Genomic DNA, 288,358 nt, shown 5'->3' with positions numbered 1-288,358 from the left:
TATAAACATAGGCCTTCAGAAGGCCAGGCCTCTTTTAGTTTTAATCTAAAATATTTTCCGTCTTTATTCAGTGTCTTCATTATCTATTTTACACTCTGATCTGCTTTATTAATGGGGCCTGCTCCATTAAGATTATTTAAAATGCTTGATGCTTCCCTGGCTAATGACAGGGATAGGTGAGGTGTCATCACCTATTCCCACTCCACGGTTTCCCTGTTGTTTGTCAGAGCTCAGGTGAATTGTATATTGGCTATTTTTTGAAAATGCATTCACCTTTAACTCTTTGAAAAGAGTTAAAGGTGATTGGGATTAATTTCTTTAGGGTAATGTAATTGTGGGTTGCCAAACAGCCTTCAGGAATAAGGGACAGACTCCCAGGGAAAATGTAGCTAATTTGAAGTGATCTGGGGGCTCTCATCAAATGGCTTTGGCAAAGGTTTCTTCTGTGTTTTGAGTAGGTAAACATCAAAACTTTGCCTTATCCCATTACTAAAATACATGTAACTGCAGACATGAGCTGTGGTAATCTAGAGAAACAGAACTTCCTTTAATCAAGGAAAAGAGAAGGAAAGTGGTCACTGGGACTATCACTAAACCTGTAAAATTTTTCTGGAAAATACAGACAAACGTGTGAATCACATCTGTAATTTCATTAAAATTGCAATAAATTAGCAAACTAAGAATTATTCAGTTGTCTTTTGTCTTCAGGTGCTTTTGGCATTCTCTAAGTTTTGTTACTTGGTCTTTTATGAGAATTTCACAACTGCTAAGGATGTCATATGCTGCCTATTATCTGAGTTATAACCCTTTGTCTCTTGACTGGTTCTTCTGTTATGTTTTGTTAGTAGACCTTTAAATCATATTTGGGTTTGCAGTTTGATTTTCATCACTGATTTTAAATGTGTACTTAATTCAGTAAGTGAGGGGCTTAAAACTTTTTGGATCATATTTCAGAGTTATTTTTCTTGCAAGATGATTTGCATTGATTGATAGTTGTTTCATGTGTTGAGTGTCAATGGCAATATAATCTTTTCCTTAATTTAGTACTTCTTTTGCTGTTCAGACTGACAAATTACATACATACTCTTTTTTATAAATGGTGAATAATATATATAACATGTGGTCATGTTTTATTTGTTGATGATGTCTTGGAATTCAGTTCATAAGGCAGAAAATCAGTATTATAAAATTGGTTTAAAAATACTGAGTACATAGAAGAGGTGGAAAATGTGTAAAACCACATTGTTATTGAAATTAAGAGAATTATCAGAAAATCAGTTAATTTGCATTAAAATGATTAATTTAATTTGGATCAGGTGTGTGTATTTTGAACCACTCTGTTGCTTATCTGCACTCATTGAGCTTCATTGGGTTCACATCCTGGAGCAGCCTTGGAGAATGTGAATGCAATTGTTTTTGTATGAAATTAGAATGCTAAGGGCACCACTGTGTGCTCAGCCTACATCAGGGACTCAGGATCTTTGAAAAAGCAAACTGAACAAACTGTGCTTTGCCTCTGCAGCTGAGGGCAGGTTGTTAGATCTCTTGGACAGCATTTTTAGGTAGGACTATGTTGGTGTCTGAACGGACTGGTTTTGGTCTCCATTTCTTTTTGGAGCTGTGTCAGCCTCTTCTGCCAAGCGTGTATAGGTTGGAAGTAAGGACTTTTCCAAATCAGTTCTCCAGGCTTTAAGGAAACCTGTTCTTGAACTGGGCTGAACTAAAGAAAATACTCTTTATAATCAACAAAATAGTTTGTGATTAGAAGTTTGTTTCCCTGTTGAGTGTTTGCTTCCTTGCAAACTTCAGGAGCTATTTACTCTTTGAATTTAATACAAATTCTTTAATACAATAACAAAAGTTTATAGTAATGAAATTTTCACATTCTGAAATTTAATTTTTTGGAGATATTTTCTGAGTGTTAAGGACAGTCATCCACTGTCTGTAGCTGAGTTATAATGACTTGTGTGCTGTTTTAAAGTTTTTACCTCTACAGAAATAGTTATTCTGTCAGTCACTGATACTTCTAGTCTCCAAAATCCTTGGATGCAAATTATACCTGGCCCTCATTATTTCTGCTCTTTCTAATGTTCATCTCTCAACAGTATATTTCAGGAAGAGTAAGTATGGATGTTACTTTGCTAATATCCTTCCACTATAAATATAGAATACAGAAGATGCAAAGAAATTAGGCATCTTTTGTGTATTTTCCTTTTTTTCTTGTTTTCACTTCTCGTACCTGTTTTGTTCGCTGTTATTTCAAAGTGGCTCTTCCAGAACATGGGTAGGAGCACCTAGGCAGGTCAAGAGAGATGCTTCTTCCCTTCTACTCTTCTCTTGTGAGACCCTGCTACCAGCACTGGATGTGCTGCATCCAGCTCTCAAGCCCCCAAAATAAGAAGAACGTGGATCTGTTGGAGTGGGTCCATAGAAGGGCCATGAAAATGATCAAAATGGACTGTCTCTCCTCTAAGATCAGACTGGGAAAAGAAGGCTCTAGGGAGACCTTATAGCACCTGAAAGTGACAGGACAAGGGTGAATGGCTTTAAAGCAAAAGGGAATAGTTCGGGTTAGATGTTAGGAAGGGATTTTTCACTGTGTGACTGATGAGGCACTAGAACAAGTTATCCAGCAAAGCTGTGGATTCCTGGAAGTGTTTGAGGCCAGGTTCAATGGGACTTTGAGCAATTTGGTCTTGTGAAAGGTATCCCTCCTATGATAGTGGGTAGCATGGTCTTTTAAGGTCCTTCCATCCCAAACCAGTCCATGATTGTGTGTTTCTAAGATGTGGTCTTGGAGAAAATGAACTCTTCTGTGCTTGTACTCACATCAGCAGTGATGTAAGTACAGAAGTGTCAGGGATGGGTGGGAAGAAAAATCATGCTCTGCTGCCTCCCGGTGACCACTCAGTTGTATCAGCGTGGATGTCCCATGTACTCAGAGCTGTCTGTGTCCTCCTGGGCCAGCTGGCGCTGGGCTGTGACAAATAGAGCAAAGGAGCAGTGCATCTGTGTGCTGGGAAGAAGCATTTCTGTGGCTGTGGCCCCCTGGTCTGTCGTTAGTGCATTTTCAGAACTGGCCCTGTGGGCTTGTTGCAGTTGAGACAGCCACAACACACAGAGTCTCACCATAGAATATCAGAAGGCTTTAAGCATTCAGCCATACAGAGTAACACCATAGCACATCAGAAGGCTTCCAGCACCTGCCCATACAGAATAGCACCATATCACTTCAGAAGGCTGCACATGTCTGCCTTTCTTGGGCTTTAGCCCAACCTTTTATACCCTTCATGTCCATGCACTGCACCTGTGTGTCCCTTGGTGACTGGTCAGTGCACCTGGGCACTCCATGGCTCATTGCTGTCAATGCTGTTCACCTGCTTCTCACAGCTGTAGCCCATTGGGGATGGGGCTCTGCAGCAGCCCCACTCCCAGTCACCACAAACTGTGTGCCCACATGGGCTAGTGGGGACTGTAGGGGGGAGGATGAGTGGTTTTGGGTTTGTGACTTTGTACTTTGCATAGCAGAGTGTGAGCCCCAGCCTGGAGCTGGCCAAGCAGGCAGTGTATGAAACTTTTGTATAGTATCCATGTATCCCATGAGAGCACAGACTGTGCCCCGTGGGATGCAGATCAATCAACTCATTGTCCTTGTGCTTACCTGGCACAGGGTTGCAGTTGTCTGTATATGCAACAACTGAAAGTGGAGGAAAAAATTCCCCTGTTGCTTTTGGACTCCCTATGTCCAAGGTAAGCTCTGATACTGAAAAAGAAGACTATATTTTGTTCAAAGTGAGATCTTTGCAAAATCTGTGCTTTTGTCTACTAAGGAAAGTAGTAGATTCCTTTCAGTGTTTCTTTCTTCTAGCTGATGAGTGTACTTGAACAATGTGTTAAGCATCACAGCTCTTCTGAGTAGGGAGTACTGTCAACTCTTGGCTTATTTTCTCATTTTCTCATGTTTGACTACAGCAGCAAAATTTCACAATGTGTGCACAGTTTTATGTCCATTCTCTACAAAGTTTTTCTTTGGCATATTATACTGCAGTTTTATATTATTCCCTTCCTTTCCTACCTTGCCCCTACTGTGGTTTTCATATCTGTTGAAGTGGCCTTATGGCTATTTGCAGTTATTTACCTTTTTCACAACTCTAGTTCAGTATGGTTTATATTTTCATCCAGATTGTTGCATTACACTTTCAGGTCATTAATCTCTGCGTTCTCTGCCCAGAGAGATTGAGGAAAATCAGACCTTGATGGTCTTCTGGAATTTTCTTTAGCAGAGTCCAAGGTCATGAGGCTGAATGCATTGTTTGAATATTCATCCAGCAGGACCTTTGGATATGCAGTGACTGAACTCAGCTGAGCACTGCTGCTTGTAATGATCAGTCTTTGTTTATTTAACCCAGGCTGTACTTTAAAGAGGTTTTGGTTACAGGCATATTTGGAGTCCTTTACAGATCACCCCATCACCAATGTCCTTGTATTATCTCTGAGAATCTTTATTGTTGAGAGAGAGGCTCTATTCTTTTCACATGGTTATATAATTCATGAGTTCTTCTAGTGGTTTTTAGATCTTATTATTCAGGGATATTTTCAAAGAAGTTTCAAGGTCATCATTTCAGAAAAAAGTGAGGCTGTATTTTATAGCTGAGGGAGTAAGATGCCTGCATTACCAGCTCCAGTAGAGTTTAAGTTCAGCTAAAAACATCTGTAGTTCTTTTGGTTTCAGGAGGACCTCTCCTCCAAATGTGCTGAAAGCTCTTTTCCAGATTTTGCCATTAGACAGCTCCAGAACTTGCCACTTCACAAACTTTGCCAAACTGCAAACAAGTGATTCTGATAACATACTGGGCAGTTTCTTTGTGGCTATTTCAATCCTTGGGACAGAAAGGAAAGTGGCAAAAGTCACACGTGCTTCCACTTAAATTTCTTCTGGAATAGTTATAAAAGCTAGTTCATGAATATTCACAGGGAAGGAGAAATAGAAACACTAAAATACTGGAGTAGAGGACTGGAGGTACAGGCTTAGGATGCCTTCATCCCAGACCTAAACTCTGAAGAAATCCTGATGGGGAAGGGGGGATCATCTAGAGGGAGGGAGGGAGATTTTGGGTATTTCCAGAGAGATTTATTGTAGGACATATTGGGAACACTCATTTCACCTTTCATACATATTAAGAGGTTGTTTCTTTAAATATGATACATAAATGAAAGAAATCTGCCAGACCTGCAGTGTTCAGCACTTCAGTCCCTTCGGGACTTGGAAAAGATATGTGCTCAGAGCAGGTTTGGTGTTTGTCTGTAGGTCTGTGGGGTGCTGTGTCTTGTGGGTGCAAATCCATGACACTTTGTGATGTCAGGCAGAGAAACAGGGTTTTGTGTCCTGCTTGTGGTCACGCTGCCTATCTAGCTTCCTGAGACAGAGAAGTCCCCATCCAGCTGCTCACAGGCTGCTCCTACCTGCACAGCAGTGCTCCAGGTGAGCAGCACAGCCACTTGTGGGATCCACGTTGTGTTAAGTCTCAGTTGTCCAGGCTAGCTTCCAGTACTGTGCTCTCTTAGTGCAGCTGATTCTGCTGAAAAGGTGCTGGAATTCTCTTGGGGTGGCTGTGCCAGCAGTGCAGGGCAGGTGCTAATCTCCAGTGAAGGGGAGATGACAGGTAGTGAGGCAGGCCAAGGGCTGTAACCTTTGCAGTCAGCACAGCTAGCATGCCAGAGTGACACATGGGCAAATACCTTATCTTAATACCCAGGCACTTAATACCCACTGTGCTTTTATTTGTCATTATACATACCAAGTATGTTATCTTTAACTTATGCAGTGAAAGATTTTTCTGCTGGGGATAAAACTCATTGATTTGCAATATCCATCCATTCTGCATGGTATATAAGAATCATTTTGCAGTAGGAATAGTTGCAATATAAATGTAGGCTCCACTGCAGCCATTTAGAACATTTTGAGTGGTTATGGCAAAAAGCATCAGGAATGCAGTATTTGGACATCAATATAAGTTAAGTTAGTGCTTGCTGCTGAAGGAGCTCTGCATTAGTCAGACCTTATGCTGTGGAATCAGGCATTCTATCGCTGGCTGTGCCTAATGCTCAGTGCTATAGAAGCAGATGAAAAATTCATAATGCAAGTGTGTGTGCCTGTGTGAATACAATTACAGAAGGAATTCGTCCACAGTAACTTCAAAGAGCACTCTCCAGCAGGCAGAAAATCACAGTTTAACGCATGGAGTCTTCTGTCCCAAGACATTTGTCCGTGTTGCCTTACAGGGCACATTTTGTCTTCTCCAGCAGATGCAGTACAAATGATGCAACCCCACTTTCAAACACTCAGCCGAGACACACAGCCCTGAGAAACACTCATTATTCCTTGGCTTCACTCTTCCTTTTATTTCTTATTTATTCAAACAGATTACATTCCCATTTGGATAGGATTAGCTGTGGTTTGAAAGTATTGCTGCGGTTTGTCCTGTGAACATGAGTGTAGTATTTAGCTGAGTGAGGTCTGTTTCATGACCTGAAACCTCTTGGATAGAGCACACAAGAGTGTCAGCATTTGAATCTAACTAGATTTCCTGTTGTATAAAGGCATGAGGCACATTTGGGGACCTCTTAGGAACTTTCCCATGGGGTAGAAACAGCATTTGGGGGTTTCTTCAAAGGTTTTTATAGGAAATGTGGATTTTTTTCCCCTCCTTTGCTGTTGAGCTTCTGATTAACATTAACGACTATATTCAGAACAAGCTAAAATAGTAGTGCTCAACTTTTTTTACTGTGGTGGGGCTTACAAGAACATCCTGCAGAGTGACCTGCTGTGCATGCATGTCCGCAGTGTGCCCCCATCCCATATGGCCTAATGAAACCTGTATACAGCTGTTTTATAACAGTCAGCAAAGTGACTTTGTCCTCAAACAATTCCATTTTTAGGATTAAAAATAACCAGATAAGTGCAATAAGTGTGATTTATATTTCTGTGATTTAGTATGGCAAGTCCAAATTTTTTTAGGCTTATGCAGTTTTTCTTCTAAATTAATTTTTCAGAGTGTAAAACACGGCATTTAATTTGCTCTGAATAGCTATGTTGCTCCTATGAACGTGAAATATTTTTCTTAATTTCATTTAATAGTTTTATTTTGGATACAAGTAATTTTGTTAGTGTTGGAAACCCATGCACTGTAACATAGCTCTGATGTTGGAGAACTGAAACTCTAATTGACTGGCCTTGTTTCTCTGAAGGCAGAGTGCAGTGTAAACAAGAAAACACGAGCCATAAATGGTGAAAAGCTTACTTTTTGGATTTTAACCTCCTGAGCTAGACTACCGAAAATTGGTGCTGAGAGCTAACCTTAGTGTGAACTCATACTGTTATTTTAATAGGAAACATACAGGTTTTTATTCTCTGTAATTGAGGTATTATCAAAGCATAGTGTAACTGTTTTATGCTAAATATGTGTTTCTTAGCACAAATTAAATTGTTCGTAGAGCCTTCCTTGGCTCAAATTGAAGTAAAGTAAGAATTTGTTAATATTAACAGGGTGCACGCTAAATTAAACTCAATGGCAGTCTCTTCCTTGCTCATTCACCCCTGGGAAAGCACTTCCAGCACCCCAAGGGAAATTTGTGTCCATCTCAGGCCATCCTTCTGCTGAGGGGGACTTGCTGTACCTGCACTGCTGTTCTGAGGTGGATGACATAATCCTCAGGAGGTGCAGCACAATCCTCACATTAAGTGGCTTTAACTAAGCCACTCTGAGAATCCTTATCTTCAGGGAAGATATGATTACCTGTGAAGTGTCTGTGTCTGAGAAAAAAAGTTTCTAACCTTCTTAAGCATAGTCTCAGGAAGAATAAGAGGTTTTCTTGCCACTTTGGTTTTGTGTAGCAGCAGCCACAGATATACCACCAGATGACAGGTTATAAACCTGGATTGCAGCTGTACATTTTAAGTTATGTGAACTCAGGCACAGTCAGTTCTTTTCCTGACTATGTTTGCTTAAATGAAGTCTGAGCTTAAAAATTTAAGAGTACCCGAATGTCTACAGCCTTAAATGGGAAATAAATGTGTGTACCTGGTTACAGTGCTTTGTACTGTACCAATGCAGTATGTTTTTGATGTCCCAAATAAGTCTGTATCTCTTCGTTTTAATTCATAACCTCTGAAGAAACTTGTGGCTCATGTTACATTCAATGACTGGTGCAGAATTCAGCATCAGGAATGTGAAAACTCTGGTCTGGGGTCTTCTTTTAGCATTTCTGTGCAGATTGGCTTTTCTGCCCATAGCCAAATATCCTTTCTGCCCACAGGCATCCCTTCAGGATCTTCCTTGTGATGGAGACTGCTCTTACCAGCTGTATCCCCTCAGGTCCTGATGTTGCTGCTCTATAAATGTTAGTCACCTTGCATGGTCCTCTGTACCTGATGTAAAGCTATCTGTAGTCAGAGAGAGACTTCAGTGAACTTCGTGTCTGACCCTTTCCCAGTAGCTGAAGCTACACCAGAGAACCCCCATTCCCACTAGAAATTGGAAGTCTCAAAACTCTCCATGTTTGTAACTGATTGCAGCTCCCATGGTATAGCTTATCTCATCCTGAGTAACACTGAGAACCAGAGCTTACTGCTTCTCCAAACTGAACCTAGAAGAGGAGAATCAGTTCTTTGTTTCTGGTTTTATATATACCCCAATGAAAAGCAGTACCTACTACTGGTTCCTCATTTAAATTTTTCCTAGACTGTTCCTGTCACTTTGAGCCAGTGAATAAATTGCCCCTGTGCTGTCTTGGCTGTCGTATGTCCTCATTGTACTCCACAACTGAAATGAGTTCTCAGAGAGCAGGAAACTCTTTTCCTCCATTTTCCAAAATGTATTTGTAGTATATCCTTATTTTCTTGTTGAGGATGGCCTCTTGAACTTTTTCTAGTTACCTATATGTATACATTTCTTAAGAAAATTGAATTAGTCCAATTCCTTGTTTTATCTATGTTGCTCTGTAACAACATTCAGATACACATGATCAAGGTGATGAAACTGTTTTTACAAGAATCTAGCATTGAAAGAAGGGTGATTCTTTGATTGCTTTCTGAGATGCTAAAAGAGAGAACCTTAAGTGTTTTAGCAGTATAAAGTAAGCCAGTGTATTTTTGTATTTCAGATTGTTATGTAAAGACATTTGAAGCCTTCTGTAGTTATTAGGCTTTTTCAGGTAGATCCAGGGATATCATGCAGAGCTGCAAAAAGGATTTTATGATTCAGGCTGGTATCTGGTGATGCAGTCTTCAGGAGAACTGCTTGATGCTTTCCAACAGCACTTTACATTTTAAGGTATACTAATAATTTTCCAAATACATTCTGAAGGGCTGGTAGCATTTCAAGAATGTGCAGAGTGAGGGGGTGCAGACTCTAAGAGGCAAAGAGAGGTGAGGCTGCTGTGGCTCTGTGTCCCCAGGTGTGGTTGTGTCCCCAAGAGGCACCTGTGCACACTATATATATGTGTGTGTGTGTATAAACATAGTTGCACAGACACACAGATCAGCACAGGCAGGATGCTCAGCTGTGACACAAATAGCAGTGCCATCAATGGCCTGGTTGGTTTGTCCTCTCCAGCTGTGCAGGGTGAAAGTCAAATATAGGCACATCTTTGTACACAAATATACACTGTATGCCTGCACATACATGCTCTCAGTCCAGCCTGTAGCTGCCTCTGGATCCCTGCCAGTGTCCCCAGCTGCTGGCACCTGGGCGTGCCAGCCAGTGCAGCTGCTGGTACCCCAAAACAGGGACCGCTCTGCCCAAACTGCTGCATTCAGAGCCTTCCACAAACATGTGCAGGCAGAACAGACTTCCCACAGGGATGGCCCCCTCCTGTGATAGCTTGGGGATGATGAATATCTTTGGTAATTAATCAGCCACCCTAATGAAGGGGCTCTGTGCTTATAGCTGCTGAGGCTCAGGCTGTGTGTCTCAACTGAGATGTTCCTCCTATTTCTTTACAAACTGGTGGGATAGGCAGGAACCCTGAGGTGTGGTGGTACCTAAAGGTTATGAATTATGCTCGTTTCCTTAAGGACTCTGTTGAATATTTGTTACAGCATTGTTTGTATTCTTTTATTTTTTTTTTCCTGGAAAGCTGAGTGTGAATATGTTTTCTTTTGATATTCGAGTTCTCAGATTTTCTCCCACTGACTTCACACTGCTGAGAGAAGGGGACTGCACAGACATAGCTTTTGAGAAACTATAGCTGAAACCTTGTGCCCCTGTGGCAGACTGCAGGGAGGCTTTCAGGAAGGCTTTGAGCTATTCAGTGGGAAACAAAGAGAGCACTGGTTTGCCCTGGAAGGATGAGTCGGTACCCTGGAAAGAAGGAGGTCTTGGTGTGTGTCGTATTACTCTGAGTCAGCTTTATCACTGAGGAGATTTAATGATAAAAGCATGTTTATTCAAAATACAGAGTTACAGGAATGGAATGAAGTCATAAAAAAAGTTAAAATCACAAAAACATATTGCTAAGGGTACACAACGCAAATTCTTTTCAGCTTCAGCAATTTAGATTTGTGAGGCTCTTTTGCTCTTGCAGTGTGCTCTGCAAAGTACTTCCAATTAAATGATGAGTTATGGGGAGCTGGCTTTGGTTTCCAGAGAGAGCTGCCCTGGGTAATCCCCTCCACTGCTGGCTCAGGAGGGAACAAGCTCCTGCCCCTTTCCTGTGTAACTGGCCCTGGTCCCTGTGGTGGGTGACAGTCACTCACACCCACATCTCACCACCCTGGATTGATGAGCATTTCCTCCTAGCAGTGGTTTAAGTAGGCATTAAACTGCTTTCATTGTGTTTTTATACTCAATGCAGCATGTGACTTAAGGGTTTTATTTCATGAGCAATACCAGTAATAGATTTTTTCTTCACTATATTGGTTGTACTTGGTACTCTGCAGAGAAGCTACCCCAGATCTGTAAACTCATGGAAAGAGGAACAGAGCACCTGGGCACTGTGACCTTTTCCTGTCTAAAAGATAAGCATCTCCAAGGACCTGCCAGAGTCTGGTTCTTACCAAGTTTATTTTGTTTTGCTGCGCTGGAAGTGTCTTTGATGGGATGGAAATAATGAAGAAGGAATGACTAAAGAAGAGGAAGTAAGGTTATTAGAAATTTTGAGCTTCAGATCTGGTTTTGGAACTTAAAATAGTCAACACTTGATTGAAATTAAAGTACAAGCCCCTGGGCTGAATTTGTGACTGAAACTGAAGGAAAGGATAGAAGGCATAGGCTGACCTTCAGATATTAAATATGATTTTTTTGCATTAGGGTGAAATTAGAAAGGACTTCTGTCATAAGTGGAGTGAAATTAATTGATCCAAGGTGACCTTTTCAGTTCATTGCACTGGTTGGCTGTCCTCTAGTATGAGACAGCTGAGGACCAGAATCATGGGGATGATACCACCAGGAAGGTCTATTGATTTGTAAGATTGTCCTGAGTGGTGAGCCAGTAAACTGCATTTCAAATATCAACATTTAGCCGGAAAGACTGAACCAACCTTGAAATTAGAACAGTATTAATTATATAATGATGGGAGTGCTTGCAGATAGATATTTGAGATGCCAGCCATCTGCTGCACCAACATTAAGTGTAGTCCTCAGTTTTGATGTGCCAAGGACCTTCTACAGCCTAAATATCTGAGTCTGTGATTATAATATCGAAGGTTGCTTTAGTCATGATAGCTGCTGATGTGCACTGTCTTTCTCCATGGAAATAACATCATTCAAGCAGTTTTTTCCAGCTGCTGCCTCTCTCGGTAGGTGTCAGCTGGAGCAATGCATTGGCACTAGAAGAATCACTGTTTGAGCAAAATTGGTGTCATTGCTTCACTGCTTACTTGGTTGACTTCATCTCAACAAAATTTTCTATTAGCTTTGAGAGCTATCTTATATAATGCTCTGCTGAACTGCTGAAAGCTCTGGTATCCTTGGTGGGACAGGTCTGTTCAGTTTTGCTTTCAAAATTCAAGGAGGTTCCCTAGATCCTGTGTTGTGAGCATCTGGTAGGGCTTTATTTATTTTTTACTGTAGAGAACACTGGATTAAAATGAAAAAGCAATAACTTGACCTTATTTTTATACCAAATATTGATTTTCCCCCCCTACTGATAAATGGGCTTTGGCAGTTGGTAATCAATAGTTTCGACCTTTTGAATGTTTGTGGGATGCTGTACTAGATGCAGAGCAATTAATTGTTTCTAGTTGCTGGAGAGGAATTGAATGTTCTGCTGGGCAATGATTAGGTTTTATGGATCTTTCAACTCTGGTGAGACTCCAAAAATGTGTAAAAACTCTGTTTTGTAAATTAAGATCAGAAACTATTATTAGCTTTTGTTTGCAGTTCAAGCATGATGTCATATTTGGCACAGAGCTAAAGAAAAACTCCCAGCTCGTGGATCTGTTCTTTCTCAACTTGGTGTCTTTGGTGTTTGCTCTTGAGGCTGTCTGTCTCTCCAAAAGAGGAATGGTTTGTGTGATAGCAGCTTTCTGAGGGCTGATTTAGTGTTATCGCCCTCATGGGAAGAGGGACAGGGGGCTTTGTTTGGAGCTGGTCATGACTGCATGATTTCCAGCCAGCTTATCCTTACATAAAAGTGTCAGATTCAACTTTTTATGGTATAAAGTTCTCTAAGGACATTCCAGATAGACAGCCTTGGCCTTTGTGGGAGGGGTGCACAGGATTTGTTGACTAATTTAGGGTTAAAAAGACTTGAGGAAGCATAATATCACAAAAAACCCCCTGTGTTTGGTTTTGTAAAGCATCACAGGAGACAACATTCTTCCGAGTTCCAAGAAGTTGCAGTGTGTTAATGGCTCTCTGTAACATCTTTTCCATGCTTGCTTTTACCCCTCCACAAGGAGGGTGGAGGCTGCTGAATTTGGGAGTAACAATATTAAGTAGGAGTCATTGTAGCTGTGGAGGAATAATTGGGTCTGTAGTAAGTCTTTTTCTATCATTTGAAGTTTTCTGTAATATTTATTTGAATAAAATTTGAACTACAAAAAGCTTGAAACTCTCCTGTGTATTGTGACTATTAAATTTAATTTTTTAATTTACTTTTAATTTTTAACCTTTTAACTTTTTAAATTTTTAAATTTTTAATTCACTTTTTAATTTGCTATAATCAGGTATAAACAAAGTCTGTTCATTAGAAAGGCAAGTATACAGAAAGAGGAATACTATTTATCATTCACTTAAAAAAAGATTCTTTCAAACCAGTCGCATGATGAGTTTGTAAGGACTGTCTTACAAATTTTCTGAAATTGTTTCTAAGTTCATTGACCAAGTATGCATATGTGTTTAACAAGAACACTGTAGAGTTTGCAGTTAAAGGTAAAATACATATTTATCAGATGACTGGTTTCTGTGTTTTGTTTGCTGGCTGAAACATCCTCCTTGCTGTTGTCTACAGAAATGTTTCCTTCTTCAAAATGTCAAGTTTCTTCTCCTATAAGGTTGAAAAGTATGTGGTAGCTGGACGGGCAGAGGAGCCAAAATACAGTATATTAGAATAATGGCAGATGTACTGCCTGGTAACTTGTGAGTTAATAAGACTATAAAAATAAGCCTCACACTACTAGAAAGCAAGCAGTCCCCTCTTCCTAGTGGAATTGTCCGACATTTATAGTTACGGTGTGTCCCAAGAGGAGGCATTTTACACTGTTGTTGTATTGGGCAAAATAGAGGAAATACTAAAGAAGTAGACACTGAAGAGATAAAGAGAAGAGTAAATATTTCAGAGTTGGGATTTACATTTATAACTCCACGTTGCAGCTAGATGTCATGAATGAAACAGCTCAGCCTCGCAGGAGCGTGGATGGAAAAGGCAGCCCAATGAATTACCTTTGTTATGGCAATGGGGAGGCAGGGCATTGTCAATAAAAAATGTCTGGTGCTGTTGTCTCAGCCTCACATGGCTCCTGCAGGACCAAGCAGTGATCCCTGCAGTGCTTTGCAGCGTTCCCTGTCAGTAAGGGCTGTGTCAAGAACTGGGACCAGCCCTTGGGGCTGCAGAGGTTATGTGTGGCTTTTGTGTGGCTGCTGCCCACTGCAGGCTGGAAATTCTCCTGGCTGGATCTCACTACAGAGATTAATACAAACCTTCCCCGAACGGTATTGCCTTACAAAAAACACTTGACCGCTGAGCTTTGTGGAAGGCTTTTGTTGACATTCACTTAAGATAAACATCATTTTTCCTTGGTCGTTTTGCAAGTCATGAGCACTGACATGATTTTGGACTATTCTGTTTAAAGCCTTTTGACCATAATGTCAGTGTGTGTGTTGTGCAAGTACTGCTGTTTTGTATGGGCTTGTTTAAACTCTTAACAGGTGTCTTAAAGGCCCTAACACCTCCAGAGCATTTTTGGAAATCATTATTGTATTGTAGTGTGCCATAAGTAGTCAAAATTAAACAAATATTCATCTTCCATGTTCCTGTAAAATTTCTGCCTCAAATATTCAGCTTAGCCTTGTAAATAGTCCTGATGGGCTTGTTTTACGTTCTACATTTTTTGCATTTGGTCAACTCTTCTGAAATATAAACTGATATTAAAATATCCAGTTTTCAGGGCTCTACAGAAAGTAACTGCTCATGAAGTACTACCTCACCTTTTTGCTTCAGTAGCTTTAGCTTGAATTGTAAGAATCTCATAGTGTTCCAAAGGATGGGGTCATAACAAAGCAGCACCAAGACAGTTAACAAATGTCACCATGCACACAAATGTTTTATTAATAAATAAGCCATTTTAAAGACTACACCAGTTGTTCCTTTTAAAAAGCCCCAACAACTTTTACTATGATAACTTTTTAAAACTAAACTCAGGAGAGATGAAGAATGTTTTCTGTAGAACTGTGCTCACACTAACTGTTTTAGAAAGGCTTTCCAAATAAAACAGCTGGATTTTGTGTGTATGTAAATAGTCTTGGTTTCTAACTAATGTAATACTTCAGTCAAGGAAATTCAGTGTGAAAACTGTAATGTAAATAATTTTTATCTTCTGTCTGTCTATCTATCTATCTATCTATCTATCTATCTAGTTCTGAATGTGCTGTTAGATGCTATAGGCTAATGTTTCCTGAGACTTCGTGAGGCAGAGGAGGTGGCAACTCTCTGAGCTTGTTTAGTGCTCTGTTTCATATCCTTCCAGATCAGAAGACATTGGGATTTATTTTCTCTCCCTGCTCCAAGTATTTGCAACCTCAACAGCCAACAAAGAAAGGATAAAGAGTGACACTGCTGAAGGATATTCATGCAGGAATTCATCTGAATTCCTGCAGCAATTAATATATCTATTGGGGATTCATCACATTTCTGGGTACTAAATAAACCCAGACATTTACAGTTGATATTAGGTTGCCATTTGTCTCACAGCCCAGCATGACTGTTTTTTTGTGGCTCTTCTATCACATAGTCAATAAAGGAATCAAGAAAATGGTTCTTGGATCTCTGCTGCTTTGCTGTTTAATTGCTATTCATAATGGTTGGAAGAAGCTTTCTGTCTGTTACTGACACAGATTTAGTTCAAAATAATTGTGAAAAATCAATGGCCTACAGAGCACTTTACCAGCTTTAAAAGACAACTCCCACACCGCAGGCTGGATGTCCAGAGAAGGTATTTGTGAAGTTCTGTCTGAATTTCTAACTTATGCAATCTTCTCATGGAGCCCCAAATGTGCCAAGTTGTTACAGGGTACTTACCACAGTCCACTAAGGTTTTGAACTTTGCCAGCTTCTGAACAGAATATTATGCCAGAAGTGTTTATCTCTTTTTTTCCTCCTCTTTTCTTCCTGAGGTTCAGTAGTTTCATTTGGCGTTGAAGACACCTAAAGCTCTTTTATAGTGCTTTGAGCAAACAATCATGCAGTTCAAGTTTATAGTTATTAATTGAATTTAAAAATTCTAGAAATGTGATACTTGCAGGTTTATTTTTCTCCTTAATTGTGCTTCTTATATGTATCTGATGGTGGATTTGTATAAAGGAGCTCCAAAAATGGCAGTAGCATATCCTTACCTTATTCCTGACACATCTGTTCCCAGTAGAATCAGCTGACCTTTGTTATCAAGTTAAGTTTATGCTGCAGAACCAGCTGATTTAAAACAGGGAGTTTATTTATTGATTGTGGACTGAAATTTTTGTAGTTTGCCTTTATTTTCACAGTGTTCAGTCTTTATTCTTACTTTCTAAAAACTCTTGAATGTTTATTCTTTACTGCCATTTCAGTACATAAAACAAAGCAAAAGAGGTCCAGGTCCCTACTAGGCTGCCTCCCAGGATATTGTTCACCAGTCAGGAAGAGGAAAGTTGCATGTAGAGGATTATCCCAGTGCCAGAGATGTCCTTACTGGACTAAAAACTCTGTAACTACACCAAAAAAACTTTTGACTTTCTGTAATGCAAGGTGAATTTAACTGACCTTGAGATTTCTTTGATTAATTGAATACATGATCGAGAAAAACTATAGTGATTATTTCATGATGGATGCCAGGAAAATATTTTAATATTTATGTTAGATGAGAGCAGTTAGGTTGATGAAATACAGTCTCCATTTCCTCATCATGTTTGTGAAATCTGAGCACAAATCCAATTGTTACTGATTTGTTCCTCCACATCTTTAGGCATTGAAATTGGGGTGGCAGGAAATTCAATTGAGACACTGTTATTTTTGTTCATCATACGGAGTTTATATTTTAAAAATAAATAAAGTTATTTTTATAGAAGGGCAATAATGCGTGTGAACATGACAGAAAAATCACAGAGGAGACATCAAATCTTTAAATGTTAAATAAACTGCTCTACGAATTAGAAGAGTTATGCCAGTTCCCATCCCAAGATCTGAGACTTTTCTGCACTGAGAGTTTGGAAGACTGAAATGTGTGTTTTGCAATAGACTGGCAATAGACAACAGTATATATTTCTGCTTTAGCATTTTTATTTTTTTCAAATGTCTATGCATAAATAAAATTTCTCTGTGTGCTCTTCAGATTAATTGCTGCTGTATCCTGAATAATGTATTAGACTTTAAGGCAAGAACAGGACCTGATGATTAAGGTTGACCTCTGTTGAGGCCAACTGTTCCTTATCTATCCCAGCATCTTATAGTTGAAATAAATCAACTTGTGACATTTGTTTTAATATGTACAAAATTAAATGCAAATGAATACTTACACTAATATTTGTTAGATACACTGGCTCTAGATGTCACGTACATAACCTGTTTGAAAATTTGATTCCTTTTTTCCCCTTAGCCTTTTTGTGTTGCATAGAAGATGTATTGTGGACTGGATGACCTAACTAAATGTTTGATATAACTTACTCATAGTGAAGCTAAGAAGGGCATTATAAAAATAGCCAAAAGCCTGAAAGCCTCCTGCTCCCCAAAGTTCTGTTCTTTGGTTGGCATGGAGGCTTAACTTTAAGGCAGAATAGGTACTCCCTGTGATCTGGTAACTGTTCCTGGGATGGGAAGACGGTGTGTTAAAGACATGAGTGGTTAAGGGAAGATCATTAGGAAAGCAGGACACAGTCAGAACAAAATCTCCACAGGAGTGGAGAAAATACTGTGACCGACAGGTTTTACAGGCTGTGTTGACAGGGTAGGACTGGGAACTGTTAAAGAAACTCTCCTTGCATTGGTTGTATTGTGTAGAAGGGGAAAGGGCACTGCCTGCTTTTTGTAATAGAGTCGAGCTTTATCAGGTAAATGTACAGTCCCATTGTGGTTTCTTTTTCTGACACAACATGCAAAAGCAGAAATTTGATTTTATGGGTTAGAAATGCATAAATGCTTATATGCACAGTATGCACACCTTTGAGCACACATGTAACTTACATTTCTGATACAGCAGATTAACCAGACAGCGTTAGTAATGAAGGTCAAAATCTAATAAGGTTGTCTGCTTCATTGTAATGTATTTCATTTCAGTACAGAAACGGTGAAGCTGGACTAGACATCTAAGCCAATACACATGCAAAACTAATGAATACATTTTGTACTGATTGACACAGTTTGTCTTGCTCAAACTTCTTTGGCTCCAGCAAAAAAAGTAACTATTGACCTAGTTCTAAAAATATAGAGGATCAGGTAATATCTTAATTCTGATTTATTTGGTTCAAAATTTGAAACGCTATCACTTGCAGCTGGAAGATAAGCAGTGGTAGGGAACAGTGCCATCATGAAATGCTGCAGACTGAAAAAAACCACCTGCTTGTCCTGGGATGAGTGCCATTGCTGTCTGATGGAAACACTGGGCTGGTCTCTCATCCTCTGAAAGGGATGCAGATGTTTCTAATGGAAGAGGAATTTACCTGTACATAGGGGATGATGCAGCAAGAGGTGACACGTAGCATTTTGCATGTGACTTCTTGTATCCAAACACTGGACTTTTTTTTCTTTTTTTCCTTTTCTCTAAAGGCAAGCCCGCAATATGGTAAATATTAGAAGCAGATTGCTCATATACTGGCAGAGATTCTTGGCTGCTGTTTGTTTTGGCTGACTCCATTTTAAAATAAATACCTAACAAAATCATAGAAAGAGTATATGTGAAATATTGTACCTTTGTTTGGCATTTATGCTATAGTGAACAAAGTTGCATTAGAGTTACCATCATCATTTTTGCATGGTAGTTGGGCATTTAGTCAAAACTATGTATATTCATAAGTAACTAGGCTATGCCTGGAATATTCTGGCAATATATAACATTGGTTGTCCTTATTTCCCTTGCTTTGCTCTTTTTTATTTTCTTCCTTTTTTTGGGGCTGGACATTAGATTTGAGATCTGGGTCCAGTGTTTGAATCCAATTATTGGATTATTTCAGTTACTTATCTCAGCCTTTTCTGCACAATCCTTTGATTTTTGTAGTGAAAGTGGGCTGCAGTTAATCTTCCAGGATGGTCTTACTGAACAGGGAAATTGAGTGGATTTATTGATGTTTTCCCATTTTTCTTGATCTCCTTTTAGATCCCAACCAAAGGTGAGACCGCAAAATGAAAATCAAAATCCTGGAATCTGCAGATTAGAGATAGAGATATCAATCTCTTGCAGTCCCTGAACACTTGCTTCAGCAAGCTCCCACCAACAGCCAATTTGTTCTGTAGGATATTGCAAGCTGCTTTTTATTACCTCTGTTGACAACCAGTTCCTACTCTCCATGCATGTAAGAAGGTTTATGTGCCCTGAGCTGTCACCTTGCCTCCTCTTTGAACTTGCATCCTTGGATGAAATCTGGACCTTCTTGTAGACCTTCTTCCTTGCATATTTGTTTAATTTCATGCTGAGTTGACTGACTTCTCGCTCTGGACTTTGCCTTGGTGTGACCACATTTTGTTTTCAGTATATAAAGTTGCAGTAAACTTATTTTCTGTTTTGTTGTAATTCTTTAATTTAGTGCATTTTAGTGCATCTGTCCATGTTTTTTTTTTTTTTTTTTTCTTGTGTATATAATATAAAATAGGAAAGAAAATTCAGGATGATTTGAAGGAAAGCTTTATCAGCACTAACATCGGAATAGTTGTGTTATTTCTGGGCAAGGGCCAGCAAATGAGTGATTCAGGACATGATAAATGAAGGGAAACTATTCTAAGAAACTTCTCTATCATGTATAACACACATAAATTACTGTACATATGCAGAAGAATACTTTCAAGAATTTTAAATTCTTGTTAAAGACTAGAATGAATAAAAAATATAAATGTAAATTTATTAGAACAATCTTATTGATTGAAGAAACTGATGGTTTCTAGAGCAGTTTAGGTGTGGTGAATTCTTACCAAAGGTAGACAGACTCCAGGAGATGCTTGACTAGATGGGATTGCTGGCTGCCTCCCTTGAGGACCACATCTCCATCTCCAGTACAGTTTGTCTGTTGTGAGGCCACCACTTCCAGAGCCCATGGGCCTGAGGCAGGAGATGTTCCAACTAGGGTGACCCCAAAGTCAGGAATTTCTGTCCCCTCTCTCCCCTGTTTGCTCATTCCCAGCCTTTGTCCTCGCCCCCCTGGGGCAGCCCAGTTAGCACACTGTCACTGCATCTCCAGCAGCAGTGTGCTGTTTTGCTGAGCAGGCATAAGAGGAACCAAAGAGTGCTTGTATTTTTAGCAGAACAACATTCTAGGCCGGGGTTGATTTATAATGACTTTTATAAGGATTAGGTTTGCTCAAGAAAGAAAACAAATGCACTTGAAGCACGCAGGCAAGACCCACAAATTTTGGTGAGACATGATTTTTGTCATCTCTAGCGGGGCCTCTTCCATGTTGTGCAACTGGGATCACTGGCATACCTTGGCCCTTTGATCCAGGGACCCCTTGGAGCTGTGAGGAAACACACATGTTGCCTCTGACTTGAGGAGCCTCTTTTTCCAAGACTGGACTATTTAGCTTGGTGCAATTGGAGCTTGAGAAACTTCTCTGGTGGTGTAGAGAACTTCCTTTCAGTCGTGCAGAGATGCCAGCTGCCAGACTTACTCATGTGATGACCTTGTTTGTGAGAGTGCAATTACTCTTCCTGCTTTTCAGCACATGGTCTTGCCCAGTGCCTCCAACCATAACATTTTTATTCTGCAGAGTGGAAGAAAATAACATCTTCCTCTGAGATACTTAGTCAAAATAAGTAGTTCATTTGAAGCTCACTGATGATCAGGAATGTTGAGAGAAAATCTGGTGGAGGAATTAATTGTGGTTTTGGGGATGGGATATATTTGATCATAATTGTGATCTGATCCTTAAAAGAATGTAGAAAAAGCTGGGCGTGGTTCAGGTTTCTTGTATCTAATTTTTCACTGCTGATAGTGGGTCTAAGCAATTTGATGGGCCTTAGGAATAAGCTGATTTTGTAGACACAGTTCAATAGCTGCCAAAAAAGAAAAAAAAAGGTTAGAAGTTATAGAGAAGGAACAAAGAGCAACCAGAAACAATTTTTGAAGCAGTTGTCTGATCCATCCCTGCCTCCTGTGTTTTGGCTTGCCTGGGAGTAGCTTCAGGCCCTCAAGCTGAAGTTGTTTTAGGTGAAATTCACCCAGAAGATGGACTTTGGAAGCACACCTAATATTTTCTATGTGCAAAGGGACATTGAGTCTTATCTGTTCCAAAATAGCACCCCCAAACAGGTACATGGGGCCAGGCGCTCCTCTGTGCACAGCAGCCCCTGTGGTGGTGGAGGTGGGGTGGACAGGAGCGGCCTGTGTGTCTGAGCTCTCTGTGCCCCTGTTCTCCTCCCTGGGTGGCTCCTGGGGACCTCACACTGGGCCAGGCTGCACCTCTGGGCTGTTCTGCTTGGGTGAAGGATCTCAGAACCTGAATTCTAATGGAGACACTAATAGAAATGCTACTGAGAGTTACTGAAAAATAAAAATGGCCATATTTTTTTGGGTCATTTGAGTAATTTTTTCTTTTTGGCTCATTTGATAACTAGGGACATTACCAGGAACAATGTATGTTGTGTCCCTTTCTCCATGCAAGAGAGAGGAACATGCATCCTGTAGCTAATACAGTCCACATCCCTCATTAAGCACAAGCTTATCTCTCTCATGAGAATTAAATTTACTGCTGCTGTTAGCAAAGGCCTGGGAACGGGATCCTCTGGCTGAGCTGCACTCCAACTCTGTCCATCCTGGAAGCTTTCCCTCTGTAACCTTTTCATGTCAGAGGATATTTTTTCTTCCTGGTGATGATCCAGCTTAATTCATTCTGTCCTATGTAACTTGAATATAGTGTCCTAGTTAATTGTCACCATCTGTGTGTAAACCACAACAGTTTTTTTCTACCACGTCACAACAGTGACTGAACTCTGGCTACTTGAAATGTGCCCAGAAGCAGACACCTAACTCAGGTCCTTTGAGTTACTCTCTGTCAGTCACTACTTCTGTTTGCCAATTCAACATGTTACTTGGAATCACAGGACCAAAGAATGATTTGGGTTGAAGGTCTCTTAAAGATCCCAAGGGCATGAGACTCCTGTCATGGGTAGGGACACCTTTCACTAGACCAGGTTTCTAAAAGCCCCATCCAGCCTGGCCTTGAACACTGCCAGGATTGCAGCATCTACAACAGTGCAACCTGTTTCAGTGTCTCATCACATTCATCACAAAAAATTATTCCTCTATGTCCAGTTTCAATTTTCCCTCTTTTTTTTTTAAGTGTTACTACGTGTTGCTACATACCCATGGGAAAAGTCCCTCCCCAGTTGTCTTGCAGGTCCCTTCAGGTACTAGAGGTGCTGTGAGGTCTCCCTGAAACCTTCTCTTCTCCAGGGTGAGCAAACCCAGCTCTCTTAGCCTGTCTGCATAGGAGAGGGGCTCCAGCCTTGTGGACCCACTCCAACTCGACCATGTCAGTCTTGTGCTGGGGCCCCCAGAGCTGGGCACAGAATCCAGGTGGGATCTCACCAGAGAAAAATAGAGTGGCAGAGCAGAGTGGAGGGGAAACTTAAGCTCCTGCTCTTTGGTAACTTGTTTTATCAGTCTCAGCTTGCTGGGAGTGGAAGGAGTGTAGACAATATGTGTTTTCTGAGCCACAAGCATGCATGAAACTGCCTGGGAAGCACAACCTGGGGACAGTTAATTATAGGGACGTTTCAAGTTGCCTCAAATTTCTTGACACATACCAGCCTTTCAGTTTGAGGCAGTTCCTTGGTGCAGCGCCCAAATCATGTGCCATGAGGCTGAAGGAGGGTTTCAGCAGCAGAAGGTAGGCGGCAGTTTTAGAGGAAGGGGGATAGGTACAGATGCATAGAATATTTGAAAACCCCCAATTGCTCCAGTAATCAAAGAAGTAAACATTTTAAGACAGAGCACTCTGCAGAAATTGTGAAACTTGAGGGAAGGCTCTGGCTCCATGCTCTCAAGCAGTTTTTCTTTCTTATTCAGGTATCCTAAAGAATTGTCTCAGTGGCCCTGCCTTACATGAGCAGTGAGGTTTTTGCAGATGTCAGTCCTATTCATTCCAAGGTCATAGGCCTTGGTATCAATCTTGGCTTTTTAATATAAAATGATTAGTAACTAACATGCATATGCCCATATAGCAAGAATGGTGCTGATCAGGTGGTGAGCTGTCAGTTCTCCCTCTCTCTCCTTTTCTCTGATTTATGTGCAGGCTTTGGCTGCCATCCCTGGAACCAGCTGCTATCGAGCTGTGGAATATCTGATGCCAGAGCAGCATCTGGATGCCTGGCACAGCTCTTTGAACAGTTGTCTTGATTTCTATTGCGGTCAGTGTGCAGCTGGAATTTTTTATCCTGCCTGGGAAATTTTTCTCTTTGGCTCACCTTGAATTATTTGGAATTTATGTGTTTCCATCCCACGGGGGAAACAGGACTCTCTGCAGTTACTGCTCAGTACTTGGATGGAGGGTCCTTGCAGCTGAAATACAAGGAGAACTCCCTTCTGCCTTTGTGTTTGTATGTGGTTTTTACAGGAGAAATGCACTAAAATTTACTCTCACCCTGAAGCTATTGCACATTTACAGAGCACATGCTGGGTTTGTGATTACAAATGAGAAACTTTTGTAGAGATGGTTGCAAATTTTTTAAAATATGTTTTGTATCAGAAATTTCTAATTACACAAGCAGAAAATTTCTATATTGTGTATTTTTTTTGGATCTAGGGTTGGATTCCTACTGGCAAATACATATATGAAAGAAAAAAAACCCCTGTGAATTAGTAGTGATGGACCTCTCCCAATCCGTCATCTGGCTATTAGGAGCCAGGTTCAGGGTCTTTCTCTACCCCATTCAGTGCTGTAACAACCTGGCTGAAAATTTTGGGTGTTTTCCAGAGCAGCCTTTTTTTAGTCTGGCTGACACGTAAGCCCCATAACTCGCTGATGAGGATGTGTGCCTGAGAGACAGGGGCTTCCCTGAACCAAGGGGTGAACTGGGGAGGTGGAGGAAGATGTATCTGTCCCCACAATGTTAAAGAACTATGTTTTGTCAGGCAAAATTAGGTATCAATGCTGCAATTTCTTTATTAACGGTCTTGTTTGTGGCCTGGGCAATACCAAACCACTCATTCTTTTCTCTTGCTTCCTTACTCTTTTACTGCATGTGGGCCCAAGATATCTGGGGTGCAGGTTTCATCATCCTAGAAATTCACCTCCACTGCCCTTTGCTGTGCTGAAACAGATCCTTGCCTGGCAGCAGTTTCCTTGGTCTGCAAGCAAACACACAGCCCACAGCAGGAGAAGCCAGAGGATTGCTACCAAATTAGGAGACTGGGTTGCTGGCTAGGTCAGCAGAGATACTGTAGAAAAGTAAAAGACAGCTTTCAGATCCACAGCTGCTCTGAAGAGGCCTGAAGTAGTTTCTGGATCAACAGCTATTTTTGGGATTCCAGTGGAAGAGAGCAAATGTTATAGGGTTACCTGGGGCTTCCTTTACTTAGAGCTGGGTGGTTGTCACTTTTGGCACCTTTGGATGTCTTTGTTTTGGAGAAAAAGCTTCATTGTGTACAAAATGAGATTCCCAAATTGCACTGAGGGGCGTATTTCCTGGGAAAACACAAAGCAGGGTGTTGGCACTTGTGGTGTGGCTGCTGCTGGGCTTGCAGCTGTAGCCACAGTGTGAGCTGGGGGCCCAGCAGCCTGTACCCTGCCCAGCTCAGCTGCTCCTCTGCTGTCCTGCGTGGAACAGAGGAGAAGGAGGTTTGGCCTCCTCAAACTCTTGCATCTCTATGGAAGTAGCCAAGGGGAGATTTTTGCAGGTGATTGCTTTGAGTTCCACTCCCCTGAGTTGTTGGTGGCAGAAGAAGGGAAGGAGAGAGCTGAGTGTGGGCAGCTAGGAATAGCTGCTGGTCCCATTGAGAATGGACAGGCTGGGGACTGCTTTCATTTGTCCCCACTAGCCCATCACCTGAGGTCCCTCCCAAGCAGCAGTGGTGCCCCTGCCTCCCCATGGCTAGTCCCTCCCAGGTGATTTTGGGGTGCAGATCAAAACAAGGCAGAAGTCTTGTCAGCAGGTGTTCATTTTAGTTCTGACCTCTTCAAAATAATAGGCTTTATTTGGCTTTTGAACCAAAAAGTTGACACCTTCAGTTCATTTTGTGCTAACAGCAATTCAGCAGTGTTACTTGCAGGACTCTCTGCAGTGTTCCTTTCCTACCTGCAGTAGCTCAGTATTTCCTGCTTGGCAGATGTGTTAACTGAAATAATAAGGGAAGATGTGACTGTGGTTGCACATGGTGCTTGGCAAGGACTCTTTGTCCTGTACGTTAGCCACAGATTTATCCTTCTGCTATGCGTACCGTCAGTTTTTCATTTCCTCCCTTTATTCTGTATTCCAATTTCCCTTCTTTTTTTCTTCATTATCTTTTCCTTTGCCTGGCCTTGTTTCTCTCTGTGGTTCAGTGACTGCTGTCTTTTACCTTGGATCTCTCCTTAAACACCAGGGAGAACAGAGAGTGTTCCCACGTACCACACACAGACATTTCCAGCACACACACACACACACCATGCGCTGGGATCCCTGCCCGTGAGGACATGTGCACATGCCCAGCTACGTCTGGTTGGTTTTGCACCAGTAATTTAACCTAAGCCAACCAGTTTTTATTAAACCCACGACTGTCAAATAGGGTGTGGGCAAGAACCACAAACCATATGTTTCTTCTGTTCCACCACATGCTGCTCTGCATGTGTCTTAGGAGTAACATGGGTATGCCCCTAGGGAAGTTACAGCAAGGTGGGGTGTTTATTAGAAGACAGTCGTGGGATTGTAGTTTGGACTGATCATACTGCAGAAAAAAATCTGTATGTTCTGTGTGTTTCAACTATCAGCTATTATTACTACAGGCTTTTATTTTTTTTCTTTTAGCAGGTGAGGAGTAATTCTTGAGTATTTTGTAATATATTGCTTGTATCTTAAAGGCAGGTTATCTGAAACATGAAGCTATGTGCTAATTCCAGCTCCATTTTAGAAGATACACATTTAGTTAAAGAGGAGGCTCCAGATTCCTGGGTGTTATCCAGAGTTCAGTCCAATGACACTTTAAACAGAGTCAGAAAAAAGAATAATTTCAGTAATTTTTCTTTCTAGCAGTCTAAGAAAATATGGAAGGTTTTATTTTGTTTTCATGGACAATTTACTTTGTGCCATAATTAACTGGCTCTCCTGGTGATATATACCCAATCTAAAAATCTGCCTTAATTTATGAATTGTTTACATTGGAGAATATCCTTCTCCAAAATTGTGTTGCTATTTTTAGCTCTGTTAGTGTTGGTGTATGGAGGATGACTGACAAGAACTGAACATTAACAATGATCTTAGGCTGCTCCAGAGAATGGTAATTCCTGTCTGTAATGTTCTTTATAAATATGCTGTTTGAGGACTTAGTAACATGTTAATAGTTGTGTTAAAGAGCATTAAGCTCCACTCAGACTTACTGAAAAGAGAGATCAGTCTGAAGCAATTTTCATTGTAGGAGAAGCAGAGGTACAGGACACTGCTTTGTCTCCCACAGACCTGACTGAGCACACAAGGAGGGTGAATGGCAGGTCCTCTCCATCCCTCCCACTTGTTGGTTAAATCTTCCTTTCCTTGATTCTCCAAATTTCTAAAATTCAGGTTTCTGTTTCTTTTCTGACTAAGCAGTTCTAGTCTCATAAGATTTTTATGAAATATAGTCTGGACTGGTTATGGAAAGCACAGGCAGTATATTGAACACCTTAGTAACTTTTCTGAAGGCAAGATCATTCCTTTGTTAACCATTTATTTTCTTACAAACTGAGTGGTTGTTGGAAGGTTTTTTTTCCTCATACTGAATGCAGGGCCCATCACAAATCCATCTAACTTTTTGGTCCTAGTTCTCAGGTCAGAAATGTTGTGGCCATGTGGAGCAAAGCACTCATCCAATGTTGACTTTTTCTGCTCTTTCAATACTTAGGGGTTAACCTTATGCCAGCAAGATTTCTCTGTGTCAGATGTTGTTCTGGCCTTCTGCAGCCTGCATAACAGTATAGTGATTTGGCTTATTCAACAAAAATGTAATTGTGTGTCTGTTCCTGGCCTGGATCAAATTTCTATTGCTGTCTTATTCAGCAGGGTGAGTATAATGGAGCATGGAACCACCCATGATCAAAGGCCCTTCCTGGCTGTATTTTCATGGGCTTTGCTATGACTGGACCAGGAATGAAAGGGTCCATATTCACACCGCTCTTGGTACTTAGCATGCAGGATCAGGCAGGCAACTCTGCACTTTTAAGACTCCAGTGATAAACCTCTGTGTTTTTGCATCTGCTTGGCCTGGGAAGAGTTGACGTTTTGAGCTGTGTGAGCTGCCTGTGAGCTGCACCTCTGTGTGTGGGACAGATGTTTTCAGCTACCACAAACAGAGGCTAAGAAAAAATAGTGGTGATCTTAGTGTATCATCTCACTTTCTTGCAAGTGACAAATGGAAAAATAATATTGCTTTCATAATATTTCAGGCATAGTTCCTGACCGCTGTGTTACTACTCAATCCTGAATAGTTAGGAATTTCAAAGGGGAAATAAAATAAAATGAAAACATTAAGAATTTTTGAATTGTCTTGCTGTACCAATTTAGCTCACAGTAGAGTACTAAGCAATGTTATATTTTAAACCATAAAAGTTTTGCTTTCAGTGGTGCTGTGAAATTGAGCTGCCAGTCTACCTCAGTTTATTTTCTTATAATTGTGTCACTGCTTCTACAGAAGCAGCACAAAATATTGTTTTTCCCTACTGTGATTAAGATTCATCATCTTGGGGAGATTTCATTTTTCCTTCTATTTCCACGGTAAAGCAATGACTGATCAAAATCATATCCTTGAATACTAGCTGAAAAATTTTAAATTGACAAAAACCATCAGTCTAAAAGAGAAACCAGCTTTGCCATAACATCTGTTTCTTTCAAGGAAGCAATAGTTTCATTTGGGATGGAAAATATGTATTCATGGATATGAAAATGTTCTTTTGTGGTATTTTGGTGCATTTGCTACATTCCAACACTGCATTTTATGTTAATACAGACAGTTTAATGCTATAAAAGAGCTGCTTGTGCTAAGTGGTAGATGATTACCCTTCAGAATGCAATTCATACCCCCAAGCATTTTTCACTGTAGCACATTTCCCCAGTAATCCTGATTTTGTTACTTGAGCACCTGTATCATCCAAAATGGATGATTGCTTTAAGCATTAAATTCAGAGGGAAAAGCTCTGTAAAATGAAGTTGTTAAATAACATTTATCCAGGCTGGGAGGAGATCTGACAAATGCTTTTGAAGACCTTTGGTTGATTTATTGAATTGTTATAATCACAAAACCATCTTCTCAAGAGGAGAGGTGACAAGGAAAATAGCCAGGCACTGATTTTGGGAGGAGAAAACTCTTACTGGCTGGACCATGGTGGCAAAGGCCATGAGAGCAGCAGTGAGTAAAGCAGGGCTTGGTGAACCTGTGCTTCAGGATGCTGACTGACCTCACTGCCTTGGGCCTGAGCACGTGTGGATGCCCATGGATGAGATAAAGCATGGCCAGAGCAGGCCAGGGGAGGACACAGAGGCAGGAGGTCAGGCACAACTACTCTGTGAGCTTGGAGAGCTGGCTGGGGCCTGGCACCACAGAGGAGCTGTGCTGGAACATTGAGCTGGCACACATTAAGACTGACACTTTCATGTAAAGTGTGTAACCTTTCCAGAAAATTGTGTATTACCAGTGGGAGGATGGAGTGCATATGTTTACTTTAAAGACCTGGTTGTGCTCAATTTTTAAGGTATTGATCTTTTTTCTCCTCTTCACTGTTTCTATTTATCTATTAATATCTTCTTGGGTGGTAAAACCAGGCAAAATATCTCTCAAGAAGTGCAGTTACTGATAATGCGTCAGCTGGAGAAGTGTCTCTGCTGTTCTTGTTGGAATGATCTTAACAGAAAGACAGCAAACTCTGGACATAGGCAGATCAACAAAAAAAGGGTAATTTATTACCCTTGGCCGTGTTTGTTGTTGAAGTGAGTGGGTGTGAGAGAAATATTTTCATGATTAGCCTCAGATTCAGGGCATGGCACTGGATCAGATTGTTAGTAATAATGTCTATCTGGTCTCAAGTTACTATGCTTACAACATGGGTTGCCTACAATTAATAACTTGTTCCAGGGCATAAAACTTCATTGTTTCCAGTTCCATTTTGTTGCAAGTCCTCACTTCATTACCATCAGGTCACTTGTGGAAGAACTCCAGCAAGGAGCTGGGGCTGTGAGTCTGTGGGGTTTGTGTTCTGGGTTCATGGAGAGGGACAGCCTCTCCCTGAAGAGGACTCCTTGTGGCTGCCAGCAGGGAGGTCAGGGCTCTGATGGGGAACAAGAGGGCTGCATGGGACAAAGGAGATGCCCAATACCAGTCTGTGCTCCTCTGCTGCCAGGTCCCAGATGGGTGGCACCACAGGTGCCAGCTACCTGTTTGCAGCACCATCCCTGCTCTGTGGGGTCTCTGGCTCTCCTCTGTGGATGACCTCCTCCATATTTAAGTATCCTGTATGATGAAAGTTGGTTCAAAAGCATTAAATTGCAGGAAGTAGTGTCGTATTGTAGCTCTGTTTTCCCCTTCTATAATGTCATGCATTCACTAAGAATCCCATCCATCTTCAGGTGAAGGAGGTGTCATCTCTTGTAAACCAAGGGGGAACATCCTCTTTGTGGAAAAGAAAATCAGAGATGAGCTCTAGTAAAGTTTCTTGCTCTTCTTTTTCTCTCTTTTTTTACAGAGATTAGTGAAACAAAAATACATTTGCAAGAAAGTAACTCTGGGATTTTGTAGCATACTTCAGTAATGCTCAGAAAGATGGTGATGATATGCAGCAAACATATATCATCCACTGTTGAAAAGACTGAGGAAAAAATCTTGGTGTTTCTGGAATGATAGAAACTTAATGCCCTGACTCTGTCAGGCAAAGTTATGTGGAGAAAGCCTATTTAAGAGATTATGGGAATTCATCAGGCACAAACAGCTGTGAAGGCAGCCTTAAATTTTGAGATTGATGGGATTTTTGCAATACAGAACATTTTAATTACTTAATTTAGGTGCTGGTGCATTTCTTGTCAGCGTGCTGACTTTTGGCACTGGTGTCACAGTGTTTGAAAACACTGCATCATATATGGAAGCAGCGATTGCCCATGCATGCCCTTGCACAGTAAAATGCCCTGGGTAGACTTGAACATTTCAGTTGTTTATCACATACAACCATGGTATGACAGGCTGGCTAAATACAGTAAAACAGGAGAAGAAGAATGTGGGACCACAGCCTTCATTTTTCTGAATTGCATAACTCCTTCGTAAAACTAATCTCTTTAAGGACAGAGGATCAAATTCTCATCTCTCAGTGTAGCTGAAGTTACCCCAGCAAATCTGGAATTACTCAGGAGACGCTCAATCCCTCAAGCCCTTGATCTTTGCATTAACTCACATAGCATGAGCCACCTGCTGCGGTGGAAGCTGTTGGGCTGCAACAGGCAGAAGGACCAAGAAACCTTCAAAGTAGCAGAAACAATGGAGTTCAAAGTGAATCAACTTACCTGTCTTGTTCTGCTCTTGTTACTAATTTTTTGTCCTTTTTATCCTTTCTCCCATTTCGCTGGGTATACATTATAAATTTATATATTGCAACATATATGTGGCCCAGCAGTGAGCCTCCTTAAACATTTATGTCAGGCTAAACTGAGTAAGTATTGCTGACTGCATCTGTATTTACTAAACCACAAAGCAAAATATTCAGTAAGGAAATACTATATAATGACAGGCAGCAGTAGTAACAAAAAGAAAATCAAAACAGATAAGGGAAGCTGCAAACATCAAAGACATTCCCTCTTCCAGAGGAGTTGCTCCATCCTATCCTTGCCCTCTTTCTATACTGAGGACCAATGCTTGTCTTGGCTATCAGGAAGCAAAGGCACCTTCATGAAGTAAAACCCAGCACTTCCAATAGCAATCTGTCTTGCAGACTCTGGAGGAACTTCGGATTGTGCTTGTGGTCATCATCCCATGCACAAAACCCTTTTGGGAATAAAGCTCGTGTGGTGCAGAGCAGGAGGGAGCCCTTTGCCCTGGGGCAGGTGCTGTGAGGTGCACTCCAGTACATGGGGTGTGACACAGCAGTGAGGCTGCAGGCATGGCTTTTGCCAGGTGCCAGTTGGGAACGTGCCCATGGCCATGCTCCATCTTGGCTTGAAATGCCTTCTGGGATGCTGGATAGCCTGCCTTGGGATCAGCTTGTAAATTAGCCTCCTCCTACTCTGTCCATCCTAAGAATGACCTGTTTCATTGGACAAAGAGTTTAGGCATCATAAGCTTATTAAAGAATTCATTTTACCGGTGGTATTGAAATGCTTCAGCCTCTTTTAGCAAAGTCCTTCAAAGCCCATAGTTTTCTCTCAAAGGAAAGAAGCAAGTAGTGTTATTCTAAATTTTGCCTTAGCTAATCCCATATTTTACAAGCAGGTCACTATCTGCACTGTAATGATTTTCTTCCAGGAACATTCCTTTTGTTATGTTCAAATAAATTTTTATAATGGAGTTGTTTTTCACTTAGCTTCTAGTAATGCTGCACTAAGAACAAGAAACTCTACTAGAAAACCTACCTCCTTGTCAGTCAAATTGTATAAGTCTTATTACAGTATTCCTATAAATGACTTAGTGTCTAAAGAATATTTTAAATGGAGAAATATTTTACTATTGTAACTTATATAAACATCAAGTTTTGTCTGGTATTTTGCTTGCCCCACAAAATAAAAGCATCAGTACTGATTTTTGAGGATTTATATCTGTGTGTGCCAATGATGAAAATATATTTAAGGTTATAGAAGCAATTTTTTTCTGGATATTTTATAACATCCTACACAAATTGTGAACTAGATTTTCTGATGGCAGAATTTTTTTCTTCATCTGGTTAGTCCAGTGTTACTCTTGCTGTTCTAGAGCAATAAGAGATGCAAAGTTTTGCTGCCAATCTTGATAAAAGATCCTCTTCACTTCTGAAATATGAAAAAAAAAATATTCTTGGCTTCAAGTTTCAGAAATCTGCATTACAACTGCTTGCCTTGTACCTTACCCTTGATTCAGCGCAGAAACTTCAATGTGATTATTAATTAGATAGTAAGACATGACTAAAAGTGTCCCTGAAGCAGAGTTTATAGTAAACAACACACTTTTCCATTTCTTATCTACATAATAACAGTGCCTTGAGAGAGCAGCAGGACTTTGCAGGCAGCCCTTCAGCTTCTGTCTGGTTTGCAAGCACAGCTAGAGTGAGTTTCAGTGCTGGGTCAGCAGCCTGCTCCTTGTGGGTTACTGCTGTGGCAAAGTCATCTCAGCCACCTTTGCCTCCCCGTGGAGCTGTCCTTGCTCTTCACTCTTGGGCTGGCCTTGCTGGTCTCTGGGATGAATGCTGGCTACTGTGGGGTTTATGTAGAGCAAGTAGATCAGATGCTAAGGACAGGAACATAGAATCATAGAATAATTCGGGTTGGAAGGGACCTTGGAAGATCATCTTGTCCAAACCCTGCCATGGTCAGGGACACCAGGATGCGCTGCTGAAGTCAAGGTGGAAGCAAATGTCTGGGGACTACACTGCTAATCTGCATAAATAAATAGTAATTTTTTTACATCAGCCAGACCTGTGGTGGAGGCATTTGAAGGCCCTGGTAGTGTCACTGGGATGTCCTTTCACCCTCTGGTTTGTGGTATTCTGGAATTCCTGTTCCCCATTTACAGCTTTTCAGCCTGCCCTTTAGTTCCACTGGAGAATCCCACACATTGAAATTTGTCTACTGCTTCCCCAAACTCTGATCTAGCCACTCTCTCTACTCCTCAAAACACTGGTATATGAAGTGGGTTTTTTTCCCAAATGTCATTTTTAGCTTCTCACCCACTTACTAGTCACTGAAATAGTGGGAATCATTGTCACCACCATTTTGCTCAATTATTATTTTTCTTTCTCTTGCTAATGTCTTTGTTTGTTTGTTTATTTATTTGTTTGTTTTTAAGGAATAGTGTTTTATCAGACCTGGATGTGGTGCCAGAGATCTCTTACCTAAGGAGGAGGAAAGAAATCAGAACGCAAGGCAATCAGATTCCCATGTGAAAACCATCTCATTCTAGTACTGTCTGGGACCATATAAACCATTTATAATCTGAGGAGCTTTAAGTCCATGGTTGCTCCTTTGGTGTCCTTCCTCTACATTTCTGCAGCAATGCTTGATATTTTAATTTCCAATTTGCACTTGAATTTTACTTTTTTATGGGTAATAGTGCTTGTTTTGGAGGAAATGAAAATGTGGCGCTTATGTTTCTATTTGCAATTAACTTATAATGAGTAAATTATCTTATTATTACTTTAACATAACTTTAATTCTAGTTTAACATAGCATTTGGATAGAAAATTTGCTGTTATTTTCCAGATATTGTTTAGGTGATATTGTTCATATTTAAAACATATGAATAGCTTTTTTTGTGTCATGGAAAAATAGAAGGAAAGCACAAGTTTTAATGTGCCTGAGTCACTGTCTTGCCTATCTTATATAGAATATATGATATCATGTTAAAGGAATATCCTTTTAACTGAAAAGGAAAAAAATCAAATCTGAACCTCTATGAAGCAACTCTTTTTCTTTCAAGCTTCCTGTCTAGACTTGGAAAAAGCTCTACAGGAACTGGCTCTTCCGTTGCTGTCTCTGGCACGGTGCTGCCTTGGGCTGGGTGATAGGCAGCTCCACTCCATCCATTCTGCAGCATCTCCTGCATCCCTCTGAAGAGTCCCAAGAAAGCAGCACCATCTTTAATCAGATGTCCACAGGATCCCTGGGGAAAGAGAGAGATGGTTTCCTATCTCTGGAGATGTCACTATAGTGTTTACATGGCTGAAGAGGAAAGGCGTGGGACAGCACTTGGGCCTACCAAGGACTTTGCAATGGTATGTGGGTGTCTGATAGTCCCTAGGTGAAGATCCCCAAAGGGCCTCTCAGTATCTTTTTGATGGCTGGGTTTTTTTTATCTTATTTATGTGGGTTTTTTTGGTATTTTTGCTTAAAATATAATGGGTAAAATCCTGGCATCCTGCTGCAGTTGGTGGGAGCTTTGCCAGTGGGTTTAATGGAATTCTATAAATGTAAAAATGTTTTCTTCTGAAATGTTGCATTTCATATTTGTTTGTAAGAAGCCCTCCTGCTGGCAGAGCAGGAAGCTTGGGCTTTGTTTGGAAGCTTGGGCTTTGGGGCTGCCCATGGAGCATCAGGGCGGCCTGAGGGGCTTTGCAGCCAGCCTGCTCCTGAGCTGCTCAGCCCGGCTGGGCTGGGCTGGGCTGGCTTCTGCCCTAGCCAGGGGCCAGACCTGGCAAGAGTTGCCTCGTGCTGCTTGCTAAAGAGGGCTGGATAGAGTCTGGAGCTTGGTGAGAAGTTTCTGAGCAAACTGAGAGAAGCACTGGCTTATGAATGTAAGGGCTGGGAAAACCAAACAGGTTGGTGTAACTCCTTGTGACACTTCCAGGTTTTTTGAATCATCTCTTATCCAGTAAGTGCTGCTTAAACATTGAGAGTCAGAGAAGCATACTGGCTACACCCATAAAAAACACAGGCCCTTGCCTTGAGGAGAACTCCTCTGTTCATTTTACACGTGAATTTGCTTTGTGCATGTGCTTTAGGAAATAGCAGAAGGTACTGCTGTAATTCCCTGCATGGCAGAGACCCTTCCTGTGACCTTGTCTAACCCTGTGGACTTGTTTGAGCTCTAGGCTGGTCTTCAGCTCCAGACCTAATTAGGAAATCCTGTTCCCTTCCCAGCTCCTGATGGAGGCTGCTCTCAAGGAGGTGTGGGTGCTCCTTCAGCTCTCCCCTGGGCAGCCTGAAGTGCGCTGTTATCCCAAGGAGGGTACATTTGGCTTTGCAGGCAATGCTAGTGCTTAGGGAAGCAGATAATAAGAGTATGAAAGTATTCCAATGCCTGAATTTATCATCAAGGCCAACTGGAGAAGGTAATTCTTCCAGATGTCTTCTAAATGGAAGTTTGTTATTTTTCATAATAATGCTATTATATTGTGATCAGAGAAAATCAAGGCAAAGCTACAGTTCTTGTTAAATGGGAGTCTAAAGCAGACTTCTAATGGACAGAAACCAATTGCATGCACTCTGTAAGCCTTTGCACGTGGCTCACATCATTGCTGTTTCTTGCACAAGTCTTGCACATGCATGTTTCGTTTTTTACTACAATGTTTATTTCCCCCCAAAATTCTCTTTGGCTCTTTTAACATCAGGCTTTGCTTCTGACTGAAGGCTGTAATAGAGTCCTCATAGCCCATTCCTGTTGTGATCCTCTTTGCTTTGGGGAAGTGTTTCTGGGAACTTGGAGAGTTTTGCCTCCAGCATGCTGCAGGATACAGGGAAAGCAAAGTGTTTAATCCATCCTAAAATGGTAGAAGAGTGTTGAAAAACCATAGGTTTAGCACACAGCATGCCATTTCACACAAAGTTTCCTTTTTTTACTCATCTAAGAAGGAAGCCAGTGGGGTTGTCCCCTGGTGTTCCTGGCAGCAGGCCATATCAGGAGACAGGATTACATCCAGGAGAGAGGCAGAGGGCGATACCTGCCTCAGCCTCAGGTAAGGCCAGGAGACTCATGCAGTTAAATTTTTTAAAATATGCATGTCGGAGAGAAGGGTAATGGGAAAGAAACTGAAAGGACTTTATAGGAAAAGGGCTAAACTGTAAACTGTTCCCTTTTTGAAAGTTGAAGGATGTTGAGGTTGTGACCTGATACATGATCTCAGAGAGGACTCAGCTCCAGATGTTGTTTTTTTCCTCCTTGAATGCTTATTATGAAGAGGAAATGTAAATTTCTTCACTAAGAATTCACGTGATGATTCTGGGGCTTCCAAAGAAATTGGTCTGAGAGTCCTGTCTGGAGGAGGTGTAAGCACTGTGCAGAAGGGATAAGAGCTCTCATAGCTGCAGAAAGGCTGTACATTTTGATCCAGACTGAAGTGGGATGAAGTTTAGTAATTATTTACAGTGTTCACTTCCTGAGTGAGAGGGGTTTTGGAGCAGTGCCCTGGTTTTGCTGGATGCAGGAAGGCTTGTCTGCCCACATGGTGGACACTATGGTTTCTGCCCATCCAAGGAGCAGGGGCATGTTCCCTGGCTATTAATGGTGCAGTGGGGAACCTTGGCAGAGTGCCTGTGGCTGCACCATGCTCATGGGGTTTTGTATGGGGAATGGGGGCAGTGGCATTCACACCAGCAGACTTCTGGATGAGGAATCGGGCTGGTGCTGGGTTGCTGCACTGGAGCATGATGCCTGGGGACCCTGGGGAATTGGTGCCCCGTGCTGCCAGCACAGATTTGCTGGTGAGAGCTCTGTGATGCTGTGGGTGTTTTGCAGCAGGATTGGATGTGGTCACCACCGTGGTGGCTCCCAGAGGAACAGGCTGCATGGAGATACTGACATATGGTCTGTGCTGCCCACCTCTGGGGCTTCCTCCTTCCAGTCCATGGTACATAAAAGCCATCTGCAGCTGCTGAACGGTGCCCTGGTTAGCCTCAGCTCCAACTTCCTGCTTTTCAGACATGTAATGATGCTTTTCAAATGATGACAGTATGTTTTGCTGTTTCCTCCCTTGTGCTCCAGCTGCTCTCATTGCCTTCAATAAAGGTGTGGGTTTCAGGCCACTCAGCAGAGTTTGTAATTTCTCTTCTCCTGTGGCTTTTCTTTCATTCCAGGCATTTTATCTTATAGGACACTGAAGTAGCATTATTAATAATTGAATGTTTTCCAAGCTCTCATTTAGCACACCATCCAACTTAGACAAGCAAAGGATAAGTAAAGACAAGTAAAGGATGGTGGGGCCTCAATCAGGCCATGACGAAGGGCTGGATAAATGGACATAAGCTCAGTACAGTCAAACAGAGTCACTTTAGGAACTCATGAGAATGGAAAATGCTGCTTCTCTTCATAGATATATATTTCCAGATGATGTTTCCAAAAGAGAATATTTCTTTTTTTAAGGTGAGGACCAGGAGAATCCTGAGCTGAAATCTGCTCAATATCTGTAAAAGTACTTATCCATACATGTTGTGAACTGGTCTCTGCTTTCAGCCTTCCATTCTGTTTATATTTTGTAATTATTTGTGGTCCAGCTGTTACTGCTCTGTATATATAAGAAACTAATGAAAGTTAATGGGCTTTCTCATCAGAAACCCTTCAGAATGTGTTTTGTTATTCTTGCATGTGCCATCTGTTTTTAACAAGAAGGGCTTGGATTAATCAACTATAACAACTGGTTTAGTGGTATTATATTTTCTAAATAGATCAGTTTCATAAGTGTGATTATATTTGGCATGAAGAGCTGGTAGATCTTATTCCTGTATATGTAACTTTTTCTTTTCTTCAAAGGGAATTCATTTTCTGAAAAATGTCACTGTCACTGAAGAAATGTACAAAAGAGGTAAATTGTGTTTCATCAGGCATCCTAAAATCCTCTGACTCCCTATCCAGGCCATTCCTGAAAGAGTTTCTAGAGCAGACATCATTTAAGTCCTTTGTCACATAATGAATATACAATTTTTCAATAATTGTTTCCATAGAAATTGCACTTCCCCCCCCCCCCCCATATTTTAATATTGCTCCCCCTTAGCTTTCAAAGATGATGTTAATTTATTTGCACTCTTCCTAAACTCAGCTTGAGGCAGATGAGAGCCATGTGTGAGCTAATAATTCTAGATACAGGGCATGGGTGGGATCTGAACATTTGTTTCTCTTTTTCATTCTTCTACTGCTCTATATTGAGTGGTTTTGCTAATTTACTGTATCAAATAAAATAAACAGTCCATTAAGAAGTAGTAAATTTGTGTCAGAGTTTGGTTGAACATGGAATAAAAATGACATACACCTTCGGTGAATAATTTCAGCTGGAAAAACAAGGAGACACATTACTGAAAAATCAAAGCATTTGTCATCTTAGAAATTAATGTTTCCTTTCTTGTGTTGTGAAATAGCACTTGACACTGAATATAAATTAAATTTATTAAAAAAAAAAGTAAAAAGTAGCCTCTAGCTTCCTAGAAGAAAGAATGGGAAAGACTGAGTTGATGAACTTCTTGATTTAATTTATAGTGATATTGATTATGGGCAGTTGTTTCAGGAAGAAAACAGAAATGGCTTCTGTACAAGAAAATTGTATTTTCTGCAATTCTTCAATTTTTACATTGATTCAGAAAAATCAGTTTATGACATGAATGTAGGAATACATGTAGTGTCTCAATGCCATAAGGTGTCAGAATCATACTGGTCTTCTCATTTTAAGGATATGTGTGTAATAAACAATACATATATAAACAACAACTGCTTATGTGTATATTCATAGAATGGTTTGATTTGGAAAGGGACCTTAAAGATCATCTCCTTGCCATGGGCAGGAGCACTTCCCCCTAGGCCAGGTGGTTCAGAGCCCCATCCAGCCTGGCCTTGAGCAGTCCAGGTTAGGGGCACTTACGACCTCTGGGCACCCTGTTCCAGTGCCACTCACTCACAGTAAATAATTGCTTCCTTATAACTAGTCTATCCTCTTTCAGTTAAATCTATCCTCTTTCAGTTTAAAACCATTATCCTTTCTCCTATCACAACAGGCCCTGTAACGAAAGTCTGTATTCTTTCTTGCTCTAAGGTCTCCCTGGAATCTTCTTGACACTGAACACTCCAGCTCCCTCAGTCCTGTCGTCACAGGGTTCAGGAGAGTTGCTCCAGCCTCTCATCATGTCTGTGCTCCTCATCTAGACTTCCTCTTACAGGTCCCTGTTTTGCTGTGCTGAGGATCCCAGACCTGGGTGCAGAGCTCCAGGTGGGATCTCACACCTGGGACATTTATGTCACTCTTGCTGACAACTGAAGGGTCTCATCAGGTTGTTCTGACTTCATGAACATTGTTGAAAGTTTGAATATAATATTATAGCAGATGTTGACATAGTTTTGGAAACAAGTCTGTTTAAAATCGGGTAAATACATCTATGTTAAAAGATATTTCAATTTGACAGCATTGTGTAGCTTTATAGCATTTTATTATTATGGCTTCTTATGGTCTCATTTCAGATCTGAATTGTAGCATAAACACGTAAAGTAAGTTGTTAATGATCTGGGACTTGAGGTTCTGTTTGGATTTAGTCCAGGTGTAGTAATTTTATTGTACACATAAAATGAAAAGCACATGGTTTGAAACTTCAGTGCTTTGCATATAAATGGTTTATTGCAATCACTATGGCTTCATGAACGTGCTGTTTGCAGGGTACCCTCCATGTACTGAAATATGGAAGTCGTGAGAAAAATGTGTTTACACGTGACAGAAATAGAAAAAGAGTGTATTCATAGCTTGTGCCAGAGAAAACCCCCGAACTGTTTATATACTGGTAAAATAATTAGATCATATGATTCACATTTTGGATGGGCAAATTTGTATAGAAAACAATTATTTCTATTTTAAATGTCATTGCATTAAAAATGTACCTAGGTTAATTTTCTGCTAAGTTTAACATCTAATTTTAAAATTATAATTTCTTTTTAGGATGAGAAAATGTGACTTTAATCTTACTGTAACAAATCAGCATACCATGTATACATATATATATATTCCCATACATACATGGCCTTGAAAAATATTTAACATCCTGTTGAAGTTAATGCTTCAGGTATTATTGAGGTAGGCTAGAAAAAGTGTTATTCTGGTACATGAGGAGCTGTGGGCATCTCTTGATGCCATCCGGAGACTCAAACTGCTAGTGAGAAAAGGAATAAGCATCTCACTTTACCATTTTTATGTCACTGAGTACTTTGTTTTCCAACCCTTAGTTGTTGACTAATTGTTCTCCCTCTGAAAGTCCAGCAGCAGCAGCTGTGCAGAGTGTGGGACTGAACTGTAGGTCAGCAGCCGTGCTGCAGCACCACAGAAACTGTGCTGCTCTCAGAGATGAGAAGTTCACATCTGGGACAAGGCAACACAGCTGCTTCTCAGGTTTTTTTGCTAGTGAAGGCTCATCTTGGTTGATCTGGTGAGCCAGTGCTGTTTCCATCCCAGCCTTGGGCTGCCTGCACCTGGGGCAGTGTTGCTTTTGGTTGGAAGAAGCAAAGATTTATGGTGCTCATTTTACTCTGGGAATCCTAATACTGTGGTCCCAAGAATTAGTCTGGTTTGTCTCACTGCAGGTCCTGAGTGGTTACATGTCTTTCAGATGTGTTTAAAGGCGAATCTCCACTCCTGTGCCTTTTCTAGTTCTTGCTCATATTTCCTTGGGACCAGTGCATGCTGCCAGTTGACTGTTTTGGCCCTTTTGGTTTTGGGCATTGGCTCCCTGGTGTCCCAGCCTGGTGGTGCTTGGGGCAAGGCAGAGTTGGTGTCACCCTGCCCTGGAGTTTTCAGGTGTGCACCAAGGGCTGCCAGCCCCACTCAGCCCCCTGGTGCTGTCCAGGATGCAGACTGGGCAGTCTGCAGCACAGGCTTGCCTGCAGCTGCATTTTGACTCCAAGCTTTATAGAAGTCAAAGCAAGATCTGCTAAACCCCAAATATTTTGACAATGCTTGTTCCTTGTTGCATCAGTTTCTCATCAATAAACAGAGGATGAAGTGAGTTGAGACCACGTCTTCTGCATGTACAGGGGAGGCTGCTGAAGAAACAAAAGCAGCAGCTGTCTTTCTGCCAAGGAGCCAGCATGCTGACATAAAAGGAGAATGTCATAGTCTGCTTGGCACTCATTACATTCATATTCTAAACTCCTGCTTTTATTAATTTGCATGTTAATTTCTACTTTGCCACTGATTATGCTCTATTTTTGTGTCTACTTCACTTCACTTCTTAATATCAGTTCTTCTCTTAAACATGTTTGACACATGATTATCTCCTTTTAAAGAGAAGTCCCCATTGCTGTCCCAAAAGGAAATGTGTTGGCCATTTAGATCAAGAGGCTTCATGGGTGAATAATTGTGAAGATCAAAGATCCTCACATATCTGGTGATCTTTACAGCAAATTAAGTTTCTTGGAGAAGATGCTATTTTTGCTTAGTGTCAGGCATCAGCCTGTTAATATCATGCTCTATTTACAGAGACTGTTTTCTTTCCTTCTCTGTACAAAAGCAACTTCCTTTATGTCTCATCTGCTTCCACCATCACTGTCTGTGGGATAGAAATAAATTTCAGTGAGACTGTGAATAATAAGGAGATGAGTAAGTAAACCACCCAGAGAGAAAACAGGGACAAGAGTGCAAAGCAGCTTGTCCTTCTGCCCTGAGTGGTGGAGGAGAAGGGCTGGGGAGAGGTGACAGCAGAGGCAGCTCTATGAGATGCCAGTGCCAATGGAGCAGCCCTTTGTGCCTCTGCAGGTGCCCAGTTCAGCTGCTTATGGCACAGGGTTCAGTTCTCCCTGTGCTGTTTATGGGCTGTAACAGGCAGGAACAGCAGGTAATGTATGGGTACAGGCACAGAGGCACGGCTGGGGGATGTTAATGTGGGCAGCAGGCTCCCTGCCCCAATGTAAAACATGACCCCAGGGCTCTCCAGCCCTTGCTTAGCACCAGCAGCTCCCCTGCTGTCCTCCAAGGGCTTTCCCTCCCAGTGGGACAGCTTTAGGGCAAAACAATGAAAAGATGTCTACTCTTGCACCTTTTACAGTGAAGTATTTAAATCTCTGAAGTTGGTCTTCACATAAATTATAAAACATTCAGTTAGAGGCTGCATGAGCTGGTCCTACAAGCCATAGTGTTGTTTATAAATTGCCATTTGAGGAGGTAACATTTCCTGACCCAGACAGAATTGCCTACTGCCCAGGAAGAGTGCAGCTCAGAGAACACTTGCTCCTCTTCATGTGCCTCTCTCAGTTCTGTCTCCAAAGAAGAGCCAGCACAGGCAGGGTCATGCTCTGTGACCTCTAAATGGCAATAATTTACCCTGAAAGAAGGAGGCAAAAAGATATTTTCTAAAGGTTGTTAGAAATGTTGGAGTCAGTGCTCCCACAGGATGAGTTTTATCTAATTATAAAGGTGGCATATAGAAAGTTTTAAATAGATATCAGTGAGGGTCTTCAGGCAGTCATGAGATCTGTGAGCCTGATTTTTGGTCTCCCACAGGCACAGACTGCCTGCCAGCCTAGGAGCTGTCAGGGAGGTAAGAAGTACTTGGGAAAACAGTACTATTTCTTCTGTAAGGATATGGGTTTGACAATATCTGCTGAAATGTTTCATGCTCCAAGAACTGTCATGTTCCAAAGGGAAAGCATTTTGCCCAAGGAGTTTTCAGGAATTATGATAGCAAGGTTTTGCGGTTTGGGATTTTTTTGGTGCCTTTTTTTTTTTGTTCTTGCAAGTGGGTTAACAAAATGTAAGTGAAAAAATAGCTAGAAATAGAAAGTCCAATTGCTTTATTGTAAAATTCCTCTTTTCCCCCTTTCTCTGGCGCTGTTGCAAGACTGTAACACACAAGGGATGCAACATTTTAGTTGTTTCCCAGCTAAGTGAAGAGTTGAATTTAGGACCTGGCTTTGTTTGTGGACTGTGCCAAGCGCCGGTGATGCCCTTGTGACTGTGGCTGACAGACTAAAAGCTCCTTCTTACCACAGTGACAGGTTCACCAGAATCACCTGGGGAGATACATACACATGTCCCAGCAGCACCTGCCCCTGCAGTGACTGTGTGTGGAGACAAGCACTTTGTTTTCTGGTGTGTTTATTCAGTTGTTTTTTTCATCAGTTGAGACTGCTTTAATTTCAGCTTCAAAGTTTTAAAAATCACTATGAAGAAGCAAATTAGGAGAACACAGCTTCATTCAGGGTAAAGATCCTGAACAGTTGATTGATATAATGGAACTGTGGCATTGCTTTTGCATGCCCCTTCCTCCTTTCTTGTCTTCAGATGGTGAGAAATTTAGAGAGATGGCACCACCCAGGCCTCTATGGTATTTCAGTGTTGCTGGGATCCTGCTGCATTGGGTTATTTTTCAAACCTGTTTCAAGTCCACATTTCTGTCAGGGCGTCCCTGTACTCTCTTAATTTTTCTGGTGTTGTGCATATTGAGCAGTGACCTTCATGCTGTCATGCTTCATTTTCGTGAAACTGAGTACACCAAAGCAACAAAATGAAGCCATTTATGTTCACATTCAGGTTTCCTCAGACATGGTGTTTATGAGAGAAATAAGCACCTTTGCAACACAGGGAAAAGGAGAATAAATTTTGCCAACATTGAACAAGTGTTGTTATGTATTATCTGTATTTTTACACATCTTTTGTCTGCTGTCATAAAATTAACATATAGTGAGTGAATGGTTGAGAAAACAGATCAATCCAAAAGTATTCTATCAGTAAATCAGTCTATATTTATAGTTCCTAGGTTTGGCTAATAAACCTTTCACATTGTTTTAGTTTGTATGTTCTGTTGCATTAATTTATTGCATATTGCTTTCACGGTATCTATTGTCTATCTTGAAACCTGTATATAGCTCATTTTTTCTTCCTTTCTCTTTGTGCAAGCCTACATTTTCTGGACTCATATAAAATCAGTTTCTCCATATGCCTTGGCGTCTTATGTGAGAATTTGCTCCTTATCACTGTGCTGTAGAAATCTTTAAGACTTTAATTGATTAATAAATATTTCAAAGGTCTTTGCTCTCCTTGTTATCTGTTTGGTTTACATAGATAAAATGCCTAGAATGAAACATTTGGTAGCTGTGAGTGTAGGGGCTCATTTATAAACCCTCCAGAGAGAGAATGACTTCCCATTCATGTAGAAATATACTGGGAGCTCCTGCCAGCCCTCACTGCCATGAGCTGTCTGGTTGGGAACAGCTACCAGTAAAACTCCTGACATGCAGTGAAGTGAGCACAGCGAGGAGGAAAGGAGGCTTTGGGTTGTCAGATGGTTTTCTCAGCCACAGAGGGAATCTGTTGCTGAGCAAGTGCTGCCCTGTGAGAAGGTACCTGGAAGGGTTTTGATTTGCAGGAAAAACAACACTTTTTAGAATGGTGCTTTATAAACTAAAATTGTAGCAGGGCAGTGTCTGCTGGTAGGAGACAGGGCTTGGTGTCTGGGTGGGGAACTTGTGGCACTGCAGGTGTGGAGGGTCAGCAAATGTTTTGCTTTAGTGACTGAATCCAGCCCACTGCCCTGGGTATCTGTCTGCCTCTGGCTCACAGATACACACCAACACACCTTTTACCACCTCACTTCTAGGGAGAATGGACATTGCTGGTGCCAGCACCATTCTCCTTGGGGGTGCATAGATATGCCCACATGCTCTTTTAATAGTTGTGATTTTGTTTTTTGATTGGCTGTTCACAGCACACTGAGCTGTGGGCCCAAAAACTAAAAAAGCAGAACTTTTCTCTATTTTCCATCTCTATATATCTTAAATATAACACAATAACAGGCTGTCCTGTGAAGAAAAAAAGTAACAGAATGTGTTCTTTCCTAAGTCTCACCCTTGACTTGGTAGTCACTTGACTTGCTAATTGCTGGCAGTCACTGATGTTTCTGGTGCTCTTTCTCCCATCCTTCCCTGTGTGGGTCCATCCTGCTGGCACTGCTTGGCCAGGGGGCAAACAGGCCCTGTCCCTCCCAGGTCCCCTGTGATGGCCTGGCTGGCACACACAGTGACAGGCAGCCCAGCAGGTCAAACACACTTTTGCTGTGCTCACTCTGTGGTTTTTCCCTCTGGGCTTCTGCTTGTCAGCCAGGGATGTTGCAAAGCCTGTGGCAATGCAGCTCATCTTCTGCCAGTCTTCTCTGCTCCTGGAGAATATGCCTTGTGCTGTCCCAAATTGCTGCTGTAAGAGGACTAACAGACAGACAGACAGACAGGTAAAAGGGCATTAGCCTTGTTACCTTAGAGAACTGGACTCAAAATGGAAGAATATTTATCAAACTCCCCTTTCCAGTGTGGAGTCTTCCCTAAAAGCTGTTGATGCTTCAGGACCAAGAGCTTTGCTAAAATGAAAAGCATAGAAGTGTTTGGGGCTTCTTGTCACATTGACAGTGGTAGGAATACTAACAGATGTGTGAATGAACAGTAGGCAAGGTTGGCTCTCTGTATGATGATTATAAAATCAAACCTATAATTAGAGATATGAGAGTTTAAAAATTGATTAGATTTTGTTGAATTAAAACATTTAAAATAGTTTCTTTAGGAGGAAAGACCTAGCAGCACACATTGACTAACACAGTCCATGTTACTGCTGCACAGAGACTGAGGTTTTATGAGAAGTTTTTTACAGAATAACCCCGCCACTTTCTTTTTGGTAATCTTTAAAAAAAATAGCACACCATTGTGCTTGCAAGTATACTGTTTTGATGAAAATCTACATAGAAAGATTTTTTCTTCCTGTTCTTTTAAATTTTTGGCACAACCTCTGAAGGAAACTTAAAGTAACCACATTTGCCTTATTTAGGGAGGGAGCAAAGGTGGAAGAGAAAGCTCTGAGTCCTGAGTAGTATGTGTTGCCATGTAAACCATTTAGGATTTTCATGCTTGAAAATGAGGCATCCTGATGTTATTCTTAACATAGTGTTTTCAGCATTCCCAGTGGTGGGGACAAAAGGATATTTTTATGTCTATCTATCAAACATATGTATAATATGACCTCACTTAAGCAAAATATTTTGCTGCTTCTTTGTGCTGAAAGAAAATGAGATGATTTGGAACTGCAACCTAAAAATTGTCAAGTGCTAAAGCTCTGAATGTAATTCTGTGGTTTTGCTCACACAGCTTATTTTTAGATTAGCCTGTCTTCTCCTTGCTGGGAAAATAAATCAGAAATCATTTACAAACAGCAGATAAAGAATTGCAAAATTTCAGGCTGAATAGCCTTAGCACAGGCTGGTGGACTGATTCTCCTGAAAATATTAGATACCTTCCTGATTTTCATTGAGCAGTGGAGAGTGCTTTGCCTGCAAATGCATTCATCTTGCAATATGTTAGATTCAGGGTCAGATTCTTTCCCTTGCCTTTTTGACTATTTCTTGATTGATTTTTGTTTCCTCTTTCCAGGGCTCATACTTTCTAAATTCCATGCAGGTGCTTCTCTGAGTTTTTTTCAGGTGGAGAGGTTCATAAACCCCAGCCATTCCCACACATTCAGATATGGAGCTTTGCAGTGCAGGTGTCCCTTCAGGTGGCTGCATCAGCCTTGTGTTGGTGGTGGTGGTGTTGTTCCCACTGCTACTCCTGTGGCCTTGCTCACACATTCCCTCTCTGCCAGGACCTCTGCTGCTGGAAAAGGTCTTTCCATGGTGTGATGCCATACCCTCTCATCCACTCCCATTGCCATCTGTTTTCTTTCTCTGTTTTTTGCATGCCTTAAGCTTATACTAAGTGGGGGATGTACACATGTGATGACTGCAGTTGTCCAAAATGAAAAAAAATTGTTTGGACTTGCAGAAAATACCTTGAAAGATAAGGACAAATAAAAACTACCCAGTGGTAGTTTCAAGTTATTTTTAGGTTGTTTTGCTCCGCGAGCGAATCTCACACAACCACACTGCCCCTCATGAATAACTTTGATTTTGTGCATGAGTTGGGAGACAGGGAAGAGCTCTGCCCAGTTTTGCAGAAGTCAGGTTCAGGTAGAGGAGTGGTGTGGATGAGCATTGCCATGAGGGCAGCTCCTGGGGCAGCTCAGCAGGCAGCTGCCATTCCTCAGGGACATCTTCACTCCACATCAAGGTTTTGAGGTCCTAAGTCACATTTTGGAGGGTTTTGGTTTGGTTTTTAGATGTGTACCGAAAGATGGGAGAGACAGACATCCCAAATGCACTCTGGCTTCCTGGAAATGTCCCCAGGTCTGTGTTCCTGCCACAAGTGTGAGGCAGGAGGGACATGAGGCGCTCATCCCACCTGGGGGTGCACAAGGAGTTCCCACCAGGCAACACTGCTTTTAGCAGCTGGGAGTTTATCAGAGGTGGGACATGGCAGTTGTCTCTACTTGGTCACTTCTCTTCCTGGATCCTGTTTTCAAACTGTTAGGAGTCATTAAATGATCAGTTTAATCTCAAAATTAAGTTATAATTGTAGAATGAAGAAGCATTTCCCCTAACTTCCCCATCTTCCTGATTGTCCTCATTAAGGGATGTCATTTTCCTGTAAGCCAAGGGACATCGAGGACAGTCTCAGAGTGGACCCAGTTACTAAGCAGGCATTTGCCATGGCTGGCTTTTGCATGCTTTGGGAGTTTTACTGAATATATTTAGTAACTGCAATTGTTTCTGGTTGAGCTTTTTTGTTGGGAGTGCTTGTAAGTGTGGCTGAGCTGTTTTTAACATCCTAATGTCTCCAACTCACACTGGCAGCCATGAAAATTGATAGTGTAGGATGTGAGCCTGGGGTGTTACTGGTTTGTCAGCATGACCAGAAATGCATACATTCCTTTGGGGTCAAGTCCTCAAAACTATTTAAGTGAATCCTGGATGATAAATAACAAGCATATTTATTTCAGACTGAATGAGAAGATTAATTTCACAGGATTTGGTGGAATTTTGCCTTTCAAGTATTTTTGCTGTTTATGCAAATAACTTTTTGAAACTAAAAGATTGCTTTGAGGAAGAACACCAGATCATTTTAAAAATTTTGAAGCACATCAGTTGTTTTGGAACTGCTAATGCATTGATACAAGTGTTTCAGAGGTACAGAAATGGAGAGGCAAAAGATTGTGGTGCCATGATGGCTGTGTGACATGCACTGGAAAGTCCTGAGGGAGCACTTTCATCTTGTACCCAAATCTGGCCCCACTGGTTTGGAAGTCCAGCCTCACAGAGCCCTGGGTGAGCAGCTGCTGCCGCAGGGGGTGACAGTCACAGGGTGTCAGAGGGGTAGGTAGGTAGCCTAAACCCAGAAAGGTCAATGAACCCCACGTCAGCAGCTGAAGAACAAGGTGGTCAAGCATTAGTTCACTCCTGAAGTTGCACCCAGTGTTCCTGGTGCAGAGACCTCAGCTAAAAAAGGGTGTTTGGTTGCTTGTGATGGCACATAGCTGCTTCAAGCTTCCTGCAAGGACATCCCCTCATGGAGAGTGAGACTTCTGCCACCTGTGACTTTGATGAGCACAGGGATACCAGAATTAGAGTTAGTTTTTGCCTTTTTGAGAATCTACTCTTAGGTCTTGCCTCATGCTGCTCTATACCTTGTCAAGGGAATATCAATTAAATGACTGCAGTAAAAGATGCATCTGTTTGATGCAAAGGAGGTTTACTAAGGGAAATGTCAAATTGTGGCTCCAGGAAATGATGGCAAGAATTGCAGGAAATACTCAGTGTGTTGAAAAAGACAGCAGCATCAGCCTCTCCCTAGAATCACAGCACAGCCTGACCCTCTTTCCCTCCCTCACTACCCAGGAATGACATAAAACCAGAGGGAGCAAACACTAGTGTGGCCAATCAGTGCTGCAGAAATATCAACATGGAGGAATGGTATGGTAGATTGCATCTACATCTGCCCACTTCATTTATTTCAAATTTTTCCTGTTCCTCCTATACTTCCTTTGCTGTATTAAAGCTTTGGAGAAGGTAATTTTGAATGTTACTGGAGAAAAGATTTTAATCTGACACAGGTCGGGACAGAATAAATTAAATTTCTGTTTGAAACTGGCTGTTAGCACTGTTTCATGTTAGCTTTGTTTTATCCCTTGCAACTTACTATTGGAAAATACAGCATAGGATTCCCTTCTTAAAAAATTCAAGTAATGTGTTGGCTTTTTGTTAATGATTATATGCAAATCTTTAGCACTGCAGTTCATTTACTGTTCTACTCCGCACATTTGATTTCTTAACAGAAAGTTATCACTGAACTGTGCATGACTGAGACTTGGGCACAACTGACACTTGAAATTGTAGTAACAATTGATCCCTGTAGTAGCCATGACAGGCTGGTCAGTGCCAGGCACAAGGTGCTGGATATGGGAAACTCCATTACAGCTAGGTATCCATAAAACTTAACCTGGATTTTAATCATTAACAGCAGCATCAGCTTCCAGTTAATGGACTCAGAGGCTCGCTCACAGCAGAGCTGCAGTGGGTACTGCCTTCCAGATGAGGCAGGAGCAGCAGCAGTTCTAATTCCTGCAAGACCCCTGTCCTTCAGGGTGTCACTGGAGTTCACTTTTTTGTCTCCATCTTACTGAGTGGCTCCATAATGACGCTTCTGTGTAAACTTTAACCATAAGGTACTTCTCCACCAGTTGCTGTTTGCTAAAGGGTGTAGGTTTAGACCTGCCACAGGTAGATTTCTGTTTTTAAAATGCCCTTTACAGCTTGCTAGAGAAAAATGTGTCTTCATTTTCTCAGAATCCTAATTTATTTCTTAGGTGACCCTGGCACTGAGATGGGCATTTGGGGTTCACAACTGTTTGGAACCAGTTGAGGTGACCTTGGCTGTCCCACCTGCTGTGAGTCCAGCAGAGGGCTCACATCACTCTGCTTGGTCCCCCAGAAGTCTTGTTTACCCTAAAGTGCATTTGAAGTGGCACTAGATGGCTGTGCTTAGGCTCCAGGCTGCCTCCCAAAATATATGCACACACCTATATGAGCTGGGTGTTTTAGTGCCTCTGATTCTTCTGAGATCACCCTGTTACTAGGGAGGAAGATTAAAACAAGATAGGATTATTTTAGAAAATTTTGTTTCTTCTGATTACAGAAGCATGCTAACTAATTCTTCTGATTACAGAAGCATGCTAAGAATTCAGTTCTGGGTAATATTTGACTGTAAAGCTCATCAGCTGTTGCTGTGATGCTCAGCTGGTGTAGGTCTAGGACTGCCTCATCCCATCTCAGCTTTGTGAAACTATCATGTCTCTGTTCTTTCAGTACAGATGGAGATCCCAGCTGCTCTCCAGAGACTCTGTACTCTCATCTTGATCAAGATGAAAGCTGCTCTCTCCTGCTTCTTGTCACTCTGCTTTTCCTGCCTCTTTCCTTTGCTGCTCCCCCTGGATTCACTTCACCTGCTGTTCTGTGTTGCTTGGAGTGACATCCAAAGCCTCAAGATAAGGACAGCTTTGAGGGTTTTGGTCTGAAGTGAAGATGGCAGAAAAGAGAACACTTACATAAAGCTGCCTCTTTTGTAAGGCAATTCTCTGCCTTTTGAGAGTGTCTGATGAAGATTGTACTGTTTTGTGTCATTCTAAAGCTGTACATTAAGCAGCAAGACACCACTGTAAGCTGCATGCAGCCAGGGAATTGTACCCTACCATAGAGAGCTAAACCTTGGCATTTGTCACCTGTAGATTAGCAGAACTCTTGAGCCATTTGGTCCAGATCTTCACTGCTGCTGCTCCACAGATGGTTGGTCCAGTGGGCTCTGTATATGTCTGCCTATGGCACTGTGTGGAGAGGCTTTTTTCAGCACCCAAGAGCAAACTGAAGGGTTTTATTACTGGAAATTTTTAGGTTTGAGCACTACAAACCATATGCAGGTCTGAGGCCATGATTTCTGTGTGAAAAAATTCTTTGAAATTCTTGTATTGAGGTTTTTGATACCTGTGCATGCAAGAGAGCTTTTGGAGGTTCAGAGCGTCCCCAAAGCAAGCAGACATGTCCAGGAGTGCCCATGCAGCAGCAGCATGTCCCGTTGAGACCTGGAGCGGGGAGAGGCCTCCCAGAGCGGCACTGAGACAGAAAGCACACTGCCAGCTAATGTGCCTGCTTGGCACAGCGTGGGGGATGCAGCCTCAGCTGCCCCACAGGGGTGAGTGGTGGGCTCTGTGGGGTGGATGAGACAGCTGGACCTGTCCCCTTGGTGTGGGGAGACCCTGCTGCCCCCAGCAGCATCCTCCTGCTGGACACAGGGATTTTAGCTGCAAAGAACTTTTGTGTCTCTTGAGAGGAGCGCTTGTAGGAAGGGTGGATCAAAGACCTCAGTAGCTCCAGATGAATTGCCAGCCACCTCGTTAATCAGCTAATAAAATGCAATGAATATGTTGCACTTGGAAATCCAAGTGAGAGGCCTCACAGTCCCTTACACTGAATTTCCCATGTTGTCCTCATTTAACCTTGCTGTGCAGTGACTTCCTTTTTTTTTCTTACATTATTTATAGAGTGAATATTAGTGCAATGCTTTCTCCTTCAGCAGCTGGTAGCATCTTCAGAAACAACAATCAAGTTCAAATGAAAAACAGAGACCCATATACTTTCTGAGTATATTTTACAAACCTATTTGTAATGGCTAGAGAAGAAAACACAGTTAATAAGGAAGCAGAGAGTGGAAGCTGCATTCTTTTATCTGAATATTTGTTTTGGCAGTGATCTGGAGTTCTCTGAAACACTGGCTTAATTGTCTCTTAAGTTTGCCAACTGTAATTTTCCCTCCTATTATTAGAAATAAGGGCATTTTTTGGTTCGCTCAACAAGATTTATTTTCATAGCAAATGTATTATGTGTATCCTGTTAATGTAAAAATAAAACTTTTTGTTAATATCTTGCATGAAGTTTATTTTATGGGCCCAAGCTCTGAGATTTAACTCTAATGTGCCCTGGGTCAGATGACATGTGAGGAGCTCCTGGCTGCCAGCTGGTCCCCTCTGTGGCCTTTCACACACAGCCCCATCAGAGTGTAGGGCTTTAAGGGAAAGAAGCACAGTCAGAACCTTCTGACCCTTCTGAGTACCAGCATTTTCCTCTGGTGGAGCACAAACTGTGTCTCCTGCATGGGTAAACTCCATATCCAGTAATAAGTTCCTGGCTCAAAGAGTGCAAGTGCTTGAGCTTGAGTTCATAGCAGCCCCATGCACTTTTCAGTTGTTCATTAGACTTTTAAATGTGAAGTCTAAAAGCAAGGAAGAAAAGCACTTATTTCACTTTTTATATGGAACCAATAGCACTTTTCTTAACACATTTTGAAGTAGTTGATGAAGAACTTTTTCTGTAATGGAATATTCATATTATTCTTGATATTAAAACTATAGTCAATTAACACTAAAACAATTATTGCTTGAGAAGTGATAAAATTATGATAAAAGTATGAGTTGATTGCCTTTACATAAAGATTTTCTCTGAATAGTAACTCTGCTGCTAACATTTCATGTAGAATGTGGAATGAGAAATCTGCAGTGTCTGCCAGAGGGGACAGCTTTGCTGTACAGTTTGGCCTCAGGGGAAGCTAAAAGAGCCATTATAACTGGCAAACTTGCAAAGTATTTATGTTTGTGTACAAATATTCACAAATTAACAAAGTAACATCCATGTGTACTTTATCCACCCTGTTTTGAGGTCCTTCAAAGGAGAAGGCTTCCTCTGTCCCTCAACACCTGCTGTACTTTTGACTGCTGTGCTGCAGTTTATGCAAGGGATGTTTCTCATAAATGTTCCTTATCCATCCAAAAAGAAAACACTCAGTTTTGTAATGGAGTAGAGAATCCAGTCTTTAAAAAACATCTTTCAATTTATACTGTTTGTTTTTTCTGGCAATTCCCTCTGACCATTGTGCTTTAATAATTTCAACATGTTCCCTTTTCTGTTTCCTTCCATCTTTTCCTATACTGTTAGAAGCAAAAATTAAACCAACCTTTGTGGTTTTTTTCCTCATAGAGCGATTTGCAAGACTGAAGTGAGAGTAACTGGTTTCTTATTGTGACACCAGCATTCTCCTTAAAAATAGGATAGGAATAAAATTATAATTTAGCATGTTTTGTCAGGAGCTGGTTGGTTTAAGTTTCAAACAGCTCTTTGTAATGAGATTTCCATATTTATAGTCATCTTGCTAATTGACAATATTCTTAGGCACTCTGTAATTGTGTCTTGTAATATTGAATGCTCTTTCTTAATAGCAAAGGACAAGTTTTGTTAAACTCCAGTGAAATTTGGTAGGAAATATTAGTAATGTGGTGAGGGAAGGGAACTGAATTACAAGACTGTTATAGCTTTCAGATATTGCATTTGCAGTCTAAAAAAGCCATTAAAACTTAATGAAATTATGAGTTTGGGAGCACTGCAGTAGATGCATTGGGTGTCAGTTGCATAATCACATTACTGATGCTTCATAATATACTGTATTTTAGTAAAGAAACTGTTTTGTAGTAGTGTGTGCTCATGTTGCTTGGCCATGGAAGGAACTAAGTAATCCAATTTATCTTAGATTGCAGTGAAAGTAGGAGAATTTAAGTTGTATTGTTTGCATTTATCTAACTCTAAGCACGTGTAAGAAGAGGTAATGGCACACCAGCTGGCACACAGGAACTTGTTGACTCAGGGGAAGAAACACGTGCCCAAGCTCTTTATTTTGCCTAGGAAGAAAATTTCCACCAAAACAACATTCAAAAACTTTAACAATGTTAAATGTCTTGGTCATTTTATTTCATCTTAGAAAGGAGTAGAATACTGGAATACCTTACATTTAACCTGAAAGTGGGATTTATGGGCATTTTTTGCAGTGGATCCACATAAACCATGAAAAACATACTTTTGAGTTGAACATTATTTTTGAAAATAGTTTCTCCCAAAATGGAATGGGATTTCTCTGTGCAACTGTTTGGAAATTTGGGATGATTGGCTGATTAGGTTTGGACAACAAAATGCTTCTGGCTAAAGTGGTAATTCCTCTTCATGAGGAAGTGATAGTGAAGAATGGGTTCAAGACCAAAAGGACTCAAAGCCATATCAGTCATCTCTTAAGAAAGTAATATGATCTACAAAATAAGTTATATTCGAGGGTATATCACTCCTTATGTCTCCTTTCAGTCCTGTTCCTTTAAAAACAATAAAATAAAAGATTTACATATTTGGTGAGCCCTAGGAATTAAGGGTGGGGGTGCCAGTGTGGTTAGGGCACATGCTCAGATCCAGACCTGGCCAGCATGGTTTTCTATGTGCTTGTAGCAGCTTGTCATTTCCTACAGCTGAGCACCTTGCTGCCCCCACAGCTGCTGTCCCCCCTTCCCTATGGTGATAGAAAATAGCCCAGGGAACAGGCATTTCAGTGCAAATTTTAATACTTTCTTTCACTTGCAGTAAAATATGGGCTGCTTTCTTGTTTAACTTCAATGTAAAAACTTTGAAGTTTTTTGTTGTGGTTTTTTTTTTTTTTTTCCTAAAATCAGCCTAAATGTTCTTTTTCTCTTGCTGAATCTGTAAAATAATAAAGTACAAGCAGGTACTCAGACAGTTGCAATTCAGATTCATTTTGCCACCAAGACAGGTATCCCCAAATGGGTTCACTTCTCTGTACCTTTGACCCGAGCAGGGTTGTCTCTCACCTGAAATGTGTGGTGATCTTGCCAGCCCTGTGTGACTCCACTTGCTGCTTACTCTGCATGTGTAACTACCAAAACTGCAAAAGATGTTGCAAATCTGGTATTGCAACAGCCTTTGGAAACTTAATCATGAAAGCAAATTCCAGAGAGTTAGAGCAGTAGAGGAGGGAAATGTTGATGGCAATTCAGGCCCTTTGTTCTGTGTCCATTTAAAACCTCTCTCCACAGCACCTCCTTGTTTGCATGGTTACTCTGGCTTGTAAGAGTCTGTCAGATACACCTTGACTTTTAACTTACCTGAAAAAGAAATATAATGAATTCACTTACTGTAAGCTGGTGAACTTTATACAAGAGATAGGGAGCAAATTTTCAGTGAGGGTGTACATGATTTACTGTCCTATGAAAGGATACAGTGGGATGCCTATAACCCTGTTTAAACCAGGGCTTTCTAGCTGCCAGAAATTTGAAATGTGCTTTCTGTAGCATTTCTGTCCTTTAACTGGTTGAAAACTTGAAAATGAAAAATTTTAAGGCAAAATTTGTTTTTAGCTTTTGAGTCTTTTTGGATAGAATTAAAACATTTGTATACAGACAAATCAACAAATTTTTAGTTTTCACTTAATTACTGTATAGTTTTGGAACATTTTTTGTTTTTCAAATAGTTTCTTTGTAATAGGCAAATTTTCCAGTGAAAATACATTATCTGTTAATAGAATCACGCTCCCATAGTACCTGTAGCCTAGAAACAGGGTAGATGAACATTACAAACCTATTAGAATTCAAAACTTCTGATGAAAAATTTTTTTCAAATAATTTATTTTTGCAGAACTATGTTTTCTAAGTATGAATTCCAGAAGGATAAAATGGTTTTCATTGTTCAGTGTTGGTGTATGGCATTAAAAGAATGCATGACATTTTAAAGAGAACAACAGGTTCCTTTTAAAAATAGTATTTAATTCAGGAAGAACTCTACCCATTGAAAGATCATGAGTGGCAAAGCATGTACAAATGCTCACTTGAATTTATAGACTGTATATTTTACCCTTCTTCCTAATAAATTTGGAAATGAACTGAGAAGAGATATTTCTTGTATTTTATATGTTCTATACTCTGAGATTACACGCCACTGTAGGAAATACCGTGTTTTGTGGTTTTTTTATTTTTTTTTAAGAATATCCCACTGAAATCAGGGGATGTTTGTAGCATAAGGCAACCTATAGTAACCCAAACCCATGCTTCTCATCAGTGTTAACCAGGGCTTTGTAAATAGCAAAGAGGACTTTAAAAAGAGCTCTTGGCGGAAGCCAGCCCCCTACTTTCTTTTTAATTTCCCTATTCTGTGAGGAAGGCAAAGTCCTGCACAGTCAAATCACAGGTGGTCACAGCCTGGGAGGAAAAAAGAGAAATCTGTAAGTATCTGTCAAAAGTAAAACATTGTGGGAAAAAATTTAAGAAAATATTGTTCAGTTTAGAACCATCAACTTTTTCCTGGTCTCCGTGGTGTCTGGACTGCCTTTAGTGTGTTTTGCTAGAGAAAAAAGTGACCTTGCTGCTTACCCTGGTGTCATAGACCTAGAAGAGTGTTTTGTGTGGTGGAAGGGAAAAGGTCACCATTCCCAGCCATCCTTATGCTCTGAGATACCTCCCGTGGGGGGAAGTGTAGTGACAAGGACCCTCACTGTTACCAAGAACCTGCTGCCAAATGCTGCAGGCCATTGGGAAAAGTTCTTAAGAAAACTGAGGCATTTGTAAAGAAAAAAAATATTTTTTCTGAGATTTTACACTTAAAAAACCTGTGCTTTTTGGGTTAATGCAAGCTGTCTTTTAAAAGTTTTGGTTTGGATTGTTTGGGTTTTTTTCTTTGTGGTGTGAATGCAACTTTGAGAGACCACACCCCAGTGCCAGTAGGAAGGCCAGATTGTAGCTTTCCCTCAAACCTGGCTTCCAGTTTTCATGTGGGTTTTTTTTTCCCCTCTCTCTCTGCAGACTAGGGTGTAGCCATGACAGCAGGGACAAACCCTGGATACTTTGAGGCAGATAATTTTGGCAGGGACCACAGAGGTGCTGTGTGTTCCAGAGGTGCTGTGTTGCGCCGAGGTGCCGTGCGCTCCATCCCGAGTGCCTCCCTGCTGAGGGGTGTTCACGTCAATTCTGAGGGGAAGGCAAATTGGGGATCCTATTAATAGTAGGATCCCTACAAAAATCCTTTAGAGGGCATCAGTGGCCATATCTAGTGTGATCCTAGAAAGCCAGAAAGCAAGGCAGTGACAAGTTTAAGTGGGATGAAAAACAGGCACAGCTCAGTTTTTACTGGGAGAGACAACAGTAGTGTGCTCTTGGGGTAGGTGTCTCGCTCTCTTTTTTTCCTTGTGTTTATAACTTGCTTGACTCCTGTGAATGCCACTGTGAGAGCCCAGTGCTAAGAGCTCATGTGGTTTTAAAGAGGTGCCAGCCTTTGGGATGGCAGTAAGCTTGTGTGGCAGAGAAGGGGAGGAATTGTGGACCATGGTGGGGACGGGAGTCTTAATATATATCTTAAATCTCCCAGTATATGCTTGGGACCCAAAGGAAAAAAGCACAGGGAACACCTCTGGCAGAAGCTGTTGCAGCTGTGGTGTCCTGCCCTCAACACCAGCCCTCCAGCTGGAAAGGGCACTGACCATAAAATCCATCTCTGTGTGGTGAATGCTGGACCTCCCCATTCAGGATTTCTGTGCACAGGATGCTGTCTCTGTCACTCCTAGATGCAGACACAGCTTTTGCTGCTGGCAGCAGTGGAGATGCTGTCCCACAGTGAGTGAGCCCTGGGCACACAGGGAGATGCTGTCCCACAGTGGGTGATGCTGTCCCACAGTGAGTGAGCCCTGGGCACACAGGGAGGTGCTGTCCTACAGTGGGTGATGCTGTCCCACAGTGAGTGAGCCCTGGGCACACAGGGAGATGCTGTCCTACAGTGAGTGATGCTGTCCCACAGTGAGTGAGCCCTGGGCACACAGGGAGGTGCTGTCCTACAGTGAGTGACACTGCACACTGTGCACACTGCTCTGCTGCAGCCTCACACGCTGCCAGCCCAGCCTCGCTGCCCTGCCAGGTGCCCCTGCTGCCAGGTTGGGGCTCAGAGCACTTACATGATCTTGCTGAGTGTTTAAAGCAGTTTAAAATAAACAGGCTGGGAAAAAAAATTAACACACCAAAGACCTCAGTTAGAAAGACATTCCCACTCCTCTTTGCTTTCCTGTTTAAGTACTGATAGGTTATCTCTTGGGTGGGGGGTGGAAAAAGAAGAGCAAGGCTGAGGAGTGAACAAAGCAAATGACTCCTGAGTTCAAGACTCAGAAGAAATCTAATTTCATACTGCTCATACCATCTTCTTGTTCCATTGTCTTTCCTCCTAGAAGAACAATGTGATGGTAAAAAAAAAGGTGTTGTCAGCAGGAGATATATTTTGTTAGAGGGACATGGAGCAGAGCAAGGTGAATTACTAACAACTGTCCCTGTTGTAAACGCAGGCAAGCTGTAACAATTTGCTACAATTACACACAAGTTAAATAGCTTGTTTATGTATTATGTCACATTTCTGCACCAATTCTTGATAATACCATACTTCATCTTCTTCTGCCATATGCACTTCCCTTCATTTGTGGCTACAGCAATAACACCTGTATAGGAAAATAAAGTAATTTGAGTTTGTTCTGCAAAGTCATTTTACTTTGTTCTGCTATGTAAACATTAGTTCTGCACATTATATAGCACAAGTTACAGTGAAGGCTCAGAACTTGTTTAGCATTAAGCTTCCACCTTTTTCCTCTCCATAAGCTCTTGGTCCCCAAGGTGAGTCACTGGTTCTCATTTTGTTAAATTTGTGTTTTTTTTCTTATCTCCCATCTTTGGGTCTAATAAACACTGATGGTGAACAGGAGGATAAACTGGATTACCATATTAGAGCATACAAATTTCAGATTGACTGTTACCATCTTTCTGAAGCAGACAATAAAATATTTCTCATGTGTACTGCATTTTAATAACAAGAAGGAGGAACTTGATTTTAGCTGTCATGTATTACTGAATGCTTTGTTTCAGCCACTTGCAACCACGGGTGGCCCTTCTGTTTAATTCTACAGTAACTGCAAAATGCGATGATTAGTGTGGTGGGTTTCCTTCCCCAAAACAGAGGGAGCCAGTTTTAGAAGCATTGAGATAATGCCTTTGGGATTCTGTTTTTGTTAGAATGCTGAGCAGTCCTAGATTTACAGATCTCTTTGCAGATGGCTATTATCTCTTTCTAATGACTCTTTTGTATTAAAGAAAAATTATGGAAATCTTCCAGTACTGTTAAAGTGCTTCTAATCTTCCTTAATTTGCAGGAAGACAGTGGAAATCAGTGAAGGGTGAGAGGAAATAAATAAGGCATCCATATAAGCTATGCTGGCTAAGGAAATGCATAAAAGTTTTCGCCACCTGGATACAGAAAGGACCAGAGAACATTCATTCTTGTAATGGGAGTGTAGCACACCAATAATAGTAATTTTTTGGACCTCAAAAAGAGCATGATGTCAAAAAGGCTTGCTTGGAAGTAATAGTTGTGTAGGATCTGCCACATGAGAAGTGTGTTTTTCCATTAAAGCTCATACTGCAAACAGAACACCAATCTGTGGCTTAGGGAATGGGTATGCCTTCTCACTTGGTATTTGTTTAATGTTGCTCAGGTTTTATTTTATTTATTTTACTAAGCTGTTGAGAGAGGAAGAGATTTGTTTCCTTTGATATTAGAAGTTTTACCCTCTGCTGCTGCCATCCTGCAGAAGACAGTCTCCACTAAGGACAGGGCGACCATAGTTCCTCCCTGAATTCCTAAGACTGTTTTAGGAGTCCTGAATATTTAAGTACAGACACTTTCAATCAGCTTAAAGCCAAATATCACTTACTGGATAGGAAAAGCTTCCAGGAGAGGGGAGCTAGAAAGGAAAGGTGAGTTACTGCTGCTCAGTGAGATTGACAGCAATCCCGTTTGGCATGCAGATGGAGAACTGGATGGTGATCAGGAAAATATTTAATGGAAATGTTTGCAAGAAAACAGCATGTCATATTTTGAAGCTGAGTTAACTCTGTGCTTTGAAAATTTTTAATCAATTCTGCAGAGGATATGCTGAAAATTCCTGTCACCAACAGCCTGATTTTATGCCTTGCATCCTCATGATTTCACCCTGTAGTGGCGTGCAGTTTTCTTTCCTGTAACAGCATCATTTTTTGTTCCCAGTGGCATTTAAGATCACTCTGTCTCCAGAAGTGAATGGTGATTATGTTTATTAATTCTGAGTATAACTGCAAAGCTGCCTCAGCAGTACAAAGAGGTGCCAGTGTCTGGAGTGTGCCTGTACTGCTGGGCAGGGCAGGGCCAAGGGCAAAGCTGGGGGCTGTGCCCAAAGCCAGGTACCCATGCTGGGTTCAGCCCTCCTGCCTGCACTGCCATAAGGAAGGTGAAAGAAACACAACAGAGAGACAGGTTTGCTTGGAAAGGCTCAGAGTGCATCATGGGCTTGATGATTTCCCCAGCAGTGGCCTCTGTCAGATCTGCCCGCGAGTGTGGCACAGATGGCAGAGCTGCTGTGGGTCAGGGCTTATTAATGGATTATTTCCTTTGCCAGTCTCAGTAGTGAGGACTCCTCTATGATGCTTCAGGGGCTTCCCCAGGGATGAGAATGGGGAAAAGTTGTCTGCCTTCCAAAATTCAGTATCATAGGTGTAGGGTATTTTGTTTCTTGCATGTTGTACTTTGAGGTCCAACTCCATTTCACAGACATTTCTTAATTTAATTTCATTAGATGGCACACTCTTTAATAATTTCCCCTGTCTCTGGTCTCCCCTCCCTTTCATGTAAGAAATTCCTAAAAATCATCAAAATATTATTACTGGGTTCTTCTATGTTAATCATGGTTTGGTCAAAGACGATAATAAGTAGTCATTTGATTGAACTGAATTTCCTGCCAAAGTTAATAAGAATGATCATACTACACTTTTTATGTAAAATACACAGCTTGAAATTGGGAACTAGCAAGAACATGATGCAAAAACTCTAATTCTCCCAGGGAGAATTTTTTTAAAACACTGTATTTTTTTAAAACACTGTATTCAGAATTGGATAACAGGGTAATTCTAAGACCTTCTGTAGGGTGAGGGTGATAACAGCTTTTTTTAAAATAACATTTGCTAATATTCTGTCATAGCTACTTATAATTGTAAGAAAGTGTCTCGTGCTTGTTTTCTATTTTGAACAGTTCTCATTGCTGTCCAGAGGCCTGGGAATGTTTTACAGGATTCTGCATTGCATCTGAATAGGTACTGGCATTTTCATAACTGAATTGAACTGCCTGGTAATGAGCTGTAGCAGTGTTAAGGAAGAAGGCAGGCTACAGAGCTTGTCTCATCTCCAGCTTTTTTTGTTTACTTTTTTATTATGATTAAATGCCTCTAAAAATAAGCCATTGATTGAATCCAGTCCTTAATGTGAAAGAGATGAGATGGAATTGGGAGTAGGAAATGTCACGCCTGAATCCCTTATTCACTAAAAATCAAAGCTTTTGCTGGTGTCCGTAACTGAACCTTTTCTCCTCACTGGGGGCCTGTGTCTTTAAGATAATGCAGTGTGGATGTGTCTTCAGAGTAACCTGCTTGGAGCTTCGGAGGAAAATCGTTTGTTTCCAAGGAAGAGGGCAAAGTGTTAAGACAGCCAATACTTGAGAGTAAAGTGCCAATTTTAGCAAACCATTACTGCTGCGATGCCATGGGCTGGAGGCCACCCCTGTGCTGCTGTGTTGGATGCTCTGATTCCAGCTGCATGTGCTGGCTTCATTGTACCAACCTGTCCCTCTGAGAACAGCTCATCCCCAGGCTCAAGCTGCACCCTTCTCATCCCAAGGCCTTCTTTCTCCCCTTCTCCTTGTCCTTGGAGGGTAGAGGTTTGTCTAGTCTAATTCTGGATGTTCTCAATGTATATCTCTACATGGGCATTATCCCCCAGGGTGTCTCTGCAGTCAGTCCTGTGGGGAGAACAACACCAGCACTTCTTGTACCTGTTAAAGAATGGCATGAGTAGTATCCTGGAAGTGTTGCTCTTGCCTATAAAAAGCCTCTTGATGAGCAGCTTGGATTTGCACGGTTGAATCCTAGCCTGTCAGTCCCTGATGAGAACTTCTTAAAAATGACAATTAAAATAAAGGAATGGTTTGGTTTTGGCTTTTTCATCAGGATGCATATTCCAGTAATACTTTATGTAAATAACATGTATTTCATATTTGGTTGCTCCAAGTACTAGAGTTTCAGAAGAGAGTGGAAGTGAAGGAGGCCTAAGGCATGAAGTCTGCCAGGAAGATTCCATATTTTCTGCTCAGGAAGGGTGACCTAGAAACTGGTCTAAGAAAGCATTTGCTTTTCAGGGACTGTCTTTAGATGCCTTATAGTGAAAGAAACAATCACAATCATGCTTTCCCTTCAAGCAGGTATAATGACTCTTTTTTTATTCTTTAATCCAGAAATCCTTTGTACTTTCTGTTGTAAAACTGAGTGTGCACTTCCTAAAATGAGACCTGCACAGACGCTTGTAGGCATGACATTTCCATGAATATTACAGATGGAATTACGGATCTGTGAGGGCTTTCTTGTTTTGGTTGTCATTTGGTCAGAGCCCACATTGTGCTGTCACTTGCCACAGTGTCTGTGGTTCTGGCCAGAACATGGGTTGTGCTGCCAGTGTGCTCTTCCCGTGAAGGAATTTATTCTGTAGTCCTAGGTTTTTATAAAGGGAAATCCTATCATCCTGTATCCTCTGTTTTTCTCTGGATCTATGTGTCAGGAAGCTTCAGGACTCCTGGCAAGAGAGGAGTTAATGCACTAGAAGGGGATCACTGCAGACAGTGTAGGTTTGGGTCTTCCCCCTTTACTTCTTTGTATACAAAAAACATTTCTCCTTGAATTAAAAACTAAGCTGGACTCCTGGCTCTGGGATGATAAAACAAACTCTTCCTGGAGAGTGGCAAAAATAAATAAAGCATGTCCCTTTCTTTTTGAATATGTACAGGACAGTTGCTTTTCTTCAAGAAAATATCAACAAAGCCAGTCCACGTTCTGGCCAGGGTTAATACAAATAATCCATTTCACCTTTGGCAGGGTCAGGTTGTGCTTGGGCCTTTTGATTTCAGCCTTTTGCTTTGAGTCTTTTCTGTGCTGCTCCAGAGACACACTGGTCTTTCCCCAGGTGGTTGCTGTATTACAACATTGCTTTTGTGGATTTTTAGGGCTTCCACTCTGAGGACCAATCTTACAGGCTGGGCCCATCAGAAGCTGGTGCAAAGGCAAGGCAATAACATGTTTTGCCCTCTTCAAGAGAAAGATTAGACCCTAAGTCAATCTTGGTGTTTGGCAGTGGTGTTTCAGCTCTGTGGAAACAACATTAAATATGCACAGAACAAAGAAAGAGTCAATGCTAAGATAACACTGAATCTTTGGGGATGCTCTGGGGAGCTTTCTCTGCTTTGAATTTTCTTAAGAAATGACAGAAGAAGGGATATCACATCCTGTCCTTGAACTCTTGGGAAGCAAAAAGTTGACTGGCTTAAGAACAGCTCTCTCATGGTGGTATACTTTAGTTCAGTCAATTACGAGAAGAACTTGTGTGTCATTAAAGAGATATTGATGTTAGTGATGGCAGAATGCTGGCAAGAAAATGACCAAATGTTAAATTAATGGCAGTTGTGCTTAAGCCTCATTGGATCCATTAAAGAAGCCTCTTTTAGATTGCTAGTGAGTACTTTTACTCATTAGTATGGAAGTAGACCTCCTGTATGTATGTGTGGGTGTTTTTGTTAAACTGAAATCTGAAAGGATGTGGGAGAGACACACTTGGAAATTTTCCAGACTTAGACTCATCCTCTTCTTTTCACAGAGATTATTCATGAGACTTAAAAGCACACATTTATCATATAATCACAGCAGAAAATAATTGAAGACATGTTGCTATCACCCCTTTTCTTTACCATGTTATCTCGCAGAACTTCATCTGAAGAACCTCTGGGTTTAATTTTAACACTAGAGTTCTGATGAAAAAAGAAGTTACTGCTAAAACGGTAGTCTTTGTAGCAGCTTTCTCATTATTCCTCATGTTTGCAGGTGAGCTACTGTGACAATTCTTGAGTTTCTGAATCAGATGAAAATATTTTCTTGTACAGAATTTATTGCATTTTAAAATCGGGCAGCTTCCTCCAAAATGGGCTGCCATCAAGAAGAGAGGGTGAGGAAGCTTAAATTTGGTCATGGAAAATATAAAAGCATTTAAGTTCATTTGGGAGAATTATCCACAAAATAGCATGAACCCTCAAAGTCTTCTTTTGTGCCTTTTGCTGGATGTGAGAAGTACTCTTTCAGATCAGCAAAAGACTTTGTAAATAATTTTAACTGTGCCCCAGTGTAGCTGTAGGAGAATTACTGTCCTGAGAAGGTGTGGCCCTGTATCTTCCACTTAGTGGTGGCAGTTGGGAACATAAAAATCTGTAATTCACAAGCTTGTATTTGTTCACGCCTCAGTTTCTGGTGTTGATCAGTGAAGCATTTCACTTGCTTGGTCTGGACTGCCTAAAAGTCATTTTGGTTATTCCCAGCTTTGAAGGGCAGCTACACAGTAAAACATGAATGCAGTAAAGCATGAGTATGTGTGTAGGGATAGTAAAAATTAGATATTTTAGAAGAAAACTTACAATGATGCAGGCCAAAAGATACAGTAAGGGAGTGTTCTGTACATATCCTGCAGATAACATCTACCAGTACTGGCTTAATTTAGAAAAGTTAGCAAAGAGAAGAATCTTGCTTTGAAAGATCTGCAAAATCCATGTTTATAAAATGATAAGAAGAACTGGCCTCTGAATAGGAAATGAGCATTTTCTTGAAACAGATACTGTTTAAGATAAAATCTTCACAAAAAGATCATTTAATATTGAAGAGTCACAGTTCCCTGGGATATTCTTCCATGTTTTAAGTAGTGTTGCAGGATAGTGAAATGCTATCACAGTTCAGCAAAAAAGCCTGAGAAAAGAAAGATGATTCTTAACAAAATCCGTTGTAAACTCATCCCCTGTAGTGCCTGAATTCTTGAAAATGTATTTTACTTTCATATAAAATTATCCTGAAATGTGTATTATTGAAAAAATCTCCTGCTGCTGAGGGGCACCTGTCATCATCGATCTCTGGGTCACTCCTTTGCAAATCCATAATCCCTGGCCTCTGTTTTTTTAAATATAATTTTTCTTAGTGTTTAATGTGACTTTCTGTTTGTTTTCTGTCACACAAGCCCTTGGTTCCTAGGGAAGCTGTTGGGAGAGTCCTTTAGAGTGCATTTGATGCAATTTTCTTTTGATAGAGTTGACTTTCAAAGCTTTTCCTGTGCTGGCCTCCCTTTGGATGGAGCACAGAACCTGGTTTGTATCTGGCAGGGACTCATCCTTTGGAGAGGTCACACTCCGAGCAGCCCAGGAGAGCAAACAGATGGTCCAAGAGCACACTCTGTGAATTTGTGGACAGGGTCAGGTTCTGGCTTTGGGCTGGTGTGGGTGCTGGGAGAAGGTGATGGGAGCTTTTCCTGCTGGCTGGAGATGAAAGGGTTGATAAAGGAAAGGTCACAGAAACTGCTTCAGCTTTTGCTTGAGATTCTACTTCTTGAATTTTTACTTAGAAAATGAGGATGACATTAGCTAGAAAGGTTAGAGCAGTCAGATGTCTTGAAATAAATGTTTCTTCTTTGTATTTTCTTACAGAGGTAGGGTTTTTTTTTGGGAAAAAAAAAGACATTATGAGAGCAAAAGAACTGATTTTAATACTACTTTCTTCTTTACTTTTGGCATTAGTGGTGGGCTGCTGTCTCATTTTGACTGTTTGATCAGGGTGAGAGACAAAAACATTTGGAAGGAAAAGTGTCAGTGTATTATCTGAAAGGTAGGGCAGAAAAGCCAGTAAGTGGCTCTGCAAAGAGGACTCAGGCTTGCACAGCTTCATGGAGATGAGCCCAGGGAAACTCTTCCCTCCCTCAGTCCCTGTGCCAGAAAGTCAGCATTACCAGGCTGCTGGCACTGATCATCACAACAGGTGTGGAGGTTGGAATAAGTGGTTTTTAACTATTCCTAGATGTAAAGGGCTCTCACCAAATAACCAGTGAAGCTGTTAATACTCTTTTATGTGTGGTTTGGTGAATAGTGTTAATATTACAGAGGAACTGGAGGTGGTATTTCAAACTGAGGAGAAATGCTTGCAGAGCAGCCTACTCAGCCCAGTCAAACAAAGAACTTTTTGAGGTAGTCAGAAGAAAGTAGTGCATTTTCCATAAAGATTAGAAAAAAGAACAGAAGCCTCAATAAAGAAATGTCTAAAAGTCAGAAACAGAGACCTGTAGTAAAAAACCACGAATCCTGCTTGGTTACCATAAAAGAGATGTGCCAATAGTAAAGTTCTTTTTTAGAAAATAAGGGATTGCATTTGCTCTGCAGAGATTGCAGAGCAGAGAACCAAAATGATTAAATGAAAAATGCACTCCAGCTGTCAGTGATGTCCATTGAAAGAAAGAGAGCTACTGGAAGCAGAGGTTGCGAGTGGAAAATAGCACAACCAAGTGGACTCAAGTGAGTGAATCAGGGATTGTTTCTCTGGTTATTGCCAGCATCTTAAAGTGAATTAAATAGTAGATCTGACAAGGATTTTTAAATGACTATCGATTCTGTTAAATTGGTGACTGTCCTTAAAGAAACACACAGCCAGAAACATAGTAATCAATTTTAAGAACAGGTAGAAAAATGTGATCTAGGCAATATGAATTTGTTAACTGAATGGGATTAAAACTTGGTTTTGTTAGCTGGGTGTGAAATACAAGTTGAGTACAAAATTCTGTGTTTGTTTATGAGCTATCACGGGCACATCCTCCTGTTAGGGAATGAATTGTTTGCTTGGCAAAAGGTCTGCAGGGGAAGATGTGGTGGTCATTGTTGCCTTGCATTTAATCTGTGGTTCAGAGTGGCATGTGTTGGAAGCAAAACCATCCAGTGGGCATAAACAGGACTGCTGTATACAAAGGCTGTAGGCAAAGACATCTGCCTGCTCTACTTGGCTCTGCTGAAGCTTGACTGAAAAAGTACCATGTCCACTTTCAGGCATCCTTCATCAAGAACTATGTGGGCCATCTTGAGGTGGTTCTGATCTACCAAAAGTTTACAGAATTTTATGTATTAAAGTTTGAAAGCAGTGGGTTTTATTAATTTAAAGAAAATATGCGAGATAAACATTCCAAGTTTCTTGCATATAACCACAGGCAAACAGGCAATATAATTCTCTGCATCCACAGGAAATAAGACTCTCCAAAACAGAATGAAATGGAGACATGTTAACATCAGTATTTCTCTGATGATCAGGATAGTTCATAATTGAAATGGATTGTCTAACCTGTTCTGACCTTCTAGGTACAGTGATTTCCTGGCGTTGATAGCTAGCTGTGTCTTGGAATAGCTCAGCCGCAGCTGGTTGGGGCTGTCAGGATTTTCCAGTTGTGTTCAGTGACTTAATGTTTGTATACAGCTGAGCACAAGGGTTTACACAGTGATAAGAACAAATAGAGAAGGTCACAATGTGTTGTTTTAGAAAGAGGAAGTGTGTGTAGATCACACTTCCTAGAGTTTATTGGTGAATTCCACTGTAAAATGAGATAGATCTGCTGTATTTTTTAAATCACCCAAAAATGCATGACAGAATGTCCCATTAAGTGTCAAGTGAAGGAATCAAAGACTGCATCAAGTCCTCTGTTGACAAGCTGCTTTACAAAGAGGATATAGCAATTAATAGCAGTGCACATGCTCTGCATAGCCTACATATCCAGACACCTGAGAGATCTGTAGGATTATTTGCAAATCCCTCATATGAGGAAAAAGACTGCTCATTTTAAACCCAGCCTTTCTTGGATATGGCAAGATGTTTCTTGGGCACAGCAGTGCAGCTGCAGCTGTGTGTTAGTCAGTCAGTCTAGCTGTTGTAGCAGGACTTTATTTCTACTTGCTACATGATGTGGCGTATGGAGCTGAAAATTGCTTGTTCTGTATACTCATTAAAATAGAGAGCAACAACTTTTCAAGGATGGTGGGGAGCTTCACTTGCCTCAGCATGACCAGAAATGCAGTTCTGGCACCCACGGTATGTGCCAAAAAATACTGCCTCTATCTCCTAAGAGCTCAGCCCCACAGTGGGGCTCTAGCCCAAGACTTTGGGAGTGTGAAACAAGGAGGAAAATGCCTTCTCTGCCTTTACTATAAAGGTATGGCCAAGTTCTGCAGGTGACATTGCCTCTTTGATGTGGATGATATGGTAAAGGAGCAGGAAAATGTGTTTGTTGGCCAAACCCCAACCAATGCCCAAATGCATGAGTAGAGATTACATTACAGAAAGTACCTTCATAAGGTGCTGATCCAAAACTCATTTGAGTGGAAGAGGTTATTCTCTTGATGATAGATTTGGCTCATGTGGTTGATATTTTTATTTTCCCACTAGAGCTTTTCTTCCAAATTTGTGAAATAAACATTTTTTTTAAAATGGACTGCAAAACGTGTATGTGTGTAGGACACCTGGTATTAGATTTTCTTTCTTTCTTTCTCTCCCTATTGCCTCTTTTTTCATAATTTGGATCAACTGAGAAAATTGGGTTAGGCTAACACTGGACAAATAGTTAAAATACCAGAGCTGAGATGATGTTCAAAACAGTAAGTGGATAAACAGGATTTGGCAATAATAGAGTAATTCTGGTTACTTTTGAGTAACAGTCGCATTATAAAAATAACTTCGTCCTGGTGACGTAAATAAAACCTGTAACTTGCTTTATCGAAAGGAACAATTATTATAGAAAAACTTCATTCCACCTATTCTAGTCTCCTGTTAGAGAACAAAGACCACAATTTCCAGAAGCTGGTCTAGAGATGAATAGAAACAAAAATCATGAAGTCTCAGGAACCAACAAAATTAGATTAAATGTGGATTCTAAATGTAAGTGAAAGAAGGAAAAAGAATTCCATCCTTGTTTCTGTGGGGAGGTTTTAAATACAAACCTTTCAGGGAAAGACAAATTTGACTCTTTAATCAAGTTCTTACCCAAAAGGTACGTGCTCATAGAGAGAATACCAGAGCAAAGGAAGTAGTGGATAGAGCATATCACAAAGAGGTTTCTCTTTTTCTAAATTACATTTACATTAATTCAGCAGTGTAGAAACGCACTGCAAATTGTGTCTTGAGCTTCCCTTTGCACATGCCTGCACAATGGGCAGCCCTGTCCATTGTGCACGCAGGGGTGGGGGACAGGAATGCACAGCTCCCCTTCCCTGTGTGGGAGCCAGCTTGGGCATGCTCAGGCCTCTCAGTTTGGACTATAAATCCTTTCAAGTGGATTTTTCTGGAATAAATATAAAAGAAGAAAGATGGTGTGCAATGTAAATGGCCCTCACCCCGGGAAGGTTTTATTCTCAGTATTTAAGAGGGCACTACTGGGGATATGAAGTCTTTTGATTTTTTTTATTTCAGAGGAGTTGAGGTTGATATAGGAAGGTTGATTTGGGTTTTCATTTTGTTTTCCTAGAAGGGTCTGTCAGGACAGATTCCTCTGTGTTCCTCCTCCCAGCTGTGAAGATGCTCGAGCCTGAGATAAGGCTTGGAACAAAATAGTAAGATGAGAACAGAACTCCATAGTGAGGGAGCTGCCAAAAATGCTGGGTTCACTGTCCTGTCATTAATTGTGTGCAAGTCCTTCAAGGATGAAAGCCTGATGTGCATTAGGTGTGTGCACATCAAGACAGTCTATTTCAGAGGTCAACAGCAGTGGGGAAAAGCAGTAGAGAAAGAGGATAACCAAACAAACAGAACTCAGGGATCATGGTCTAAGACTTATAGTAAAACCAGATTAAAATTAAATCCTTAACAACATCAGAAAATCTTTTTAGGCTGTTAACCTGTAATCTAACCCTCTCTCTGTTTATATTTATTTATATGGATTTTTGAATAACAACTGGATTGATCTTCTTACTGCTGACCTCCTGCTTTTTAATTTTGCAAAAGGGAGGGGAAAAGAGAGCTTATGAAGAAGTTTTCCTATTCCTCATGTATTTCCTGCTAGTGCTGCATGGCTGTCTAAACAATGACCCCAAATATTTCCAAACCCAGCATTTGTGTGTGCACACCTTCATGCCAACTAACACCTAACTAGGATTTTAAGCTTCTTTCCTCCTTCCCTACACTTTGGTTTTCCTGGAAGGAAAACAGGCAGAATGGTCATGGCACATGGTGATGGGATTTATGGGATGCTCTGTAGAGCCCAGGTATCTTGTTCATGTGCAGCACACTATAACATCCACTCTCTTGCCTTTTTCTGACACCCTCAGCACACTTCATCAAGGTGTGCTTGTGAGCTTGTGGTGCACTTCATTGGGACTGCTTCACTGCTTGAACACTGATATTTGCTAAAGCTCAAATGCTGTTTCAGACCTAGAAGTTGGGAGTTATTTCATATCCAAATTTTCTTCTTGTATTTTTCTGTTTCACATATAATGACAATGTTTTTACTGTATTAATCCATCCCTCTGGATATATTCTTTGTAGAGATGATTCAACATTGGCAAGCACAGTGGAATGAATTAAATTAAGCTGAAATATCTTATTTTTTACAGCAATACTCATTCCAAAACTATCAGACACGACTGTTTGGCTAAGAAGGGGTAGTTTTGCACATCAGCAGACTAGCTTAGGTGGTTGTCTTAGGTGGTTTAATTCTATAAATTCAGAGCAGTAAGGTGTGAGAGACATTTACTTAATTGTGGCAACTCCATGTGGTCGTCAAGCACATCACTCGGTAGTGCTTTATTTGCATTACTCTAGGTAGTAGTGCCACCCAGTGGAGAAGAGGAATATGATCTGCTCCTGAACAAAGAAAAAAGTGCAAATAGGGATCTCTTACTAATAAGGATGCAAACCCACTAATTTTAAAAAGGAAATAAGAGTTTTGTTAATTTTCTATATTAAATAATTATCTTACTATTGCCTTACTGTGATATCTTAATTTTTTCCTGCTAATTTTGTTTTCTTCTCAAGGTAATTGGTATTTCTAAATTTTGCTGAAATGAAGTTTATAGATTATATTAAGTTCCATTATTCCAAGCCTCTGTTTTTCATTGAAGATGAATGTTACCTTATTTTGAATTTTTAAATATACTTCATAATTCCTTATAACCAATATATAAATAAAAATAATATATAAATAATAATATATAAATAACTCTATATAAAAGAGAAAATGAAACATGTAAAAAAGTAATAATTTAATTTTGCTGTCCATAATACATTTCTCCAATTGCTCTCTCTGTTGTCATTATATTGCAACGTTTCATATTGTGGTCTGTTTAGTGCAAGAGTTTCACACTGCTAGAGTTTCATACCTTCTTGATATTTCTCATAGGCATCTCCTCTATGCACTGTCACTTCCTTCTTCTCACAGCAGCCAACTAACTCCAGTTCCCTTCAGCCAACCAATCCACTCTTTTATAACACTCTTCTTATTATCAGCTACAGCTGTGGCCTGTTAACATCAGGCGTGCTCCTAATCTTTAATAATTAACCCAGCTGCAACTCTTTAGGCGGTAAGATTACTTTCTATGCCACCTTTTTTTACTTATATTCTATCCCCCTACATCTATCCATGACCTCAAATCTGGTTTTCTGGCAGAAAACTGAAAAAATGCATGAGATTTTTTTCTTGAGATTCATAAATACTGTTTTTGATATCTTATTTCAAGGAATGAATATGTTCTCAAATGACTGGTACACTCTAATTAGTGTACACTCTAATTACTTGTAGTCAAGTTTTTTCTTTTAGGTGTCACATAACATGCTATCAGTCCTGAAATTCTCAGGAAAATTAAGGGTTAAAGACATTCACAAAGGAGGCAGCTTGGCAAGGTGCAGTTGGCAGAAGTGTGAAGCTCTCTGCATGCTGCCTGAAGCTTCCCTTTCCCCAGCTGTGAGTGGCATTCCATGGTTTTCCATGGAATGCTGCTGGGGTCCTGCAGAGTCACTGGGATTGCTCGTGCTGCTTGCTGAAGGCAGCAGAGGCACCAGGGAGGGACCACAGGTGTGATGAAGGTGGCTCTCATGTTCAATAACTTTGGTTCCTCCTCCAGCACTGCCTTCACCTGAAAGGGTGGGATTTTATTGAACAGTGCCTGTCTGGTTTGCTGCTGAATCCTTGGAGATGTGAGCCCTGCTTGAACCTATCACCAAAGGGATATTGGGGACAGACAAAGGTGATACAGAGACTATCATCAGAAGGCACGAAAAGGCACTGTTTTATTAGAAACCCACTGTTCTTATAGAAACAATAGTGGGCCTAAGAGGACCTGTTAGAAATCCACAGTTCTTATAGAAACAATGGTGACCTAAGACCTGCTTGGCCTTTAGGAATCTTCTCTCACCTACTGGTCAAGAAGGGACAACTCTTTCTTGTAAGCATCTTTGACAAACAGATTGCCTGCCAGGTACAGAGATTGAGATAATAATTGTTTTAATTCTTTCTCTGAGCTTTCTCACAGCTTCCCAGAAAAATCTGGGAGATCTGTGTCTCTCTCTGTTCAGAGATATGTGATTACCACATGAACCCAAGTGGAACAGCCCACCCTGACATTGATACTGTCCCATCCCAGAGCACTGCCTGTGTCCTCTGTCTGGTCTAAGACTCTGTTAATGTCTGCTCATGAGCTGCTGCAAAACAAATTAATTTTTTGAGTAATTGATTGCTTGGCAGGTGAAAAGAGATAAAATTATTTTCACTCAGTGTTTCTTGGCAATCTGACTGTTTCTGTTGTGTTGCGAGGGAGACGCATCCATCGTGGCTCACAGCCGCTCTGTTAGTCATGTGCTGGCCTGGGTCAATGCTGCCCAGAGTTTGGAAAAATGAATCCTCTCAGGGAAAATGCAGCCCTTGCCAGCCCAGGGAATTGATGCTGAGGGGTCTCTCAACTCTGTGCATACCTGGCTTGTCTGAAGCTGTAGTAGTTGCAGGCTCATGAAATATCACCCCATAGTGCATAAACGTTTAGACAGCTCCACTGTATCAGGTTGGATTTTTCCAGTACTGTTTTTCATGTCCTGGGTTTGCTGTTTTCAGCCCCACTGCAACTCTGGGTTCCTCCTGGTGTGGGCAGTGGGGACTGCAGGGATGGGATGGGGAGTGGCTGCCCTGTCAGCAGGAGCCAGGCATAGTCATATCCAAAAGAAAGCAGGTGTGGACTTTGGAGAAACCTCTCTTGTTTTGTTACTAGTGTTTCAGTTAGCAAACCAGTTCCAGAGAAAATTCTTTTCCAGTCTTCACCTCAAAAAAATTTCAGAAATTTCAGCCATTTCTTCTTTTTTATAGCTCTTTTAGTTTTGTTGCTTGTTTGTTTCATATTGCCCATGACCTCAGAGTCGTGCCATAGCCATCAGATTTGCTTTTAAAGCACCTTCCGTAAAGGTTGTGGGTGTACGTGAGATTTTTTTGAAAGAAAAAAGCTGCAATTTGCCGTGTGATATTTCTTTATATGTATGGGAATAAGGAGACAAGTGGTGATTGGGAGTTAGAACATTACACTGCTTTACTTTAAAGGTTGTCGGTGACTGTTCTTTGTGATGGAATAATGACTAATTTTTCAAAAATTATTAATTAAAAAGAACTCTGCTTAGTGATTTTCCTTACTTCCTGGGGGCTTGTACGTGGTGTTTTGCAGTGACTCTGAATGGAACAGCAGGCCATGATTACAGCATGTACCAGTGGAGATGTGTTCATTTCAACTGACCAAAAAGCCAAGGCCTGTGCGTCAGGACGTGTGTCTTTTACAGCATGTTTGCTGCAAATGTAGGGATCAGAGTTTGAAAATGTTTTGCTTAATCATTTTTCAAGCTGTAGTTTTCAAGAAGCCTGACGATAAAGATATAAACCTCACTGGACTGAGATTAGAGGAGTATGTGTATGCAGCTTTGTAAAGTAGAAGAAAACGTCATTCATTTTTGTTTATCTACAGACGTCCACAAGTTCCTGCATCTTTAGCTGTGGCAGATACTGCGGGTGCTGCACGGGACGTCTGTGATGCAAAGAGTGTTCAGTGATTCACTGATACACAACATGAGGATGCCTCCTCTGATGACTCACTTTTTCCCTCACGCTTTCTTTTCCTGTTAAGCAGAAACAAAGCTTAACAACTTTTACCAGAATTTAAGGAAAGGTTCACACAGGCTTTAATAATTTGAGAGTTAGATGTATTTGAATACAAATTAAGTTTTCCTTGAGAATCCCTTAAGGGAAAAAAGAATCCCTTATTTCTTTAGATAAGGACAAATGAGCTAGACAAAGCACTTGAGAAATACTACAAGTATTAAGCTTGAAGCAATGCCTATTTCTGATGCCTAGCTACAGGAGAGATGGCTAGTTCTTAGGAAAAAAAGGATAAAATTATATGAAGAATGTTCTGTTCTTCCAAACCCTAGCTTTTGTTCTCATTTACAGAAATAAACAGATGTTTCTGTTTGACCACCTCAGAGTTTTCCCATAGTAACTGAAAATGAAAAAAATTCTGTTGGGAGAAAAAAGTCAAAAACTTTGGAAGCCACCACTCCTAGGGAGGAAAAAGCTGGGCACCTGCTGTGCTGTTCAATGGCATCTGTTTCAGTTAAAGTTTGTCATGGGATAGTCCCTCTTGAAGAGTTTAGACTTTTTTTGCCATTGTTTTCCAATGTCCCTTGTTTGATGTCAACGTTTGGCTAAAGCTGATAGAGTTTTTCCCAGCCTGTATTTGGTGGCAATTCTGATTCAGCTTTTCAGGAAGGAAGAACTCTTATTTCAGAGACCACACGAGGCAGTGTTGTTCTGCGTGTGTGGCTGCAAGCAGCTCTCTTGCTAGCAAGGGCACTTAAACTCCGTGGTTTTTTACCCAGTTATAGGAAAATATTTTCTTTAGCAGTTCTCAGCTTTTTCCAGGCTGTAGTTTTTCAATAATCCCAAACTTTTTTTTTTTTTTTTCCAATGGAGAGTATTTGGAATTTGTAGTTTCATAATGGCACACCAACTTTCCTGCCTGTGCACCAGCCGTGCTGGGAGCGTGTGTGGTGTGGGAAGATGAGTCAGGGGAAAGCAGGCAGGGTTTGCTTTGTGTGCTTCCTGCTTCTCTCTTTCCCTTCCTGTAGAAGCACAAGTTCAGTTGGAGCTGACCTGCAAACCTTCTACCTCCAGTTCACTGGTTCGTGTTAGAGCATCTGCTACGTTGGAAATGTTGTCCAACATCATTTATTTTGGTTTTTAAATTTTAGTATATAATCTTCTCAGAGCATACACCTTTCTGTGTCACAGAGCAGGTGTTTGCTTTAAACTTGCATAGACAGATTCTTTGGTGCTGCATTGTTGCCTCAGGCTGGCATCCTACATGAATTAAACCTAGATGCTTGGTAACTGCATTCTCTTGAGTTGCTTGACTCTTTTCTGCTGCTTGTGGCATCAAGGGTGATGTTTGCATTGAAGAAACAAGTGGTGCAGCTTTAAGTCCTGAGACACAAAGTTAGAACTGGAGCTGTTATCTGTGTTTGCATGTCCCATAGGACAGGTGGCTGCTGGATACTGCCAGGACTTGTAACTCTTCAGGTGTTAAATGAGGTCTGTATGGTAGATGCACCCAGAACAAGACTCTGGGCAATTCTTCCAATATCTACTTCTCTGTTGAAGACTGGAACCTACTTTTTGGACAAAATGCTACCATACATCAAAAGGGAAATGTGAAGAGCCCTGCAGAGACCACTTGCCAATCAATTTGAAAAGGAACATTATGATGTTCATTGGGAGTGATGCTCCAGGAGACCCCTCAGAGGACAATCCCTTTGAAAGCACTATTTTGTGAGTCTCTCCCTGCAGTGTAATTTAGCACATGTATTTCAGCTAATTTTCCTAGCTACATATGGCCTAACACTTTGTTGGTTAGAAGAAAGTACCTCTCTAATAATATGTCAGCCTCCTACTGACAGATTTTCCCAGGTGGCCTCTATGCTGGAGATTGAAATATTTCATTTGTTATTTTTTATGGTATCTTGTCCATGCATTCCTCCTTCATGAAACTTCAGAGGTCATAATTCAAAGGCTTCATACAGGGATGCTCAGAGTTCAAAATACTGATGTGCTAAGGGCGCTGTCATGTGTGGTGGTCAGATAGAAAACTCAGTCAGTTTGGAGATGTGCTTTAGCTTGGCTTGTGGGAGTTAAAGCAAAGAAAGTATTCTGTTTGACAAGAGTAGTAAATGATCAAGTAATTCTCTCAGGACTCCCTAAATAGCTCCAAATTGTTCCAGGAAACATTTGGTTCATCACAGCGGAGAGATGCAAAATCAGACATGTGGATTTAGCTTCCTGGCGAAGTCTCAGTGGAGCAAATGGTAACACAGCTTTGTATAGTGGTGTGATTAAAACCTACAGATGAACACAGATGATAGGTTGCACCTCGTTTTACAAGATCAAGTATTCCAGTGCTCTGCAAAATGGAGTAAACACTCCACACTGGAATATCCATTTCAATCAGCCAACTTGCGGATTGTTTCCACCATACTCGGTCCCAGAGGACATAAAATATTCCTTGGTATGACTTAGTTCTCTTCTTCCCAAGTTTAAAAATTTCCATTTTTTGTGGAACAAATGCTTCTGTTTTCTGAAACCAGCAAATGCATTTTAACTATATATCAAAAAAACTTAATATACCTCTGGTCAATCTGCGAATTAGAATATGCCAGCTTTTTGCATTCTTTATGCTTAACTTTTCCATTTTTCTTCCCTCTTTCCCTATGCAAAAGTATATTTCTTATCCAGCAGAGCATTTCGTAACACATTTGCCCTTGCTATTGAAGTGGCAACACTAATGTGTTTATGACCTATTTCCTTGACAAATTCCACTTTTTCTTTCAGAGGTAGCTTCTAAAACTGCCCAAAATTTTCAAAAGTCTCTCCAGTTCCTGCTCTTGTGTATTATTCAGGATATTGGGCAAGCTGCTGTGAACAGTTCCCCTTTGAGAAAGAGAAAGCTGAGGGCATGGCTATGCCATGTAACTGGTGATCTTCCAGAAGCACGCAGTTGCACAACTTCTCTTCATTCAGCCACATCTCCTCTTGTTGTTGGCCAAGCTTTCAGCAAGAGGCCCCATCAGCCAGGAGAGCTGAGTATTTGTTAGGCCTCTGGTTATGAGAAGGATTTTAACCTTCTGCCCAGCTTCTTTGCAAGATAGAACAAATACTGCCTTGTAGCAGGTCAAATGTACCTGAAAACAGCAGTGAATGATAATGAATTTATCATTATCTGGACAGAGGGACAGATCCTTTCCAGTGGAGGATCACAACATACTTTTTGCTGAGGGATGCTGAGTGGTGCTCCCAGGTTATATTTCTGCAATAGAACTGGTGTTTTTTGAAAGTGCATGACTGCATTCCTGCAGAACATGAAGAGGGACAAGTACATAGATAAAAACCAGCATGTTTTGAATGTAGCTTGTGGCACTCCTTACACTTGTATTGCTAGAACTGAGGGGGAAGCCAGTTAGTGTAAGGATAACTTCATAATTGCCCAGTGCTCATATGCTATTGTTAAACATGCAGTGACAGAGGAACGGGCTGAGATCAATCCAGCCTTTGCTCTGATACACCAGGCCTCAGAGAGACCCATTCACAGGATAGAAATTTGGGGGCTTTTGTGCTCTAGTCTTCCTAAATGATGACCTTTTAAATCCTTAGACTTTCAAGTGTTGGTGTATTTGCACAGCCTTCTCAATGCTACAGCTGCTCCAAAACTGTTTTAGTATAGAAATTGTAAAGATTTATGAGGAACACTTTGGACAATGAGTCGCTTTACTGTAGTGGAATTTGAAGAACAGGAAAATGGGTAAAAATGGAAACTACTTTTTAATTTCACAGTAAGTGCACAAATACTTGCCCCTACTATTTTCCTTCTCAGCATATTTGAGTCTTAGCAGTATTGCTGTTTCATACCTTCACCTTTATCAGTAGGTTAGGCATCATGAGCTGCAGGCCACGCTGCTTTTGATACAGCCCAGCTCACAGTTGGCTCTCTGGGCTGCAAGAGCAGGTCATGTTGAGCTTCTTGCCAACCAATATCCTCAGGTTCTTCTCCTCATGGGGGCTCTCAGTCTGCTCTCCTGTATTGGTGATTGGAATTGCCTGTACCCAGGTGCAGGACCTTGCATTTGGCCTCACTGAAGGTCATGAGGTTCACACAGGCCCACATCTCCAGCCTGTCCATCCCTCTGGATGGCATCCCTTCCCTCCCGTGGGCCCCACAGCTGAATGTCGTGGGCTAACTGGCCAGGGGTGCGCTGGATCTCCCTGTCCATGTCAACAGCAAAGACACTAAACACCTCTGGTCCCAATACCAGCCCCTGAGGGACAGCATTCATGGCACACGTTATGGTCTTTAGAAAACTATTGATTTACATGTGTATATATAATTTTATTTGAAAAAGTGTTACTCCATTGTACAAAGCATGACTAAGACTTCTTGTGCAATTTTGGGCATTCCTATTCAGGTAAAATGAGCCAGGGCTGGAGTAGATCCAAGTAAGTGCTGCTAAAATCAGGGAGGGGAAAGATCAAAAGATTTTAGATTGCTTAGCCTCACAAAAGAAGGACATTGGGAAGGCAGTAGGATTATCCTTTCTTAGTAGGGACCAAATACTAGGGATGAAAGAGAAGAGCTATTTAAGCTAATGATTTAAAGGGCTATAATGTGGCACTGAATAACCTTAGGACAGAAATGAGAAGATGGTTTCCAGCTAGTGAGACTTTAAGACTCTTCAGAATTAAAGTAATGGAAGTAAAGGCAGGTTCATGAAATATTTGTCTCCTCAGGAAGCTGTGATTTTGGCTTGAGCAAATACTGTCATCTTTGTCCATACCCAGGGCTCTTGTCTCAGAGGTCTCTTCCAGTCCCTGAAATGTAGTTTCTGTAGCTATAGGCCAAGCCTAGTTTACTTCCAGGCATACCTTTTAGAAATACTTTTTATTTGTCAGCATGAAGAGATATCCAGAAAAGCCACTAGGCACAGTCAGCACACATTCCAAATGGATTCTTTAAGCAGGTTTTAGTCTAGCCAAATCTGTGGCTTTGGCTTCAGCTGCTGAAGCTTTGTGGTTAGTGTTGCTCTGTAGCAGCATCTCCAGGTGTAAGACTCTGCTTCTTGACTATCAGTGCCAACTCTGTAGGGGACAGGGGGAGTCAAGTGTGGGATGAGTTAGGGACAGGGCTTGTGAGTCCCCAGGCAGGTGGTTACTGAAGCTCTGAACTCTGTTTGAGAATGGGGCTTTTTTGAAATGATTACAGGGTGTGCAGGCTTCAAGAGGCCTGTGGGAGGGAGGGCTTACCTAAAGAAGGGATTCAGTCTGGACTGCCATAAGGTAGGAGTAAAAAGAGGCCTGTGTCTACCTGGCATGTGTGTAAAAAGTGGTACAAAATCAATACATGTTGGTTCTGTTTTCTGTTGGATTCTCTCTCTTCTTTTGTTTTTTGGGGTTTTTTTTTATCACTAATAAAATGATCCTTTAAATATCCCTAGTTTTTTTCTCACAGCTTCCTCTTTCTGATTCTTGACTTTGATTGAAAAATATTCTATTTTTCTTGACTATTCTTGAAAAATATTGGTGTGGGAATTTAATGGTTTTGGTAGAAAGGTAAAAAAGCATTTTTGTGACTGGTGTGAACTCCTGTTTTTGAATAACTAGCTAACACGGAACAAAGAAACAAGAGAGGCAAGTGAACAACAGATCAAATGTAGCCCTAGAGAGTGTCAGAGATTGTAAGGAGGCTCTCATAAGCCAGTCTCCATGGTACACAGCATACATTTCCATGGTCTTGTTTATACAAAGAAATATTGAGTAGGCAGTTTAGCTGTTTTTCTTCCTTTCTCCAGGCAGTCTTACATTTAGAGGATTTTAATAATGCAATTACCATTGTACTGCTTAGTACACCTACAAATTATCTTGCATTCTCCCACCTCTTCCCCAGCACAGGAGGCATACCACAGAATAATGCTGGAGAATAAGCTGTTCAGAGATTTCCACCTCTCCCTGCTCCTCACAGCAGGAATAAGCCTGACTCCATTTTGAGGGAGAGGAGCCACTTAAAGGGCTGGAAAGGGAGTCAGAGGATGACAAAACTGTTTGAAGGATATTGCAGAAGAGACTGGGTGGAAGACGATTTGGAGAGAGAAAGGTGGTGGCAGGGGAGCAGTAGAAATGGAGAGGCATCTCTAGCTTGACTCCCACCGATTTATCTTGATTCCAGTAAGGACAGACTGATTTATCTTGATTCTTGTACCTGGACAGACAGAGCAGGCAAGTGATGCACTGGACTCAGCCATCTCCTGCACAGCCTTATGGCTTTACTGCCTGCTTTAGGTGAGCACAGTGCCCTGTTACAGGCCAGAGAACTGTCTGACACAGTGTGGTTCACCGCCTGGAGCCAAGGGTCAGGCTGAGAATGTGCCAGGTCTTCCCAGCAGGTCTGGGGTGCCCCTGTTCCTTCACACACTGTTATGCCCTGACACAGCAAGAGGCATTATGTACTAGTTAAAACCAAACTTGAATACAGCTTTTAAAAGCTATTACTGTTTGGGAAAGGGAAGAACTGCTCAAAGGGCTGCCAAATGTACAAATCAAGTATGTCCCATGTATTCAGCAGCAGTTGTGTGACTGGGGTCTCATGGAGCTGGTGGGACCAGAGTCAGATAGATGAGCGCCTTCTTCCCCTGATATGCCCCAAAAGGCTGTGCCAGGAATAGAGATGCCTAATCTTAAGGCCTGGAAGTGTTTGTGAGAAGGGTCATGTGAATCTAAAAGTTGGTGGCAAGTATCCTGCCCATGGGACTTGAACTTGCTGAGACATGTTTATGTAGATGGAAGTTGTTTGTCCAGATGGCACTCAAATATCTTCACTCTCCATTTCCTTGTAGCAGTAAAAGAATTGCATGTGGATCACGTTCAGGAAGTTGGCCCTCTTTATTTTTCAGAAGCCTAAATATTTATAGTTTTCTTTCTGGGAGAAAGAAAACCAGGTGAAATTGCATAAAAGTCCATCTATCAAGAGGAATTAAATGAGTTGACTCATCCTGCTGACAGAGAGGAGAGTTCTGTGGTTACAACCCAAAGCTGAGGCCAGCTCTGTGCTCCAGACCTTTGCCAAGGCAGCTGGGTCACATATGGGGTGTGAAGCTATAAGAGCGTTGAAATCCATGGTTTTTCCTGGCAGGAATGCCTGGTGTGCAGGTAGTCCCTCTGGCAAGGCTGCACACAGCTTGCTGTGTGTTTGTTCTGTGGGCTGGAGGTTTTCTGTACAGCAAAAAGTGGCCCTGCTGAAAGAAGGGTATCCCAGCCAGAGGCAGGTTTAACAGATCAGCCTTCCCATGGGACTGAAATGGTTGGGAGCCTTGGGGTAGGGAAATCTAGAGAAGTGATTTGGCAGATTCCTTGTGCATTTAACAGTAAGTTGTACTGGGGCACTTGGGGATGGGTAATAGCTTTCTCATCAGCTTGTTCTTGTACCTTTGTCCCTCTTGATAGTCCATTGTTACATGGTAGGGCTGCAGCACTCAAAAACTGAGTTTGGTGATGAAATGCTGCATTTGTTTGCTGGAGATATTAAAGAGTAGTTGTGGGTGATTTTGTTTGCCCAGCTTGAAGAATCTTGAAAAAGGCATGGATTACTGCATGCTTTTCAGAAAATGTGGTCTGTATTTAAAAACCTTCCAGTTTTTCAAAAGGGACTAGCAATTTTAGATGTCTAATTTAGGCCAGCAAGCTTAAGATAGAAAGCACTAGGAAAATGCCAACACTTTAAATGTTGGCTGCCACTGGACAGGATACAGCAGGGTTTATATGCTGTGGCAGATGCAGCAGAATTCGTTTTTTATAGTGTTAAACCATGGCTCTTTTCAGTGAGGTTATTCTGTATGTTTCCTTCTTCTTGCCTCCAACAAAAACACTGTAAAGTGTGGGCTGGGAGGGCAGGGAATACTAAGAATGCTATGAATGCTTTTCCTCACTGCTTGAAAGAGAATTGGCTGGAAAACTTAAGCCACAGGATGGTTTCTTGCTGAATGCTGGTTCAAGTGATGTAAGTTTAGTATTTGGGGAACACATCTTTGGAATACTTTTGTGAGGTAAAGGATGATGGCAGAGACCATTGCAAGTTCAAATCCAGAGGGTCTGTGAAAAAAAATTTAAATCCACAAATTACACGCGAAGTCAAACATGTAGCAGAGAAATACCACGTATTAATCATGCACTGAAAAATAAGTATTTTGCCTGTGAGTTAGAAACATAACATGACCCAAAATACAAACAGACTGGTTTAAAATAATGACTAAAATAGTAATAACTCTCCATAGCTAGGAGAGTTATTACTATTGTTTTCTAACTTCTACTCTGCTTTGGTCTTGTTTTCTAATTCCTCCTGGAAGCAGAGTATTTCATCGATCTGCTCAACACTTGAGGAAATGCATTGCATACATCAAGAAATTATCCTAAAATGGTTGCTCACTAGTCCCCATCCTCAGTTCCTTGCATCCCTTTCTTCACATTGCTTCTATTTCATCTCCTGTTACTGTCTTCACACAGTAGCCTGTAGTTTCTGTGTTCCCATCCCTGAGTCCTTTCTCCCCCATTTGCATTGCTCAGTTGTTGATGCTCTGCCCAGCTTCCCATTCAGTGGAAATGTGAAGTGAAAGCTAAGTCTTCCTTCTTAAAGCTCTTTTCAGCTTATTTCACAGCATTTTCCTCCTCATCTTCACTAGATTTAGGATGAGAAGCCTATTGTGTTTTGCTTCCTCCAGCTGGGGAAGCAGAAACCTCACAGAAAAGAAAGGTAAAGGTGGAAATCAGTCCAGTTCCAGCTGCACTGATTCCCAATATCCCCAGATCTGGGGGACTTTTGACTGTGCTGAAATCAGGTAAAGGCACAGATTTCCCGTGTCGTTTATAACCATATACAAAATAATAGGCTTTATATGAATACAGTGAATAATATATTTTTTAATCCTACCATAAGAGCAAAATACCAGTGGCCAATAAATACTGGGATGCCGAATAAATGATATCCTTTACATTCAAGTAAAGATTTTAAGTACTGGTAGAAAGGATTTTGAATGAGAAAAATTAAAAGTGTATGGCAATATGAGTTTTAATTCACTCAGGAAGTATCCATGTTCTTTCAAAATCAGTGGGAGTCCTGTACTTATTTTGTATCATTTATTATTGCTGTCTTTTATCATAGGTAATGCCTTTTTGGCTAAGGAAAACCATCTTCTAAGATCATATGTATAACTCCTTAAACACTGAGACATATGAGAAAGGGATAGAAAAAAAGGAGATAATGTAGGCATTCATATGTTTTCAGAAGCAAATTCATTTCTCATTAGGTGACAGGCCAGCCTGATATCATGATCTCTCAGTGCCCAAGCACTGGATATTCTTCTATATTTCATTATTCCATAAGCTTGCATGGAAGAGTGGCATTAAAAGGTTCCTAGTGGAATTCAGTTTAAAAAAGCATGAATATGAGTGAATTGGCACTGATGTGATCTTTCCTAAGGGAACAAGTCCAGTGTTGAGCTGTGAAGGACAAACTGTTTAACTATAATCTTGTCTGCAGGTTTAGAAAGGCTAGAGTGATTTTTGTTAGGTGTTCACAAAGATGAACATCAATACCACTGGAAAGGAGACCTTTAAAACTCATGGTCTCTCCCATTTTAGACAAAACACACACTGCACTGTCCAGAGATAGTATAACACAGATGTCTGTTTTCACTATCCTTTCTCCTTAAGGTTTGTGTGGAAATTAGGAGTTTGCAATGTTTTATTTATCCTCTTGTTCCTTCTTGGTCTCAAGTACTTCCATAAGAGTTTAGGTCTCCATCTTTCAAATTTTTACATAGCCCTAAAATTTAGTACCTCTGGATAACTGCAGTGAGATCAAGTAAATCAGTGTGTAGAAATCTGAAAGATGTACATGTACATTTTTTGAAGCCTAATGTTGCTAACTTTTATGAATACAACAGTTCTGCAGGCCAGAAAGGTTTGTTGGTTTGAGTTTCTTAATATATATATACATACAATGGAAAGTGACAGATGCACTAAAGCCTTCAGTTGGGGTTCAGTGTGCTGCAGTGGTTTTTGTGGTTGTTTTTCTCACACAGACTTAATGATAGCTTGAAAGCACAGTGCTATAAAAATGTCACTGAATTTTTTGCACTTATCATAGTTATTTGCTGGGAATAGTTTTTCACAGTTTCTTGCCAGAGATTAGGATCATAAGAAGAAAGAAAGGAGAATTGTTACTGTGCTTGTCAAATTTGCACAGAAATGCATTTGCTGTGATACAGCAGTGAATCACCTTTTAAGCTTGGCACAAGTGTTAAAATACTAAAACTCAAGGAAAATAGCATCTTAACTGTGAGCATGTGTGGGACTGCAAAAATCCTTAACAAAGGACCAATCGTGGCTCACAGGACTCTTAAGTCACCTTATGAGTAGGTCAGGCTGAGAGCTCACATCTGCCAGCAGGGACAGACTCACTCTTTCCTCTCTTGATCTTCCCCAATGTGTCTTCCACCTCTCATTAGGTCTTGGCATTTTTTGTAGTGAACCAGTTCATCTCTCAAACCCAGCCAAGGTTTTACAAGGCTAGGACAAACAGTTATTTAACCCAAAGTGACCAAACTTAATTTGACTATCATGAGGTACCATTTTAGTCACTTCTCACTCAGAATTATCTGGAAAGCTCCAGTCTACCCCTTGGGCATTTAAAAATGTCTTACTGTACTTTCAGTGCCTAAAGACTTTCAGTATAAGGGACATAAACCCTTTTGAGAGTTTAAATTACTGGAACCAAACCTAATTATCACAGAGAAGTCAGAAATTCAGCCTTGATGTGCCCTTGAGGCCCAGATATGAAACAGTCACATATAAACTTCATTTTGTTGAGAATTATTACAGTGACCTGAAAAGGTCTCCATGGTGAGAGAAGAATGAGAATCCTGTTTGATGATCAGAAGGCTGGATTTATTGATATATGATATATAATACATTATAACTATACTAAAAAGAATAAGGAGAGAAGTTGCAGAGCTGCTAAGCTAAGAATAGAATAGAAAAGAATGAATAACAAAGTTCTGTATTCAGGGAATCTGTCCCCGAGCTTGCTTCTGTGATTGGCCCCCAATTGTAAACCTGGAACATGATCCAATCACAGGTGCATCCTATTGCATTCCACAGCAGCTGATAACAATTGTTTACATTCTTCTTCTGGGGCCTTTGCTTCCCAGAAGATGCACAAATCCCAAAGAAAGGATTTCTATGAAAAAATGTCTGCGACAGAGAATATGGGATTATCATGTTAGTCATCAAGGCTAAGATCATGGGGAAAGTGAAGAGCTAAGCTGGATCATTCCCAGTGGAGTTTGTGTGCTGCTTTTTCTCCTTGTGGCAAGGAGGACTCTGTGTTTGGCCAACCACAGGCTCATGAACCATGAGTTCTGTGCCCAGGTGGACAGGTCACTGTGTAGGTCACTGTGCACTGCAGTGACTCTGATTTGATGTCCCCACAGCAGGCTGACAGATCACCTCTCTCGTACAGGTCAGCAGGTCACACAATGAGCTGGCTCAACCAGAGCTGCCATCCCACTTAAAATGGAGCCAGCACAAAACAGGTTAACGTTTATTTTCAATCTAGATCAGCACATTAGCCTGTTTCACTACTCCTCCTCATTCCTACCTGCACCTGGGAGAGGCTTTTGTGAGGCTTTCCCCCTGCAGAATGTTCCTGCTTCTTCCCTGGCATCAGTGTGGTGGGGAGTGATTCAGATGAGCTCACAGCTACAGAAAGGAGCTGCCTGCCCTCTGAGGCAGCTTGACATGTCTGGTCTGTGCAACCAGAAATCAAGCTCAGCACCAGGACTGGGGGACCGATAAGTCATGAGGAATGCCTCCATTTCAGTAGTGACAGGGACCCCAGAGGGTGCAAGAGAATGTCTCTTGGAGGGGGCAAAAAAAATCATGTAGGTGTGCTGAGGACCCCCATGCAGCTCCTGATGAGCCACTCTGGCTAGAAGGAGTTGGCCACTTATGTGGGGGCTCTTTTCTGTGTCACATCTCAGCTGATGAACCCTCTCTTGCTAAGGTAACACTGTGTGCTCTTGACATTCCAGTTCAGCATGGAAGCATGAGACAATAGGAATGACAAAGAAACCACATGCCCCAGTTTTATGGTCTGATAAGGATTGAAGGAGGGAGATTGCTCCCAATCCTAGGCAAGCCTCCCAGTTTTGTGTCACCACATTATCCAGAGGCCAAAGATAAGGTTACTGTCAGCTGTCCTCCTTGCAGCATGGTTTACATCCCCCTTGTGACTGCAGTGTGTTTGAAGGAGCATGGGGAAAACAGGAGAGGACTTTCATAGGGATTGTTACAATTAAAATCAGTGAGGAGCTGCACTCACACCTTTTTAATAGGTCTTTGTTACAATAGCATCTTCTAAAACTGAACTGACCAGAGTCCTGATTTGAGCTGTTGTTGACCCCAATTACTTGGGTCACATTTTGGGGACCAAAGTTAGTGTTCAAGGAACTGGAGAACTGACATTAACTCCACAGTTCACTGGTACAGGTGATTATTGTGTCAGTGCCACGCCATGTTGGTGCTTGGTGACATTTTCATTTTACAACAGGATCTTCAAAAGTGTGAACTAGTTTGCTATAAAACATTTCTGGAATGGGGAAAACATTTTTTATGGCAAGTTCTTGCTTTATTTTCCTTTCTTTGTGACAGCTGCTGGACAGATCTGTGCTCACAAATGGGGTCCTTGCAAACCCAGCAGACCATGGCCAGGAGTGCCCAGCTGGTGTGGAGCTGCCCCCAGTGCTGCTCTCTCCTGCTGAGGAAAGAAGCAGCTCACATTTGACTTCTTCTGGAGGCAGCATCTCCTTGTCTTTGGCACAAGGCTGGGCACAAGTATGTCTCATAAATCAGTGTTTCTTGGAGTTGGTTTCATGGCAGGCCTTTTGGTATGTGCTTAGTTTGTAATTCTACTTCTGTTGACCTGTCATTCAAGGTCATCTAAATTAGACAAAAGCAAAATTTAACATCAAGGTAGAATTACATGGCTATATTTGATGCCAGAAATTTAAAGTTAGTATTTGTGTCAGCCATGCCCTACGGGATTAGGCATTTAATAAGGTGATAATGAATCTCACAGAAAAGTTTTTCTGAATATACAAATCATAAAAACACAAAAGAAAGATGTAAAAGTATCAGAGCCAACCATTCCCTAAAATGAAAGTATGACAATATCTGAATAACTAATGCTGAACAAAAGCAAAATGTCTGCAAGAAGGCCCAGCTTCCTGGCTTCTCACAGAAAATTGCCTTGCTGTTTTTGCAGAGGTGTTTGTATCAAGCCTTTCTGATAGCAATAACTGCTGCTTGTGCTCTTCTCTGCACAGCACTATTAATATACTGTGACACAGACACCCTTAATTATGAGGGGAGTGTGAGGGCCCTGCTTGCATTGCGCCCATCAGACTGCTGAGGGGTCCCTGGGGTCATGCAGGTGGAGATTTCCTTGTGACACCACTCCCCTAACTGGACTGGTACTCTGAGTAGCCCTAGGGAGCATACAATACCTTCAGCCACTGTTGCCATATTTTGGTTAGGTTGCTATTTCATGATTTAAGGCAGTTGTTGTTTTTCTGCTTCCTGTGTCAGCACTCAGTAAAGACATGACTACATAGCAAGCTGTTGGACCAGAGAGCTGCTCCAGCTGAAAACTCATCTTTTGCTGCTTTTTCTGCCACTGGGTGAATTTACAGCGAGTCATTTCCTTTATCATGCAGTCACACAATTTTTAGCATTTTGATGAGGAGGAGACTGGGACCATGAAGGCAGAAATGATGGGAAGGTGTGACCATCACTTCAGGAAGCAGTTACACTAAAACTGGATTAAACAAATCAGGAAAACATCTTAATTTTTAAGCTGACATAAATATTTAGTGGCTCTCAGTGGGATATAGACAAACCTGTGCAAAGAGGTTCTCTTTCCCACAGCCAAACAGACATGCCTGTATAAACAGCCTCTTGTGAAGAGATTAGAATTTAGTACAGTGATCTCATACTGCTCTGCGAAGGGAAGATAATTGAGAATTACTGCCTTCAAGTATGCAGCTGGAGAGCTGGAGGAACAGAGTGGTCAGAGCACTCAGTGATACGTTTCTGGTGACTGCTTCTTTAGCAGTGCTTGCCTGGTATAAATTTTATAAACTTTCTATGATGGAGAAATTGCAATAGAGAGGTAGAACTGCATAACAAAGAACGTGTGATTCAGGAATGACAGCAGCATCTCAGTAGTTTTATGAGGTGGTTCTTTGATGTCTCTTCAGGTGTCAGGGTACTGGCCAGCAGTAAGCTTTGCTCACCTATGCACAAGTCAATCCCTTCCCTCCTATGATCTGCAGGTGGGTTTAGTCTTTGGCAGTCTTTTGGATATTGGAGACTGGCACATCCAGAGATTTAGGCTGGCAGTGGCCAAGCTTTGAAGGCCTGAAAATCCAGACATATTCAGAGGCTGAAATGCTTGTGTTTTGTTTGTTTTTCTCTGTGCTTGTTTGTTTCTTTTCTTGCTGGTTTTTAATGAAAATCCTGGAATGAAAATTTCTGCCATTGAATAGGACTTCAAGATATTACACTCTTTGAAAGTAAGCTGTCAGGAAACCAGACTTAATTTTGGGCATCTCTCCTATGAGGAAAGGCTGAGAGAGTTGGGGTAGTTCAGCTTGGAGAAGAGAAGGCTCTGGGGAAACCTACAACATCCTTCCAGTGCCCAAAGGGGGGCCTACAAGAAAGCTGGAGAGGGACTTTTTGCCAGGGCCTGTTGTGAAAGGACAACAGGGGGAAATGGATTCAAACTGAGAGTATGTGTAGGTTAGGTATTAGGAAGGAGTTCCCTACTGTGAGGGTGGTGAGACACTGGAACAAGTTGCCCACTAAACTTGAGGCTGCCCCATCCCTGCAAGCATTCAAGGCCAGGTTGGATGGAGCCCTAAACAACCTGGTCTGGTGAAAAGTGTCCCTGCCCATGGCAGGGGGCTTGGAAGTACAAGATCTTTAACATCTCTTCCAAGGCAAACCATCCTGTGGTTCTGTGTTTCTATGATTTTGTTACACCCTGTGTTGAGGCATGTAGAACAAAAGTAGCAAGCCTTACACAAAAAGGGAGATTTGTGAATCTTGAATTTTCTTGACATTTTGTAAATGACTTAACATTGCTTTAATTTCACTTTGTTGGTTTCTTTGCTACTGCTTGTTAGCTGGACTACTAAGCAATAATATTTTCACTTAACTTTATTTATATTCCAGTTGAAGTGGAGTTCTTTTACCCCTTACTGTTATGAAGAAAGTGCTGAAGTTTGAAGTTTCAGACTTGTGCTTCATGGTATCTAAAGTTGCAAGTACGTCTCCCTACCAGGATATTTTCCAGATGAAGTAATTCTTGGCGAGGCTAAAAGACCCAGAACATAAAAGATGGTATGTTGTTGTATGTTGTATAAAACAAAACCTGTTTCTATACAGTTTTTTTTTAGTAGTCCATAGCATTAATATGAGAATCTTGACTGAGATCAGCTTTTACTTAGAGATCATTTATCATAGTAAATTATAATATTTATACAGCAAATATTTACAAGAGTTTAGAATTTGTAATATTTGTATTATAAAGTCAGTGAACGAATAGGAAAAAATAACTTGTAGCAAAAAATAATGATAGATAATTGAGAAAAATTCAAATTTCAACAGCTCAGCTTCTTGGGAAATACTTCTAGGTTTTGTACACTGGGATGAAGTTAGTGGAGAGCAAAATAAAAGTTGTATTTCTGAGGATTTCTGAATGTGGGAGATGGAAACAGAATCCTCACTTTTTACATAGTCTTTTTCCTTCCAACTTTCTCCACTTTCTAACCTGAGAAATTTAAGAACAGATTATCTGTGTAAACTGTGCTGATACAGAGCTTTCTGATTAATTATTCCAAATGCAGGCCTTCCTCTGGCACTGCCTCCTCTTCCCTACCCCTGTGCTCCAAATTGCCACTCTCTGCTCTGCTGCCAAAATGCCCGTGGTCTCAGTGGGCACAGCCTGTGTAACAGTGCAATCCCACATTGGCACCATGAGTGTGATGGTGCTCAGCCATGGGCAGAGAAGGGAAAGAGGCATCAGGGAGCTGAGGATGCCCTATGCCAGTGCTGCTGCCAGAGGATTGGTTTGGTAGAGGTTTGGCTGCACAGGTCTGCAGGATCAATAAATTTGGCAGCAAGTCTTCTTTTGTCAGCCTTCCATGCTGCTTTAACTCAAGACAGAAAGAGAGACTTACCTCTGGCCAAGTATATGTGAAGTAGAAGGTGCCCTGTCCTCTGATTTGTATGGTGAGATTGACCTCCCAAAGCTGCACAAGGTTCACACTGGGTGTTGTTAGAGAGAGAAATGCAAAGAGAGATAATAACAAAGTATATGGGATAAAGAGGTGGCTATGTCACAGCCACACAAAATATGTTCTATAGCGTAAAATCAAGAATATTTGGTGGTATGAGAGCATGGGAAACAGCATGAGAGTGCAAAGCTTGTAGAGTTACTGCTCAGGACTATGCTAGGTCCACCATGTGCTGCATGTGTCAAATGTGGGGATTTGGGCTAGCAGTTTATATTGATGCTTTTAATACTTTGATGTGATTCAGAATTTTAAATTTTCATTTTCATACATAGTTCTAGTTCTGCCATGGTTAGTAGTTCCTCAGCAAGACAACCCATGGGACTTTCTCTTATTTCAGAGGAACATGATTCATCTCAGATGATGGGATTACACATGGGCAGGATTTACAGTATTGTACATTATTTGAACCTGAGTTTGGAAATACTTTAAGAAGAGTTTCCTGGTTGTGTATGAAGAATGTACCTAAGTACATAAACATGGACTTTTCCATCTTCACCCTTCTACAGGAAAACAATACAGCCTTTCAAACAATGGGAGATTACTGCACTCCTTGGGAAGCTCAAGTCTTTCACTCAGGCATATAGAATAAGTGATATGGCAAAACTTCCTAATGTTGATAAGAGTACTCACAATTTTGTCAAGAGAACTCTTTAGAAGGAAGCACATGAATTTAAAATGTTAGCATATCTCATTTGAAATGCCATATTTTATGAGAAAAACTTACTTCCATCTGCAAACTGACTGCCTAGAGTCTTTGTGTGCTTCAAGTTCTGCGGGGAAATGAAAAACATTTTCATTCCTAATGTAGATTTTCATTCTGGGGGTTCAACAGCTTCCGTCTCCCAGACCACTGTCTTATTTCTGGTGCATTGTTTTAGACAACACAAAGCTATATGCTGCAAAAGTTAGCTCAACACAAATTCTTTAGAAGTGGGTGTAAGAGTTAAATGGATGTACGATTAACATAGGCCTAGGATAGATTTCCACTTATCCTTCTGAGGAATTGATAGCTATGTCTCTGGTGATCAAAACCCCAGATCTTTCAGTGGACATCCTTGCTGTTCTTTGTTGGCATGACTTTAGATGTTGCCTGAAGTAGGGAAAACAGACCTGGATGATGATGCTCAGGAAGGCTACCTGATCACAGACACATCCATTTTTGTCGTCCCTATTACAGGCAAAATATTTTCTGGCAAGGGGGCAAGACAGACAGCTGGGGATGGGAGCACCCAACCTGAATCTGGGCTCACAGGCTTCACTGGCACAGAAAAAAGAAAAAGAGGAAAAAGAGAAAAACGAAAACAAGAAAAAAGAAAAAAAGAAAAAGAAGAGAAAAGGAAAGGAAAGGAAAGAAAAGAAAAGAGAAAAAAAAAATCTGCATTCCTTCTATTTAAGTCTTTTTATAAATTGTTTTTGCAGGCAGCACAACTGCCTGATGAGTACACGTATTCCAGTAAAGCTTTAAACAGCTTCACTAGTGCTGGCATTGGTGCTTCTGGCAAACTGCTTGAGAGAGAGAAACTTTCTGAAAAACCCCTGAAGTGATAGTTTTTATTCTGTCTGAATTTCTGCTATCAGCACACTGTAAGGTCAGGCAGGAGCTGGTGCAGCTGTGCTGCACCTCTTGGTGGCACTTCATCATAACCTGTAACATGGAATTGCACCCTTGATTTGCTTTAATTCACTTCATCTCCTGATTTAGGGAGATTAGTTTTAAATGCTCTTTCTAGCATGTCATTGAAGGTGCTCTTGAAAACCTGACTTCAGCTGTCTAAGAAGTTATTCCCCCCTTTCTCACTCCATCTCCCAACTGGAAATGGGCAACTCACAGCAGCTGGGGCACAGTGAAACAGAATAAAAGGTCTGTCACTTGGGTAGACACTGTCAAACCTTGGATAAAACCACCATCAGGAGCAGCTTAATGAGCAGCCAACACCCTGCCAAATCAGCTTTGGCACAAGTGCTCCTACAATGCAAATAGCCAGAGCTGAGGTGAAAGCCATGCCACGCTCACTTTGTGTGCTCAGGCTGAGTGAAGACAAAAGGAAAAGGGGGCTGAGTATTCCCCACTGGAGGACTGGCCAGTTAGCAGATGGTTTTACTCTGTTCTGGCTCTAGTGGTTTTGGAAGATGATTTCATGAAGTATTTGCCTGAGCTTTTCCCTTAATATGGTGGTTTTTTGATGTATAGTTCTTTAATTGACCAAAATGTTTTTATTACATGGAGAATCATTACATACAATGAGTCAGATTAGTAGGAGAAAAATCTGAGATGAGTAAGGAATTGGCTAATAGGGATATGACAATTAGTGCTGGAACCTGAAATGTTGGAACTTATTAGAGAAATTCCTGTTGGCCTTGGGAGCAATTTAGTTCAATAGACCTTTGCAATAAAATAACAGTACTAGTGAAATATGCTGATGACTCAAAGCTTGGAGTTGTAATGAAGAGAAAGGAGGATTCACATATCCCTTACTTAAGGGGAAGGAAGGAGCTGGATCTTGCAAATCAGACAAATGAAGTGATGTGATATGGGGAGCAAAGTGACTTTTTAAGGAAGTGGGATGGAGAGTTTGGCAGTTTGGGTTAGAAAAGCAAAACCTGAAAGGATTTGATTGTTGCCTGTCTGGAAGATAAAAATCAGGGAATGCTTAGGACTGTTTCAGTTTTAGGCCTGTCCTACTGTATAAACAGATTCTCTGAAGAGCTGCACATGAAGCTGGAAATTAGAAAATATTTTGAGCCTGCAGAGGCCCAAAATTCTGCAACAGCTTCCCAGTGAGAGGAATGGAGATGTTTACCTATTTCTGCCTGTGTGCTTAGGTGTTTTACAGAAAGTTTTGTCTGATGTGGATGTTTGTGAGAGGAGAAGATTTGACTTGAGAAGCAGAATTCAATATTATTTTTCCTGGCTGAGAATATCTGAAAAAAACCCCCGCTGACATTATCGTCAATGCTGTTCCTAAGCTATTCAAGCTGCTTACTTCAGAGTGTGATCTTCCCTCTTACTTCTGGTAATTTCATTAGGTTGCTAACAAAGCTGATGTTGATTTATCACTGGTTTTCAAAATTGCTCTGAACTGAGGAAGGTCACACCTCTCCCAGCTGTTGCTGCAGGTTGTCAGCAGAGCTTGTTCAAACATTGTGCCACAGGTATGCATTGAGTCAGAGCTTTGTAACTGCTCCTTGCAGCTTGGAGACACAGGGGTTTGCCCAAATTTCTATCAATAATCTCGTATTTAGGAGATAAAATATTCCCATTGCAGGAAAGTGTGCCAGGTGTCTGAGTATTGTGCACTAAGCCCACGAGGCCACCCGGGCTCAGCAGGAGGATGTTGGCACTGTGCCACTCCAGAGGTGCCGATTTCCTGTAGGGTGGCACATCAAAGGTTCATGGACTTCAGGCAGAGGCTTTGGCTGTAGCAAGGTACTGCCAATTGCCATGATCAAAGAGAATAGCCAGCTACAATAACACATGGATTAGGGCAGAGTGAATTTAGAAAGGCTGAACAGTATGTGTGTCAGGGAGATTTCTAGGACTGCTCACCTCAGTCCCAAGTTCCTGTGTCTGTCTACCTGTGAGTGCAATGGCTCAAAGTGAGCTTTGCTTGTATAGAAGCAAATTCTAATAGTCTTAGCTTTCTTCCTGATTTGATTTTTTAAAATTTATTGCCATTATAATCTGAGCCCTTTAGCTGTAGCTGGAACCATATCTGTGGAAAGTTTGGTGAGCTACTGTCCCTTACCACACCTCCATTCTGTATCTACAGGCCTCTTGTTAGGAAAAAGAAGTCTACAAGGGCTGTCTGAGTCTTTTCCCAAGGCTTTTCCAGTCTTTTGAGTAGAAGATGTGCTCTGATAGTGTTCTCATCCTAAAGATGATTCCATTGGCATTCCATTTTTATCATCATCTCTCAGTACCTCATACAGACAAAATCACAAGGATTTTGCTTGGTTCAACATCTGTGCACTCTGGCCTCTACCAAACACTATCTGGATGTGAACACATGCATGTGTGCTGACCACAATGCTTAAGTGCACTTTTGTTCAGAGAAGTCTTGTATGTTAGAATCAAAACATCCCTGGTGATGTATGCAATTCTGCTGCCATTCTTGATGGAGGTGAAGCCTGCTTTTCCCTCCCACCCATCCAGTGCAGTAGGTAAGCTATGAGCAAGGCAGGCTGCTTGAAATGCTGAGTGACAGCCATACAGGGAGGTGGTATGACAGGCTGTTATTTCTCAGAAGTATCTATTCAGTAGAATATGTCACATTTCCAGCCTTTCATCCCATTTTAAAATGGAAAAAAGAACAGAAATACAATTTTTTTTCATAAAATGGATGCTTATGATTCATGCACACCTCTAATTCGTGAGATTTTTCGAAGAACTGTAACATGAAAATTAAAGTATTAGAAAATATTTTGTTGACTGAAGGAAATGAAACATTGTTAACACTTTAATGAGCTCTGTTACCTGCTGCCTATACAGCTCCATATCTAAACTCAGAAGGATGGTGCTGTTGGAACTATACACAGCAATGGACTTAAACCAACCATGAATTAAATGAAATAATGAAATAATTTCAAGTTGTTTAAATAAATGGAAAGCAATTTTTCTTTTTTAATAATTGATCTTGACTCTGAATTAATGAACCATCTGTAAATTACATGTTTCCGATATAAAATTGTTCATAGAATAAAAAGATGACCACATTGAGAAATTTGTAAATTTTGTTTAAAACCTATATTAAGGATTATTTGAGAGGTGGAATTGTGTTTAAAAACCCAATAATTTTCTGTTCAAGCCACCTGACTGAACACTGATGGTTCAGTTCTCCATGTATTTCTGGTTTCCTGCAGTACTGGGCATGGTCTCACTCTGACTTTGCTACTTATGCTCAACATCATTCTGCTTCTGTCTTTCTCTAGATCTACTGTTCCCTATATGCCTGGAAATTTTGTCAGGGTAACTGTTGAGGATTTTTCTGTGGTTCTTTCAAATGTCTTACATCCCAAACTGAACTGCCATGCAATTGTGTAGCACCAGATTCAGGTAAATCCAGTGTTTTATATGAACTTTAGTCTCAGTGCCATACTTGTGGGTAACTGCAGATGAACTCCACAGAGCTGCTTGTCTGTCTACTGATGACTTCATTCATTTTTTTTAATTTACCTCTCCAAAACTTTCTGGGCAGTCCCAAATCGACCCAGTGGGCTATCCTTACAGGAAGTAATGGATTTATTGCCTCTGCTCTAAGCAAGATCTCTGAACCAGAGAGTCCTGGCTTGTGCAATGAAGTTCTTAATAGTTGTTCTTGGTACAAGTGCACTTGTTTGGGGTAAAACTCTGGTTTGCGATGGAATGTTCACGGAAATTATTAGATTTCTGGGCACACTTCACCTTGTAGTTACTGAAAAAGTTACATTATCAGGGTAAAACCAAATGATGTGTCCAGTCTTATGAAAGCAATCCTGAGTCAGGCTTCACGTGAGCTTGCAGCTGCACAATCACCTTTACTATTGCTTCTTTTTCTGGGCTCTAAAGGAATTGAGGACTCATTGCCTCATCTGACATGTTAAGTAAATGAAACAGCAGAAAAGTGTACACAGTGGGAATTGCAGAGCTTGGAACACTTCAACTTCAGCATTTTTCAAAGGCATCCCTGACATCACTGCTGCTGTTACTTGTACACGTGCATATATGATGTAGCAATCCTAGTAATTAGTGGGCTATTAGCAAAGAAGAATTTTGTTCCAAATGCTCCCTTGAGCATTGTCTGTTCTAAGGAGAGGAAGAAAGAGCCTGGTGAGGCAGACTGAGCTTTGCCATGCAACATGAACTGCTGTTTTACAGCTACCAGGTTAATAAAGTTGTTCTGAATTTCTCTGTTTTTCTTGGTAGCTTTTTTAAGTCCTTCTGGTAACTGAAAGTTGGTGATGGCTTCTTAGAATAACTGGTGTGATTTGGCTGTAGAAACATCTTTATTTTCTGTGGGACAGGTAGAGATATTCTGTTGCAACTGGGTAGGAGCAGGTACATCACGACCTGGGTCCTGCTCAGCAGTGTTCAGTGCTGCTGGTATGTGGGTGATTCATTAATGCTTAATAAGAAACTAGTACAGACCATGCATGACAAGAAACAGCCCTAAAGTTGTTATAGTTTTACAAAGCAACGACAAGTGTGAAGTTTATTATGTCACTCTGTGCAGTTGTGTTATTACAAAGCAGGTATGTTAAGATGCTTTAAGGATGAGGTAGGACACCACAGTCCTTTTGCTGTGCAGGTGCAGATGCTGGAATGAAGGATGCAAAATCTTGATGCTGTGTTTTGGGTCAGCACAGTCATGTGCAACCCTTAGGAGAGTCCAGCTCAAGCTTTGATTATACATTTCTCCTTAGTTTTCTCATTATTCACCTTTCTGAGTGATCAGCATTCATTTCTTCATTTCCTTAAAGTTGCTTAAAACACAATTTCAATTTTGTCCTGTTTTCTGTATTTAGTGCCATTGTTCAGCTCCCATTCAATCTGCAGAGGGTACCCAGCTGCAGTTGCTCAGAGCACACAGCACTGGCTTCACTGCAGGCACCACAGGGAGCAGTGCATTAATAGATCCTGCACCCATCCTGTCCAGTTGCTGTTCTGCTATGTGAAATGAAATAGACTGGTTTTCCTCAAAAATGGATTAAGTTCTCTTGTACACAGCATGGCATCTGAAGGGCTTTTTCATAGTACACAAAACAAAACTAACTTTGCTCTTACTTATAGAAGGGCCACACATTTACTTCACAGCTGTATGATAACAGCACCTGGATGATGGTCAACAAAATCAAGGCCACAGCATAGTAAAAGATGCAACATTTCAGAAACAAAAACTATCTACTGTTGTAGAGCTGTATGGCAGGGGAAATTAGTTTCATTTTAAAATAAAATCCATTTCACACACTTTCACCTACTCTCTCATACCCATGTATGTACACAAAACCACCAAGACCATATCTCAAAGTGGTCTGGCATTCAATCATATGTGACAAAAATGGCAAATGTCAAGGGATACAGGTGAGTAATAGGAATGCCAGTGTATATCTGCTTACAGTGGGATCAGGAGCAAGACTTGGGGGAGCTGGCAGCATTGGCCAGGCTGTGGGTGTTGGGACATGCAGTGGCTCCCAGATCATCTTTGTTGCACAAGAAGGAATGAGAAATATTCTTAATTTAAACAAAAGAAACAAAAAAAAGTGGTTCCTTTATATGCATTCACCTGCCCTTGTGTTTCCTCGTATTTACTTGTAGAGCCAGGTTAATCAAACCCCCAGGGATTGAGTTATCTTGAATCATTTGGGCATGATTTGGGAAGTCCTTGGCTGAGAAACAGAGCCTGCAGGCCTGAAGGGGCTTCACCACCTGCAGAGGGGCTGTGAAGGACTTGAGAGGCTTGAATTCCTCCTCCAGGGCAGCCCAAGCCACAGAGTCCTCCAGAAAACTGCTCACTGCCTTATTTCCCATCTCTGCTTGATCTGCTGTTGCTGGAGTATCTTGATTTAGGAGAGTTGCTTTGACACATCTGGTGTAAACACAGTAACCTCTAAATTCTAGAAACAGTCATATCCATCCAGAAGCTGAGTGCATAGGTCAGGCCTCAAGCAGTATCTTTCCAAATATAATTTGAAGCACTTGTCTGTCTGTGGATTCTATCAGTATTTTCAGTAAGTTTATTTCCAAGGATTGAGTGCACAATGTTTTTGAGGCAATTATGAGTGTGCTACCTCTATGGAAGTGTCAGACTGATAGAGTAACTGAAACATTTAGAAAGCAAAGAACTGTTTTGATTTTCTAGTGATAAAGCCATCACTTTTCTTGAATAGAATAATTTCCTCAGTGGAAGTGTAGGTGCTGGTTCCCCTGACCCCTTTCTCTTGAGCATTCTTATTCCAGCCTCTCCTCCCTACATGACTTCTCTCCCTGCACCCTCTGAAAAATTCATTCATTGGGTCCTGTGAGTAGCAGTTTTCCTAGGGGGGCAGTTGCCTCTGTGAGCCCACAGAAGAGGTTGTCAGGAATCATTTTTGGGTTTCTTGGGGAAAAAAGTTGCTGGAGCTGCTCCTGGACTAGCTCACAGCTGTATTTACTAGTGTACACCTGGTTTTTTGTTTGTTTGTTTTGGGAGGACAATGCACAGCAAAAAGAGTGTTTAACCTTAATATTGTATAACAATATATTTTACAATGATGGTTACACTCCTGTCTTTTCAGAAATTTCCCGTGCATCCTTTCTCTCTGTGCAGGGTGTTTCATTTCCACGCGTTGAGCATTGCACATGGATGTCATTGGGGCCAAATCTGTCCCCAGTTTATGCTCTGTGCACCCCTGTGTTCTAGCTCATAGTTTCTGAGCAGGCAAAAGAGCAGCATTATTTGCAAGGGGTGAAATGTTTTGCTCTCTGTGTTGGACACTGGCTAAGTACATACCAAGGTGGGAGTCCTTTGCAAGGACTGGAAGAATCTGTCCACTGACTGTTTCTAATGGGCTAAGTTAAATCTTCCTGACTTCTGAATAGGGGTTTCCATGGAAAGTTAACTGTGATCTTCTTGATAGGCTTGGCTTGTATAACTTCAGCGTGTTAGCTTGCATTTCGGAAACAAACAAATACGGTATGTAGAGGCCAAAGTAACTAACACAAATCTCATCCTGAAAAATCTGGTGTATTGCAAACACTTTTTATGAAAAACCCATTATGTATTCAGGTTTTCAAGACTGTGCTGTATTAGAAATCCTCTCCTAGTTCCATTACGTTTCCATGTGTGTGCAATCTGTGTGAATTGCAGGAGAGCTGATGGAAGAAGAAAGCCACATGATGAACTGCTGGACAAAAACCACTGCTCTGGATGCATTCTCTCACTGTGTCTTTAAGCACTGCTTGCTTGTGTATCCAAATTACACCTCTCTGCTTAACTGTTCTGTGTTTTGTGCTCTCTGCTAATGATTTCATAGTAATTATGTCTTGCTTACTTTAAGCTCTAAAGTATTTCCGTGCTCCCATTTCATCCACAGACCTAGCACAGTGGCTGGACCATGTGCTGTGCTGTCAGGCACATTCATCCAGGCTCATCTGTGAGTTTTATGCAAAGAGAATTTGAAAGATGCTCTCCTCGCAGTGACTATGCAATCCCAGAAGATGGAAGGGCAGGAAAACATGACATGAGAAATAAAAAGCCTTTTCAGATCCCATGTTTAATTTGGGAGCTGGCAGTTAGTGAAAGCACCCTTTAGCTTGAAAACTGTAAAAATGTGCAAAGATAATTAGTAAAAACCAAAGAATATGGGACCCCTGAATATCATTTTAATTAAAATAATTTTTCAGAGGAGAACAGCATTTTAAATGCATACTATCATAACAGCCCAGAGAGGAATATTAGTAGCAATATGAACTAGAAACTGACAGTCACTTTTGGAGAAAAAACAGCTCAAATTGGTGGGCACAGTCAGATCTGCCCTTTCCAGGTCCATGAGGAGCTGTAACAAACTTACTGCCCTGCTCCCAGAAGCTACTGATTTCTCAGCTGAGTAATTGAGGACGTGAGCACTTACACTTGGCTGTCATAAACCAGGTTTGCTTAAATCCCCCAGCTGGGGGGTGCTGATTGCTGACGAGATGAGGGAGCTACCAGCTGTGGCCAGTAGCTTTTAAACAGCTCTCTCTTGATTGCTTGTAATTACCTAATTATAATTTGAATAAATTAAAAAATACACTTCTACTTAAACTGCCATTAAGGCATGTTGGAGCTGGGACTGCTGCCTTCTAGATCAACTTTTCTAAATAACAACAATTTTTAAAAAAAAAATCACATTTCTTTGCTCTCAAGCACTGTGAAATCTGTTTCCATAAATTGCAACATGGTGTGTTAAGTCAGAGCAAAAAGAGCTAAAGCCTGGGAAATACTGGCATCCAGAACCAACATCCAAGGGCAGCTAGCAGCTTTCATTTGTTTCATCAGACGTTGGCAAGTCTATTAAAAAAATATTTATCTTTGTTGTTTGTGATTCTAGGGGCCCCCTTGTCTACTCTGGACTTTTTCTTCATTTTTCCTGTCAGTCATCAAGGCTGTGACAGCCTTACAAGCCTTTGCTGACTGGCTGGTTGCTGAGGATATTTTGTTCCTCCTTTCCCAGGGCCCCTGGTTCAGGAGTCCCCACCTTTGAAGTGTCAGTGCCAGTAGGAAACCTAAACTTAAACAACGTCAGGTTTGTCATGGCCTTGTCCAAAGGCAACCTGACAGCTCAGAGGCTTCTCTGCTTGTTTCCTATGTACTGACCTGCCCTAAAACCTAGGTATTCGGGTAATATCACCACTGGTAAAATAAATCCATGCCTGTTTATCCAATACAATCTTGTTATACTTTAATAATAATTTCTGCTTTCCCAGTGTCCTCGAGTTTGTTGATACCATGGAAAGTCACTGATAAGATGTGATGAGGTGGTAAGAATTCCATTGTGAGAAAAACCGCATAAACAAATAAATCTGTCATTTGTGTATGAACACACACAGACTTCACACCCATTGAGTTTTGTTAGCTGGAGGCTTGGTTGTGCAGTTATCCTCCTTGAGGAATGTTTGTGTCATTGTTTAAATACGAAATAAGTACGTATGTATTTGTGTGTATAAACCCTGCCTTTTGACCTGGAGCATGCTTTGAGGTGACAACAGCTATGAGGGTTTAAAAACCACATAAGCTGCAGCATTCAGCTCTTTCATAATTGTGAATTCAGGTCACATCTCAGAAATGCTGTTAGGTCATGGCTGCTGAGAAGTCTTGGATAAATCACTGCTGTCAGCAGCTGAGCAGTCCAGGTTGGGGAGGTTTTCTGTTTCTGCTGCCTCTGTGGAGGGAGCCCAGAGTGAGAAAAAGCAGCTGTGAGCCTCAGTGGCTTTCTCTGGAGCTAGACAAAGCCTAAGATGGGAGGAGGAGAGACCATACTAAGAAAGATAGGGGGTGTAAGGGGGGCAGTGATGCCTGAAATACAAAAACTCATTTAAGTCAGTATCCTGGCTCTCTGATAAAATGAGGAAGGTGGAGGTTGCTCCAGAGCTGGGCAAATCCCCTGAACCAAAGAGATGCATTCCTGGACTGCATCCCACAATGCAGGTCTTCAAAGCTGTGCATATCCAACTGCACGAGCTGAGGGAAAATTGCCATTTACTGGGGATTTACCAAATCTGACATTTCTTAATATGAAAAGCTGATGCCACAGTGAATACAGATCCATGGAAAACTGAGTGAATCATTGCAGCTGTTAATGGGTTTCTGAGGAATCTCCTCTGTGCCTGGTAAGAACTGTTCTTTTATTACTTTGAGACTACTAGAACAGTTTATCTGCCCTGTGGGTGTTATTAACATATGCCAAGAATATCAAGATAATATCAGGAACACAGAATGAGAAATAATAATTTAGGGACTGAAATGTAATGGACTCAGGGGGACATGTGGACTAGTGACTGAATAAAATGGGAAACCAAACATTACTGGGAGGTTTCTTTTTTCTTTCAACTATGCCACATTTAACTTCCCTGAGCTTGAGTCTATAATGAAAGTACTCATGTTTACTTATCTTCAATGTGTGTCAAACCTTTGTCAGAGAAAGGCTTCATGATATTACAGTTTAATATACTGAAGATGTGCAAGGTTTATTATAGTATCTTAGCCACAAATATCCCCCCACACAAAAAGTTAGTGTAGATTGACCCTGTTCCCTGATTGAAGCAGTCCTTTATTTTCTTAACACATTGCCCTTTCCTTCAGAAAGGCTTTTCGTTACCAAGAGAGTGCTTTTGTGACATGAATATTTATGAATGAGTGTCTTGATTTATATTTATTCCATTCCATCAATCTCATAGTAAAATGAGACCTTATAGCTTCAGTCTGTGTCATTCACTTGAACTGCAGGATTTTTACACCAGGGAGTATCCCTTACTCTGTGCACACTAAATATCTTTCCTGAGCTCTTCCTGTGTTGCTTCAGTATAGTAACCACGTGGAGGATCACAATGAAGGGATTACAGGAAAGGACTCACTTATGTAAAGCCTGCATTACTGCTAGATTATTTGGGCTATTTTTATAGGTAAATTATGGGCTATGTGCAGCCAAGTTTGCTGATAATACTTCCAACAAGAACAAAAAGTGAGTGTGACCACAGTATTGACTGCAACAGATTGAGACACATTAGTTTATTTTATTATATAGCCAAATAAATCTGTAAGGAGCAGTTAAGAAAACAAAGCTATTTTAATATGTGCATATGAGAAAAAATTTCTTCACATTTGAAGGACATGGTTAAAAGTGACAGTGGAAACACTGAGTGAAAGGGGTGGCTGGGATAGGTTGGCATGGTTTTAACTAGCATTTAAAAGTTGTTCAATTTTTCAATTAGCTGTGAAAAAACACAGTGAAGGGAAGGAAATCACGTCTGTACCTTATTCTCTAGGTGGATATCTGGATTTTCTTTCCATGCATGAAGCTTTTGAGAACAGAGGCTTCATAATTTGTGTCTTCTTATTCAAAGTTCATGCTAACTGTGTAATTTCACAGAGAACAAAAAAAGATATTAAAGATTGCATAAAACATAATATTCTTGAAGTAGTTAAGAAAGACCTAAACTGTATGTTTTCCATTGAGTTCTGGAAGCCACCACAGAAAAGAATTAAATATATGTGATGCTATCCCATGGAAAATGTGTGATCAAACTCCATTTTTATCACCATACTGATATAAAAACTAACCCAGTGTTTCAATAATAGGCCATGACAATATGAACTGTTGGCATAGAGGCCAGATATAGTTTTTGAACAGAATTTAGGAGGTCCACTGATTTCACTTGTTTAAAAGCTGAGCATTGATTTGCACTTACTCTGTGTCACAAGAACACATCAGACCTCTTAACTTATTAATCAGCTGAAAAATGAAAACATTTCTTTATTGTATAGATATACCTTTTAAATACCTTTTTCTCTTGTCACCTGACATTATAAGAGTGTTGCTATTTCTATCCTGATTTTTTGGGATATGTTCTTAATACCAACATGACAGACCAGCTTTTTTTTGCCAGCCTTTTTATTTAGAAGTCAGAAATTCAAAGCCTTTGGTAAGGGACATACTGTTGGCCAAATCAAGTAACATTGACTGAAATTAAGATGCCACCATGGCTGTAGTTTCTTCTGGCTCCTTACCGTGTCCACCTGCTGTTGAAAGCCAGAGCTCCCAGTTTCTGAGTGATATTTTTGCTCTTCACTTCTCCACTGTGGCAGCTTGGAAATATAATTTAATGTAATGAGTCAGAGGCTCAGTTTCATCACATGAAGATCAGGTGAAAGCAGCCATCAATTACGCCTGGGGATTGTGTCCCACTCATCTCTTCAGCTCCTTAGCTCGTTTCCTCATTTCATCCAGGGTTTACACCAGATATCTGGGAGCAACATTTGGGGACCACTTATGCCTTGGCTGCTTTCATAATAGGTCTGCTTGGTGCTTAAAATTTAAAATACAAGTGCAGATTTAGCCTCTGTTGCATCTCTTTGATGATACCTGCAAGACAAAGGCTCGAGAGCATTCCAGAGCCACAGACCTCTCCAAAGGATCAGCTTCTGCTTCAGTGGAGCTCCTAATCTCTTGTCAGTAGAGAAGTGTGGTCCTGCTCACTCTCAAAGAGAGGCTCATGGTGCTTTATTGCAGGTGGCCCAGAGGAAAGGGGGGGTTGATGCAGTGTTGGAGTCAACATGGCCAGAGCAGGAAAGTAGGGGCATTACAGAATGCATCTGGGACCTGCAGGCGTCTTGTTTTCATTGCACATTTCAGAAGTACAAATTAATTACTGTTATTTTCTGCATCGCTTAGAAGAGAAGTTACATAACCTTCCTGTGGAATTGTACATCTCCCAAGTATGGCCTAAGTTACACAAGCTAAATGGCCTCCTTAAGGGCAGTGTCCTTGGCAGTGTACTTGCAGTGCTTTTAGTTGATTTATGCTCTTGTGTTTCTCCTATTTTGCAAATGCAAATATTTTCTCAGGTATTTAAAAAGCCACATCCCTGTTTTCTGTAAAATTGAGCCATCCCTCACCCTTCTAGTTATACAGAGTATAGCCTTTAAAATAATTAATCTTGAGCAGAGCATCAAATAACAAATAAATCACATATCCAATAATATATCCAGTAAAGAACCTCTTAGTTGAATAAATACATCCATAACATTTCTAAGAATCATTGCTGCCTCAGACACCTCATGATACCCTGCCTTTTCCCTCTCCAGCCTCCCATGAAATATAGTAAAATACCAATAGATTTGACCTCACAAAGATGAGAATTTTTGGTGTTTGGGAAGTGACACTGGCACAATTAATGGATCCTGAGAATATAATCCTGACTGTGTGCAAGTTTGATCTCAAGCCCCAGAACTGTCCTGGTTTCTGGAAGCTGTCTAGCATGGGATGGGTTCCTGAGCAGGGGTGTGCCATAGATTTTCCCTGGCAGGCTGAGTGGTTAGTGCCAACAAGTGCTGTGCTGTCTGGATGCAATAATTAAGGAGGTATTCAAGCCACAAAACAGATTACTGGGGATGCTTTTTAATTGCTGCAATTAAGATGAACAGGCCAAATCAATGTACCATTGTATGGAGGTGGCTGGCATGTTGTTCTAAAATAATACCTGTACCTTTTAAGTATAAATTATTCTGTGATGTGAATTGCACATGCCAGGTCTTATTTAAAAGGCACAGCCTGAAAGCATAGCAGCAGGAAAGAAATGGGAATGTCCCTATTCATCTTAGCTTTGATGTCTGAACAACAATTTAAATACCCATTATTGATTTGCTACAGAAGCAGGAACATCCAGCAAATGGTTTTATTTCACTTTAGCTAGAAATGCTAATATTTGTCCAGTTGCCTGATTGTTCCATGTGTGCATAAGTCCATGACAGTGATATGAATAAAATATAACAAAGTCATAAAATCAATATAGGCTGATCACATTCTCTTTCTGAGAATACTTGCAAGGAATTAAGGAGCTTAGTAACCAATCGCTTCACATTTAAAATTAGCTTTCAAAAAGTGCAGGATATATATTTTTTTCTGGAAATAAAAAGAATACATGTTTTGGTTATCTTTCCCTTTAACACCTTTGAATGTAAGTACTGCCTCCACATAGCCAAGAAAGTGGGATGTAGAGATCTTCATGTTGCCTCCAGGTGCTGCTTGGGTTCAGCACTTTGGGATAAGACTGGGCTGCTTTGGAGACACAAGCTCAGACTTCCACCCCATGTGCCATTGTTACAAACAAAGGTCCCTGCCTGGACCTGTGCTGGCTTGGGTGCAAATGCTGCGTTGTGTGGCTCTATGTGATGAAGCAGCACTCTCTCTCTGTTTTACCCTCCACTCATCTCTTCTTCCCCTGGGGCCAGCCTGGGGCCAGCCCAGCCACCCTGCAGAGCAGGATAGGGGCAGGTGGGGGTGCACAGGGACACTCCCCACGTTACCTTCATCTCCTACCCCTTCCCTGTGAACACTGGACCAGTTGGATGCTGTTCCCCTGCTGCACAGTGTCTGGGGTGAGGCTGGGTGCAGCAGGTGACATTTTCCCCAGGCCTTGGCTTTCGTGGACTGAGCCTTGCTCCCTGTGCATGCTGCCATAGGCAAAGAGAAAGTCATGCTGGGCAGGAGGCATTTTTCCCTATCTTAACCTTTCTCTTGTGCTGTTTTTGCTTTGTGTAGTGGGAAGGCAGCCTGTGGCATGCCAGGGGCTGCCAGGACACTTGACCTGCTCTCAGCCTGCCAGTGAAAAACCTCTGCTGAGCTCAGTGCCTTCTTGTCAGACATGGGGCTTCAGGCCCCTTGTGTGGCTGCATGTTTGGAGAGGCCCTGTCACAATGAGGTCCTTGTGTTGATGTCACCTCTGGTGTCAGCATGGTGCTGACACCCCACCACTGCCAGGGACTTTCCAGGGGAGATGAAGAGGAGCAGCAGCTTTTGGGGTGGTAGAGCCCAGCAGTGCAGCTGGCTCCCTCCTCCCTGCACTGCCTGGGCTCTGCCTGCCACCAGCAGAGAAATGCTCATGTTGGTGTGCCTGTGTTTCTTTTTTCCCACTTTAATGAGGTCATGACCCCTAATGGAGGTGCTGCCCACATACTTCCAGCCATGGCATGTGTAGCTTTTGGCACCATGTTGCCAAGTAGGGCCGTGCATATGGACCATGAGACACATTTACTTTGTCTTGTAATGCTCCATTCAGATTAAAAGAACCCAAGGAGCACTTTGGTAATTCTTAGATAAAAAGCAGATACCTCCAGTTGGTAGCTCATGTCTCTAAATTAACTCTGGGCTCAGAGGTGATAGTTCCAAGGAGGGTCTTGTGGAGGGCTGGGTCCTCAGCAGCTCTGTCAGTGCCTGGCACTGCGACCCCGTGCCAGCCAGGCTGATACACACAGCAGCAGGGGCAACATTTGAACCACAGATTAGTTCTGACAAAAATGCATCTTTTCTTACTCCTACTCTCTGTATTCTTTGTACTGTGGTTTTGTCATTACATGGAATGGGATTTTTGGCTTATTGAGAGCTACACTTGCATGCTATATTCAGTAAAAAGGGATTAATTAAGTGGCTGTGACCACAGCTTCTCTGGAGCTGAGGCCAACTGCAGCATGGTCAGGAGTCCCCTATATCTGTGGTGAAAGATAAAATTTAGCAAAGCATTTTAGAGCATTAGCACAAATCTGCTGTTATAGTAGAGCACTCTGCCAGTCAGACTCTTGAAAAATCAATAGCAAGGTATGCACTCCGTTTTTCTCAGAGAACATTATGATTTTCTTACAGTGACAAAATTAGCATTAAGAACTGGCTTCATGCAGACATTTACATGCTGGCATGAGTCATGAACTTGAAAAGGAGTCTGCCTAGGTAATTAATTTTCTCTCTCTTATTGCAGATCTTGTCTTTGCTAATGTATTTCTCTTTTTTTAAGGCTACATTTAAAAATTACTTTAACCCTAAGATTTTGGGCTGAATTAATTTTAATAATACTCCTCAGCATGACCAATACAGGACATGGTGGAAATTCAGTTTTAAATTCATGAGAGTCTTCTGTTTTAAGTACTTGTCTGGAATTAAGTGGATCTGCCACAGAAGACTGACCCATGTGTGTGATCTTGTCCATGTTCTTCTCTGCTTTTGTTGCCAGCTTTAAAATGAGGATAATTATATTCATTGTAAAAATGTCCCAGGAGTTGAAAGTCTTTGTGGAGAAGCCTGATTTCATGATGGCAGAGATTCCTTGATTTACTGCATGTCACAAAACTGGGATCTTCCAGGGCCAGTGGAAATGCCTTATACATCTGTGTAGAGAGCTGAGTCATTTACCTCATTCTTCTGAGGCTGTGGCAGAGTGGAAAACAAGCACAGGCTCATACCAACACTACCTTTTATAGCATCCATTTTTTTGCTTCAGACTGATGTCCCTCTGGAAGTCTCATCTAGGAACACTCCTTAAGGTGCTGGGAGATGCCCTGAATCTCAGACAGCACTGCAGAACCTTTTCTCTCTGCCATCATTGTTGCTTCTCTTGCCAATACTGCCCTGTAGATGAGGAGAGGTTTGAGATACCGGGCAGAGCTAATGAGATCTCACAGGCACCATCTCATCAGGCAGCATCCAGCTGATGCTGAAGATCACATCAACACTGCTGATGGGCTGATACATAAATATAATTTGTGCACATGAAGCAAATGAAAAGTTAGTTTGCATCCCTGCAAACCTCTCTAGATCCTCATTTAATTGTGCTGGCACAAAGCTTCTGAAGGCTTTCAGTGGCAGAGTCTTATTACTACAGCTGCAGATTAAAACTCATCCTCTGTGTTGTTGGGAATGTCATTTGATGTACTTACCATGCTGAGCCTCAAGAGTACAGTGCTGAATTTCTGGGGTATAAAAAGCACAGCATGGTAGATTTATGGATTCTAGTGCAACCTGCAGCACCAATGAACACAAATAAAAACACATCTACAGTAAATATGCCTACATGAGTAAATCCATCCTTAGAAAAATCCATGCTTTAGGCCTTCAACATTGCTGGCTTGGAAAAGTACTTATCAATAAACATATTTTTTAATGCTTGGATGCATATCTTAATTACATATTTTGGGTGCTAAAGATTTCTCTCTGGATGAAAAACAAGTGGGTTTTTAGCTCACTGAACTTTTGAGTAATCAATTGGTGGGATATGGATACCATATATGGATATAGGTAAATGGATATCCCTGGATATAGGTAAATGTTTTCTAAAATTATTATTAATATGGTTTACAAGTGTTACTGGGAGAATCAATTTGAAATTGCTTGAATACCTAATGTGATAAGAAACTGTGATCATTTGCACAATAATGTAATGTTTTTCTAAAATTTATAGGGCTGTATAACTTTTTTGGAACTTGCTTTCCTTCAGGAAGAAAGGTGGGTTTTGTCTGATACTACTTTGACATCAAGAGGAACTATTGAAATCCTTTGGATTCTTGTAGAATAATTGAGTTGAAAGAGGTGTTTAAAGGACATCTGGATCCAATCCCCTGCAGTGACCAGGGACATCTTCAATAAGATCGGGCTCCCATCCAACCTGACCTTAAATGTTTCCAGGGTTCAGACACGTACCACAGGTTGCTTCCTGGGAACCTGTCCTGGTGTTTCACCACCCTCACTGTGAAAAACTTACTTATATCTAATCTAAAATGACCCCCCCTTTTATTTTAAAACCATTGCCCCTCATTCTGTTGCCACAGGCTGTGCTAAAAAGCAGATTTCTCCTGGATTCATTAGTGCCAGGGCTTTTTTTTAACAAGGAAAGAAAAGTGTTTGTTCTGGGAGAGATTTCTGGAAAAGAAATAAGTCACAAGCACCACATTTCAGCAGCACTTGTGCTTCCTTGTGAGGTGTGTGCTTGTCCCACCTACCCTGGGTTTGCGTAGAACAGAGCAGACCCCCTCCATGTCACCATGTGCTGTGGACACCAAATGCACAGGAGTCAGCCAGAGCCCTGATGTCCCACATGAGCATACCAAGTCACCATAAGCAAATTCACTTCTCAGATCTATATGCTTATGAAGGCATTGCTGCTAGAAAAGACCTCTGGATGTGTGACTTGGGTTGTTAAAAGGACACCATCTTGGGAGCAATTTGCTCAGAAAAATGCTTAGGAAAAAACTGTCCCCAGCCAGTATATGGCTCAAATGCCAAACTATGCAGCAAAACCACGTTAAATAAACTGCAAAACCTATTTCCACTGCTGATTGATAACTGCTCACTGGGTCTCATGGTTTTGTCCTTTTGCTTGGGTTTACTCTTTTCCATTTTTGAGAATCCCTTTTTTGAAATCTCTCTTTACCTTAAATCAAACAAGTATGAGAAGCATGGTGTCCCTTTTTTTCCTGGGTGTTAAAAAAAGACAGACTTGAGGAATCATCCAGTCCATCTTCTTGGGCAAAATTCAGATTTCTGTCCTTCTCACAGGCATGGCATAAGAACATGGTCTCTGTCTTCTCCATACTAGCTCAAATACCTGGTAAGTGATGATCATGCAGGAAAACAGCAGGATGATTAGCTGTTCCCAGTAGTGTGTTGTCAATGGGCTGCCTTCCATGATGTCCACTGCTATTCCACCAGATACTCCATCCAGGAAAATACACCTGGGGAAATACACTAGCTTCAGAGGCTTAGTGCTGAACATGCTTGCAATCTTAAAAGACCTCTTTTGTCTTGGAAAAGAAACTGATAGCATCTTTTCTATGCCTGGTTCCTTTTTTTCCTTTTTTGATTTTTTTTATTTTTCTCCAGTGGTAGAGAGAAATAGGTTAGAGCTTTTTGCTCCAAAGCCAAGAGTGAAAACAGCCACGAACTGAAGGTTGAGAAAATTCCCACTGATTAAAAGAATGCTTAAATATTCTTTCAGGACAGAAGAAATTAATTATGTTTTGTTAAAACATATTAAACCTGGTGGGAAATAATTCTGATTCCTGGCAACTGTGCTTCTTTCTCAAGATACCATTTTGAGAGGCTCACCCTTTTTCTGAAATATTTTCTAGGCTAGACACTAATTTCTCTGCTGGCTTCTATTTATCTATCTCACTTATTTATTTTCCCTTCCTTTGCTCTGGAGGAAGGGAGTGTCCATTTCAGGTTCTGGTTGCTTTTTCAGTAAACTGTGGGTTTATGCTGTTTGTGCAGCACCTGGCAGAGAGAGGTCTCAGCTCACACCCAGGACTCTGCTATCAGAGCCATGCTGAAGGAATCATGCTGCTCTGGGAATATCACTGGGAATACCATGGAGCTGGGAGGGCTGCTGGCTCCATGTGTTTGCAGGTCTCTCTGACCTCCAGCCAGCATTGGTGAAGTGCTCCTAATTTACAGCTGTTGTCCATTGCAAGAGGGGAGAAAGGGATGCTGAGGGGGATGAGCTCCTCTCTGGGAGAAGTGGCTGTAGGGCAGCACCACGCGTGGGTGCTGGCTTTGGGGCAGCAGCCACACAGACATCCCCCATCCCACCCAGTCTGACCCAAGGGCCCTCCTACATGAAACAAAATCAGTGTTCAGGAGGCTGTCTTGGTGCACGTGACTGTAAGGAGGTAAATATTTTGGATAACTTGAACATAAGAAGTGGGAAGAAAAGATCCTTTTACTGTATTGTATTTTAAGGAAAGTTAGTTGGGTAGTTGCCAATAAAGAAAATTTTGCTTCCAGCCTCTAGGGAAAGTTTGCATTGCCCTGCTTCCTTTTCCATATATATATATATATATATATATATATATATATATATATGTGTGTGTGTGTGTGTGTGTGTGTGTGTGTGTGTGTGTGTGTGTGTGTGTATGTTTATGTATATATATGTATATATATATAATGTTATTTATATATTATTTACATTATATATATATATATAATAATTTCCACATATTTATACACACACACACACATATATGTGTGTGTGTGGATATATAAATATGTTATATATATGTAGAAATTATTTTGTTTTGTAATAAGGGGTTTTTTGTTCAGCACACTTTGATGTTTTACCGATAACTTTTTATTTTAACAATAGAGTTGCTCTAAGACATGCTGTGAAGTTTTGATCATTTTTGATGGCTGTCTTCTTGACTACTAAATGTGTTAAGAACACATACGACACATATGACATCAGTTTGGGAAGAAGTGCCAAACTTAGTTGAGGAGGGCTTTTGAAATCCCTGAGCTTTCTTGTCTCCATGTACCAGCAGTTTATACTGAAATTCTGCAGCACACTCATCCTGAGTGCTAGAGGAGAGAGTGTAGAATTTTCAGTCCAATACAATTTTGTGGAGTAACCTTTGATGCATGACCACACTGAACTGAGAGGACAAAAGCCAAATCTCCTAAATGATGCAGCTGAGATTTGGCCAAGTCTGAGCTGGATCTTAGGTTGTCTTTCTCAACACCATACTTCTCTTCTTTGCAAGTTATATTAAAAACCCCTCACCTTCCTGCACTTGCTTTTCCCTCTACAGGGTATGTGAAGAAGTCTGTGTGATGCCAAAAACAATATTAGTTTTTGGCATCAGCTTTCAGGATGTGCTGAAAGCTGTGTAATCACCTCTCAGAAAGACTGGGTGCTTTGCTCTCCAGCATCTCACAGGCAAGCAGGGCCTGGGAAAGTTGGTTCTTTTGGATACTCGAGAGACCTGAGTAGAGAATTAAATAGTCTGGAAGTGTATCAAAAGTTTCTCCACCCTGGGTTCAAAGCTAGGCCCATTTTGACATCAGAGTCTTTCTCCAGGCTACAAAAATATTTGGGAGAAATAAAAAATGAGTCAAAAGAAACTTTGAAAATATCACAATAAGCAGAAGAATACAGTCAAAAAATGCTAAATAAGGTTATAATTTTTGCTAAAACTGGAGGGAAAAGCAGTAATAACATTGTGAGAAGCACTGGAAAAGAAATGTGCACCAGCAGGGGAGTGAGCTGCTGGCAGTACTGCCTAGTCCACAGGCAAGCTGTGATCCAGCATAAGGAATTCCAGGTGATCAGAAGCCATGGTCTGTGCTCTCAGCTTCAAAACCATGTTCCCTCTACAGACTACAGCATTGCTGTTCTAATATGAATGTGCATTCAGAAAAGCTACTTAATACAATATAATCATGTTTTAGCTGCATTTGGTGATTTGAAACAGGAGCTGGTTACTGTCATACCCTTCCTGATACAGTGATACAATTTCAATTTATTTTGAAGTCCTGGGCTGTGGGCTCTAGAAGTTGCTTCAGAGTTCAGCTTTCCCTGCTGTGGTCACTGTGTCTGAGCAGCAAGTGGTTGGTGGATGTCAGTACCCACTTCATCACCTCGCTGCGTGTGAACCAGAGCTCTGACTCGCAGAGAAGCGGTTTCTTTTTAGATGGCTTAAATAATATTTGGGTTTAGATGATATTTTTGAAGCACCTTGAAGTCCACATAAGATAGGCCATTCAGGACTATGCATGTGTAAGCAACTTGTCTCTCCTTTTCAGCAGCTGCCTAAGCAAGTTTCGTGATTAAATGTTGTGTGTTTTGGGCTGTGGTTCCACGGCGCGAGTGGTTTGGCAGCAGCTCTGGATGAACAAGGTCCTGCCCCTGGCTCTGTGCTCAGGGCAGTGCAACTGCTGTACAGTGGGGCTTTGCCTTTGATGCTGCTGGGAGGGAGACAGCTCTTGGGCATCAAGGAATTCTGGGTCACCAGGCTTATGAATGGCTGAATGCATTTTACAGTGCGATACACAGTAGAATAATTATTAAGTGGTCAAATGGGACTGACATGAGCGCACCTGGTTAGAGCATGGTGCTAATAATGCCAGGGTTGTGGACTTGATCCTTGTGGGTCCCTTGCAACTGAGAATATTCTGTGACTTGAAGGTAGATTTTTGTTCAGCAGAGAATGCTCCTCCTGTTGCATGCTGGTTCAGAAAAGGCTGGTCCATGTTCCCCAGGGAATGAGCTGACACTGTTTGTTGGTGGGACAAACAGTGCCAGTGCTGAGAGGCTCCAGCTGGAACCATACCCTGCTCCTGGCCTCCAGAGCTCACACCCAGCCAGGGTTTGTGCACAGCTCCAGGGAGGAAAACTGTGTGTTGTTCCTTACTCATAATAACAAACTCCTCGGTCTCAGATAAGTAGAACACTTCTGGATAAGCTAGACCTGGAGATTTGGACCAGAGCATCCTGAAGGGAGAAATAGAGCCATTCAGATGATATAAAAAGGGGAAATACCAGCACTTATTTCTGCTGAGATCTCCTCTTTGTAAATGGCTAAGTAAACAACCCAGGGAGCTGCTGGCCAGTCTCTCTCACTTCATGATGTAGCACAGCAAAAAGCAAATAGAGATTCTTCTGTAAACGGTCAGGTGGTAACTGGCTGATATACTGGGGGAAATATATACTATACATATATAGTATGTTGATAGACTGTGGGGAATATATATTTTTAGAAAACAGAAAACTTTGCAATGCTTGTCTATTTTTGAAGAAATCACAAGCTTTTTAATAAGGCAGTTGATATGAAATTCAGGGCTGGTATCATCACAGTGAAACTGACTTTAGGAATGAATGAACACCTTTAAATATCTTTGTGTCAAGGGTAACTCCGTATTTAATTTTGCTTTCATGAATGATCTGGAATTCTAAACTAGTTGATTCTTGCAGTTTGTGGGAAGTTACAATTTTGGAGCACTGAAACTGCCTTGGAGAATTCTAGCAAAATCTATGGCTCCCAAGAGGAAATTCAACATTATAAAGTTATGTCCATGAGAGGAAAAAGAAAACCTCCAAAGACAAACTTTTATCAATCAAAACCCAGAGAAAAAAAGGTTATATAGTAACAGTGAGGGAGAGGGTCTGGGCGTTAATAGATAACAAATTAAACACACAACATAGTAATTTAATTTGCAAAAAGGCCAAGTCTGTTCCAGGCAAGGCTCCTAATGTTTCCGCTGCATCTGATCCAGGATTACATCCAGTTCTTCCCTATAGGAAAACTGCACAGTTTAAAGATGAAATGTGTTCAAGCAATGGCAGATTTTAGTTTCAGGTTGTGTACAGTGGGGGTTTCTCAGTGGGTGTATGCCCTGGACATGTATTGTTACAGGTCATGGTAATGATTCTGAGTTCTTTTTATCCTTTGTCTTCCCTTTAAGTCCTCAAAGTGATCATTTTCTCTGAACAGGACAGAACAAGACTGAACAAGACTGGGAATGATCAGGAAACACTGGGAAGGACAGAAAGCAAACAACAAGCCACTTCAATAAACAAGGGACAGGGATAACTTCAAAAGTTAGGAAAAATTAGGCTTAAGGCCACCTTTCATGAGAAGGCAGGTAGAGCTGAAAGTACACAGTCTAAGAGGAGAGCCATGAGCACTATTAAATGACTTTAAACCAAAATGTTGGTATTTTTAAAAGTAGTAACAGAAAGAAAATAATTACTGCAGGTGACCAAAGAAATACGCCAGCAGAGAAAAGGTGAGTCAAATAAAACAATGTATTTGGGAAAATATGTAAGACTGGTTGAAGAACAAAAAAGGAAGGATTTGCATCTCCCATGGAGTTTGATGTGCTGAAAACCAGCTTAGTTCTTAGAGTGATTATAAGGAAACTTTATTTTCTGTGGAAAAGCTGAGCTTCAATAACACACAATATAACCTCAAAAAGTGCTCACCATACTGAAAAATTTTTTTGTCAATAGATTCCCTTAAATTAAAAACAAATTACTAAATATTGAGATATTCTGCTGATAATTTACATTATGTACTGGAACAGAAGCAAAGCCTTTTTCATAAAGGCACAGTTTTTTCCAGACACCTCCCTGTGAGGTGATTGGTAAAAACTTTGATTTTGTGAACAAGATGTGGCTGTAAATGAAGTGTGAAGTGGAGAGTACATCCATGATCAGGCATCCAAGAGGGCAAAGCACCTCAAACTCTGAGCTTACCCTGTCCCCTGCTGCAGAGATGCTTGAGGGTGTTAGTGATGTTAAAGCAGTGGCAGCAAGAGGAAAGAGGCCAACCAGGAGCTCCTTTCTTCCTTGCAGCTCTGAAATGTGTGGCAGGAGAGCAGTCTCCATCCCCTATGGTTCTTCAAAACTGTTTTCCTTGCAGAAAAGGGAAACTTCTGCAGTTTTCTGCCTTCCCTTTGCCTCACTGCCCTGAGCTCATGGAGAAAAATATGAAAAATATGTCAGTGGAAGACAAGGAGTAAAGCTGTGGTGTACATTGTGCTTCTGTTCTGAATCCTTAGCATTTAGACAGCAAAAATAGCTTTAAAGAGCAACAGACACTCTTGAGTTCAGGTCCATATCTTCTGCAGACTACAAATTATCTGACTTGCAAACTCTGCAGTGTGGTGGGTTAAGTAAATGCCCTTTTGCTTCTGGACAACAAGCCCAAATAATCTAAAAGTAGTGTCCACTTAAAAAATTACCAAACAATTGGGTTTCTTTCCTAGTCCACGCTCAATAAATGGCAGCAGCCAAGGCATGCATGGGTTTTGCATGTCTGAGCAGCAGTAAATGAGTGGGGCTCTCCAGGAGAGCCTTCTCCAAGCCTCCAAAGCACTTGGGAAGTGAGGGGACAGAGAGAGTGGTGACAGTGGGGGAATACAGGCACTGCTGGCGGCCTCTGCAGAAGGGCAGGGATAAGGCTGTTGCTTTATGTTGATCTTTCAAAGCTGTAAGCATTTCTCAAGAGAGAATATCTGCTTTTTTTGTTAAATACAGGCCTGCCTTTCTCCTTCCCTGTCAGTAAGTGTGCTTGGCTGTGGGCACCAAAGTTGTCAGCTTTGTCTCTATCCTTTCTAGCAGACTCCATACTTTCCACTCCTCCTGTCCCCCTCGTGCCTGCTGTGCCCAGCTCTGTGGCAGAGCTGTGAAAGCTCTGCTGCTCCCCCTGTGCCTGCTGTTCCCAGCATGGAGCCTGTGCTGGGCAGGGAGCAGGACCTGCCTGCCCTGCTGTGGCTGTGCCCTAAGGAGGCAGGGGAGTGTCTGGCTGTGCACACAGCTCAGGGGGGATTTGGGGCTCTGGACAGGGTGTCTGTCAAATTATGCTATGCTCTGCCTAGGTCTCCCCATCAGTGATGAATTGAAAATAAAAGCCAGAAGAGCCATCCAGCAGACGGTCTTGTTCTCTGAATATGAGTCTATACATCAAAGGACTGTGTTTCAATGTCATGAATTAATGCAGGCATTAATGAGCTGAGTCCACACCAATCCTCTGGCTCCAAGTTCATCAAAGCATCCTTCTTCAAGAGTATTCTTGAGCACCCTCTTTCATTTGTAGATCTGTTTTTATAGCATCCTGGTTTCTAGAATGAAAGGCAAATTAATGTCCTGTAAAATGGGGGCACCAGTGAACAGCAGTACTGAAATCTCTGATTACATCCCCTTCAGCCTACTGAGACCTAAAGGCCCCTTCTGCCGAGAAACTTGATCTGTCCAAACCTGAATCTTTATGCAAAAGCTTAAGTTAATACATCATGATAAATTAAAATCAAATCTGAAATCTATAATTAAAAAAAATATTTCCTCTTAGTATTTGTTCTTATTTATCCTTTTAGTAAAAAAATCATCTTTGCTGATATCACTTGGTCCAAAAGCAGTTCACTTTGCAGCTATACTGTTTTCCCTGCTTCATTTTTCTTTTTGAAGACATTTGGTTTCATGGTTCTCCTTTCTTTCCTCCCCTTTTCAGGCTCCCCTTTTCAAGCAACTCTTTACAGAGGAGTTCAGCATTTGTAAACTTTTGGTAGTGGCAGGTCAAGAATGCTAGTGATAGCACAGAGGGTCTCCACAGGTGAGGTGCCAGACTCCTGTGAGGTGTGGGTACATTAACATAAGAACTGGAACCCTGGTGGAGATTAAGAGAGCATCCCTAACACCCTAATGCTCTTTCCTGTGGGAGGCAGGAGTGATGATTAAAGAAAGTGTAGTAGACAGCAGAACAATTAAGTGTAAGACAAAAGTTAGATTTTCCCCTTCCTTGTGGTTAGTGATTTAGGGTCTTCTGTACAAAACAATCTTAGTGATGTTGTTTAATAGCCACTGATGGCTGGGAACATCTTTACTGAGTTTTTAAAATCCTTAACCCATTTTTACTCTTGGTTCTCACTGTTGCTACAGTAAATTCCACAATGGAATTATTTTCTAGTGCTGATAAAGGCTTTCCTTTGGTAGAAAAATCAATACATAATGCCATCTCTTTTTGGAGTAGTGTGCCCTAAATATCCAGGATTTGGGAGAAGAGAATGTACAGTTGCATCAAATGCTTAATTACGCCCATTTAAGGATTTAATTACTCCAGTTAAAAGCAACCTGAAATCATCCATTCCTCCACTTCCCCTGCAACACTACAGCAGCTGAGTGACCTCAGGGGGAATTGATGTGTCAGACAGTTAATCCACCACAAGGCTATTAACTTCCCTTCAGAGTGGCACCCTTGCCACAAACACACTAAACCTGGAGTGGATGGACATGGGAAGAGTAGAGGAATGCAGGGTCATTCCTCCAGTGGCAATCCACCCCTGGATGGATCAAACCCTTCATGAGTCTGCACAGAGTCTCAGTGTTTGAAAGGTGTAGGGCGGCTGTTTGTTTGCACAGATACCAAACCTTTTCAGGGCTTTCTCATTAAGTGAGAAACTTCTTTGGTTTTTGCAGTCTATTAAGACAAATTCCACCCTCAGTGACATGGGCACAACAGCCAGCTGAGTTTGAGTGAAACATAGTTCAGTCACCTCCAGGAGAACAATGCTTCAGTCCTATTGTGCTTGACAAGGAGTGTTGTAAATGTAGTTCTCCAGTCTGTTTCCCTGACCTCACTTGGGGAAAAAAATCCTACCAGCTATGATAAAAATTGTAGCTCCAAGTTTTCCTTCTCTCTATTATTGCTCTTCAGATCTTAAATTGAGAGTTTCCATTACAACACAAGGCATGAATGTACTGCTGTTTTGTGTAATGCACAGTGCTTATCCACATATTGGCAGCACCTTTATGTTCCAGTGCTGGAGGGAAGAAATAAGAATTTACTTGCAGACAAAGTGACAGACGCTGTCAAGTTCACTTAGGTATTTGGATTTAACTTCCAAATTAAATCAAAAGAAGAGTGATTCACTTAATTTCTTTTCCTTTGGATATATCTCATATTATTCAATTACAATAATATCAATTTTGCCATAATGCAATTGCTCATTTAGTAATATTCAACTGAAAATATTTGTGATAGTTAAAACATTAAAAGATCCCAAGTCAGCTAAAAAAAGCCATGAAGTTCAGACCTTAAAGGATTGGGAGATTCTAATAGAGATTTTTTTTCCTATATGTATTTAAAAACTTGAGCCTGATTTTTTAAAACGGAGGGAGGGGAATAGCTGAGTCTCTCTTCCCTCACTTAAAAAGTCTGCAAAGCTTTGTTGAGAAAACAAACAGAAAAGCCTCTGAGAAAAGCATGAGCTCCAAAGGAATGCTATGGTCCAGCTGCAGCGAGGCTGAGGCCCATGGGTGGCTTCAGTTCACTGCAGGCACAGTGAACTCTCCTCCCCTCAGCTGAGAGTTCTCCTGCACTTGTTGTGGTTGGATTCCCACCAAAACAAGGGAGAGTGTAGGTCTGTGTGTCAGCCATCCCTCGAGCAGCAGAACTGCCACGCTCTTTTTAGCCTCCATCAAGTGGGCACCATGGTTCATGGGCTGGCACCTCCTGCAGCATTTTTTGTGCTGCACCTCTGGCGGGATTACACACTTCAGAGTCCAAGGTGGAACACTCTGCTCCTTGGATGGTACTTTGTAGGTGAATGTGGAGGGACTGATAAAAGGTCATGACACAGGGTGCAATAGTGAAACTTTGCTCTGTGGCTTTCTGTCCAGTTGAAGTACAGTGCCTGAGAATTGGCTTCTCCATCTGAGACCCTTAGCTGGATCTGAGATCATACCAGAGGGAGCAGATCAAGCTTTGATATAGCAGATATCACAACCAGAGGTGTGTAGTTTCCTCTGCCTTTGGTTCAGAAGCAATTTTCCATGTGAATCCCATAGTTAAAATTTCCATGGGTCACTGTGGGATTCACTACACTGCTCTAATGCTTTATAAACAATCAAAAGCAAAATTAACCAAGTTAGATTTAGAATTTTTAAAGTATGAACAGTCTTTGGTACAGACATACTCAAAGCTATGTGAGTAGTGAGCTGCTACCTTGAATTACAGCCATTGTCAGCAGCCTGTGATTAAATGAAGAGTAAGAGGGAGATGTGTATGAATGTGGATGTTTCACAATGTTTTTGAAGTGAAGTAACACAATACTGAGAGCATTCATTCACACATCAGCAGGGCAACCACAGCAGTCTAAAAATTATCCCATTTGTTGGAATAATCCAGATGGTAGGCAGACATATACAAGCATTGTCTTCTGGGTCCCTCTAGGCTGATGGAACAGATCACTGCAACCATCTGCTCATCACTGTACTGTGCTGGTGGGTCTCAGAGCTACCAACTGACCAGGATGAATGCAAGCTGGATGTTTATGGTTCAAGCAAGAAATCAGTCAAATCTTCAGTGTGAACCATTTAAGTAAGCCAAGATGCTTTTACTTAAAATTAAATAAGGAGCAGCATACAGTTTTTTCTCTCTGTGAACCCATGGGATCAGTAATTTCTGTTAGCACACTAATTTACCCAGGATCACAAAAGAACTTTTTGTGCTGGTACAGCTGGTAGCAGCACAGTACAGAGGGAGCAGGAGAGTCTGTCATGGGTGATTTTCAGACATGGTCTTGTTGTCTCATCTCTTTTGTTGGAGTGTTCTATAGAACAACACGAGCCTAAACACCATCATCAGCAAAATACTGCCACCTGCCTTCTCATAAGAACCAACAAAAAGTGACAATCTACTTTTTTTCATCTCGGACAGTGTGCCTGGGTGTCTGTCATGCGAACATTGCTCTTGTTTTGTTTGGAGTTTCCATGGGTTATAGCCAGTCTCTCACAGGGCATTTCAAGGGCTGTAATTCCATCACGAGGCAGCAGTGAAGTTGTGCTGGCACAGTGACTGATCTGTATCCTTGGCTGTGAGTAGAGCTGAGCCAACAGTAATTGCTTGGACAATTAATACCTTGCTGGGCTGACTGGGTTCCCAGTTTCAGAAATTTAGTGGTGTCTCAGACAGGAGCAGTGGGAACTTCTGGCCATCATGTGTTCATCTCTGAGAACTGCTCCAGCAGGCCCTCAAGCTCAGGCATTGATCGCATTAAAGTGTCCATTCTCAGCTAAAGGGCAAGAATTTCGGTCATCCCTGTTGTATTGCAATATCAGTTTCTTCATTCTTTATCTGTTAATACCTTTCATCACATTATCTGTCATGGCAAGACTTAACAATCCTTTGCCTGTATGGTATATCATATTTTAGTAGAAAAAACCAAACTGCATTGCTTTGCAAATTTCAGCTTAGTACCAATGGTGGATGGAGAGATGTTATAGATGAAACCTGGGGGAGGGATGTTTTCCCATCTTGCTTGCAGGCCCATGTATTACCTAAAAGGAAAGCTACAGATCCTTTGATCCTGACATCCTGTCTCTGAGTACTTTGGTGTACTTTTGACTCTAATTCTGGGTTTTATGGGTAATCTTTTACATGACACTCCATTGAAAGAACATTAAAGTGAAATCTTAAGAGGCACAGCTTTGGGTATGGAGTTTACAAATTCCAAATTATGTAAAGTGGAGAACCCTGTTATTACAGAGTGATATTCCAATAAAGCTGCTTTAGATGGCCATAGCAGTTTTGAATTGCAATAGAAATAAACATATCCATTTGATCCCTGTAATTGCATCCATGTCAAGACTTCAGCTACATGAGTAATAACTTACATTTCTAAATTGGTTTTGCAATACAGGCCAAACTTTTCTATGAAACTTGAGTTAAAGCAGACAGGTAGGAAAGGGAGTACATGAGAGCTGCTGGGTGGGAAGGAGAAGGAAATACCTGAAAAACCTTTCCTTTTCTCCAGCTGTGCCATCTGGCTGTTTCTAACTCAGAGACCAGAGCAGCAGTCTGTGAAACAGAGTTGTAAAATAAATGAAAGAGTTAAAATGAGTTGGACAGAAGCAGGGACAGTGCAGATCTGTGGAAGGAAAATACTTCCCAAAATGGGTCAAAAATAACAAATACAAAATGTACTGAATGAACTTTTGTTTTTGCTTAAGATTAACCTAAATTTTTTAGAAGAGAAAAAAACACTTTCTCTAACAACACAAACCCTGTGTATATTTACCTGAGGCTTATAGAAATAGCTCATATGACAAGTCTGGCTCCATAAACTCTGCCTAAGAAGCCTGGATCAGCAAAATTCAATCTGGAAGCTGTCTATAAATTTATTAAAACTGTCTGAGGTTTCTGAGTTAACTATTGAAGTAATATTCTGTTTGTAAAAAGATGTAAGTTTTATAAGTTAATACTGAAGTCCATGGAAATTAACTTTCAACATTCAGTGCTTTAGTTAAGTTTGGATTTAATTCTTCTGATAAAGAAATGCTAACTCAAGACCAACTACATAAAGTGAGGTCTATTTGCAAATTATTTTAATTAATTTTAATATATTTTTGTCTTTTTTACTCACTGGAGATTTTCAGCAGTTTCACGCTTCAAGTAAATCTTAAGGAAGAAGTCAAAGCAAGCAGTCAGCTTCTCTCAGACCAATCAAATAGTGCTTTTCTGCATGTTTTACTGACAGATGAACAGGCAATCCCATTTATAGAGCATACTACATGTTGACAGAGAGCATTACTTCATTTTGCAGTATTGGCAATTTGAGATCTTAGCAAAACAATGCTGAGGTCGCTCTCATTCTGAATTGCCATCCTTGGAATGTGGCTTGGGTTTTCATTAACTCTCTCACTACAAGGTACTGCAGATGGAGACAGATTTTATAGTGGGGGTTGTAATAAACATCAGAGAGTGGAAAGTTGTAAACAGCCTAAATTCTTTGTCCTGTGTGCATGAATTCCTTTTCCTAAACACTTTGATGTTCTGAGCATCTTGTGGACACTTTTTCTAATTGGAGGTGAATGGGTGGATAATGCACACGGACTCTGATACCTCCCAGCTGGTGTGTGGGGAGCAGTGGTCTCAAACTCCAGCACCCTGTGAATACATGCCTCAATATAAACAGCAAAAGTTTGGATATTCAGCCTGGCGCTTGGCTCGCTGCATTCTGGCTCTGCTTAGGAGCACAAATCATGTACAGGATCACTTCCAAGATTTCTCCTCGACTGTTTAATCAAGGGAACAGGACAAAAAGGGGGAATAAAGAGCACAGCTCTAGTACGGCTCTCTTTCCCTGCTGCATTATTCCTGCTTTTCCCTATACTGGCTTCATTGAAATCACCACTATTATCAAGTTAGTGTAAAACTGCAGTGAGCCTTTCCAAGGCCTTTTCCATACTTACATTTTTTTGAGACTTACCAGGACAGTTAAAGCAATACAAGTCACTTGAGAAGAATTTAACTACAAAGGAACTGGGCGTCCTTACTGCCAAAGGAGAGCAGACTGGTGGGAGAATCTTTAGCAACAGCTTCAGTGCTTTCAATTCATAGCTTACCTTTTTACAAAACAATTGCCTGAGAATGGCCAACATTTTTATACAACCCAGCCTTTCCCAAGCTGTTTTGCCCAGGGGGATCTTCCCCTCCCAGATTAGCATAAGAGTCCTTGCTCAGCAGCACTGGGACTATAGCACCTCTGGATCCCTAGATCTGGAAGGCTGTGGATTGTGCTTTGCCTTCACCTTCCTCCCACTCCTGCAAAGGGAATAGCCACAGTATGGGGTACGCTGGAATAATTGCACCCAAGCTATGAGGAATTCCGTATACTTCCATCAAGTAAAGGGTCCTGCAGATTAAAACAATACAGCTCTGCAATCGGAGAAACTGCTTGGATGATGGTGCATGTCTTATATGAATGGTGCTTTCATGTTCCCGTTGCTTTTTAAATCACTTTCTCTACAGTGCTTGCACTCAGAGCTCCAGTTTCCAGGTAACAGGGAGAACCAGACGCCCAAGTGCTGGGTGATTTAACCTTTTTGTCTGAATACAACTGGGAAGCAGTTTGACCACTAACATATTATAACTCTTCAGTTAAACTCAGCTCTTTTGGAATGTAGACTCATTTGTGAGAATGACATGCCACATTTACATGCAGTCACATGTAGTACAGCTGTCATGACTGCTGCAGGGGAGAACATAAGTACAATAAATGCACCTTTTGCTTTATGTTTACTGGGCTGTGTTTTCAGTAATGTGCACTGCTGAGTACTGAGTTAGTCCATGGGTCTTGTTGGGTAAGGTATGAACCCTTTTTGCCTGGACTTGTAAGAAAGGGCTTCTTGCAGATCCCTTCCCCAAGCTCCAGCTTGCATTGGTTTAGATTGTAGAAACACATGACTATTGAAACAGGCTATCCAGGCAGTTGGACCAAAGGTCTTTAACACAGTCATTCCTACCTTTGAATAGCACAGCTTGTTCTAGGGTTCTGTAATGGATGTGTCTGCAATGGCAGCTTCTCCAGGTGGGCACATACAGTCAGTGCACTCATCTGGGTCTGGAAATGTGTTGAGCACATTCAAACACAGCATCTGCTTCAGACTGCCATGTCCCAAACCCTTTCAACTCTACTGTCTGTATAGCGTAGGACCAAATGGGGACCAAGATGCATAACTCATGCATAGACACTGATGGGAACAATCTGAAGATGCACCTGGAACACTTGGACTTGGTTGTTGTTGTTGTTCTTTTCCTAACTTCTTTACAATGTTTTTAGACTTAGGGTAAGAGTCATCCAGAGTGTTTAAATCCTGCATTTCTCCATCTTCCCTTTGAGTCCTGAAGTCTGTTCCCTCATATTTTCTCTCACTTGTCATGACAGGTCAGAGGAACTTTTATGCCTGAATCATTAGGTGACTGAAGTTTCTTACTAAAAAACAAATATGCTTTGATGCTTTTGCAGTCTCAAGGTGAAAATAACAAGAAACTTATGGCCAGGGAAAATGATGCTTAAATAAAACTCATTACTTCTTGAAACCCTCAGATTCCATGCAGTGAAATTGTAACCATTCCTGTTCTTCAGAGTAAAACCAGACAGTGAATATAAATTGCTAGAGCACTCTGTAAAGATGCTCATTGCTAATTCAGTGGACAGTCAGATATACAAGTTCAAAATACCTCATAAGGAACTCAGTGTGTGAGGTTATTGGATATGATTCCATTTTATAAATACAAAAGAAGAAACATTTCAAAAGCCATTAATCACGCTAATGAGTAGAAATTTACTATAGTGGGAAAAACTGATTTGTTGGCTTTCAAATATTTCATTTGCAACTCCTTGTATTCACTTCTAATCAATCCAGGAGAACTATCCCTGAGTTACAAGCAGGCTGCATGGACACTCTGGGTTTATGACTGAGAAAAAACCCTCCTGGGCTGTCCCACAGCCCAAGGCCTGGGACTGATTCAAGAGTGTATGTCTTTGGTAACATCCATAGAGCGATCCAAGGCCAGGCCCAGTGATCCTGAAAATTCTCAGTTCCAATACCAGTGTGGGCTGGCTGGCAGAGCTGCTCTGCAGAGGCCTCCCAGCTACAGGACAGGCTGCCTGCCAGGGCTTGGCACCGCCAGGGATGGCACAGCCCTGCAGCTTGTCAGTGCCAAGGCCTCAGGGCTTCACAGCACTGTGGCAAATCCTAATTCCATAGTAATTCTCAGCCTGCCTTTCTGGCTTCCCAGGCTCCCTGCCCTGCAGCAGAGATGCACTGGGATGCCTCCCAGGGACTGTCACTCCAAGGGCAGTTTGCATGAGTGCTCTGCCAGGGCTCAGAGAAAAGAGGAATTTTTGTCAGGCACATAGCTAACCAGCAGACTGCTTCATGATTTGTCTTTATCTGGCTCCAAAAAAAAAAAAAAAAAAGAAAAGGAATTAATAGTTCACAAAACCTTTGAAAATGTTGGCTTTAGACTCAATCAGATGAAAGTCAAATTTTGAAAAGCAAAGTTCCTTCTCAGCTGGAACACTAGCTTTTCAACCAGCCTCAGTGAATACTATGAATAATAATACCCTGACTCTTAATTTACAGTTGAAATCCAGAAGAACACAATGTCCATCTGCTTACATGATCCCCAAATTATTGACAACTACAAAAACATGATGTTTGTAACCACTTCACATATAGCCTGAAATGTATTAAACAATGACTTCATTTGAAGAGGTTTGTTAACATTATGAATATTATTATTGTGGGTCACAAGAGGCTTGGTCTTGTTCCAGTCTTGAAGTAATTACTTTTACACTGCAAAACTGGTTTATGAATTACAACATTAAATCAAAATGTACAGTAGTCACGTTACTTCTTGGGAGGTTTATTGTGTAGTTATTACTCCGCAGACTAAATGGATTTTAACAATCCCATACTATTCATGAAACAATTTTGAATAAACTTTTGGTTTGTGAAAGAGCCCTTCCTCCTCCTAAATTCTTGTCAAATATTTAGATGGTAAATTTAGATAGGAGGCCATGCTTCTGTCTGTTGTTGATAAGCATTCTTCTTTCTAATCTGAGCAACCAGATCATGTATCTGTGAGTGACTTGTTTCAAGTTAGTGGTTTAAAAACTTTTCTTATGTAGCTGCAATTTCTGTAAAAGTCATATGTAATGAAAGAAAATTGTGTTTTTCTCCTTCTTCAGTTCTTGGAAGACATTTAAGGGAGAAGGATAATTGCTAGTGAGAGCATAGCCCAGTTTTACTTTACAGTGAAGGTGAGCTCCAAGGAGATAAACAAGGAAGGAAATACATGGAGATCTACCCACTCTCAGGAACTAGAAAAATCTTCCAGTGAATTGTTATTTCCCCAGATATGTATGATTTACAGAGATGAGACTTCACTGAGATTTTAGCTTGCATGCCTAAGTCTCCTAAGCTGTTTTGATACTCTTAGCCTGGAAGTTACATTTCATTTTTTTCCCCCTTATTTTCCCCCATCCCTCCCCCAACTCCAGCATTCTTCTCCTTATTTTTATCTTGGTCTGTGTCAGCAAGGAAAAACAAACATTAAAAAAAAATTAGGCCTGAAACCCAGTCATTCATCTTCACATGAAACTGTGAATGGTTACATTTATTTAAACTACAGCCTCTAAGGCGAGAAAAATATGACAGGATAACTGGTATTTTCTTTTGCAGTTTTAAAACCCAAATGAATTCTAGTGACCCATGAAGTTAATGATAATTTTTGTTGAAAAAATATTTTATGCTATGTTTTAGGGTACCTTTTTTGACCTACAAGTTAGTGGCTTGCAGTTTTAGTTCAAAGATATTCTAGTGAATTTTCACTGATGCTGGAAACAGAGACCATTGTGCACATGTAAGGGATACAAATTAATTTAACCTTTTTCTAAACCAAAAGTATTTTAGATTAAATTTCTTTGCCATGCTGCTGATAACTCATAGTGCAGTAATATGCACTAACACATGTAGGACATCACTGACCAAGAGTCAATTATACAGTATGCATATATATATATAGGGACTTATAAATTAGGAAGTGTAATGATTTATCCTGTGTGAGGTTCTGGTAGCACACCAGTGCTAACAAACTCCTGGATGTTTGCTAACATCTTTCACATTATGGGAAAGGTTTCCCTGGGGATTGCTCCATGGGTTGTCCATTTCTTGTATCAAGTGCTTACCAGAACAGCTGGTTTTGGCCCCGGGCCATGTTGTCTGGATTCTAGCCTTTCCCTAAGGCTACATTTGTTGCTGCTGCTCTTTTTGGGCTGATGCCCCATCAGGCAGCAGCAGCTCTGGCAGCTCTGGCTGAGTGACCACAGGCAGAGGGCATGGAGAAGAGTCAAGGGTCCTCCTCTAGATATGTACTGATCACATTCTTGAGAAAAGCTGCTCCTCCTGCCCCTCTGCACGGCACATTTGCAGCTTTAGGTTATAATCTGGAGTCTGGTTTGCCCTCGAGGGCTCCTCGTCGTTGGCCGTGTAGGAGCGTTCCAGGGTGTGCACGAGGTGCAGTTCCTCTTCCTTGCACCACCTGCTGCAAGCACAGATGAGTGTTTGCATTCAGGTTGCTTTGCACCAGCCTCCCACTCACTTCTTCACCAGTATGAGCAACACTTGGGCAACGCCTTGAGAGCAGTAACAGGGTCACACTCCTCTCATGTATTAGATCTCATATAAAGAGCTTTCAGACATCGAGGAAATTACAGTGATCAAGTTCTTTCCAAATAGGATTTCTTTCTGTCTAAGAAGATTTGCATGGTTATTGTAAGGAAGCGTCTCCAGGAGTGAGGTGGCACTTCATTCTTCATGGGCATTAAGTACTATTTCCCTAAGTTCTGTTACAAACTGGTGAGAAGTTATCAACATATTTTGATAGGTAGCAAATAAATAAAAGAAAAAAGGTTCTAAATAAAATATTTTTGTAATGTGTTATCCCTAAATTCTGATTCCTTAGTTTCTAGGTTTTGTTTATAGAATTCATATACTTGTCTGTCATCTTTTCTCTCTCTTCTTTCTGGGAAATAGACTTAAACCATTAGTTGTAGCACCTGAATGAACATTTGGCCAGGATAAGAAAAGTGCTAATTCCTCAAGGAAGCAGTGTGCTGCCAGTATCACACTTGGCTCTGGTTCAGCAGCCACAGAGGCAAGTTTTTTCCAGATGTGGAGTTACCTCTGTATGGAAGCTGCATTCATGCACTACTGGAAAGGTCAAGTGAAACAAGACCTTCATGCTTGCTTCAGGCTTTTTCACCTGAAGATATTGATTGTGTTTTCACCTGTATGGTGGCCCCTGCTTTTCTGAATGCAAAGAACCAAGGCACTGAGGTAGTTAAGGACTTTACTGAAAGTCAGATGAGATTTAATAGCTGGTCTCCCAGGTGGGCCTCTCCTCACTTAACTGCAGATGCCTGAAGGGCAGCCTCTGACCTCATTGTCATGGACCTCCTCTGAAGTAGCATTTCAATTTCTGTGCCCTACTTTAGATGTCTACTTAGAATGACATACATACACACCAGATCTGTGGGCTTCTTCCTGTAGAAGTGGGAAGCATAGGGTGGTAAGCTGAGATGGGGATTGTAGATGTTTCCATTCAGGTAAGACAAATCCTTTACTACAGTAAGGATCATTCTGGCTGTCCTCCCAAAACAGGATGCATTTGGAAACTTTCTCCTGCTTCATCTGATGAGACATCAGACACCTTGAGTCACGAGCTCCAGGTGAAGTTCATGACAGAGAAGTAGAGAAGTCTCTTCACTCCAGTTTCATAATTGTGTGCTGTCTGAAACTGTATAGCTATTTTCCTTTGTTTATTAGCAGTTACTGTTGAGAAAGCACTCAGTTCCTACAGTAATACTGGAAAAACAAAACTTGGTTTCATTAATGATCAGGTAGGTAAGATTCCATTACCTACTAATTTCCCAGCTGTTGTGTTGTAAACAACTAAATTTTAGCTGAAACTGTTCATTCTTCTTTTCTGTTGTCAATGACAAATGATACACAGGAGAGGACTGACAATTTTAATAAGATCTGTTTGCAGATGTAAATCCCACATTACAGCTCCTGAAAGCTGTGTAAGGAACAGCCACAATGGGAATCATGGAAAGCATGAATTGATTGAGTTGCCCTGGAATGAACATACAGGAAGATAACTGTGATGCTTTGTGTCCTCTCTTAAGAGAAGCTGACCTGGGAGGTTTACACTTCCCAAAGTGAGCTGCATGCATTCCTTGGGCACACATTGTCAGGTAAATGAAGGAGGAAGAAAATTTGGAAAGAACAGCAGGGAGGAATCATAAATGCATCATAAGTGAATAAGGGTGGAATGTGAAAGGATAAAATGTAATCAGAATGGCCAGAAAGATCTGTCTGTAAATCTTGGCTGCTAAGTGGCTTAAGAGAGGGACAGATGATTGCAGGCAGCTGAGTAATACAGCTCAGTGGGTTCCTCTTACTGCAGTCCAGGGTGGGCTCCAAACCCTGAGCAGTTTGAAATCAGAAACTCCTTGGCCACCATAAATACAGTGTAAGGGAGCTTTCTAATCACAGCCACAGTAGCTTGTGTTCAAAATCCAGAAAGCTTTTGTTGAGATCTGGCCTTTGAAAACACTAATTGCTAGTCAGCAATTAGTTTTAAATTCTGATACGAGGTAGACAAGGAATCTTTTCTCCCTGTTTTTTATATTATGTGTACAGAATAAAGCCAGATCTAGTATCCTGTGGTTTTTGGGGTTGATAACCCCCAATCTGTAAGTTTTTGCTCACAACTTCTTCCTTGTCATCATAAAAAGTTCAACTGCAGTTTCCTTATCATGTATTCTTTATTTTTAATCTTAGCTGCACTAATGTAACAACCTGTTATTATTGCAAAGCACTTCCATGCATGCTCTTCATCTGTCCCCAGTATCCTACTCCCAACTAGACAGTCTCCAGATTTCTTTTGTGCCAGCTCTGGCAGTCATCTCCTCCCTCAGAGAGCTGAATCAGTCTGCTAAATGGAAAGCAAGGTGTGTGCTTCATTTGCTGTATTGGTTTGTGAGAAGCACGGAGGCAGAAGGAAGGGAGGTGGTGGCAGTGTGTGGCTGGGAGAGGGGGATGAAGAGGGTTAATGGGAGGCAGACTCTCCTTTTCAGTGGCAATGAGTTTCTAAGCCAAACAAGTTTGACCTGTGAAATTTCACCTTTAGTCCTTCCCCTCTCTGGCTTCTCCCTCTAGGGCATTCTTTACCTTCCTGTTTTTTCCCCTTTCCATGAATTACTCTGTTTTCTTTAAGTTTTGCATCTCTCCCTTTACTGGTTTGCTGCTTCTCTACCTTCTCTACCATGGGGGTTCTGCTCTCCTTCTATTCTTCTCACCTTGGGGTATTTATTAGAAATAACACCTCTGTTTTAATCCTTTTGCAATGTTTTCCATTTTCTTTTGCATTGCATCTGTGGTTAGAAGAAGCTGGTGATGGTATAGAACTTGAGCCTAGAAATCCTGTAAACCTCTTCCCATCTTGCTCATCTACTTTCTGTGGTCAAACCTGCAGAGCAGACAAACAAATACTGGGAATCAGAGCATATGATATATGCAGAGTTCCCAACTGAAAACATCTCCTTGAAATAAGAAGTAGAAATATAGAAGAGAAAAACAGGCATTCAGGGTTTTATTTTTTTACCCTTTTTTCTCCCGCCTACCTGCCTGGAGATTCTGATGATTTGAAGTTTGTTATATAAGGTTTCTTTCTGTTGGGTGCTGCTTTCCAATAGATGCTCTGCAACTGCTCAAGTATCTACCCTGCCTTGTTTTCCAGGAAGGGGAGTAGCACAGATTGTTCACCCAAGAGACAAAAATGGACTTTATTGGTAAATGCAGATACTGTGTTCTTTGTTCACGCCAAGTTGACTGTCCATGGGAACACTTAAAGATTATTTCCTCTGCAATAGGGATTAAGATCCATGGAAGATCCATAACTGGAAGCTTGTTGAGTACAGTACATCAGCATCAGAGCACATAAAAACTTTGACTCAACTGGTTTATCTTTACAGAATATATTTTATGATATTGTACACATTTTTTTTCTCAAAATACCTTCTCCTTTTCCCCTAAAGTACTTTGCTACCTGTGTTCTGAGATAATGTGATGGACTAGTAGCATTTGCCTAGATTGTAGGTTGGAAACTGATGAATTCCATTTATGTCATGCAGCACTAGGATAAGGCCACTTTCTCAGAGAACAGCTGAGAGTAACTGGGGGGGTTGCTGCCCTTACCAAAATTTGTACAGGGCATTTAAAAATGATTATAAGGGTGAAAGAGGGCTCAGGAAACATGTAGCCTGGCCTAGGCTCTGCTTAGGCTATGCTTAGCTGAGGGAGGTTTATACATTTTTAAACACTTCCATTGATGGAATAATCTCCCCAGGCAAGTCACACAGAAGTCACTACTAATTATATAACACAGCAGAATGCAATTTTCCTTCAGAATGTGTTTGATCTTCTACAGTTTGTGTAAAGACACATTTATGAAATAACAAATATGCCATGACATAGCATTTTGTTTTGAAAGTCTACGTGTTAAAGAATCACGAGCCAGTTCACTGAAAGTACGCACTGTAAAACCATGAACAGGAAAGTTATGTTTTATTTGTCCCTCTCTCCTTCACCTTTAGCTCCTCGCCTGCAGGACCAGGTTCCTCGCCCCCGTGCTGCCGGGGGCTGGTGCGGTTTGTCGGGGGCTGTGGGACGGGCTGGCTGGAGCCGCCGCTGCCGGGCGGCCGGGGCTCGGCACATCGGGGCGGCTCCGCGGGGCCCCGAGCCGGCGCCGGGGTCCGCCCGGGAGGGCCGGAGCCGGGAACGGAGCCGGGAACGGAGCCGCCCGTGCGGGGAGGGCTCGCAGGTGCGCCGGGCTGAGCGCTGGGCGGGAGAAGCGAAACCGCCGCCCCTCAGGCAGCGCCGGGAGCCGCCTCCTGCCGCTGCCGCCCGGCTCTGCCGAGGGGCTGCCGGCTCCCGCCGCGGGGTGGGGACAGCCGGGGGCGGGCCGCGGGCGGGAGTTACGAGGAGGAGCGCCGGGGGCCGCGGGCTGCCGGGCGGGAGCCCAGCGCTGCGGCGGACGGCGGGTCGGGGGCAGTGCCCAGCGGCGCCCGGGTGCAGGGAGCGGCGCCGCCGCCCGCCCGTTCGCGCCCATGGGGGACTCGGTGTTCAGCGAGAGGCCGACGCTGCGCTACGCGGTGAGTGCCGGGGCGGAGGGGGGCTGCGCGGACCGGGGCGCCCACGTGTGCCGTGGGGTGTGGGAGCGTCCGTCTGTCCGTCCGCACAGGCGCGGAGCCGCGGGTCAGGGGAGGCGGCTGCAGTCCTGCCCCGGCGGGGACTCGATGCGCGCAGCCTGCAGGCGCGGCGCTGAGCTGAAGGCTTTCCCCGCTTTCCTACCTGGGAGTGTCGCGCTTTGCTGGAGATGACATAAAATATATATTTTTTAATTAATAAAGGAGCGGGCGATGCGGTGCCGGCCGCGGGGCAGCCGGGCTGCAGCCGGCCGGAGCGGTGGCGGTGCCGCCTCTCCCCGGGGTAGCGGGGCGCTCCGGCTCGGGGATCCCGGGAGCCCCGGGTGCGGCCCCGCTGCCCTTGTCCTGTCCTGGTGCTGGGGTGAGCCCTGCACCGGCAGGGCTGTCGGTGCCTGGTTCCGGCTCCGCTCCCGCGGCGGTTCCGATAATAACACCGTACTTTATTTAATTTCCTTCACGAGAGCTGGTGCCGTTGAGAAGCCGCTGCACTTCCACCAGCCTTATTAGGAGCATTTTCTCGTTTGCTCCGGCGCGGAAAAAAAAAAAAAAGAAAACCGCGTAAAAACAACCAGCTGCCTCCTCTCCTGAAGTCATAAATAAACTCCAGCACGAGTTATTGCTATTGCATGCGAGGGCTGGTGCCGCTCTCGTTTGCACCCATGTCAGTGATGAATACTTTTATTGCTGTTGTTAAAGTTGTGTCGGAATTGTCAGTCGGAGCAGGCTTGCTTCGCTGGTCCTGGGAGCACGGCGGCTGGATTGGCGGGATGGGTTGATGGATATTTAATTGTATCAATTACGGGACACACTGCGATGTGCTTTTTTTTACTTGCTTCACTTTGATTCCTTCAGTATTGGACATGAAATTAAACTTCTTTTTATACACTTTTTTATTTTAAAACCTGGTGTAAACAATTTGGAAGAGACTACTTGGGTTTTTTTGGGCAGCAGGGATTAATGTCTGTCTCTATACATATTTTTGTACCCACTCAACTGTAGGTGTTAGTGCATTCAGCTGCTGTAGTAATATGAGAGTTTTTAGAGGTAATGGTAAGTTAGCTAAATTAGTTAATAGAAACAAATACCTTTGTAGTGATAGTGGTTTCATCAGGAATCTAGTTGTCATACACCAAACAAATTGGAACTACTCTTTCAGCAGGGTAATGGTGCCGTGAGTATTTCGATGTGGTGACCACTGCTAGTCACGTCACGTGCTAGCACCATGAAACTTTTATTACTTCCTGTGATTGTGCTTGTCAGTCTGCCATTAACTACTAGTTGCAAACACATTATTGTTTCTGTCAGTTGGGTATCAGTCCTGTTTCATGCTTGGAGCCAACAGCAGGTAGTGCATTGAATTCAGGACAGCAGGCATGCAAGGGAAGAAGGATGGCCAGCCATATCGGATAGCCATTGCCCCTTTGACAAAACCCCTGGTCTTTGATTGCTGTATATCGCAGCAAAAGGGAAATTGCACACCTGAGAATGAAACTTCAAAGTTTGTTTTACTATTTTAGGATATATTTCAATGATGAAGTAGCAACACATAGTTATATCTTGGAGGTAAGTGACATTTATAGTTTATATCACTGGCTTGCCTGGAGAATTGGGGTCTGGATGCTGTGCATAATCCAGGCTTAACATGGAGTCTGTGAAAACCTAGATGAGATGAAAAGTGTGTTGACTTGATGATGAACTAAGACTGTAGAGCTTTCTTGTATTGAACCTTAGTAATTACTGCTTAAATGTAGTGAAGTACCGCTCTCATTAAGTAGTTGCATGGTGTAAATACAAATCAAGTTCTTGGATTGTTTTGATAACTGTGAAATAAAAATTATGCAGTGTTACAGCATTTAATAGCCATTAATTTATTGGCAGAAGAAATTACAGTGATTTCTGTGGTGAGCTTCTCTTCTGATTTTCAGGACTGATAATTAAAATTTCATGGTTTTCATAAAAGGAAGCATCTGCACTGGCATCTTTGTTCCAGACAGCACTGTGCTTCTGAAGGCAGTTTCCCAATCTTCCCAGTTGTTTCCTTTGCTTCATGTCTCAGGGTGGACTGATCATGGGAAACAGCATTTGTTCAGGTGATGCTGAACTGGGGAATGTGCTCCTGGTGCTTCTCAGCTTGGAGGATATTTGAGCCTCAGGACCAAGCTAGAGTCAGCTAAACTTGGAAAATTCGTGTTGTTTGAGCATTCCATCCTCTGTACCAGCCCCTGAGCTCTGCAGTGTGCTACAGCCAGTGCAACACAATAATGTAGCCATAAATCAACAGGGATGGCACTGTGATTCTGAGGCTTCCTAGTGTGTTTGCAAGCATAGCTTATGCAAACACAGACTTAATAGCTTAAGACTGTTATGTCAGTGGCTATGATCCCGTCACCTATAGCACATTGGATCCTGTGTGTGTTAAGTGAGAGTGGAATGACTGATAATTATGTCACAGTTCCATTCTGAACTTGGCATTGGTGTTGACTTACCTAAAAACTCCACTAGGCAAAGAGGTCATTTTAATATGCTGAAATATTGTTTTCAGTGAAAAGTAAATTAAAAGAAACCAGCCAGTTGAAAATGAAAAAAAATATGTTATTAAAGGAGTAGGTGTAAGAAAAACAAACCAAAATGCAGACTGGGAGACGGTTATACTTGCATTAGATCAGAGAAACAATTTTTTTTCCCTCCTCATATCTTTTCATTAGTCCAAAGACTCTTTTACCTTTCTTATATGTTTAGATGACATTTGTATTAAAACTTAGAGAAAGGTAAATAATATCTCATTCTTGATGTATGTTGCCTGGCCAAACTGTACTCTTTATTTTTTAGACATGGGTTAATTTATCTGTCCATTAATGATCTGGCTGAATTACTCTGAATTAAAAGCTCTTTTTGGTATCATGGTGTTTGTAACTGATACTAAAATCTCCAAATGTTCCAGGAACAGTTTTCTATAGTTTCATTAAAAGGGATGGTCACCTTCCTGACTTGGGATTTCTTTTTGTTTATTGCTAAATTCTTTTTTTTTCCCCCCCTCCATCTTAGTATCTTTATGGGGGAACTAAAAAGCTGCTTCGTGTATTTTGGCTAAAACATCAGAGAGATCCATTGGTTAATTGAGATGTAGAATTTTTTCCTGTGACAAAAAGACTCAAAACAGCCTCAGCTGTTGCCCAATCAGCCGGTCCCTCAGTGGTTCAAACCAGAAAGATTGGAGAATGATCTGGTTTGGATATAGTCATTTTAATCTTAGTGTAATCTTTAATCTTGTTTTGTCTTGAAACATTTACCAGAAAGGATTTCCCTCAAGGGAAAGGACATTTTACCCTGATGAGGAAGCTCTGACTGTCTTTCACCAGGGAATATGAGAAAATGGGGAGGAGCTGGGATTTGGAAGTGGCTGCCATGGCTTGAGAGATACCTTGGGGAATTCATCTAAGGAGAAAATATGAGACTCTCTTGGGGCCAAAAATTGAGTGTTCTGGCATCCAGAGTGGAAGGGATATGTGAGTCCTTGGACAACAACTTTGAGTTGGTTTAAGCTTCTCACCTCAAATTCAGACATTGGAGAGTATTTTGAGAAAAGAAGGTTTTTTCCCAGCCTCCAGTAGTGTTTGGGGCACTGCATTGTGTGTTTGCTCAGCCTGTGCCCAGCTGACCCTTGCTGGGCTGATAGGCAGACTTGCTGCTCCCTCTTTAGTGTCTTAAATCCACGAGGCTGCATGGAAGGATGGAGAAAACAGAAGAAACAGTTTTCACTGGAAACTATGACACTAGGAAACCTCCTGCTTTCTGGAGCACAGAGGGAGTAAAAAGAGGATAACAGACATTTTCCTCCAGTATTCCAGTTGTACTAATGATAACTAAGAATTAGATATTAGAATAATTCAAGGTGGAGTACCAAGATTGGTGGTGATGCTGTAAAGCTGTAAACTGGAATGGTAAAAATCTCCTTGTGAGGAGGACCCAAGCACTGCCATCCTCCTGTAGGCTTGCTTGTGTTTTGCAAGAATCCTCTTTTAAAGACAGATCCTTGTGTTTCTGATTTCAGGACACCTTGCCTTATGACTTCAGCCACTCATGGGTTTTAACAACAAACTTACATGCCACAAGCAGACCACGCTTGTTACCATAATTGTGGGAAATCCTACAACTAATTTATCTTACTGGACTAATAAGAGTGCTGTCTTCACCTAGACCATTTGACTGGTTTCTCTCTCTTGCCAACAGTCTTGCCAGCAAGAAACAGCATAGGACCAGGCGGGGCCAGTGTGTACCCAGATCAGTCATAGTGTATTTTTGTGCTTAGGTTTGGTGAGGTTAAGGACAGGCTGTAGGCTGGAGAGTAAGTTCCTGCCCGTCAAAAAATCTTAAACATCTCTACTTCACAAAAGGTAGCTGCCTATTTTCTCCTATCCTGAATAGTCACAAGCAGAGTTAACTTGTTCAGGAGGTTTAATTGCTCTGTAGGTGTTGTTTTCAAATTAGGAAATTTTGAAGAAAACTATCAAATTCACCAAATAAGCAAGCTACAGAAGAGGCATTTAGCAGTAGAGGAATAGTTAAATGTCAGATTTCTGGCATCTGATTCTTGGATTTTATTTGTCAAGGACTTATCTCACCTTATGCGTGTTGGATTTTTTGGAAGGAGGAATATGATTTCTGAGCAATGTTGAGCCCAGTGCTTCATTCTTCATTTGGGTGAAATTCCCAGTGACAGTGGTGACTCATGCTTGCACTTCTGCAACGTTTGAAAGTACTTTTATTGCTAATCTCTAAAGAGCATGTATAAATATAGGAAGTGAGCTCTCTTTGTCACTCAGTATGAACACCAAGACCAAGCTTTGACTGGGATTGATGGAATTGAAGTGAGTCCAACTGTTTTTTATTTGCTATGCAAAGTGGCCATGAGTTAACACCAAAGAGCTGGAATCCAGGAAGCAAGGGGCTGGTGTGTGTCACAGGATTTAAAAAAGTTACAGGAAGTAGATTTCCATTCTGATCAGATTTTATTTTTTATAGCTGTTGTACACCTCATGTATTCTGGGAGCTCTCACTGACATGTGGGTATCACTGTTCTTCCTCTCATGTGCAGGACAAGATGGGGGCAGATGCAGGTGGAGTTGGGCAGGACTTGCTAGGTTAGGTGCAGAGCCACACTGATGGGGTTTATTAGTCTGCTCCCAGACACTCTGCGGAAATAAAAGTGGCCTAAAGTACAGAGAAAAGTGGCCACCCTGTGTATAGACAGCAGGAGGTAAAGCTTCCCTTTATTCAGTTTGTCTCTGTCTCTAGCATAATCTGTCCCTGCAGAGCAATTACAGTTCTTGCAGTAATACTTGCAAAGATGCTGTTTAACAAAACTCCCACGTGAGGGGATCTTCAGGGTTTCTCTGCAGAGGGGCGCACAACCATTAGGCTCAGATGTGGTGGTGTGCTTCCCCAGGAAGGTTTATGCTTATACAGCTTCTCCAGGAGAAGACTGAATCAACCAGCACCAGTCCCCTGCAAAGCTTCATGGTGATGTTTTGGGCTCAGCTCTGCCTGAGCAGCAAGGTCATGTGTGGCTAAAATCAGCACCTGTGCCTGGAACGAAGCTTAGCCATGTAGATGAAGTGCAAGATGAGGATTTCAGTCTCTGTTATGTCCTTTATTGGTGACTTTAGAGCAAGGCTGTTCTCTGGTCCTTTTCAATTATTTCTTCCCCTATGGAAATACTTCTTTTCCTAAAGAACCTGTGTGTGCAAACGTGCTAGCCTTTAGAGATTGTTCAGGTATGATGGTGGTGTGAATACAGAACTACCCTGAAGTAAAAATGTTGAACTCCACCTAGTCAATATTCCCCACACAAGCTGATGGTTTGTATTCCAGTTCTGTTTTCCAGAAGCTTTTTGAAATTTGCAGATGTGTCTTCACACTTCTTTCAGCCTGAAGAGTGAAGTAAATGGAAGATGATTGAGGGCACAGATATATTTAGGTAGTTGGTTCTACTTGTATTTATCTTCAGTTGCAAATTGGTTACCTTTTATGCACAAATGTCTGTGTACAACTGTGAGGAAGGAAATTTACTTACTCAGGAGATTTATTTCTGTAGAGTTATATTTAGTAAAGTAGTTTTGCTGGCTACAGCTCTTCAAAATTTCATATATATTTAGAATTTAAATCTCAAATGAAAATGACACCTTAGGAATACTCTGGTTTACATGTCATCATGTAAGCAGGGATTTTTGAACTTCTTTCATTTGTCTGCTAAGGACCTCTGTTGTTCTCGCACTACTATTTCTGGGCTAGGTGTGTTTGCTGCTCTTGTTTAAAGGAATACCTCTACCTGTGGCAGAAATAAAGATGAACTCTTAGTGACTTGGAAAAGATGTACTCAGAGTTCAAATTCCACACTATTGCTGCCTTTCTATGACATTTGAGAATATAGAAAGACATTTCACTTCATGGAGTGAAATGGCTTTTACTTGTCTAGGGAATAAAGGAGGTCTGCATGCATTGTACTGCTTACAAAAAGAATCTGACAGCCTTTCTGTAGCATGCCTTGGCTGACAAGTCCACATGGTTCACATTAAGTTTCTCTAAAGGGGTGTCAAACCTTAGTGCTCCCTTGGGAGGTACCTGGATCTTATCAGGCATGGCTGACTAAAAAAGAAAAGTAAGTAATGTTTTTTCTTTCTAATGCTTACTATCTAAGTGTTATTGATAGCTCACATTTAAAAGGATTTTCTGAATATATTCTCTACTAAAGCAAAAAATGTTATGATATGCTGATGGAAAATTGAATATTACAGCAGTACTTAAATAGACTGTATTTAGTGTTCAGTTGCTAAGGGCAACCTGAGTAAAGTTTGGGTTTTTCAGGCTGCGGTGCCCTCAGGTATGCAGGAAGAGTAAGTGCTGATCTCAACTGCCTGCTGTTATTTCATACATGGATGCTTTGCATTTTTGAAACAGGTGATTGAAGCTGGGGAAATTATACTGGAGGCTGTTGCTATTACATCATACAATTGAATTGTTTACTTCTAAATAATACCTCATACTTTTGTGCATTAGTTTATGTGAATCTGATTATCAGTCACTTTTGCTGCGCTGCCATGAAGATAGATGATGATCCTGTGATTTTATAACTACTACAGTTCTATGTAACTACAGTAGATTAGAGCCAGTCTTCACTGTTTACTGTAGATGATCAATTTCTTTGAAATCGAGCATCTTGTATAACTAAGTATAACTGTAGCACCCGGACTTTGGCCTGTCTAATCTCCTGAAACTTGCTGTTGTCTTCTTTTGATGTTGATAAAGGTATAATACTTGCAAAGTTTTAAATATTTACAAAGTCAGTTGTGTTGTTTGGGATGTCAGGTTTGATGCAGACACCTAAGTTAAATGTTGTTTAATGATGAGTATTTTTTCCCTTTTTCCTGTTAGTTTGTAAAAGGTTCTGTTACACTCATCTATACGTGACTTGGCATTTGGATCCAGTATCTTTGCTGGCTGAGATTCTCATTTGTGTGATTACTGTATTTTTTCTGGTCTGGTCCTATTAATAAAGATCTTGAGGCTTGCAAAGCACTTTGTTTAAACACAAGCTGTGGAAAAGAATCTGAAGATCATTGTTTGATTAAGCTTGCTTAAAAACTTGGAAATGTATTTCTGCTTTTCAGATGGGGTTTTGAATAAGCACAGTATTTAAAGCTATTTCTACATACAAAAAAAAAGAAAAAAAAGGCAAACAGTAAACCATAAACAAATTGTGCTGGAAGAAAACAAACCATAGGTACTTGCTGCCTAGTCCTGTTCTTGCTGAAATATATCCCAGCTCATGAAACAGATGTGGAGTCCAACTTTGTGCAGAGGCTACACCCTCCATTTCCCTTGGCAGATTGTCTCACATTCCTGTGACCCTCTGGATAAAACCATCCTTTAACTGGTACTCTGGCCTTAAATGTTTATTTTTTTCTTTTGTGGTAAATTGCTCTTGTTCTGTATCACTGCAGGCTGTCATTAATATTTGCATACTGTTATTATGTATCCCTTTAAATGTCAGATTTTGTTGCTGCACATATTGAATGTTGGAAATATTCCCAATTTCTATGAAAGTTATCTTAAATAAAACTGAGTGATTTATTTTACTGCAGAGTATGGTGCTGAGGAACTTTTGGTAGAATGTCAGAGGGATTTTCTTGTTTGCAAGCAGAGATCCCTATGAGTAATTGAGGAACCCCCAATTAGCTGGTTGCTTCCTCTCCCAGATGTGTGTTTCTGTGGTCTCCTTTATGAACATTTTTGTTGCAGAGTTCTCAGCCTGTTCTGTCCTCTGAGCACATCTGGACAAATGGCAGGAACAAGTGGCAGGAGGGGAAGTACATGGCTTGGCTTTTAACTGGAGGGTGCACGTCTTTCAGAGCTGTAGCTGCTGAATCTCTTCTTGTGGTGTCTGCAGTATCTTGCACAAGCAGCAGCAATGACCAGGGGGTTTTGTTTCAACCCTTAAGAAGCACATGGGCTGCCCCTGCAGTGAGAGATGCAAAATGTTCATGTCTTGAGCCCAGGTTCATGTCTCAGTGGTGGGTTTGGTGGGTTTTCACTGGAGAGATGCACATGCACAGCTCTCAGCATTATCTGGTGACAGGCAGCACATTCCAACACCTCTGTTTAGCTCAGGAGCAAGGGAGCTGCTGAGCCGTGTCCTTGTGACCTCAAGAGCTGAATTACCTGAGCTGCTGTTGGAGGAGCACAGGAGATGACAGCCAGCTGTGACCCAGACTGTGAGCACCTGAGAATTGCACCGCTCACTTCCAGTTGTGCGTGATGGACCCAAGCCGAAGTTTTCCAGGAGTGAAAACTGCAGTGTCACACAAGTGCATGAGTCAGTCCAGCTCTCAGCATGACCTGGTGGTTTTGGATTTAAAGCCACTGGGATTTCCAGAGGCAGTTCACAGTCCTTCTTCAGCAGAAGGTGAACTCCTGCTCAGTTGTGATTCTGGACACACAATTTTGCCTTTTGGGTAAGGGTCTTGCTGGTGCATCATTCTGGGCTGCTTTGTTTCCTTGTGGCTGAGTGAGCCCATAGCTGGACACTGTGGCTGGAAGAAATGAAGTTGCTAGTGATGAGCTTTGTTTTCAGAGTTACTGAGGCCTGAATTTCTCTATAAATACTTTTGGTTTTTAAATTTTTTTATTTTTGCATGTCTTACCCTGAACTGTATTCACAAGGTTCGATTTAGATTGATGTAAATCTGAAATTCGGTCTGAGGCCACAGGAGAATGGACTAATTAAATGCAAATTTTTGAGCTTTATTACCCCTCACCTGTCTTCTTCCACAATGTATCTGCATTTTAATCAAGGTTTTCCATGCATGAATGCACAGCCCATGTGAAGCACTGTCGAATTCCTAAATTTTAGGAATTTACTATGATAAAATGTTGCAAGAGGGCAGAATTAACCTCAGTCAGAAATACAGAGGAGAAAAGGGGTAAAAAGAGCAAACTGTGCAGTCCTCTGTACATTGTACACTACTTTGTCAAATGTTTTTGTTACTTTATTGTAACAAAAAGAGTTGTTTATATTTATTTACAGAAGAGATGGTCTTGTCCTTTTTGGATGCTGATCAGTTGATGATTTCCCTTCTGGCTAACTGTATTTTTTTGGGGAGACATTCTCCCTGCTGTGAGTTCTCTAATGAACAATGGTTGTCCCACTACAGGAGATTCATGGCTTTGGAAGTGGTCCTTGCAAATCTTTATTTTCTGATAGCACTGTAGTCTTGAAAGCACTCCTTTCTATGAGAAATTTGTGAGTCTCCAGCTACTGAGTCTCTCTGCATGATTTTGGATAGTTTGCTGTGAGTGATGCTGAATTATGTATTTTACTTCCAGGAAGTATACACAATGGCTGAGGAGTATTTAAATCCTTCAGTATTAGAACAGCATTTCTGGCCATGAGTTAATATTGCCATTGTGCCTGTTGGTCTCTAAATTAGGCTGAACTTGAGTCAAGACTGTGGCCCTTGCTACACTGCTATGACCTTAATTTTGTCAATACTGTGTTGTCTCACCAGTTTGTATCGTTTTTCCTTTCTGCATTTCCATCATCCATGTACAGTCATCCCATTATGTATTTTTGTTGGTGCAGGCTTTCTCAAACCCAGGTAAGCATGAACTATTTTTGTGTCCTTAAATATGTCATAGGTGCCTTTAGTATCTTCTGTGAAGTGATGGGAAAGAATTACTTGGCTGACTGTCAAATTTAGTGTCCTTCAGCAACTTTGAGGTCTGTACAGCTGAATTTGAAAATATACTTTTACAGGAGCTGGCCCTGTTCATCTGGCCAGCTGAGGCTTTTTTCTTTCTTGTATGGCATTGCCAGATAATACCCAGTAATTGTTGCTGTGCAGCAAAACAATTCTGTGCTGTTGCAAGTCCTTTTCTCTCAGCAAGATTGAAAAAGGTGAAGGGGACAGTGTTTCTGCCCTACCTTAAATAAAGAGTAACTAAACTGTGCACAGGGAGGAAATCTGATTAGTAACAAGCTGCTGTTGCTTTTTTTTTTCCTCTCTCTTGGGCATAACATCAAAGTGTTTGACAAGAAATATTATTGCCAGGAAGTCCTTACAATTATTACCTATGACTGCAAATAGAGTGTCTGTTCTTTTAGCTAGCATGCAATATTAAGCAGAGTTTACTTATATCTTACTATATTTTGCACTAGTTGTTTAAATCATTTCCTCTTTATGTAGAATTCATGCCTGAAATTCCAGCTGAAGAAGTATTATTGAATTCCTTTCCTTTACTATCATGTTTCTGATGGTGGTTTTTTATCTATTGCTTATTTTAAAATTCTCTTAAATGTTTTCTCTTGCAGGAAAGTGAGAAAATGAACTATCAGGAAGTACAGATGCTCTGTAGATCATGGGCAACAATTTTTAATAAAAATGCTGTGCAGAGCACATTTATCAGCCTAACTCATTTTGTATGATTTCTGTTGGAATATTTATACTTTTTGATCGATTTTCTATATACCATACATTGGCTATTAATAACTATTGACTTAAATGTGTGAGGCTTTGCAGATTAGTGTCCCTTTCACTAAAATTTACAGGAAATAACAAGGTTTATCACTTTTCCCAAGTTATGTGTGTAATTTGGTAATACACATTCTCCCAATTTAGGGCTGGTAGAGCTCAGATCTTCATGCTGTTGCCATTAGTTAATTATATTTCCTTTAATTTTGCTGGTGTCCTTTTGCAAGGTGGGGCTTTGGTTTGAACTCTTCAAATTCAGATAGACCTTCAGCTCCAAAGATTGATGTCAAAATGACTGCTTTGGTTTTTCCCCTTGTCCTTACAGATTGTCATAGCATTGTGTGTGTTACGCTTGTGTGTTTGAGACACTTGTAGGTTTGATCTCTTGTCTAACACTGCCTCTCTCCTAAGTGTGCAAGGCCAGGCCAAGTCAAGGTTTCATTTTACATGGATGAGTATTTTCTTTACAGTATATATTACTGAAGTTTTCTGAAACGGTGCAGCTCTGCTCCCGAGGTCTGGTGTAAAACAAACTTCAAAACAGAGAGCAGATTTCAGTCATTGCTTCTGAAAATGCCAGCAGTCACATGGCTGCTTGACAAGGGGTGAGGATGGTTTCAGTGTTTATGAAGCCAGATTTATAAACTGACAAGAGCAGAGTTTGTACATAGCTTGTTCTGTAAAGTGCTTAATGCATTTTGGTGCATTTAGAAGCAATAATGTGTAATAGAGTGTGTACGTATTTCCTTGCTTTTCACAAATAACCTTGTTATGTTCTTGGTGATTCATCTTGCTGTTTTCTCCCATGAAGCTTTTTTTCCCACTAATGGTAATACTACTCAGTTTTCTGTGAACTCGGTAGAATTTCTATTTATCTATTAAGAATGCAAAATCAAGGGGGAAAAGGGGAGGTCACGTTTATTCTGGGATGAGTTACCATGAGGAATTAATGTCTTGTTATTTTGCCTAAACTGGCCTCTAGCTATCTTTGTGGATCCCTTTTAAAGCAAGCTTGAATGCAGCTTTAGCAGGGTGACTGGAGCAAGGCAACAATAAATACTCTGACTCATAACAGTGCGTGTTTAGGTATTTAGACGTAGATTTAACTCTAAGTGCAATTTCTCAATCTGGCTCCAAAGCAGACAAAGAAACAGACATTTTGATTCCGTTCATCAGGCAAATGAGGTTGCTTTTACGTGAGTTTCTTTGAATCTCCTCAAGGCTTCCCTGCTTGAAGCAGAAGTGGGTAAACGAATGGCTCTGGATTCCCTGTCACCATTATAATTATGTCTTATCATGCAAATTCATTGCGTTTTGGAGTCCTTTTTGTCCATGTTAAGCCACATGCAGTTCAGGTGGTCCCAGCCTCTACCAGTGGCACTTTGAGCCTCCGTGATGGTTATAAAGAAGCAAATATAGTGAAGACTGAGATCAGGACTATCCTGCCCTTCTCAGAGCTACAGGAGTGTTGACATTTGTTTCAAACAAGAGAAGTAATGTGGTGTTTGGGTGGGCATTGTAGATACAGTGCTGCTGATGGTGTAGCTGGATTCCTTCCTGAGCACTGCTCCTGCTGGCTGGATCACTGTCCCTTTGGCCAGCATACACCTGTGTTTGGTGCCATCTCTGTCTGAGTAACTCTTTAAAAGAATTCCTTGTATAGAAACTGTGTTGATACTCAAGAAAGGCTTGAAAAAATACTCCTGTCCTCTGGTGTTCCATGAATCCTGAGTCTTGGTTTTCATTAGTCTTGCGGGTTGATGGCTCCCCCAGACTTAAGCTGCAGATTTGTTTGCTCACTGAGGCATCAGCATCACTCAAGAGCAGCACTTGAGGCTGAATTACACATTCACATAAGCAGCCCTGCTGATATACCCATGTAAATGAAGGCCAAACCATCATGTTAGCAAGGAGCAATGCTCAAAAGATGTTTCTTTGGGGAAAGATAGATCTTTGTAATCACAAGCTTGTCTGCTTTCTATATGAATGTGTATTACAATGTATTAGTTGTGTGTGTTTTTTATACTGTTCTTGTATTTTCTGTTGGAAGTATTCACTTCAGATTATCCATAAGATTACCCAATCCCCACATCACAGTTGGTTTTTAACATAAATCATTGGTATCAATGGCCACCACATGGGAGGAGAGAGCAAGGCTTGCTGCTTGGCCTCCTGAGGTTGCAACACTTGCTGGAAGATGCTTAAGTTACCTTGTCAAAACTAAGTTCAGCTATCCATTTAAAAACATTTCCTTTATGAGTACAGTCATTTCTTGTATCTTGTAAAACAGAGAGCAGCATGCCATGATGCAAGCTTAGATTTGCTATTCTAATCCCCAGTTGTGAGTATGGACTGTTGTGGCATTTTCAGTGTTAGTGTTACTGAAACCTCACCTGTGAGTTTGGTATAATTATTTCTCAGAATTCCTTTTCCTTAAAAATTGTCTCTTTCCAGTGTTAACTTCCATAAAATAAAAAGAAAGAAGAAAAAAGTTGCAGTTTTGACTGCAGGAGAAGTAATTGCATTAGTTACAGAAATGAACACTATACCAGCTTGGAGAAAAAGATAAGGGCCCAGGTATGTGTGTTAGTAAAGCAGAGGTGAACTTGCAGTGATTACACTGCTGCACTTTTACTTGTAGCTGTGCTTGCAAGAAGGTGCCTTTTCTGCAGTTCATAGGCTGGATTTGAGGCATAAAAATAATTCATCCAGAAGTTTCTGAGGTCCTTTATTAGTTTTGACAGCCAGCTTTCTGGTGCCTTCTTTTGATGCTCCTGTGTGATTTCTCTACTGTGGCATCAAAACTGTGTCTGTCATTTAGCCTTATTCTGGGGGGAAGCTGTGTGACAATCCTGTCTCTTAATTTGTGTCAGGAGTTTTTGGTAGTCTCCCTGCTCACCTGCACTTTACATAGGTTTACATGTATGCAATCTTAAATGTATTTGAATTGCTTCCCAAATGACCTCTGAAACATGTACTTCTAGTCTTAGTAAATCTCTATAGGTTTGTGCATCAAGGAAAACAAAAAGACAAAGAAATAGCAGCTTTTGTGGAGCTCTCTTAAACATGTGCATGCCCCCCATTGCTTTGGTACACATCTTCCTCCCATTTGTAGTAGGTTTAGATTGTTTTTATATTGTCCACTTTACTCTGTTTCCTGCAGACTCATGCAATTTAGCACTGCAGAGGGACTGGAGGAAATTATCTCTGGGCTGACTCTATTAATTATTGCTCTCCCGAGAATCTGCTTCTTCTTCAAAGAGAATGGCAATAGCAAAGAGATAAAAATCACTCTGGAAACATGCTAGTGCAATTATTACTTACACCTCTGGCAAATTAGGGGACTGATCCTTTTCCTGAAAGTTTCAAAGAAGCATATTTGTTCTGCTTTATTTTTACTTTTTATAAGAAAATCAGTCTTTGAACCTTAACTCTCCATAATTGCTTAAAACTGGAAAGTGATTTCTTGGGAAGGAAAATACTTGAAAAGTTAGCAGAATTCACCTGGCCAGTATCTCAGACTGTAAGACATGGGGGCCCTCCTGAGCTGTGGATCCCTGCCCCTTGCTGTTGCACACAGATATGTGTGTAACCTCTTAGATAAACACACCAGGGTCTGTGTCTCAGAAATTGGATGGTGTTTTCATTCACTGCTTCAGCTAAAGGGCTCTTCCAGACCCCTGTGACCAACTTTTCATATTGACTTAAATTTATTCTTGGGGCACCATGAATATGTGAGCTTTTAGCTGAAACTGCACTTTTGTTGGCCTGTTAGTTATCCAAGCTTTCCTTCCTTTATTTGTTTTGCCTGCAGAAAGGATGCTGGCTCTGCTGTGAGGGACACCCTTATTCTCTGTCTCTGCCTAGAAAGTGTCCTCTGCATTTGTTGCCTTCTTCAGGGATGGACTTCACACACAGTAGGGAAAAATGTGAGAGCAGAGTGACAGGAGCTGGTTTCATGGCCTGAAGTCAAAGGGAAAATGTCCTCTGTCATGATCCCTTCCTCACCCCAACTATAAATGGAGCCCAAGCTTAGCAGCTGACATCAATGCTGCAGTGCTCTTCATTCAGATGAGTACTGCTCTTGGCAACCTTTTCAGCTGATGGCTTTACTTTTTTCTTTTTATTTCCCATCTTTTAAATAGTTGCTTTAATCTACTTTGTTCTGCTCTTCCTTAGTTAGGACAAATCATCCTCTCAGAGACTGAGATCTGCTGCCTCTGCAGGTGGAGCAGGAGAGGGAAGCCAAGGACCTACCTCATCTTCCTCATTCTGCTGGAGTTTCTCTTGAAATGTCTCTGTTAATGGTTGGTTTTGGGCACAGAAAAGGGAGAGGTGGAGTTGGGAGACAGCAAACTGAAGATAATGGGGGACAAAAAGGAGGAGAAGTTGCCAAGTACTGATGGGAGAGAGGAAGGCATGGACAGGGTGACCCTGCTGCTGTTGGGTCTGGCAGCCAGCCCACAGCCCCAGCACGGATCCCTTGCAGCTGCTGCAGCCCCCTGGCTTCTCTCAGCCTCGGTGCCTTGGCCCAGGGGGTGTAAGAACTCCTGGCACTTGGAGCAGCAGCTGGGGAGGAGGCTCCTAGGTGCGTCCCTGCCACGTTAAACCACAGGGGTGAAGCAAATGTTCATTACTGTGGGCAAACCCTCTGCTCATATGAACAGGTTCCTTTTGTTTGCACCACTGCTCTTGTGATAGTAACTCCTTTTTGTATGGATAGCTTAATTTGGAGGAAAACTCCAACTTTTACATTTCACTGTCAGTGATTATGGATATATTGGGATGTAAATGGGAAAAGCACATATCTGCCTGGAGTTATATAGGTGTTTAACAGAGATGACCTCAGCACCTTAAATAATGTCAACATTTTCAGTCCTCTTCATAACTAACTCACTTCAGTGGTGCTATTCTTTCTGTTTTGCTAAACTTTTCAAAACAGAGAACATAAGACTAAGAAGTCAGACCATATTTTAAAGAGAATCTATTGTGCACCTATTTATTTCTGAAATTAAATACATATTTTTTAAAATTCATATTGACTTTTTTTCCTCTCTTACATGACTACTCTTAGGATTTAGGATCATTATCTTGTGCTAACCAGTGGCCCTTTGTGCAGGCTTACCAGAGATACATTGCATTTTCTGGGGGAAATGTCATTCATACTTGCCAAATTTTACGGATGACATTACATTAAGTAAAGGTGTTTTTTTGCTTGTTGTGAATCTGAATAGGTAAAGGGTGAACAGATCTATGTGTCCTCGTTGTTTCAAGTGTAAGTGTGCCAGCTCTCTCCTACATAATTTTCCCCCAGGGCTGTAAAGTTTTAGTAGCACTTAGCAAAATGTTAAAAGGAAATATATGCCAGTATGATTTTAAGGACAGCATGAGGCATTTGGAAATGGTGACTCATGCAAAGTGTTAATAAATACAACTGCACTCAAGTACTTAAAGCTGCCTTTGTTACATTGCTAAGGTGAGAGGTGCTTCTGAAATGCCAAATTAAGAATAAATTCTCTTCAAACTTGTCTGTCTGTAAACATATGTCTAATAATGATAAAAATCTTTTGTTAGGTCAGACTGGCTAATTGTCTTACAATTTTTGATAGAAGGGATCCACAAAGTTAAGAATTTTTTAAAATCATGGCAAAGTTTCTAAAATTTAAAATTTTTCTATCATTTGGATTACTTTAAAAATGGATTCTGGGTGAATTTTTTATGAAATAGGCAACAGTGTTAGTTGTGCTTGTTCACACAGCGGCAGAATGGCCTGGGTGTGATGAGGAGTTCATCCCAGCTGCTGGTTGATGGGATGGAGAAGTGCACAGGTCCCTGTTCCTTGTCCTGCTCTACCTTACCTGGGCAGGTGTGAGGTGCACTGAGGGCGTGTTAGGGGTCTGCTCTAGATGCCAAGTTCAGCTTTTGTGTAGAAATCAGCATTGCTAGAGAAGGAAATACTACTGGGAGATCCATATCTATGGGAAACTTTTAGTCCTTGGAGAAGATGCTATTAATAATGATAGCAAGGATATTTCTGGATGTAGTAGTCAACATATTTCTCCTAATAGTTACTGAATGAAAAGATCACTCCATTTCAGGCTTGGCTTTGGGATGTAGGAATGACCTTATGGAAGAGCTGACTATGAAAACAGTTCTGGAACAAATGCTGACAACTTAACCAATTTCAAATGGAATTTGAACAAAATGCAGGGGATAAAGTTGAGGGAATTAATTAACCAAACAGAAGAGGTCAGGGGACAGTTAATGTATTTTTCTCCAGAAAGCAAAGTCCCCAAACTTTCAGAATCATTCATAAAGCATTCTATTGGAAGTGCAAATGGACAATTAACTGCCTCAGAATAAAGGATAAGCAGAGATCCTGCAAACAAAGAAGGCTAAAGGCTTCTGTGCAAATTGTAAAAGGTCAAGCTGAGTCCTATGCAGAGGAGGCTGATGCAAATAAAAGAGGTCCTTCAGACAGAATCAGGGACTGAGATGAAGCCATGATGCATTGAATAAGTAGTATACCTCAAAAAGAATACAGAAATTATCTCAAAAGGAGATGTTTTCTATGCCACTGTCAATGAGTGGTAATGTTGGAGGTGCTGTGATTGTTTGTGTAAATGATGGCCTGAAAAATAGAATCTCTGTTTTAAGAATAAAACCCAAGTGTCTGATCTTCCTGGATCCTGGGAACCATATGATGGCCATCCCTAGATGACAGTAATAATGGCACAAGGTCCTCTCCCTAGCTGTATTCATTGTTGTAGAATATGTTACTTTCTCTACAAGGTTTGTGTTGCCTATGTCATTAGACATCAGCTCAAAATATTGGAGGGGTTGACACATAAACCTTAAAATCTGATCTCAAGCATTTTTGATAGCTCAGTCCTTCCAGAGCTGCTCACATATGACTGGAGAATAACAAATATATTTTTTACCTGTTAAAAAGAAGAAAAAATCTGACTTGAGTACCAACAGATTGATTATTCTGACATTTGTTATGAAAAAGAGTTTAGAACAAGGAAGTCATAAAAAACAAAGAATAATGATGAATGGGCAAGGAAAATGAAGCATAATTTTACCATAGCCAGATAGCGCAGAATAATCTGATGGTTGTCCTTGATAGTTGTTGCATTTTGAAAAGTAGGGTATTCTTTTTTTGTTTTTTCTTTTCTAACCACATGCCTTGGATTTGCTGTTAGATTTCTGGGAGAGAAAGAAAAGTGTTTATAGCATTGCAAAGAGCACTGATACAGTTTCACTGGGAATATAAGTACATTTCCAATGCCCTGTGTTCAAGGAAGATGAATTATTGTCTGGAGAAATTGTGTGAAAACAAGGAAACAGAGGTATTCTCATCCTGAGGACTGAAGGAGAATAATGTTGCTTAGCGTAGTGAAAGGGAAGATGAGAAGGCTGCGATTATTGTCAATGATACATGAAGGGAATAAACAGAAAAGAAAGAATTCTTTCCATGAAAGCACAGCTATGAATCATAAAGTGGGCATAAATAAACTCAGGTTGGCAATTAGGAGCTTTTTCCATAGAAGTAGGGTGTTTCTTCAATAGCCTCTCCGTCTGTTGCTGTTCACCTTTCTCTTGTCACATCTTCTCATAAAAAATGTTGACTGAAATATTTTTGCCCAGTACTCCTAGGGCCCACAAGAAATATTGATTTTCACAGAACAAGTATTTTATATTAAAAATTTTTGCATTGAGGAATTTGTGGTGGTTTTTGTGTGTAAGGACTATTAGTGTTGTATGTATCTGTTCAAAGGCTCATATTCCACACAGAATAAATGAAAAGTAGAGCTTTGAGTAGTCATGGATACAAAATGTGCTGGAAGACATGAAAACTGAAAAAGTTAGAAGATATTTTCATCTCTAGAATTTTTGTATTATGGAATGTATTTATGATGGGGACAGATCCTATGTACCAATGGTCTTCTGGGCTTTAAAGTACATTAATATCACAAAGGCAGGAAATGGAAAACTGAAGCCAGCAAAGATTGGTAATCAAGAGCATTAGGAAAATTAAGATTGAGCCTTAGTTTCACTGTGCCAGGAAGAAAAAATGTGTATTTTCAGTTATTGAATCCATTTTTTTTTTTGCCATTTGTAGTGTAATTTTAAATTATTGTTATATTTTATAATTTATTCTAAGGTTTCTGCCAGGTGGCAGAAATGTTCCTTGGCCATCCCTTCCCCACTGGTGAGGAATGAGGTGGTGGGATTGGCTGGGGACAGGGCGCAGTTTGATTCTCATAAAGGGACGGAGAAGAGCCCTGGGAAGCGCTAGCAACCCAGTCCAGCAAATATGTGAGGGTTTTGTTTTTTTTTAAGACAGAAGCTATGCAGCCTTAAAAGGACTTGTTTAAATTTTTGTGTGTGTGCTGAGTATGTCAAGTTTGTAAGGAGCCAGCGATTCTTGCATCCTTTTAAAGTGAAAATTATAGAATGCTTCACATTCTGTTTGTCACCAAAATGCAGATTTCTATCTCTCACTATGAGCAGAATCATAAAAGTGATTTTAGTGAGAAACAGCGTGAGGACTGTTTTGATAATTTGCTATTTAAAAATGGGTCAGGAGGCCAGGATTTGCTGGCTTCCAACAACCTTGACATAGCACGGTCTGAAGAAACCCCTTTGCTCCCCTCTCCCTCCCCCTGCAAATCTAAACAAGTCCTTTTAAGGCTGTATGGGAAGGATGGCTGATAGCTATGGATATAGGTGCTATGTAAATCATTAAATAATGGGAGGGGTACTGGAATAAAATGGAAACCAGAAACAGCAGCAGAAATGCGAAGCTCTGTGAAAGTTAGCTGGAGGTTTAGTGTGCATCTGGGCTTCTTTACCTTCAAATTGTTTCAAGTGGCTGGGGAGTGTGTGGTTTGTGTCTGTTGTGCAAACCTAGCTGAGCTAGAGTGTCAAAGAAGCATCTGAGGAGTGTTTTAGAAGCACTCACTAGTTAGCTTCCATGAATTACTAAAGACTGCAGTGAAGGAGGCTTTTTGGATTTCAGCATACATGGTTTGCTAATAGGATCAAAGTGGTGGAATGCTCATTTGCTTGTAATTTTTTCAGTGTGTTTCCTTAGGTTACAGTTATTATGTAGAAGGTAAACCCTGTGAGCCTTTGAACAAAGTGAGAAATAGGATTGCTGCTTTGGGACAACTTCATTCTTTCCTATATGCCTTACATTTCTGTCTTTCTCCCACATGGAGCTGTTGTGGTTGAAATGGGCACTTCACATAACTTTGCTCCCACCAGGCACTGTGCTTCCCTACTCTTACATTACTACATTTAACATTTAATGCCCTCTCCAATGTGTGGTTTTATTATGAAATATGTATTGAGTTGATGGTCAGGAGGTGCTTGGCTTTGCAAGCTGACAGAGCAGTCTTTTCTTTTCCTATTCTAAACTGTATTAATTTGGGTATTAGAATGGGTTTAATGCAGTATCACTTAGATAAAACATTAAAATAATACCTGTAAATCAAATCCCTTAATGCATCTTCTGATCTGTGAAGCCTCTCTGGAATGGCCTTGCCTTAGCCAAGCTGCTCTCTAGTATGGGCAACAGGCTGTGAGTATGATCTGGCTGGAAATATATGTAGTGCAGTAAAGTCTATCCTGAAAAAATTCCTGGCATTGCTTCTATTATATGTAGAACTTCTAAAACATACTTGCTTTCTGTGTGGTTTGTGGAGTACCTCTGTCTGCAAGACTCTGATCCTAATCCCTTTAACGTGAATGGGAGCTGTTTCTTCTCTCACTCTTTCTTCCCCCCAGATGTTGCTGGTATGTCAGGCAGTCCAGCACAGCTTAAGCATTCCCAAGTGTCTGTCTATTTTACTTCTGGAAATGGCTTTTTTAGCAGACTTTGAATAGTGTCTCTTTAACTGGGCATTGTCTTCATTTGTAATCATCATGACACGGAGGGCAGAACAACCTTTCCTACTTTACAGTACTCAGTATTTTTATTGACAATAAATATTAGCATGCCTTGGCAGTACAGGATGCAGCTGAATCCAGCTGTGGGTAAATGCTTGCAAACCTGAGAAGTTCATTTACCTCTGTTAGTAAGGAACACCAGGCATAAAGACTTGTGCTGTCTTCTCATGTCATCTTCTCCTTAACATTGAGTCAACTTCCACAGCTGATGCTGTTGTGACATCAGTGCAAGTCACATGTCCCATTTGTCATGGAGTATGCGATTAGCTAATTCTGCACATCTGAGTCCCTTTCTGTGGGAAAATGGGCTCAGGAGATGCTGAGACATTAGGACAGAGCTTTTGTGAAAAAGCATCCTGGCAGGAAGGCAAGAGATTTGGGCAGGGCAGTGCTGAGTGTCAGCGTCAGAGGGATGCCAGGATTTGTGGGTTTGAATGGAGCTGCCCATCAACAGCCTTGAGTCCTAATGGAAGATATCACCCTTTCAAGGCAGTGAGACAAAAACTCCTCAAAGGAAGAAATGGTCTGATTTTATTGCTTTATGACTTCACAAAATGTCAGTTTTTATTTTGAGAATTGCTTTCTTTGGTTTGCAGCAAGAGACCAGACTGTTTCCTTGGATTTCTTCCCTAGACGCACAGTCTTGGGCAACTTCACATTCACATTTGAATGTAAATTATTTGAGTCAGTCTCATCATTGGCATGAAATAGTAAAATAAAATCTAAGTGAGATGGATTTCTTTGAAATGAAAAAGGTTATTAGGTTATTAATTTCATGTAACTCGGTAATGAGTTACTCAGACAAATGTTTTTATTATGTTCTTTTTTACTTAATTTTTTTTGTTTGTTCTCTCAAGGAGAACTCCTGCTTTTGGCAATGATTTTCACTAGCCACAAGTAGATGAAATATGACCGTGCAGCCAGCATGCTTTCATGTGCTGCATAATGAAAAAATGTGTGCTATGATTTTGAATTATGAAGAAATTTGTTTTCACAAACTTTTCAATATTCTCTGGGGTGTAATTATTTAAGACAATAGGTACTTTTTATTTCAGTGTACTAATTAGCATGTTAATAACTAAAAATTCAAGACTGGCAGCGAAGGCTTGGGGAAAATAGCATAATGTACTAATCTGGGTTTTTTAAAGTATTATTTTGCCACTTATTCTCTAAGCTGGTTGGTTAGCTACTGTTGATGAAAGTTTCTGTTTATCTGACAGAAGAAATTTTATGGAGTTAAAACAGTTTTTCCTTTGTGGAGGAGGAAGAGTGAAAGTAATGACTCTCTTGAGTCTCCTGATAAAGCTTTAGTGACTGACACTGTCAGCTTAAAATCCCCATATTTCTTTATATGCATTCTTACTAGTTTTACAAGCTAATATGACTTATCTTTTCTCTTTATTTTTTACAGAATTAGAGAATAGTTAAGATTGGAAGAGTTCCTCTGGAGATCATCTAGTCCAATGCTTTGTTCAGGTCAGGGTCAGCTGCTGCAGCTTGCTCAGGCCTCTCTTCAGTTTTATTTTGGGCATCTTCAGAGGTGGAGACTACACAGTCTGTGTGGGCATCCATGCCAAAGTTTGACCACCCTCACTGTAGAAGTTTCTTCCTATGTTTAGAGTGGAATTTCAGCCTGTGGCCACTGTCTCTTGTCCTGTGTCTTGCCACCAAAGAAAAGAGTCTGTACTTGCTTCCTCCTTCAGGTATTTCTGCAGATTGATAAGACCTTTCTTAGGTGTCTCTTCCCTTTCAGCTCTCTCAGCCTCCCCTTGTATGAGAGATGCTCCCATTCCCATTCCTTAATCATCTTTGTGGCCCTTTGCTGGAGAACTTGCTCCAGTAAGTCAGTCCTTGTCTCTCTTGTGTTGGGGACCCCAGAACTGGATCCCACATCCCAAGTGTGAGTGTCTCAGCCATGCTGAGCAGGGCAAGGATCCTCTCCCTTGACCTGCTGGTGACACTTTGTCTAATGCAGCTTATGCAACATAGGGAGCTGATGGCCTTCTTTGCTGTGAGGGCACATTTCTGGCTCAAGTTCAGAACCAGGGCCTTTTCCATAAAGTTATTTTCCAGCTATATTTGGCTCATATGCTGAGCAGTTCTTGCTTTGCACCCAAGTTTCCCTAGAGGCCAGGCAGGTCAGCTGTGATGTGGGCCTGAGAGGTGACCTTGTCATGAGGTTTGTGTGCCTTTGTGCAGCATGTCTGCCCAGTCCTGCAGGCAGCAGAGGCAGTCTGCATTCCCAGCAACTCAGGCAGCATTTGTCATCTGCAGCTGGCTTGGGAGCCTTGTGATGGCAGCTGGACATGGCTGCAGTGACCTGCAAGGGAGCAGGGTCCCAGGCTGGAATCAATCAATACCAAGTGCTCTGCTTGTTCACACAGTGGGCACAAGTATACACAAGCTTGGTTCCACATTGAGCTTCCTCTGTGGCAGGTAGCTTCATGTCTTACCATACAGAAAAATGTGAGCTAGTACCTGAAAGGTTTTAACACAGAGAGAAATGGTCTTGTCCTCTAAAGCCAGTGAAGTTCTCTGGTTTTTATATACCCGCTTTCCCTGAGTGGTTTGTAGATGCGAGCCTTCTTTCTTTGTAGTGTGAATCTTTCACTGACAGTAAGGAAGAAGCATGTAAACTAGCAAAGCTTTGTAATACTCAGCAGACATAGTACCTGTCACTACTCATAGCTTCCTATTGTAGTTATGCTGGATTGCAGCTCACCCCTCCTCGTGTTTTCATGTGTATGAAATTAGGGAAGCTGGAAAGCTTTATGCATGGTTCAGGGCCAAGAAATCCAACATGTGGACTTAAGATATCTTATGAAATCTTCATCAAACATGAATAATATTTTGAAACAAATGCAAGGAAATTAAAGACCTCTAACATTGTAACTTTACACCACAGTGATTTTACAAAGACATTTAATATTTTTACCAGATGCAAAGGTCCAATGGAAGACTAGTAGTGTCTTTCAGGAACAAATTGTTGTGATGAGCCACGTGTAGTTTTAGTGAAGAAGAGCGCAGGTGTTGCAAGTCACTGAGATAAAAACAGCTGGACCAACCATCTTCACTCAGTGAAAGGAAAGGGGAAAGAAGGAGCAGAGTGCTGAGCTTTGTAGCAGAAAAGAAATAACAACATTTTGTTGTTTTGGATGCTTCTCAGTACCAGTTAGTTAGCCAAATATTTCTGGTTTAAAGTGTGAGGTAATTTGTCATCTCTTTGTAGCCTTCCTCTGGACTGTAAATGTGTACTCTCAGAGGTGCACCAGAGCAAGGAATGTGCCTGGAATATGTATGCTGATGTAGAAATGATTAATGTGAATGATTTAGGAGGCTCCTTTTCTAACAGTGGCTATTTCTACTCAAGCTGAGCAGTATTCATCTTATGTGACGTGCGCAAAGTTTTGGACTTAACTGCTCATACTCGTCAGCACTCACAGAGGAATCCCTACAAGATCTGGACTGAAATAAGAACCTGTGTGCAAATCCTAGATAGTAGGCACATGGATGTGTGAAGTGAGGTAAGGATGTGCTGGAGTAGAATAGTTTCCTTCCTGCTCCCTTTTAAAGGTTTCTGCTCTTATTGAATGGTTTTCCCCATTGCTGTCCTGTATGTGAAAAGCAGATATTTCTGATAAGCAAGCTTCCAATTTCTCCTTAGTGTTAAAATACAAGGTTTTTGGATACGTCCTTTTCTTTTGCAGCCCTCTGGCACCTCCATGGAGCTCATGGCAGCTCTTGCCAGCTCTGGCTGCATGCAAGACCCCTCAGTGCAGAGATTCTCTTCTTGCTGAGGTAGCAGCCTTAGTAGCTCGAGTACTCACTTCAGCTCACTTCTGTTGCTTGGTGTTCATTGAACCTGCAGAAAGCCTTTCAAGAAGCTGTCTTCAGTTGATGAGGGAGAACACTGCACACATCATCCCTTCTACACATTAAACTGGTCTGTTCTTTAGCTCTTAGCAGCTAGGACTTAATCATCCATTCTAGCTGTGAACGAGTGAGTTTCTGTTTGACTATGAGTGTCACATTGTTAATGTTTGGGAGGCATTAATGTGTTGTTATATTGTTAAACACAAATATCCCCCTGGATTTTTGGAAACACACAGAGGTAGATTTGTTGCAGTATCAGTGTTCTCATGGAATTTAAAATGAGAAAGCTGCTAAATCTGTTCCTTTTGGAAAGCTGCTGTCTGAAGTTCGTGGCTGTGTTCCCCAGTTGATCAGAGAAACTCTTCATCAGTGTAATGAAGTGAATAATAGAAATGACACTGCTCTCTATCTTTACAATAGACTTTATATTCTCATTTTTTCCCCTGCAGTTCCCTGAGTGTTTCACTCAGGGTGACCAGGGCTGATTGCCATGTACACAGAATCCTCTTATCCCTGGCAGTAGATGTGATTATTCTTGTGCTGGATGTATTTATAACAGGACCAGGCTCAGTGTATCACTACATGAAAGAAAGAATGTTCTAACATACATCAGTTCAATCATTCAGTTGGTAGAAGCTACTTCTTTCAGATTTTTATCAGATTCTGCTTTAGGGTTTACCTCTGCTGGTAAAAATTTTTGCATCTGCTTTTAACTCAGTTACTTAAAATATTCTTAGCTTCAAAACTACTCTCTCCATGCCTCTGTATTTTCTTTGGTAAAGGTGGTGGAACCCAGCCCTTGGTCATCTTCACATTAGGCTTTGAGAAGCTGTCACTAGTGATCATCAGGGTAGAGAATGAGGAGATTTGGTCATTTACAAAAGTTATTGAAGGATCCTTGTCATGTTAGGTTTTGCATGGGCTGTCTCTTTTGATATTGTCTTGACACCATGATGGTGTCCAGCAGGGATCTGCTGGTGGCCTGTGCCTGGCAGGGTTCCCTCCCTGCCAAGATGCAGGGTTGGTGCAATGTCACACAGAGGAGGTACTCATGGGGGAAATGTGTGCATGGTGTCCCACAAGACTGTTGATGTAATTTGTTTATGCTGAGAGAAAACCTTGTATTACAGTCTAGTAGGATGGCAAACCACAATCAAAACAGTTACATTTGTACACCATGTGAAGCAGCTTATTTAATCCTCAGGCCAGCTTCAGAGGTCAAGTCCTTTCATCCCATTGCCTGGTCTTGGCAGAGGCCCAGTGCTGAGGAAGAGTCCTGTCCTTGCCCTCTAATTCCTCCTCCAGACAGCCTTCTCAGCCAGCAAGAGGAGACTCTGTCTTCCTTGGCTGTGTTATCTCCCTGGACCTCGGGTATGCATGCACAGAGCTAAAATGTTACCAAGAACTCTGTTGCTCAAAAAGATAAAGCTTTATTCAAAGACAGGACACTGCTCACATTTCCCAGAAAGCACATCATGAGGAAGATACATTTATGTTAATTGGGTTGGCACCAAGAAATAAAAAGCTCTTTTAGGTTTGGCCTCAAGAGATATGGAAAGTTCTTGTTAAGCATTAAGCGTCTGGGGAACATCTCACCTTTCAGGTGCTCGGACCTTTGCAGGGTTGAACACCTGGAGACCTTTTTAAAGTTTGTTTTATTGACATATATTTGCCAAGTTGTCTAGTACTTTCTTAAAAGAAAAGAGACAGGAGCTAGTTAGTATATATGAAGAGACGTATTAGAAAATAAATTATAGTTTTGTGGTTAAATAGTCTTTTAGGTCTTGTAGTTGTGGTTTCTTTATTTTTGTTTGGGTTTTTTTGTTTTTGTTTTTTTTGAAGAAAATTGCTTCAAGTGTGGCAGTGGCAGATTACTTCACTTCTATCAGGATATTCCCATCAGTGCGTTATTTTTTGCTGACATGCTGTACAACTTTTGAAATGTCAAGTTATAGGAGGATCCTAGGAAAAAAGTGATTAAACATTCTTAGTTGCTCTGAAGAATACCTACAATGAGGTTCTGTTGCATTATTTATTATATAAGAATATTGAATTTTTAGTCTCCTTAATTAAAAACCCCCACAGCATTTGGGCAAGGTTAAAGTAAATAACAGAAACAAAGCATTTTAGAGGGATTTGATGGACTGTCACAGATAGCAGATTTTTTTTTTAATGTATTTTCCCTTACATGCAAAGTGAAATGGTCAGTTGTTAATTACAGTAACATTCCTTTACACTTTCTGACTGTGTAAAGCAGCTTTAATGGTACAGTATGTATACTCTGAAGGTGCCTTATGTGACAGCAAGACTTGAAACGGCTCTTCTGAATGATTTATGCTTTGGAAATGTCAGGAAGTTCCATGAGGAGGTTAGTTTGTTGCATATCTGTATTAAGACGTTTCTGTCCATAGAAATGGATCACTCTTACTGAGTGATGCACAGGAAGTGGCCTGTTCCTTTGCCACAGAAGGGTGAGGAAGGCAGCTCCCAGTCACTGTGGAGCTGCCGTGTGAGCACAGTGTTCTCCACTGTGATCTTAGCACAGCGCTCACCCAGGGGCACTGCTGCTGAGCTGCCTAATGCCTGTGTTCCAGGCTAAGAAGAAACCAAACTACTGATATTTTAATAAGTGCAAGAAGAGTAGAAGCAGGGGGAACAGTCCTATTTTCCAAGGGATTGTCCTTTTCTGTCAGTGCATTTCTAGGATATAGCACGGATGTAAAAGCAAGTGAAGAGGAAGATGCACTGCAGAGAGTCAAGAACTCTTTAAGAGGAGGAAATGGGCAAGGGAGGATGCAGAGCTCATCCAGGGAGATGAGTTGGATCAGAAGACGAATATCACAAGCAATGGGACAATATCAATGAGGGGCAGGCCTGAGAAAGATCCCTAATAATAATAAGCAATGGAGCAAATAGGTAATGTTTTGATAGGCGACCAGCAAGTTTTGTAGATCAAGAAGTCAATCTTTATTGAATGAAAGAGGTGAGTAATGGCTGACTTCAGTGCTAAACAAAGTGGGTTGTATTTTTAATCTTTATCTACCATGAAAGCATTTTCCTGAGCAGTTCTGGAGCATCAGCATTAAAGAGAAAATCCTGTGTGACTGAATTCAGTGTGTGTAGACCTACTGACTTCAGCAGAGTGTTTCTACTCTTAAGCTTTCAGTATCCTACTAACCAAATTGACAGCTTGAAATATACCTGAGGGGCTCTTACAAAAAATTCACATTTTAAGATCTGGACCTATATAAAGATTGTTTCTTTAACACTTAGAATTCTAAGCTTTCTAATTATTTATGTAAAATTTGGGTCAAAGAATTCTCTGAATTTTTTTTTTAATAGAGAATAAAGGTACTATAACAAATCTTAAATTATAGTTGACCTTACTTGGTATGTTTGACTTTTTTGAGGTTGAATATCCCACCCTGAGGCCAATCTAATATGCCAATAGAATTTGGCATCTTTTTCTTCTATTCACTTTTTTGTGGGATGTTATTTCACTTCTCAATGGTTTAAGTTTCCCTATCTCTATTGATTCTGAGAATGTCTGTCTGATAGTTGTTCTTATTTCATTTATTAGGGATCAACATCTGGCTTTATTCCTGTTTTTATAGATTCTGCCTGTAAGAGATGCCTTTATGTGATTGAGATACTCTGAAGCATTAGAACACCAGGTACTCCAAATGAAACAAAATCTGCAGTTTCTGCCCTACTGGGTGAGGGTTAACTAGGTTTAAAATCTAGTCCTGGGTTGTATCTTTCCAGTGAAGTCTTTCAGTGAAGCTGTCAGACATTGATGACATTAGTAGAGTTCTTCATGAAGTTTTTTTATAATCCTTCCCCAAGTTCACATCCATGTCTGTGAATGTATGAAAGGTGCTTATAACAAATCAGTAAATATGAATGTTAACATGAATGCCGATTACAATAATTAGTGTGCTGTGAAGGGATGAAAAAATGGCTATGAATGGATGAAAAAATGGGTATATCTGGTTGTCTACTTGGTGCTCCTTTTTGGTGAAATTGTTAAGAGCCTGGTGACAGAAGGGGAAAGAAGATGTTAATTTTCAAACTTTTTAATAAGAACATAAAATCTGACCTTTCTGTATTGTATTCTGTCTTGAAATAAATGCCACAGTCTTTTTTTCACATATGTAACGCAAAGTCTGCAATATACACATTTTGTGACAATGTTAATTTTTAAAATCACCTTGAAAACTCATCAGTCAAATGTAGTTGGTATATAATAATTCTTTGTGCTTACTTTCATCTTTTCTTTGTAACCTGCTGACAGCTGAAAATGAACACTGAGCTAGTAATAAGCTTTATTTTTTTTTTTTTTGTATAGAAGTTTCTAATAGGTAATGGCTTGCAGATACTTTGTCTGTGCCAAACTCAACAGCAACCAAAAAGAAAATCCCTCTAACAACACAAAACTAAGGATATTATAAACCACTGTGAGATAGAGAAGAAAGATGGAAAAATCTGTTAATAACTTTCATTCCATCCTTTTATCTTACATCACTTACCATTGTGTGACAAGTGGAAAAACTCCTTGAATTTCTTTGAAAGATAAAAGAATTTGTATATTTTATGGCAGCATTCTTCAAATGTATTTTACCTCTGTGTTTTTATTACAAATTTTCAGCTGAGCTGTGAAGTGGAGCAACTGACCTAACATGCAAGATATATAAGGAGAGGAAAAACATTAAAATCATGTTTTATGTCTTTCTACAGCGTTTCTGTCTGGTAGAATAAAATAAAATTGCAGGAAGTTGGGAATAGAGGGGGACTTGATAATAGGAAGACTTGGCTTTAAAAACTTGAAATATTTGCCCTTAATATTTTGCCTTCCTTCCTTGCCAATACAATTATTTTCAGAAATCTCAGTTCTTTTTCAAATGTTGTATTGTGAAAAGGCAATTAGTGAAAGACCTAAGCTGATACAGAAAAACTGTTCAGTCCAAACTGATAATTTTCTTTCAGGACATAGTAAAATATTGCTTTTGAATTGTAAATGGTTGCCACATGTATAAATAGCAATAGAGAAAAAATCATTAAAAATTCAACTTTCATGTGACACTAGTACAAAACAAATCAGAAGCTCAGCTGAGTAACTGTTTGGGCAATAATTTAAAGATTAATAAATAAAAATCTATATAGTGTTCTGTATAGTTTAATTTATTCCTTCTTGTTTTGCAAGTGGTTAAGCTTTGGTGTTTTTTACCTGGCTCTACAGGAGGCATTTTTGAGTCTTCTACCTTGCTGTCCCACATGTTTTATGAAGACAGTAAATTAGTTAAATTAGTTTTCAGTGCTCAGCTGTGTCCTGCTCATCCTGCCTCCAAATGCATCGGGGTCTGCCTTGAGTCCTGCAGGTGTGGGTGTGACCATCCTGCTGCTCCCTCTTGTACCTGCACAGGGGCGGTTCTCCTGGCCCAGGGCTGCTGTGGCACGAGGCTCTCCTGCTGCTGAGTGGGGACACTGCTGCTCTGAGCCCCTGCAGCTGGGGCACACCTGCAGCTGGGACATATCTGCACACCTGCAGCTGGGGCACATCTACTGCTGGGACATATCTGCACATCTGCAGCTGGGGCACATCTGCAGCTGGGGCACATCTGCACGCCTGCTGGGGCACGCCTGCTGGGACACATCTGCACATCTGCAGCTGGGGCACATCTGCACACCTGCTGCTCCCTTGGGCTCAGCTTCGGGAGCCGCCTGCTGAGCCCCGCTGGCTGTGGAAGCACCGGTTGTAGCTGCCCTTAATGCTGTGGTGCCCAGCAGGAGGATTCTGCTCTGCAGGCATGGAGGGTTTGAGTGAAGCATCAGAACCGACTGTCCTTTTTGCACACACATTTTTTTCCCTGTTGGTAACAGCGTTGGCTTTTACAGAGGCACCTGAGAACTGTGTGTGGTCAGCTGGGGTTTTCTTTTAAAGAGACATTTGGCTCAGACATTAGAAATGGTGGAGGTTCAGGTGGTGGCTGTCTGACCTCTCTCACTCTTCCAGCTCACCAAGAGGGAGCCCACTCTTCATTGCTTACTGGGCTCTCTTTTCTGCTTGTCACCACATAAAGTATTGTATTTATAACTCTTAAGCGTGTAAACGTTGCCACAGAGTTTATTAGCCTATCTTCTGTTTTGCTGCTGATGTGGTTCTAAGATGCTTTTACCAAGAACTATTAGAATAAATTATAAATAGTTAAATAACTGTTTAGAAATGCTCTGACTCAAGCTTATTGTACATACGAGGACTAATTCAATTTTTTTTTCGTAAATGGCAACTATTTTCCTCAACAATTTGAAACTGGACAACAGAAGGGTCTCCAAGCAAATTAATCAGGAGAAAAGTAGTAAAACCAGCCCTGCTCAGGCTTTTTTCCTCCCTTCTGTGTGGGAAACATGACGTTTTCTAACCCGATAGTGGGAATGTTTTCTTCTGCAGGCCTGAGTCACTTGGGAGGAATGCTAAGATTAATGCACAAGATTAATTTTCTCACTGCTGCCTTCTCCACTGCAAAAATGGAAGTTTCCTTTCCTTTGAACTTTTCTTTAATTTCCAGCAAAATTTCAGGTACTCTGAACATTTTTTTCCCTACAATTTCATACCCAGTTTTCTTCTATAAAATCTGTAAAATTTTTCCTTGCCTTTTAGTGACCATGAGCACAGAAATGATTAATCTTTGTTTGCTCTGCGTTTTATGCAGTTCTGCAGAATACAGAAAATCCTCTGTTCTCAGAGAGCTGTGAACAGGAGTTTTTACTTTATCAGGGTTCCCATGATGTACAGTATCAGTTTAATCCAGTTTTTTTCCATTTGCAACAATATTAATTATACCTAATCTATAACAACAGATGTTCTGAAATGGCATTTATATTTGTTTTGGATCCTCTAAGAGAGATTACTTCTCCTCATTCTTAATTAAGCATTAACAGTTATTGAAAGAATTAGTCTTAAATGCTAAAATTAAAAAAAGAGATAAAGGATGTCTTCCCAGGTGGCTCCAGAGTAAGCACTACTCTCTATACATTGAATCTCATCAAAGGCCAGATTTTAATGCACATTAATTTCATTTTGACATGCATTGCATAAGTGTTCCCATTGAATTTGAACAAAAAGACTTAATGCTCTATCTTAAATGAATAATCTGCCTGTTAAAGTAATTTTAGGAAAAGCAGTAGTACATGAGTTCATGTTCCCATGGCCAATGCACCTTAAGTTATATAATTTTAAGATTAGACACGTGTAGTTGAAAGGCATCATAAGTGAAAGGTGTGCAGTTGGCCTTTTTTCATTTGTTTGTAAATGACAACATGTTCTGTGTTACTGTCCCTGAAGGAGCAGGAGCACTTTGGGCCAGGCATTACTTACAGCACTCATCTGCAGGGGAAATGCCTGAATCTGCTCCCTGCCCTTCCTGTGCTGCTGCCCACAGAGGAGGGATAGGAGGTGACCTGGAGGTGATAACACTGGCTTTGGACCCAACAGTGTCTTTATGTCTTTGGTTTGATTAAAGGGAAGTCAGTCTGGAGAACAGTTAGGAAGAAATGGAGATGCTTCAGGTGAGTATGTCAGTAACTTGGTTGTATATCAGTAACATAGGTTGCTTTCTCAGAGAGGTTTATTTTCACAAAGACCTATAAAACCTTATTTCACTGATGTAGTTGAAGTTTCTGCCTTGTTCTTCATTTAGCATAGACCTTTACTTGGGTTTCTTGTAGTGTTAAGGGACAGAGATTATCTTTTAGCAAATGTCCTGTTCTGGTCGTTGAAGAGATTTGGTTCTCCACCGTGATGAGGAGATCGCAGAGATTAAAAAAAAGGGTAACATTAAAACTCTTGAAATTCTGTCTTATTCAATCAATTAGAACACATAATTAGTAATTGAAAATGTAATTAAAATTTGACAGGCTGCCAAAATTTGTGTATCACATAAATTTTTTTAACAGTGGCTTATTTTTTGAAATTATTTGTGATTCTTCTGGCCTTGTTTTTTTCTCACCTTCCTGCATCTGACTTTCCATGGATTTCAATTCAATTGAAATTCATTTCAGTGCTTCTCATTTTCTAAAGCCCTGAATTTTTCTCTACCTGTTGCCAACATCCTCTTTCATTCTGTGTTCTCCTTGTTTACATTTGCTGCTTTTCTTCCATAGGTTTCTGACACTGTTGATTTCCTGCTCGGTCCCATATTGGCTACTCATTAACTTCCCATGAATTGTTCCCTTTGGGTATTGAATGCTTACTTCTACAATTTTTCATGATCCTTCTTTTGTTCCTTTCTTGTTATATCACCATCAAGACTGGTCATTATTCCTGTTTACCAGCATAATTTTCTGGGACTTTTATATCATTAGGTAGAAATGAAAGCAAATGTGAATTTGGGTGTACTTAACAGGGTAGAAATTAATTAGAAATGTAGAAGATAAAACTGTCCCCTCACCTCTGAGACTTAAATTTCATGAGAGTTTTCTAATTAGATTGCAATTTCTGGCTGATTTTCCATATTCAGATCAGCCCCTTTCTATCAATGGAGAACTTAGTTTAGAACTTGTTCTCTGATCAGTGAAAAAATTCAGATAACATGGCCGAAAACTCACATTTAGTCTAAATGGGAGGAAAATTTTTCAGTAGGACTTACTGAAAATTTCTGAAGTATCACACAGATTAATAACAAGCCAACGTGTCAGGTTAAACTGGAGAAGGAAACAGATTGAATGGCAAACTGCAGAAGACTTTCTGAGCATCTTGCTGAGGCCTTTTCCAAAGACATTTGTTTTATTTATGGTGTATGTTACTTCAGCATGTTTCTAAACAGACAAGGAAGAGGAATCAGAGTCTTAAGAGCAGAGACTTGTACTTGAAATTTAGCACTTCACGCTGTGTTCCAGCCTGTCTGAGAGCAGTTGCTGTAAAGCATCTGGAGAGGAGAAGGGATTAAGCCCTGGACCTTGGACATGGATGCACTCATAGTTGGGCAGAGAGCTGCAGGGTGGGGTCTGCATCTGACACTGCTGCTGCACTGCTGTGCCTGCTCTGCAAATGCTTTCCTGCTGACCTTAAACAATTTCCTTGGGGCTCCCTGAAAATAGGGAGGGAAGTGGCAAAGTTGTAACAGACTTTTGAAATGGCTTTTTCTGGAGGGGAAGCTGCAGCCTTGACTGAGTGCCTGAGCTCCGTGAGCAATGGAAAGGATGAAGCAGGAGCTGCATCACAGACCTGTCAGTGTGCCAGAGAGGGCTCCACAGGACCCAGAAAATCTGGGTTCACTGTTCTCCAGAGTGGCCTGGAGGGAGGTTCCGAGGCCAGTGTCTTGGAAGAGGTACAAGCCACTAGGTTAGAGAATAGCCTAAAATTGGGAATCTCTGTTTATGTTTGCTCCGGTTCATTTTGTTGGTTTGGGTTTTTTTTTTTCACTGGTGGTCATGTCTGACTTTTGAGTTTGATTTGATGGTTTATTTGTGTGGGGTTTTTTTTTCCATTCGCCCTTTTCTTAGTTTATTTTTGGGGTGTTGTTTTTGTTTTTTTTTTTTTTTTTTTGTTTTTGTTTTTGTTTTTTAGAAATATACTCTGATATCTGTGTAGTGTTCTGACCATGAGGCTATTTTTTTTCCAGAATAGCGTATTTCCATGTTTTGGAATGAAAACTGGTTATCTCTTTGTCCTGTAAGCATGTGGCCTTTCACATGTACCTTTGGGAGACCACCTCCTGTACTTTCTGCCTTCTCAGGCACTGCTGTGTGGATTTCAGTGTGGTGGGGCTGAGCTTTGGCCACCAGACTGACATTTTACTGATCATGACAGAAGGGCTCTGGAAAGCTAGGCAGTTTTCCACTCGAAATTTAAACACCTGTGTACAGTCCCTGTTAGGCATGTGGCAGCAACCTTTTATTTTGGTTTTCTCACATGTGAATTTGAGTGATTGTTGAGAGCTGGGAATTTCACAGGAGTGTGGATTGGTCCCCTCTGCTGCTCTGGATTCAATAAGCTGTATATGTTGTTATAAATGGAGACTGCAAGCTGATCATGGTTGATTTGTTCTTAATAGTCACAATCTCAAATCCTGTGAGGTATTATTCCCACTCTTTTCTAACACTGCACAAAAGAGAGTAAAGATGTTAATTTTCAAAGTAAAATCAAGCAGTCATTTTTTATGTTCTCAAAATCTACCAAGAAACAAATATTTGCCTTCTTCTGATTTTTTTCTTCATAGGATCTTATGTAACAACTAAAGTGATAGTCCTTAGACTGAACTTTTGTACGTTATTAATATAACTTTTCAATATCTTGCATGTTTTTGCTCATCAGACTACAATAACATGGTTTTGGGACCATCAGTAGCAATTTGGATCACTTTATCACCAGTTTTTCTTTTTACTTACTACATAAAATCTTTACCTAGAGGATATGGAGTTATTCTTCAGGGACATTTCATCTTAGGATGTCTCTAACCCTTTCTACTAAGTGCATTTCTTTCAAACATGTCAAAATACATGTGGAAAAGCCTAGTCACCAAAAATTAGAACATCTGTCTTTCTTGCTTTACAAAGCAGTGACTGAATCTGTAAGATAAAACCTTCAGGAACCTCATGAGAAGTTTGTGAACCTTAGCCTGGCTCTGTTTTAAAAAAGGCTTTCCTTGTGTCCAGTGTTTTTGACAGTTAAGACATTGGAAAAACTTCCACAAACAAGGTGAGAAAGCAGAATAAATGAGCGTGGTCCTGCTCCAGCTAACATTTACTGAAAGATTGATGTGAGCTTCCTTTAGGGCAGAGTTGTCTTCCTTTGTATTCATAACAGAGAGAGAGGGAGATGGTATTGGGTCTGTACTGGAGTTTGGTAGCTATTCCACCCTGCCATTTAACTTTTTAAACTCCTTTCTCACTGGCTAACTTAGTTTACTGACATTGCTAGGGACCCCTTTAAATGTGGCATCATGGACAGTTTATGATTCTATTTTCTATATTTTTGTTTTCTTGAATGATGCACAAGCAGACCCAAGTGTCTCAGAAGTGAGGAGTGTTTTGGGGTACCTCAGATTTCAGATGATGAAATCAAGTTTGATTTTTTTCAAAGGATGAGGGCACAGCATCAATCTGCCTCAAAAAGCTTCTCAAAGTGGGTGGTTGTGATCTAAGTCTGAAGCAGCGTGTTTGTGCAAAAAGCCATACTCCCATGTCACAGAGAGTGAGATTATCCCTGTGCTCATCCTGGGGGTCTTGCTCCCTGTCAGGATTTGGGAGAGGGAATACCAGAAGCCAGACGTGATCTGTCCAAAGCAGCAAGGTCTTGTGTTGTGTGAGGAAATAGAACAGACTGAAGCTCTGAAGTCATGCAGGCATTTCTCTAGGGAAATATAAATGTCTGAAGTATAACAGAACCCAGTTTAAACCAGGACTCTTTTAAAAACATCTACTCAGAAGAAAATCTGACCATTTTGTTCTTAAGTTTGCAAGTCATAGGCAGGATTTATGCGAGTATTGTTATTATTTACAGTGATAGTTACAATGTTTGAGTTAAATATCCTCGAGCAATCAGTGAGGAGCTAAATTTACATCCTTGCCTGGTTTTGTGTGTCACACGGTGCTATATATTAAACCTGTTTGTCAGGTGAGTGTTGAGCTGAACAGAACAGGCCTCTTGCTCAGAGCAGCCCTGCTCATGCTGAAATTGTGCCTCAGCTTCCAGAAATGCAATGTAATGGAATGCCAATAGACATTGTTAACTTGGCAGCAGCTCAAGCACTGTATTGCAGTGAGGCTTGATTTCTTTTATGCCAAGGTAATGCTAGAGCAGCACTTGATTTATCCTGAGTTTACAGGACTGTGACAGACTATAATCTAGTTCTGGGCACTGGAATACTTCCCTGAAAAATAGGAGGAGTGTCGTTTACTTTTTGTATTCGTACAGTTGGTTTTTTGTGGCTACTAGAATAATGTTCATATATTATATATAATTCTGGGTATAGTGCTGTGAGAGCTGGATTGTTAGTATTATATAGAGTTAAGACTACTAGAAAGGCAAAAAGTCTGAGTCCAGTTTATGAAGAATGTAGAGCAGTATGGCAGATGTGTGAATAGGGAAATTCCCTGCTTTGTAGATTCAAGTAGCATGTGTATATGTCCAAAGATGGCTTCATTGTGGTTTTTTTAAAAGAAAAAAATAAATATTCTCATTCTCAAACTTTCTTTTGGAGTCAGTAGGAATTTTCTTTACTATTTTTCTTTAAGCCTATTCATCCCCTATATTCAGCTGTAGTCCTGAATTTAAACAGTACACTATGGATTTTTTTTTACTTGGATTTTGTGCTGGTGAATAAGAATTCACAGTACTCCCCATGAGAAGTAAACAGGAGACTAAATATCTTGACCTGCAGTGTAATTTGGTTATTTAAGATTCTGATCTTCATCTGCTTGGTTAAGCTATAAGGATATTCATTTTAGTGCACAGGCCAGGTGGCAAGTCATGTGAATATGAATGCTTTACATGTGAAAATTTTTACACTGGTGCTTATTCATGTCAAGACACAGGAAGTTCCATGCTACTCAGCTGCTTGTTCTTCCAAAAGATTCTGCAGCACTTCTCAGTGGAAGTTCAGTGCTAGAAACAATAAATTTATATTCATCAGCTTCTTTGTGCAAAACTGTACAGATAGAGCAGTTAAAAGAATATGGTAGTACTGAGACATTTACTTCTCATTTGCTTAGCTGAGGCTGGGATTCTGACTTCATGTTCTGAGTGCCTTTCAATCTGGTGTATATATGATTAATGTTGGTGAGTCACTTCTGATGGGAATTTTCGCTTTTTCTCACATTGCAAGATAGGGAGACTTTCTGCTCCTCCTACCACCAGTTCAGAAGCACTGTAGAAGAGAGAAAGGAGGAGATAATTTGTCTTGTTTTCAGAATTGCACTCTGTTAAAGGAACTGAGGAGACTGCCAGTCCCTTTGGCATTTTCTGCACAGGTGTCTGCAAACCAACTAGGACAGCTGAGATTGGGATAAAGGTGTAAGTAGATTGTTATATGCACTTGAGAAATGTTCTTACTGCTTATTTAAATTCAGAATTTAGGTGGGAAGACTAGTCTAGAAAAAATGGGAAGGGGTATTTGGGAAGGAAATTATTCTGTAGGTGCAGGAAGGCAGATCATGACCTGAATCCTTTCGGGGTTTGTGGTAGGAATTGTTGGAGCTCTGGAGATCTGCTTATTCCTGTCGTAAGAAAATAAATAAATTCTCCGGGGGGGAATATAATGCTTCGTTAACACAGCTTAGCTCAAAATCTCTGTGTAGCTGACTGTAAAATAATGTAGGCATGTCTACAGAACCTCCCTGTGATTTTAGAAAATACTTTTCCTCTGTTTCTGTGTGTGTGCCTGTGCATAAAGAATGCAGTACATAGGTTGACTGTGAGATTCAGTTACCACAAAATTCATAAAATAGGACAGAATGCCTTCCATATTGAGGAATTTTAAAGGGCTCCAGCTGTATCTAGAGACCAGATATTTGGAAATGCCTAGGTACATAAATGTATGTAAAATACCACTGGAAGTCCTCAGTGGTATTTTGCAGGGTTTAAAGCAATTTAATAGCTGCTGATTGCAGCAGGGCTTAGGCAGCTGACTTGCTTCTGGTTTAGACAGCTCTGCAAGACCTCTGTGTGTAATTTTAGTCCTCTAAGTAATGTCAGAATATGGACTGATGCTTCAATGAGTATCCTTCAGCTAAAATTTAAAGTCTACCTGACCTCACCTCTGACACTGAGGACAGACCTCCTGAGTTTGTGTCTTGTGGATTTTGTGTCCAAATTGTGTTTTGTGGAGCTGCAGCTCTACCCTAGGACAGGACAAGATTACTTGAGGCAAACCACTGGTACTGGAGACAACTGCATCAGATAATTCGTGTTTTTATGGTTGTGATGTTCACTACAAATAACATTACCAACTATTTGGTGACCTCTAGGAATTTATTCTTTTGTCTGTCTTTTGGACTTCGGTATTTCAAAAACTGACTCAGGAGAAAGCATATGGCTACAGTGAGTATCAATGCCAATTATCATGCCATCAGTAATACTGCTGTTAGTTTGGATTCACATTATTGTTGGATCTATAAGTTTAATTCATTCTATTATGGATTCTATTTTCAGTAACATTCAATTTGTATTGCTAGCAGGCTGGAAAAGAACCCATGGAGGAAAGAAATTTTGTCTAATATATGCACTAACAACACTTTAGAAAGTGACTTCCATAAAAAAAAAAAAAAGGAGTAATTAATTGTACCAGAGACTGATACTTTGTCTTCTTTGCCCTCTGTTCCTCACAGCTTTTGGAGCTCTGTTTGCTTTCCAGAGGTGTAATGATGTGCTCTGAGTGACTGAAAAGGCTAAAAGGCTTATTTCTGCCATAGGCTTAGAGCATAAAGGATGAATGCTTTGGTGGTATAATGCTGATCTGAACACTAGGGGAGAAAATTGAGCTTTATGAAGATGGAAAATGAAAAGACTTTATAATGCCTTCATTGCTTTTAACATTTGTTTTCAGTATTTTCTGCAGTATTTTTTCTTTTCTGAAGAAACCTATAGCTTCCACACAAGTTCCTTTGCCCTGTTGGTTTTCGTGACTTGTTATTCATTAACAATCTATTACTACCAACAGAAGATGCTCAGGTCAAGCTCTTGGCTGCTATAAAATGCACACTAAACACTCAGCATGAATTCTGGTGGGCATTTGCACTTACCCAGCAAGTAAGGATGCTCTTGGGAGCCCTGCAGAGAATTGCTCAATATTCTCTAAGACTGCAGTCTCCAAATTCAGACAGTGTGTACAGCATGGCTCTTTGAAAAGACTTTTAAAAAAGTAAGACCAGAGAAAATGTTAGGAGTGGGCAAAGGAAAGCAGAACTGTGCATGTGTGGGTGAGGAGGAGAGTGTTTCTTGTATTCTGACCTTATTTTTGCCCTTCTCTGTATGGTTTATTCCCCCTTTCCCATGCATCAAGGGACCCTCTGTTGTACTGTGGAATTGTTTGTGGTTCAGGAGGAGACAGATTCCAACAGCCTTACCTGGAATCAGCCAGCATAGGGGCACCAGGTCTGCACCATGGGCTGCCATCCTGGAGTTTACAGTCTTGCCACGAGCCTGATGAAGGTGGTCCAGCTGACTGTTCCCTGGTGGCATTGTTAGCTCGGGTTCCTCACAGTACATGGGAAGATGCACCTCTGTGATCACACACTGTGGCTGTAACACCTGCTAACTACTGTGACAGGACCTTGCCAAACACCCTGTGTAGAGCATGTTTCTATTATTCTGAAAAGGGTCCAGAAAAATGACTGGGTACATTGCCATCTCTGAACTCCCCTTTCTCCAGGCAGTTTGAACCTGTGTAAAGACAACTTTTTTTTTCTATGTTTACATTTTCAAATCTGCATATCATCTGAATTGACAAAGGAAATACATCTTTCTGCCTTCTTTTTTCACTTTTTTCATCACCCTACAATATCCTAGATATTATACAAGGAACACTGAGAAAGAAATTCTAAAAGAAAGATGGAATAGCAGATCTGGTTTCATAGTCCCTCTCAAAGCTTAGAGTCAGTCTGTTTTCATCCTGGCTGTTATTTCCTGGATTATGGATTATCATAATAAAAAATGGATTATGATACACAGTAAATGGTCAGTGTGCAACAGTTAAAAATAACTAAGTGATGCCATCTGCTGTCTTAAAATCTTATTTAGCATTACATCTGACTGAATTGTTATCCTAAGAAGTGGGAACTGCCTATAGTGAGTATAATGTCAGACATGTTACCTTGATGTGTGTCAAAGTTAGGCAATATAAATATTGATTTATTTATATTCATTTCCAGATGTAGTACATTAGAACTGCTCTCCTATTGGAGCATTATAAATAATTTGGTTTCTGTCTCTGCTGTGGGAGCATATCTGTAAAATTCACAAATGACTAAACCAACAGCAAATTCATTCTGCTGTTAATCCCTCAAAGCGTTTTGCTTTCCAGCTGCCTTTTTATTAAGGAGACCTGCAAATCATGCTTTGACAGAGAGAAAGCTGTGCATGTATTTACATCTTTCTCATAGCATGCCATAACTCTTTTAAACTTCTGTAAAAATCCTTTGCAGCCAAACTGTCCAATCAGGAGCATTAAGAAATCATGAGATGGTTTGAAAAATATAGAGATATATTTTAAAAAATCTGTATTCTGTGAGCCTTTAGATTTTTGTTTTCTTAACATTCACATTTCCAAGCTGTCTGCACAACTCTGAGGGATCAAACCTCGCTTTAAGAGGCAGGATAAAATGTGAAATTCAGATTTTCATGTAATTGTGGTTTAAAAACACAGAAACTTCACTGCACTTCACAGAGTTTACTGTGAATTTCCAAGTGTCCATCAACCAAAAGCTGTGACAGCATAGAATTATGATGCATTTACTTACATGCAAATCTGCTGCTGTTAATGTAATCCTAAGTGGGCATGAACTGTAAACTGTGTGTTAGGCTTTATTTGGGATAGTTTCCAAATGAGTGGGAAGGGAAATAGTTTAGATAATATAATCTATGAGTTCCTATTATATTTCCAGAGCAAATGCTGCACTCATAATGAGAGCATCAGTAACAATGTAAGGAAATGTTATGGTCTTGGCTGTAGAAAAAGCTACCTGAAGGAAAGAGGAGAATTTAAAGGTCTTGTTGAAAAAAAGCAGAAGGAGATTTTATTCCTCATGAAAACTCAGGGAGCTCCTGAGATGATATTTCAAAGAAGTTGCAAAAATGTACTCATTTTCTAATTAGCTCATCTTTCTCAGGGAATGATGACTGGCTGTTAGCAAAGGCTTTTTCTGGAAATGTCTGAGCTTTTGGGTAACACATCTTCCACCACACCAGTCTGGCTGTATGGAAAACTGAAATGGTCTCTGTCTACAGGATAATGCAGTATCTGGGTGCCCAGAGTGCTTCTGATTCTGTAAGCTGATGTGGGCAGCAGAGTATTGATTAAAGGTGTGGAATGGTGGGAAGGCATGACCAAGATGTCAAGGGACCAAGGGGAGATGGAAGAAACATAGAATTAAAGGAAAACCAGGCTGTCAAAATTGTCTTTTCTTCAGTCTGCTCCCCAAGATTTTGTGCTACGTGAATTTTTCACTATAGCAAAGTGCTTCATAAATTTAAAATGTAAAGGCAGAGGATTTCTTTCTTTTATTCCCTGGTGTAATTTTTACTTTTATAACTCATGTTCTTTTCCAGCTGAGTGCTATTTCCAGGGAAGCCAATTCATGCATTTTAGAAGTGAGCAGTGCTTTGGGAACTCTCCAAACTGACTGAAAAAATACAAAACCCTTAGTGAAGTACCAACATGAAGACCTGGAAATGCAAGGAACCGTGCTCATGATCACTGTTTACCTTCCTTCCAGCCATTCCTGCTTACAGGAACAGAAACACTTTAGTGACTTGTCTTTTTCTTTGTTTGTTTTGATGCAGAATTATCAGAGTTGTCTGATTCTGAGTGTAAACTCCACATTATGAGAGGCCTCTCTCAGGCTTTGAAGTGCTCTCTGTCACAGGAGGGGATTTGCTGTGCATGAACCTCAGGTCTGCTTGAAGGACATCCCCATGTCTGACTTGGTGCAGTCTGACACACCTGTGGGAAAATGGAGGAATACCCATTACAGAATTTTCATCTCTGAACAGAAAAGGCCATTTGTAACAGGTTATGAACTAGGTGCCAAAATGCAATTTCTCTAGGAGCAAAAGTGTAGCAATGGTGTACTTAAGTGACACACTTGGCTGAATAAAAAACTGATCAGGATCATGGTGCAGAAGGCTGGGTTAATTTTTTTTTTCTTGTTTCTCTCTTAATCTGATACCATATATACAGTTCTTTTTCTGCAGCCTAAGATTTGAATGATGAATAGCAGCTTATTAGGCAAGTTTGGTGCTTGTGGGATAGGTTGGAAGTCTGGTGTAGGATTTTATTGATTTGGAAAGGTTTGCTTTAGTTCCTTCAGCATTACCCTAATTTGTCACCTCAGGTTATTTTGATTGCCTGCTCTGTGAAAATTGGGTTGTATTGAGTCTCCCTATATGATGTTGGAATTCAAATAGATATGGTGGTGAGACACCTTAGATCAAAGTTAGGATTCAGTCTATACTTAAGACGATTTGGGGTTAAAAATGCAAAGTTACATTCACAATGACTTGTCAGTTCAGAAAATAATTACTTCCACTCAGTAGGGCAAACAAGTATGAAATTTTTGTACTTTTTAGAGCAAAACTCAGGCAGCTGTAGTTTTAAATAAAGTTAGATAGTCTGCTGAGGATCAAGAATTCTTTTCCCAGGTAAGTAATTTTCTATTGTTTCCTTTTCTTTTGCTTCTTGCTTGAATTATATCATGGAGTAAAACTCTAGCATCTTTGCATTCAAATATATATATATAAATGCATCATTATTTCAGCAGTGTAAGCATGGTTGCTTCTAAGGGGTGGGAGGAATCACCTTTGGCTGCAGCATTTAATTTGTCTGATTTGTGCTTTATGAGAACCATTAACAGTGGCTTTTTGGAGAGTGTAAATACAAGAAACTGGGTACTTATAAAGCTTCAGAAAATGCCTCTTGAAGTGTGTGCATTGTGAGGTATTTCTTAATGTGGTTAGGCAGCTTCTGTCATTTGTTAACTTGCCAAGCCTTTAATTGTACTTTGTATCATCAGATCTGGACTCCATCCAGAATTAATGTTTCCCACTTGTAATATTTTGGGGTTTAGGAACTTGCATGCTTTCTGTGGGAAATTGAGTCTAGAGATTGACAATGACTTTGGTGATGTTCCTTGGGAAACAAGTTAGAGCTGATGCATATTGTGGAGTTAAGGAAGGGGGCCAAGGAAAAAGTAGGCACAACACAAAACCTGTTAAATTTAGGCTCACTTTCTCTTTTTCCAGTTGCACTGATGTATTCAAACCCAATCTCTTTTGTCTTCGGTATAGTGTGCTGTGTTGACTATTTAGCTACTGGACAAATTTACAGCATGCTGGAAGGCTGGGAAAGGAGCAGTTAAAGAGCCTGCTGGCCATGGCAGGAGATGTATTGAGCAGAGCCAGGTCATGGCAGCTCAGTCTTTAGAAGCTTGGTGACTTCATCAGTTTTCGCCTGCAGAACTGTCTTCATATTGACAGTATCAAAACTTTGTGAGGAGAAGATAAAAAAACAATTAAACTTTATTCTCTCCACAGGCAAATTTATAGCTGCTAGGAAGAGCAGAGTGGAGTTAGTGTTTACAGATTGAAGTTTGGTGCTAAACATAATAATTTATAATTCAGTACTGTCAATTAAAATTGGTCCATCTATGATATGATGTGATGGTTGCAGCATTACTTTATTATATTGGTACAGGGTGTGCATGCAGCATTAGCACTCTGCTGAGAAATTAGAGTGTGTAACACCCAGATCATTGCGTGATAAACCTTCCTGCAGCAGCTCTTGCTGTCCCTGGGCTCTCTAGTTTCAGTCACTTCACATTTGTGAAGGCTCATTTGCAGAGTGGAGGTTTACAAATTCCTGCTCACCCAGGATCTTGAGGGAAATGTAGAGTCCCCAAATGTGGGAACAGAACCTGCAAGAATCCATAAACTTGGCTACAGAGAGAAAATGACCACATCCACTGAAACATGAGATAATATCTCCCACACACTGAAAGAAAACAAAAAACAACATGCAGAATCAGACTGTGAGAAAGGATTATCTAGTAAGTTTCAAACAGCACTGTATGTGTTTCTATTTTAAGATTATTTAACATAAATTGATGTTATCTAACTCCACATGTCTCCAGTGGAGGAAGACATCCTGAGTGCACAGAACATGCACACTGACTTGGAAGAATAAACAGCTCTTATTTGCTATTCTTTTTGAAACGCAGGGACAGGAAAGAGGGAATGTGATTTCCCTTGCTACCTTTAACTCCTTCCCCAGGCCAAGCATGTGTCATAAGCTAGCAAGCAAGCAGAAAAGAATTTTATTAGAACAAATAGGGAAAGGATCAGCCGAAGCTCTGAAGATGTCTCAGCTTCTGAAACCTGTTGCCACTTTGCATCACCAATACTCCTAATATTCATTCAATATGAAGGTCTGGAAACCTGCTGATGGTTCTTCTCAGTTAAGCCTTGGGATGAAGGAGCCTTCTCTGGGAACTGAACGGGTGTGAATCTCCATTCTGAAATCCAGAAGGTTGAGGGTGGATGGAAAACAGTCAAAACAACATTCTGGTTTAAGTAAGCACCATGATTCCTACTTTTTCAGTTTTCTATGTACCTGGCAAGGGAACAGAGGCTATTTTTGAACTGTCTAGACTATTCTTCTAAAAGGGATCTCTTCTTTTTCCTCTTCTGGTTATTGGTCATCAGGAAGAAGGGAGTTAGCATGTCTATTTGTGAATTTGCCCACACACTGAGCCCACATAAACATTTTACAAAGCATATTTATAGAACTGTTGTAACAGCTTGTGTCCTCAAGAGCTGTGCATTTATAAAACTGGCTTGCATGTAGTTTTATCAGTGCAGAAGCATTACTACTAACATAAATTTTTGCATGGCATTTTCTATTTAATGTAAAATCCAATCCCTCCCCCTACTCTTCCAGTTTAGCTTAAAAAAGTTTATACATGGACACAAAGACAAAATGTGAATGTGCAGCCCAGTCATTTAAAGTTTACATTTCTGGTAATAGATTATTTGAATTATTGATTACTCCAAAGATGGAATATATTTCTCTACATTTGAAAAGTCTTAAGAGTTAGATGAAGTCCCCGGTGACTGGAAAAAAGGAAACATCAGTCCTATTTTTAGAAAGGGGAGAAAAGAAGACCTAGGGAACTGCAGACTGGTGAACCTCCTTCCCATACTGGAAAATGATGGAGCAGATCCTCATGGAAGCCTTATTAAAGGACATACAAGACAAGGAGATGATCCGAGACATCCAGCACAGCTTCCTTAAGGACAAATCATGCCTGACCAGCCTGATGGCCTTCTGTGGTCAAGTGACTGCAGTGGTCAACAAGGGAAAACTGACCAATGTAATCTTCTTAGATTTCTGTTTGGGCTTTGACATGGTCCCACACAACATCCTCATCTCCAATTTGGAGACATGGATTTGAAGGGTGGATCAATACTCAGTAAGAAATTGGGTGGATGGACAGAGAGTTGAGGTCAGTGGCTCTAGGTCCAAGTGAAGGCCGGTGACAAATGGTGTCCCTCAGGACACTCATGGGACTGGCACCCTTTAATATTTTCATCAGTGACATGGGCAATGGGATTGGTGCACCCTCAGCAAGTTTGCAGATGATACCACAGCAGGACAAGATGCCATCCAGGGGAACCTGGACAAACTTGAGGAGTTGGGCCTGTGAGCACCTCCTGAGGTTCAACAAGCCCGAGGGTAAGGTGCTGCACCTGAGTCAGGGCAGTCCCAGACATGAGCACAGACTGGGAGAGGAAGTCACTGAGAGCAGCCCTGCAGAGAAGGGCTTGGGGGCTCCTGTGGATGAAGAGCTGCACATGAGCCAGCAGTGCGTGCTTGCAGCCCAGAAGGTCAGTGGTACTCTGCATCAAAACAAGGGTAGCCAGCAGGTCAGGGGAGATTATTCACCCCCTCTACTCTGCCCTTGTGACTCCCCACCTGGAGTGCTGCCTGCAGGTCTGGGCTCCTCAGCATCAGAAAGACATGGATGAGCTAGAGCAGGTCCAGAGGAAGTCATAAAGATGATCAGAGGGCTGGAGCACCTCTTCTAGGAAGACAGGCTGAAAAAGCTGGGGTTGTTCTGAGGAGACCTTATTGCAGCCTTCCAGTACATGTAACTGCTTCTCTTTCTTTTGATGATGCTGTTCCCCACTGTTATTTTTTTTAATCCCCTATTCTCTCCGCAGAAAAGAATTTAGGAGGATTCTACATTTCTTCTGTGAGTGTACATGTTCATACTTTGATTGCTATGAAAGATTGGTTCTGAAATGCAGCAGCTTTTCACAAATGTCACCCTGTTGTAATCTGAGACCATAATAGCTTTTCATTAAATGGGATTGCTTCATCAAAGCTGACTGGTGTTGGAAGTTGCTGTGGGTTGCTGCTTCCTGGGTACTTAGAAACCATTTGGAGTTGATTTTGTGCTAGCATGGAAAAATGAAACTAAAATGACAGTAATCATCCAGTTTTGAACAGAGCAGGCAAGAACTGGTTGATAATGTTGGCTGGGGACATGATAAGTAAAATACTTTTCTTCTCCCTGCCCTGCCATCTTTGCCTCACTCTTAGCTTGGCCACTACAGCCTCACACTTCCTCTGCTCGCCCTTCAGCTCAGCTGTGTCCAGCTGCTGGTGCTTTTCTGGTTCCTGCTCTGCTGGGGTGTTTACAGAGACACCAGGCTCTGCTCCCCTGCCTCTGCTGGTATCTCTGCCTGACAGAACTTGTGTGCTTAGGCAGGAAATGCAGCTCACATGAGATGCTGGGCCAGTGTGACTGAACAAGCCTGCTTCATGGCTTCCAAGATTGCTGTGTTTTACATAGAAACTCTTGGTATGTCTTCATCCAGATGCAAAAAAATGCTCTAAAATTTTATTCCTTGCAGTAAAGCCTGTTTATATTGCTTCTATTATTATTGTTAAGCATTTGGACAAGCCACTTGTATTAACCTGATCTATGACAGTAATTCGAATGGTAACTACAGCTTTAACAACATTTGAAACGTGAAAGAGCAGGACATGCCAGGAGTCCAAGGAGAAAAGTCCAGAAAAGTACTGCCCCTTTAAACATCCACAGATGTATTTTGTATATATGTAGCAGGTTAATAAAAGTAAATGTATGCATAGTTTAACAAAACTATGCTTTTTGTAAAAATCATGTGACATGTGAGTCAGTCTTTGGGGTGACAATTACAGACAACTGAAATAGCAGATGTGCTAAAGTTTTAAAAATAGTATTATTTCTGGAGATAAGCTCCTGCTCGTTTCTCACAAACAGCTATTTTTCTGATGCTCTGCTACTTATCCGTGTGGATGTAGGGGCAAGATCAATATAGATGCATCTGACTGGTAAGTTTCTGTTGCATTTTGTTTACAATGTATTCCTCCTGAGATTCCTTGTAAAAAACCCACAAACCTTATATATCATATCGTAGTTTCACAGTGACTTTAATACTGCTGGAATCATGATAAGCAAGGGCATTTGTAAAGTAATTTGCTCTCTGAACTCTACAAGATTTGCAGGACAGAATTCAGAATGTCTTGCATTCTTTTAGTGCATGTGTGAATTCCTCATCTTGTCATTGCAAGTGACATCATAGCTTGATGTAAATTGTATGTCAATATAATCATGGTATTGTTTCATCTTCTTTTCTCCTTTTGACATTTAACAAATGCTAATAATAATTGAATATCTCGGGATTACTTGTAGTCATTAATTTCTGAGTGCCTACGTGGCTTGCCTGGTTGTTTTCTGCATTGATCAAGTTCTGCACTCAGATAACCAGTGCTAATTTCTGAGCAACATTTTGATAGCTTACTTCTGTAGAAAGGAGTGAGGGATTTTCCTTTTTTAAGCTGTGTTTTCATTTTAGTAAAGCACAACAGCCCTTGCTGTGTGAGCCAGTGGTGCACTTAACAGATTTGCACCGTGCACTTGATGGGGAGGGAGCTGGCACTGTCATGTAAGAGCATTTATGCCAGGTGTGTGCTTGGGAGAGGACTATGGAGCTTCCAGAATATGGAGCAGAAAAAAACAAAAGGGCAAGTAATGCAAACAAAATTTTTGGGCAGGCCAGACCTGACTTGTTGTGTAGCCTGAGTTTCTGTGCTCTTACATGCAGTTAGAAACGTGGCCAAGTCCATACACAGATGTCATGGTACATCCATAAGCTATAGTCAGCCTTCTGTCTTCTCACAGCAGCACAAGAAATTTGATTGGGAAAATTCTCTCTGGATTAAGACTGATATTTTAGGAACTAATATTGTAGATATGTCCTAACAAGAGGTTGGAGCTGGATTCCTTCCTCTAAAAAGAAAGTATTGACTTATTTCACCAATGCTATTCTGTGGTTCAGCAGTAGATATTCAAGATCTTGCAGTCTCCTGGTGATTTTCTACATCATAATGTTGACTTTAGTATTGGAATGTGATTATATTGCACTTTGTTGAAATACAGGTTTTTATTTTACTTTTTAAAATTCTTGATAACTCAGTATGGTACTGGTACTTGATATCTGCAAAATTTTTTTCTTTGCTATGAAAATGTTGCTAAGGGAAGTGGGGGCTTTGTGGTTTGTTTTTTAGGGGGGCAGGGTTTACAAACTGCCTTTGGAGGAGATGAAGTAGAAGCTATTTGAGCAATTGCAGTGCATCACTTTAAGTAACAGTAGCTCCTCATATGAATGAAGAGAATGAAAGTACAAAGAATGAAAGGGAAAAAAAGAATCCTACTTTCTCAGGAGATTGATTTTCTTTGCTTTTTGGTACTGTTGCAGGTGGTTATGTGGGGAAATCTTTCCAAATCTAAACTTTCTTATGTTTCCTTGCCCTATCCTGGAGCTGTTTACTCCTCTGTAGTGCTGTAAAACTTTTTGTTTAGAAACTTAAAAACACGAATACAGCCCCCCTCCCCCCAAAGAAACCGGAAAAACCAAACAAAACCCCTAAGGGCTTGTGCTATAGTGTGTGACTTATCATGCTTTTTTTGGAAGGAGGAACTTGCTGTATCCCGGTAGGGATTCAGAAGTGGCTAAGCTGCTAGGCTCAGACATTGGAGGGGTTTTTCCCCCTCCTTCTATCAGGCCATATGTACTCAAACTTCCTGTCTTGGGAAATGGGTGTAAGTTTCTTTTTCTCCTTATGCTCTGGGGGTTTTCGTTGGGGTTTTGTTTGTTTGGTTGTAGTTTTTGTTTGTTTGTTTGATTGGGTTTTTTTAATCCAAAGAGAGCTGTCTTATCAGCTCCAGGAGTGGGATATGTGTGGTAAGAGGTCCATTTTGGTTTGTAGGTGAAGCAGAACTCAAAATATTACCAAAATTTGCTTGTTCTAAAGGACAGATTCACTTCATTATTTACGGGCAGACAGAGACAACGTTCTAAAGTATAAAATCTGAAGTTATAAAAAAAAGTATTTTAAAATCTCTCTCTGTAGTGAAGTTAGACAGATACTGTTCCACATTTTATAATTTCAGCTTTTAAAGTGTCACCTTGTTTATATATGAGTAAAACTTGGCTTGAAGATGTGTCCCTTTACAATAGCTTTTAGTAAAATAATATTTGAGGAAGCAGAGCTACTTGTTATACATGATCATTCAAACCCAAAAGAATTCAGATTAAAGAGGTGGAGTACTGAAAGTGAAATCAACTTTGCAACTACTGGAGCAGCAAAAATGGGTGATACAGCTCATAATGTAACATTTAACATAAAGCTGTAAATAATAGAGGAAGTATTTAAGAAAGTATTATAAATACTTGCCTTGTGCTTAATGGCTGGCTCTGTCAGCTGGCTGTCACATTTAAAATGCTGTATTTGAAGAGATTTGTGTAATCTGGACAATTTTGTATAGGGATAATAGGAAAAAAAAAGCCGAAATAGGATATGCCAGCTGAGAAGTGGTGATGAATTTCTATGGTCAGTAACTTTTCAATCCAATCTGTTCACATCTGGGAAAGCGTTCTGGTGTATGGCTTTGGAACTACATGGATGTTTTTTATGTTTAGGATGAAGATCCCTGGCTGATTTCAGACTGATCTTAGCTGGTGAATTAATGGGATTGAGTGCTTGCTTTGCTTTGTATTTAAGCACACTGTAATGAATTAGGCTCTACTCCATCACACCTTTTTTGGATGTAAATCTCAAAGTTGTGGTTTGGGAACTTTAGTGCAAATGACAGCAGCCCTTGTTTATTGCTGTGATGTTCTCTGTTGTAGCCTGAAACCTGACAGTCAAAATGTCCCAAGGTGGCCTTGAGCTGCTGGCTGCCCTGCTTCTTCATTCTGTGCAAGATGTACAGATGCTCAGTGGTAATAAAAAGCAAATGGTATCCTGCACTTCCTTCCGGGTTGTTTCATTAGCATAGCAGCCTGAGCCCTTGTCCTGTGAGTGCATGAGCCTGGATAAATCATGGGGTACCATAAAATTAGGGATATGGTAAAAGAGGGGCAGCACCAGAAGCAGGAAAGAGTGGCTGAGCACAGAAAAACAAACCTCCTTAGAGCACCTGCTCAAACAAAAGATAGAACAGAGAGAGACCAGAAGAACAAAGGTATGGGAACAGTCCATCAGTCTCTTAAGTGCAGCAGAAATACATTGGCTGGTCTGAGAATTTTTGAAGAGCAGCCACCAATGCCTATTCAGTGACCGCTCTTGGTGGGCAGAGCTGAGAGTGAGTGCAAACATCCCTCAGTGCTCCTCCCTTAGCTGCAGGAGTGATTTTTGTTCTCTTGGGGAGCAGACTGGTTTGTGGTTCGGAGCAGTGCTGGTGTGTCACTGCTCCCAGGAGGGAAATGACCTTATTTATAACGTGTAGCTGGGCCAGTATGCAGCTGTTTCCACTGTAAACTCCCAGAAAGCTGGGTTCAGGGTGTGCTTGTGCATATTGCTTTGCAATTAACTTTGTATGGACACTCATGCCCTTCTACCATAGCTGCCTCAGTGCTTCTTGCTGCTGCAGGCAGCACAAGTGCATTGTTCATTTTTGGTTCATTTTTGCCCTGTCAGAGAAACAAGTGTGTGGGTAGAAAGGAATGAAAGTGATGCTTATGGTGCTGAAGAAATGAACTACAGGGTGAAGTGGTTGGGTAATTTAGGTCTTGCTAGAGGAACCAAAAATAATTCTACGTGGAACCATTAATCCTCCTCCTCCTTCTACAACACAGTTCAGAAGAATCATTATAAAACTGGAAAAGACAAGTATATCCAAGATGGAAATTCTTTTGGAAGAGCAGAATTTGTATGTGTTTTGAAGATAATGTGTGCAATACTATGATGCTTTCTTTTCAGAATAGCAATTAAAAATAATCATCCCATTTTGTATAACAAATTTGCTTGTGTTAAGTGTTCCTAAAACAAAAAAACATTTAGGCCTGAACATTTTCTTAAGCATCACATTCCAGCTAGAAATAGGATGGAGCTACTAAGGATTGAAGGAGGTTAGAAGGTGGGTAAGCCCTCCCTTTATTGTGCAAGCATCCTGCTCCTGGGTAGTGGCCTTGAACACGTAAGAACTTCCAGAACTTTGCTTATCATTAATATTGGCATGCTGCACAAAGGGGAGGAATATGTTTTCACTTCCTTATGAGATTTTCTTCAGTAGTGTATGATTTTGTCCTGCTTCTGACAGAACTTTCTGTTCATGCTAATGATTTCTTCTCTGCTCTCTGTAATTTTTTTGAGTGGGGTTTTTTTGGTTGGTTGGTTTTTCTGGTGTTTTGTTGCATTTTATTTTTTTTGTTTTTTAGTGTGGTCAAATCTCTGTCCCATGGAGTAAAATTTCAACCAGTGAGAAAAGACTTGTCCTCCCTGGTGACAGAGCAGGGGTTTCCCAGGAGTGATTGAGAAGAGGGATTTTCTCTTCAGGTGCTGGGTAGGAAGCCTCTCTCTGCTGTTGGATTTCATGACCTAGAGATGTTGCAATGTGTTTTGTGACATTGTCCCATTGCATGTGCCTCTCCCAGGATGGGAGGAATGAGAGGGGAAGGGACATCTGACAGATGTGTGGGCATTTAATTTAATGCTGGAGGATGGAGTGGTGAATTAAGCTGAGTGGAGTAACATTCTGTATAATGCAGAGAAAGAAGGGGAAAAAGGAAGAGAAGAAAAAGAGGGTAGATGTATGGGGGAAATCCAAGAATTTTAAGGGTTTCTTAAGGAGTTCTATTCTACAGGAGCAATCCTTGGAATAAAAGGCCTACAAAGGATTTGTCAGCTCCTTGGAGAGCCTCTTTTTAAACAGTGCAAAAGTGCCAGGAACCTGTCCTGTGGCTGGAGCAGAGCTGTGTTGTGTGTGAGTGTTTTGGATAAGTTCTGTATCTTGGAGGAAGAGGAACCACAGTGTGGTTTGACAGTTGCTACAGCAACTAAGGCTTTTTTAATGGAAGGCAGGGATAAGTGATGGTGTAAAGCCTTGTGTAACTGACGTACCTTCCCCCACTTCCTGCCAATTTTCCAGTATATTAAAACAATCAGTAATTTATGACTTGAGCTGAGAAATGGCTCTGTGTTTGCCCAGCTCAGAGTCGTTTGCAAGACTGCGTGATCTTAACAGAGACAACAGAAAAGAAATTATTTACATAACAGAAAGTAGGGATTCAAGCATCTCTGAAAAGAATGCTTTTCAAGGGACAAATGCATCCCTTGTTCTGCCTGATGAAATTTTGTTTGATGTGGATATCAGTGGGACAAGGTTTTTATCTCATAGCTTCCTTTCTTCTTGTCCTCTCCCTTCCTCCCGACCGTGATTTTTTTTGCAAAGTTCTTAAAACTCTTTTTGGTTACTATGGAGTTCTTTGTAGTGTAGGAATGATGATGTATTATAGAGTAAATGAAAGATGATGCAAACCTGTGGCAGAGGGGAATTCTGCTGGCTGTCTCTGCAGCAGTGTTACAGAAGCAGCCCTGGCACAGATGTGCTCCAGTAATTGCTGTCCATGGAGAGACTTTAACCCTTGCAATTTTTTGGGACTCAGCTGCTTGCTATTATCCAGGAGGAATGATACAAGAGTGGAAATCACACATCACATCTCAGAGTATAGAAACACTCACTTTAGGTTTCAAAAAAGTGCCCGTTGTCCATTCACTAGTTTAAATTTACGTATTTTAATTTAGTGGTGGTTTTTACTACTGAAATTTAAGGGCATTTAACAGCTGCATTTCAGGGGAAGAGAGTTTGGATAATGCTCCTGTTCTTTGAAATGTCACTGGAAGACTCAGGCTGCAAAAGGGCTCTTTGCCTCCCACTTGGGTTCTTTATGGCAAATCAGAGGTAATTCTTAGTTAAGGTTGCTGATTTTAATTGAAGAACAGGTATTAAGCCATTAATATATTTGTAAATGAAACACAAATATGCACAGTTACAGAACCTTAAATAGATGTTTTTGCAGTTCTTACTCAGTTTTTAAGCCTTGTTTTCATGAACCAAACATGTTTACCTAGCTCTTCAGAAGTAAGATTTATTTTACAGATGCCCTTGCTAATGTTTTGAGCATTAACAACTCATAACCAGAGCTCCCAGATCTGTAGGTTTGTTTCTCGTCTTTCATTTTGCAGTTTAAAAGAAAAAAGTTATCTTCAGTAGAATTCATGACAGTATTACACAGTGCATTTTCAGAAAACTATGACTGAACTAAGACCCAGTTTTCAAGTGAATGACACTGAGGTATTTAACTGGAATAAGTTCACTGCTCTCAAGTTGCTGGGAAGCAGTGCATGAAGCATGCACATTTTTTTTCACGGATGAAAAAGTAATAAACCTTTGCTACCAATTTTATGCATTTTAAAACTCAGTAGAGGATAATTACTGCCTTCTTGCATTCATTTTGGCATTTTGTGCATTCACGTGAGATGAGAGAAATAACTGAAATATTTGAGCTAAAGGGAAGACTGACAAAAAGATCTCCTTTTAGATATTCATGTGTTAGTGACCAGTAGTTATTAGAAAAGAAATTGCAGAGTTTGAATTCTGCAATATGAATGTGTTCCTCCCATAGCATCCTGTCTGCCATTTTCTTCCCTCTACAACCCTCTCCTCCTCCATCCTTACCCAGACTTCGACATGGTTTATCCTTTTTGCTTCTCTGACTCATTCACTTGCCCTGGTGACACAACCCCATCTCCAAATCTCTTTTACTCTCACTCCTTCAGGGTCCCTTAGGGTCACCTTACCACAAGATTCTCCTTTATGTCTCACCATCTCTCCCTCAGCAGGACAAACCTGCTTTCATCTCTTTAATCTTAAGAAGCCTGTGCTATTTCAACTGCTGCCCATCTCCTTTCTTGCTTTTCTATCAAATAGATTGATTCAGCTCCTCAAAGTTATTTTTTCATTACCATCTGGGCTTCTAGGCTGGCTCTCATCCCCTCCATGGCCCCTGACTGCCCTTGTCCAGCATTCCATGACTGCCAAGTAGCACTCCATGTTTTCAAAGGGACACCAGCAGACCTTGCACTTGATCAGTGCATTCTTGCTGCCCTTCAGGTCACACAAAGTGGAAGTCTTTCAGCTCCATTGAATTGTTAGTGAATGTAGAGTGATTTTCTAGGAATCACATAAGGATACCTGTGATATGAAAACTATATGTAACTGAAAATGTTAACATTTCAGTTCTTCTATGGTGTTATACAATGTAAAAAATTGTTGAGAAAGTGTGATGGTCAGGGTGCAATTACACAGTATGCAAACCTCCCATTACTTTTGAAGTTAAGGGTTTCTCCTCTCAGCTGTATTTAACTGTGTTTCAGGTAAGTCTTGTACTTAATACTGTGGATTATGCTCTGACATGAGAGTACATGCAGGTATTTATTACATTTTTTTCCCCAAAACTGGGTATGTGGTTTCCTTTTCATACAATTATTGGATCTCTGATTCATGGGTACTCATCTGGAGTGTGCCAATGCTGCTGACAGCTGTAGGCATGCAGCACTTACATAAATTGTCTGAACAACTAAACTTTTACTGGGTGATATGAATATTTTAGTGTCTCATTTAGCCAACCACTTCAGACTTTTCTTTAGATAAACTGGAGTTTCTCACCTGAAGAAATGATATAATCTGAAAGCAAACGCAGGTTACTTGCAGTTTGTAAGATTAATCAGTCATCACTGGCATCAGTAAAAAGCTTAGGAAGGTTGAGGCAGAAATATATGAAGATATTCAGAAGACTCTTAGCCAGTTTAATTTGGTAACCTAAACTTTGAAAACACTAAACTAGTGTTATTTCAAATCCTTTTGGGCATGGATATTACACATGCATTTTTTTCCCTACAAAACTTGAAAGAAAAGTAGTCATCCCTTTTTACTTATTTTTTCCCCAGATTAAAAATGGCAGGAAGTTATTTGCAGTTGTCTTGAAAGTGAATTCTTGCTAAATGGTTAGAAATAGCTACTCTTAAGTATTTTCAAAGTAGCATTAAGCCAAAGATTTTTCTGCCTTCATACTGATGACATTACAGACCAAAGGAGTTGAACTGAAGCCCAGTTTATGCAACTGATGATAGTATTTTATGGTCAGAAAGCAGCACTCCTGTCTTTATCTCCAGCATTTTTTAAAGACAGAAAACTGTAATTTGGAAAACTGAACAGAATAATTCTATGTTTTCCAGCAAATGGTTTTTATGAAAACAGGTGGTCAGCTGTTAATATTAAGAGACAGCATGCAGAATTGTCCACAAACATTAAATTTAACAAGCAAAATTCTGTGTCTTTGAAAGGAAAGCTGACTTGGCTTGGGTTTATCTTGTTACAAATAGAATATGTTTTTCCAATGCCCTTGTCTTTCTCTAAGGCAGATGCACAAGCTCACCTGAGGCACCACTGCATTTTATTGGGTAGGAAAAAAAATCTGATTTAGTTTCTATTGATTTTACTCTGTTAACAGGGTCATAGATAAAACTGTAGGAATGACTGGGTTTCCATTCTGTAGTTCAGTACTAATGCACCACTAAAGGCACTGATCTAAATTGAATGGTAGAAGGTTGTTATATTCAACACAAACCAAAAAACCCCCAAAGCTGCAGCAGGGAGGATGGGTCTTACAGACTGCACAGCTTCACAGCAGTGAACATAAGAACATGATCTGGAGGAGATGTCTCCTGGCTGTCTCTGTGCAGCCTACCCTGCCCAAGCCAGCCCAGCATCAAAGAGACTTGCTAAATCCCCTGCAGCAGGAGAGGGAGGGAGCCGAGTCAGTGGCTGGGGAGGTGATGCTCAGGGTGTCAGTGCAAATGCTGCCAGGCTGGGAGGCTCAGGGACACGCACAGGGAATGTTCTGCAGGCCTCAGGAGGAGCTTCTCCTCTCTGTGAGGGGCAGTCCCTGGTGAGTGCATCCCCTTCCCTACTGGTTCCCTTAGCTAAGGAGGGGGGCTATGTGCAGTGGGCTCTTGTGGCTCTCAGAGAGCTCACCCTGTGAGGCTGTGGTGAGGAGGATGTGCCTCTGAGGATTCTTTGAGCATCCCTTGATCACATCCTGTGAAGAAACACCCCCTTGGCACCATTGGTGTTGCACTGTAACCATCCTGCTCTGTGGGGGTTCCTGGCAGAGATGTCCAGGTGGTGCCTGGAGCATGGGAATTCATGGTGCTGCATTGCTGGAGCCTCTGGGAAAAGCTCTTCCATAGCCTGTGAAACCTGGCAAGTCAACATGCAAGCTACGGCCTTACATAAGGGTGTAGTTGCAGAGTTAGCTGCAGATAAGGGGTGACTGAGATATGCTGACTTTTGTAATTGAACAATTGATGCTCTGCTAAAAGGAATTGGATTTGAGTTTGTTGGATCAGCTGTGCTCATAGCCTGAGAGTGAAACTTTTGACAGTTCCAGCCCTGTTTGGACCAGTTGCAGTAGGTCTTTATCCAGTACTTGGTCCACTATATGGAGAGTTATGGAGTGTTATCTCTGTTGGTTACATGAGACTGCAAAATAAAAAGGAAAGAAGTTCTGGTAGCTTTCTAAGAAAGGCACTCAGCTCTTTGCAAGAGGAAGCTCTCTTTTTGATATATGATATCCTGGAGTGTTAAATGTGAGCCCAACCTTGCAGCAAAAAGGGCTGCAGTATTTTTAACCCAAAGATATTTGGAGAGTTTTCAGTGAGGCCCGGCCTTTGTTTCTAAGTGTTTATATAATCCACATTGCATGGAATATTGATAGTTACATGCACTTTTACAAGGAGGTGTGTTTAACATCTAATGTAACAGCAGTACTTGTGTAGGGCTGTCACTTCTTAGTCACACACTTATTTACATTCACAGATCTGACAAGTCTTTCATCCTGGTTTGTATTTCTGCTGTTTCCAATGCATCCTGGCCAAGCAGTGGGTTTGTCACTGTCCCCTTGCCTGTGTGGTGGTGCTGGTGAGGTGTGTGAACTGTGCACACATCAGATCTCTGACTGAAAGAATTTCCATAGCTCTCGCTGCGTTGGTGCAGCCTGGGTGGTTACATAGCTCTCCATGTATTTATGGGTATGGAAATAATCTCTGTTAGTAGAAGCTGGTATTGACACTCATTCATGGGGAATTCTATTAGCAAAACTGATAGGGCAAAATAAGGAGAGGAGCATCAACAACTGTACTTACAATGCTCACTGATGAACAAATGCAGCTTCTGCCACCTAAATTTAACAGTGCACTCCTAACACAAGTTATGGAAGAATAGCAGCCATTTGTTCACCCCTTCCTAGATGTGTTTACCATGGAGCATCTGTGTTAGCAATGCCAAATTCTGGCACATTGTCAGAATACTAATTTTTCTCAAAAATAACAATTACCTTATCACACTGTTGTGAGGTCATTATTGATTTGGGTGGTAACTTCTTCAGGGGTGTAAATCAAGCCAGGCTGTGAGAGTGTAGCAGCGGTCAGCTTTTGAGAGCTTCCATACTGCCAGGGTGTTTCTTTTTCTGCAGAAGCAAAGGCAGCCATGGAAGAGCCTCTGCTACTTGTGGTGAGATTCCTCTTTTCAGGAGTGTGGATCAAGGCTGCCTCTTTTCTCATGCAGGAAAGTTGTGCTGTTGGGAGTGCAGGTTCCCTTGGCAGGCAGCTGTGCTCCTGGGCTGGAGGAAACCAAGCTGGGACTTGCCATGGTCCAAGACTGGCCCTCTCTTCCCCAGCATGTGCCACACAGAGCATCTCAGCCTGGAGATGAAAGCAGAATGGGGAAATGGTTGTACCATTTCCCTGGGCTTCTCTAGTTGACATTGGGTTTTCTTTCTGAAGAGTAACATGGCCTTCATGGTGATAGTCATCCCACCTAACTTGTTAGGCTTATCTCTCAGTCAAATTACTCTGTACCACTTGTTGATTGCTAAACTCTGCTAACAGGTACGTAACATAGGAGATAACAATTGAGAACAGAAGCTGGAGGTTTTTTTTCTGGTAGCTAAATGTGCAGGAGCTTTCACCAATTAAGATTTTACATCTAGATAATAATCCTGTGCAGTTACCTTGCTGTTACAAAACAGCTGCTTGGCAGTGGAGTGCCCTGGAGACTGGAGCTCAGAAGTGGGTAGGGAAACTGTGGCTGGAAAGAGGAGATGACAGCGGCAGGTTGGGAAGAGCTTAACTGGAAAGCTCTCAGTTAATGGGATTACAATAAAAATATCTTGATTTACTGTGCACGCAGTCAATCTAGAGATTTATTAACATGGTCTTATTGTGGTTTAAGACTGGTCACTCATGGATTGTCCCCCTCGGGCTGTAGATGTGCTCACAGGAATGTGATGACAGGAGCTGTTTACCCATAGAGATAGTGCTGCATTGCCTTCATCTTTTACCTTTTGGGATCTTATCAGACAAGTAAGCAGGTTCTCCAAATGATAACAAATCTGGCATATTGGCTTAGGTGGTGCCAGGTTTCTTTGGCTCCAACAGCCTGAACACGTGGGGTGACGAATGGCTTGAGAAAGAAGCACTTGGGTGCTCTCCTGCACATACCCACTCTTCCTCTGGGTGTTTGCAGGGTGCTACATCACGGAGTTGCTTCAGGCCTGCTTTGTGTCCCAAGGTTTACTTTTCCAGTTTAGTCTGCTATTGTTTGAAATGTCAGCCACCTCCGGCCTTACCCTGCCTGAGTTGTAAAGTTTTCTCTCCCTCCCTTCTCTTGGCTCGGGAGGCGGGGAGGTTTTGGGACCATTCCAGGGCTTTTCTGAAGCTGCTTTTTCCACTGTCAGGCAGGGTCTGGCACTGAGTCAGCCCCTGCTTCCTGGTTCTCACCCTTCCCTTTCAGGCAGACAGATGACCTGCCTTAAGGGAGTGACCTTTCTTGGAAGGTGAAATCGAGCACATAAATTAAATGCTGACCGTAAACATTAGCCACATACATACTTACAAACACATGAATCCTGTGCTAACAGTCCCAGTGCAGTGTTCATTGATCAGCTAGTTACTGTTTGGGCAGTGCTTGGAAGATGACAGCAATATGTACATTTCTCTAATCATTACAGATTAGCATTACCAAGGCAGAAGCTTTACTGAGATAATTAATTTTTTGTCTGATGAAAGAGTTGTGTGTTTGTTAGGAGAGGTCAGGGAGGCACAGAACATATTTCTTACAGTTTTGAAGAGGAAAAATTTGATAACTGAGCAGGAATCTTGTTAGCCACATCTTGCCCTGTGCTGAGGAGGGATGAAGTTATTAATTTACCTGCCTTCCTCTGTTTGTGGGTTGTAATGTGAACTGACTTTTCTTCCTGCCCCGGTTCTTCTCTGGAAGGCTCCTCTCTCATTTAATGAATGTTTGATTGCCACCCGTTTTATCTTGCCCAAGCCTCTGTGGAAGAGGATGAAGGAGGACACTGTTTAAGTATCTGGATGCATCCTGGGCTGCTCAGGAAAGAAATAAGTACCTAACCTTTCTCTACAATGTATGATCAAGGGGAGTTTGATCGTCTTGACATTCACCAGGGCTGAAGGAATTCCACCTTGAGGTATGCATTTCCTGTTCCTTCCTCAACCTTGCTTTTCCTATTTCTGATCTCTTCTGCCCCCTCCATTTAGTCTTTACTGTTTAAGCTGTTTTCCCTGGTGCCATGCTTAGCTTGATCTGAGTTCATGCTTTGCATAACTAGATGGGAGAGAAAATATGATCTGACAATAATAGCAGGCATGCTTTTGGAGTTACCAGTGTAACCATTAACCTAAGGAGGAGCTCACTTGGGTGTAAAGTAACAGTCCTTGCACAGACACAAAATTTAAACACTGAGTCACGTGAAAGAAGAGCCTGTGTCTAGAAATCTCCATGTTCCTGATCTTACCAGTATCTTCATAGAGATATTGCACTTGGATGGACAACTGCTTCTTCTGGGCTGCCCATGTGGTTGGGAAGGGACGGGAGGAACCAGGAGAGTGGCTGACCTTGCAGTCAAGGTCTCTGTTAATTGCCTCTTTCAAAGCAGTCTGTTCCAGTTGGGCTCTTTAGTGTTTGCTCTAACTGTGGGCTGCTCTCTTTCTCAGCTCCAGGGGAGTGATTTCTACCTTATAGAGGCCTTCAGAATCATCCCTTTCTCTTCATTAATCAAGAACCTAATCAGATTACAGGGATCTAAATGGACTTCAAGCACTAAGTTTTTAAGTTCCGTAGAAATTCTCCATTCTTTAACATATGATAACATGCAGACTAATTTAAGTTAATGGCATAATGTACTTCTCTCAGGAGATAATTCTCTAATTGATCTTATTGCTGGTAACATTATCTGTGGACAATTAATATCTGATGGGATCCCTTTGCTCCTGCTTGGTGAAGAGATGAAGCCTCCCAGGGCAGCTTCATTCCACAAACAGCTGAGTTGCTGGGAATCCCTGTGGAGCCCCAAAAAATTCTTAACTCTCTTGTTTTTAAAATAATGTTTTTCAGTCATTTTACAGGGCTTTGATGGTAGAATGTAAGTGATGGAAAAAAATACCCGAGTCACTTCGTGCTGTTCTTTTTTGTCATGTTTCGATATTTGAAACTTTGCAATTTGGTTGATTTTAGCTGTCATGAAGATAAATTTCCCATGGATGCTTTAGACTTGAGAATTCTTGTACTTTGCTGATTTTTTTTCAGGAACAATAATAAATAGTCTTTGCATGTGAACTTGCATCAAGAGACAGATATTAATCTCTTGGGGAAATAATAGATGTTTTGCTTTCTAGATGAATTTAAATTAATTTCTTGTGGTCTCACATGGATTTTCATCTTCTTTTTGTAAGTTCTCTGTCTCTTCTTTATTCTTTGCTTTACACCAGTGTGCCTTTGCTTTCCCTGAAGTTCCATCTACTTTTTCTACTGTCTCTAATGGGATATGCAGTTTATGTCACACTCTCAGCCCAACTTGGTTCTGTACCTTAGGAAACTCCTTTATCTTCTCTCAGGTTGGTAATGTAATGTCCCTTGCAATCTGCTGGAGGTTTCCACTCTTTTTCTTGTCATTTTCCCCTTCTTGGTTTTTTTCCTGTCCCTTTCAGTGACTTACAGGATTTTTGTCTCATTAATTATCTTGCAGTTGGCTGAGACTGAAGAAAAGGAGGTTTTTTTCTGGCATTTTTTATCTCTACCTTGAGTTCCAGCAGTGCCCTGTGCCAAATATGATGTGCATTTATAGAGGTTATCTTTTTCCTGCAGTAAGTCAGTAGCTGTGGGAAGAAAAAGCTCAGCAAGATGCAGGTGATTTTCCTCAAGTTGTCTGCTCCATGTAAATATGTTATGACTTTATGCTTTCTTCTGATATGAAAGGCTGTATATCAAAGGTAAAGGTGAGGGAATAAGACTTAAATCCAGGTGTGTAATTTCTTTCTGAGAGGAGAATGTGAAGGTAGTGGGTATGTTGCTTCATGGTGAGTTGAGCTTACTTTTTGTTCTTCCTTGTTTAATATGTGAGAAAATAAGAGAATGATTCTCTGTCAGGCATGAGTTAGCAAACTGGGTCAGGCTGCTTTCAAAATTTAGAAGTGGTAAATCCATGGGGAAGGGATTCTGGAACAAGTGACATTGAAGTAGTGAGCATTTTTGTAGAAGTGAACTGTGCATGAAAGAAAGATTGTTTGGACTTATTCTCTTGTCACTTCATGTCTATTGTCAGGGTAGTCATGAAAATGGACCTTTCTGAAATCATACGTGACAGTTATAAGTCATTGCAAGGTGGTAGTACATAGACATCTAACTGAGAGCTGACTTCATCTTGCAAAATTTCCATCCTAGGAGACAGGTTTTCAAAAGCATGCACTCAGGAATACGCATTTATTGTGTTTGCAAATGGTTAATGTGCCAGTGTTCTTCCCAGTAGATTGTGGATCTGAGCTGTCATTTGTGACCTTGGAAGCAGGCTCATAGTAAGCCAATAGGTAAGAAGATGCAGAGATCCCTCAAAATGTCAATATGCAAGATTTTGGTTGCCATTCAGATCCACTGGCCTACATGCAGAAGTTGTTGGCTCTGTTTTTTCCAGTCTTATTCAAATGAACTCAATTTGGGTCTTCCTTTTTCTGATACCAGTTCCTGATTCTCATTTCTCTAAAAGTCTCACTTCGGTTCTCAGAAACAAATGAAGGCGATCATTCCAGTCTTAACTTGCAAATCAGTTTTAACAACAAACTAAGCTGGACATCTTCCACTTGAATTCAGTATTCTTGCTTCTACTTGTGCTATAAGGTTAGTAAATTTTTAATCAATATTAGTTTTGTCATTCCAATACTGCTTATTGTTACCATTCCCCCCACTGATCAGAACACTGATCTCTTCTTTTTTAAATTGTCTTCTTCTATTTTTGCCTTCTTTGATTTTTTTATCTTGAGTAATCTCTTTTGGAAAGGAGATTTTTCTTGCCCCATTGCTGCTGCCTTTCTCTTCTTGTGAACTGCACCTCCTGTGTTTTGTGTGTAAACATTTATTGCTGTAAGCTGCTCTTTGAGATCTAGAGGCAGATACAGGACCAGTTCAAGGGAAGCAAGTAGAGGTTAAACTCTTCTGTTTGTTGTGTTACGTGGTGGGGCACGTAAGAGGAATTGAAGTGCTTGATCCCCAGTGCTGCAATAGCTCCTTTCCAGTTGTCCTTATTTCTTCCTCTGTAGGTCTTTGAGATGAGCTGTGTGCAGCTTCCTAAGGCTGGCATGGACACTGAGGAATTATCTAAAATAATGGTATTCTGCAAGATGTCCAGTGTAGTGTAGAAAATACTTGCTTTTTAAATAACAACAATTACCATACATTTATTTTGAAATGTTTGATACCATTAACATTAACCATTAATGTTTGATACCATTTGATATTTTCTTAGAGCAAACATCCATGCAGGGGGATGTTACCAGTATGTAGAATAAAAGACTCTGTGGATGGGCAGCACAATGTGAAGATTACGTTTCATGTTGATTAGAAAAGCAAATGGTTGGTTTGGAGTCGAGTGAAGCTTTTTGCCCCTCCTTCTCTCTCTAGGTGGTTGCTGTTAGTCTTACATTTCTTGGGTTTTTATAACAGAGAAAAAAGTAATTATTTTTTTCTAATTAGCCATGCATTCTAAAAATACAGAATATTTTGGATGAAAAGTGGATTTGGTAGTAGAATTCTGACTTTCTTTTGGCTTCAGGGGATGATCCCCTGACAATTAAGCTAACAAGAACTAAGCTTTAGCAGTTCTATCATGCACAAAGGAGATGAGAGCAGAAAAGATTGTGCCTTGAAGAGCAGTTTTGAAATGCCACTGCTCCCCTCTGGGATACACTGGGATGGCTCAGCACCCTGTGCTCCCATCTGGGACACACTGGGGATGGCTCAGCACCCTGTGCTCACCTCAGGGACACACTGGGATTGCTCAGCACCCTGTGCTCATTGCTGGGACACACTGGGATGGCTCAGCACCCTGTGCTCCCATCTGGGACACACTGGGATTGCTCAGCACCCTGTGCTCACCTCAGGGACACACTGGGATTGCTCAGCACCCTGTGCTCACCTCTGGGACACACTGGGATGGCTCAGCACCCTGTGCTCCCATCTGGGACACACTGGGATTGCTCAGCACCCCGTGCTCATTGCTGGGACACACTGGGATTGCTCAGCACCCTGTGCTCATCTCTGGGACACACTGGGATGGCTCAGCACCCTGTGCTCATTGCTGGGACACACTGGGGATGGCTCAGCACCCTGTGCTCATCTCTGGGACACACTGGGATTGCTCAGCACCCTGTGCTCACCACTGGTGGCTGGATTTCTGGATCTCTGCTTTCCCATCACCGGCTCTGCTGCCTCTCTCCAGGAGAGCCCTGGCAGCACTTCTGTGTCCCAGCAGGCTGACAGGCAGTGTGGCTCTGGCTTCCAGAAGATCTTTTTTACTGGAAGGGTTGAAGCCTCTTTCATTGTTTTCATGGCTCTTTGGGAGAGAGAATTCTGACAAGTGTGGCATAAATCCACACCCAGCATGCCAGCCCAGTGATAGCCCTCACTGCATTGGTAGGAAATACCTCTCACCTGCCTTCCCCTTAGCTATGTCTGTTGAGGATGCTGGTACAGCCTGTGAACTGGCACTGTGACTTGAATTGCATTGACTTTTATGGTATAAGCCTGTCCAATTTAATTTAAGGATATTATAGTTAATAACTCCCTGTTTGAGTGTGCCAATTTACAGAAGTATAAATGGTTAAGTCTCTCTTGTGACATGGAGCTAGTGAAGCTAATATAATAATTATAATATGTTTTTTTAATTAAGATCAGTTCTCTCAAAAAGGATTTTTCTCTTTCCTCCTTGTTGAGGGAATGAGCATGGCCTTGTGTTCTTGTATAATTTGCAAAAACAAAACTGGAAACAGTCTGTGGAGATCTAATTCTCTCTTTTTATAAGAACTGCAGGGTACTTTGTAACCGTGTTAAGTTCAATCATTAAATATGTACGTGGTGTGGATTATTTAAGTATTTTAAATAACATATCTGTATTTCAAGTAATTTTTTCAGATTAAAGTTATCAGGTAGTCTTTATAATGTGTTATATTGTAGCTTTTCAAACCCCAGTGTGACCATTTTTCAGGATAATGTGTTTATTCAGTTCAATCACTGCTGTTTTTGGTACAACGTGTACCAAAGCTCACCTTTTAAATCCAAAGATCATTGAAAGAATTGCTGCTTGGTTTGTTTTTTGGTTTGGATTTTTTTTTGTTTGTTTTGGTTTTTTCTGGAAGTATTTTTATTCTTTTCTTTTTTACACACTTTAATTTTTTTTAAGTTAGAGTGCTCCTTGAGGAGGAGGGTTAATGGAGGTATGCACTGCTGACTGCAGGAGATGGATTGATTTCTGAAAGCAAGTGAAAATGCCTTAAATGCTTCAGCTTTTTTTTTTTTTTTTTTTCTGGTTTCCTGATCTTTAATCCTGAAGGAAAAGGAAAAAATGAAATTAAAACCAGCCTTACAGAGAGCTCTATGCAATGGTGATGGGGTTTGTGTTTTGGCTCTTCTAGTGGTGATAAGAAATGAGTTCAAAGATTCTGAAAGAATGAAATTCTTTGGCCTTTTGATGAGTAAAAGCATTAGTGACTTCAAAGTATGAAATGAGGAGAAAAGTGGTGAGCTAAGTATTGTGTAAGCTTGTTGCACTGTTAGAAGAACCTCCTATAATCTTGATGCCTTCTGGATCACTTAGTGAGCATGTACTACACTGCAGGCTTGGTTTCTTTTAAACATAGCATGTTATTGGCTCTTTCTGTTGCAAAGGCCATGGTGCTTATGTTTATATTTTCCTGTAGGATGGAAGGTCCTGCAAAGTGTGGTATTCCCTTTGGGCAGCATTGCAGGGTTTGTTAATACAGATTTCCTATTCTGAAATTCCGTGTAACTTGATGAACTTTGACAGAACAGACTCAAGGCTGTATTGATATCACAGCTCCACAGAGAGAGATGACTGTCAGATCAGATAATTACAATCAAATAATTGCTTAATTACAAATCGGTTTAAAATTTTATCTTTTGCTCCAATCTGGAAGAAGCTAAACTGATACAAACCAATCCCAACCTGACAAGAGTGTGACTGCACAGAGATGGATGGATACAGTGATTTAACTAACACACTTTCTGGCTCAGGGGAGGGTGGGTATGAAGGAGAAGCTTTTTTATTGCTGCTTCCTGCTTTTTCTTTTTGGTGAAGCTCTGTGGCTCCAGCTGTCCAGGAGCAGGCAGGATGGTGGGTTCATGGGCCACCTGGGCAGGTGGGATTCCCCTGCAAGCTGGGGCCACATGGCTTGGCTGGCATTTCTGGGGTGCTGAGGCTGCTCGGGCAGTTGAGTTGCTCCCCCTGTGCAGATGGAGCAGGCGTGGCAGGCTGGGCTGCTGGGGACACCCCCGGCCCGGGGTGCATCACCTGCTGCTGGGGGCCATATGAGGCTGTGCTGGGGAGCTGATGGGGGGCTCTGCATCTGTGCCTGGTGGTTGGCAGGGTAGGCAGCAGCTATGGAATTGTAGCCATGGATGAATGCAGAGCTGGAGAAAGACGCAGATTGTGTTGTGTTCTTGATGTAAGTGTAGCATGTATGCTCTGGTGGCAGGTGTTGACTCTTGAGGATAGTGCCTGTTATGCTGTCTGGACTATACTTATTTTATTCAAAGACCACATCTTGTCTTCCCTGTCATTTGGTGATCTGCATCTTTTTGAACCACATAACAACACTGTTATATTTTCCAAAATGGGGGTCTTACTATTTTTTAAAATATGCCCTCTTCCTCAATTGGCAGGGTGATACAATAGAAGCATAAGAGTGACAGGACAAGGAGCAATGGCTTTAAACTGAAAGAGAGTAGGTTTAAATTAGATATTGGGAAGAAATCCTTTGCTTTAAGGGTGGTGAGGCTCTGAAACACTTGCTCAGAGAAGCTGGCTTGAAGAAGCTGTGGATGTCCCATCCCTGAAAGTGTTCACAGCCAGGTTGGGTGTGGCAATCTGGCCTAGTGGAAGGAATTCCTGCCCAGGGGTTGGAAATAGATGATCTTTGAGGTTCCTTTCAACCCAAACCAGTTTATGATTCTGTGGTAACAGAAGAAGCATGCCAGATGCTTACCCTTGTGAGGTATTTCAGAGGAAAATGTCTGGACTACACAGTACAGTATCATGTCTGTCCATGTAGCATATGGCTTCATATATTGTCTTCCCTTCTATTTGAATTCAAACTATGGAGCAGGCTGGGAAGAAGTTTCTTTTGCTTTCTCCTAACTTAGGTGGACCATGAGGGTACTGAGGCATTTAATTTTTCAGGTGTCTTGACACACAGCGCTTTTAAATGTTCAGTTGTTGGGGTTTTTGTGCAGTAGCAATCTGCCTCTGTACACACATTCACAGGCAGTCAGTGAATGCCACGCTGTTTGTGATAGAGATTTTGTGTGTACAGACAAAATCAGAAGAAATTGAAATGTCACCTGAGGTCTTACCAGGCTCTGCTAGCATTTCAGAGGTGTTGCCATCTTCCAAAGAAGTTCTTCCTTCATCCAGTGAAGAAAAGGATTCAATGATAATCCATAGGTATGTTAGCTTGGTATTTTCCCTTGCCTGAGAACAGATGGCAAAGCCAAGCATTGTGTTGGTTGTTCTGCTATGCTTTGAATCAGTTGTAACACCTAGGATGGCATCATTTCCTAGAGAAAGTTTTCAGTATCCTTTGGGTGCTAAACAGCCCTATAAGAAGACACAACAATTTAAGTAAAATAATTCCATGAAAAAAAGTATTGGACTTGTTGTGTCAGAACTTACAAAGTTTGATTAATTTCTGATAATTCAAAGATGCAGATGTTAAATTGACAATTCTACCAGAATGCCTTTTCAGGTGAGTCTGGAAGCCAGAAAATTTTGGTTTAGAGTTGCCTACTGGGCCAATGTCATAACGTTTGAGAAATTCTGATTTTGCCTGGTGAAAAGGCAGACAAGACATTGTAGTAAACCTTTTTTTGTCTTTTTCCCCAAGAGAGCAGAGCCTCCTGCAGTAATGCGTTTTGAATATTTTGTTGTGAGTCTCATGAACTGAATCTAAATTTTTAAACTGTTACAATTTCATGAAAATGAAAACTCTGTGTTTCCAGTTCTGTTTCAACTTCTCTGCTACAGTCCACAAGGCTAAAACTTAAAGCCATCTGCTCTTAGAGGAATGGGAAATATTTTTGTACTATCTAAAACACTAAAGCAGGAAAAAAACCCAAACCCCAGATATCAGTTTCCAAAATCTACAGTTTTCTTTTCCTGATGTAATGATCAAGTTTTCTTTTATGCAGATAACCTTTTCCAAATACTCAACACTTCTGAACTTTCTGGTTCAGGCAAAAAAAAAAAAGCTCCTTGAAACTGGACAAGATTTTGGGGGTTTTTTCCCCTTTTCATTTAAAGGATATAATGGACTTTTATGACTATGAAGTTGCCTGAATACAAATGTATGAACATCTCCCATTTTAAGGCAAATTTCTTTGTCATAAAATAGAAAAAAACCAGTATTTAATTTACTGTGCAAACTTCCATGTTCAAAACAATTTCTGGACTGATAAACCAGGAAAATAACCAGGACATTCCCTATGATGGTGTGTTTTCATCTTCCAAACTCGTTTTAAAATGGATTGTCTCTGTCTGAAGATCCAGTGAGTCAGGTTCACTTTGCTGCGCTCTGGTTTTATATCACTGGAAGCTGTTTGACACTGATGTAACTCAGTGAATCACTGTCTGCCTGCTGCCAGCTATTCTAAAGTGAACAAGTGTGTCACAAGGATTAAAATACTTTACATTGTAGGTGAAATTGATAAAAACAGGTTGTATTGGATAGTCAAATAAACGGTAAGATGCATTTTGTTTACCTTAGTGTTATGAGGTAAAATTACCCTGAAGTAACATAGCTTTTAGCCTGGGCTTTGCTGGCAGTGTTTGAGTTCCTATAACGAGTGTGGCTGTGATGAATTTGTCTCTTGAGTTACTGCTCTGCCACTAAGGGTAGGATTTTTCAAGCATGAGCTCTCTCATCTGCCAGTTAAACATATAAGGCAATTGTCTTGTACCTCACTCTATTCAACACAGGGAGCACCTCTTTAGGTCAAAGGATGGCAGGATGAGTGAGATGATGTGCAAAATAGCTCAGCCTTACAAAACCCAGCCTGCATCTGTGATCCAAGAGATTAACTGCATACAATAGATAGCAAAACTTTTCAAACTAAGCATGTACTTAAGTGTATTGCTGACTGGCAAATTTGCCTTCAGTCTGAAGTCATTAGGAGCTTATTTTTACATTAAGCATTTGCAGTCAAAACAGTGTTGCTATCTCTGCTTCATTTCTATGGAAAGATTAAAAAGTTTGTAGGAGTTTGGAAAAGAAATCTTGCCCTTTGGCCTGGAATGGCTGCCAATTCTGTCACATCATGCCGTTCCAGGTATCAGGAGAGCAAGTTTGGTTTTGCAAGACTAAACTTTACTGTGTGCTGGTCATGGGGAGTTTGGGAGCCTTCTGAAAGCAGTGATGGCACAGGGCTGGTAAATGCCATGTTCTCCCTCTGAGGCCAAGGTGGGGGTCTCTGTCCCTGTTACCACTCCCCTACTGCGTGGGGATAGAATGTAAGAAAATAAAGGTAGTGCAGAAGGGAATCTCACACCAGAGGAGTTGCCGTTGTACCAATCACCAAAGATTAGGAACAGGCCTGCCCTTAATAGGCCACAGCTGTGTCCAATAAGAGGACAAGCGCTACAAAAGAGTGGGTTAGCTGGGTGAGGGGAGAGTTGGAGTTTGTTGGTTGTGCTGTGAAGAGAGATGGAGTTTGTTGTCTGTGCTGTGAAGAAGGAGTCAGTGCTGTGAGGAGGTGCCCATGAGAAATCACTGAGAAGGTGTGGGACTTTGACATAAGTTGACAATGCCGTACACCTCCATGGCGTGTGTGTGTGTGCTGGGCTGTGGCTCTCCTCCATCTCTCTGACCACTGGCTGTCTGGAGGAGCCCTGGGGGTTTAGGGGGACCCTTGATCTGAAGGAAGGTGTCCTTCCCTGCACCACAGCAGCTCTCAGCACCAGGGTTCTGCCTTCCCCAGCCAGTGGCACTCATTGATCAGACAAGGCTTTAATTTCCAAGAGGTCTGCTAAAATCTGGTCAGAATGCTTTGTGTACAGATCAGCTTTATTCTTCCATTTGGAATTTTCACTTCATAGTTCTGTATAGGTGTGGTTGATGTTGCATCAGAAAGTAGGAAGACTCTTCACTGTGAAGTTTAACAACACTGAATTATTGTTGTAGTCATAATGTGACTCCATTGCCCACTGGGACAGCAAATGTTGCACCAAGGAGGCAAGTGGTCAGCGTTCATCGCTTTGTCTTTCTCAAATTTTAGTATCTGTAACAAGAGGGGGAAAAATAATGCTTTACTTGTCATTATCAGAAGAAAACAATGGTCATATATTAGCGTCTGAGATATCAAGGACAGATTTTCTGCAGTCAATTTGGATACTCTGTTCATTTATTATTAAGTATTTGGTGAGAACAGTAAACTGGTGATAAAATTGGACTTTAGAATTTATCTTAAGACAGAATGCAAATGTTTGAACTTTTTTTGGTTTTGGTCCCCATTGTTTTTGCAATCTCTGAGGGCAGTTCCCTTTAATTTTGAAGCCCTGTTCATGAGTACCAAGAGCAAAAGGACTAAATGTCATTTAAAAGTAATGTAGCAATACTTGCCAACAGCACAGCTTTAGTAGATTCTGAGACAGGAATGTGGGAGCAGTCATAGCCTTAAAAAAACAACAATAAGCTTTAGCAAATGGAGAATCTGCAAAAATATTTGAGAACTGTGCATGATCTCTGATCTCTTCTTGCTGTGTTGAGTTTCTGCTCTAAAGATTTTTTTGTGGATTGGGTTTACGATCTTTTTCTTAGGAAACATCTCAGAAGACTTTTAAAAAAAATTGATAAAAATATTTACTTAAGAGCTGCCTTGAAGACCACTCCCTCGCTAGAGTTAATTTTTTTTTCTCCTTTCCCTGGCTGTTTTATCTATCTTACTGTAACTTAGTTCACAGATCATAGCATTTTGTGCCAAATTCTCATGGCGTTTATTATTATAATGGTGTGGTGCATTTGTCTTGCTGAAAGTATTAGCTGAAGTGACCTCTGCTCAGAAGTGTGCATCAAAGTTAAGGAGGTCACGCCTTCAGTGTGCTGCTATGAGCAGAGCTAAGAATCTGGGTGGAGTTGATATTTCCACGGCAGGAATTTGTCCCGTTCTCATAGTTTTGAGAAATAATAGGTTTCCAACAAAAAGATTTCACAGCTTCAAGATTTAGTATTGGAGGAGGAAGAGGATTAGTATCTATTTGCACATAGTTTTAAGTGATCACAGAACTGTCACTCGTGCCATTCCCAGAGAATGAGCACCCAGATCTCCCTATGGGGAGCATCCTTGCTCTCCCCAGTGAAGAGGAGAAGAGTGGATGGGTGAATTCCTGCATTTGGATCACATTCTGAAGGGCTTTCCATCTCGCAGCACTTAATGACTTCATGCCTTTACAAATAAGGCTTTGAGGTCATCCATCATTCACATTGTCACAGCTGGGAGCTGAAGAGAAGTAAGGTATTTTGCTTTTCTTGCAATAAGCCAATTTAGGTCATGTTCCATGTTAGTAGTGCTATATCAGGTAATGAAAATAAGATTAACTGTGTGGTTTGATAATATTCAGAAATAATTTCAGGAAACAAAATTTCAGTTTTTATGTATAAAGCTCCTGGCTTCTCAGGTATTTAGGCATGTATTTTGCAAGCTAGACATAGCGTTTCTGCTGTCCTGGTGTGAAGTTTCAGGACAGAAATATTCAGGGTTTTCATAGTGATAAAAGTTAGGCTAATACACTAAATTTTTAAGTAGTTAAAATTTTTTATTATACTACTCAAGGTTCCAGTGTGATTATATTATTAACATTATTAAAGTCTCAGTAAGGAAGAACATTGCAGAAATACTGAGTAATGCACAGTACATTACAGATTTTTTTCACACAATGAAAAATAATGCAATAGTAGTGTGAAACAATCCAAATATTTTCTATGACATAAAATTTCATATCATGTGAGAATTCTTTAATGAGGAACTGGTGTTAATGTTTTGCATTAAGTAGGAGAAGGAGTTGAACAGTGGTTTGATTGGGTAGCCATTAGCTGGGGTAAAATGCTCAGCATTAACTGAACAGAAAATGACAAGTACATTTTCTGCTGGCACAGCCAGCCTCTATTGAAAATCCTTATGCAACCTGAACTTCCTGCTCTGCACGACTTAGAGCCTGTTAGTGGTTTATTGTGGAGATGAGAATATCCCTTTTGCTATTGCTTTTCAAGGAGTAATGGGATCACCTTCTGCCAAAGAGTGAGAGGAATAGCTCCTTTCCTTTGGAAGGATAATTTTCTCTGGGCTAGAGGAAAAAGATTAAATAGGCTGCAAAGCTCCTTCTTAGCCTTCTCAAAGTAGGAAAATAAATCTGGTAGATTATAGCTCTCCTTTTTTTCATTTGCTTTTCCAAAGTTCAGGAAAATGTCAGTGTTCTCTTGTCCCAGAAGAACCAGGAGAGAGGGGCTTGGAAACAGTAGAATCTCCTCTTAGTAACTGGAATACTGCAGCCATCAGGGAGCCTGTTGTGTCAGAGCAAGCCCTTCATGGGGTTTTTGTTTTTGTTCTGGAATCAGGAGAATTGTGCAGGAGTGAAAATAGAAAAATACGCTGAACTGACAAATCTGGTATAAAATGTGCAATGAAGACATCTCTGTGGCAGCAGTTAGCTCTTGCAGAGCTAAGGACTGCCAACAGCAAGTCAAATACAACAGAGTGGCCAAAGGAGAAATATCCTTTGTATTTTCAGAGATTTATTGATTTGGCTGTCACAGAAAAGAACAAGTCATCTTGTGCGTAAGCGCATCACACTTGGCCATGCGATTCCACTGGCTGGTGTGTGCTGCCAGCAGGTGAAAGGAGTCCTTGTCCTGTCTGTAAATAGCACTGGTAGCTTCAGCTTTGTCCGCTGCAGTGTGCAACTTATGTGTAATGTTGGAGAAGCAGTCCCAGTGTCTGCTTCGTAAGAAAGCAGCATTGAATGGTAACAATTGTATAAATCACCTGACTTGGGATACCTTGAATCTTCTGGCATTTGACCTTAGTCTAGCTGAAGGTTGGGTGAAGTTTGGAGCCAGTTTAAGAAGTTTTAAGCCAGTTTTAGTGTGACCCTGTCAGTAGGACTGACAGTACCTTGGGAAGATTGTCCGATTGTGGGTAACATGTTAATTATTGTATAACACTGATATTAATGAGAAATGTAGGATATTTTTTGTTGTGAGTTAAAACTGTAGAGTGTACACACAAGTTCATTCTTACATGAATATTTCACAAAGCTTGGGCAGCAAAAATAAACCATAAAATGCAGTATTACCTTTTTTTGTGCAGGTTTGAAGAATTGACCTGCTCACAGGCCAGAACCTCTTTCTCTCTTTCATATGCATGCTGAAGGTGAGGCAATAGGCAGCATAGGTCTAGTACAACCATGAAAGAGAATTAAGCCAAGAAAATGCTTCTCTCTATGCCACCTTGCTTTACTCTTGACAGTACTGCTTCATGTCTTTTCACTTGATTGCAGAGCATTTCTTGGAGATACCTCAATGCCGTGCCTGCCTTTCTGCCTCCTGCTCTGCTCTCTTGGGCCATGGCTGCACAGAGACCAAACTGTGTCAGAGAACTTCCCTGGGGCTGGATCATCTGCACCCATCAGTGTATAGAGCAGGCACAGGCCAGGAGTTACTTCTGACCGACCATTTGGACATGGCCACTCTGCAGGGGGAGGCAGTTTTGTAATGTGAATTAAGGCTGTTCCCTGCCAGCTGGGTCACTGCAGGAGCTCAGACATGTGTAGTTTGTGAATCTATATTTCAGGCTTTGGTTGTGGTTGCATGATGACAACACAGCACTTCAGCCCTGAATGACAGAACCTTCTGGTCTACTGGCCATATCAGCACTGATAAGACATGCTAGTGGGAACATCACAGAGCTGCTGAAGCTTAGCAGATGGTAGAGCTAAGGCAGCCAACCATAAATATGCTCTTTGACTGGCAAAACACTTTGCAAATACATTCATTTTGATCCTCTTCAGGAGCTAGCAGATAGTGTCTTTCCATAGCGGCAAGTTAACAGGGCTAACACGGGTAATCATTGCACTATGCTGTGTTCCCCTAAATGTAGGGGCAAACCTAGGGGTCACATGCTTTCTGAATATTTATATTTATAAAATATAAGCTTCTGTCATTGATGTACATGAAGCTGTCCTTGCTCTCTAGTCAGGGCTGGCATGGCAGTGACAGCCCTGTGACTAAAGCCAACTTCTCTGGGCCTCTACAAACCCCTTTGGGGACAGTGGGGTCTGTCTGTACCAGCACTTGGGAACCTGCAAAGCCTTCAGAGCATGATGCCATACAAGCAGGATAGGCAGGAATATTCACTATCACCGTAGAATAAACAAGGTGAGGTTAGCTCTTAACCCGCTGGAAACCACTGCACCTTATGAAGGACCCTGTAACCTGTGTCCTGCATGGCTCTTTATGCTCAGCCCCTGTTGGTACCTTTGTATGGAAACTTGTTAAATACGCAGCAAATTAAAACAGGTAACAACTCGTTACAGCATGTTGCAAGTTTCAGTAGGTGGAGTTTTTTTGTTGTTGTTTCAGTTGTGTTTGCTAGTGCATTAGCAAGGCACAATGAGAATTTTGTAGGCTGCCCTAGCACACCTAGAGAGGCGTACAGTAACTCAGCCTGGGTGGGAAATGGGGGACATGGGAGAAAGCTGTAAGGTCTTCATCCTGCTTCTGAACCTGGAACAACTGTGTTCTTATTCTGCTTTTAGTATTTTGTCAATTAATTGTTCTAAATGTAAGGTATTTTTCTCTTCAATTGGTGATGCATACCCATATCTGTAATGCAGACACACATATCTGCTTCCACATTTTATGTTGAATCCTTACAGTTTCTGCAGGGCTCCAGCTGTATCTGTGTTTTGCACTGGTTTCCCTGGGGCTGTTTTACTGGTGAGGCAGAGTCCAAGATTTAGAAAACAGGTCTAGGTCCAGCAGAGCACAAAACCCACATGATGGCTTAGATGAATGTTTCTTGGCTTGTGGAGTTTTAAAATCCATGGTGGCTGTCAACAGAACCAATAAATTCTGCATCCTTGGCGTGAGACAGCAAGGCAGTACTGTTGGCAAGGTAAATGTCTGCAGTTTGGAGTTTATCATCTGTCCAGAGGGTATGTCTTTATACAGAAGGTGCCTTTTATATAAAGAAGAGTCTGTGAGGAAGTGTATAATGTGACCAAGAGTGAAGCAGCAGACTGTGACTGTGTTTACATGAGGACAAATGTGAAGTGATTTAGTAGCCTTATTAATTCAAACTGGAATGATCAAATCTGGTGGTAAGGTCAGTGGGGAGCAAACACTCGGTATAATTTTTTACATTCAAAATGTGGATCCTTAATTATGAAACAAGATACTCAAATAAAAGCATGAGGTAACATCCTGATTAATGATGTTTTCTTTAACAGCAGTGTACTACAAAGTGACCTTTGAAGCATTTTGTTCAGAAAAAAAGTCCTGTATTTATTTCAAGCATTTGCTGATTTTATGCCAGCATAATATAAATCTAAGCAGCTGCAGGTACACAGATCAGTAGACTATCAAATGCTTTCTGTGCACCATGTTTTAATAAGGGCAAGTACATTTTATTTTAGTTTTAGGTGTTGCAAAGGCAATCCCTGGTGTGTCTAGAATGAGTCTGTATGGCCAGCCCAGGGCTGCATTATACAGCAAAGCAGTTGACTGCTGAGAGGCTGTTTGGTGACAGGAGTGTTAGGGAGCAGGACAGAGTCAGCCCTTGGGGCACAGCCTGGCCAGTGGGATGCAGCTTGGACTGCCATTCTCTAGAGTTGCCTCAGATAATTCATCACAGGGGGGTAAAAAGGGAATACAGTTTACAAGGGGTAATTATCTTTAAAATCATACTGCTTGTGAAATACTGCATGTGCTGTAATACAGGAGGGGTATTAAGCAGAAGATAAATGACAGTCCTTTTCCCTCCTCATCCTTGTGATTTATTGCTGTATTCTTTTGTGATGTTAAGAGCTGCTTCGTTTGTCATTTGCCTTTGTATTGCAGAGCAGTTGTTTTCCTTTTGTGGTAGTCCTGCAGGGCTGAAGGGCAGGAGGTGGAGTAGTTACCACAGAGTGGTAGGACTGGAGAAAAACATGGAAGAAAAATGGGCTAAGAGGGTTAGAAACCTAAAGTGATGCCAGCTGAGATTGCCTGTGTGCCTTCAGGACTTGCCCCTCAGCTCATGGCTGAGTCCCAGGGCTGGAGGTGAGTGCTTTTAGGGGTAGCACACTGACCCCGAGCTTTTGGGGGGACAGCTGAGGCTGCAGCCCCACCTCTGTCAGCTCTCCCCTGGACAGGAGCCTCCTGTGTCATGCAGGGACAGTGGCAAGGTGTGGGATGGCTGCCTGGCTCCTGGCTGGGCTCAGTCACGCTTGTCACAGACCAGCTCCTGTTGCAAAAGGCGAGGCAAACTCAAATCGGCTGTGTGAGTGCTGTGATGGAAATGATTTCCTCTTCTGGAATGGACCCTGCTCTCTCCTCCAGTGAGATAAACGAGCTGGGTCAGTGCCTCTTCCCTCTTCATTTTACCTTCTCCTGCCCTCTTTCTCTCATAATTTTCTGGGAGTTTTTGTCTGGGTAATCTAAGGTTTAAACAAACTGTTCATCTCGGGTGTCTGAAATGATTCTTACCCCCTCGCCCATGGTACAGTGAAAAAACAAGTCGGCACGTTTTGTAAAGGCATCTTCATCAGGATGATGGATGATTCTTAGAATTACTTCTGTAATTACCAGAAGAATTGAAAATAAATGAGAACCTGAAATGTGCCGTCATGCTTTAATAGTTGGCATCTTAGTCTTTTACTTTAGAGCTGAAGGTTTAAATGGAGTTCACTCCTCTTTTTTATGCACCTATTTGTATAAAAAACTTAACCAAACTGAACTTGTTGATTCTGTTCAGGTGCAATGGTAGGAAATTATTTAAAAAAACAACCTGAGAATTTTTAGGCTGGTAGAAAAATATTTATTGATTTGGAATACTGTATAATAAACTCACAGCCAGGCATTTCAGATATCAGAAAATAATATTTCAGTGTGCTTTCAAAGGCTGTATAGTGTTTTATTGTGTGCTTTTCTGCACATTCATAAAAGACTGTATGGGAAGGAAAGAGTGAAATTAATTTCCAGAGAGAAATGTTTTAGGATACTGGGCATTTTTCCACTGAACATCTCTGTGGAAATCTGGAAAAAAATGTTATTTCAGTTCTCTACAAGAAAACAATGTTCTAACTGCAGTGCTCTTTCCCACCATCAGTAAATTTGAGAAAATTCTTTTGTAATTATTAACTAGCAGAAAAATGGAGCTTTTTTAGGAAAGCAATTTAGGAGATTATTTGCTTTTAAACAGTCTTCTTGGAAGTGTGAACTGTGGATGGTATTTGTACTATTGTTTTCTGATTTGCTTTCAGATAGAGGGCAGTTTTAGCCCTTTGGAAAAGATGAGAAAGGAGGACAGTATTAACTGTGTCATTGCAGTATGTGAATTCTCTGCTCTTTGCACTTCTCTCTGCTACTCTCTGCAGTCCATTGAAACCTGAATGCCTCCTGTGTAGGACAGACTAGAAATAGCCAAGTCCCTAATGGACTTGACAGAGCTCGGACTCTTTTCCTGTTGAAGGCTATGGGTGACTTTTGAGTGAAGACAGTAAAAGGCAAGGAGCTTAAAGCATCATTGGTTTATATTGGTTTTTAGTACTTGCTGTTAGTTCCATAGCCACAATGCATCAGAACTCGTGATGAGTATATTATTGTTTCATCTGGGATTTTATTCTCGGTACTGTTGTTCATTTTTGTGGGAGTTAGCACAGCAAATGCCCAGCTCCTGGGAGAAAAGGCTCTTGCAGCAGCTGAAGAATGCAGCCTGTGATCTCCTCCTTCCCAGGGATGCTCCACCCAGCCCCATGGCTATAAATGGCAATTGGACTTCAGGGAATTTCAGCAGTCAACCAGCTTAGCAATGGCAGGTTCATCTGCAGCTGGCATTTTCACTGTTGGACATGAAATTAATGAACTGTGGCCTTGAGCTGTGCAGTGAACAGTGCAGGTCTGCAGCTTTGTGTGAGGCTTGGCTTGGGCTCTGTTGGGATGGCTCAGTGCACTGAAGGTGGGGGCAGTCTCTGCCCAAGCCACCTCTCTCAGGGGCCTGAGGGAGAGGCTGGGGCTGAAGCAATGCTCAGCCCTGAGAAACTTGTTGGCAAGTTTGCCACCACCCCCAGGTTTTATCAAGGAGCTGTGGAGCTGGCCACTGAGAAGCAACTTTGTGTATCTGCAGCCTTACTAGCACAGGGCTCAGAGGAGACTTAGTGGTGCTCAGCAGCCAGGGAAAATTTAATGGAGGAATTCAGTTCATTCGTTACATGTTTGCTATTTAGGCACAATATAGACATACAGCTCTGTGCTGGCCACCTTGCACTCCCTCCCTGCATGGGAGGAAATGGGGAAAAAGGCATTTCTGGAGGTTTGCCCTTATCTCTGCGAGCCAAACAAAATTAATTGCTTCCCCAAAGGTTCCTGTTTCTCATTGCTGGTTGGAATTGGTGCTGAGAATGTCTAGTTAGAGATGGGGGTATTTTGAACACAATACCACTGCAGGTCTGGCCTGCTCCACAGCTGATGTGTCAGCATTTGAAACATCCATAATTAGCCTGCACTTTTGTTATTATTGGCTTTCATTTCTCTGTCAAATGGAAAAGGTGAAATTTCACAAAGTCTAAGGGATTCCTGAAGGATATTCCAGCTCAGTCTGTAATGAGTTATTTATGGATGATAATAATAATAATAATGATAAGAGTAATAACACCAGTAATGTACACTTTGATTATTCCTGTGCTGTGTGAAAAGTCAGAGAAAAAGCACATTTAATGTTTATTCAGTGGAGGATTTGAATGGAGAAGTGTAAGGGAAGTAGCTTTCTGTGGAATAATAAACACCAAGTTATAGATTGAACAAATGCTTCATTTTTATTATTCCCTCAGTTTCCGGCTGGAAGCATTATTGACTAGCTGTATCCATCTCTACCAAAACTCCTCTTGTATGCAGTGCTCTCAGTGTCACTTTCCAGCCGCACACAGAGCACACCTGCAGGCTTCTCTCTGCAACAACTGGAGTTGTATTGTATTCCTTACGTAAATACATACAATGAGATGTGCCCAGACTTTCACATAACTCCTGGAGCTAAAGCTTTAAAGCAAATACCAGATACCACATAAACTCATAAAAATGCCATAGAATGTGCAAGTGTTGCAAATGCCTTTAAAATCAATGTCTTCTTTTAGAAATGTACCCAATTTTCAGCTTGGCCCCTGGAAAGCCATTCTTTTAGCTGAGGATATTTATTCTGCTCTGTTTTTTGAATGGGATGCAGCTGTTGAATTCTTCAGACCTGAGTAAAGGCTCCTAAAGAGTTTTATTTATATCCAGTTTTTTCTGTCGTCCTCTGTTTCTGAACAAACAGCAACAACTTCAGCTATTGAGAATTGTCACACTGCAGCTAAGGCGGGGGAATACTCTGAAGAGCTCAACACTTATGTGAGTACATTTGTGTAATTATATTAAAGTGAGTGTAACTTCTGAAGGAGGTTGGCATGAGCTGACTCTCCCCCCAGTGCAGAAGTTCCTGTAGGAGATCCCTGGGGACCTGGAGAACAAGGAGCGTGTCTAAGGCGATCAATTAAAACTCATCCACAGCCTGTTGGAAGCATATTGCAATGATACTGAAGTGTATAATCCCTCTTATTTCAAAATAAAGGCTTTTGGATTGAGTTTCCCTTGAGCATACTTTGTGATTATTAATGAGCTGTATCAAATAATCTTATTTAGCTCATTAAAGGGCATAATGCAGATAAGCGCTCTTTAGACTTCATAAACCTCAAAATTAATCTCTAGATCCATATGTTACTGGAAATCTTTGATAGTCAGCCGAAGTGCTGTGATATTTTGATGTGAATAGAGTTTGGTAAAAGTTCAAAAGCAGTATGCAGTGCTGTTATGTGTCTGTGGGATGGGGAGTTCTTGCAGCAGTGCAAGTTTCAGCAGGAAGCTCAGCCTGGGAGGCAGTTGTTGGTTTGACAAGGACACTGCAGTGAAAGCTCTTTGACTTCCTGTGTCTGTGCCTTTTTTCTGCAAGAGCTTCATACTGTCTCTTAAAGTCCACACTTTTGGTTCCTCTTCTTTTCACTAAACACTTTGCTCAATCAGTAATGAAGGGTGAAGTTCGAAGAGGCTTTAGTGGATCTTTGAGCTGACTAATATATATTTTAATTGCAGCAGTAATAATGTTGGCAAGAGGAGCTGTTGTGACTACTTAACACAGACATATTAAAATAATTGGATTGGGGATGCTTACTAGATTGCCATTAAAAATTTAAATAGGAGCAGAGGGTGTTGACAGTCCTGTGACAGTCAACAGCCAAGGCATGCAGAGAATAAGGGGAGGGGAAGACAAGAAATAGAAGAGGGGGTAAGGAGAGGACATTGGAAAGTTTTTGTGCTCTTCATTTATCTAAAAATAGGTTTTCAGTCTGCCTTTGAGTTTGTTTATGTTTGTCTTTCCTTTGGAGAGTGTGGATGGAGACTTGTCTTTTCAAATGCTTTGGGAATAGGGCCTGTGCTCTTTGAGCTTGGTTTCTGAAACAGGACTTGGAGCTGCACATTTGGGGAGCTGCTGTGAGCTCCTCCCTGGCCATGCAGCTCCCTCTGAGGCCTGGACAAGGCTCTTGCTGCCCCCTCTTTTTTAAAATCTAGTGCAGAATTTTCCAAAATATCAGTTAAGTCCATAGTTCTCTCTTTGCTCTACTTTCTGCAGGTCAGATATCTAAACACCTCCAAAGGTGGGAGTTTGTCCTTGTGGCTCAAGAGCTGGTGAGGTGTGAGCTGTACCTAATGCTGCTTGTCACACCTGGATTTTGGAGCTACACTAAAAATAAAATCTGCTCTGTGGTTTTATAAAAACAAAGCTATAAAGTGGCATTTTCAGGATATTGAAATGACTGCTTTTAAGAAGTCTTTGAGAAAATACAGAGAATCCTCTTCTTGGAGATTACAGCCGCAGCACAGGCATGTTGGAGCAAACCCAGCTTTGGTTCCTCCAGGATGGCCTTTCTATTCTCCATCAGACTTTCAGTCTCTGCAGCTCCTTATGATGTTTTCCTTTTCTGGAAAAAGGAGTGATGCTGCATGTTCTCTCTTCATCTGTGTCAATGTATGGGCTTTTATTAGAGTCTAATACAACTTGTCAGAGTACTTACATCATCTCTTTTGGAGTCATCAGTTTCTGGTGATGGGTAACACTTAGAATCAAGAGATAAAAACCCCCAAGTTAAATATATTTAATTGGTTTTTATTTGCTTTCTGCTTTTTAGAGATTGTGAGGCGCAGGCAGAGAGTGTCTGGAGCAGATGGGTGTTTTGTGGTTACTGGACCAGACAGCAGAGATATAATTAAAGTGCCTTTTTGCATATGCAACTTGCAACCACTTCTCTATTTTCACAGGTCTTAGGATCATATGAAGTGTAAATTTAATAGAGGTTGTTTTACTTCTCTTACTTATTTCTATTTTTGAATGAGCTGCTTCAGCTGAACCTAGTGCACATAACCTTGTATGACTGTGAATGCTCAGTTTGTCTTCAAGCTCCATGGTGGAGTTGAAAAAGAATACAGGAAAGCCTAAACTAGTGCTTTTCAGTTACTTTTCATGGAAATGTAAAGATCCAGTGCGTTTTTATTCATGATAGTTCTGCTGTGTCTCCTGGAAGTCATTCTGCAGGGGGTTTTATACCCTAGGTTCTTTCTCATGAGCTGGAGGGCTTTTGGTGGTGCAATGCCTCCACCCTGGAGGTGGAGGAAGGAATCTGTTCTAGGAACTCCAGCTTGCAAGGGGTAAGATACATAGTTATGCGTACAAAGTTCTCAAACGGCATCCCCAATGAAGCACACTGGCACATTTTGGACCAAAACCATCATTCTTTGCTGCAAATGCACTTTAGATTTTCACCATGCCATTGTTATTGTCCACAGAAAACATATCTTTTATGAATAGTCTTTTAAGACAAAATCCTATTTTTTTCCCCACTGAAAAAAACTGTGATTTTAGGTCAATTCTGTTTCTGGAGCTATTTCTGGCAGTCCCATGAGGCATTTATGTCTACAATTGGTCACTGGTGTAACAAGAGATCAGCCAGAGGAATTCTCAATGCCTGGTAATTTGGTTCTCTTAATCCTGCACCTCTCCAGAGTGTGAGTGAGTCCTTGGAATTTTGCACAATTAAGAAACAAACTAAAAGTCCCATACTCCTTGTCTGTGAATGGCAAAGTTACAATCTCAGAAGTGTGTAATTTTTCTATGAGAGTTTAGGCCAAGCTCATTTCAAAATTTTGATATGAACATTTTTGAGTGTTCTGGAAAAAAAATCAATCCGAAGAACAAAACAAATGCTCATTTTTCTCCTTTTTTTGTTGCTGATAAGGTATATTTTTTATAACCTCTCCATAAGCTATGAATATTTTGTGTCATAACATTTAATTCTGATACCATGTTTTTAAATATAAAGCTGTGCATTACAAAAACCTGTAGATTGAAATGAGAAAGAGAACTCCCTGGATGTGCTGGTAGCTAATAGAAATTATATACAAATAAGTTCAACTAGACAGTGTAGACAGCGTGCCCCAAAGAACCCTGGGTTTTCTTGCAGGGAACACTTTTAGTGTGTAGTGAATAACCTGAAGAATCCAGGTTCAAAGCAGAATTCAGTTTCTAAGAAGGAAACACTATCAACCTGTATTTGCAATAAATATGAAGTTGTACCTATAGTTCCAATATTGTTTCACTTTTAAAAAAATCTAAGATAAAGGAAAAAACCTGTCTCTGGAGCTCAGAAGTAAAATTGGAAATGGTTATCTCAATACTTCACAGACATTAAATGTTATCTTTATGCAGGCCACCAAGAAGGATTGGTGATTTTTAGGTACTTTCTTTGCAGGGCAGCTGCTCTGCAGAGCTGGAAATGGCAGTTCCTTCATCACATGGTTTGAGTAAACCAGGCTCAAGAAGGAGCACAACCCCATTTCCAGTTATATAAATAGCAGAGTTTTGCTCATTAAGGAAACTCAGAGAATACTGGCACAAGGGATATGTGGGCTAAAGAAACTTACTTTTGAAGAAAGATTGCAAGGACTACAAATGTACAGCATATTTTTGGGAGGACTAACAGAACACTGCTCTTTGGGTGCAGCTTCTCAGCAGTTAGTGACAGTACTTTGCTGGGGTTTTTCAGCTCTCTCTGCACATAAGAGAGCTTGTTTGCCTTAGAAATCTTGTCTGGTGTGATGCCTAATGTGCAGCACACCAGCTGGTCTTGGCACCTCTCAGCCCTGGGCAGCAGTGTGGCAGGAGGCTGGAAGTGGAGGTGAGGAGCTGCATAATTTGAGGATTTGATGTCTGATCTGAGGCACTGAAAATGCTGAGGCCTCTGCGTTGATTTCCCTGGGCTTTTCATAAGGCTTCAGAATTATGGGCATCTGATGTCTGAGTTTGGTGCTGTGAGGAGTGAGGCTAATGGCCCAGTTGTCAATCCAAGAGGGACTTGTGAGTTTCTGAGCTGGGGCTCTCATACCCTGTCTGGTGGGCAGCTCTTCAGCCTGCTGATTTAGATGTGGACAAAGCATCTGGGTAGATATTTGGAGGGAAAAAAAAAACCCAGAAAGCTGCACTACATAATCTGCCTTGCCATTGCTGTGAACTCCAGCCTGTGGTTCTGTGTGCAATCCGATGAAGCACTCGGTCGTGCCAGCCAACAAACAAAGTCGTCTCTCTGAAGAATGACTTGGTGAAAAGCCACACAGGGCAGAGCTGCCATCAGAATAATTGGTGATTCACTGTTTGTTTCTCACAAATTCCTACACTCTCTGCCCACGCACTATAGATGACAGCATTCTGTATGGGGACTGTGAACATGACAGACATTATTTATGAAGCAGTGCCTTTATCAAGGATTTTTTTTTTCCCTAGCAGACTGTGTAAAATGCTCAGTCTCTGTGTTGCTGTTGTCAAATTATGTTACAAATTTATCTGGCCTGCCTGAGTAAGTTTTCAAAGGTGTTTTAAAAAGCTCTGTGCAAGAAGGTCAGGCAGAAGCTGCTGGGAGCTCCTTGCTGTGTTCTAAGGTGCTACGGCAGCTGTGTCCAGCACTCTTTGCTACTCCTGATAGAGGGAGAGTTGGGGCAGTTGCAGATAGTTCTGAGTTTCCACATCCCCAGGTTGAAGGATTTTTGGGAGGAGATCTGCCCCTTCCTCATAGCTCCTTGCACTAGCTCAGCACATCTCTGGAGTAAGAAGCAGGGAACCCAGTCACAACTTGTCTGTGTGACTGAGCTTTTCCTTGGGCCAGCCTCTCAGCTTGCTTCAAAGCAGGTTCATTTTGGCAAATAACAGTATCTGTATGCATAGGTTTTATGGCCACGACTGTGTTACTGTTGCATTTTTAAGTTTGAGTTAACTGCATACAAGAAAGTAGAGACCCAGAGCTGTTCATCATCTGGCTGGGTCTGTGAGGAGCTTTGTAACTCTAGCAATTGTTTCTGTTTTTCATAACAGTGGGAACTTTATGGCTATTTTTCCCCTCTTCTGTCCAAAGTAAATGTGCTGTTTTAAAACAAAGAAAGAAGTGGTGGAATGTCTGTTCGAATTTGGGGTCCTTCAGGTTGGAGGGGCAGTTTAGAAAATATACCTTTTTTCCTGAAAATTGATGTTGTAGCAGTTTTTATTCGTGTGGATCCGTTTTATGTTTCTTACTTTAGAAGTCACGTTTTTAACAAGCTACCATGTTAACAATGGTGAGCTTTAAGGTGCTTTTTAGTGATCTTTCCAGGTACATGCAAAGATCCATCATTCTGAGCTATAGCTGTATATCCATTCAGAGCTGTTTGAATAGTTCCAGTATAGTTGAAGTGGTTTCTTAAAAAATATTTAAACTCTGGTGTTAAACTTAATGGCAAATCAGCAGTCATGTGTGCAAACAATAAATTTTTTATAAGAAATGCCAGAATAGTGCTTTTCATTAAGCTAATGTAATGTCTTGTGCTGTGCTTTGCAGAAAGAGATCACATTGTGCTTCACTGCATAGAAAGAAGAGGAAAAGTAATTGCATGGATGAAAAGTGTTCATAATACTAAGGAGTGCAAAGCCACCTCTTTGTACTCACAGTATTTTTCCTTGTAATTTAGAGTTTGTGTCTTTTCTTTTCCATAGAGAATTATCTTTGTGGGGTCTTTGGGAAAGAGAATCAGCAAAACAGCTGCTGGTGTGGGTGGAATTTGATATCCCAGATCTTACAAAAACCCCAACAAACAAAGGAAGAAATGCAGTCCCAATAAACTGGAGTAGATTGGCAGAGCACTGTAACTCACTCACTGGTGCAGACTTGTCCTGGGCTGCATGATATCAGTGTGTAGCACAGGGTAGCAATGGTAGTGTGTGAACATAGTGGGAGAGTGGTAAAACTGAAGTGTAGAGTGATTATGTAGTGAAAGAAGTGAAAACTCCTGTTCTCTAAAAGCTAATTTTTTACTTGTTGCATGTTTGAAATGCACTTGTCCCTGCCTTGCAGAACTCCTGTGTTGCTTACACTGCAGCACTGCTGTCTGGAGATATAAATTCATGACTCAAAAGAAAACTTCCTTAAATAAGAAAATGGCTCCTACAACCTTTTTTCAGCATTTATCTCAATCAGTTTATGAAAAAGAGAATGGGCATGAGGAAGCACACATGGTCACGGTACAGAGTTGTTGGGTGGTCACTGTTAGAGGGGTCCAAGTCAGCTCTGAGAGGAGCCATTTATGTAATGAGTTTGCAGATGGCTCTGGCAATCTCTACTGAGGTTCAGCATAGTAGGGATGGAGATGTTGGAGTAGACAGTGGCTTCCTGAGTAGGGCAGTTGTCTGGGATGGGGTAAACTTGGATCCATGGGCCATGCCCAGCAACATGAGGTTCAATAGGACCATGTGCTGGGTCCTGCACTTTGGCCACAATAACCCCAGGCATCTCTCCAGTCTGGGGCAAGAGTGGCTGGAAAATGGCCCAGTGGAAAAGGACCTGAGGGTGCTGGCTGACAGTGGCTGAACATGAGCCAGCAGTGTCCAGGGGCCAAGAAGAACAATGGCATCCTGGCCTGTACTAGAAATTGTGTGGCCAGTAGGTCAAGGGAAGCGATTCTTCCCCTGTCCTGGGCACTGGCGAGCTCACACCCCATACCCTGTGTCCAGTTCTGGACTCCTCACCACAAGAAAGACACTGAGGTGCTGGAGTATGTCCAGAGGAGAGCAGTGGAGCTGAGGAAGGGCCTGGAGCACAGGTCCTTTCAGGGGTGGTTGAGGGAGGTGGGATTGTTTAGCCTGGAGAAAGAAGGTCCGGGGGATCTTACTGCTCTCTGCAATCAGCAATAGGAGAGGACATAGCCTCAGTTTGCACCTTGGCAGGTTCAGGTTGGACATCCTGAGTAATTTCTTCACTGAAAGGGTTGTTAAGCATTGAAATGTGCTGCCCGGGCAGGTGGTGGAGTTGCTGTCCCTGGAGTTATTAAATAAATGACACACAGTGTGGCACACAGTGCTTGTGGTTTAGTTTGCATGATGGTGTCCAGTCAAAGGTTGGATGTGATGAGCTCAGAGGTATTTTCCAACCTAAATGCTTCATTATGTGTGAAAGCCTGGTTCAAACTCTTGTTCCCGGTCAGGTCACTACTTCCCAGACTTCTTCCCAAGTCCTTTGTATTTTAGCTGTGTAACTGAGAGCTGTGACTTTACTCTCCAAATGTCGATATTTAGAGATGTCTTGCATTTTGTACCTATCAAGTAAATCACACACAGCCCCACTCTCCCCCCAAAAGAAGAAAATAACACCCTAGAATTGTTTTTCAGCCAGATCTGGTATTTAGGTAGTCAGATGACTGTTTTCCTGTGTGGAACAGACCTCATTTTTCTTTCTGTCATTTGTACAAGTTTATAGAAAAGACTGGTATGAACCACTTGAAACAGTAAGAATAGAGTTCTGTATTGAATTAAAGACTATACTGTTAGTCAGATCTTAGTTCTTGTAGAATTATTTGATTTTAACTTTCATTATGAGATTGTGACAGTATCCTTGTTAGATCATGTAATCTGCATGAGTCTTAAAAGCACAAAATCCAGGAAGTAAACTAAAGTACTCAAATACATATTTTTAGCTTTGTGTACAATACTTTGGCAGATGCAATTTTTGCAGGCTTGGAAATTACAATGTGTACTCTTTCACATGCATTCTCTCTTTTAAATAGTAGGTAATTCCCTTTCTTCTAAAATGTTGCCATTTTTTCTTTTATGTAGACCATAATACAAATAGATGCCACTCCTAACTGTTCAAAGCATTGGCTGTGGTCACATTGATACCTCTAATTGTGTGCAGAAATGATTAATTTTGTGCTGTGCAAGCAGAGATCCTCATTGTTTCACTGGAATATTTTGTACTACAGGATCATATATCCAAATAGGACATATTTTTTTTTTTTTCATTCAGATTGTTTAAATACAATTCACATATAGTTTGTCTTACTATTTTGTTTGCTTAACATTAATTTTCTTAGGCGTAGGAGAAGGAGCACTATTTCAATAATCAGAATCTCATTGGAAGCTTTCCTTTAGTAAGGACATAGCTTTTATAGATGGCACTCAGGGAATGAATGGATTACTGTAACCTGCAGTAATGAGCAAGAGTTGTCCTCAGGACAGAGTCCCCCTTTTCCATAACCTGTGGCACAGGAAAACTCAGAGTAGATGCCAATCTTCAGTGTAGCATGGCTGTGGTTCTCCATTCACCTTCACAGGCAGCTGAACACTGAGGGCTGTTGGGGTCACGTTTGTGTTGGTCATAGGAACTGGTGTGGAGTCTTTTTAGGTAATCTTTGCAACTAAAAATAATATTTCTGCAGCTATTGTATTGGGTTTTGGTTCAACTGCCATTAGCTTGCAGAGTTTTTGCTATTCCATATGAAGCAGGAGTTTAACACTTTGAAAAGTGTTAAACTTGAGAGGCACCAGCCTCTCAAAATGTACACTAAATAAACCAATAGAAGGGAAAATAATTCTTCTCTTAGTGAAACTAGACTATCCCAAATCTTTTGTGTTGAGATTGATGAAACTTTTGTAGCTCACTGCTGTGCTCTCAGATGGTTTAACTACTGCAGTTTTTCAGCTTGCTGCTTCATTCATAGTTGTGACAGCACTGCTTGTACCCTTAACCTTCAGCAAAATTCAGAGTATTGCAGTATGGCTTAATTCTTAAATCTTAATTCTCTGTTACACATGAAAACACTCAAAAAGCTGCTTATGTGAAGACCAACAAAATTTCATCTGTAATTCTGAAGTTGGATTTGGGCTTTTTAAGGTGTGTTGTCTCTATTTTGAAACCTCCAGAAAGGTATTTGGCCATGTCTAGTTTAATTGTGTTTCTTCCTCATAAATCCCTTAAGAAATATTCATATCTGCTGAAGTAAGACATCCAAAAAAACTGACCATATATTTTGATGCATTTTAGGGCAGCTTTCTGACTTCTGTAGGTTGGTTTTTGGATCAGTTGAAAAAGTTCAGTATAGAGTCCATATGTTAGGGATGAATATTTTGCTGGGCAATATCTTTGTACATCATTCAGGTTTATTAATGTCAGAAAAGGAATTAAATACATCTCCATTACACATCAGGTTTTTGTAAGAGAATGCCTTTTAAATACTCTAAACATGAAATAGTATCCTGAGGCATTTAGAAAACTTGGAAAGGTTGATCTGGAAATATTTTCCCCTTTATTTCAACAATTTTAATACTGCTGTGAAAGCATGCTCATTGTTCTGCTCTCTGTTTATCCTTAGACTAAAGTTAGTTTTTACTCTGATAACTGGAAATCACCACTGTAATTAGCAGTCTGAAATGGATATCTTTACCTGGACACGGGTTCATGCCTTCTTGCTAGATAAAGTGTTTCTGTTGTGGGTGTGAGTTCTGTCTCCTCTGAGTGGAATGCCAGGTTTCCAGTGTTCCCACAGGAGTTCCCTTGCAGTACTGATCCTGAATACGTGGATTTCCAGCCTTGGGAATGAGACAGGAATTGAGGAAGTGTCTGTCTGTGGCAATGCACTGGTTGTATTAATTGCCATGAAGTAGTTTTGATATCTCAACCAGTGTTTTGTAAAATGTGATCTTTGTGGCAAATCTACACTTAAATACAATATAGTGTGTAATGAGGCAACTTTAGTGCAAGGCTTCGAACTACCACAGAATCATCTGGACTGTACTTACTCTCTTCCTAGAGGAGACATTGTATTAATAATTTTGCCACTGACGTCAAGGGGAACAGGATGTCACCCTAGATAACAACCTTAGTGAAGTCAGTCTTTCTTAGTGAAGATTAATTGTTGGGGCCCCATACTTTGTACATCCATGTTTGGATCTCTTCCTCTGAATGCTTTGATGTCACACAGCAAGTCTTGTGCTTCTTTGTATAGTATTGAGGTGGCATTTCATTCATCTGAGGGAATTCTTTTGCAGTAGTAGCAGACACTTGGGAGCATCTGTGTGATCTGAGAGCATCTTGGGTTGCAATTGTTTGTAATGCCTGCTGGAAACCAGGGTCCTGCCTGTCATGCACTGAGCTGTGGATGCTATGGGAGAGCATCTGAAATGAGGGTGGCAGAGAGAGTCAGGTTGTAGCACATTTGTACCATCTACTGCTTCTTAACTCTTCATTAATTTGCAGGTGGTTATCTGAGATAGCACTAGTAGAGGACTTTCCATGCAGTTCTTAACTGCATGTAATGCTTAAAAGGCTGCTTAAATTAGTTTTCCCCCTTCTCCTTCATTTTCATCCTGTCCAGGAACACTATTCTGTATAGTGTTGATTCAATAGGACAGAGTATGTAGCTGTACTGAAGTGACTGACTTTTACTTTAGAACTGGTTTTTGTTCTTACTAATAGCAACACCAGGGAAATGAAGAGACATTACCTGTACCAGTAGACAAATTGTGAGAGTTTATGCCTGAGGAGTCTGGAAATAATTATAGAAAGAATTGAAATAAATGACCAGGGGAAGCAAAAGGTTGTAAAGTGGCAGTGATATATGATTTCATGAAGCTTAAAGGAGTAATTAAACAAACAGAATTAAGACACTAATACTATATTTGCCAAATTATTTGCAATATAATGTTTTTGTGTAAAACCACTGAGTTCTTTTATAGTAGACACCCATCTAATACAAGCACATAGCTAAAAGTTGCTAGGATAGAAAAAAGTAGACATAATTGGTTTTGATCCCAGTGGTTTCAAATGGATTTCAGGTAAAGACTAGTGAAAAGTAGACAGCTAATCTGATAATGGTGTTCACCTAAATCAGTCCAGACCAAAGTCATTAATAATAGCAATAAGGCAAAAGATGAAAATTGCACTCTCCATTAATTAATTTAATACTCTTGTATTAAATTCTTTTTTATGAAACTGTGATGTGTGAAGCTTCTTATTTCCCAACCTTATTTCCCATCCACCTAACTCACTAAGGCTTGAAACTCCACAGAAATCAAGGTTGATCACTGACTATAGATTTGCATCTACATTCAGCATTCTATGCAGTTGTCAGCCAGTTTCTGTATTGTACCAAAGACGGAAGAGTGAGGCTTTTCTGAAAGACATCTGCAAGATTTTCTGTTGGAGGCTTGGGAGAAAGAGGTCAGGCACACAAGAATAGCTTAGACATGCTTAGGAGTAATTTAAGTGCATGGTGTTACTTAAGTCAGGATGTACCACTTAATGTTTATTTTGGAGTTACCAAACATCCAACCTATTAGAAAAATGCTTGAAAGAACATCAGAACAGCTGCAGTCTGTGTCTTATTAAAAATGTGCTTATGATTGTGCTTAAGATTGTGGACAAGAAGTACAGGGAAAATGGACAGATTCAGATTCTTCACAGGCAAAAGGTGCAGTTTTCCAGCAATCTTCTTTGCTGAGTCATCTGCTCTGGTGTTTTAGGTAGTTGCCTGGTAAGTGAAGTGCTTGGTTGAGCTGAGGAAAGATGTTAGATGTTAATGGGCCTGCCAGAGAGAAAATACAACTGAAGTTGTGGAATTGAGAGGAAAAATGCGTGACTGGTTGATGGAAAAAAACAGAGAAGGCTTTTAGTCTAGATTATGGTTTCATAAAATTCTTTGATGAAGGCAGCTGTGCAGTTAGCAGTTTGTCCTGTCAGGCTGATCACTTTATCCCAGAACAGTATTTCTATTTGCACTCTTCTGTTTGTGTGTTGCCTTTTTCTTCTTGGTGATGGAATTATTTGTAGAGCATATTCAGACTTACATCCTATAATCTAAATAATAGAGAGCAACCTGTGTACTACGTCTGAACACATACAAGCATGAACTTCAAAAACAAACACATCATTCTGACTTGTTGCTTAAAGGTCTTCTGCTCCTTTTAAGCTTCCAGCTAGGGCAGGCTGATGTTGAATTAGGCAGGTGAAGTGTTTCTTCTCATATGGAGAGAGAAACAGAAAATATTCTTCATGTCTGTGCTGCCCTCGTCCTCCTTTGGTTGCCCCACAGAGTGCTGAGTAGCTTTAGGCAGATGTAATTACACCAGCACCCATTCTTCAAGGGAGCTTGACTTTTCTGGACCTCTCCCAAGCCTGGATGATTTTGCAATATTTACAGGCTGTTTGTATAACTGTGCAGTGTTTTGGGAGGAAAATGAGGTCTTTAATTTACCTTGTGTTTTGTAAAGCATCAGAGTATTTGAATAGATTAAATTCTCAAATACTGTGTTTTGACTCATAGAAGACAGTGATATAGAAGTGATATATATTTGCAAAATGAAACAGAATTTTTCAAGGAAACATTTCTTGAACTGTTTAAGATTAGGAGATTTCATTGGCCCTACTTACCACGTGATTTTCCAAACATATTTTAGTTTATTAGTCATGTGTTCCATTAGCATAATAAAATCCTATGTTAATGTGACCTAGCAGAGATTTTATCAAACCCATCAAGTGTTGAAAAGGTATGTCTTCTTTAGTGCACAGCAATTGGGCAGAGTGATTGCACACTCTTTAATCTCATCAACCTGTTGATGTTGCAAATAACTGGTTTTAGCTAGACAGTGAGCACCAAGAACATCTGGGGGCTTTGCAAACTGGCAGAATAAAAACCTGGGTTTTTTTTCATTTATTGTAATTGTATTGTAATTGGTTTTTCATGTCATTATAAATTATTTTTCATAATTGTATTTCATTCCTGAAAAAGAGAAATAATTCATGCAGAATTCAGTTAAGGAACTTTTGCCTAATTTGTGGTAATTCTTAGAAGTCCCATGCTGCACTTGGTTTTTGTGGTCTGCAGGAAACAGGACATGTATTCTGTTACCTTAATACTCTCTTCAGGGTGTCATTTTTGCTTCCTTTTTCTGTTTTAATATTAAGGTTAGGATTTCAAATTTTTTATGGTAGACATACCAGTGATATTTTTGTTTATGAAAATACTCATGATGGAGAAATAACTTAAGATAAAATACCCCTAAACTCTATCATAAAAACCTATATTTCTCTGTCTGTACCATTTTGACTCTAGAATACTTTCTATATTGTCTGTTCACGAGGATTAAATGGCATTCTTCTGTGCTTGTAAAGTTTCTTTTGCATTATCAGGGTTGGAAAGGAATTAGTTTTGTTGTATACATTGTCTGGTTTTGGATCACTTTTATCTATAAATGACAACAGCTTTTTAAAAAATGTAAATGTTTACTTGCAGTTTTTCAAATAAGGTTTATGTGACTCTTGCTGGTTTGGTTTTGCTTGAGTTAAGCTACACAGCTTGGCTTGTAACACTGTGCAAACCTTTAGTCTAAGGTTACTAAATCTGGTTAGTCAACAGTAAGGCACCAGAAGAGTAAGAAGGTGAAGAGGAAAAAAAAATGAAGTAACAAATTACAGTAGTTAAATACTGGGGTAACACAGAAGTTTTGCATATGTAACTCATGTGCATATAAATACTATAAAGGCATTGATCATAGTACATGCATTAAGATGTAGAGGTCCAGTTGCTGACATTGAGGTAATGCCTTTATCTCTTATGATTGCTTAATGACTTACTAAAACTACTCTGGCAAAAAAAAAAAAAATTCTTTGCTAAACTCAAACATGTTTTGTGAATCACAAGAAAGGGTGTTAACTGTGTAATTCCTTTAATCTAAAGGATTAAAGCATTGCTAAATGGTGCTGCACATTTGTTAATGGTTTTTGTCTCATGCTTCTATGTGGATGCACTCAGTCATAGGTGTGCATATGTGTTTAAATACAAATGTATGTGCAGGTTGTACGTGTGTATATAAATGTACATGCACATATATGGGCAAAATATATGGAAATGTGCAAAAAGATGTTTGCATACATCAGGATGCATAACTGCTAAGTAAAGTCTAATTTTACTGATTTTTATATTAAGGCGCTTCCACCAATAATTTTTAAAGTCAGTAGACATCCTTTGACTGCAGATGGATGTGCAGAACAGATGAATCATAAGTTTACAGTGAAAAAAAATTAGTATGCAGTGAAGGTAAAGATGTTGAAATTTAAACTGAAAATGAGAGTGAAGTCTATTAATTGTAAGTCTGCCATGCTATGATAAAAGGCAGGTTGGTGGGTTTCTTACCACCCAGCTGGTGTGCAACAGAGTTTTTTCATTATCAGCAGCTGCATCAGGTTATACTTACTGACAAGACTGATGTTTATTTTTTAACATGGTTAGAATGAAAAACAAATTCTTTCTCTCCCTGTACTAATCTGTGCTCTTTGAGATGAATTCTGGAAGTTTTACTTTAATTGTCAGGCTTTAAGGTTGTGTTTGTGCTCACTCTTCTCTTTGAGTGATGATTACTTCTCTGATCCAAGCTGAATACTCGGAGTATTTTGGAATAGTTGTTTTTGTATAGGTTCTCACAGGTGGGATATACAACAGCTAAAGCTTTCAGTTTGCTTTCCAAGCATAATTGGTACCTTCCAGAGATGTAGCATATCTCATGCTGTTTTTCTCTATAAATGTGAATAAATAGGTTGTTATTGCAGCTGTTCAAAAACATGGAATGTCTTGTCCTTTAGTCGTTCATATTCTAAACACAGTCTTGTTGTAAGGAGGAGATGAGATGTGTTGGAAAAGGGGCTCTGCCAGTGCATTCTCCAAGTCTGCTGGAGTAGGATGAGCAAGATGTGGGAGTTAAGATGGATATTGTCCATGGAGATCTGCTGCTCTGACTGATGGTGCAGGAAGATAATTAAGTAACATCAAGTGCTGTACAGAGAAAGTAAACTGGGAAAAGCAGACAAGGGTGCTTTTCCCCCCCTTCCCTGATTTGTGCTTTTTGTTATTGGAATCCTAATGTTTTTCAACAATACTTGATTAAATGGCTTCAGACAGAATTGACTTCTTGTTTTGCATGTCTGTATCCCTTTTAAGGAATGCTGCTCTGGGGAAAATAAAGATATTTGAAAAGTTAGCGATGTCCGAGAAAATGGCCTTTTGTTGAGAAGAACCTGTGTTGTTTTTTCTAGCAGTAAAAGAGATGGTTCTGTTTATTAAACTGTGCATACCATATGATGCTTCATATTTTTCCATTTGATTTCCTGTAGGGTGATTTCACTTGGAACAGCATGTCAGGGCGCAGCGTGCGGCTGAAGTCAGTTCCCGTTCAGAGCCTCTCGGAGCTGGAGCGTGCTCGGCTGCAGGAAGTGGCTTTTTATCAGTTGCAGCAGGACTGTGACCTGGGCTGTCAGATTACTATCCCCAAAGGTAAGGGCTCGATAAGCTGTCTCTGTTTAGATTGTTAAGCCACTGATTTCATATCACAGCAGTAAACACTGGGGGTTTTTTATTCCACAGATACTGTCTTCCATTTCAGTTTTGCTTAACCACAGTTATTACGTAAAAATGATGAGTAGAGTTGTTTGTCTGCTGTGTCCAATTTGGGCCACCTAGGGGTGGGATCACCTGATCAAGGGCAGATATCTACAGGGTGGATAATTTAAATCAGACCCATTCATGCTGGGATGTCTTGATACTCAGTTGAGAGAAAAATGCTTTTCTGACATTTCCTGATATCCAGAATTAAATGTCTATGTAGGTCAGGTAGATCTTACCATACAAGTGGTATTTTTCACTCTGTGTAACATTGTCTGTGAAGGAAGCCAGCTGTCACTAGTTCAGATAGTGAAGACATTTATGTCAAATAATATGAGTCCTACCCAAGTTTTCCTGAAGACAGTGTTGCCTATTTCCTAGAAAACAAGATAATTTTCAGCATAAAACATCAAACTTCTAGGAAACAGGAGATGAAAAGGAGAAGCTCAGCTGTCGGAATCCTGATGCAGGATATGTGCATGTGGTGGACCTGTGCTTAGGTTACCATGGAAGAGATCTAAACCTCACTAATGAGAAAGTTTCTGTTGTTTCCTGTAGGCTGCAGATCAATCATAGCAGAGATAGCTGTTGTGCAATCATCTGCAAATCTGGCTTTCCTGTGGTTTCTTTGCAGTTGTGTACTTACATAAGGAATAACAAGGGATCACTGAATTCTCACTTTTGACCAGAGGTGCTGTGTGGTAGCATATACACAGTGATGCCACAGGAGCAATTTTTTAATGGATCTAAGTTAAGCAGAAAAAATTTGTCCAGTCTGTGAAAATAGTGACGTAGGAAACAAATGTCAAAGAGACAGGCTTTTGTATTCATCAGCTTTTTAGTATTTGCAGAAAACTCCTGCCAAAACCAACAGAGTCCAACTTCATGCATATAGAAAGGCATCAGTTTGTAGTGAGATGGATTTTATCAATTTCTTCAAGCCTCACCAGCTTCCCTGCTCCCTCAAAAACAAGTTTGATCAACAGGAAAACAATTTTATCAGATATTCCTAGGAGGAACTGGAACAGTAAGAGCATTCCAATAATTTCTGACAGTCTGAACTGCCAATGGCTGTTCCAGAGAGAAATGAAAATACATATATGGAGGTCCTACATATGTGGTAATATCATCCAAGACAATTGAGTATACACGTTCACAGAATAGCTTAGTGTGGAAGGGACCTTAAAGGTCATCTAGGCCAACCCCCTGCAATAAGCAGGGACATCTTGAACTAGATGTTGCTCAGAGTCCCATCCAACCTGGCTTTGAATGTTTTCAGGGATTGGGTATCTACCACCTATCTGGCCATAAAAGGCCAAATACTTGAGGAGTCTTTCAGATTTGAATCACACACAAGAACTGTTTTTATTTTCACAGCATATATATACATGGGTAAATATAAAATGTGAAATTAATTTTAGATATATTGAATCTGAAAAGTGTAATTGTAAGCATAGAAACTAAATAAGTATACATTTTTGTTAAGCATTTAAAAATAAAAGGCATTTCAAAAAGTCAGGAACTCCAGGCTACTGTTTCATTGCTGGTGCTGACCCCATAATTTCATTCATCTCTTGGCTCATTTTGACTGAGAAGTAAATTGGCTATTCAGTTCTGCTCTCCAGTTTGGATGTACCAGTGAGATTATTAATAAGAGCCAAGTAATTGCACATCTGTATGCTTGCTTTGAATGGCCACATCATTAGATTTTCTGTGTTTTAAGGTATACATCACAAAGGAATAGCCAGTACAAATTAATTTCAAAATGTTGTAATACCATCTATTGAAGGAAGTGAAGGTAATAGCTAGAATTAAGGTGCATTTTGTATTTAGCTGTCCATCCTGTTTCAAAACTTGGCACCAGTTTTGACAACAGAAATAAATAATATTTTGAAGTGGGTATATCTAATAATCACTCTGTCAATCCATCATGCTACATCTGTGCTAGTATTTTGATAGGAGAATAAAAATCTACCATATTCTGAAATTATTACAGATTGGTTTAGGCCCTTTGCAGAGACACTCTGAAGTCCTCTTCATGTTCCTATAATTTTTAAATGTGTGGAATGAAAATGTATGACAAGAGTTTACAGGCATCCATCCAGTTAATCATCACATTCAAACATCTTGTGTAAACTGGGAATTTCAAGTTTTATCCATGTGAAACTGGCTTGGGCACTTTGGGCATGCAAGAATGCAAATAAAATTCCATCACAGCCATCAAGTTAAAACCAGACTCAAGTTAAAAACAAACTGTAAAAAATATACTACAATTGCGCTAAAGTAGGTAATTCAAACGAATTCAAGTTGGTCAAGAGGTACTAGTTTTACATATACCATGAGATGTTTCACGTTTATTTCTTGTTGTCTTGCTTTTCTGCCTTTATCTTTCAAATTCTGTAATCAACTCCTTTTTTGCTCTCATGTCATTCCCCCATTTGCCACCAGAAATTAGACCAAGAATCATTCATCTTGTGTTGGTTAATGTGTTAAGTTGCAAGAGGATGTAATTTCCAGGCAAAGCATTACGCAGTTTCTTTACCAATGCAGTTACTCTGTGAAAGATTTTTAATTTGCTGACATTCTGAATGTCACAACAGTACCATTCTGCTGATGCTTCTTTGCAGTTCATGTTTACAATATAGTGTGTCTTTTCCCATTTCAGGGAAGTCAATCTTCTCTTTAAAATAGGAGAAAAAAATGGTGATGCGGCTCACTTCAGGTGTGCTTACTTTTTGGTGACATTACGATTTTGTGTATGTCCTTGCACAAAATTAGTGAGAAAAATAAACCTTTTACAGAAGGTCTTCACAAGCAAATGCTAACTCAAGTTAGATGGCTTCTGCAGAGTAAAACTGGGAGCAGAGCAGCAGAGGAGCTCATTTTCTTCTGTTTGTTGGCTCCAGGGTATCTCTTGAGCTGAGAGGTTGTTGAATGATCTTATCATTGATTTGATTAGATCAGTTTCCTAAGTATCTCATGTTTATAATGACTCTCTTAACAGTCCTGTCCCACTTCACTGACCCTGTGTTTGGAAGCAGGGGTAGGAACTACTAGGAGTTGAGCAAAATGAGAAGTAGGGCTTCAACCCTATTTCAGCTCCTAGAGCATCTGCCTTGGTTTTGAAGGAATGATGGGAACCTGCTGGTGAAGGGGCTCGAATAGGATTTGAAACTCAGGGATCATATTTGGGTCTTCTCTTTATTCAAGAGAATTACTTCTTATGTTCTTTCCCGTTCCTAACAGGATGTTGTCTTCTCAGCTTTGCAGTGGGGCTGGAGGATTTGTGGAGAGCAAGAATCAATAAGGAGAGCATTTTGTGGTTATATGTGGTTTACTGGTGATTATGCTGCTGCTGGGTTGACAGTTGGGCTGGATGATCTTGAATGTCTCTTGAAACCTTGATGATTCTTTGATTCTGTGATGTTCTGGGAGAGAGAAAGTAATTCTTAATTCTGCTGTCAAATCTGGTTCTCAGGTAATTTGTTTAGTTGTAATGAAGATGATGTAAGGGCAGGTTTAGAAGCCTAAATGCAGTCCCAGTTGTTTAAGGAAGGTAATTTTAAGGAAGCTGCTTGAACATGTGCTGGTGTATAGTTTTGCATGTGAGCTTTGTGCCATGTGACACCGTGCTCACAGGGAGTGAGCACTGCTCTCCTGTGTGACCTGTTTTAGTAAAGGTGAGATTGAAGAAGCAGGGCTGGGTAAGTGTGTGATTACAGACTGAGAGCTGAGACAACCCTGTCTCTGAAATGAAGGGAAACATGGCTGGGCTTTCTGAATTTTTAGCATTCATTTGTAAATGGTAAAAATTTGCCCCTCCATTCCAGTTAAGCTCTGAATAGAAAAGGGAATTAAGAGTTACACAATTCTATGCTTCTTGTTTATTTTGGCAGGGCGTGCTTCTTTCAATCTGTTTTTTGCTTACATTACTCTCCATTATATTTCATTTTTCATTTTCCTTAACACTGAGAGTGACTATGATTTTTATCTGGGCTTGCATTTTTGTGAGGGCTCCAAACTGCTCTTTGTTTTTAATCACTGACCATGTTGCATACATTATAGCTGTTGTGGCAGTGGAAAACATCTAAATAAACTGCAGCATATACATTGTGGAGTTAGAGGCTCAGGGACTGGCTGCTTTTCAACTGGAGTCAGGGTATCTTCTGATTATAGAGGCTTCTTACCACCCCTCTTAATGCCAGCCTCTGCTGATTCTTCTCATACAAATACTGTCTCTGGCAGGGGCTTATGAGTCCATGGATTTTATTTCAATGTAGTAGAGCTCATGAAGATCATATTTAAGACAAGTGAGGTTGAGATAAATTCCCCTCCTTTATGCTACATTAGTAAATCTTGGCTATGCTGTGTCAGACAGACTGGTCAGAGATGAAAACTGTTTAACTTGCTGATTTTCAGACTGAAACTTCCCACCTGTGCATCCAATTTAAATATTTCATGGAAAAATGTATTTTTCCAAGGATTTCTTTCTTCATTCTAAGAAAACAAAACTAAGTATCTCTCAGTCTGGGTAAAAAAAAAAAAAAAAAAAAAAAAAAAAAAAAAAAAAAAAAAAAAAAAAAAAGAAAAAAAAGGAAAGAAAATTGGATTAATGTTTTAAGCTAGGAGAAGTCCCAGCTGCTGCAGGGTAGAGGTTGTGAGACACAATCTTGAACTATGCTACACAGTCATTTAGCAAAGTGAAGGTGACATGAGTTTTTCCAGGCAGAGAGATAAGAAAACAAGAAAAAAACTTTTTCATTTTTTTTCCTCCCAGTAAGGAAATTTGCAGAATTTTTTGTCGGGATTTTTTCTTTCAAATTCACTTTATTGCCACTGTTGAGAAAAGAACAAAATGGAAATACTTCAAGCTTGCAAGAATAGAATTTCTCTAACATTGTAATAGGGGAAATGATTTATTATCTTCAAAACTTAAGAGGGAGGGATGTTCCTTTTTTTAATTTTTGCTGTGAGGCAGTTTTTTTTATAAAAGACTATGCCATGCTCAGCAAATTGATTTCCGAGATTTTCTTGTATCACGTGGCATGTTTTACATGTCTGTTTATATCAGGAAAGATTTATTCAACTTAGCTATTCTGTCAGAGGTAAGCTAATAGGTTTAAAAGGAAAATGTTTTACTTATTAAAAAAATCACTACAAACAAAAAAATCTTGTCTTTTTACTAAATAGTATTTTGTAAATAACTAGGAGCTGTGATTGATTGAGAAGCAGCATACATTTTCATTGTGCTGTATGAACACAGAAAAGAGGTAGAAAATGCTGTAGGAACATAGAAAAGAGGTAGAAAATGCTGTAGGCTTCACAGGAAAATCAATGCCACTGGTAATGTAAATATGACAAAATAAGTTTATAGCTTAGCACATTTAAAATAAAGATTTGTGTAACTTCCAGAACCTACCTCTTGTATAGGTGTATTTTGTGGAGAAAGAGGAAAGGAATGAGGACAGGGATGGAACTGAAGGAATACTCAGCTGTGGAGCTTATTGGGCAGGAGCACTGACAGGCAGGAGTCTTTCAGTTCCCTTCACAGTGAAGGAAAGAGATCTTGCTTAAATTCCTAAGGTAAATAAGGAAATATTACAATCCATGTTTCCATATATCATGAAAAGTTCATATATCTTATATTCATATATCATGAAAAGTTAGAGAAGATAGACTCATGACCAGGGTTTTCATTATTAGGGCAGTTGCTTATTTAGATGCTCTTTGTTGTACATTTAGGTTACTGCTTTTGAAACATCAGATCCAGAGACTGCTGCGAGATGTATTTGATGTTATATATACCACATATATTTGATATTATGTCCCATAGAATTTAAAAATTACTTCTGAGACCAAAAAAAAAAAATCCTATCTAATATAGTTTCTTTAGGAGTACGCTTGAAATAGCTATTGACTTGACGTACATGTAAGTATATTTGGTATTTTGTCCGTATTAGTGTCAGACTTGAAAATCTCAGCTTTGGTTCTAAAACATATATCTTGACCATTGGCCACATTCAAAAGTTGAGACATGTGGTAGAGAGAATCAGTGTTGGGAAGCAAAATACACATTGAGAGGCTCTAAAACTGCTTTGCAAAATTAGGTGTATTTCAGTCTTTTTCCTTTGAGAAAACACCAGTGTAACAGAGACATTCTTGGGTGTGTTCTGTCAAATCTGTCTTTAACATTTCATGTAGTACTTACCCTTTGATTTTGAATGCCCATCTAGGCTGTCCGGGTTTTGCCAACAGTCAAATGTATATGTCAAGTGATTTGATAGTGACTTATGAATTTGTGCTTTATTGTGGTTCAAAGCCAAATAATAAATACCAGCCAAGGAAAAAGCTTTTGAACCTTTATTAAGAATACTGACATTGCAGCCTACCAGTTTCCATGTTCTGCTTGCCTTTGGCAGAGCTTTGTCAACATGGAACATCAGTATAACATGTATTTTTCCAGTATACTTCTTCAAAAATTTCAATTGAAAATCAGGCTTATTTATATTTTCTTGTGTGTGTTGCTCCTTTCAGTAGTGCATTAGGGAATATTCCTGATGATTTTTTTCTTGCCTTGGGTAAGTTTTTCCACAGGCATGATTTAAGTGCAGTTGTGGTTGGTGCCAGAAGCGTAATGTCTCTCGATACTGATTAGGAAAGATAAAGTGACTCCAGATAGATTTATTTTATCAGAGCTGTGGTACTATATATATCTTTGTATTAGGCTTCTACAATGAAAAGGCTGCCTTGAGATTTAATGGAGATGTAATCTCCTGCTGAAGGATTTTAAGAATAGATTAGACAGATGTCCATGTGACTCTATTTCTGTGCAGGAAGTCAACCCAAGTGTTCCCTGCAGAGCTCCTTTTGTCTTTTTGCTCTGTGGTTTACATTTTCAACACCTGTTTCTGTTATGATTGATGATTCAAAGGACAGGTAGTTACTACAAAGAGACATTATTAGAAGTAAGATCTGTTGGTCATTTTTCAGAGGGATAACAGCTCAGTTATTTGAGCCACCAAACTGTCCAGTGAGAGACCTGCTGCACTGTGACTTCACTTCCACACACTGAGAGCTCCTTTCTCATTTCATTTCTCCATCACAGCTCTGAGCAGGACTACTGTGGACTAGTTTAATTAGTCCTAGAGAGAGTAAGCTATGAAAGCTGTTTTATTTTCTTATGTGGCTTCTTCTTTAAGGTGAGAGTCTGAGGACAGACTTACACAAAGGAGTCATATCTACAGAGACCTGGGTGCCTTGAACCATCTCTGTGACCACTGGCTGGTCTCCTAAATTCCAGAGGGTTAAAGGAATTTCTCTTCCTTTGAAGAGCTCAACTCATGCTCACACTGAGAGCCATGCAGGGGGAAAGATGTGAGATGTGAAGAAGTTTGGTTGCTCCTTCACCTTCCAGTACCGGTGTGCAAGTGGCTTTATTGATAACAGTAAATCCAAGGCCAGCTACATGCTGGTGATTGTGTCTGTTCTGGCCTTGGCCCATCCTGTAGTGTTTGGATTGAAGGTAACTCTCCTTATCACATTGAGTCATTTTGATTAGCAATAGCGTCAAACTACTCTCCCCCTCCACATTACAAATTTTTTATTTAAGCAGTTGAAGCAGGAGACAGTCAATTTCTCTCTCCCTGCTGTTTCCTCAGTGAACTGAAAGCAGTTTTAGAGCTTGTATTTGTGTTTTTCTATCTCAGACTATAGCATCAAGGCTCCTGTTTGGGTTTAATTTGGTACAGCTAAAATACTTTCATTGACTGTAGTTGTTTTGATTTATTAGTGTGGATAATTTTAACCGTTAGGTTTTTGGGTTTTTTTGACCTGTTTTAGTATTGACAGTTTTTCTGAGTTATGAAAACACTCCAAGAAGAGGATGTTGTTCAGTCTTTCTCACATCTTTCAAACCTCTGCCCATCATCACGGTTTCTGTGTCTTCCACTTAGAGAGAGGGGCAGCAGCAGGGTCCCTGGTGTATCCCAGGCTATTTAAGTCATGAACTTTCCTATCTTTGGAGATCAGGGAAACTCCTGCCACACTGTGGATACTGCTCTAATGAGAAAAAGTAGTGTCTATATTTTGTCTTGCACCTGCTACTTGATGTTATTGTTCCATAAATGCTGTAATCAGTGTCAATGTAGAAATATGAAGCCTAGAAGGAGTGGCTCCCTCTAATTTCAGTGGCCCTAGAGATGTTTTACTTCCATTTTTGACAAAAGGCATGTGTTCCATCAAAAGACCTGGACCACCATCTATGGCTGTTTTGTTAAGGGTTTTGGTGGGAGGTGGGATTTTTGGTATTATTTTGTTAGATTACTGTGACTTGGGATTTCTTATGACACGGGCAGTCCTGTGCTAATGCAGGTGCTGAAGCAAGCAGAGCTGTGTATGAGTTGAAAATCTGAGTGGGTTTATGCACAGGGAAGTCAGACCTGGCATTGTGTATCTGTTTTCCCTTCCCAGGAATCTGCCTGCTTTTTGCTGCTTTCCACTAACAGCCACACACAAGGGCATTTGACCTTTCCTTCATAATCCTCTAAAGGCTGCCAGGTAGCTTAGCATGGGTTTTTTGAGTTACTTCCATCATCCCATCTATGTATGGCAGCAGCAGCCATTTTCCTCATTCTGGCACAGAAAAGTACTTGAGCAACTGTTTATTTTTAGGTTAAAATGAGTTTTTTCCAGCGGTCTAACTAAAGATTTAACAAATCAGTTCCCAAACAATTATAATTTAGTGTTTGGATACTAAAACTCACTGAATATCTCGTTCCTCAGAGCTTGTGTAATGCAGCCATCTTAAATGTATTATTAGTTAAAAAATATTTAAAAGGCAAAAAAACTATATATGTTTTCATTACAGGAATGGCAAAATAACTGAACAGGGTTTTTTTCCCTGACTTCTCCAATGCAGTTACTTCCAGTCATTTGTCCAAATGCAAAAAGATTGAAGAATACTTTCAACAAAAAAAAAAAAAAAAAATCAAATTAAAAGGAAAGATAAGAAACTTTATTCTTGGTTTTGTTGTGGTGGTTCGAAAAATTCTGCAACTATTAAAAATTCTGTTATTTTAAGGATATTTATACACAGCTTGCACAAACAAGGGCAGGCATCCACTTTGTACTTGCTGAAGAGTTTCTTTTGGTGCAGCTGTGCTGTGTTCATCTGTAGGACCTGCAGCTTCCTGCACAGCGGGAGTGCAGTGGCCTGGGCAGGCCTGGGAAGCTGCTCCTTCCCAGCTCTTCTCCTTGCCTGGGTGGGCTCTGACATCCCCTCCCTCTGGCTGTGGCTTCAGGAGCCCTGACCTTGCTCCAGAGCTCAAACCCCATATTGGTTCTCACCCTTAGAATACATTGCACCTGCATTTGCCCACCAGTTAATGCAAGTCTCTTCATGACAGAGAGTCATGGAAGAATGTATTTGAAAATACAGAAGTAGTTATTTCTTTACAACATATATACTTGAGACTAGTTAAATCCTTAAATGCACCAGGGAACATGTAGGCAAATGGAGTGGAAATGTCTTTTTTTTATGATTCCTCTAGCCACAGGAGTTGGATAGCATTTGCTATCTGAATTAGAGCAGTGACCAAAGTAAGTTGTTGTTTTGTTGGTTGTGGTGGTGGTCTTGGTTGTTTGGTTTTTTTTGTTGTTGTTGTTTGGTGGTTGTTTGTTTATTGTACCTGCTTTGTTTGTGGGTTTTTATGTGAAGGAGAGTTAATACCTATCTCACTGCAGTTAGAGTCTATATTTTTGATAGAAATAGGCCTTGCAAATAGGTTTCAATAGAAGTAGTGCATTTTTCTAGATTTGAATCTAGTTTGGAACTATACTTTTCAGATTTGTTTTCCTAAAAGACAGGGCAGTCTACTGGTAATATGCTCAGCAAGTATAAATTGATATATCACCTTTGCCTTGGGAATTGCTGTTAAGTATCAACTGATGTGTATAAAGTACCTGGCAAGCAAATTATGTGGGGTTGGTTGTTTGGGGTTTTTGAAAAGTTTGTATCGGAACCACAGGAGGTTATTGTGAGCTGTTATTTGAGAAATAAAACTGTAGTTCCTATAGGGATGCAGCTTTCTTTGGAAGTAGGTGACATTTCCATCAGTTTTGCCTTCTAGATGAGTTCCATGGAAACTTATGAATACGTTCTAGATAAATAATTTAATTTGTCTACCACTATCACCAAGTTCTTACTGTTCAACAGTAAAGAAATTGTGTATAGTGCAGCTTTTAAACTTTCAGCAGCTGAATCACTTAAAACCTGCACAAGTGGACTTTGTAATTTGTCTGTGTTTCATTTTAACGATTAGTAGTGCCTTAGCCCAGAGGCACTGAAGGCTAGGTCTGATAAAATGCACTTGCCACAGGTTACCAAAGACTCTGCTGGGATGTGGAAGGGGTGAATTAAAATCACACTTTTGTCTGCTGGCTGTGGGTTTTCTCAGGTGGTTGTACTGTATGCACTGTGTGTTGCTGAGAACGTTGCTTCCTGCACAGTTGACTTTCCCCACAGCTCTCCTGGTTCCTCTTGGTTGCCCTGAGAATTGTTTGGCCCAGGTGCTGCCCCTGCCCAGCCCTGTCCCCTGTGCACAGTCCAACAGGAGGGATCTCCCTTCTGAAAAACTGGCTTTGACTTCAGCTCTGCCTTTTTCATGCTGGTCCTTCTGCCATGAGCACAGTCTTCAGGAACCTCTCAGAGAGGGGAATGCTGAAGCTTGTTTGCTGCATCAGAGGAAAGCTGCCTCTGTTGTGTGTGGTGCCTTTGGTGAGCAGCCTGAACCTGGCGCTGTGGACTGAGGTGAGCATCTATGAGCCAGATGTCACCTGGAAGGCCATGACTGCAGCTGAGGGATAGTCTTGAATTATTATGGCTTTTCTTCCATCAGCTGCCAGCTGACAAGCATAAAGAAATGCTGATTTAAGTCAAAATGAAGTAAAGTGTGGAACATAGACAATAAGGAAAAATGGGACAATAGCCCAAGGCTTCTGAATACATACAGTAATCTGCATCACTGATGGAGGTCTTGTGTGTGTATGGCTGAGGCAAAGGGTGAGTGTGCTAAGAAATATCTGAAGGCTCAGCCTTCCCCTTTTTGTATTGCTTTATGTGCCAAAATTCTGTTTTTCTGGTTGAATTTAATCTTACATTTGTGTTGCAGCTGGCAGTGCTTTGGAAGTTACTGCATTGGGGGCAGGACACTTCCACAAGTTTTTAGAAATAAATATTTCAAGATGAACATTTAGAGTCACAGAAATGGCTAAGTAAAACCATCACCCTCTTCTTCAGCAGAGCAGCCCCAATGCATATTCAGAAGTAAATTTGCTTTGTATAGTGACCCAAAGAAGCAGCTACAACCACAAACACTGCAACTGTCAGTGAATGAAGTGCAGTGTTGCCTTTATTGTGCTCTGTCAACAGAACTTAGCAGTGTTTTCTGATTGACACTCTCAATTACTTGCAGTGTTGCACAGGCCACAGAGACTGCAGCTTGACATTGGCACACAGGCTGGCTGGGGGAGGCTGGCACTTGGGAAATGAGTTGCTCTGGATGAGTGAAGTGAACCAGCAAGTGCTCAAGAGAGATCTAATTTTGTGCTTTGTGGTGCCATTGGTAGTAATTTAGTAATTTTCAAGACAGAATTGATTGCAGTCTTAGAAGATATATATTTTTTTTCCTTAAAGAGCTGTTAGATCCCATTACTAGTAGTTATTAAGAAAAATGGCCATGAATAGAATTAGAATTACTATGAAGAAGTAGTTTAGAAGTCTCATACTATCAACCTTTTTATCTCTTTGTGTTTTGGTAATTGAGCTATGGGTCTGATAGTAATCACTGAGATAGGTCCTCTTTTTACACTGTGTTAAAATAGCCCTTAATTGTGGAACTTGACAAACATTCTTCCCTAAATGGACAAGAAACTTATTTCTCTTAAGCAAAGGAACTTGCCAATAAATGGGAAGTTCTCTTTGTTCTCCAACCCTGTCAGCAGCATATCACCTCTTATGTCAAAAGCCTGCTGAGTTAAATTCGTTTAAAGGATTTGTATTAATTTATTAAGTTTTTGAGTAATAGAAAGTGTCCTTGCATGTAAGTAACATAAAAGGAATATCATTCTTATAGATAATCCACCAGTACATGCTGGAAAAAAAAAAAGTGCTCAAAAATCCTATTTTTGTTACAGGTTCACTTCAAGCATGTTTGAGAGGGTATTTTTTTCATTATCTGAAGCCTAATACTGTAATATTGTCCCAGAAACTATGTACAAAGCTTGGATGCTGTTGTACTGTTTTACTGCATCATTTACTAATTAGTAAGAGCATATTGGATTAGGGTTTCACAGGATATTAAGTGACATAATCCGAAACTGTTAGGCCAGGACTCTCTGGGTATTAATTTTGCCACTAACTGTATAATTCTGAGCTAATTCCCTATACCTAATTTGTGATTCTTTAGCTTATGCTGAGCAACACTTCTACCTACCAAATAGACTTGTTCATTTCCAGACATAAGTTAAATAAAAAAGTTCCGGAAGTAAATAGTAACAGGATTCAGCCTGCACTACTCTCTCTCCTGCAGTCCTAGAAGGTAAGTGGCTAGTAGGTGGTCTTGTGCAAAGCAACAGAACAATAATTTTAAAAATGTATAAAGTTCTCTTTCTTTCTTTTCATGTTTTGACTGTCAAAGCTGAAGTTTATATATCCTCAGTGTGAAAATGACTTCTTATTACCTAGTTTGTAGAACCATGGTCTCACTTAGAGAGAAATCTAAGCCCTCAAATGGTCTGTAGAAAATCTGGGATTTGATAGAATAAATGCTAAAAAAATTGTGCTAGTGATGACACTGCAGGTGAATTTCAACTTTAACTCATAATATTTAAGCTTTGATAATCTCAGAAGTCAGATTGTTCAATTCTTGTAAAAAGTCTGTAGATCAGTACAAATAGTCTTGTATTCTGTAGGCTGTGTGGTTCACTGGCAGAGTCATAAAGAGATGACCTAATTTTTCAGATAGAAAGGTCTTTTTGGCATTAACTGAACCTGGAAGTGCTCACCACTTTGGAAAAACAGGTCACATAGCAATTTAATGTGCACTCAGGAGTTTGATTCTAGACTCTTGGTCTTTAAATATTCATTGTGCCAGTCTTAATTAATAGATGCCTAGGGAGTGATGTATGCATTGCAGTGAGAAATGCAGCAAACATATAAATTAGTAAGTACTGTACAGATGAAGTCCATTTCTGACAAACAAGCTGATCTGCACAGCTGTCTGCACAGGTGTCCTTCAGGAAAAGCAGAATGGGTTAGCAAAGGAAAAAAGCCACAGCCTCCTTCACTGTGACAGTTGTCATTTGAGTGCTTCTCTAGTCTTGCTGATGTTCTTGAGTGGAACCTGTTGAAGGAGCAGTGTATTGTTGACCTACAGAAAGAAGACATAAATTGAGAATTTATTGACACAAAAGGCTGGATAACAGCCCTGCAGCTTTTATCACTATGTGATTTAGACTTTTCCAAAGTGGAAATTAAAAATAGCAATTCATCCATACCTAATAGCTCTTCAGACTGATACAATGCTATTTTGCAGAAGTATTTGCTAATTAATTAAAAACCATGCAGTAGGTATTAAGAGTAGGTAGTGATGCTTTGCTTGTTTCTCAATAATGTTTTGGATATTAATTATATTTTCAAAGCCACACTGCAGCTAACTGCAAGCATTATTATTGTGAATGGGATTCATTTAATATGTAAAACTGCTGAGGTTGCATAAGTCTTTAAACACATTATGAATATTTCAGCAATGTTCGTGCCTGATGTGCCCTGTGTTAACATAATTTGAAAACATATTTTTATGTACAGCATATGGACTGTAATTTATCATGTCTTTTGCTGGGGAGGATGAAAACTTGAACTGACTTTAGACCTCTTTAGATCTTCTGAGCTTTAGCTTTTGCTGAGATTTTTCTCAGCCTTATTTTCATATGCAACTCTTTTTCTCTTGCTGGGGTGGGGTGAACTGTAAATGTAAATGATCATAGCAAAACACTGCATTTTACATCAAATTTTTATTCTTTCTCTCATTTTTTTATGTCTCAGTATATCAACAAATGAGTTTTTGGAGAATATGACTCCAAAGAAATATAAATCATCTGTCAAAAAGAGTCTGTGAAGCAGTAATTTGAATTTATAACATGGAAAATAATTTGAAAATAATTTTATAGATATAAAGCCAGAACACAATGGTAACAGAGAACCTTATAAAAACAAGCTGTACTGTCAGGTGCATGTAAGCCGGCTACCAACTATTCACATTGCCAAGAGGTGAAAGAATTTCTCTTAAAAACTCAATCTTAACAACAGGAAATGTCAGAGGGTGTGAAAAGTCTGGGCTTTTCATCAATCAGAGTATGACTTTGAATTTTAGCCTTGTCATGTGGCTAAGAAGAAAAGGGGAAAATCTAATCATAGACCATATCAGGAAATGAATTGCCACCATTATACTGCTGAACTCTCATTTCAGAGAGATGAATTCTCACCAGAGCAGGTGTGGGAAAGGGAGAGTTAATATAACCAACACTTGGCAATTGTACCTTGAGACAGGAACCAAATATCGGAGCTGTGGGTGCTGGGAGCCCTTCCATCCAGGAGGGCTGCTGGTGTCCTGGGGTGCATCAGGCAGAGCTTTGCCAGCCGATCAGGGGAGGTGATCCTGCCCGTCTTCTCACCCTCAGTGAGGCACGTCCAGAGTGCTGTGACCACTTGTGGGCTCCTCAGCACAAGAGAAACAATCTGCTACTGGCAAGGGTCAAACAAGTGCCTACAAAGATGATGAGGGGTCTGGAGCATCTCTCTTGTGAGGAGAGGCTGAGGGACCTGGGCCTGTTTAGGCTTGAGAGGACTGAGAGGAGATCTCATCAGTCCATATAAACATTTCAAAGATGGGTGCCAAGAGGATGGTGCCAGATTTTTTGCCATGGTGCCCAGCAGCAGGACAAAGAGCAATGGCCATAAATTAAAACACAACGCATTGGCACCTCAACATGACAAAAGAACTTCTTTACATTGAGGAGGTCAGAGCACTGGAACAGGTTGCCCAGGGAGGTTGTGGATTCTCCCTCTCTGGCGACATTCCAAACCCACCTGGACAAATTCCTGTGTCACCTGCTCCAGGTGATCCTGCTCTGGGGCAATGGTTGGACTAGATTATCTCCTAGGAAGGGGGCTAGAGGTGTCCCTTCCAACCCTAACCATTCTGTGATTCTGTGGTGTCCTGGAAATAACTGCAGAGTACAAGTGGAGTTGGTTCAACCACCATTACAAAAAGTAAAAAGAAGAAATGTTACTTTTAAAGGATATTAATTGGCTATAAAAAAAGTCAGATTTTTTGAGCAGTCTATCAGGTAATATTCTGGACTTGGTTTTCAGAAGGATTTGAGGGAAAGGTATGGAGAAGTAGCTTGTGTTCTCTCATGACTCCTTATTGCAAAGATGAGAGTTTGTTAACAGAGATCCACTTCACTCCTTTGTGGTATGTTCCTTGCTGTAAAAGACTCAAGACTTATTTAAGATACCTGCTTACACAACTAGAAAAATGTGTTGAGACACATTACTTGGTGACTCTCTTGCTCTAAAAGTGAAATGGATATGGTGTACTTATTTTTGAGGTTTTACCATGATACAAAACCAGTAAGGGCAAAGGTACATGTTCATTAAAGTTTATCTAGAGCAGTGTCTATGGTAGACACTTTATATTGCTTTAGAACTTAAAAAATTCCAAAGGTACAAGTTAAAGCAGGCCCCTGACTTAATCCCTGGTATTTGTTGAGACCTAATAAATAAAATTCTGTTTTGTTGACTTTTCATTATGAAAGATGTTGCTGAAGGAAATAATGATAGCCAACTTTTTGATATAATTGTTTCAAGAACCAACCTGCCTCTGATATTGCTTAAAACCATTGGTCCTTAGTACCCAAGTGGAAACTTGGACAATATGTCGATTGTCAGAACAAAACCTTTTCTGAGGCTCTAATCCATCTGAACCAATCTGGACATGCTGTACTCAAGTGCCAGCTCCCAACATGAGTTCAGATCAGATGGGTCATGTGAAGGTGGTCAGCTATCACCCAACTGGTATGGCTGGTATGCAGAGCTTTATCCTGGAGGTTAGTAATCCTCCCTTTCCAAATACTACCTTTAGTTCCACCCCTGAATCACAGCCTTGTGACCATGGATGAAGGCTATTCTTTAGGATATAGCTTTTAGGTTTATGGTGCTTTGCTATCAAGAGCATCCAGCAAAACATGTCCACTGTTAACTCTTCAGTGACCATGCGTGTGTAAATGTGCCCAGCAGCATGCAGGGGATACATTTGTGTTCCCCAGTACAGCCTCAGTGTTTGGGTAAGCAAAGCCACACTCCTTGGGGCCAGAGGGCTGTGACAGTCCCCAGCTTTTGTGAAATGTGTCTCACACCCTTCTTGATCCCCAGTGCTGTGACCATCTCACTCCATGCTCCTACAGCTTGTGCAGCAGTTTGTTCAGGGTTGCTTCTCTTCACTTACTTCCTTTTCTTGTTTTCTTTTTTTTTGCCTCTTACAGATGGACAGAAGAGGAAGAAGTCATTAAGAAAGAAACTGGACTCTTTAGGAAAGGAGAAGAACAGAGACAAAGGTAAAAATAAAGCATATTTGGTGATCAGGTCTTAGTTTTGCATATGAGATTTCTTTAGTCTGATAAATACTTTTTCAAGTAGAATGTTGTTGAGCTGATATACTGTCTGAGTATTTATTTTCAGCCTAACAAATACGTTTAATCTTTTCTGTTTGACTTTAGTATAAGTCAGATCTCTTCAAGTGAAAGGTTTTGATTTGGTTTTGTCGGTTTTGTTTGGTTTTTTTTTTCCTGAGAAAAAAAAGGAAGACTTAAAGGACTGCATTTTTCCTCCAATTGTCCTTCTACCCACTTTCACCATCCAGTGCAGAATGTGGTCTGTATAACGTGATCCAGTTCTTTACCTGCATTTGTACTCTCAATTTACAAAGCACATAAACCCAGCACTGCCCAAGCAAGTCTGTTGGTATGCTTTTCTTTCTTTAACCTTAGGAAAATAACCATTGTTTAAAATATATAAGTGCTTCAGTGCTACTGATCAGTTGGATTTTAATAAATCCCACGTGACGTGGATTTACGGATATGGTTGCACTCTTTTGTTTGGACACTAATCAGCTTTATGGGCTGGGCCCTAATCCAAGGCCTGAAGCTGACCTGTAATTCAGAGCCATTTGAACCAAGTCTGAATACTGAGATGCTGGAAAGTGTCTGTGAAACTGCACGTAGGAAATTGTGCATCTAATTTTGTGTTCATTTCTGGAAAAATGGCTATAAAACTCAGTATTGATATCCCAGTTTCACAAACATGCACTCAAATCCAGGAATTTTTGACAGAAGAAGTGACCTGGTTACTCTGCTGTCCTCACTTTAAGTCTAGTTTAGCAGAAGAATGGAACTTCAAAATTCCATGGTAAAAATTAACATCTCCATTTCCAAGTTAGTTTACATAGTCATCAAGAAGAAAATATTATTATTTTCATTTTTATTTGTTTGATGAGTTAAAATACATTATTATTATTTTCTTGATTTAAAATTGATCCTGGAAAATATTGTATTAATCTTTCTAAAATGGAATGTGCCCTGACACATTGGTTTGATGCATCCAGTGGCTTCCTGTATTATTACATTGCAAGTATCAAACTTTTAATTCATTACAAGAATTACTTGATATAGGAGTGAAGCCACATGCAGGAGGAGTCATTAAGCAAGAGATTTAATTATTTTGTAGCCACCTTTGGGGGAAAATCGTTTTTGCATTGTCCTATTAATTCACTACATTTGGTTACATGGTAATTAGTCATTGCTAGGTTTTTTTTCTGTAGTTGTTCATACAGATAAGAGTGCAAAGCAACATAATTCTGTGCAAAACCTGCTCTGCTCTTCAGTGTGTTTGCCAGAGATTGAGCTTCATAGGGCCTGTGAGGTGCTCTTCTGCATCAGAAAAGGCTAACCACATCCTGCATTTTAAAATGTTTTGTCTCTCACAAATTTTTGGTCTGCTGAGAGCTTTCATCTTTCCTTCCTTAGGCGTATGATGACTTTGGTAGTCTCTGTTGAAAGTTTATTTTTAGAAGTTTGAGAGTTAAAATACATTTTGGCTTTTTTTTTTTCTGTCACTTTTTTTCATTACTGTAGCAGATTTTAACCATGATAAAGTGCTTTGATATTTCACCAAAGCCAGAATTTTGCTGTGTCACCCAGACTTGGTAGATCCTTGCAGTTGCACTTTCAGAGCTCCATCAGTGCTCTTTGGTGCAGTGCCTTGAGAAGTGAGAGTGTCCTTTCGTGATGGATACAAACCCTTAACCCAGAGTTGGTCTTTATTCCACTAAATTCTCTGTTGCCAAAGATCTTTCAAACATTTTGTTTTCTTATATTGCCTTGCATTCTATTTTATTTCCTTACAGCCATGGTTTATTTCAGCTGACCTTTATTTCTGATAATTATACAGCTGCACCAGTTGAGCACTTCAATATAATATTATTTTCTGCTATTGCACTTTTGGTGAGGGATTTTCTTTTGTCTCTACCTTGCATGGTAACATTTATATGCAGTTATACTTCATTCAGTTAGTAGCTTTGGGGATATACTTGATTTTTATTCAGAAGAGTTTTCTGAGTGCACTTTGCCTTTTAGGGCTCGCTAGTTGCCACTAAAGATCAGCACTTTGTATTTATTCATCATTGTTTAAATTTATCTGCTTCCTGGTTTTCAGCCTTGCTCATACTGTCTGGTTACTTATACTAAGCATTTTTAGAAATCACTATGCTGATTCTCCTAATTTTAATTCCTTTTTTCTTATTATTATTATTTGAAATTCAGATGTTTCAAACATACTGCTTTTATCCTTTTTTTATCCCATCTGCTTTTATCCTTTTTCTCACATCTCTCACTGTCTTATTCTGAGTTACAGAGATGCTTTACATGCACTGTCCACTTATAAAGTACTATAGGAACTGTTATAAAATATAAATTCCTTCTGAGAGGAAAATACCCCAGCACTTTTCAAACAGTAGAATCTGTGTTTCTCTCCTTCCTTTAGGAAAAACTTGGGTTGGTCAGTAAGAGTCCAGGAAATTGGAAGGAGTCACATTCTGAACAGGTTGTGTTAGCAGAGTGAAAAGAAAGGCATATCTACTCTTACTAATTGCCAACAGCAAGTATTAGGCAAAAATAGCCCAAATAGCAGCATATGGCATCTTATTTGTCAGGTTTTTTGGCCATGGTTGATCCTCGTGTACTTTTCTCTGCCCTTCTGAGTTATTAAAGATCATCTGCCACTCAGGTACTTGTTCAGCAGACTTTGAATGCATCGCAGCAGAGGGAATGAACAACCAGGAGTGCTGGTTTATGCCAGGGGGGCATGAGCCTGGCACAGTGCTTGAAGGGTGGCTGTTTTCCTGTGGGAAGCAGCAGCACCAGCATCTCCTCCCGCCTCAGGAGTCAGGGGGGAGAGTATTGCCCAGCTTTCAGCTGATGAGTTAGCTCTGAAAGAAAAATGTAAGGCCTTGTGCTGCTGGTCTACATGAGGATGAGCCTGCCATGTTCACGCCAGGATTGAGCCCCACCTCCTTCCCTGAACAGTGGCCTCCATGTCACCTGGAGTCAGAGTTAACCTCCCTTGACATGCCTTTCACAGCAGGCTTGTTCTCTAGAGGGGGTATCTTCCATTTCTGGGCAGCTGCTCCAGGACAAACACTCCTGACTGTGAGCATGGGTGTGCTACACAAAAGGCTGGGAGCACACACCCACCCAGGCAGGTCCCTAGTGCTCATGCCTGAATGGAATGCCTTCCTTGTGTTTCCTTTGGGGGGGTTGTGGTGGGTTTTTTAGTAACTGTCCAGCTGCACTGTTGTGAGAAGGAAACAAGAGCAGGCGGCAGGATGTCGGAGGGGAAGCAGGGAAGCTGCTCACCAGACACTCCGTAGAGAGGAGATGCAGCTGCCTTAGTGCAGACTTCATTTCCATCCCTTCAGCATCACTTTGGAAACACAGTTGCAATTGGGAGAGTAATTAATCCCAAACATTTTGTGTTTTCTCTGTCCCAGCCTGGGATCCCCAACATACCTGGACAAGTAATAGCTGAGGGGGCCATGTTGTTGTTCCTGCCCAGAGTGTATGGGCCGCCTGAAAATCTCCTTTTGTAAGGACAGACTCCTGAAGGTTAATCCTGACAGCCATGCAGCACCATGTGATCATGTGTGAGGGTTGCAAAGATAGCAGGGATGTGCCTGGCAGAGGAGGCCACAGAGGTGGAAAGAAAGGGCCACCATGCTGGTCACCAGGGATGCACGATGGAGGCCTCACTGCAGCTCTTGCCTGGCAAACCCTCTCCTTCAACACTGACGTGCACTAAACTGCCCCATGGTGTAGGTTTGTGGGGTTACTCTCTCTGGAGAGGTGCCACCTCTCTCTAATGTGTGCCCAAGACTGTTCTTCCCCACATGCCCCACCAGGCATCTATGCTTTAAAGGCATAACCAAAAGTAATGGTACTTATTTTTTCTAGGACTGTTTGGAGATTTAATAATTTGTATTTTAGGACTCAGTCCAATCTATGGAGGTTTTACTGTCTAAATTCACATTTTATTTAGATGATCAGTCAACCTGTCTGTTAAGTGAGAGTTTCAGCAACTTGTCAGGCTTCTGAAGGCCAATAAAGACACCACAGTAGAATTTAATGCACTTTAAATGAGTTTCGTATATCTTTGTCCTTTTTTATATCTGTCAACATCTCGTTAAAAGTGGAGAAATTGTAAAAGGAATGTTTTTTTCAATTGTTATTATATCTCTGAGTAATTCACCAAAGCAGGATATAGCAAAACTTGCTGGATGTAAACAGACTAAACAGGAGAGCAGCACTCCACCCAGACATTTAAGCAATATTTTCAGCTTCCATCGTTCAAGTGTTTTTGCTTTACCCGGCCTCCTTGTTATTAATGGCCATCATGACCCTCAATCCTACTGCCTACAGATGTCTCCAAACATTGCTTTTGGCTGCTGACAAACAGTACTCAGGCTGAAGGAGCAGTAACATGTCTGTGCTACTTGGAATAAGACATTCTCAGGATGCTGTCTGCTGGCAGCTGGATATTGTTCCCTTTTGAATTCAGTGCTAATCTTTAAGGCAGCAGAAGCAGGGGTTTTTGCCATCCCTTGCCAGTGATAGGGGTGTCAGTGAAAGCAGACCTACTTCTAGAGTACACACAGGCATTCCTGAGAGAGATGCCTCCCAGAAATTACTTGCCCTAGATTTTATCAGTAAGCCAAGTTTGTTTTGCCTTGGTTCCAGAAAACCCTACAGGTTAACAAAGAGGCCTGCTCACCACTTTATAACCACTTGTTATGTGATTGCTTGAGTAACTGAGAATCATCCCTTTTGCTGATGTTTCTGCATGGGATGTAAATACTTAACAGATTCATCTCTGGGGCCTTAGCAGAGCTGCTGTGTATGCAGGACTTCACGAGAAAAGGCCTTCCTGGTAACTCTGTGGCATATGCAAATCCAGCAGATGTTCAATTTTTCTTTAGTTCAAAATTCTTGAAAATGTCATTTGTGTTTACTTCCTATTTATGCTCAGTAAATTAATATATTAATGTTTGCATTTGTTCTCAGTAATTCAGCCTATTGTGGTATCTGTGCGCCTAAGGAGGGAGCTGAATAAATGAAGTCTCTTTTTTATTGTAGTTTATCAGAAATTGTTTTTTTTTAAAAGTCTTTCCACCAAATTACCATGCCTCTATAAAAAAAACTTTGAATATGTTTCTCATGCTCTCTAGGCATAAAAAAGAGGGGTTTTACCTCAATATTGTGTCATATTTTATACTGAAGTCAAGTAAAGTACCAAATAGTCTCTTTAATTTTTTGTAAAAAAAACCCAGACCTACTCCCACAAAAAAGCATATGTAATTGGGAGGGCCGTATATTACTCCTTGAAGATCAGTGAGCTGTGAGTAGCTGAAGAAGAGATTTTCAGCCACAGAACTGATGCTGAAAATATTGTCTTCTCTTGAATCTCCTGGAGGCAGTGCATGTTTTGAAGAACCTTCAGATGGAAGGAGTTTCAGAGTTCCCATTATGGACTGAGGTTTCTCTTTTCCGTGTTTTCTGCTTCCATCACTGTCTCTACAGATCTGAAATAATTGATTTCAGTTAGCAGAAATCTAACAGAAATCTAGCAGAAACAGAGTTACCCTGTCTGCTAGCTCGGGAGATTGACTTAAAGACCCCATTTAAATATCCCTTTAAAAGCTTGTTATTATCTGATCTCTATTCCTGTCATTTAAATAGATATGGTACAAGCATCTTAGTAAATCCTGGTCACAGATTTTAGCAACCCAAAACCAACATTTATGATGTACTTAAGAAAAAACTCCAAATGCTAAGGACCCTAACCACAGTTACTTTTCACTTTATTAGTATTGAAAGACTCATTAGAATCTAGAATATAGATCTCACTGGCTCCTAATAGACTGTTATGTTCTGTGGGATGGAAAGCAGTTTTCACCAGCTGAAACTTCAGAGAGTCTTTTAAACTATGTTTGGACAGGTGACATGAGGTCAGGTAAGCTATAACCATGTGGGTCAACATCCTGAATATTATCATTTGATTAGCAAAAAGGAGGATTTGGGATCACTGAAACTCTTATTTGATCTGGCTAGGAATTTTTCTGTGATATGCTGCTTTTTATTAGAAAATGATGATTTACCGCCAAAGAAAGATTTCTTAGGAACATATCAATTTCAATCAAAATTTTTTAAAGAACCTTGTTTCAGCTGCGAGCTTGACTTTCTGGTAAGAGAAATTATGCACTTCTCCAAAATAGTAAATTTCCTCCTTTGCCAGTAAACACTGAAAACTGGAGTGTATTAAAAGTGGTGCTGGCTAGGGATACAAGTCTGTTTCCAAGCTGATTGCCCAATCTGCCAGGTTGTTTCACATTTTTACATGATGCTTTTTGCAAAATGTCTTTTTAAGCTGCCCAGTCTCCTCACTGAATAAGTGATCAATTTTTTGTTGAATTTACAGAGAATAACTAACTTAGTAGCTTTGGCACTCAGTATGTATACAACAGACCAAGGCTTGAGCCAGTGCTTTAAGGTACGTTTCTTCATGCAAATGAAACCTCTCTGACAGAGGGGATCCCCAGCATGCATCTGTGAAAAGACAGTTGGTCCTTTTACCTTTCTTGTGAGACTGGAGCCTCAAACCCACACATCTTGTGATTTGAGTTAGAGCCCTTTCTCTCCCATCCGTGGGTTGCTGATTACTTCACAATTACTTCACATGGTACAGCTTTTCTTTAGTAATGAATCTGAAATGACAGAAGGGCTAACATTCGCTCTAATTACCTGTCCAATAAGGAAGCTGTTGGGATTGAATGCCTCTGAAGAGTGGTGGGTAGAACATGCTCCCTGCCGCCACAGCCACACACACATTTTGGTGGGAATTGAGGCTGCAGGCAGTCTGCAAAGGGGGTAACTGATCCTCTAATTTCAACAAATGAGCAAAACTTTACTGGGTTTGCCAACTCTTTAATGTAATTACCACTGCCAGCCAGCCCCACTGCCATCTGTATTTAATCTGAAATTCAGCCAGTTGGTTTTCATCCAGTTCCACCTCTCTGCCAGACACTGAGAAATTGAGGAAGTGGTTCCGTGTCCTCTGAGAAGGTCTATATCAGAGCAGTCTGGAGTAGCGGCTCATTGTCCTTTCTCTGGGCTACATTGAGCAAGCACAATTAAAAACCTGGAATCCCACACCTGAGAGTTTCCAGGGAGGGGCAATGCCTACCTCGAAATGCCAGCCTTCACATACTGAAGTCAGGAGAGGGTCATTTTAATGAAACTTGTTTAATGAAGCAGTGCTGAGAGCTCATCTCCTGCTGATCTTGCCCCAGTTGATGTAGCATCAATGGCACCAGCCTGCTGTTGGGCATCACATGAGCTAAATGAATACTGCTGTCCTCTCCCAGTCTGAATCATAGGCAGCTCTGAGCCAAACCAGAGGAATATACTGTGTTGGCTTTTCTCAGGAAATGTTGTAGAAGGACAAATAAAAAGGGGGTGCTGGGAGTATAAGAAAGCACCCGGTTAGACAGCCAGAGGGGACACGTGTTGCACATGTGCGTTTCAAATTTGTCATCTTAAATGTTCATTAGGAAGATAATTCAGGACAGTCAAAAAAATTAATACTGTCATAATTTTATAGACACACTCTGCTGAGTACAGGAGGGAGAAGTCTAACTGAACTCTAACTGAAGTCTAAAGTCTAACTGAAAAGTCTAACAGGAACTGGCAAATCCTGCATTGCTTGATATCTGTGTGAGGATATTCTTTCTTGTCCTAAATTAAATGCAGATGGTTTTAGGTGTCATTCTACTCACAGGTCACCTCCAGAGTTGCTTGATATATGAGGCACTGCTTCCTGATTTAGTTTTGACTGGCCACTAAAGTTAACTCATATCTTAACATTTCATGCTTCTAAAGAGCAGGAATGTTTCTACCAAATCAGAACAATGGGCTGTTGTTTCTTTAGTGTGATAGACTAGTAGTGCCCTCATTCAAGATTCTTAAAATATCCTCTTCTTTTCAATGACTTACTTAATACAAATCCAGATACAATTAGCAAGTGTCATCAAAGACCTAGTCAGACTTAAAATCCCAGGAGGAATTTTGGTTTCATCATTTACGTAATTGTGGCAGAAGAGATGTATAGTATTTTTTTTAATAATTCCTTCTTTGATACTTAAAAAAATTTGGCTTTAATCTCTGGTGCTTTATTTATGCCTGATCTGAGCATGTCTGAAGCTGGAACCTAGTAGAAGTTGCACTTATTTTCACCAGAGTGAAGAACATCAATAACTATTTTTTTTTCATTTCTTTTGAGCACAAGCCAGTTCTAGTTGGAAATCTGTCTCAGTAGTTTTGCTTCTGCTAATCTCAGATAGATATGGTTTGAAAATTATTGATGAGAATTTTGTAATTGCTGATTGATTCACTGTAAAACATTTTTCTATTTTGTAAAATATTTAAGCATTTTACTTTGAGATCTGAGATATGTGCTGGTTTTGTACGTTTCAGTTGTATTGATGTGAAAGGATTATGTTCTTTCTCTTAGTGGAGACAAACGTGTTCTCCTATATTTCCATGTGTCCATGCTTTTTTTACTGCTACAAAGGAGCTTTACACTGATGTACCACTACTAAACAGGTTCAGTCTTATCAGTATTTAAAACAGTATCGTTCTTGTGTAAATTTAAAATTATATCTTTGAAGGCTTAATCTGAGGGGTGAATGTACTTCAAAGCTCTCTGCACTGTAGTGAAACCCATGCACATGCCAGGACCCCTTGACTCTGGTGCCCTACAGCATTCATGAGGAAGGAGCCTGGTGGAGGGATCTGAAACATGAGAGAGAGCTTTGGAACACTTCAATGAGGCTCACAGTCTCAGGATGGTTACCAGAGCTTCTGATGCCCCTGTGCACCATCTACATGTAACCAGAAGTGCCTGACTTCATTTACTTTTGGTGGAAGTTAACATCCTAATTAGATTTGATCTAAGTGATTTTCCAGGATCCTGTGCAGAGTATCTTGCATTATGTGACTGGATGTATGATTCAGATACGATAGGCCACAACAGCCTGGCATGGTTGTTGCTATTATTGCTGAGTCCAACACTTCATTGGAATTACTATATATATTTAAAGAGGCTTCAGATTGTTTTTCTTAACAAAGAAAGAGTTAATTCTTTTTGTACTAAATAAATACCAGATGTTTGGTAACTATTAGGCGTTTATTGTTGTTGCAGAATTTATTCCCCAGGCTTTTGGAATGCCTTTGTCTCAAGTGATTGCTAATGACCGGGCCTACAAGCTCAAGCAAGACTCTCAGAGAGAAGAGCAAAAAGATGTTTCAGATTTTGTGGCCTTTCTCTTGCCATTTGGAACTAAAAGACAGAACAAAGAACTTTCCAGCAGTAACTCATCTCTCAGCTCCACCTCAGAAACACCGAATGAATCCACTTCTCCTAACACACCTGAGCCAGCGCCACGGGCAAGGAGGCGTGTAAGTAGACACATCACAATGGGGTGTGTGACTGTAGGTCCAGAGGGTCTGACTGGACCAGGACAGCCCTGTTGTGTGTGTGGACTGTGGAATACTTTCTGTTCAATAGTGTTTTTTTTTCAGGTGGAAGTCAGCCTCATCAACTTCAGAAAACTCTTAACTGTAGTGGAAATATTCTTTTGCTGATGCTGGTGGGAAAAGGTCATATAGACCCTGTGAGTCTGTAACAGATCACAAAGAGGCAGAGAGATTATCTAGAAGTCTTCCTGTTTGCTTCCTTTATCTACCTCCTTCTAAGTCTTTCAGATTTAACAAATTCGATCTGTCTTTAACCTAATTTTTTCAGCAGTTTTAAAGTCTAAACCTATGTGTTTGATATTTATAGGTAAACTTATCTTAATCTAGCTCTAACTTGATAATAATCCCAATCCATATATTAATAAATAATAATTATCCTTGACTATTAATCCCTATCCTTATATTAATAAAAATCCTCATGTTCTAACCCTTATCATATCCTCTGTGGTAAGTAAGGAGTTGTCAGACTAGATTTGTGCCAGGGTCTTCAAAGGATGTTTCTGCATGCAGATTAGGAAGAAGCCTTTGACAGCAAAACACATAGTGGTGGGTTTAGGTTGAATATTAATTTGCATGTAAAATTGATAATTTTTTAGCATAAACCTGTTCCTTGTAAGTAAATTTTATGCTCTGAACTTTCTAGTTCTACAGTTGGTAATTTTTTTTTTTTTTGTTACAATGGAATAGAGGTTCTAGACTTTCTGGCTTTTTAATTTCATTTGCAATGGAGAGAGAAAAAAATTGCATAATACAATACTTTGAATAAAACCCCTTTTAATAAATCTGAGCAAGAATTGAGGTGCAAGAACAGACTCTGGAAAAGAAAGTATTTTCTTAAGAACCTCGCCTTCTTTCATCCGTAGCCTAAAACTGTTTCATAGAAATTCTCTGTTGGGCTCTTCAAACCAGGGATTAAGAGGGGTGGAACTGGAGTAAATTGCAAATTGAGAGAAGGCAGAAGGCAGGTCTTGGGACTCTTTCTTTGTCTAGCTGCCAGCTGAAGCTTGAAGTGTCTATATTCTGTCTGCAAAACTGAAAGCATGGTGTTTGCAGTCTTGTATACTCATTAACGCACATCTGTTTGTCTGTGCGAACCATATGAGCAGGCATTTGTGTTCACACAAAAGTGCAAAGTTACTTGACTAAGTTAAGGGAAACCCATGAATTTGACTAAGTTAAGGGAATTCCATGAACTTCTTTCAGAGTTTGGCAGTCAGTGACAAAAAATATAACTTTACTGTATGTAGTCATTGGCTTCAGAACCTTTTTTCATAGGAAAGATAACTCATGTGTCCAGAGGTAACTCATCTGCTGTTCTTTTCACAAAGATTGGATTATAAGATTTCTGACCTGTATTTGACCAGTGAGCAGGCAGAAGGCCATGGATCCTTTGATACATCCACAGAGATCCATCAGGACCAAGTTCCTAGAAGTTGAGGGAGGGTTTTGCTTGTTTTGTTTGTTTGGATAGTTGGGGATTTTTTTGTCATTAATGCCTTTGCAGCTTTCAGAGGGCAGAATTGGAGCCTTTATTCCACAGCCATGAGGAAGCAGTAGGACGTGGTTCACCCACAGAGAAATAAAAGTTAGCCTAAGGTGGACAGTGTGACATGAGGGATCTGGCATTTTCTTTAGGGAATGAACTTACCTAATAAACTTCTTGAATTTTCCATTATTTAACATTAATATCAACTCATGTCCCATATCTTGTCTGTCTCTATAATTCTGTTTTTCAGTGCACTTAGCCCTCTGCCCTGAGCTTACTTAGGGGATGATAAGGAAGCCTGCACTTATCTTTTATCTCTTGAGCACCATTGCCCTGTTTTCAACTGACAAATGCTTACAAAAAAGGAAAAAAAATATTTGTTAGCAAATGCAACTGATACAACCATTTTATCACAAAAATATTGCACAGACAGCTGGAGTCCAGTTCTCTTAAACTTAAACTGGAGAGATTGTTTATCATTGCTCCATTTACTTCTTTGCAACTGTGTCATTCACTTTTGTGTATTTCAAACACAAAAGTGAGTCTTCAAACACTCACCTAAGACTTTCAATAAGAGTTAGAAGACGGTAATGCTGGCTGCAGAGCTCATGGTGTGAGTGCTGTGGTTCTCTCTTCAACAGCTTGACAAAAGTCACTGTTGCTGCATTTTCTGTGTAGGATTTTTGCCCAGCAGTTGGAAGTTGAGACTTTAAATTCCACTTTCCTTCATGTTTCTGTGTGCTTAGATTAAGACTTCCCCAATGTATTTAGGTTTTGATCTCATCATGGGGGAGCAGGGACTGGCATCCATTATGTGCAAAGGTAATGGCTGGCAGATGGAACTTGATTTTCTTTAGTTGCTGGGCACTGCAGTGTGTGTGTTACTGACCTGGAGCAGTGGTGTGCAGTCTCCTCCTCCTCTGTTCCTGAGCAGTCAGGTAGGTCAGACTGAGCCCAGACTAATAGGTCTGGCTGATTTTGAGCTGGATTTGTGGAGTATGTTGGTAACATTTTCTTGTGCACTTTGTAAAATCAGAGCTGGCCTGAACTTGTTATTGCCAAGCCATGACTTCAGTCACTGAACTCAAGGTCACTCTTCCTAAAGCCAGCTCAGTGTACCAGTTAATCCACAACTTTGATAAAATGCCCAAGGACCACGTTGAACTGACTGTATTTGCATCTATTTTAGGGATCTGAATCCGATTTAAGTAACTCTGATAATGATTCATGAGGTGAGGATGCTTTGCAGACAGGAAAGGACCAATAAAGGCAGGTTATAAAGGAGGGCACCTGTCACACAGGGGCTGCACTGCTGAAGGTGGAGTTAGGATTTTCAGTGCCAATTCCTTTATTTGATGTTTGGAATGCCAAACTCTTAAATAAACTCAAAATATCATTCAGTTGGAATTTTACACACATGGATCATAGCCAGAGGTTCTTGTTTGGTCTGGAGGGTTTTTTTGTTTGTGTTTTTGTTTCCTGTTGGCAGGAAATGGTAAAAGGAATCAAGCAGATGTACTTATGAGAGACATCAGAAATAAAGGTCAAAAGTTGCATTCTAAAGGTTCTAGTAATTGTTTATAGTAATGTGGGTAAAAAAAAAAATCTTAAAACTTGACTGTGTTTCATTTATACATCTACCATGAGTTACAAGAAACAGAACTATATCTGATAAGTTAAATGGGGTTTTTTTAAGGTATTAAGAACTAGAAATGTATGAATGAGTTTGAAATCTCAGTGGACTTTTTGTGAGTTTTGCCTATGAGTTGAAAATCTTCATAAAGTTCAGCTGGCTGGGCTGATGGAACAAAATACTTTTAGAGCTTTAAATTCCCTTGTAAGCAATTCTCATTTAATTCTCAAGTTCTCATTTAATAGACATAAGAGTTCTGACTAGCAGTCTATAAATTGCCTGTCAGCTTTTAACAAACTATAATTGTCAGAAAAATTTTGAGTAGAAATTTACATTTTTGTTATTGTTTCTTAGGATGACAGCCTTCATCCCTTTACAGTACATTTTATGTTATTGTAAAATTTATGCTTTGTTTCAGAAAGAAAGAAAATAGTGTACAAGAGATATTTTTAATAGGAAAAAATCTGAAACTTTTATTTGTGTTTATTATTTATTCTTGTTGTTATTAATAATATTAATATTATTCTTATTATTATACATGGACCTAGAATGTTTTTTGCCTCCTAAGTTTAATAAGACTTATGAGAAATGAAATTACAGTAATCTTGTGCTTTGAAAAAAAATCTTATTTTTAAAGTGTGAAAATTAAAACATGCCAGAAACCTCCAGCTGCTTGTGCTGCTTTATCCTTTACAGACTGCTTGAACTTCTGTACCTTGCTGTAATCAAAACCTGGATTTCAAAGCTTTCATTGGAATTTTAGTGACTTTAAAAAACTAATATATGTAAAATAGAATTATTTAAAAAATATTACACCTCAGCTTCTCTGGTGTATCTTTATTCTGTGATAGAGTGGGATTATTTCAAACTCCACAGCTGTATGAATTTGGGATATTAACTGTTAAATATATATGGTGTATGGTTGTTAATCATTTTGCATAAATTTCACTGATACAATGGTCCAAGACACAGAAGAACTAGTCAATAAGATTTAAAAATATTTATATATCTCCATGCACATGAATACAGTACTTCAGAGGTGCACCCACAGACCATGATTCATCCTTGCCCTGCAGTATGTGCAGGCTTACATCAGTAAAAGCATGGAGTGAAGGAGTGGAAAGCATTTCAAATTTCAGTATTTTACTTTGTGTTCATTGTAATATGATAAGAATAACATTGGTACCGTTCCTATCCATTACACTGGTATTATAACTTAATTAATTTATAAAAATTAATTAATTTTTAATTATAAAAATTAATTAATTAGTTGTAGCTAATGGTATTTTTATATTAGTTTGTTTAAAATGCAGGTAGGCAAAAGTCTTTGTTGGACGTCCTGTGATGCTGAGATTTCCCCAGCCCTACTGATTGTTCACGTGTGTGTATTTTACAGGGTGCAATGTCTGTGGACTCTATCACAGATCTTGATGACAATCACTCAAGATTGTTGGAGGCTCTCCAGCTCTCTTTGCCAGCAGAAGCTCAGAGCAAGAAAGAAAAGGCAAGAGATAAGAAACTAAGCCTGAACCCTATTTACAGGCAGGTTCCCCGGCTTGTAGATAGCTGCTGCCAGCACTTGGAAAAGCATGGTAAGAATATTTTGTTTTCCCAGGAGTGGCAGATGTATTTTTACTATAATATAAATAAATGCCTATTTTGAGAAGTAAGTATATGCAAGGACATCTTTGAAAGCTAGACATTTTCCCTCATGTTTTGCCTCTTGCTAAAAATACTGTCTCACAAGTAATTCCGTACATGATAGCTTCCCAAACTAAAGGTCTGTGCTGTGAGCTTGTAATCTGGCCCATAGAGCACAGGGATGGAGCCTTTTCTTGGAGGTCACCCATCTTGTACTGGGGTGCTCAGCTCTGCAGAAACAGCTCTTCACACCCCACAGGTTTACCTGTTCCTTCAGAACAAAAGGTCTGAAATGTTCCAGTCAGTCTGGAGTCATGCACAGCCAGTGGATCTTAAGGTGTGAGATCTAGATTAACTATTTATACTGTAAGGCTTCTGATATTTGAAGATGGGGGTTCAGAATAAGAAAGCATTCCATGCTACATATATATTAACCTCCAAGTAGCCTCTTCCTGTTCACTGCAAGGCTTGAAGGCTGAATACTCAGTTTGTCTCTGGCTTGATTCCTCCTGACCAGCCTCAGGCTCAGGCCTGCTCTCTCCAAAGGAAATCACAAACTCCTGCCAGCATTCTTCCTGTGTGTTCATGATTGTCCAGACACAAGCCTCCCACAGCTTTACCTAATGCAGAAACAATAGGCAATCTAGGTATCTGCTCACCATCTCTGCCAATGGATCTTAGCCTTGTAAAGTTTTTTAATGATAATTGAAATAACTTGGCCACAGGAAGATGGAGTTATCCCATGGCCAGATAATCAACAAACCATAAAATAATGGTGATTGTAACAGCAAATTATGTATTTGATGTTAATTTCACCAGCAAGAAATCATTTACTGACTCTGAATGAAAGGCTTTTGCAAGATGAGGGACTGCAATTTAAACAACAATGCTGAGCTTTCACAATTCATAACTGAAAACTATCTTCCTTACAAATGTATCAAGGAACACTGCAAAAGATAGTTGCTGTTAGTCTTTCACAGAGCTTAGATACCATGGCTGACAAGTAAGGATGGGATGATTAAATTTGAGATGAATGACTTCCACCCCTTTAAGCAAAGGTAGCTGAGTTTGGAGAATATAAAAGTGTCTGAGTCAGCTAAAAAGCCATCCAGCTGAGCATCATTTGCATACTGTGATTTTATGTCGCCTCATCATCTGTGATAAATTTTTTAATCCTGTTAATGCACTTTCATAACAAAGTTCTTTTCCATATGATGCTCTTTATATTTTCTTTACATTGAAATTTTCTTTTAAAGGAAATTTATGATGAGTTATTGTGCCTTGTTTAAGAATAAACTATGATATACCACAATGCAATAATCTGATATAATCTGGGGCAAATTCTTCAATTTTGAATTTAATCTGCTTTTCACAAGACAGTCATTGGCACTGAGAGAAACCTAAAAGTGGTACAAGGTGGACACTGTAGCAACATTATTCCTGATTCTGAAATACTTGCCTATATGCATAAGTCCTTTTCCAGCAACAGATCACCAGCAGTTTCTGATGACTGCTTTAAAGGATAATTCTGAGCATTATATGACAAAAATGGTTATGTTTTTAGACATTAGAGCACCTGTCCTTGTTCACCTTCCCTATTTTCCCTGGATTCACATCCCAGAGATATAAAGGCCTGGCTTTCTGTAGACCTGCAGTGTAGCAAAAACACTGCATGTGTAGGAATGGGTAAGCAGCCTGCAGGTTGCCCAATGTGTGTAATCTCCATCTCAGATGATTCCCTGCCAGTGTTCCTGGATTTACTAAATGGTAGTCCATCAATGTAATTTTCTGTTAACCAAAGAGAGAAGATTTGAAAAGAGGTGTTGAGACTAAAATCTAAAAAGCAGAATCCTATCTGAATTTCTGTGATGAAGATCTGCAACTCCAAATACTGTTCAAGCTGACACATCCCCAGCAAGCAAGTGTAGCCTAATGGCTGTCAGAAGGCATTTCACAAGGAAATTTTACACTTCCTGTATGTCAGTAGAGATTAGAGCTGCAGAGTAGTCCTTGTTAGACCATAAACTTCCAAGCTTATGGATAATTTCATCCCTTTTGCAAAACTGTATAACCATGTAAAATTATATTATATACACAGGCCCTTCAGGCTCTAAAATTTCCACGCACATTGTCATTGCTAAAGACCATGTCACCTCTCAAATTTTTCAGGTCCTGTTAGTTCTCAAATATGTCCATTTGAGAACCAAATTATAGTTTTTTGTATTTGTAGTGGCTTTCTGCAGGACTACAAGAAGGTTTGAACTGATTTCTTATGAAATAGCAGACAACACAAATTTCCTAATCGCTTTAAGTCTAAATGACACACTTCTGCACTTTGCCTAAAGTACCACAATGCTTCTTTATAGCTTTCCCTATATATAATAGTTATTCCTACCTTATAAAGTGCACACAACTCCCTGTTGAAGTTCTTCCCTCTCACAGTCTGCCTGAGTGCCCAATTTAGGTACCTTTGAAGGAGACTCTCAACTTTGTCATGACAGGAACTTTGGAGCCAGTGAGTTACCCCAAATACCAGCTTCATCCTGTATCCAAATACACAGCTCAGTGCCCACATATTTAGTTGTTTTACTGCCTGTTTCCTTTGATATCAGTCCTGGAAGTTACACCTCCAAACCCTGAGCAGTGCCCCAGTCTCTGCATACTTCTGTTCCTCATAGCAGTGGCACATCCGAAGTGGCATCAGAAATGTCACAGAGATGCCATTTTGCAGATTAAGTGTGATCCTTTAAAACCACAGTGGACGGCTTCTTAACCACATCTTGCATCAATGGTAAGTAAACATTTGTGGAGAAATATGTTACTTTTCTTTTTATTTATTCTTATAAGTACACACATAGGTCAGAATGCTTTGGTTCAATGCAATTTTCAGGAGAAAATTTAACAGTAAAATAGTGCTATGATGTGTTTCACTTGCAGGTCTCCAGACAGTAGGAATATTCAGAGTTGGAAGCTCAAAAAAGAGAGTAAGACAGGTGAGTGGATATGGATATGATTTTCTTTCATCAGCTATAATATAAACAAATCTGATTCCTTCTGTTATTTCTTTCCCATCTGTAGCATGGTGAAATTTAGTCTTTCTGGGTCAGTGACTTTGCTGATTTTTTGATGGCTCATAAAAGGCTATTCCAGTATCTTTTACATCTGGTGAAATCCTTGTCAGGTTCTCAGCAGGTTAACAGTCTCTGTATGTTTTGCTCTGGAAAAGTAGCACAGGGTTGGAGATCCAAATAAACTACAGTGAAGAAATTTTCCAAAGGTCACACTGCAGGGAAAAAAAAATCTTGGCTGTTCGTTTCATCTCAGAAACAGCTGAAGCTCCCAAAGTAAACTCAAACTGTAAATCTTCTTTGGAAAACTCACGGTATGAGAAAACATGCAAGTACAGAACAATCTCTTTGACCCTAAGATTGCTGCTCCTAAATATCACCTTTCTTTTACCCCTGCTAGACTTCAAGGTCAGAGCAGACCCTTCCAAGTCTTAGTATCAGCTAAATTATGAAAAAGCACAGATGGTGTGCAGTTAGGTTCCAGAGATAAAGTCAAATGTGGGTGTTAGCTCCTAGGTATACCCACCTAGACATTCCCAGCAGCTGGGAATACATGTTGAATTAGAGCAGTGGAGATGGTTGTTAGTGTTTGCATGATGCATAAGGAAGAGATGAAAAGATAGAGGAAAATGTCCCTCCCAGGAAGTTAAGACAAAAATCATCAAACAGAAAAAAAAAAGGCAACAGAAAGCTTGACTGCATCTGATCCTACAGTTTATAGTTCTTTGCAAAAAGTTGCAAAAACTTCATAGTGTAATGTTTTATCATTCTGGAAAGTTACCTTGAATAGCTAAACTGAATTGATTTTGGCAGGTATGACAGCATAGCCTACTGAATTGTAGCTCATTCTCCAGCAGTTTCTATTCTTGAGTCACTGGTGTTACACTAGGCTATAAAAACATCTGCAGAGGCAGTTTTCAGATCAACACTGAACTAGATAAAGTAGTGAAGTTGTCTCACATTTGCGTTGCAAGCTTCAGTGTCAAAATATACATAATCATTAGGGGTGAGTACAACTGCATCATACATGTGGGGAAAAAGCAGAGCGCTTCTATCATTCACTTGTAAACTAAGCCTTACTCTGAACATTAATGACTTTCACCACTTTTTGTTCTACTTTGTTTTCAAAAGGTGGGGAAATCAAGAGATTTGGGTATCTGTGTTTTTTATTACATGGACTAATTTATTGAACTAGGTAAGCTGATATATTTTATTAAACAACAAGCATCAGCTTGGCCCTTGTAGTTATAGTAATAAATGCTGTCAACATGAACACTTGGGAAAGTCTTGATTCAATTAAAATTCCACTCATTTTCTGAACCGTAGAAAGCCAAACCCAGCACTTAGATTTTGGTGTGCTTTTGCAGCTGTTCATTAGTTTTTCTTGTGTAGAAAGTAAGCATATTTTGTTTGCCTTCCTTCCTCAGTTAGAAAATGTCCTGTAGTTGTTGCAGTAAATACATAAGTAGATACATGTGCCAGAGGTGGTTTTTTTTTTGGTGAGCAGGAAGAGAAAACCTAGAACATGTGTATCTCTTGCAAACTTCTTCTTTCATGTTCAGTGAGGTGTAGGACAGAGATTCCCAAGCTCATCCTGACTCAAGGTGGGAGATCTGGTGCATCGGGGTGCCAGGTTCCATCTTGTGTCTGAGCATTGTTGCCAAGATTGGGATGGGGAACCCTTGATGCTGGGCCTGGTGACATTGTGGCAGCTTCAACCCCGAGGATGAAGAGTGAAATAGCTGGAGCTCTGCTCTCCTATCCCCTGCTCCAGCACAGATGTCCTCATCTCTCATATCCAAGATTCAGTGGATGCTGTAGTTCACCACCTGTATCTTCCAAAGTCTGAAAGCATTCCATGTGAATGGAGTTTGAAAGACCTGAAGTTTAAATGTACAATATACAGTTCTAACAGCCATGATACCTGGGCCTGAAATGTGGCCACATCTCATCAAGGCTTCTATGATATTTTGCTGCTTAGGATATCTCTGTAGGTCTCACAGGATATCAGATCACAAGTGCCATATTCAAGTCTGTAACAGCAGTTTGTCATTTAGCCAGCTATTTGGGAAGTCTGAATTCCTGATGCAGTGCTAATCTGTTTCCTCAGCTGCTTTTGGGCACTTAAGTGCAGAAACAATCTTCTGGATTGAGGTAATTTATGGTGCTCTGCAGGGATGTTCTGCTTTTGTCACCAGTCTGGAGAGTAGAATTAGGCTGGAAATGAAGTTCTCAAGTTGGCACTGGAAAATCTTTGACCATAAATCAAAGAATAATATTAGATAAAGAACATATTCTGGTCCTCATAGTATAATTATTTATTGTTAATAATGACTGATATTAATAATGTTAAAAGTAATCCTAATAAATTAGAATGGAGACTGTGGTTTTTAATGAATACCTATCAACCAATATGAAAGCACAATCTGAGCTGAAAACAAAGGATTTTCACACTGAACACACTGAAGATAGATTTGCATGTGACCAAGATTTGCTACAAATTTTTACAGGCATGTAGTTTGCTTGTGACTTAACTTCTTTCCTCTCTTTGGTATATTTGTAATATTCCTGATGAAGAAACCTGATACCCCACATTTCTTTGTTTATAAGATTTAGCTGTAATCACTCTCTGAGAAGATAGGTGTGACATTGTGATACCTCATAAGGTTAGCAAAGGTACAATTTTTTTCTAGGAAATAGTTTTAAAACCTCTAGACTGTTTTCAAAATGCAAAAAGAGTAAAAGGTGAAGCTGTCTTCCTTGAGGAAAGTATTCTGCTCTTTCTGCTGGAAAATCCCTCTAGAAGGGCAAGCTTTTACCTTTTCATAAGATATCTTGGATTTGGAAGAGTGTTTTCATCTGCCTTTGGGAAGTGTGATGCCTTTACTTCAAAGTGTGATGCCTTTAATACAGCATTTGTCTGAGGACCAAAGCAGGGGAAGAAATTAGCAATACCTTGTAATAATGTTAGCTTGCTGTTTGTGAACTCTGTAATGATGATTGCTTAATGAACATAACTAAATTAGGAAGGCAGAACAAGGTGTGTGTGAAGGAATACTGTGAAGTCTTAGTGAACCTGTCTGCTTGATACCTATCTTTACATACAGTCTTAAATGACAAGAGAAATGTGAATTTGGTGGATATTAACATGATATTACTAATAATGTTTTTCTACAAAGTCATAAGTGTTATAAAATGCAATTTTAGTCTTATTCCATAATGCAGTAAGGTGATATGAGAGCCTGTCTTGTAATTTTCCTTATTTTCTCTGGTTTCTGCCTTTGCTATGAATCTTGCATTTCTGCAAAAATTATTCTTGGATACATGTTTTCATACAAGAGTGTCATATATTAGCTAGAAAAAAAATGTATTTTATTACAGCCTGGTGCAAACCTTAAGTTATTTATTACATATTAAGCAGCAATTAGATATTAATTATGTCGTTGACCTTACCAAAGACTAGTCATGCTCACTCTTGAAATTAAAAAGGAGTAAATCTGCTTTTCTAAGGATTTTCTGTGTTGGGATGCATTACTGGGGACAATAAGTGACTGTAGTTTTCTCTCATGATTTTTTTCAGTTACGTGAAGAGTTTGACCGAGGTGTAGATGTTGTATTAGATGAAGAGCACAGCATTCATGATGTTGCTGCCTTGTTAAAGGAATTTCTGCGTGACATGCCTGACCCACTTCTCACCAGAGAGCTTTATACACCTTTCATCAACACTCTCTGTGAGCTCTACAGCATCTTGATTTATCAATTTTCAAAGGCTAATTTGTTTGAATTCTTTGATCTCTACTAATAGCCTTCTTTTAGTCTATTCCTTTAATGCTCTGGCCTCAATTTTCTCCAAGTATTTGTTTAATACACTATAAATTATATAGTATATTTAATAACAATTATATATATAATACAATATAGAGTATAAGAATATAAATAATATAGTATATTCTTTAGTATAAATTTACTGAGGTCTTGGTTTTACTTCTTGGTTTTATATTGTAGAAATATAATCCAGAAAAGTAGAACAAGGGTTTCACTAACTATATATATTTTTGCATTTGTAAGGATGGAATTCATGTTGTCTATTAAAACCTGACCCTGTCTTTGATCCAGCAGTGCCAGATCACAGACTCCCATTTGAATCTTTGTCTCTTAGAATTTTTAGATCTGTCTACTGACCAAAGTTCCAGCTTGGCTTGAAAAATTCAAGTTTCTTCATATTGTTCCTTTCATTTATTCTTCTTTGATGGTCCTCAAAGCCATCATATTAAGTACTCCCAATTGTGTTGCCTAAGACCCAAGTGCACACTGTCAGGGATTTAGGAAAAAGTTAAGTTGGACATTTCAAGCTTAAGCAGCTGCCTGGTATGGGTTCTTCAGATGTTTTCTAGCCCTCATGTCTGAGATCCTGCCTCTGTCCCACCTTTGTCACTGGCTACCATTTAGATGGTAGATGGTAGTGATAGCAGAGTGTCCTTTATTGCTCTGGTGGCTTTCCAATCTCCTGGTACTTCTGCAAGATGAAAAACTGTAAGAAAACTGATTAAAAATGTCTGAAGCATAAACCTGACTGGAATGCTTGATAGCTATTGTACATACCAGTAGCCATACCTAAATGAATGGAGTAAGTAGAAAAGTAAGCAGAATATTTGAGTCCAGTAACAGTGATGGAGTGTAAAACATGGGTTTTGCTCTCTTTCAGGATAAGAAAAATCTTATTGAAAAATCTTATCTCGTGAGCAAAATGTTGACCAACTAAGGCAAAAATCCTATAGTAGTAGTTCTTAGAGTTTTGATGTTTCCTTAGAGTTTTCTCTTTTTCTTCTGATGTTGTAAGGAAAATGGTTCTTAAACAAAGCTATTCCTATACCTTCCTTTGGGTTGGGATCAGTATATTTGTTCTGCTTTTAGGTTAGTTGGAGTGATTTCTTAGAACATATTTTTTCCCCTCTTAGTATTAGAGCCAGATGAGCAGCTCAGCACCTTACAGCTTCTCATTTATCTTCTACCTCCTTGTAACTGCGATACCCTTCACCGCCTGCTGCAGTTCCTCTCCACAGTAGCTGGCCATGCAGAAGACACCAGAGACAAGGATGGCCAAGAGGTAAGTCCTGGTCACTTGTGTCCTTTGACTTTTCCACTGAATTCATGGTCTGAAAAGAGATCTTTAAAGCCTTGAAACATACACAATGGTGCCATATCCCTGAAAGGTGGGAGAGACTTTATCTGTTTGTCTGTACTTCTGTCATTTGTTTACAATGTTCTTAGGGCTGTGAAGGTTTAATTTTTGTATGACTTAACCAGTAAAGCATCTACCGCTTCCTTTGGGAGATTCAGTGTACCAGCCTTGCTGTCAAGAACGTCTAATGTCATCAGTTCTTCCCCTGCTGCCTTGTTTTATCCCATAATATTCTATGGGAAAAGTACTCAGAAAAGGTCAGGCATGCAAGGATATGCTTCTTCATTTTCTTTTCATTCTCTGTTGTTGCTGTTGTTGCTTTTTTACATGACTTTTGGACAGAGCAGTTCGCTTCTTGGTTCTCTTCGCTTCCTTGTGGGCCCTGGGTAGTGAAAAATAAACAGAGGACAGGAACTCCATCTGTATCCTTACAACTGACAGACCTCATCACTAGCTGGAGTCAGGGTTCATCTTTGCTCATTTTCTTTCTGACCTCCTTAACTCTTGCAGCCTGGACCAAATTCTGTGGAGAGTTTGATGTGCACTCACCCCACAGAGACAAGAATGGCCCCAGCCATGGGGCTGAGCTCTAGCCCTGAGCATTTTCCTCTCTGCACCCTGTGCCCATTCACGCTGGAGAAAACCTGAAAATTCAGGCTTCCCATATCCTACCAGGGAAGTGCTGGCACCAGTAGGCTGCTGTGTAAAAGGAGGCAACTCTGTTAAATGAATAAAATGGATATAATCTGTCAGTGCTTGACAAAAATATACTGGTTTATCTGTGGAAGGACTTCTCAGTCCTCTGAACTGCAGCAGAGACTACTTCTGAGACTCTTATGAAACTCCTTGAGAATTTTGTCTTCCAGATGGAAAATTCTGCTGATTTTGTCAGATTTGGATCCCTTTTGCAGTTGTCTGATTTCAACAATTAGCACTTTAAGACTTATTTTTGCCAAATTTCTGCCTCAAATCCTAACTTCCAGTTATTCCATCTTTACAAGTCCTAACTTCCAGTGTTGCATGTGACTTCAAGGCCCATTTCACTTTTAAATCCACTTTAAATGCTATTATTTTTGTTCTCAGTAAGGAGTTGATAAAAAACTATATAACTCTGATGGGAAACATTTAAGAAAAGCAGCCTGCAATACTTTAGTGTGCTTAAAAACATGTATAAGCCAGCTAAGGTCATGGTCCCCCTGGTCCTGCAAAGAGTTCTCTGTTGGTTCAGGAATGTACCCAAGAGGATCTTATTGCAGGGCTAGGGGATGCTGCTGAGCAGAGTTCATTTGGCTCAACCATGGTACATCAGCTTTGCCACAGGTGTTTTGGTAAGGCAGGTTTATGTCAGTTATCTTGACAGTACTGTGAGCATCAGGACTATTATGTGCAACTGGATACCTTTTATCGATAATACAGTATTCTGCTCACAATTATTTAAGCAACTTATGAAGAACTAAGTGAATAAAAGCATCCAGGGCAAGAGAAAGTATTTTATCAGACTGTTTGCTATCACTGGAAGGAAAACAGCCAAGCTTTGGCACACAGGCCCTCTTGTTGATTTCTTTCAACAACCCTTCTCTCACAAAGATGAAGATGGATGACTAATTTTATTAAAATTGCTCATTCAGTTTATTTTGGTGGAAATGTTTACAACATTTTTTAAGGCTGCCCTGAGGCTGCCCTTAAGAAAAGGCTCACTGTACAAATAGCCTGCACATGCAGATCTGGGCACAGCCTGAGGCTGCCCTGGCACACTTGAGGCCCCCTGTGCCTGTGCATCTGTGGTGGCTCAAAACTCAGAGTTTAAAAAGCAGGTCACCTGAGAAACAGCTGCTGCTTGGTGCTGTGCAAACAAGGTTTGCTGTTCTCACAGTCCTGCTGGGATGGATCTCTAAACAAAGAGCCAACATGTTTGCTATGACTGCCCATGCAGCTACTTAGTACAGGTTCTTTTCAACACTACACACTGCTTCTACAAATAAAAAGCTTTTTACTGTCATTTCTGTGCTGTCTAGTTGAGTTCTTTGAAAAAATAAAACAGATGTAGTTAGTGCAATTTTAAAGTTTGACTACAGTATTTGATGAATGATCAACTACAAAAAAAAATTTAAAATACTGCTTTGAAATCATGTTTTGTACAACTCACTTTTGAAGTTCTATTTTTACTATCTCTTTTTGGTGTCTCTTTATATCCTTTTTAAAAACTATTTGTTCAAATGACCTCTACTTTTTATTGAAGAATAGAAAGGGAAATTAATAGTCCAATCACAAATATGACAACGAAAGTATTGATGTAATAATGTATATGACATATTTTTCAGGTAATTCCTGTCTAGTCTAGTATGTATTCCTAGCCTTTTGTTTCCTCAAAATTCAGGTTAACGTTGCTTCCTTGAGCACAGGTTTATAAAAGTAGGAAAAAAGATAAAAACCCCAACAAACTAAAACAAGCCACCAAACAAGTAAACATTTGGCATGTTGTAGAAATACAGGAAAATACTCATAAAAGAAGTGAGGCTGCTCCTTAATAATCTCAAGAGTTTAAATGTGGAAAAGTATCACTGTGTTTGTTTCAAATCATGAATGCTGCTTGAGAAAGCTGGGAGCTTTCAGCATTAGGTCCTAGGAGACAGTAACGTGCTGAGATGCTGAGATAGGAGGGAGGTTGCTCTGAGTTCAGAAGTTTGCCACTGTTAAGCTCCCAGGGAATTAAAGGCAGAAAACATTTCCACCTTCTACTCCTCTAATCCACTTGAAAATACATCCAGAAAATCTACAGTGCTTGTTGCAGAGATGTTCAAAACAAGGTGTTTCTAAAAGTTGTTCATTTTTTATTGACAAGCAGCAAGTTTTGGTTTTGATGAATGAAGCATCTACCAAATCAGGGGGGGACAGAGTGTGTGTTTGTGTGTGGGTGTTAGGAATGTGAGTGTGTACAGATGTGTCTATATACATATCTGTATACATTAGGGCCTGTGAGACCCCACCTCATTTTTTTTTCTCTTTTCTAGATTACTGGGAACAAAATGACATCACTTAATCTGGCCACCATCTTTGGCCCTAACTTGTTGCACAAGCAGAAATCTACAGACAAAGAATTCTCAGTTCAGAGCTCAGCTCGAGCTGAAGAGAGTACTGCTATCATAGCTGTTGTGCAAAAGATGATTGAAAACTATGAAACCCTGTTCATGGTGGGTGGATATTTTTTCATATTTCTCTTATATATTTGTAAGATGAATACAAAAATAGCTGATTAGTATTAAAGTAGATGAGGATGAAATAAACTATAGAAGCTGCATTAAATTAGGATCAGTAGTTATTGGTAACAAAGAGTAGTCTTCTAGCAAGGAGAATGATTTGCAGTAAGTAAAAATATTAAAAATGTGTGCTTATATCTTGGTTAGAATTGTTTCTGTGCAGGTAAAGGTACATTTTTTAGAAGATCATGAAAATGATGGGGTTGGCCATTCAGTTGTATACTGAGCAATGTATAGACAAGAAAATGATCTTTCACATCTCAGTTTTATAAGTCAGGAAGAAAATTTTTCTGCAGGGATTAAGACATCCTTGATTAATTTAAGGAATTACCTTCCCTACCCAAGACTTTTTTATTGGTCGGATGGAGAGGAAGGATAAAGCTTTCTTGTTTATTAGCTGGGTAAAGGGAATAAAACATAAATCTGTGTAGTTCCTGAGTTCCCTTCAGTTCTTTAGCTGAAGCAAGTTCTTCATAAGAAGGCTGATGGCCTTGAAGTTGGACATGTTGTTTACTTCAGATGAAGCTGAGTTAGGTCACATTTCTTATGAACCTGAGCAGTTCATTCTGTGGCTTTATCTCATCCTCTTTTTGTCTACAAAATTGTAGGTCAGCTCAGCATGACTTGTGTCTGAAGGAGCCCTGCTCTGGAGGTAGCAGAGGCCAGTCAGACCTAGCAGTGGTCTTCATTATTCTGTATTCATTTTTGTAAAAATACACATTGTAACAAAACCAGTAGTCTTGAAGAAGTGGAAAAAACTTTGGTTGTTGTGTGAGACTAAGCAGCACTGTATGTTACACTGAGGAGATAAGTTCCCAAGGCAGAAAGAACACTCTGGAAACCTTCAGTGCTTCAGCAAAGCTGAGTGCTGGAGACCTTGTTGGAAGAAGATGAGCAACCCTGAACTGTGGGCTGATGGCCACACAGAACTGTAAATAGAAGATGTCTATCAGGTTTCAACAAGGGAGAAGAGCATGAGAAAGCAATCATGAGGCCTGCCTCAGATGAACTTCTTTGTGGTTTTCCTGCCTTTTATTTTTATTCTTGTACCAGAGAGACACTTGCAATAGTTTTCTTTTGTGTTTTCTTTCTTTTTTTTTTTTTAATGCTTTTTACAGTTGGGGGAAATGCTAGGTGCTGTTTTTCCTTCCACCTCAGTAAAAGAAAGTGACAGAACTGCACTCCTATGTGAAGGTCTGCTGGCCAGAGTGTGGATGGCACTATCAAGTTTGAGATAATACTTAAATAAGAATACTTAATATAGTTCAAGTGTTCTTATTGTTGTTTCTCTTTAAGAACTTCTAACAGCACAGACACAACTCAGTCCATAATACTTAAGGCATGCATTGTGACTTTCAATGTGGAAAGGATGGGGCTAAGGTTAGACTAACCTGCATCAGGGCTCTAATTCTGATGGATTTTTTCCTTCTTCTCTTCAGTGCTTCAGCTTTCTTCTGGAGGTTAAATGGAGTGTGGGAAAAAGAATTTCTTTGGTTTTCCAGAGTTGATTTTACTGTTTATACTCGACATTTATGCTACATTTAAAAAAAAAGAGAACATTAGGAGTTAAACATTCAGCTATAACTATAACATGGTGTATTAATTCTCAGATGCTTTTGTGTTTGGGGTTTTTTATTTTTTCTTTCTGTTACTCTTATATACGGGGAGGTTATGAAACTGATTGGTTTCAGCATTGAAACTGGAAGAACATTTGGAACCAAACCCTAGGAAAACAAAATGTGGTGGTGGACCACAATATCAGAATGATTCTGATTTATTGGTGGATCAGAGAAATTCTGTTTTTTGGTACAACCCAGGATATTGAGCACCATTTTTACTGAGTAACTATGATTAGCATCAGTAGCATGCAAAAGTGGATTTCCTGTAGAAGATGGAATCTGGTCATTGCTTCATTGATGTCAGTGATGATAATCACTTTCATATCCAAATCTTTCCCATTTCAATGAGTCTTGGGGACGTATTAAAATTACGGATTGTTCTTTGCCAGTCTCTGCAGCTGAATGAAAGGAAGCACAACTCAGCCACTCTTCATTTTTGGCTTGGCTTTGCATGAAGAATGGAGATCAGCAGCTTGTTCATGTATTTCATTTCCTAGTGTCCAAATCCAGCCCTGCTGCAAAGAAGTGCTACAGAGTATATGAAATTTCATATTTTTACAGTTAGAGGCTACTGTGACCTTCCCACTGTGGAGGCAGCCACACACTGCCATTCTGTGCCACATCAATGGCCAGGGACAGCAAAAGGAGACACTTCAAGGGTTCCTCCACCCTTCTGTGTGTCAACAGCTATGACTGTCATGTTGCACCAAACCCCAAAATCTCAGAATATCTGGTAGTCTACTGGAGTCCTCACAACCCTGGAGCCCTCTGATATGTCCCTGTATGTCCTCCAGAGCTGTGTTTTCACCAGCTCCCTTGGCTTCCCTTCTGTCCCAGTTTTCAAGTTCTCATCCATCTACTTGGGTGCAATTACCAGTGAAGCAATTCAGTAATATGATGACATCTTCCTGAGATACTGCTGTTGTAGTTCTCTAGAAGTGTAAGCTTGCAATTACATATCAATTCTGTACTTGCCAAGTTACTGAACTAAACTGAAGAAAATTGTGCACAGGAGGAACCCCCAAACCCAGTAGGCACCTAGCAAGGAGACCATCAGTACAAATCTACTTGCAGATTCATTCTGGTAAAACCCCTATGAATCAGTAGAACCATTAAGTTTGGGTTTCTGAGAAGCTTTCTGTTGGAACTGAGCTTCTCATGGAACTTTTTCAGACTTTTTGTGATGGATTTATCATTCTTTTTAATAAGGCAAGATGTATTTTTGTTTTCTGACAAAATTCTCTCAGTAGTTTCTTAGAAAGTTATTTGATAAAAAGCTGAGTAGAAAGATACAGACAAAAATGTGTGGATTTTTTTGTTACCATGAAACTCTATGTGGAGTTTCTTCTAGTGTACAGAAAGGCTGTCTAAATGGAGAAGTTACAGTACACCAGGTTTCTAAAAATTATATTCCTATAAAAAAAATTGTTTAAAGACCAGTGTATCAGTGACCATCAGTAAGATATTTTTCCAGTTCAGAGATTGAAAACAATATTAAAAAAATGAGTATGTGGTTACACAAGTTTTTCATAGAGATTTTGGATCAGTTTGAATTAAATTATGCATATCTTTATTTATTTTCTAATTATTTCCTTATTTTAAGAAATATGCCTTTTATGTAACTAGACTCCTTAAATACTTTCCAAAATGGGATATTCCTCTGGGGAACATGTTAGTAATGTTAGCTAGGAATGTTATAGGAATGTTAGCTATTCCTATTTCCCAGGAAATATCAGGGAGAACAAATGGTCCGCGAAGTGTGACTTGAAGCTCAAGAGATTCAGGCTCTGACAGATTACATCCAGAAACATATATTGCCCAGCTGATGACCCCTTCTGAGATTGTCTTGCACTGACTTTCACGTGTCATGAGTGAACCTGGGCTGTTCTTGGATGGTTTCATCTGTTCCAGTGTTTTGAAGTTTGTGTTGAGCATTCTGCTGTAATGCAGACAAAGCAGACAAATCCTTACTTGAAGATTGATAAGAGTCATGTAAAGTGCAGTTGGAAACACAAAGTTTACTTGTGCAGATTTTGGGGTGCCATTTCTGCTACCTGCCCAGGAGATGTTGCTGTATCCTGCAGCATCTGAAGGTGTCAAGGGTTTTGAAGGTTCATATCCATACAAAGTGCAAAGAGAAAGCACATCAGAAGGCCAAACTCCAAAGGTGACACAAATTCTGACTGAGTCTGTTGATCAGAGTGGCTGGAGAGGCAGAGATGGAGATTGGTAAATGTCCTCAGATCTTTGAAGGGTGGTGTAAAGTAAATCCCTTAAATGGTAGCTTTTGAGATCGTGATACCTAAGTGATCCCACTGTTATTTCCAGATATAATAACCAACTGGACACCTACCAGTTATTCAACAGTAATCAGCATTGAACATTGTACAAAGTGGTCTTCAGTCCTACTTCATCTGTTCTTACATGAAATTTCTCTTCTAAGTGAAAACTTCTGAGTATTTTATATACTTTCTGTAAATGTATTTGTTCATTTAGATTAAGCATAGCACCAAAATTAATGTATATGAAAGGATATTAACCTCCAACTAAGTATTCTTTTATGTCTTCATAGGTTTCCCCTGATTTACAGAATGAAGTGCTTATTAGCTTATTAGAGACTGACCCAGATGTTGTAGACTATTTGCTGAGGAGGAAAGCTTCCCAGTCATCGTGAGTAATCTGTTTTTTCATCATCCCTTTTTCTTCTGGGAATTTCTATCTCCCACTGGAATGTCCAAGAGGTTCTAGTTTTCCACAGCTCTTCTGCACTGTCTACAATGGAGTAGAAATATCCTCCCTATTACACAGACTCTGCCAAAGAAATTCTGACTCTTGTACAGCATTTTCTAAGGACAAAACTTGTTTCCCTGATTCAGAGGAAAGATTGTGTTCTGCTGCAGAGAACAGAATGACATGTACATAAAAATATTCAGTGCACTATTATCTGACAGGATGTTTTTTAGTCATCTGCTGGTTTGTGTCTTGGGTTTATTGTAGTCTTCAGTAACAGGAAGCATGTATTCCACTATCCTTGAAACACACCCTAGAGTGCCTTAACACCATCACAGCGAGCTGCTTGACCACTCTGTCATTCTTTTCCTATCCTATACATGTAGGACATTGTGAACAAGCCAACTGCCACAACAGCAGCCCTATGGAGACTTTGGATATTATTTAATTGTATGCTTTGTGAAGGATCTGAAGAGAAAAAAAATCACACTGGTCTCTATAGCAGTTATGATACATAACATATTCTTGTGTATGGTGTACCTGCACCCTTGTGCCTTAATGCTGTGAGTTTGTACATTCAGATTAAGAGTATTCCTGGCCTTCTTATGGGACCACACACTCATTTTCATTATTCTAGTGAATCCCAATATGGTAGACCCCAAAATCACAAAATTTGATAGAATTGCTTTAAGTAATTTTTAAGAGGGTTTGTAGACTCTAAACTCTCTGGGACATATTGGACTTTGTCTTCCTGTGTTTGTGGAAAGTGCCTAGTGCATTCAGAATATAATTAAAATTGAATTTGTGTAGTCAGCTATGATTTTTTTTTTCTCTCCCTCTTAACATTTTATATTTGGAGGTAATGTAATGGTGTGCCTGGCTTCAAAGGGAAAGGTATACAAGAAATAGTTTAACTAACACCTTCAGGAAAAAGCTTTCTTTAACTACAAAACTTGGAAACAAAAATAAGTGCAGTATATATTGAGTTGTAAAGGATTTTATTAGTTTCCTAACTTTACCACATGAAGTAGAAAATTATCACAGATCATCTGATTTGGGGTAATTTTCTTTGTGTGAAGTAATTTCAGCCATTTTGTCTGATTGACAAGTAATCGTGTATATTTAGATCACAGTAAGTGCAGGATAGTTAGAGGTACATAAACTGTCTTTTAGACTTGTTTCACATTTGCCAGAAGGCAAGACTACAATCAGGACAGACACTACAAAACATATGACATAAGGTAGTGTGTCGAGCTTATGTCATATGTTTCAGCCCTTAGTTTGGAATGATCAGATAATTTCTAGCTCAAGCTAATAAAAACTTCATGCAGGATTTCACTGTTGTATAACAAAAAGACATCAAATCATATCTCACTTGTGACTACACATACCAATTGTGCATAAGTTAGTCACAAATCATTGTGGATGTAACAGGTAATTGTTAGATCCTGATTCCTTAATTGACTTTTCCTTGAAGTTTCTTACTCTTAGCCAGCATGCACACCTTCAGGAGAAAATGCAGCTTTTGTGAAAAGCTGGTCACAACTGACGAAAGGCATTTTGTAAGGAAATGTTCTGAAGCCAAACAGGAGCATATAGCTACAGCAGTACTAATTTATTGTGTTGTCAGTAATGGGCAGATGAAATATCACTGAGTTAGGAAAAAATTACTGTCATTTTTTTTCTACTTTGCTGTCATGTAAGTAATTTACTTTTAGTGTTAATGAGATATGTTTTCACTGTGGTTGCAACTTCTTGGTTAAAATATTCCAGGCAATTAGAAAGAATGTTGCTTAGTGTTATTGCTAGGAGTGTGATGCTCTTAAGAGATTAATGTATTTCACAACATGATCTCAATTTTGAGGCTACAAATATGTTTCTTATTTTTCCTATAAGAAATGTGAGACAGCAGACTACAAGGAGATGTTTGTCTTGATTTCATAAAAATGAGCCTCCAAAATATATCTTTCTTATTGGAAATTGCCTGGTCACATACTCAAAATACAAATGTGGATCTGTGGACAAAAAACTTTATATATTCTTGAGACAGTCTTCATCAGAAAAGCTAGTTGACTGCATAAGTATAGAATCAACTTTGAGACTTTAATGTCACTTTAATTGCTTTGAAGGTCCTGTTCTGCAATTGCCCTCACATTTCTGCTCTTGCTGTCATTATAAATGCTTTCTTGGCTCTGATCTAACACAGAAAACACAATCTCTTTTCCTCCCCAGAGGAGGACAAATCACATGTTCCTCATCTTTCAGTTCCCTTAAGAGCTAAGCATTGTGAACAGTGTGTCAGGGAATTTATGGAAGTTGTTCATGATAAAGTGCTAATTACAAATGGCAGCAATTGTGAAGTGTGCTTTTGTGGGTGACTTCCCAATTTTTTGTATGTTGGCTTGATGGCAATGGAATTTGGGTTTACAGCTGTAAGATGAAGCATCTTTAAACTAACAAAAAATAAAATCTATTTCTTATGGTTATTTAATGCTTATCATGGTTAGTAGTCCTTTCAGAGTAAATAAGTTGCAAAGTTACAGCAGTTTTGGATGTTTTTGGATTATGATAATGAGTTTCAATCCATCCTGATCTGTGACACAAAATGAAGCCATACAACAGGTCATGCAGTATGTGTAAATGCAGTTTTTAAAGCTGCAGAGGCTCCTTGAAACATTGAGTCCTTTACCCTGTTACAGCAGCAACCTCATCACGATCCCACAGTAATCTGCCTTGTTGGTAGCACCTGTGTTACTCAAATATGTGTGGAAATTAGTACTGTGTGCTGCCAAGCCATATCACTCCATATGATTTGCCTCTTGAAGGTGTAATTGTTTTCCCACTCAGAAGCTTTAAGTTATAACAGAAAAGGGTTTCTGCCAGAAACAGAAAGTGATTTCCTATTTTGATAACCTTGATGCTAGTAGAAAAGTAAGAATATCCTCAGTAGAAGCAATTATTGTGATTAACACATTTCCAGTTCACCCATGTAGCTGGACTGTGGTGGACAACATCAATTCATAGAAAGATGCCTGTTGTTTTGGAATCTGAAATTGTATTTTTAAATTCATGTGGCATAGGTTTCTTCTGCTGCTTTCAAATCTTTCCATTAGTACTTAGCCACTTTTAAAATCTTTTCCTTAACATACTTCATAGTCCCTGAAAAATACTTTACCTGCCTTCCCATTCCTCACATTTGATTGCCCATAATCATCTATTATTCCTTGTGGGGACAATTATCTACCCTTCCTCATATATTGCATATTGAGGAGTGTGTATCTTACACAGTATTTATGTTTGCCTTCCAATTTAATTTCTCCCTGGTGAGTGGGGAGAGAATCTCACTGTCCAAGGGAAGAATTTTGAATTGTAGCAAACATCCATTTGCTAATGAACTCAAACAGTAAAGCAAACAGATGCAAAACTTTCATTTTAAGGGATTTGTGAGAATTCTTTCTTTATTTGCAAAGAAGCAAACCAAAGTCTTCTTGCAAGTTGTTGTATTTTGTTTGTGAAGCAAAGCTGCAAATGTATGAGTTCAATTTCCTGCTTTTAAGTATTTAATCCATTTTGATGGTCTCTTGTAGTAAGATTGACAGAGTCCACTGCAGTTCCTTTGATTTTTAAAGCTATTTTGCCTGAACAAATTTGAAAGTGATATTATATATGTATATAAAAAATAGTATGGACTTACCAGCCAAAACTCTGAATCAGTTTAGAAACTTGAATGTTTGAATCTTTCCAAAGACTTGAAAGTTTCCATTCAGGTAAATTTTTAGCAGGAGCTCTGTCTTGAGAAGAGGTAGACTATAGCAGATCATTCAAGGTAAGACATGAAATCAGTGTGTCACAAAACTCAAGTTTATGTTCCCACATTCTTTCATTTCCATTTCCCTTATTCCTTGTGTTACCTTGCCATGGCTAAGTGCTATTTTACCTCTGTCTTTACCCTGTGCAGCAGAGTTTTGATGGTTTTGATGCTGCAAAGACTTACATGCAATAAACCTTCCAGTTTGGATGACATTCAATCTAGAAGGCTGGAAAAAAGGGCATTTGGTCATAGGAAACTTGCAGATAGCAACATTTCTCCCCTTTTCTAAGTTCTTCTAGTTCCTTCTCCCCTTTTCTAAGTTCTTCTAAGTCCTTCTAGTTCTTCTGAAAATCCCAAGACATTGCTTAAATCTCATATCACTGCACGAGGGTTTTTAGGACTTAGGAGGACAGAAAGAAAGAAGCAAGTCACAAAAAACAAGAAAAAAGGTTTGTGATAGAATTATACATACTTACAAAACTATAGTTCCTTAGTGTGTTACAAAACTATAGTTCCTTAGTGTGTCTGCTTATAGATTAATTTACATTGGATTTATGTTCAGATAAGAAATTTAGTTGAGAAGTTACATACTTGAGACTTTTTTTTAAATGATTCCCCAGCATTACCATACTTCTCTGGGAAGCTTGTGACAGAGCAACTTTGCCAAATGGCAGCTCTGCTTTTTGGACCTGCCTGAGTTTAACTCCAGTGATGGTTTTGTCACTGAGAGTTACTGAGGAGTAACATTATTTAATTAGTTACCAGCACATTATGATTGCTTATATACTGGAAAAGAAAAAAGGAATATTGAATAACATAGTAATCATGCTGCTGATTGTATATATTTTATTTTTTGGGGCATGTGATATGTAAATCAGCCAGGGAAAAAACAACAGCTTGAAAGTGGTATTAAGTTTTGTCATTATTTTTGTATTAATATTTATTGTCCTGTGGTTTGCTTTGTGTTTTCTTTATTTTCTTTCCTCAGTTTTATTTTATTTGTCTGGAAAGACAGCTACTGTTCCATAATGAGAAATGAATTTTGGCTGCTCACTACATTCAAGCTGTCTTTGGATTTGACTGTGAAAAGGACTGACCATTTTCAGACATTTAGAGGAATGAGCCTCTGTTGTATCACATCAAATTAGAACAGATATTAATGAGAGGTTGCTTAAAGAAGTGTTTGACTCAAGCAAAAAATAAGCATTTACAAAACAGAGGTGCAGAGAAATGAAAAATGAGTAATAGAAATATGAGTTAGCAAGGAACAACAGGGAAAAAATTATGTTTATTTACAGAGTAGTTCTGCATGTTCTTTGTGGATATTCAGTGACTCACAGCCTGCCTCCTACCTGCATGGCAAACTGTGACGGTTCAAGAAATCTCCATCAATGTTCCCAGCACATTTCAAAAATTAGTTGTCTCTCTGACCTTTGGCTGTACTTAGGTGGGAGTTGTGTTTGCCTTTTCTTGGCAGAATTAAAGGCTATTCATGTTGTTGGGGGTGTGAAGGTGAAAAGGTAAAAGAAGTTGTAGAAGGTATCAGTGGGACCAGTTTTGATGCCCCAGCCATAAGTACAGTAAATACATCTGTTTGTCCCCTGTAGAACATTTACCTTCCTATGTCTCTAGAAGAGGATCATTCTTGTAGTTTGACAGGCAAGCTAAGTGTTTGATTTCTCTCTGGAAAACTTCAGAATACAAAAATTTGTTTTAGCATACTGCTTAGCATCAAACTAATCTTCCCTATCATGCCTTCAGTTTTATTGTTGCCACAAGCTACATTGTCAAGGTAACATAAGGAATTTATTAACTGCTTAGTTTCCTCTGGTTTACTGTACAGTTGTGTGGGTTTTTGTTATTTTCTTTCTTGACAGCAACATCTTTTGATTTTGAGTGGCCTCTGCTGGCCACTTCATGGCAAAAGTTTTACTCATGGAAAATCCACCTCAATAAGTGTTTCTGAAGTGTTTTCGTTTCAGCAGCTGTGACCATTCTCATGTGTTTGATTTTATCTGTATGATCATAGAATCATAGGATGGTTGGGTTGGAAGGGACCTTAAAAGTAACCTAATTCCACACCCCCTGCTGTGGGCAGGAACACCTTTCACTAGACCAGATTGTTCAGAGCCCCTTCCATCCTGGCCTTGATGCCAAACTGCACCTGTAACTGTGAACATGAAGCATTCTTTTATTAACAATAGTTTGTTCATCAAAATTTCTCAGGAGCCCTGAGATGCTGCGGTCAGAAGGTTCCTACTCCACAGGAGAAAGGCATTCTTCCACAGACTCCAACAAAGCTTCCAGTGGTGATGTCTCCCCTTATGACAACAACTCCCCAGTGCTGTCCGAGCGCTCGCTGGTGGCAATGCCAGAAGAAGTTGCCCACAGCCCAGATAAGCTCTACAAGGTACCTGAGCAGTACACGCTGGTTGGACACTTGCAAACTAAGCCAAAGGAGAATTCTTCTGCATCACAGGCTGAAAAAGGTATAGTGCATCCTGCTTGTGCTCCTCCTCCTTCTCAGTGACTGATGGACACTCCTGAAATAATTGAAAAGGGCCAGATTTGTATTATCAGCAACCAGGATTTGAGGAGCAATAGCGTAAATAACCTTATAAAAAATGACAGACCAATATAATTTTTTTTTTAGTTGAGCACAAAGGATCTGTGCTGAGTCTTCTCATTCACTCAGCCATCAGTCAGGGATGCTCATGGTATGGCACTTCTCAAAACTTGGAGATATTAATTAGGAAAATAGAACTGTATATGTCCAGTTTTTCAGCCTGTCTCTGATAGCATGGCAAAGTCTAGTCCTGATCCATGGGACTGTAATACCTGCAAGGTTATGGTTCAGGCTTTGGAAAAAACTGAGATTTTAAGATTTCCAGTTGCAAAGAATGACCTCAACACCATGTCATTGGAAAACATAGATGAGCTGCACAGCTTTACATCTGCAACCAATTACACACTGAGCAATACTAGTGCAGGGATCCATTATTCCCATAGCTACCTGTGGAGTGCATACCTGAGTGATTTCTCTGGTAAAGACCTGTGGTTTAAATTAATAGCTCATCAGCACTTCAAGATGCTTTTCCTTTAAATACATATATATATATTAAAAAATTGTCATCCATGAATTTTATACTTGGTGAGCCAAACTTTGAGACCTTTCAATGCTTAGGGATGCACATAACTGTTTGGTGGTATTTTTAAAACCTCCTAATTTCAGATGCATTGCCTAGGCATTTAATTCCCTTTGGACTTAATGGGATTTAGACTATTATCTCAATTATATACTTTATAAATGCCAACTGGAATTTATCTTCTGTATTCAAAATCTAAATCTCTGAAGAGGTTTAAGAATTTGGTCAGATTTCTATTAAGTTATGAATAGGAAATTACATTAAGTTTTATTGTATTAACCATCTTTTGGATTTTAATATGCATCACAATGATACTGGACCAGGACAAATTAGGAAGTTCCTCTACTGACTAGTGAAATCAGAAAAAGGCATTAAATTGTTTATAACCCAACATTTCATTAAATCTTTGTTCTGTGGCTGCATTTCTGGGTAAGAGTGGCAGCTTCCTTGGGCTGATATATCATGCCTTATGGTGACCCCTGGGGCTGCCTGAGGGAGCTTTGCCAGAAACCACCTTTTGTGGACCAAATTCCCCTGTTCTTGTGCAATTTTTCTGACTGGAGTAAGGCAGAGGACTTAAGTACTCGGCAAACTCAGGCACCCTGCCCATACAGAGCTCACTGAATCCATTGCAGGGTCTGTTCTTGAAACAAGTAGCTGTGAGCAAATACATAGAATCATAAAATGTCAGGGGGTTGGAATGGACCCTAAAGATCATCAGTTCCAACCCCCCCTACCATGGGCAGGGACACCTCCCGTTAAGGGGGTCAGATTGCTCAAAGCCTTAACCAGCCTGGCCTTGGACACTGCCAGGCTTGGGGCATCCAAAGCCTTCCTAGGCAACCTTTTCCAGTGCCTCACCACCCTCACAGTAAAAAAATTCTTCCTAGTATCTAACCTGAATTTCCCCACTCTCAATTTGCACCCATTATGCCTTGCCCTGTCACTGGTTCCTGATGGAGAGTCCCTTATTGGCTTCCCTGTTGGCCCTGTTCAGATACAGGAAGGCTGTTACAAGGTCTCCATACTATTTTCTCTTCTCCAGGCTGAACAGCCCCAATTTTCTCAGCCTGTGTTTGTAGACAAGGTACTCCAGTCCTCTTAGCAGCTTTATAGCTCTCCTCTGGATTTTTTCCTGCACTTCCATGTCCTTATGTTGGGGTCACCAGAACTGTACACAGTACTCCAGGTGAGGTCTCACATATGAGGTGCTTGTGTTAGGTACACAGTGAAGGTGCCACTGGATGTTAATGACTCTGATGCATAAACTGTTCTACTTGTGTATTTCTAAATAATGTCTTGAAGATGATTGATTAATCATCTTTTCCCTGCTCTTACTGCTGTTCAGATGTTTCTGAAGATCATTTTGATATCTGGGGCACTTGGCATTCAACGCTGAAAAGTGGCTGCAAAGATCCAGTAATCACAGGTCAGTAATTTCTCAATTTTAAAGCCCAAATCTAGCAAAGAAAAAAACAATTTCTTGTTGTCAGGAAATCACAGTGAAACCAGTAGAATTCACATTGTCCGGAGCTGGACTTCAAAAAGGTGACTCTAAAGTAGAATACAGAGGAACACAGTGGTTATACTTCTCTGTATTCAGTGAAATTCAGAAAACAGCAACATTTCAAACTGTTAAATATAATTTTAAAAGTTATTTTAAAATTGCTTCAAGAAATAGTTTTAAATTATTATGATTCTATGAATCATAGAACTATAAAGTGATAAGGGTTGGAAGGGACTTTAAAAATTATCTAATCCTAACCCCCCCTCCCCTGAACAGGGACACTTCCAACTAAACTGGTTTGTTCAAGGCCTTACCCAGCCTGACCTTGAACACTGGTTGGATGCATCCCCAGCATCTCCAAGAAACCTGTTCCAGTGTTTAACCACCTTGACAGTACAAATTTCTTCCTCATATCTAACCTGAATTTCCCCTCTTTCAATTTGCACCCATTACTCCTTGTGCTATCACTACGGTTCCTGGTTTCCTTGTCAGCCCCCTCCAGATACTGAAAGGTGCTATGAGGTTTCTGGGCAATCTTCTCCTCTACCATATAGTCCAAGGAAAAAGCAGTAGTAGCTTGTTAAATGCCCCAGGAATGGCTCTGCAGGCTCATGTTGTGTTTCTGCCCCCACGCCCAGGTTCTTACGGGAACATTTACGAGAGCAGCTCGCTGCGGCCCGGACAGTGCTCCCTGTCCCAGGGGAACCTGGCCACGTGCTCCCCTCGCTGGCAGGGCAGCTCCTCGGACCTGGCCGGCGGCCGCCAGGCGATGCGGAGGAGCCAGACCACGGCCGCCATTGCCGAGTGCCAGCTCCATCCCGCGGCGTCCCGGCCGTGCAGTGACCCCCACAGGGACTGCGGCTGCAGGAGCTCAGGGCTGTCCCACTCCCGGTCGGAGCAGCGCTTGACTTTGAGCAGCGTGGAGGACCTGAGCGAGCGCGACTCGAGCGCGGGCTGTTTGCAAAGCACAGCCAAGCCCTCCTACAGGAAAGAGCGGCCGCCACCCCCTTACCCAGGCCCAGCAAAAACCAGCTCGAGTGTTTCCTCAACGCTGCACTCTTTGTGGAGACTTCAACGCCCAGAAAAGAGTTCGGGGCCGAGAGCAGCTGGAGGCCCGCCAGGCAGAGCCCCTGAGCAGGCCACCTCCAGGCAGGAGCAGCCGGCCCCGCACACGCCAGCGGGTCACAGCTATCCCACAGCACCTCACAGCCAGAACAGTACAAGTGCTTCAGAGGCGGACTGGAATGAGTGGCAAAGGGAGAGGTGGCAGATCTGGGAGCTGTTATCAGCTGATAACCCTGATGCCCTCCCAGAAACCCTTGTATGATCTTACTCTGTGGAACTGCCACTTTTACCCGTGCCTCCGTCTCATAGGAAAACAACGGGGACATTGGAAAATGGGGGAGGCTGTTTGTTTTATACCAACTCAATTGCATATACTTTTTTAAAACTTTGTTCACTTTAATTTCTCAACAGCACTGTCAAGCAGTTAATTTGCAACTACAGCATGTTCCTGTTTTTCAGCAAGCTTTTGAGAAAAAACAAGGTGAAAACTTAAGTGTAATAACTCTGTATTCATATGCTGTGTATAAGATAAAACTGTTGCTTTGATGTTGCTAAATATGTATTTATATATCTGCAGTTTTGATGATTGTATATTCTGTAATGGGTATTGTATGATAATCATGTTATGTTTTCATATACAGATGTCAATCAATCGTGACTGCTTTTTTAAAAAATCACTGCACTTGCATTACCATGATATGCATTGGAATTCTGTAGAAAGTGCACAAGCTGGTTTCTGTGCTTATATATATATATTATATTAAAAAAAAAAAGCTGTTAAGGGGTAAAGTTGTACTTCTTTTCACTGCCTTTTGAAAAACACTAAAATAAAGTGGAACATGAAAAGCCATATATTTTATAAGGGTAGTAGTGAGCTTAGAGGGGGAAATACAAAATATTTTTTTCTTATACATGTATTTGCAAAAAACTTTAAAATTTGATACAAGATTATAAAAGTATTTTTTTAGGTTCTGATAGGAAGCAGCTCAGAGAATCTAAGAACAACATTGTGCCTTAACCAATGAACTATGTAGTGCAAAGTCTGCCCTCCCATTCCAAAGGAAAACCAATGTTATATATGCAGGATATAATATATATATTTATAAATGTGTGGTTTTATGTATTGTTTTAAAACAATAAACTGGAATCCAAATTTTAGAAAACCAAACCTAATAAATTGAGATGTGTAACACTGAGAAAGAATATGGCTTTTCCTTTGAAATATCAAAGCTCCAGTATTAAGAAAGCTAGAGAAAAGCAAAAAATGCAGACAGACACATGAAAGGGAGTGAAGTAGAGTTTCAGGAATGAACGTGACATTTGGAGAAGCTCACAACTGTGTTTCCATGAAATTTGTGCCAAAGTCGGGGTCAGTCCCGCTGCCTCAGTAGCTGTATGTTGTGTTGTGTTAAATGTTGCTGTTCTGTTCGCGTTGTTTTTCAGCTGCAGAGCCGCCTGTGGGCAGCGGGTGGCAATGTACTCCAGCGTTCCAGAGAAATTCCTTCTTGGCGCTCCACAAGGGAAAGTGTATCATAGCAAAATAATTTCATTAAACATATTAGGCTTAATTTTAATTAAGTTGAAGACTTACTCAGTGATGTTGTCTATCTTGTATCATACTGATGGAATAAAAAGCTGAGTAAAACAATGAGCATATTTTTTGCTCCCTTTTTTTTGAAGGTTTAAGGATATTGATGTGTTTTTATTGCATTCTTAAGTGTCTGTATAAAAAACATCTAAGAGGAGCTTACGGGCCACCTTCAAATGCAACTTAAATATACAAGATTCAAGGTTTTACTTTGGTTTGAGGCTTAAAATCCATCATATAAAAGAGTCCTTCCCTTCAGATCTCCATTTCTCATCGTATCTCCATTTCCCCAGTAAAGTTATAAGATAAAAGCACAAAGCCAAGTAGACAGGGGCAGGATTTGGCCTTTTGACTGCTATAGCTCTTTTTATGAAGAATAAATAAAATTCTCTTCTGGTAGTTGCAAAGCTTTTCCAAATATTATTGTGGTATGAGACTTGACAGGAGAAGGTTCATGTGTGTCCCTTTGTTGCAGCAGCTCAGTGTCAATTTATTCCCAAAAAAAAAGGCAGTCCACCCCAAATTAAAATGATTGTGGAACATAAAGACAGACAAAAATGAGCTCTTACAATCTTCTCCATTTGATCTTGCCTCAGTATTGTTCCAGGCTTTATACAGATTTGCTACAGGGAATTAGCTCCCAGGTAGTCAAAACCAGTCATAGTGTAAGTCTTACTGCAGAAGATACTGTATTTACTAGATGTCCATCTCTTCATTTCAAACCCTTCTAAATACAGGAGCACCTGCACCTTTTTAGTGAAAGATGTCTGAGGATTACTCAGCCTCATTAAGAGATGGCTTTTTTCCACTCCCTCTCATTGTATGTATTTATATATATCTTTGTATTGCCATCTACATAGAGTTTATGCAACAAAAGATGAAAACAAAAGACAAGACCACTGCTGGAGGACAGCCTTGTGTGCACACATTTCAACAGATTGTCATGTGGAAGAGAAAAGATGCAAAATAAATTCCAATAAATTAAAGTAACGCTTGGCAAGACTATATAATTTCTGTACTTTTCATTTGAACAGGGTTCAAATGAAAATTACAGAGTTATCATGAGCAGGTTAAGAATGTACTTTTTAGTTGTAAGTCTTTCCAGGCTGAAATCAATGACATAATTTGTATGCCTTTTTTTTTCTTTAATATATATTTTGTAAGAAAGGTAACCATGAAATCTTGTTTCTAGTTTTATTTTGAGTGATAAATCTCTGTGGGATATCCCATTTTAGATCTCTAAATGATCCTATGCTCTTGAATACACATGCTCTTGAATAGCCATAAAACTCATTTTACAGGGAAAGTTTCCATTGTGAGGGTATCAAAGCTTTTTCTCTGACTCTTTCCCTTGGGAGGAAGATTGCTGTTTTAGCAAAGGGCTCATGTCTCTATCACACTGTCCAATAAAGCACAGGCTTTAGTGAAGATGTGATAGAGAAGGCCCCCTCTGGAGGTCTCAAGGCCTCTAGGCAAATTCAATTTCCCACCTATCACTTCTTATCACACCATGCTGGTTCCCACCTAGGGTTGTAAATAAACCACTTTCCCCTCCTGGGCTGAATTCCCTCTCTCAGGAGGTGTCTCCCAGCTGGGAGGAGGGCTGTGCTGCACTCACAGGTGAGCCCAGGAGAGATGGGATGTGGGTGCTCCAAGGACAGGCTCCTGCCAGTTGCCCATGGGGCAGGGGTTGCACTTCTGCTGCAGAAACAAAAAATGCAAGGATTCAGTACAGCTATAGGCACAAGCCAGATGTGAGGAACCTGTCAGCCAGGGGAGAAAGAAAATACAGACCTTAAAGCACTACTTAAAACATTCATGTTGCTGCCATCTTTTAAAACAAGACATGGCTGCACTGTTGTGTTGTGCATTCCAAGACCATGCTCCTCAGCTGAGGAGTCAGGTGCACCTTGTTCCTCTTCCCCAGTTTACTATCCCATCCCTTAGACCAGCTTGAATACACATGCTCTTGAATAGCCATAAAGCTCGTTTTACAGGGAAAGTCTCTAGTGTGAGGGTACCAAAGCTTTTTCTCTGACCCTTTCCCTTGGGAGGAGGATTCCTGTTTTAGCAAAGGATCATGGTCTCTATCACATCTGCATTAAAGGAGTGGTGGGAGGAGTTCAGGGCTTGTTGATCTGGCTGAAACCTGTCCTGAACAAGGAACACATAAAATTAGTGGCTCTCACAAGTGGTGGGCAGAGGGGAGGAAGAGGATGGACAGGGTCAGAGATGGGAAGAGGAAAAGGGTGAGACTGGCTCTTCTGTCAGGTGCTCCAGCAACCTTGAGGCTTGCTGCTTCAACCTGCAGCCAGGAGCCCAGCCAAGCACTTGAGAGTGGCTCTGAGGTACAAACCTGAGCCAACCCAGCTGCTGCCTGGGGTACATGGAATCTCAAGCCCTCTGCTGTCTGCACTGGGAGCCCAGGCTGCCACCATAAATTAATGCCACTCAGAATTTCTCTGCTGTTGAAATGATGAGGTGCAGTGGACTGGAACTTGTGGTTGTATGGTGTGGGGAGGGTGGTGTTACCTGGGTTTTCACTGGTTTTGTTGTTTCACAGGCATTGGTGGAGGTCAGAAATCTCAATTCCAGCCTTTCTGGAGCACCAGCTTGCCCTGCATTGCAGGGATCAGGGCCTTCCTTCTTCTCTGGGGAACAGGATGTCTGAGCTTTATCTCTGTCTCTCCCTCCCTTGTTGTTTTGCATTAATTAAAAAAAAAAAAAAAAGAAAGAAAGAAAATAGTAGCTCCATTGTGCAATACTTAACCTCACAGAGCTGCAAAGCAGTGGAAATGGTTCTCAGTTGCATTAAAGAGTAATGGACTTTTACCAAGTCATTTTACATCACTGGGAACTGTAAAGGCCTGCTGTGCTACACTTGCTATAGGGGAAGTGTCTGCAGCCATCCAGTGCTGCAGAGACCACACAGCTATTCCAGGCATGTAGACACTCAGGCTGCTGGGTCATAAAATAC

The 288,358-nt window shown here is 40.5% G+C and overlaps 1 protein-coding gene across 1 annotated transcript; it reads left to right on the top strand.

Annotated features, from left to right (window-relative positions):
- Positions 1–131,561: 131,561 nt before the first annotated feature.
- Positions 131,562–285,666, top strand: ARHGAP6 (Rho GTPase activating protein 6). Its single transcript, XM_058824688.1, has 13 exons — positions 131,562–131,676; positions 227,122–227,281; positions 243,992–244,063; positions 253,314–253,570; positions 258,164–258,359; positions 261,346–261,401; positions 265,057–265,207; positions 266,435–266,583; positions 269,670–269,849; positions 274,107–274,204; positions 280,302–280,564; positions 282,570–282,650; positions 283,367–285,666. The coding sequence occupies exons 1-13, from the start codon at positions 131,632–131,634 to the stop codon at positions 284,053–284,055; spliced, it is 2,397 nt and encodes a 798-aa protein (XP_058680671.1). The 5' UTR covers positions 131,562–131,631; the 3' UTR covers positions 284,056–285,666.
- The last annotated feature ends 2,692 nt before the right edge of the window (positions 285,667–288,358 follow it).

The sequence above is a fragment of the Ammospiza caudacuta genome, chromosome 2 (genome assembly GCF_027887145.1).
Source record: "Ammospiza caudacuta isolate bAmmCau1 chromosome 2, bAmmCau1.pri, whole genome shotgun sequence".
Taxonomy (NCBI): domain Eukaryota; kingdom Metazoa; phylum Chordata; class Aves; order Passeriformes; family Passerellidae; genus Ammospiza; species Ammospiza caudacuta.
Note: the sequence above shows the minus strand (reverse complement) of the source record. Positions and strands in the feature narration are given on the sequence as shown.

What these genes read in the sequence shown, in the direction of transcription:
- ARHGAP6 (XM_058824688.1), top strand. Translation starts at nt 131,632, where the DNA reads ATGGGGGACTCGGTGTTCAGCGAGAGGCCGACGCTGCGCTACGCG. An exon ending in TCAGATTACTATCCCCAAAG is followed by an intron (nt 227,282 to 243,991) that starts GTAAGGGCTCGA and finishes TGCCTCTTACAG; the next exon opens with ATGGACAGAAGAGGAAGAAG. An exon ending in GGAGAAGAACAGAGACAAAG is followed by an intron (nt 244,064 to 253,313) that starts GTAAAAATAAAG and finishes TTGTTGTTGCAG; the next exon opens with AATTTATTCCCCAGGCTTTT.